Source organism: Chaetodon trifascialis, chromosome 15 (assembly GCF_039877785.1).
Source record: "Chaetodon trifascialis isolate fChaTrf1 chromosome 15, fChaTrf1.hap1, whole genome shotgun sequence".
Taxonomy (NCBI): domain Eukaryota; kingdom Metazoa; phylum Chordata; class Actinopteri; order Chaetodontiformes; family Chaetodontidae; genus Chaetodon; species Chaetodon trifascialis.
The window spans coordinates 13,992,177-14,254,503 of record NC_092070.1 but is presented as its reverse complement, the minus strand read 5'-3'; the positions used below and the strand labels follow the sequence as shown (position 1 = coordinate 14,254,503).

The following is a 262,327-nucleotide window of genomic DNA, read 5'->3' as shown; positions in this document are numbered from 1 at the left end:
GCTCCGTGCAAAGGTAGCGAGGTCTGTGGTCCAACATAAAACTAAAACTCACTTATAAACACTTTGTATCTCCTGTTTAGTCCGTACAAAAAACAAAATGTAAAATCAGTGGCTTTTTATGGGGATTATGTGCTGGATTTGCTCTTGGCTGCTATGAAGAAAGTTCGACATAGCCAGGCTTTCTTTGCGTGAGCAGCCTTGATGAAACCTAAAAACCCAATTGACTTGCTGGTACGCTTTCTTTGTTAACCCAGTTTTTCTTCATCAGGTTCGATGCAGGTTCTCATAAAAAGGGACGTTTGGTGCATCATTTGACTCTTCTGCACAAAATGCACTGATCTCATCCTGCTTACGTCGATCAAGAGGAGCAGGTTGTTATAATGGAGAGCTGTGAAGAATAGAAAAATATTAGAGCAAAAAGCAACAGCATTGCTGCAAATAAGGCAAGAGAGGAGTTTATTTGTTTCATAATTAGCAGACATGACAATGATATCAGTCTTCCAATCAAATTCTGGACAAGGAAGTCAATGAGTATTGCTTCCATTTCATTTAAGGAAAATATAAACATTTCAAAGTTTAGCTTCACAAAACCTGTGATTGCTATTTCCATCTTCTGAGATGTAGTTTGAAAACAAAAAAGAGCGCTCAAACAAAGGTCTGTGGATACTGACATGACCCAGGCAAATATAGAATAATGATATGTTTTGAAGCACAAACAGCCATTGTAAATCCATCCAAAGAGAGGCCAGCCTGGCACTGAGGAATTCACAGCTTTGGAAATGACGGTCTGCTGGCTGGCGGCAATTTCAGTCAGAATGAGGTCAGGATCCAGGCTTTGCTTTCATCAGACATTTTATTTGCTTTTCCCTCCTACTAATTGCTGTAGTTGGAGTTATACTGACAGGTTTGGACCCAGAAATATAAACAGTCAGATTAAAGAAACAAACAGGCAGCAGCAGCATCGAGGAAACAAGTACGACGTGAGTTGTGAACTGTGTGTGTGTGTGTGTGTGTGTGTGTGTGTGTGTGTGTGTGTGTGTGTGTGTGTGTGTGTGTGTGTGTGTGTGTGTGTGTGTGTGTGTGTGGAGGACTGAGGTCGGATAATGTGTCTCTCTGCTGTCTCTGTAACTGCGCACATTCACAATCAAGTGTAGGCATTTATGCATGCATGTGCGCAGTCCGGGCTACATTTCTAACTGCCGTGTCTGCAGGTGTGTGCTGCTGTTACATCCCTGTGTGTAGCACTGATAGAGATTTCCATAGCCAGGGGCCTGCTGGTGGTACATGTGTCAGCCATTACAGCAAATTAGGAATCCTCCTCAGCAAAAGCAGAATGTTCCACTCTCATTTTGCAATTTCCAGTGTGAGGAAGAGGCTGTTGGCCATTTGCGATGGCCGCGAGACAGCCGGCAGAACCCTTAAAGCCGTCGTGACAGATCTTTGAAACCACCGCCCAGGAGATACTCATGTGGCGGTGCAGAGGCATGGCTGCAGTTTCCTACAAGGAAACCTGGTGTTTTTTTTATTGTGTCTGGAATGAAAATCTGTGACATATTTACTAAGACTGAAGCTGTATAGCAGAGGTTTTTCCCACTGCTTTTGATTTTTTGCAGCTCGTATGACCAGTAAACAAATTCCCCTTTTTCCAAAACAATTGGGCTTAATGCTCATATTGTGGCGTCTGAAGTGCAGCTTCTTTGAAGAAATAAAAGATGTCACACACACTTTCTGCTATGTGTTAGATGCTCAATGGCCGAAGCCCTCGGGTAGAGAAGATCACTAAATACAAAAGCTGACAACAAAGCGCCTGTGAAGCCCCACCCATCTCCTGGAGCCTTCCCAACTTTCATCTGCAGACATAAGCAAAGTCGGTAACGATGATGGATGGACAAGGAGACGGAAGACTGAACAAAATCACTCTGATCTCTCCATCCACACACAATGCCCCCACCCCTCCGTCTTCCTCTTCTCCTCCCACTGTCCGGCCCTCACGTCCCACTACCTTCACACAGGTGCATGGACCTTTTTTTTGCCTCAAGGAGATCTTGCAGACTCCCAGACTTGCCCTGCAGCTTTATAGAGACATCACTGAGGGGATGAATGTGCCAAAGATCTGAGAGGAGCGATGTGTGGAGCTTACACAACAGCCTCCACGGCCTTGGAAGCATTAAACCGTGTTACACCTGCATAATGCCTCAAGTTTAACATGGGAGTAATTTATATTGGAGGAAGAGTTTCCGCAGTTCATTCCAACTTCATGAGGGTTTGATTTGGGCAGCACCAAGAGCCAGGCGGTTCAATTATGTAACTGATATGCATGTACAGCGATATAAGCCCACAGATATTTATGAAATAAACAAAAATGCATGCAAGCCTTCCTCGGCCATTGGAAACCAGCTGCACAGAACTATTTTCAATGTGTCTTTCATCTTGGCAATGAAAACTAAGATGCCTATCCAGGGAGCAAGTCCGTACAGGAGTCGCATGTTTTTTTTTTAAACTATTATTTACCTTCTCTGGGTGCCTTATTGTAACTGTAGAATCAGGCGTGCGGGAATCTAAAGAGCACCACGTGAATTACACTGAATGACAATCATGTCATCACACAAGCCGCAGACCATTTGGGAAATGCCTTCTTTTCTAATCCACAGCTCTGCGGTGAAAAGTGGGATCTGGTGGTTGGCTCCTAAGTGATACTGGGTGTGTTGGGAAGGGTGGAGGCACAGGGAGAAGAGAGAAAGAGAGGGGGTGTGCGAGGGGAGCTTGTGTGTGCCGATATGTGTTTGTGTCTTCATGGCAGAAGATGAGTGTGAGTGAGAGAGAGGTTAAGAAGGAGACAACTGTGATTAGTTCGGTATACAGTTTCATGCCTCCCAGCTCAGTTTGGGGGATTCACTAAGACGTGTGGCTGCAAATCTGACAGAGCCGTGAAGGTGAAGCATTTTCAGCTGCAGCATGTGTCTGATGTTTATGTGAAGTGTGCGGATACGCGAGCATAGACTTCTCTGCCTTTAGGCTCTTATGCATGCACCCATGTGCCTGTGGACGCCTATTGTTCCAGCCTGCGTGCACATGCACCACTTGTGGTACCCAATCCCAGACTGTTACTTACAGAAATGCTTGTGGGCTACTCTGTGTGGCTTCCTTCATCGAAAGGCCTCGTCGGCTTAAATCCTGATTGCCATGACGTCAGCTCCCGACCACAGCCCTGCCTTTTATGTGTCACTGTCACCATCTATTTCCGCCCAGTGTGTGAAAAACAACTCTCTTTCTATCTTTGCGATTCGCTGACACAGGCAGTTGGACCGAACACTGTGCTACTGTTACTGGGCCAGAACCGCCACCCAAATGGATGTGCTCGTTAATTTTCATGCTCACTCAGTTCATGCAAAACAATTGTAAGGGCTAAAAGATGCGTGTGAACAAGCAGCTGGGCGAATGTCTCATTATTTAACCAGCGGCTATGTGTTCATTTATGTAAACAAATCAAACCTGAACGATCTCTGTAAATAAAAACAAAAACAGTCATCAGATGGGTGTTAACTGAGCGTAATTACTGGTGTAAAACCACAGCAGTTTGTCTCCCCACTCCTCGGAGTTTCCCATGTTTTTCGAATTCCGACCTGTCACATCGGCTGTGAGAAAAGAGAGCCGTCATCCTAAAAAAAGAAGAGAAAAACTGCTCTGTCCATTGGTTCGCTATTGACTCGGGTCGGCTAAAACAGTATCACCTGTCCTGTGGAACACTGAAGGCCAGAGGCAGTTTGTGTGTGTGTGTGCGGGTGTGTGTGCGTGTGAAACTGTTTCATGCTGCAGAAACAGGAGATGAACTTCTTCCCCGTGGGGCCAGTCTGCATTTCACAGGAATGCGAAATCATGTGCAACTCAAACAAGCAAACCATCAGCCAAGGTGCTGACGGTTGTTTTGGCCAAAGGGGACAGGAGTGTACCAAACATGTGACCCACCAGGAAAAAACAAGCCCTGTGGGAGATAAATGAACTTTCAAAATTGGAAGTTTCACAATTTGAACCATTCAATCAAAAGGTTTGTTCAAATATGTTCCAGTAAGTCACATTATTGGACACATACTGCCTTCGGTGCTTTTTATCATTATCCAAGCACAGTAATTTCTATGATTGGCTGGGATGGAGGAAAACTTAAAAAATAGTCAGACAATATGCTGATTTGTTTTTTTTAAGAGACAGATGAGTAGATTGATACCACTCACACGCCTGTATGCTGAATGTGTTGCTACAGCCAGCAGCAGGTTAGCTCATCTCAACAAAAATGACTAAAACAGAGGGAAACAGCTAATCTGGCTCTATCCAGAGGTAACAAAGGCCACCTACTGTACCAGCTCCTCCAGAGCTCTAACACACTGAAAACTGAAGTTTAAAAATTGCCATTTTGTGAGGGTTTATATGCCAAATTAGGCCTATGTGTTATTTCTTGGTTGTAAAACATGAAATGTCACAGCATTGGTTTTTGTGCAGATATAACATAACATGTTAATTAGTGAGCAAATTTCCAAAATGTCACATTTTTTGTTTAACTTATGGGGAAAAGAGATTGTTTTGATCAAGATTTCCTTGTAAAAAAAACAGCCCAGGTCCAGAACGTTGAGTCGTGGTCGTGGTAATTTTGGCTGGATATTTGTCTTCTTTCTTTAAACACCACACCCTCAATTTGTCGTAAAGCTGATAATCATTTTGGGTTGTCCATGAGCCTCATTCCTGTGGGAATGTATTCTGAGTCTTTGACCTCTTCTTGTTTAACCCCTTTACCAACACACACACACAATCACGCACCCTCACACACAGATCTTCCTCTCCTTCCTGTAGCTCTCATCTGGTCTCACTTTGGGTTTTGAGGTCAGTGCTTTTTGTGTTTTTGGGGACACAACAGAGCTTCTGGTCCGAATGACAGCAGGACGGCTTTTCAGTGGACTTCCCCAAAATACATTTAAAATTAATTTGGATTCTGTTTTGACCAAGCGATCATTCACTCCCTGGAATAATAGCTACAGATATACATGGAGGAAAACATAACCCTCTGTCCTTCCTCCCTTTAATATTGGCATAACATGGTGTTCTCCCTACATATCCAGGACACTGATGAGCCAAGGGAGAGGCTGAGGGATCAACAGAAACAATTACTGCAGGGTGACTGACAGGCAAGATTAGAGGGTATTTGCTTTCCTGGCACAAAAGTAAAGGAATAAAGTGCAAATGTGGAGAATCGAGGTTTGTCCATGCCAAATGTTGATATATTAATCATGTACTCAAGGATTATTTTTGATATATAAAAGCAGTCGATGAATCATAAGTCTAGAAAGATAGTTGGCTCTCATGTTGAATACTCTAAGGAGCCGCTGTTAAAAGGTAAAACTGGTGTGTGTGTGTGTGTGTGTGTGTGTGTGTGTGTGTGTGTGTGTGTGTGTGTGTGTGTGTGTGTGTGTGTGTGTGTGTGTGTGTGTTGCACAATAGGTGCTGAGGGGCATAAAGCTGGAGAGGTATGTGGAATTCCCCTCATTCATGCAATGAGGGGAATCCAGATGTGATCACACAAATAAACACACATGTAAAATGTTTTATTTAAATCCAGTAATTATTATTCTTTGCACTAAAATATGACATTACAGAGGCTAGACGTGGTTTAAATACACTTATTTGCTGCTTGGTGGCGAGTCAGATGAGAAGATCGATGCATGTAGCTGGAGTCCGCAGCCGGTTAGCGTAGCTTACCACAAAGACTGGGAACAGTGGGAAACAGCTAGCCTCTCTGTCCAGAGGTAACAAAATCTACCTACCAGCACCTCAAAAACTCATTAATCAAAACAGTTAAAGGTTATTTGACTCATTTTATATTTAAATTTACCATACAAGAGTGACTTTTTTGGTAAAAGATACAAATGCGACATTCTATCTCTTTCCCAGGATCGACCCAGAGAGACTAAAGTGACAACACCTCCATAACTGTCTCATAATACTGGGAGTGATGCAGATTATAGGCTCCAGATTGGGTTATAATCACTGAGGAGAATAAAGCACAGGCACTTCTTAACATTTTCTGCACAGAAGTCAACAATCAGCATGACCAAAGGAGCAATTTTGACTATTAAGACCACCCATCTGGTGCCTGTGGGGGGCCGCCGAGTCCATAAAACTTGGTAGAGACCCTATGTATATATGTGCAACAAACACACACAGAAAAGAGTGTGAGATCATATAAGGAAGAGAGTATGCAAAAACATGCTTGCAGTCATCTTTAACATGGCAACAGTTTGATCTGGATCTCATATGGAGCCCACTGGGTTTACTAACCATGCTAGAGGATGAGCAGCCACAAATTGCAGGGAGCTGGGGTTAGCCGGGTGGGTTGTTGGGTGGGCAGGGGGGACAGTCTGTGGCACTGAACCCAGGGAAAGACTGAGGTAATTACTTTCTTCTCCTCAGTAGTGTTCAGTCTGTCTGCATTAAGATGTTTTTCACATGCATTAAACCTCTCCAGACAGTCGCAGGCCTCTGACATTTCTGAACACGTGCTGACACAAATACAGCATTTTCCACAGTCCATCACGGCTCTGACTATCTGTGAGCCCAGCCTCCTTTTAAATCATTCAGCCCAACTCTGAACCCGGCCTGATATTTCCATACTCTGAAGACGGCACGTTTGATAAATGCTTCCTCGCCTCTGGCACACTTTTATCTGAGGCTCCATTAGATCATTTTTAAAAAGTCTCCGACTCTGAAACTCATGCAGCAAATCCAAAGCACGAGAGAAGCGGTTTGACATGATGCACAGTTGGTCCACAGTTTCTTTCTGGATTATTGTGCCCACCTTTCAGGCCTTTCAAACCCACAGTCCCTGATCAAGAGAGGATAAAAGCTGACATGTGGGCACACAATCAGCCAGTCTCATTCTCCAGGTTTAAACATTCTCTCTTATCCCACAGTCAACCCAGCAGCCCCCTCAAAATAAGGACCCCTTCTCCCTGATCTGCATGAACAATACCAGTGCCACACACCTCAAGCATTCCCTTTGAAGCTCTCAGACCGACCTGCGCTGCTGTCTCGGGGTCATATCTCCCCGCAACAGATCAGAGTGCGGATAGCAAGCGATGTTTGCCAATCCATATGTTCAAAACCCCTCTGTGTTATTGAAGCTGGTGCAGCTCAGGAACAGGAATGTGATCGTGTGATAAAGGTGACAATAAAGCAGCAGAAGCCATTGAAGATTTCTCATATTGTTTACTTTCTCACCCAGAGCCCTCATACTTTGGATTTCACATGCCTCTTTCTGGCTTTCTGCAGTCTGCATAAAGATCCTTCACATGCTTAAGCTGTTGACGTTTTGTTGGAACAAACTGAAAACTGAGGTTTTTCATTGTTTCTTCTTTAATGTAATTGTATTTTTATTACTCCCCATTCCACATTTACAGTGTTTACAACCAGCGGGACACGCCAAGATATGCATTTCATATACATGTAAAATATGTTTATATGGCCAGTAAACTACAGATCATTTTAGACGGTGGTTCACCGCTGGGCCTTTCAGGGAGGACGAGCAAAGATATTCTCATTTTGGTTTTTGTAAGCCCCGTCTCTTTCAAACACATGCTGCCCTGACAGAATTACAACAGTGCCCAACCTGGACTGCCTCGAGTTTCCAGAACTTTCCTTTGAACCGGAGATGAAATCGCATTCCAGTGTCATGTATGAAAGCTTTGTTTATCCTTTCATTCATTACACAGAGGGGAGATGTTTGGCCAGCATATGTGCGTCTATAACATATGGAGGGCAGCCCCACCGTGATTGGACGAAGACGACATATTCTGCCGATATTACTCCCTGATGAAAGGCGTTTTCTCCCTCGCACTCACGCATTCGGGAGCTTTCTTGCCATGAAGTGATAGCATGCAGCTTCTGCAGCGTGTGGAGCAGAGCCACTGGATGACACATGGTTTTAGGGAGTTCTACCTTGATGAACTGGATATAATGTGTGTCGGTGTGTGGACGCAGAAGGAGACACTCTTCTCTGAGGCTCAAAACAGAAGCAGGTGCAGTGCCTGTAAACATCCACATCTAAGCAACTGGCTCCTATAGGTTACAATTAAAACAAGATGTCCTGCGAATGAGTCAGTGGTGCACACACACACACACAAACACACACACACACACACACACACACACACACACACACACACACACACACACACACACACACACATGTTTAGCTGTAGCTCAAGGCTTGGCCTTTGGGACTGAGGAAGGTTTTCGAGTGGTAGTTTAATGTAATTAAGGATCCCGTTTGCTTATACGAGCAGGATGAGCCCCGGAGGTCAGTGGATTTGAGTCCGTCTCATGATTCTATCAGAGGATTACCACTTCCTGCTTCCTGTTTGCTTCCTCTTGGCCATACAGCTGTGCTCAGATGCCAGCCAGAAAGAGCTCTCTCGCAGATAGCAAATGCTAATTACGGTCCTCGTGTTTTTCGGGCAATTTCCTTTCTCTTCATCATCTCTCATTCTCACATGTGGTTTCTTTTTGTATTTTGGTCTCTGTCTGTCTGTCTGTCTGGCTGTCTGGCTGTTGTTGAGTTTGTCTCTCTTCCCGTCTCTGACTCTCCCTTCCTCTTCCAGACATCACCCCCAAGGACACTTTGGTCTGTGTGCCAGCTGTGTGTGTGTGGCCACACAGCAGAGAAGACATCTAATCAGTCGCAAGGAAGGTATTACTCGATTAATGACGAGCTTGAGGTGAGGTCAGAGGCCAACGAACTTGGCCTCTCAACTTAAAGTCAGAGGAAGATCCACAGCCTTCATCATTTTAGGCAAAGCACAGAAATATAAAAACAATGCTCCTCTTTAATTGACAAAAGCACATTTGCTGCTCAAGAGTTCTGATCATACCTTACAGACAAAACCATCATGGCATTGAATGCACAAAACAGTCTTTGCTTTAAATGCTCCACCACTACACATCATTACAATCTGCGAATGTTTGCACTTCCTTTCTTAATCCTCTGCCTGACGCTGCAGCTTTCATCTCCACCTCTGATCTTCGAGCCTTTGAAATGAGCAGCTCCACACCTGCTCGTCCCCAGACATTTAAACAGCTCAAGAGCTGTTGAACGTACCCCCACATCCTCACTTTGTTTATAATTCCACCACTCCACGGGCCAAGAGGCAGGTTTACTGGAGCTGTCTGGAAGAGTTTGCCAGGTGGAAAGACACTGAACCCTCTCAAGTCTGGAGCATGGGCCGAGGTCTGAGCTTTGACCAGCAAAGTTATCCAGAGAACTGCTGGATCTACTTCCTGAAACAGGCCCCTGCCATGACAGGGAAGACGGCAGGTGGACATCTGTTGCTCAACAGCATCATGCAGTGGGGACATGCTGCTCAGATATTTACTGTACTCTAAATTAGTTTTGCAAGAATGTACAAACTAGGTTTTTTATGATGAAACCATTTTTTACTCGGGTACTCAAATACATTTAACTGAAAGGGAAAAATGTTGCAAGAGAGTCACAGCTGCAGCAAAAGGTCACTCAGAAGTACTGTATTTCTTTGTCGTTGCATAAGAAATGAGCAGTGGTGGAAGAACTGTTCACATCATTTACTCAAGTTAAAGTGCTTAATTGCTGGATATAATATATACTTAAAGTACCATCATGACCTATCTGGTAATAACATGTAACTACAGCTTTGTACAAGTACCTCAAAAATGCATTAAGTTCAGTGCTTGAGTTAATGTACTTGTTACTTTCCACCACTGGAAATGGATGTTTTTGCTGTGACTATATGGAGCTCTGATAAGTCGATATTCTTCGCTTTTGTCAATTTATACATATATTACAGTCACGTTTATCTCTCCTTTTTGCACAGAGAACAAATGAAGCCTGCTGTATTGCATTGGATGAGTCAGATTTTTTTAGGGCTCATAGCACCATCAACTGATGGCAGTGTGCAATTACACTTCTGAGAAGGGATACGAGCCCTCACAGTGTGCTCAACATGTTTTCATAGATCCAGAGTGGGAGGTTAATTTTTACTGAGCTGTGCAAACAATTTGCAAACTGACCTACCATCCTAGTGAGTCTTTAACTTGAACCAGTAAAAGAGCTTGTACTCTTTGCCAGGGAGTGACAGTGTGTCTGTACAGTTGCAGCACAAGGCCACATAGGTGAATTTGCATGTGCTGCGTTCTGTGTGTGTGTGTCCTTATGGTTTAACAATTGGTCTGTGGACGACCGCTCTACCTCCTGAGCCACAGCCACCCATCATACAGTGACCTTAAACTATTCAGTTAGTAGAAAGAGTGACATTAACATTTGAAAACAGGAATACAAACATCAACTAATCATCAAAGCATCATTTTATTTTTCATTTAAAATGTATTCATTTCAGTTCTTTGCATAAGGGTAATTGAGCTCTTTTGCATAAAGCAGTGAAAATAGAATGTATTGCTACTCATTTTCTGCATCTAGCACACCAAACACTGCAGGTAAAGGCCATATATCACGAGTAATCTTTAGAAAAGGTTAATCCTAAACCTGGTTAACACTTGTTCAAGATACCTAAACGTACAAACATGGAATGGAGTGACGTCACACTCGACGCTGACACTGTTGTGTTACATGCCATGCCCCTTTAGCTCCCGGACACTGTATTAAAATCACACAGTGGGGCGGCATTGTGTCTGCGTCGTTTGGTTCAGTGTAAAAAATTAAAGCCATCATAATGACAGGTCGTCTTCATGGCAGGATCCTTGTGTAAAAGAGGCTTTAGACTCACAGTTTCAGGAGGTTTCTGACAGACTGGTTTCTTTACTTTCTTTCTGGGGACAGCAGAAGAACTACAGGCCAAACTGTGTAGGTAAATAAATACTTTTAGTCTCTGAGTAAGAAAGAGGTCAGAACAAAGAGAAGTCGATTCTCCCGCTCAATCATTATAAATAAATGTCCATTAATGTCAAACTATTGAGATGGTGATTGTTAAATCAGTGATGCCGTCTTGCAAACGGTGATGATTCAGAATAAAAGGTGTTGTGACCAGTCCTCTGTACTTGCTATCCAGCGAGGCCATCATTCTTCAGAGCCCTGGTGCTCCCAGATTGGGGTTTGTCCCAGAACTCTTCATCCACTGTCCGCACCTTCAGCAGCACAGAGAGACATCTACAAATTCAGCAGCACTTCCCTCTGACGGCTCACCTTACTGTCCATCCACTTTATCTGTGCAGAGGGGAGAGCGATGGCATGAGGCTGTGTGAGAGCAGAGCTGTTTCACAGGTGGTACATCACAGCCAATGTGGCATTTCAGAGAAATCAGAGGAACTGTGCTGTCTGTGAGGACATTAGCTACATCCATACCTTCAGGGATGAACTTCATTGAGCTGCTGGATATTCAGAAGCGAGAAAGGCCTTTGGCTGGTCCATCGTTCACAAACTCATGGCCAAGTCCATTTCCACATTTCCCACAACGCACCTGTAACAACACATTATACATGTGAATCAGGATTTTGTGTATTTCTGTAGAGTCAGCATTGAATTACCCCATTAAACAAAGGGGTTTGAGGGTTTTAAGTCTTGTAACAAATACAGTAAACTTACTCTTACGCTCTCCTCTGATGGATTCAATCAACAAAGTAAGTCTCTCTTCTACTGAGTGTACCTTAAATATCCTGGGTCTCTCCTCATGCTTGGACACACTGTCCTTGTGGATGGTCTCTGTAAAGGCCGGCCATGGAGATGAATGCTTGTACTTGGAGCGGCTGGAGAACAGCTGGTACTCACACTTGGAACATGCATAAATGCCTGAGGAGTAAAGGATAAGGGATGATGGCTGATGTGCAACATGACAAGAGAATTATTTCAATAGAGAACATGTGAAGAGTGACCCTAAGACAGGTGATGGTGCTATGTTGGCATCCTTTTATTGCTTCTGGCTTTTTCTGGCATGTTTCTTTGAAAGATCGTATTATATTCTATACATATAAAGTTTTGTTTGCTTATAACTCAAAAACCAGAAATCAGAAAAAGCTTTATTGCCAAGTACGATTTTACACATACGAGGAATTTTCTTTGGTGAAGTTGGTGCATGACACTATATTAAAAAGAAGCTATTAAAAAAGTAAAAAAAATATAACAATATAAATGTATATACACAGAAGCACAGTCTGTTTTTTCAGAAAGAAGTTCAAGCAGAGCGTTAATGTAACGCATAGGGTTATGGCAATGTCAATGTGACAAGTAGAGGCAGAGGGGGGGTTCCGGGCCTTGTTAATAAGGCTGACAGCAGACGGGAAAAAACTGTTCTATGGCGTGAGGTTTTGGTCCTGATGGACCGCAGCCTCCTGTCAGAGGGGAGTGTCTCAAAGAGTTTGTGTCCGGGGTGGGAGGGATCAGCCACAATCTTTCCTGCACACCTCAGGGTCCTGGAGGTGTACAGGTCCTGAGGAGACGGGAGATTGCAGTCGATCACCTTCTCTGCAGTCCTAGTGACACGCTGCAGTCTGCCCTTGTCCTTGGCGGTGGCAGCAGCATACCAGATGGTGATGGAAGAGGTGAGGATGGACTCGATGGCTGTGTAGAAGTGCACCATCATTGTCTTTGGCAGATTGAATTTCTTCATCTACCGTAGGAAGTACATCCTCTGCTGTGCTTTCTTGATGAGGGAGCTGATGTTTGGGTCCCATTTGAGGTCCTGGGAGATGATATTTCCCAGGAAGCAGAAAGACTCCACAGTGTCAATAGTGGAGTCACAGAGGGTGATGGGGGCAGGTGAGGCTGAGTTTTTCCTGTAGTCCACAACCATCTCCACTGTCTTTAGAGCGTTGAGCTCTAGGTTGTTCTGGTTGCACCAGGTCACCAGATGGCCAACCTCTCATCTGTAGGCGGACTTGCCACCATCAGAGATGAGACCGATAAGGGTGGTGTCGTCCGCAAACTTCAGGAGCTTGACAGACTGGTGACTGGAGGTGCGGCTGTTCGTGCACAGGGAGAAGAGCAGAGGAGAAAGAACGTAGCCCTGAAGGGATCTGGTGCTGTTTTCTTAATATAATTGTAACCCCCATAAATTTGACATAACATTTTATAGTTAAACTCATTTGTTCATTTCATTTGTACAGTTACATTTCCATTCATTTTTTGTGTATATAATTACACTTGTGTTTTACAGATGTTCAGTTATAGTTGTAATGTTTGTGTGGGTGTTGTTTCACCGGAAGTCCAAAGGGGGGCGGTAAACGCCACAGAATAAGCTTTTCTCAGTAGCTAAGCGGGAGACAGAGGAGGAGTGGGATCATATGCAGTGGTACGCAGTAAAAGTGGAGTTTCAGCGTGCGTACGGAGCTATGAGAGGAGAAAAATTGAGAAAAGTTATTTTTAGTCAGTTTGATATTGTTCGAGAGATACTTACCTGTTTTTTCCGCGACGTTTGGTTGCCGAAGCAAGAGAGGAGGATTAATGTTGAAGTTTTTAAATTCTCCGGTGAGTGTATTTTTTCTTCTTGGTTAGCACTAGCTAATGCTAGCTTAACACGTGTGTGAGCTTTGAAAAAAAAACAATCGGAAAAACGTGTGTGTCTGAGACAAAGGCACTGTAAATGGTGGCGTAGCCAGGATTTTTCAGCAGGGTGGACTTATGCGAAGTAGTGTGGGCCACTATTTTGGACGACCACGAAGATTTTCCAGTGAGCGGGAGGTTCGGCGAGGATCTCTGCTGTCGCATGTGGAGAGATACAGTCCAATGATGTCCAGGGATGCGCTGGATTTCCACTCAAAGAAACATATGAGCTTGAGTGAAAGTAAAAGACTAAGAAGGGGGCTCCTAACTGAACTGAAATCTGAGTATGACAAAAAGACATACTGACCTGACTTAACAGAACTGGAAAGGAAAAGAAGGACAATTATTTTGGGGTTATTGAATTTTTCATTATTGTGTTGTGTGTAATAAATCTGTTTTTTTCTATTCCAACTAAAGTACATTTGTATTTTGCTTACCATCCTCCTTATCAGGCCTATGTGTGAGATATTTATGTAGCTACTTATTAACCATTGGTTAATCTACTCTTCAATTAGTGGTTAAATAATGTAATGTCATTTTAAAGTAGTGTTTGTATCAATTTAAGGGTGTGTTTCTTTCAGTAGAACTTTAACTTCTCATCTGTTAAACAACATCCAGCTGTGTAACAGAATTATTGTATAACCTGAAGAGCATTTAAACAACGAAGTTAGTTAGCTAACAAGGTTTTTCCAGTATTTATGCCAATCAGTGTGATTTTCAACACATCCTATAACTTTTTACTGGTAGTTCACAGCTCACAGGAACAGCGGTGGACACTTCAATCTCATCTACACAGCTGTTTGCAAAGTTATTCAACGTTAACAGATAGTTAGCTAACAGTGGCTGCTTAGTTGGCTAAACATTCTCTGAACAGCACTCGTTATGAATAGATTACAAATCAAGCACAAAAGATTAAAGTCATGAAGATACCTGGTTTAAAGTGGTCTCTAAAGACTTCTGCACAGAAGAAACTACAAAACGACATCCTCTTGCTTTCAGGATCCTGCTGGGACTGGCCGTATCGATCTAAATATTGAGAGTATCGATACCAAGGTGCCTATTGGTATCGGATCGATACTAGCGTGATGAGATCGATACTTTGTTGCAGTTTCTTCTCTATACGTCCAGCAAATTACTTGAATTTCCTCACAGAGTTCATGCAAGCACACACAGCTTCTCTCCAAGTCTGTCTGTGCCGCGTGCAAACAGCACACCTCTCTCTCTCTCTGCTACTCCCTCTCTCTCTGCTACTCTGTCAGACAGGTACACTCCCCCCCCCCACCACGTGTTTTCCATCGTGTAATTGGTGATCAGAGAGGCCATTTCAGCAGACTGATTAAACTATTATCATATGTTCAGCCAATTGAAAAAAATCTTAACTGTTTTACTGGAACTCAAAAATATATACTTACATAAAGATACATACCTCAAACCTGAAATATGAATATGGCTGAATATAATAACCATTTATGTTAACTGTTGAAGGAAAATTAGTATTCTTATTTAGGCTACAGTTACAGACTTGATTATCTTAATCATTTTATTTCACCTAGATAACTCACAACGAGCCATGGACATTACAAGGACCATCGCTGACATGATAGTGAAGGACCTACAACCCATCTCTGTAGTTGAACAGGAGGGTTTTAAGAGTCTAGTGAAAACACTTGATCCCCACTACAGGATTCCAAGTAGGAAATATTTCATGCGAGAGAAAAAACCTTCATTGTATGAAGAGTGTCGCTCAAAAGTAAAAAAGATGTCTCCATGCTGCTGGCAGTGCTGTATTGACCACTGATATGTGGACATCAAGAGCCACAGAGGCTTATTTAACTGTCACTTTCCATATTATTGATGACAAGTGGCAAATGCAAACATATGTGCTAGAAACCAGTAGTTTCTCAGGAAAGCACAGTGCTGACAACATTTGCACAGAATTGAAAAGAATCACCAACAAATTGGGCATAACTGCCAAAATTCAGGCTGTAATCACAGATAATAGTGCCAATATGGTTGCTGCTGTGTTGTTTTGCACACACCATAGATCTTGTTGTGAAAGACTCAATCAAGACCCTCCCTGAGCTTCTTGACAGAGATGCACTGCAATTGTAGCTTTTTTCACCACAGCACTAAGGCAACAGAAAAGCTCAAAGAAAGGCAGAAGCAACTGAAGTTTCCAGAGCACAAACTCATCCAAGCAGTTGAAACACACTGGAACTCTGTGTTCTACATGTTTGAGAGACTACATGAGCAAAAGGAAGCAGTTACCACCGTACTTTGCCTTCTTGGAAATAGTTCACTATGCTTGAGTGAGGAAGATTGGTCCATGGTTGGTCTCTCCCTTGATGCATTGAGACCATTTGAAGAAGTAACAAGGGAGATATCATCTGAAAAACGTGTCTGTGTCAAAGGTGATGCCCCTGGTTACATTACTTCTGAGATCAACTGCATCTTGTGAGGCCCAAGGCAGCAAGCTAGCTGTTGCGCCGTCAGCATAGTGCCAGCACTGTTTCAGGGGTATTGAAACCTTTTCTAGTCTCAGTACCAGCACCTACCTGGACACAAGATTTAAAAACTTTGGGTTCCGGGACATGGGAAATGTTGACAGTTAGTTGGGCCTCAGCCCATTCAAAATCAGCTCCTGAACCAAGCCCAAGCTCTGCCACCAGCAATGGCTCCTGCAACTACCTCACACTACCCTGCAGAAGCTTCTCCATCCCCACCAGCAGCAAAAGGTGGGATATGGGCAGAGTTTGACACTCAAATCCTAGCATCGCAGCAGCATCGCAGAGCTGCTATTGAAATGCACCGGTACTAGGAGAAGGCAGTTCCGCAGGGATGCAGACCCACTTCTTTGGTGGAAAATGAATGAGCAAACATTTCCTACTCTGAGCAAGATTGCAAAGAAACAGCTGGGAGTAATTGCAACATCTGTACCTGCAGAAAGGATATTTTCTAAGGCTGGACAGTTAGTAAGTCAGGGAAGAAGTGCAATAAAGGGGAAACATGTCAACATGTTACTGTTCCTAAACAAAAACAGTTAAATCTGTTTTCAACATGGGAACAGAGCCAAAAGGGATACTTCCTTGGAGGACTTGTGAGCAAAGAGCCAAATGAGAGCCAACTGTAGATGACATTTTATTTGCACTACTAAGTTTATTTTTCCACAAAGATCTGTGTGCAATATAAAGTGTTTTCTGTTGTGTTGTTTACATTGTTATATTTATATTTGATTTTGTTTACTTATTTTGCACAACTGACTGTTATTACTGACTTTATTTATATAAAGTATTTTCTGTTGTGTTGTTTATATTGTTATATTTATATTTTTGTTACATTATTTTATTATTTTTAGAAATATATAGTTAATAAAAAAAACTGTTTATTTGCTAAGAATCTTTGTCCTGTGTTTTATCATTACCATAATCAACCAACTAAAGGCAAAATCACAAAATTATTCAATGATCATGACATTTCAAGTAAAAAGTATCGGTATCGGTGATACTAGCCCTGTATTCACTAGGTATTGGATCAATACCAAAATTCCCAGTATCACCCACCCGTAGATCCTGCGTCCTCCTTCTTCTTCTTTGGTTGTTTAATGGCTGTTAGCAAACATCTTTTAGGTGCGTTACTGCCACCTACTGGCTGCTTGAAGCAACTCTACACTTTAAAATCATCAACAGCGCCCATCCAAGGACATCCACATTGTCCATTTTATAACTTGGTGGAAGAACTGTTCAGATCATTTACTCAAGTAAAATAGCTTTAGTGTTGGATACAGTATATAATTAAAGTACCAAAAGTACAAGTACTCATTATACAGTAACAGGACCAATCTCAGAATAAGATGCAACTACAGCTTTGAAATAAGTGGAACGGAGTAGAAATACAAAGAATCAAATAATGTAAATACTCAAGTGCAAGTACCTCAAAGTTGCATTAAGTTCAGTACTTAATTTAATGTACTTGGTTACTTTGCACCACTCGAAATGAATGTTTTTGCTGTGACTATATGGAGCTCTGATAAGTCGATACTCTTCACTTTTGTCAATTTATCCTCATAAATTAGAATCATGTTTATCTCTCCTTTTTGCACAGAGAACAAATGAAGCCTGCTGTATAGCATTGGGTGAGTCAGATTTTTTTAGGGCTTATAGCATCATCAACTGATGGCAGTGTGCAATTACACTTCTCAGAAGGGATACAAGCCCTCACAGTGTGCTCAACATGTTTTCATAGATCCAGAGTGGGAGGTTAATTTTTACTGAGCTGTGCAAACAATGTGCCAAACTGACCTACTATCATAATCAGGTTTTAACTTGAACCAGTAAAAGAGCTTGTACTCTTTTGCCAAGGAGGGACATTACATATGACAGTGTGACTGAACAAAATCCTTGAAGCCAGTCTATTCTAGCTGCCCAGTGAGGCCACCGTCCATCAGAGCCCCGGAGCTCCATTAGGCTTTGTCCCGGAGCACTTCATCCACAGTCTGCACCTTCATCAGCAGAAGACTTTCTCCTCTTTCACACTTTCTCACATTTCTGTCCATCAACCTTTTTTGTGGAGAGAGAAGAGGCCAAAACAGAGAGCCTTGAAGGTGCTGTGCGTTGCCATCAGAGATGAGTCCAATGAGGATGGTGTCGTCCACAAACTTCAGGAGCTTGACAGACTGGTGGCTGGAGGTGCAGCTGTTTGTGTACAGAGAGAAGAGCAGAGGACTGCTGGTGACACCGTATCCCTGGCACAGGTGGTAACACTGTCGTCTCACAGCTAGAAGGTCCCAGTTCGAATCCCGCTGTGAGCGCTGGTGGCGTGTCCTCCACCATACCTTCAGTGCCTGCTGCTCGAGGAAAGGGGCCTTTCTGTGTGGAGTTTGCATGTTCTCCCCGTGCTCACCTGGGGTATCCTCCATAAAAAATACCCCCACTAAAAACATGCAAGAAGATCACCACCTGACCAATGGTGACAACAAAGGAACTAGTCCCCGGGCGCCGGTTGGCTGGCAGCCCACCGCTCCTGGTCTGCCATGGAGGAAGGACCACCAGGATGGGTTAAAAGTGGAGAAAGAATCTCACTAATGCATGGCGTGTACAGTCCCCCCCACCCCCACTCCAACTCTGCATGTTGTGTGTGTAATTGTGACTAAAAAGGATTTCTTCTTCTTCTTCTGTTTTCTTAATATAATTGTAACTAGGGTTGCCACCCGTCCCGTAAAATACGGAATCATCCTTTAATTTTTTACATTTATTTTATTTTATTTTTTTACCAAGAACCAAGTCCGACATGTTTATGTCTACGTAGTAGTGTCAGTCTAAGTGTAAAAATATGAAACATTTCGACTCAATGTGCTGTTTCCCCCCGCTGCTTCTCTGACGTCAGCCAGCTCTCTCGCTCCTCTCCCCATTCGGTGAATTGACAGTTTATTTCAACCAATCCAGAGCTCGTAATTGTTGCCGAAACATTAAAAAGGTGATCCAAGAAGGTTTTTGTCGAGTTTTATTTTGTTTTTGATGCATTTGAAGAAGTTTTTATTAAAATGCTAAAATTACTGTTTTTTTGAATGGAGTCTGGTGGCTTTGGCGACAGCGCTACAACAGCTGTTTCTGCTTAAGCAAAACAGATCTTACTCATCAACAAAGAAGTATCTCTGTATGGATTCTTTCCATAATAATGTCAGACTTTTATTTGTAGGGTAACACGGTGGCACAAGTGGTAACACTTGTCGCCTCACAGCTAGAAGGTCCCCGGAATCCCGCTGTGGGCGCTGGTGGCGTCTTCGGTGCCTGCTGCTCGAGGAAAAAAGGGGGCCTTTCTGTGAGGAGTTTGCATGTTCTGTGTGGAGTTTGCATGAAACTAAGGTTTCCTCCTTAAATAACCCCCCAAAAACACGCAAGAAGATCACCAAAGGAAGGAGAACTGGTCCCCGGGCGCCGGCGTCGGCTGGCAGCTGGCAGCCCACCGCTCCTGGTCTGCCGCGGAGGATCGACAGACCGAGGATGGGATAAATGCAGATAAAATAATTTCACGGGAAGCATGGCGTGTAGTGTGCAACTAACACTGTGTGATGTGATAATAAAAAGTACGTTCCTTCTTCATTCTTCTTATTATAACAATGTGAGTTTGTCAGTGGCAAAAACAAACACTTTTATTTTGGCGGTGTGCAAACACGCAGTATGATTACATTCATGCCTGCCAGCTGCAGTGCTCTCATTCAAAACTGAAAAAACTTCCAAAATTGTTGTCTCCATTTATCAGTGAGACACAAAAAGATGGGAAAATAGGGTCCATAATCAGATGATATATGAAATTTTCCAGCACGCGTGGACCACTGGAGCCAACTGGAAACTAACATCACTTTCATTGACTGAGAATGGAAGTGTCTGCAAAGCTGAAACAAGCATATAATTCAACAACACAGTACAGGATATTGTTTGATTGGTTTATTTTGTACTGTGCAGGTACAACATGCATAAATGTTTCTTCCAATCCATCCAATACTTGTTGAGATTTTTCAGTCAGGACCAATTGGTGACATAGCCATACTCACCTGCAATGTAGCTAAAAAGTGATTGACAGTTACGGTTCTTATCAAATCACGGTGTAAATTCATGACATTTGTTTTGTAACACTTGTTGTAATGGTGCCAGGGACAGATTGTAATGTGCTTTTTGCTTAAGCAGGAGATAGCAAGTGTGCCGCTGGCTTCATTGTTGACAAGCCAAGCTGCTGTAGATATACATCAGTGCATGCCAATGGCATTGGCGCTTCAAAGGAGCACATTTAGTGTAAATATACTTCCTAAATTTTCTGTAATTATCTGTATATATATGCAAGGCTCTCCTTATTTGTTTGAAAACAACGCCCTCGTGTGGCGGTGGTGGTAATTATAGAGATCCGAGATCTCAGCTCGCCGCTTTCTTTGCTGATGATCTCAACGACGGGGCTGGAGCTGTACTGTATGTTTCCCACCACCAACAACCACATTTCTGTGTTTGTTTGGCAGCTGTGTGTGTGGAGAAGTAAATGCTGTGAACCTGACCAATAAGTCGCCGCGTGATTCCTTCAGTCCATCAACGTAGATCGAAAAAGTGGGGTTACACATGCCAACGGCACTGGCACTTCAAAGGAGCACATTTAGTGTAAATGTACTTCCTAATTTTTTTGTGTTTGCCTCACTTCCAACAACAGCAGTCTTATATCCTTGTTTAACTTCTCAAGATGCTTCATGACAGCCAGAACAGAGGTCACACCCCTGTGAAAATGATGACATCTGATCTGAGAAGAAAAGCAACCCAGATAAGTGTAAACCTGCTTCTTGGAACAGAGACCTTGGTCTGGACTCTGTGATTCACAAGATTTGTCATAACCTCTCAGTCTGGGTGAGTTATTTTCAAGCTTTAGTGCGAATTAAAAACTAAATCTCATCAACAAACATTTCATTTTCCCATTCTCAGCAACTTGCTCCCGTTGTCTTAAAAGTACACAATGTGATTTTGTTCCTTGAAATCCCCAAATTTCCACCCAGCTGGAACTGTGTTGACTTTGACCATTCAAGGAGCTGTTTTGTCATGCAGTGTTAGAATGTGCCTTCCTGAACAGGCCATTTTCCTTCATCCTTTCCTTCACACTTGTAATAACCTCCTGAGAGGGTTGTAAGCTTGTTGGTTTCACTCACAAATAGCAATCAAGACATTTGAACTAATGGCTGCCAATTAGTTTCTGAACAACTGGGTGTGTCTGTAACAGCGGCACACCCACTGATAATAATGTCTTGTGGATAATTGTGGAGTCTAAAAAAAGACTGTGCTCTCCATCTGAGAGTTGACATTTACATAACTACAAATTCTCCTGCTGCAGGAATATTAATCAGGCCAAAAGTCTACAGCTATGCTAGCAGCTCTGTGAGGCTGCACATGGGCACAATGACACTTATTGTAATACAAATGCCTGCATGCTAACATGTTCAGTGACAAAGCTAATGCAATAATGTTAAGCAAGTGTGATATAAATGGTATAATGCTCACTCTTTTGGTTTAGCATGTTGGCATGCTGACATTTGCTACTTAGCACTAAACACAAAGTAAAGCTGATGGGACTTTTTTTTCCAGGTATGTGATCACGAAGTATTGAATAAATAAAATTTTTGTCCTGATGATGCACAAAATAAGAAGTATGACAAAAATAATGTTGATTTTATGAGAAACATGACTATCAATACCAAGTTTCATGGCAATCTATCCAACAGTTGAGATATTTAAGTAAAGACCACAAACGTTGACCTTATGGTGGCACTAGGGGATCACCAAAATCAGGAGGCTCCATCCACTGGGGGCCCTGAATGACAGCTCAAATGTTTGTCCCAATCCATCCAATAGCTGGTGAGATATTTCAGTCTGGACCAATTGGTGGGCTGACCAGCTAATAGAACGACACAGCCATCCACATTTGCAAAGTAGCTAAAGGATAATTGACAGTTCCGATAATTATCGTACCAAAGTAAAAGTTTATTGTTTAAGACATTCTTTTCATAACACTTGTTGTAATGTTGTCAGGGGCAGATAACAAGTGGCCCACTGCGTTCATTGTTCACAAGCCGAGCTGCTGTGGATACACATCAGTAAATGCCAATGCCATTTGATTTACAGCAGTTTAGAAAAAGGGAACTGAGCATAAAACATTTCTATCATGAATGGATGGCAGTTGTTGTCAGTTTACTTCCTAAAATTTCTGTGCTTGTCTCACTTCCAACAACAGAAGTGTTACATCCCTGTTCAACTTCTCAAGACACTTCATGACAGACAGAACAGAGGTCACACCCCTGTGAAAATGATGACAACTGATCTGAGAAGAAAAGCAACCCAGATAACTATAAACCTGCGTCTTGGAACAGAGAGCCTGGTCTGTAGGACTCACTGGTTTTCTGTTGTAAGAACCTCTCAGTCTGGGTCAGTTATTCTATATCTTTAGTGTGAATTAAAAACTAATCTCATCAACAAACATTTCATTTTCCCTTTCTCAGTGACTTGCTCCTGACGTGTTTTAAGTACATACTGTGATTTTGTCCCTCAAAATCCCCAAATTTCCTCCCAGTTGGAACTGTGTTGACTTTGACCCTTCAAGGAGCCATTTTATTATGAGGTGTTATGTGTTTTCCTAAACTGGCTACTCTCCTTCACCCTGCCTCGTAGTTAGAGACTGTCTTTGTTTCCCTACAATGACTTTTAATGGCCTCCTGCCAGAGATGTAAACTTGTTGGTTTCAGTTACAATCAAGCGATCAAGACATTTGAATTAGTTTCTGAACAATCGGTGTGTTTGCTATGGTGGCACACCCACCGATAATAATGCATTTTGGCTAATTATTCTCTAGGAATATTAACCAGATTACAGCCGGGCAGACTCATTTCTGACCCAATTTTTCAGCCCCATGATTCATATTAGAGCGAGGCTGGATTTCATGTTTGCTGGGCCTTGTTAAATACTAACATGCCAAACAGCCAAATAAAGCTAGAAATACAAAGGAGGCATAAACTGAAGGAGTCAACAAGAAGGGGATAAATATATATACAAATATGTAAATAAATGAGGTATGCCACAAATCTTCCTTAAAACAGCAAAGACTAAATGTTATTCGATTGTTATCAATCCTGCCATGCACTATAAATCCCTGTTCCCTTGTAAATCATGACTACCAGCCCCCCCCCCCCCCCCCCCCCCCGCTCCACACCAACCAGCCCACTCACTACTCAGACGCTACTGCTCGTCCGCGTGTGTGACGAGCTCTCGCCTTCGCTGTTTAAAACGATCTTCCCACGCGCTCCCTGATTCAATCAGCTCACACAGAGAGCAGAGATAGGAGAGTGTTCCTCGATACCGGTCGGTGAATCTTCTTTCATACATGTACACGGACAGTCAATCTGGTTGTATGTGAACGTGCAGGATAGCAGACCTCCACCTGCTCAGCAAGATCACGGGACTCTGCCGTTCACCTCAGGCGCACGAGGACATCGTTTGCATGAAACTGTGGCCACGGAAGATTATGGAAAAAATACACATGCTTTAAACTCAGTGATAGTTTATGATCTATTTGTAAAATCTACGGAGAAATATAACTGTTTTTGACAGTGTGGCAGTCGCTGTCGTTCCGAAGTGAGGACTCTCACGGGACGCTGCGGGGCTCGCCGAACCCCAGTCAAAAATTCACAAATTTAAGTTACCTCGGTTTTTCTCCAAAATCTGCGACGGTCCGCGTGTTTTCCATCTAGGAAAGTAATCAGTAGGCTCTGTTGAGTAATTCGGCTTAAAAAAATTGACCATGAGAAGGTTTTTAAAGTGTTTTTTCAGTGCTTCATCAATTGCTTATTAGATCAGGTGAATCGAACTCCGTTCGTCTATGGCTCATCGAAGCTATGGCTTGTTGGGTGCTTCCTGACATTAACGGATCATTAATGTAGCATCTTAGCTGACATATTTCTGTTCTATATTTGTTTTATTTTGTATGGGGCAGAAATCTCTCCACATAATTGGCTGTTCAAGCTCAATTCTAGGTAGGGTTGCCACCCGTCCCGTAAAATACGGAATCGTCCTTTAATTGACAATCAAACGTTGCGTCGCGATTTGTTCCGTATTTTCACAAATATCCAATACACATGTCTGTCACACACACACACACACACACACACACACACACACACACACTAAATCTAACAATCAGGGACGGCGCCAGAGAACTTTGATTGCAGGTGCCATGAGTGTGCTCCAACATTGACTGGGGGTGCTCCTAGAAATACAGTATGTGCACAAGCACACACATAAACAGTAGTAACTACACAACGTTAATATAGTTTTGCAAGTATTCCAGAACTGTATTATTATGCCACTGTCTGACATTCACTTCATTCAAAAGCCAAAGGTTATGCACAGATCGAGAAACAATTACATTATTTTTTTTTTTATTGAAGTGCAATCTCTCGTGTGTCTCCCCCGGTGTCTCCTTCCGGTGTCACACCTAAACAGGTCTGTGTGACACGATTACTATTGACACATGCATGAAAGTGGAAACATCCATATGTACTCATCAAATAATGTTTAAAACCATCATGCCATTAGAGACAAAAACATCAAAATGCAAACACAATAGATAACATACTTGCAAAGAGCATATCAAAACAGCAACCCATCACCATGGGAAATTAAAAAAACACTTCCCATCTGACATACAGTATCACAGGAGGACTATGCGATGGTTGTTATGGCTGAGGGCGAATGCATCGATGATCTTGTCGACGTTCATGGCTCGTGCCCTTTTAATGGTATATTGAATTGAATTGGGGCTGCACGGTGGCGCAGCAGGTAGTGCGCGTGCCTCACAGCAAGAAGGTTGCCGGTTCGATCCCCTTTCTGTGTGAAGTTTGCATGTTCTTCCCGTGCATGTGTGGGTTCTCTCCGGGCACTCCGGCTTCCTCCCACAGACCAAAAACATGCTCATTAGGTTGATTGATGACTCTAAATTGTCCGTAGGTGTGAGTGTGAGTGTGAATGTTTGTTTGTCCATGTATGTGGCCCTGCAATCGGCTGGCGACCGGTTCAGGGTGTACCCTGCCTCTCGCCCATTGCAGCTGGGATAGGCTCCAGCCCCCCGCAACCCCAAAAGGGATAGGCGGTATAGATAATGGATGGATGGATGAATTGAATTGAATTGAATTGAATATTGATAGCCAAAAGTCCAAGGTCACTGCTACGAGCATCTCTGCTACTGCTCCTCAGATAGGTTTTCAAACGGCGGAGACAGGAGAAAGATCGTTCACAGGAAGAAGATGTAATGTCAGGGATATCCAGAGGAGTTTGTACAAGCCCATAAACGCATCCTTGTATGGTGCCGTGAGTGTTCAAAGTTCCAAAGTTGTGTTAACGGAGTGTCCCTGTTGTGATTTTCTTTCGAGAAGACGTCGGGCTTGATGCAACTCTGCATTTAAGTTATCCTCAGTGATGTCATAATTCTGTGCCATAGTCAATAAGCACCTCTGATCTAAAAAAGATCTGTGCTTTGGGTTTAGAGCTGAGACCCCTGACAGCACATGATAAAAAAGCACATGAGATAAAATGTCATAAAAATATACTTTGTTTAATTATTTTTTATTGGATTTCATGGGGGTGCTATGGGGGTGCTATGGGGGTGCTATGGGGGTGCTATGGGGGTGCTATGTTACCACTTGGGGGAGCTGAAGCACTGGCAAGCCCGTCCTTGGCGCCTTGCGTTCATATGTGCTGGACCTCCCATCTGCTCCCACGGTGTGCTGGGCAGCATCCAGTGTCAGAGTGTGTCAACGTGGAGCGAGACGCTGCTGAAAAGTCAACCATCCCTGCATTCAAAGTCACTTCAGACTCGTCTTTCTGTGCTAACTTGAGGTCGCTCCCTCTGGCGGGGGGCGGGCCTGTCGTCCCGTGACCATCGGATCAGGTAGCAGCTGGCATGCTGCAGGTTCCACTGGTACCTGGACAGGATCCTGAGACAGTCCTCTTTGGAGCAGAGGCTCAGCGAGTACAGCTGCTCCAACTGAAAGGACACAAAACAAGGAGACGGGGATCAGAAGCAATCCACGAACACCTCAAGCATTTCTGGACGGTCAGACAAAACAAGAGACCAACCAGGAGTGTGTGGTGTTGGTGTTTACACTGTCAGCACAGGAGCTTTGGACCAAATTACAAATAATACCAATTCTTGTGATACTTCAACAAACTGAAATGTGAGCCATTACTACACACTTTTCACTTTTCTTAAGAAATACCACGCAGGTTCCCATTGCTATCCATATAATAGATTTATTCTCTGCAGCTTCTGGACTTTGTTTAAACCTGAAGAAATGTGAGCTGTTTCCTCTTAAAGACTGCGATGACTCCACGATCTACAGTATTCCTATTAAAAACAAACTCACCTAGCTTGGAATTACCTTTGTTAAAAATCAGACAGACAGATGTTCTGAAAATTTTAATATGATTACAGACAAGACAAGGAAAAAACTGGACCAATGGCTTCAAAGAGATTTATCTTTGAAAGGCAGAGTTTTATTAACAAAGGCAGAGGGGTTGTCTCGTCTTACTTACACCGCTACTCCCCCGGCTGTCGAAAAACAGATCTGCAGTGCCATTGATAAGCTATTATTTCATTTTATATGGAAGAACATGACGCATTATGTGAAAAAAAATCTGTTGTTATGAACACCTATGACTCTGGTGGTCTAAATGTTCTTGACTTTACTACCCTCAACAATACCTTTAAAGTTAACTGGATAAAGCAGTTTTTACATAATCCTACATCCACTTGGAACTTTATACCCAAATATATTTTTTCTACCATTGGAGGCCTTGAATATGTGCTATATTGTAATTATAAAATAGAAGAACTTCCCATAACTCTATCAAACTTTCACAAGCAAATGCTGTTGGCATGGTCCTTAATCTATAAACACAACTTCTCAACTCACAGATGCTTCATTTGGAATAATCAACTTAAATTAACACAGAATTCGGTCAAACATATGGTATTCCTGTTACCCCCAAAGACTTTGCAATTGTAATGGATGCCATTCCTTCTGGTATCCTAATGCTCTTAAGAGGTACTGGAAAACCAGTTTGTCCTCCTTTAGACCCCACATTAACATCAGTGGGGCATATGTGTTTCTCTATCAAAACTAAGAAAAAAAATGTCTCATCAGATCATTGTTTCAAACTGATATTACTCCTACCCCATATGTTGTTCAGTACTGGTCTAATATTGTTAATGGATTGAACTGGGTCCATATATGGAATCTTCCATACAAATATTTGATTACAAACAAAGTTAAAGAAGTGTCTTACAAATTAATCCATAAATACTATCCTGCCAAACACTATTTGCTGAGATTTGGGAGGGATGTGTGTGTGAACTGTTCTTTGTGTGGATCTGAGCCTGAAACTATGTTGCACGTGTTCTTGAACTGTCATTATACTGCCACCTTCTGGAAAGAAGTACTGCATTACATCACACTGAAGATTGACTCAGACTTCCTCTGAGAATGGAACAGTATACTTTTTGGGGTTCATGATGTTAAAAGTAAAAAACAAAAAGAACTGTATGTCATAAACTTAATAATAATATTGGGTAAATATCACATACACAAAGCTAAATTTAGTCACTCAACCCCCTGTTTTATTGCATTCCAAAAGGAAACAGAACAGTACATGGAAAGTATTTGTGACTCTAACAATAAGAAAGCTATGAAAACATACCACTTGTGCTCTTTATTTTCTGTATTTATCTAATAGCCTACCCCCTGGCTGATGTTCAATTGTTTGTACCAATGCACATTATAATAACTGCTTTTGTAATGAAAATATTTTAATTAATTAAAAAAAAAAAAAAAAAAAGACACACGACCGGGGTCCTGCGTAGATCCCGCCACGACAATTTTGCTGGCCTTAGTATTTCCTGCGTTTTATTTTGTTCATTATTGTTAGATTTAGTGTTGATTGCTAGTGTTAGATTGCTGCCCCATACAAAATAAAACAAATATAGAACAGAAATATGTCAGCTAAGACGCGACATTAATGATCCGTTAATGCCAGGAAGCACCCAACAAGCCATAGCTTCGATGAGCCATAGACGAACGGAGTTCGATTCACCTGATCTAATAAGCAATTGATGAAGCACTGAAAAAACACTTTAAAATCCTTCTCATGGTCAATTTTTTTAAGCCGAATTACTCAACAGAGCCTACTGATTACTTTCCCAGATGGAAAACACGCAGACCGACGCAGATTTTGGAGAAAAAGCGAGATAACTTTAAATTTGTGGATTTTTGACTGGGGTTCGGCGAGCCCCGCAGCGTCCCGTGAGAGTCCTCACTTCGGGATGAAATCGACTGCCACACTGTCAAAAACAGTTATATTTCTCCGTAGATTTTACAAATAGATCATAAACTATCACTGAGTTTTAGGCCTGTTACTCAAATGTGTACTTTTTCCACAATGAGTCTTACCTGGCCACAGTTTCATGCAAACGATGTCCTCGTGCGCCTGAGGTGAACGGCAGAGTCCCGTGATCTTGCTGGGCAGGTGGAGGTCTGCTATCCTGCAAATTCACATACAACCAGATTGACTGTCCGTGTACATGTATGAAAGAAGATTCACCGACCGGTATCGAGGAACACTTTTAAGTCAAATTTCAGGTTTCTGCGTGAGCTCAGAGCACCTCGCAAATAATCGACTGTGAGACGTAGACAGGCTTAAGTAGTTTACGTATTGACTGAATCATGCTCTCCTATCTGCTCTCTGTGTGAGCTAGACGTTGAAAAGACGTTTTACTTTCAATGTTATATAGACATGATTAAAATACGTTTTCAGGACGTCATAAAGGTTACAGGCGTCACTCAACTAAGTTTTCAAACAAAATTGTTTAACATCATGAAGACGTCATTGAAGGCGTCAGAATGAACATTATTGCGTCTTGGACATTGTTATTTATTCATTGCAATACGTTTTAGACAATCCTGAATGTATGTCAACATAGCCACATTTTCTCTGGCTCTTCAATTTTTTTCTTTTTCTTTTTTTAGCAGGTTTTACTATAAGAACATCTTATCAAAGTTGTATACTTCACCTGTTCAAGCTTTCTACATTGTATAACAGCTTCTTTACACTCTGGTCATTGCATTTCATGGTAGACTGTATCTGATGCAACATCCTACATGGATTTTCCACAACAGACATGATTTCTGACATAATTGTTTTTAATATGACCTGTAAGAAACCAGTAATACAAAACAAGACAAAAAAACAGTTTTATATGAAGAAATCTCTCTCTCTCTCTCTCTCTCTCTCTCTCTCTCTCTCTCTCTCTCTCTCTCTCTCTCACACACACACACACACACACACACACACACACACACACACACACACACAATAACACTCTTTCCCACTCACAAGCTCACTCGCACAACAAACAAGCAAAACGTTTGTAACAACATGAATGTATATGAAAATATAAAACACTGAACTCACACTAACACACAAAACACACACAAAAAACAGCAAACATACATATGAAACCAACAAACACTGGACATTTTGTTTAAAAAAACAATCAAACCATCAGGCTTAAAACCCAAAGTGCTTCAGTTAGCTAACATTTATATTAACAACCTTAAATTACAATGAAAACACAGCAAATCCTCACATTTAAGACTATCAAAGCCACAAAAAATTTTCACTTTGTATCAAGAAAATAAATGAAACCATTACCAAAAGTGCTTGATCACGCTTGATCAGTTCGGAAAAGCAGGCAAGGGAAGCAAAATAAAGCAGCTGCCTCACTGCATCACGTTAGCCAAGACGTCTTCTCATAGCAGCTCCGTGAAAAGGAGCGAGTATGTCTCCTCCCTCTGTCTTCGGACTGCTGTCTAATTAAGACGTCCTGCCAGTCAGGTCCAAGCTCCTTCACTCCCAGTATCTCCTCTCGAACGGCGTTGTTTTCAGTGACTTCACTGAATTTTCTCTCTTCATTTTCTCCTTTTTCAGCTCTCTCTGTAACTAGCTAATGACCTTGTTTGCTAATTACTCCGACACTCTGCGTTCAACGTCACTCGCTTGGCGGTTTTAATTACAGGCTCGCGTGTGAACAATCCGCTCTCTGCTGCCACCCCATGGCCGGTGGTGTGTATAGCGATCAGACGGAGCGCTGACCGCTGTCTCGTATCTCTTGTATTGAAGAGGAACGAACTGCGCATGTCAAAGTTATAACGGGAGTCAATGGGGAAAGATGTGTGCGCCCGTGGCCGGATATATGTCAGCTATTAGTAACTGTAGACAACGTAGGACATTTCTAATCTGACTATTTAGTGCAGATTTTACATTTTAGTAACTCACTTCAGACTATGTTATTCATTTTGCCTTTTTAAAACAGAATATACACGTAAAAGTCATTTTAAAAAACGTTTTATTAAAGGAAGGGCTGTGTGATTCTACATGATGTGAGACAGAGGGGGCGGCGCCCTAGCGCCCTCTATCGGCCAGTCGCCCCTGATCATCATCATCCTCATCATCCTCATCATCATCCTCATCATCATCATCATCATCATCATCAGATGCTGATGCAACAGTTGACAAGACAAGGCCTTATCCTATTTGATGAAATTCCATGAAATTGGATCGGATCGGTGCAGCGGCTGCAGTAATGCGGTCGCTGTACCGGTCTGTCGTGGTGAAGAAGGAGCTGAGCCGAAAGGCAAAGCTCTCGATTTACCGGTCAATCTACCTTCCTACCCTCACCTATGGTCATGAACTTTGGGACATGACTGGAAGAACGAGGTCCCGGATACAAGCGGCTGAAATGAGTTTCCTCCGCAGGGTTGGCAGGGTGCTCCCTTAGAGATAGGGTGAGGAGCTCAGAGTAGAGTCACTGCTCCTCCACATCGAGAGGAGTCAGCTGAGGTGGCTCGGGCATCTTTATCAGATGCCCCCTGGACGCCTCCCTAAGGAGGTGTTCCAGACATGTCCCACTGGGAGGAGGCCCCGGGGAAGACCCAGGACACGCTGGCGTGACTATGTCGCTCGGCTGGCCTGGGAACGCCTCGGGATCCCCCTGGAAGAGCTGGGGGAAGTTTCCGGGGAGAGGGAAGTTTGGGCGTCCCTGCTCAGACTGCTCCCCACGCGATCCGGCCCCGGATGAAGCGGGAGAAAATAGATAGATGGATGGCATAATCCTGGATGTCCAAGGCAGAGCGTCCATTTGCAACTGATTTTGGTAGACGTCCAGACCAGGTCAGGCTGGACGTATAATCGCAATGTCATTTATCAATTAATTTTATCAATTAACTTTGGATGTCCAATACAGGTCATGGCCTAGTCATTTGCAACTCATTTTGGATGTCTGTAGGCTTCCAGAAGTGGGTCAGGGTGCACGTATAATCCCAATGTCATTTATCAATTCTGGATGTCCAATACACGCAGAGAGTGTACAGAGTGACTAATTGGGAAGACCAGGACAATTCCCGGTGGGCCGGTCTGATGTTTGGGCCACGAGGGCCGGTGTTCACTTTTTTTGGTGTTCGGTCATGGCACTGGGTTGATAATTTTTCTTTTCTTTCTTTCTTTCTTTCTTTCTTTCTTTCTTTCTTTCTTTCTTTCTTTTTTGCAGACGCACACTGGCATAACACGTCCGTGCAATCTGTCAGTGGTGTTTGAAAGATGGAAAATAGGAAGAGCAAGGGTGGCGCGGAGAAGGCAAGAATTAAAGAGAAGAAAGCTTTGGAAACAGATGCAGCCAAATGTGCTAAAATTAGCAACTTTTTCAGTAAAACGAGCTCGCGGTTAGAAACGACAAATGAGGACGATGAAACGGGCAATGTTGAACTTTGCCTGCAAACCACAATTCAAGTTAATTAATTATCATGTCAATGAATTGTGTAGCATTGTGGCATATAACATAACGTTATTTAAATTATAGTATGATGCGACGCCACATAACTGGGAAACTTTGTCTTGTAGCCCCTCAGAGTCAGAAGCAAGATCCAGCACCAAGCACCAGCCATGAGCCCACAAGTCCAGAGTGGGCAGGTAGGATTGCTCGTTGAGTGAATATTATTATAATTAATAGAATGAGGAGTATAGTGTAGACCTGCTCTATGAAAAGTGCCCTGAGATGCTAGATGATTCAGCACTACATTAATGAAACTGACCTGATTTGATCAGAAGGCTTTGTAAAAAGGGGAGATGTGTGCTGAGAATTATGACCATTTTTGAAATGTGATTTAGTGTCGGAAACAGAGCCAGGAGCCAGTAGTGATGAGGAGATTGTTCCTGTCAGTATGGAAGGAACAGGTGAGCTGTTGTAACAGTGTGTGAACAAGCAAGATTTAGTTCCAATATAACCACTTTCTATGCCCAAACAAACACTTGTTTGAACAGAATATAGATTCAGATATTGTTGAAAAGCTTGTGTTATAAAGAATAATGTTGAGGTTGTGCACTCATGTTGATATAAATCTACATTGTGAAGCAACCTTTACTTGCACTGAATTGGAAATATTTTAGAAAAATACACTGAATTACAAGGCTTTACATAAAAGTGCGCTATTGTAGACTTTAAATGTAAGGTTGTAATTACATGATTTTAATAATAATAGGTCGTGATGTAAAGTGGGCCGGTCTGAGGCATGAAACTCCAGGGCTGAAAATGAGTCCCACTCCGGCCCTGAATACACGTCCAAATCATAGACATGCAGTATGTCTTTTTGCAACTCATTCTGGTGACGCCTGTTTATGACGTCCTGAAAACGTATTTTAATCATGTCTATATAACATTGAAAGTAAAACGTCTTTTCAACGTCTAGCTCACCGCTCGGTGAATCTTCTTTCATACATGTACACAGTCAATCTGGTTGTATGTGAACGTGCAGGATAGCAGACCTCCACCTGCCCAGCAAGATCACGGGACTCTGCCGTTCACCTCAGGCGCACGAGGACATCGTTTGCATGAAACTGTGGCCAGGTAAGACTCATTATGGAAACAGTACACATTTGAATAACAGGCCTAAAACTCAGGGATAGTTTATGATCTATTTGTAAAATCTACGGAGAAATATAACTGTTTTTGACAGTGTGGCAGTCGATTTCATCCCGAAGTGAGGACTCTCACGGGACGCTGCGGGGCTCGCCGAACCCCAGTCAAAAATCCACAAATTTAAGTTATCTCGCTTTTTCTCCAAAATCTGCGTCGGTCCGCGTGTTTTCGATCTGGGAAAGTAATCAGTAGGCTCTGTTGAGTAATTCGGCTTAAAAAAAATGACCATGAGAAGGTTTTTAAAGTGTTTTTTCAGTGCTTCATCAATTGCTTATTAGATCAGGTGAATCGAACTCCGTTCGTCTATGGCTCATCGAAGCTATGGCTTGTTGGGTGCTTCCTGGCATTAACGGATCATCAATGTCGCGTCTTAGCTGACATATTTCTGTTCTATATTTGTTTTATTTTGTATGGGGCAGCAATCTCTCCACATAATTGGCTGTTCAAGGTCAATTATAGGTAGGGTTGCCACCCATCCCGTAAAATACGGAATCGTCCTTTAATTGACAATTAAATGTTGCGTCCCGTATTGAACCAATACGAATTGTTCCGTATTTTCACAAATGTCCAATACACATGTCTGTCACACACACACACACACACACACACACACACACACACACACACACACACACACACACACATCAATACTAAATCTAACAATAATGAACAAAATAAAACACAGGAAATACTAAGGCCAGCAAAATTGTCGTGGCGGTATCTACGCAGGACCCCGGTCGTGTGTCTTTTTTTTTTTTTTTTTATTAATTTAAATATTTTCATTACAAAAGCAGTTATTATAATGTGCATTGGTACAAACAATGGAACATCAGCCAGGGGGTAGGCTATTAGATAAATACAGAAAATAAAGAGCACAAGTGGTATGTTTTCATAGCTTTCTTATTGTTAGAGTCACAAATACTTTCCATGTACTGTTCTGTTTCCTTTTGGAATGCAATAAAACAGGGGGATGAGTGACTAAATTTAGCTTTGTGTATGTGATATTTACCCAATATTATTATTAAGTTTATGACATACAGTTCTTTTTGTTTTTTACTTTTAACATCATGAATCCCAAAATGTATACTGTTCCATTCTAAGAGGAAGTCTGAGTCAATCTTCAGTGTGATGTAATGCAGTACTTCTTTCCAGAAGGTGGCAGTATAATGACAGTTCAAGAACACGTGCAACATAGTTTCAGGCTCAGATCCACACAAAGAACAGTTCACACATACATCCCTCCCAAATCTCAGCAAATAGTGTTTGGCAGGATAGTATTTATGGATTAATTTGTAAGACACTTCTTTAACTTTGTTTGTAATCAAATATTTGTATGGAAGATTCCATATATGGACGCAGTTCAATCCATTAACAATATTAGACCAGTACTGAACAACATATGGGGTAGTAGTAACATTAGTTTGAAACAATGATCTGATGAGACATTTTTTTTCTTAGTTTTGATAGAGAAACACATATGCCCCACTGATGTTAATGTGGGGTCTAAAGGAGGACAAACTGGTTTTCCAGTACCTCTTAAGAGCATTAGGATACCAGAAGAAATGGCATCCATTACAATTGCAAAGTCTTTGGGGGTAACAGGAATACCATATGGTTGACCGAATTCTGTGTAATTTAGCAGATTTCCATTATCATTGAGTAGCTGGTTAACTAAAACTATGTTATTATTAAACCAGGAATTAAAAAATAAAGATTTGTTTTTATATTTGATATGTTGATTATTCCAAATGAAGCATCTGTGAGTTGAGAAGTTGTGTTTATAGATTAAGGACCATGCCAACAGCATTTGCTTGTGAAAGTTTGATAGAGTTATGGTAAGTTTTTCTATTTTATAATTACAATATAGCACATATTCAAGGCCTCCAATGGTAGAAAAAATATATTTGGGTATAAAGTTCCAAGTGGATGTAGGATTATGTAAAAACTGCTTTATCCAGTTAACTTTAAAGGTATTGTTGAGGGTAGTAAAGTCAAGAACATTTAGACCACCAGAGTCATAGGTGTTCATAACAACAGATTTTTTTTCACATAATGCGTCATGTTCTTCCATATAAAATGAAATAATAGCTTATCAATGGCACTGCAGATCTGTTTTTCGACAGCCAGGGGAGTAGCGGCGTAAGTAAGACGAGACAACCCATCTGCCTTTGTTAATAAAACTCTGCCTTTCAAAGATAAATCTCTTTGAAGCCATTGGTCCAGTTTTTTCCTTGTCTTGTCTGTAATCATATTAAAATTTTCAGATCATCTGTCTATCTGATTTTTAACAATGGTAATTCCAAGCTAGGTGAGTTTGTTTTTAATAGGAATACTGTAGATCGTGGAGTCATCGCAGTCTTTAAGAGGAAACAGCTCACATTTCTTCAGGTTTAAACAAAGTCCAGAAGCTGCAGAGAATAAATCTATTATATGGATAGCAATGGGAACCTGCGTGGTATTTCTTAAGAAAAGTGAACTAATGGCTCACATTTCAGTTTGTTGAAGTATCACAAGAATTGGTATTATTTGTAATTTGGTCCAAAGCTCCTGTGCTGACAGTGTAAACACCAACACCACACCCTCCTGGTTGGTCTCTCGTTTTGTCTGACCGTCCAGAAATGCTTGAGGTGTTCGTGGATTGCTTCTGATCCCCGTCTCCTTGTTTTGTGTCCTTTCAGTTGGAGCAGCTGTACTCGCTGAGCCTCTGCTCCAAAGAGGACTGTCTCAGGATCCTGTCCAGGTACCAGTGGAACCTGCAGCATGCCAGCCGCTACCTGATCCGACGGTCACGGGATGACAGGCCCGCCCCTGGCGAGAGGGAGCGACCTCAAGTTAGCACAGAAAGACGAGTCTGACGTGACTTTGAATGCAGGGATGGTTGACTTTTCAGCAGCGTCTCGCTCCACATTGACACACTCTGACACTGGATGCTGCCCAGCACACCGTGGGAGCAGATGGGAGGTCCAGCACATATGAAAGCAGAAAAATGAAGATGGTTGAATGTAAATAAGGAAAATATTTAGAAACAGAAGAATGTTTCTGACAACTGCCCAACACATTGGGTTTTGTTTTGTTTTTGTTTGTTTTTTTTTGCAAATAGTTTTTATATCAAAATGACTTTGTACATACTGTATTAGAAATTGTTAAATAAAATGGATGATTTGGTCTGAATGGGGACGTTCCATGTGATGATATGAGCAGTTTATTCGTGATTACTGCCTGCACTTTAGGAGCAGTTTGATCTTAGACTTGTTTTGCTTTCCTCTCTCTGGATTTTAAAAGGCATGTTACACTGAAGTAGTAAGAAGTTCACCTGTAAATTTAAAGGGGAGCTCTGCCGATTTTATACGTCTACAGGTCATTATATGTATGAAAAAGTAGCGTCTGTTTGGCCTGAAGACTCCAAGCTTACAAAAGAAATGCTCCTGTGAAGCTAGAGGTGAGTTTAACAGACGTGTGCAGCTAGGATTGCCACCATTTAGAAATGAAAATAAGGGACGCCCACCACAGCTCCTCGGGGCCATGACCATAGGCGGCGCCAAGGAGGGGCTTGCCGGTACTTCAGCTCCCCCTAGTGGTAACATAGCACCCCCATAGCACCCCCATGAAATCCAATAAAAAATCATTAAACAAAGTATATTTTTATGACATTTTATCTCATGTGATTTTTCATCATGTGCTGTCAGGGGTCTCAGCTCTAAACCCAAAGCACGTTTTTTTTTTTTTTTAGATCAGAGGTGCTTATTGACTATGGCACAGAATTATGACATCACTGAGGATAACTTAAATGCAGAGTTGCATCAAGCCCGACGTCTTCTCGAAAGAAAATCACAGAGATGCTCGTAGCAGTAACCTTGGACTTTTGGCTATCAATATTCAATTCAATTCAATTCAATTCAATTCAATTCAATTCAATTCAATTCAATTCAATTCAATTCAATATACCATTAAAAGGGCACGAGCCATGAACGTCGACAAGATCATCGATGCATTCGCCCTCAGCCATAACAACCATCGCATAGTCCTCCTGTGATACTGTATGTCAGATGGGAAGTGTTTTTTTAATTTCCCATGGTGATGGGTTGCTGTTTTGATATGCTCTTTGCAAGTATGTTATCTATTGTGTTTGCATTTTGATGTTTTTGTCTCTAATGGCACGATGGTTTTAAACATTATTTGATGAGTACATATGGATGTTTCCACTTTCATGCATGTGTCAATAGTAATCGTGTCACACAGACCTGTTTAGGTGTGACACCGGAAGGAGACACCGGGGGAGACACACGAGAGATTGCACTTCAATAAAAAAAATAATGTAATTGTTTCTCGATCTGTGCATAACCTTTGGCTTTTGAATGAAGTGAATGTCAGACAGTGGCATAATAATACAGTTCTGGAATACTTGCAAAACTATATTAACGTTGTGTAGTTACTACTGTTTATGTGTGTGCTTGTGCACATACTGTACTGTGTGTGTGTGTGTGTGTGTGTGTGTGTGTGTGTGTGTGTGTGTGTGTGTGTGTGTGTGTGTGTGTGTGTGTGTGTGACAGACATGTGGACATTTGTGAAAATACGGAACAAATCGCGTCCCGTATTGGTTCAATACGGGACGCAACATTTAATTGTCAATTAAAGGACGATTCCGTATTTTACGGGAGGGGTGGCAACCCTACCTATAATTGAGCTTGAACAGCCAATTATGTGGAGAGATTGCTGCCCCATACAAAATAAAACAAATATAGAACAGAAATATGTCAGCTAAGACGCGACATTAATGATCCGTTAATGCCAGGAAGCACCCAACAAGCCATAGCTTCGATGAGCCATAGACGAACGGAGTTCGATTCACCTGATCTAATAAGCAATTGATGAAGCACTGAAAAAACACTTAAAAAACCTTCTCATGGTCAATTTTTTTAAGCCGAATTACTCAACAGAGTCTACTGATTACTTTCCCAGATCGAAAACACACGGACCGACGCAGATTTTGGAGAAAAAGCGAGGTAACTTAAATTTGTGGATTTTTGACTGGGGTTCGGCGAGCCCCGCAGCGTCCCGTTAGAGTCCTCACTTCGGAACGAAAGCGACTGCCACACTGTCAAAAACAGTTATATTTCTCCGTAGATTTTACAAATAGATCATAAACTATCACTGAGTTTAAAGCATGTGTACTTTTTCCATAATCTTTCTTCCGTGGCCAAAGTTTCATGCAAATGATGTCCTCGTGCGCCTGAGGTGAACGGCAGAGTCCCGTGATCTTGCTGGGCAGGTGGAGGTCTGCTATCCTGCACGTCCACGTACAACCAGATTGACTGTCCGTGTACATGTATGAAAGAAGATTCACCGACCGGTTCTGCGTGAGCTCAGAGCTCCTCGTGCGCAAATAATCGACTGTGAAACGTAGACAGGTTACGTAGTTTACGTATTGACTGAATCATGCTCTCCTATCTCTGCTCTCTGTGTGAGCTGATTGAATCAGGGAGCGCGTGGGAAGATCGTTTTAAACAGCGAAGGCGAGAGCTCGTCCCACACGCGGACGAGCAGTAGCGTTTGAGTAGTGAGTGGGCTGGTTGGTGTGGAGCAGAGGGGGGGCTGGTAGTCATGATTTACAAGGGAACAGGGATTTATAGTGCATGGCAGGATTGATAACAATCGAATAACATTTAGTCTTTGCTGTTTTAAGGAAGATTTGTGGCATACCTCGTTTATTTACATATTTGCATATATATTTATCCCCTTCTTGTTGACTCCTTCAGTTTATGCCTCCTTTGTATTTCTAGCTTTATTTGGCTGTTTGGCATGTTAGTATTTAACAAGGCCCAGCAAACATAAAATTCAGCCTTGCTCTAATATGAATCATGGGGCTGAAAAATTGGGTCAGAAATGAGTCTGCCCAGCTGTAATCTGGTTAATATTCCTAGAGAATAATTAGCCAAAATGCATTATTATCAGTGGGTGTGCCACCATAGCAAACACACCGATTGTTCAGAAACTAATTCAAATGTCTTGATTGCTTGATTGTAACTGAAACCAACAAGTTTACATCTCTGGCAGGAGGCCATTAAAAGTCATTGTTGGGAAACAAAGACAGTCTCTAACTACAAGGCAGGGTGAAGGAGAGTAGCCAGTTTAGGAAAACACATAACACCTCATAATAAAACGGCTCGTTGAAAGGTCAAAGTCAACACAGTTCCAACTGGGAGGAAATTTTGTTGATTTTGACAAAATCACAGTACAGTATAACACGTCAGGAGCAAGTCACTGAGAAAGGGAAAATGAAACGTTTGTTGATGAGATTAGTTTTTAATTCACACTAAAGATATGGAATAACTGACCCAGACTGAGAGGTTCTTACAACAGAAAACCAGTGAGTCCTACAGACCAGGCTCTCTGTTCCAAGACGCAGGTTTACAGTTATCTGGTTTGCTTTTCTCCTCAGATCAGTTGTCATCATTTTCACAGGGGTGTGACCTCTGTTCTGGCTGTCATGAAGTGTCTTGAGAAGTTGAACGGGGATGTAACACTTCTGTTGTTGGAAGTGAGACAAGCACAGAAATTTTAGGAAGTAAACTGACAACAACTGCCATCCATTCATGATAGAAATGTTTAATGCTCAGTTCCCTTTTTCTAAACTGCTGTAAATCAAATGGCATTGGCATTTTCTGATGTGTATCCACAGCAGCTCGGCTTGTGAACAATGAAGGCAGCGGGCCACTTGTTATCTGCCCCTGACAACATTACAACAAGTGTTATGAAAAGAATGTCTTAAACAATAAACTTTTACTTTGGTACGATAATTATCAGAACTGTCAATCATCCTTTAGCTACTTTGCAAATGTGGATGGCTGTGTCGTTCTATTGGCTGGTCAGCCCACCAATTGGTCCAGACTGAAATATCTCACCAGCTATTGGATGGATTGGGACAAACATTTGAGCTGTCATTCAGGGCCCCCAGTGGATGGAGCCTCCTGATTTTGGTGATCCCCTGGTGCCACCATAAGGTCGACGTTTGTGGTCTTTACTTAAATATCTCAACTGTTGGATAGATTGCCATGAAACTTGGTATTGATAGTCATGTTCCTCATAAAATCAGCATTATTTTTGTCATACTTATTATTTCGTGCATCATCAAGACAAAAATTTTATTTATTCAATACATCGTGATCATATACCTGGAAAAAAAAGTCCCATCAGCTTTACTTTGTGTTTAGTGCTAAGTAGCAAATGTCAGCATGCCAACATGCTAAACCAAAAGAGTGAACATTATACCATTTATATCACACTTGCTTAACATTATTACATTAGCTTTGTCACTGAACATGTTAGCATGCAGGCATTCGTATTACAATAAGTGTCACTGTGCCCATGTGCAGCCTTACAGAGCTGCTAGCATAGCTGTAGACTTTTGGCCTGATTAATATTCCTGCAGCAGGAGAATTTGTAGCTATGCAAATGTCAACTCTCAGATGGAGAGCACAGTCTTTTTTTAGACTCCACAATTATCAACAAGACATTATTATCAGTGGGTGTGCCGCTGTTACAGACACACCCAGTTGTTCAGAAACTAATTGGCAGCCATTAATTCAAATGTCTTGATTGCTATTTGTGAGTGAAACCAACAAGCTTACAACCCTCTCAGGAGGTTATTACAAGTGTGAAGGAAAGGACGAAGGAAAATGGCCTGTTCAGGAAGGCACATTATAACACTGCATGACAAAACAGCTCCTTGAATTTGTTGATGAGATTTAGTTTTTAATTCGCACTAAAGCTTGAAAATAACTCACCCAGACTGAGAGGTTATGACAAATCTTGTGAATCACAGAGTCCAGACCAAGGTCTCTGTTCCAAGAAGCAGGTTTACACTTATCTGGGTTGCTTTTCTTCTCAGATCAGATGTCATCATTTTCACAGGGGTGTGACCTCTGTTCTGGCTGTCATGAAGTGTCTTGAGAAGTTGAACAAGGATGTAAGACTGCTGTTGTTGGAAGTGAGGCAAACACACAAAAAAGGAAGTATATTTACACTAAATGTGCTCCTTTGAAGTGCCAGTGCCATTGGCATGTGTAACCCCACTTTTTCGATCTACGTTGATGGACTGAAGGAATCACGCGGTGACTTATTGGTCAGGTTCACAGCATTTACTTCTCCACACACACAGCTGCCAAACAAACACAGAAATGTTTTTCAATTCAATTCAATTCAATTCAATTCAATTCAATTCAATTCAATTCAATTCAATTCAATTCAATTCAATTCAATTCAATTCAATTTTATTTGTATAGCACCAAATCACAACAGAAGTTGTCTCAGGACACTTTCCATATAGAGCTGGTACAGACCAAGCTCTTGTGGTTGTTGGTGGTGGGAAACATACAGTACAGCTCCAGCCCCGTCGTTGAGCTCATCAGCAAAGAAAGCGGCGAGCTGACGATCTCGGATCTCTATAATTACGACCACCGCCACATGAGGGCGCTGTTTTCAAACAAATAAGGAGAGCCTTGTATATATAAATACAGATATTTACAGAAAATTTAGGAAGTATATTTACACTAAATGTGCTCCTTTGAAGCGCCAATGCCATTGGCATGCACTGATGTATATCTACAGCAGCTTGGCTTGTCAACAATGAAGCCAGCGGCACACTTGCTATCTCCTGCTGAAGCAAAAAGGACATTACAATCTGTCCCTGGCACCATTACAACAAGTGTTACAAAACAAATGTCATGAATTTACACCGTGATTTGATAATAACTGTAACTGTCAATCACTTTTTAGCTACATTGCAGGTGAGTATGGCTATGTCACCAATAGGTCCTGACTGAAAAATCTCAACAAGTATTGGATGGATTGGAAGAAACATTTATGCATGTTGTACCTACACAGTACAAAATAAACCAATCAAACAATATCCTGTACTGTGTTGTTAAATTATATGCTTGTTTCAGCTTTGCGGACACTTCCATTCTCAGTCAATGAAAGTGATGTTAGTTTCCAGTTGGCTCCAGTGGTCCACGCGTGCTGGAAAATGTCACATATCATCTGATTATGGACCCTATTTTCCCATCTTTTTGTGTCTCACTGATAAATGGAGACAACAATTTTGGAAGTTTTTTCAGTTTTGAATGAGAGCATTGCAGCTGGCAGGCATGAATGTAATCATACTGCGTGTTTGCACACCGCCAAAGTAAAAGTCTTTGTTTTTGCCACTGACAAACTCACATTGTTATAATAAGAAGAAAGAAGAAGGAACGTCCTTTTTATTATCACATCACACAGAGTTAGTTGCACACTACACGCCATGCTTCCCGTGAAATTATTTTATCTGCATTTATCCCATCCTCGGTCTGTCGATCCTCCGCGGCAGACCAGGAGCGGTGGGCTGCCAGCTGCCAGCCGACGCCGGCGCCCGGGGACCAGTTCTCCTTCCTTTGGTGATCTTCTTGCGTGTTTTTAGTGGGGGTTATTTAAGGAGGAAACCTTAGTTTCATGCAAACTCCACACAGAACATACAAACTCCACACAGAAAGGCCCCCTTTTTTCCTCGAGCAGCAGGCACCGAAGGCGTGGTGGAGGACACGCCACCAGCGCCCACAGCGGGATTCCGGGGACCTTCGAGCTGTGAGGCGACAAGTGTGACCACTTGTGCCAGCGTGTTACCTTACAAATAAGTGTCTGACATTATTATGGAAAGAATCCATACAGAGATACTTCTTTGTTGATGAGTAAGATCTGTTTTGCTTAAGCAGAAACAGCTGTTGTAGCGCTGTCGCCAAAGCCACCAGACTCCATTCAAAAAAACAGTAATTTTAGCATTTTAATAAAAACTTCTTCAAATGCATCAAAAACAAAATAAAACTCGACAAAAACCTTCTTGGATCACCTTTTTAATGTTTCGGCAACAATTACGAGCTCTGGATTGGTTGAAATAAACTGTCAATTCACTGAATGGGGAGAGGAGCGAGAGAGCTGGCTGACGTCAGAGAAGCAGCGGGGAAACAGCACATTGAGTCGAAATGTTTTATATTTTTACACTTAGACTGACACTACTACGTAGACATAAACATGTCGGACTTGGTTCTTGGTAAAAAAAATAAAAATAAAAATAAAATAAAATAAAATAGTTACATATTAAGAAAAACAGAAGAAGAAGAAGAAGACATCCTTTATTAGTCCCTGTTACACACACAACATGCGGAGTTGGGGTGGGGGTGGGCGGGGACTGTACACGCCATGCATTAGTGAGATTCTTTCTCCACTTTTAACCCATCCTGGTCATCCTTCCTCCATGGCAGACCAGAAGCGGTGGGCTGCCAGCCGACCGGCGCCCGAGGACTAGTTCCTTCGTTGTCACCATTGATCAGGTGGTGATCTTGCATGTTTTTAGTGGGGGTATTTTTTTATGGAGGATACCCCAGGTGAGCACGGGGAGAACATGCAAACACAGAAAGGTCCCCTTCCTCGAACAGCAGGCACTGAAGGTATGGTGGAGGACACGCAGTTTTTTCCCATCTGCTGTCAGCCTTATTAATAAGGCCCGGAACACATTGGCTGTGATGTACCACCTGTGAAACAGCTCTGCTCTCACACAGCCTCATGCCATCGCTCTCCCCTCTGCACAGATAAAGTGGATGGACAGTAAGGTGAGCCGTCAGAGGGAAGTGCTGCTGAATTTGTAGATGTCTCTTTGTGCTGCTGAAGGTGTGGACAGTGGATGAAGAGTTCTGGGACAAACCCCAATCTGGGAGCACCAGGGCTCTGAAGAATGATGGCCTCGCTGGATAGCAAGTACAGAGGACTGGTCTCAACACCTTTTATTCCGAATCATCACCGTTTGCAAGACGGCATCACTGATTTAACAATCACCATCTCAATAGTTTGACATTAATGGACATTTATTTATAATGATTGAGAGGGAGAATCGACTTCTCTTTGTTCTATGACCTCTTTCTTACTCAGAGACTAAAAGTATTTATTTACCTACACAGTTTGGCCTGTAGTTTGACCTATGGCCTTGTGCTGCAGCTGTACAGACACACTGCCATATGTTACGTCCCTCCTTGGCAAAAGAGTACAAGCTCTTTTACTGGTACAAGTTAAAGACTCACTAGGATAGTAGGTCAGTTTGCAAATTGTTTGCACAGTTCAGTAAAAATTAACCTCCCACTCTTCATCTATGAAAATATGTTGAGCACACTGTGAGGGCTCATATCCCTTCTCAGAAGTGTAATTCCACACTGCCATCAGTTGATGGTGCTATGAGCCCTAGAAAAAATCTAACTCACCCAATGCAATACAGCAGGCTTCGTTTGTTCTCTGTGCAAAAAGGAGAGATAAACGTGGTTCTAACCGTTGACAGCTGGGATAGGCTCCAGCCCGCCCGCACACCCCGAAAGGGAGGCAGTTTAGAAGATGAATGACTAAATAATAAAAGCAAAAAAATAAATTACTTTACAACAACGAAGCATCATCCTGAGGGTGGATATAAGGTATAACAGTAAAAACCTAAGCTACTAAAATTCACTGCCATGGTTATTCACTGTGCTGTTTAAGATGTATTACGGATTAAGCATGGTGTTGGACACTGGCAGGAGATTCTTGGACTTTGTGGATATCTGGAGAGTATGTGGATGTACAATAACTAATACAATAAGTCTGGGTTATAAAATGGACAATGCGGATCTCCTTGGGTGGGCGCTGTTGATGATTTTAAAGTGTAAAGCTGCTGCAAGCAGCCAGTAGGTGGCAGTAATGCACCTAAAAGATGTTTGCTAACAGTCATGAAACAACCAAAGAAGAAGAAGGAGGAAGCAGGATCTAGCGGTGGGCGATACTAGGAATTTTGGTATTGATCCAATACCAAGTAAATACAGGGCTAATATCACCGATACCAATACTTTTTACTTGAAATGTCATGATCATTGAATAATTTTGTGATTTTGCCTTTAGTTGGTTGATTATGATAATGATAAAAGACAGGACAAAGATATTTGGCAAATAAACAGTTTTTTTTATTAACTATATACTTATAAAAATAATAAAATAATGTAACAAAAATATAAATATAACAATATAAACAACACAACAGTAATAACAGTCAGTTGTGCAAAATGAGTAAACAAAATCAAATACAAATATAACAATGTAAACAACAGAAAATACTTTACATTTCACACAGATCTTTGTGGAAAAATAAACTTAGTAGTGCAAATAAAATGTCATCTACAGTTGGCTCTCATTTGGCTCTTTGCTCACAAGTCCTCCAGGGAAATATCCCTTTTGGCTATGTTCCCATGTTGAAAACAAATTTAACTGTTTTTGTTTAGGAACAGTAACATGTTGACATGTTTCCCCTTTATTGCACTTCTTCTCTGACTTATGAACTGTCCCGCCTTAGAAAATATCCTTTCTGCAGGTACAGATGTTGCAATTACTACCAGCTGTTTCTTGCAATCTTGCTCTTGCCCTCCTGTAACAAAACAGAAACTGCAACAAAGTATCGATCTCATCACACAAGTATCGATCCGGTACCAATAGGCACCTTGGTATTGATACTATCGATATTTAGATCGATACGGCCAGTCCCAGCAGGATCCTGAAAACAAGAGGATGTCGTTTTGTAGTTTCTTCTGTGCAGAAGTCTTTAGAGACCACTTTAAACCAGGTATCTTCATGACTTTAACCTTTTGTGCTTGATTTGTAATCTATTCATAACGAGTGCTGTCCAGAGAAAGTTTAGCCAACTAAGCAGCCACTGTTAGCTAACTATCCATTAACGTTGAATAACTTTGCAAACAGCTGTGTAGATGAGATTGAAGTGTCCACCGCTGTCCCTGTGAGCTGTGAACTACCAGTAAAAAGTTTTAGGACTGGATGTTGTTTAACAGATGAGAAGTTAAAGTTCTACTGAAAGAAACACACCCTTAAATTGATACAAACACTACTTTAAAATGACATTACATTATCTAAGCACTACTTAAAGAGTAAATTAACCAATGGTTAATTCGTAGCTACGTAAATATCTCACACATAGGCCCGATAAGGAGGATGGTAAGCAAAACACGAATGTACTTTAGTTGGAATAGAAAAAAACAGATTTATTACACACAACACAATCATGAAAAATTCAATTACCCCAAAATATTTGTCCTTCTTTTCCTTTCCAGTTCTGTTAAGTCAGGTCAGTATGTCTTTTTGTTATAGACAGATTTCAGTTCAGTTAGGGGCCCCCTTTTTAGTCTTTTACTTTTGCTGAAGCTTACAACAAGCAAACAACCTGCTTATCATATAAATTAACCTTAGTTAATATCAAATTATTTCTCTCAGTATGAAGGTTAATCTGGAAATCTTGTCTCTTAATTATTTCCTCATACTCACGGCTGGCTTACATGTTCACATATTAAACACAAACAACATGCCCATAATTACAAAAATATTTCCTGAGCAATAATGTCCACCAGCAATAGTAACCTACATTAATTCACATTACAAAACGCTTTACAGTGCCTTTGTCTCAGTCACACGTTTCTCCGATTGTTTTTTTTTTCAATGCTCACACAGGTGTTAAGCTAGCATTAGCTAGTGCTAACCAGGAAGAGCAACACTCACCAGAGAATTTAAACACTTATTAATTAATTAAAATTAAACATTAATCCTCCTCTCTTGCTTCGGTAACCAAACGTCCAGGAAAAAACAGGTAAGTATCTCTGGAACAATATCAAACCGACTAAAAACAACTTTTCTCAATTTTTCTCCTCTCCTAGGTCTGTAGGCACACTGAAACTCTGTCGTCTTCTTCTACTACGTACCACTGTGTACGATCCTACTCCCTCTTAGCTACTGAGAAGCTTATTCTATAGCGTTTACCGCCCCCCTTTGGACTTCCTGTGAAACAACAACCACACAAACATTACAACTGTAACTGAACATCTGCAAAACACAAGTGTAATTATATACACAAAAAATGAATGGAAATGTAAGTGTACAAATGAAATGAACAAATGAGTTTAACTATAAAATAAATCATATGTCAAATTTATGGGGGTTACAATTAGGGTTGCCACCTTTCAGAAATGAAAATAAGGGACGCCCACCACAGCTCCTCGGGGCCATGACCACCACGGCCCGACTCTGTGGTATGTTTTATTTTGTGCCACTGTTTTTAGTAAAGGGGTGATCAAGAAAGCAATTAGTCATACTTAAAGCTTGAAATGCTTTATTACCAGTGAACACATTCTTTATTGTGCAACATTCTTGCATATAAAGTGCTGTTAATTAGGCTACATAAAGCCGTAATTACATGCATCCCTATTCAACATACAATGAGGAAAATTTATAACAAAGTGCCATATGCACACAACTTAGTTATTGCACAATAAATTAACCTAGTTAATGAGATAGATCAGATGTCATCCAAACAGTTAAACCACACTAATAAAAGAATTTATGTAATGATCACTGAACACTGAATTCCTCAAAAATATAAACATTTTGACATAGATTTCACAGAAAGCTCAACAAACATTTTTAGTCTAGGAAATTTATATATATTTTAAAAATAAACGTTTCTCTTAACAATATTTATTTATTAACTGTTAATCCATTAGTGTGATTTGTTCTTTAAATGGCCATTTATATTGGCTGATACTGCTGCATATGAAATAAATGATCATTCATCCGACTTTAAAAACTCAACATCCTAAACAATCAATCAAACCACAATAGTCTAATAGTAATCATCTCCACTGACGCTGTCCAGCCAAGGATGTGCCTCTTCCCACTCACGTCTGTACTTTTGCAAGCGTTTTCGCCTTTGAGGACGTGCTGGAGTATCGGGTGTAGTGGACATTTTTAAAAGGCGCGGGTGTTGTGAGCAGCGCCGGTGTGTGATGTCTGTCTCTAGGCAACCGTGACAGCAACACACGCAGGCAGCGAGGCACAGACACACGACCGGGGTCCTGCGTAGATCCCGCCACGACAATTTTGCTGCTCTGAGTATTTCCTGTGTTTTATTTTGTTCAATATTGTTAGATTTAGTGTGTGTGTGTGTGTGTGTGTGTGTGTGTGTGTGTGTGTGTGTGTGTGTGTGTGTGTGTGTGTGACAGACATGTGTATTGGACATTTGTGAAAATACGGAACAAATCGCATACGGGACGCAACATTTAATTGTCAATTAAAGGACGGGACGGGTGGCAACCCTACCTATAATTGAGCTTGAACAGCCAATCATGTGGAGAGATTGCTGCCCCATACAAAATAAAACAAATATAGAACAGAAATATGTCAGCTAAGACGCGACATTAATGATCCGTTAATGTCAGGAAGCACCCAACAAGCCATAGCTTCGATGAGCCATAGACGAACGGAGTTCGATTCACCTGATCTAATTAGCAATTGATGAAGCACTGAAAAAACACTTTAAAAACCTTCTCACGGTCAATTTTTTTAAGCCGAATTACTCAACAGAGTCTACTGATTACTTTCCCAGATCGAAAACACACGGACCGACGCAGATTTTGGAGAAAAAGCGAGGTAACTTAAATTTGTGGATTTTTGACTGGGGTTCGGCGAGCCCCGCAGCGTCCCGTGAGAGTCCTCACTTCGGAACGAAAGCGACTGCCACACTGTCAAAAACAGTTATATTTCTCCGTAGATTTTACAAATAGATCATAAACTATCCCTGAGTTTTAGGCCTGTTATTCAAATGTGTACTTTTTTCCATAATGAGTCTACCTGGCCACAGTTTCATGCAAACGATGTCCTCGTGCGCCTGAGGTGAACGGCAGAGTCCCGTGATCTTGCTGAGCAGGTGGAGGTCTGCTGTCCTGCACGTCCACATACAACCAGATTGACTGTCCGTGTACATGTATGAAAGAAGATTCACCGACCGGTATCGAGGAACACTTTTAAGTCAAATTTCAGGTTTCTGCGTGAGCTCAGAGCTCCTCGTGCGCAAATAATCGACTGTGACACGTAGACAGGCTTAAGTAGTTTACGTATTGACTGAATCATGCTCTCCTATCTGCTCTCTGTGTGAGCTAGACGTTGAAAAGACGTTTTTACTTTCAATGTTATATAGACATGATTAAATACGTTTTCAGGACGTCATAAAGGTTACAGGCGTCACTAAACAAAGTTTTCAAACAAAATTGTTTAACATCATGAAGACCTCATTGAAGGCGTCAGAATGAACATTATTGCGTCTTGGACATTGTTATTTATTCATTGCAATACGTTTTAGACAATCCTGAATGTATGTCAACATAGCCACATTTTCTCTGGCTCTTCAATTTTTTTCTTTTTTTCTTTTTTTTTTAGCAGGGTTTACTATAAGAACATCTTATCAAAGTTGTATACTTCACCTGTTCAAGCTTTCTACATTGTATAACAGCTTCTTTACACTCTGGTCATTGCATTTCATGGTAGATTGTATCTGATGCAACATCCTACATGGATTTTCCACAACAGACATGATTTCTGACATAATTGTTTTTAATATGACCTGTAAGAAACCAGTAATACAAAACAAGACAAAAAAACAGTTTTATACGAAGAAATCTCACTGTCTCTCTCTCTCTCTCTCTCTCTCTCACACACACACACACACACACACACACACACACACACACACACACACACACACACAATAACACTCTTTCCCACTCACAAGCTCACTCGCACAACAAACAAGCAAAACGTTTGTAACAACATGAATGTATATGAAAATATAAAACACTGAACTCACACTAACACACAAAACACACACAAAAAACAGCAGACATACATATGAAACCAACAAACACTGGACATTTTGTTTAAAAAAACAATCAAACCATCAGGCTTAAAGCCCAAAGTGCTTCAGTTATCTAACATTTATATTAACAACCTTAAATTACAATGAAAACACAGCAAATCCTCACATTTAAGACTATCAAAGCCACAAAAAATTTTCACTTCGTATCAAGAAAATAAATGAAACCATTAGGCTTTAAGCCAAAAGTTCGGAAAAGCAGGCAAGGGAAGCAAAATAAAGCAGCTGCCTCACTGCATCACGTTAGCCAAGACGTCTTCTCATAGCAGCTCCGTGAAAAGGAGCGAGTATGTCTCCTCCCTCTGTCTTCGGACTGCTGTCTAATTAAGACGTCCTGCCAGTCAGGTCCAAGCTCCTTCACTCCCAGTATCTCCTCTCGAACGGCGTTGTTTTCAGTGACTTCACTGAATTTTCTCTCTTCATTTTCTCCTTTTTCAGCTCTCTCTGTAACTAGCTAATGACCTTGTTCGCTAATTACTCCGACACTCTGCGTTCAATGTCACTCGCTTGGCGGTTTTAATTACAGGCTCGCGTGTGAACAATCCGCTCTCTGCTGCCACCCCATGGCCGGTGGTGTGTATAGCGATCAGAGGGAGAGCTGACCGCTGTCTCGTATCTCTTGTATTGAAGAGGAACGAACTGCGCATGTCAAAGTTATAACGGGAGTCAATGGGGAAAGATGTGTGCGCCCGTGGCCGGATATATGTCATCTATTAGTAACTGTAGACAACGTAGGACATTTCTAATCTGACTATTTAGTGCAGATTTTACATTTTAGTAACTCACTTCAGACTATGTTATTCATTTTGCCTTTTTAAAACAGAATATACTTGTAAAAGTCATTTTAAAAAACGTTTTATTAAAGGAAGGGCTGTGTGATTCTACATGATGTGAGACAGAGGGGGCGGCGCCCTAGCGCCCTCTATCGGCCAGTCGCCCCTGATCATCATCATCCTCATCATCCTCATCATCATCCTCATCATCATCATCATCATCATCATCGTCAGATGCTGATGCAACAGTTGACAAGACAAGGCCTTATCCTATTTGATGAAATTCCATGAAATTGGATCAGATCGGTGCAGCGGCTGCAGTAATGCGGTCGCTGTACCGGTCTTTCGTGGTGAAGAAGGAGCTGAGCCGAAAGGCGAAGCTCTCGATTTACCGGTCAATCTACCTTCCTACCCTCACCTATAGTCATGAACTTTGGGACATGACCGAAAGAACGAGGTCCCGGATACAAGCGGCTGAAATGAGTTTCCTCCGCAGGGTGGCAGGGCGCTCCCTTAGAGATAGGGTGAGGAGCTCTGTCACCTGGGAGGAGCTCAGAGTAGAGTCGCTGCTCCTCCACATCGAGAGGAGTCAGCTGAGGTGGCTCGGGCATCTTTATCGGATGCCCCCTGGACGCCTCCCTAAGGAGGTGTTCCAGACATGTCCCACCGGGAGGAGGCCCCGGGGAAGACCCAGGACACGCTGGCGTGACTATGTCGCTCGGCTGGCCTGGGAACGCCTCGGGATCCCCCTGGAAGAGCTGGGGGAAGTTTCCGGGGAGAGGGAAGTTTGGGCGTCCCTGCTCAGACTGCTCCCCACGCGATCCGGCCCCGGATGAAGCGGGAGAAAATAGATAGATGGATGGCATAATCCTGGATGTCCAAGGCAGAGCGTCCATTTGCAACTGATTTTGGTAGACGTCCAGACCAGGTCAGGCTGGACGTATAATCGCAATGTCATTTATCAATTAATTTTATCAATTAACTTTGGATGTCCAATACAGGTCATGGCCTAGTCATTTGCAACTCATTTTGGATGTCTGTAGGCTTCCAGAAGTGGGTCAGGGTGCACGTATAATCCCAATGTCATTTATCAATTCTGGATGTCCAATACACGCAGGCCCAGAGTGACTAATTGGGAAGACCAGGACAATTCCCGGTGGGCCGGTCTGATGTTTGGGCCACGAGGGCCGGTGTTCACTTTTTTTGGTGTTCGGTCATGGCACTGGGTTGATAATTTTTCTTTTCTTTCTTTCTTTCTTTCTTTCTTTCTTTCTTTCTTTCTTTCTTTCTTTCTTTCTTTCTTTCTTTTTTGCAGACGCACACTGGCATAACACGTCCGTGCAATCTGTCAGTGGTGTTTGAAAGATGGAAAATAGGAAGAGCAAGGGTGGCGCGGAGAAGGCAAGAATTAAAGAGAAGAAAGCTTTGGAAACAGATGCAGCCAAATGTGCTAAAATTAGCAACTTTTTCAGTAAAACGAGCTCGCGGTTAGAAACGACAAATGAGGACGATGAAACGGGCAATGTTGAACTTTGCCTGCAAACCACCGTTCAATTCATTAATTATCATGTCAATGAATTGTGTAGTGTTGTGGCATATAACATAATGTTATTTAAATTGCGACGCCACATAACTGGGAAACTTTGTCTTGTAGCCCCACAGAGTCAGAAGCAAGATCCAGCACCAAGCAGCAGCCATGAGCCCACAAGTCCAGAGTGGGCAGGTAGGATTGCTCGTTGAGTGAAGATTATTACAATTAATAGAATGAGGAGTATAGTGTAGACCTGCTCTATGAAAAGTGCCCTGAGATGCTAGATGATTCAGCACTACATTAATGAAACTGATGAATTGATCAGAATTGTAAAAAGGGGAGATGTGTGCTGAGAATTATGACCATTTCTAAAATGTGATTTAGTGTCGGAAACAGAGCCAGGAGCCAGTAGTGATGAGGGGATTGCTTCTGTCAGTATGGAAGGAACAAGTCAGCTGTTGTAACAGTGTGTGAACAAGCAAGCATTAGTTCCAATATAACCACTTTCTATGCCCAAACAAACACTTGTTTGAACAGAATATAGATTCAGATATTGTTGAAAAGCTTGTGTTGTAAAGAATAATGTTGAGGTTGTGCACTCATGTTGATATAAATCAACATGAAGCAACCCTTTACTTGCACTGAATTGGAAATATTTTAGAAAAATACACTGAATTACAAGGCTTTACATAAAAGTGTGCTATTGTAGACTTTAAATGTAAGGTTGTAATTACATGATTTTAATAATAATAGGTCGTGATCTAAAGTGGGCCGGTCTGAGGCATGAAACTCCAGGGCTGAAAATGAGTCCCACTCCGGCCCTGAATACACGTCCAAATCATGGACATGCAGTATGTCTTTTTGCAACTCATTCTGGGGACGCCTGTTTATGACGTCCTGAAAACGTATTTTAATCATGTCTATATAACATTGAAAGTAAAACGTCTTTTCAACGTCTAGCTCACCGCTCGGTGAATCTTCTTTCATACATGTACACGGACAGTCAATCTGGTTGTATGTGAACGTGCAGGATAGCAGACCTCCACCTGCTCAGCAAGATCACGGGACTCTGCCGTTCACCTCAGGCGCACGAGGACATCGTTTGCATGAAACTGTGGCCAGGTAAGACTCATTATGGAAAAAAGTACACATTTGAATAACAGGCCTAAAACTCAGGGATAGTTTATGATCTATTGGTAAAATCTACGGAGAAATATAACTGTTTTTGACAGTGTGGCAGTCGCTTTCGTCCCGAAGTGAGGACTCTCACGGGACGCTGCGGGGCTCGCCGAACCGCAGTCAAAAATCCACAAATTTAAGTTACCTCGCTTTTTCTCCAAAATCTGCGTCGGTCCGCGTGTTTTCGATCTGGGAAAGTAATCAGTAGGCTCTGTTGAGTAATCCGGCTTAAAAAAATTGACCCTGAGAAGGTTTTTAAAGTGTTTTTTCAGTGTTTCATCAATTGCTTATTAGATCAGGTGAATCGAACTCCGTTCGTCTATGGCTCATCGAAGCTATGGCTTGTTGGGTGCTTCCTGACATTAACGGATCATTAATGAAGCGTCTTAGCTGACATATTTCTGTTCTATATTTGTTTTATTTTGTATGGGGCAGCAATCTCTCCACATAATTGGCTGTTCAAGGTCAATTATAGGTAGGGTTGCCACCCGTCCCGTAAAATACGGAATCGTCCTTTAATTGACAATTAAATGCTGCGTCGCGATTTGTTCCGTATTTTCACAAATGTCCAATACACATGTCTGTCTCACACACACACACACACACACACACACACACACACACACACACACACACACACACACACACACACACACACTAAATCTAACAATAATGAACAAAATAAAACACAGGAAATACTCAGAGCAGCAAAATTGTCGTGGCGAGATCTACGCAGGACCCCGGTCGTGTGTCTGTGCCTCGCTGCCTGCGTGTGTTGCTGTCACGGTTGCCTAGAGACAGACATCACACACCGGCGCTGCTCACAACACCCGCGCCTTTTAAAAATGTCCACTACACCCGATACTCCAGCACGTCCTCAAAGGCGAAAACGCTTGTAAAAGTACAGACGTGAGTGGGAAGAGGCACATCCTTGGCTGGACAGCGTCAGTGGAGATGATTACTATTAGACTATTGTGGTTTGATTGATTGTTTAGGATGTTGAGTTTTTAAAGTCGGATGAATGATCATTTATTTCATATACAGCAGTATCAGCCAATATAAATGGCCATTTAAAGAACAAATCACACTAATGGATTAACAGTTAATAAATAAATATTGTTAAGAGAAACGTTTATTTTTAAAATATATATACATTTCCTAGACTAAAAATGTTTGTAGAGCTTTCTGTGAAATCTGTGTATGTCAAAATGTTTATATTTTTGAGGAATTCAGTGTTCAGTGATCATTACATAAATTCTTTTATTAGTGTGGTTTAACTGTTTGGATGACATCTGATCTATCTCATTAACTAGGTTAATTGATTGTGCAATAACTAAGTTGTGTGCATATGGCACTTTGTTATAAATTTTCCTCATTGTATGTTGAATAGGGATGCATGTAATTACGGCTTTATGTAGCCTAATTAACAGCACTTTATATGCAACAATGTTGCACAATAAAGAATGTGTTCACTGGTAATAAAGCATTTCAAGCTTTAAGTATGACTAATTGCTTTCTTGATCACCCCTTTACTAAAAACAGTGGCACAAAATAAAACATACCACAGAGTTGGGCCGTGGTGGTCATGGCCCCGAGGAGCTGTGGTGGGCGTCCCTTATTTTCATTTCTGAAAGGTGGCAACCCTAATTGTAACCCCCATAAATTTGACATATGATTTATTTTATAGTTAAACTCATTTGTTCATTTCATTTGTACACTTACATTTCCATTCATTTTTTGTGTATATAATTACACTTGTGTTTTGCAGATGTTCAGTTACAGTTGTAATGTTTGTGTGGTTGTTGTTTCACAGGAAGTCCAAAGGGGGGCGGTAAACGCTATAGAATAAGCTTTTCTCAGTAGCTAAGCGGGAGTAGGATCGTACACAGTGGTACGTAGTAGAAGAAGACGACAGAGTTTCATTAGGAGAGGAGAAAAATTGAGAAAAGTTGTTTTTAGTCGGTTTGATATTGTTCCAGAGATACTTACCTGTTTTTTCCTGGACGTTTGGTTACCGAAGCAAGAGAGGAGGATTAATGTTTAATTTTGATTTATTAATAAGTGTTTAAATTCTCTGGTGAGTGTTGCTCTTCTTGATTAGCACTAGCTAATGCTAGCTTAACACCTGTGTGAGAATTGGAAAAAAAAAAAAACAATCGGAGAAACATGTGTGACTGAGACAAAGGCACTGCAAAGCGTTTTGTAATGTGAATTAATGTAGGTTACTATTGCTGGTGGACATTATTGCTCAGGAAATATTTTTTAATTATGGGCATGTTGTTTGTGTTTAATATGTGAACATGTAAGCCAGCCGTGAGTATGAAGAAACAATCAAGAGATAAGATTTCCAGATTAACCTGCATACTGAGAGAAATAATTTGATATTAGCTAAGGTTAATTTATATGGTATGCAGGTTGTTTGCTTGTTGTAAGCTTCAGCGAAAGTAAAATACTAAAAAGGGGGCCCCTAACTGAACTGAAATCTGTCTATAACAAAAAGACATACTGACCTGACTTAACAGAACTGGAAAGGAAAAGAAGGACAATTATTTTGGGGTTATTGAATTCTTCATTATTGTGTTGTGTGTAATAAATCTGTTTTTTTCTATTCCAACTAAAGTACATTCGTGTTTTGCTTACCATCGTCCTTATCGGGCCTATGTGTGAGATATTTATGTAGCTACGAATTAACCATTGGTTAATTTACTCTTCAAGTAGTGCTTAGATAATGTAATGTCATTTTAAAGTAGTGTTTGTATCAATTTAAGGGTGTGTTTCTTTCAGTAGAACTTTAACTTCTCATTTTGATTAGTTAGCTAGCAAGGTTTTTCCAGTATTTATGCCAATCAGTGTGATTTTCAGTACATCCTAAAACTTTTTACTGGTAGTTCACAGCTCACAGGGACAGCGGTGGACACTTCAATCTCATCTACACAGCTGTTTGCAAAGTTATTCAACGTTAACGGATAGTTAGCTAACAGTGGCTGCTTAGTTGGCTAAACTTTCTCTGGACAGCACTCGTTATGAATAGATTGTAAATCAAGCACAAAAGGTTAAAGTCATGAAGATACCTGGTTTAAAGTGGTCTCTAAAGACTTCTGCACAGAAGAAACTACAAAACGACATCCTCTTGCTTTCAGGATCCTGCTGGGACTGGCCGTATCGATCTAAATATTGAGAGTGTCGATACCAAGGTGCCTATTGGTATCGGATCGATACTAGCGTGATGAGATCAATACTTTGTTGTTAGCAAATTACTCAGATTTCCTCACAGAGTTCATGCGAGTGCGCGCAGCTTCTCTCCAAGTCTGTCTGTGCCACGTGCAGACAACACACCTCTCTCTCTCCGCTGCTCTGTCAGACGGGCAGACAGTCCCTGGGTTCCGGGACATGGGAAATGTTGACACTGTGAAAAAATGACTCCATGCTGAAATGCAATCAGTTAGTTGGGCCTCAGCCCATTCAAAATCAGCTCCTGAACCAAGCCCAAGCTCTGCCACCAGCAATGGCTCCTGCAACCACCTCACACTACCCTGCAGAAGCTTCTCCATCCCCACCAGCAGCAAAAGGTAGGATATGGGCAGAGTTTGACACTCAAATCCTAGCATCGCAGCAGCATCGCAGAGCTGGCACTGATGCCATTATTGAAATGCGCCGGTACTCAGAGGAGAAGGCAATTCCGCGGGATGCAGACCCACTTCTTTGGTGGAAAATGAATGAGCCAACATTTCTGTCTCTGAGCAAGATTGCAAAGAAACAGCTGGAAGTAATTGCAACATCTATACCTGCAGAAAGGATATTTTCTAAGGCAGGACAGTTAGTAAGTCGGAGAAGAAGTGCAATAAAGGGGAAACATGTCAACATGTTACTGTTCCTAAACAAAAACAGTTAAATTTGTTTTCAACATGGGAATATAGCCAAAAGGGATACTTCCTTGGAGGACTTGTGAGCAAAGAGCCAAATGAGAGCCAACTGTAGATGACATTTTATTTGCACTACTAAGTTTATTTTTCCACAAAGATCTGTGTGCAATATAAAGTATTTTCTGTTGTGTTGTTTACATTGTTATATTTGTATTTGATTTTGTTTACTTATTTTGCACAACTGACTGTTATTACTGACTTTATTTATATAAAGTATTTTCTGTTGTGTTGTTTATATTGTTATATTTATATTTTTGTTACATTATTTTATTATTTTTATAAATATATAGTTAATAAATAAACAGTTTATTTGCTAAGAATCTTTGTCCTGTGTTTATCATTATCATAATCAACCAACTAAAGGCAAAATCACAAAATTATTCAATGATCATGACATTTCAAGTAAAAAGTATCGGTATCGGTGATACTAGCCCTGTATTTACTAGGTATCGGATCGATACCAAAATTCCCAGTATCGCCCACCCCTAGATCCTGCTTCCTCCTTCTTCTTCCTTGGTTGTTTAATGGCTGTTAGCAAACATCTTTTAGGTGCATTACTGCCACCTACTGGCTGCTTGCAGCAACTCTACACTTTAAAATCATCAACAGCGCCCACCCAAGGACATCCACATTGTCCATTTTATAACTTGGTGGAAGAACTGTTCAGATCATTAGTTCATCAGTAAATATTTACTCAAGTAAAATAGCTTTAGTGTTGGATACAATATATAATTAAAGTACTAAAAGTACAAGTAGTCATTATACAATAACAGGACCTAACTCAGAATAACATGCAACTACAGCTTTGGAATAAGTGGAACGGAGTAGGAATACAAAGAATCAAATAATGTAAATACTCAAGTTAAGTACAAGTACCTCAAAATTTCATTAAGTTCAGTACTTAATTTAATGTAATTGGTTACTCGAAGTCGATATTCTTCACTTTTGTCAATTTATCCTCTTAGAACCATGTTTATCACTCCTTTTTGCACAGAGAACAAATGAAGCCTGCTGTAGAGCATTGGGTGAGTCAGATTTTTTTAGGGCTCATAGCACCATCAACTGATGGCAGTGTGCAATTACACTTCTGAGAAGGAATGCGAGCCCTCACAGTGTGCTCAACATGTTTTCATAGATCCAGAGTGGGAGGTTAATTTTTACTGAGCTGTGCAAACAATGTGCCAAACTGACCTACTATCCTATTCAGGTTTTAACTTGAACCAGTAAAAGAGCTTGTACTCTTTTGCCAAGGAGGGACGTTACATATGACAGTGTGTCTGTACAGCTGCAGCACAAGGCCACATAGGTGAATTTGTATGTGCTGCATTTTGTATGTGTCCCTGTGCTCATGACTGAACAAAATGCTTGAAGCCAGTCTGTTCTTGCTGCCCAGTGAGGCCACCGTCCATCAGAGCCCCGGAGCTCCATTAGGCTTTGTCCCAGAGCACTTCATCCACAGTCTGCACCTTCAGCAGCAGAAGACTTTCTCCTCTTTCACACTTGCTCACCTTTCTGTCCATCAACCTTTTCTGTGGAGAGAGAAGAGGCCAAAACAGAGAGGTTTGAAGGTGGATGATCTCTCAGCACAGCTGTGTAATGTACTGTATGTGTGTGACAGACAGAAAGCACTCATAGACTCACCTTTAGGGATGAACGTCAGCGAGCTGCTGAATATTCAGAAGCGTGAGAGGCCTTCTCTCGGTCCATCATACAAGAACTCATGGCCCAGTCCATTGCCACACTTCCCACAACAAACCTATTGCAATATATTCAAATCAAAAAACAGTACCCATAGATCACATGATCAATAACAGGTCTGGGAGGAAATCCCTTTTGATATGTCTGGACTCATCAGAACAAACATCCAGCAAAGGTAATCTACCTTTATGGGTCCCCACGCTTCAGGGTGTTTGGACACACTGTCCTCGTGGATCGTCTCAGAGAAGGCTGGCCAAGGAGAAGAGTGCTCGAACTTTGACGAGCTGGCAAATAACTCGTGCCCACATTCAGAACACACATATACACCTGAGAGGGCAAAAGGTATCGATGAATGGACCTACAAACCATGGACTTCTCATGCCTCATGCTTCTTCTACTCACCAGGCTGGAAGTGATTCTTATATTCTTCTCCACCAGAGAAAGAGCAATATGACATTTCATCCATTTCAAATGTCTTCAAACCAGAAGCAATTTCTCTTAAGTTTGAAACGTGTGTTTACAAAGAGCCACCCGGCTTAAGCTGGAACAAACCTGCAGGTCCAGATCAAATGTCAACAGCTGTGTCCCCCTTGTGTAAGATCGGGTCTTGTTCTCATTACTTCCACTTGATGGCAGCACTTATGTGACTGTGCAGTGGTGTCAATGTGGACTGCTAAAACATCTGGTTGTAAACATTAAAAATAACAATACATGTAATCAGTTCATATAATATTATATAATAATATTAATTAGATTCTTAATATGGTGTCAGTAAAGTAAAAAGATGACCAGAAAGTGGTTTTATCTCCTCACCAGGAAAAGAGCTTCATATCACTTTCTGGTCTAAAGAGGACAGAACTAGTTTTTAGAGGCATGTTGCAAAACCTGAAATGCAGTTCAGTCCTTGACCAAGAGTCCTAATGTCTCATTACAGACTCTGTGGTATTACATTTGATCATACAGTGTATGAAGACCTTAAACTATTCAGTCAGTAGAAAGAGTGACATTAACATTTGAAAACAAGAATACAGACTTCAACTAATCATCAAAGCACAATTTTTTTATTTTTCATTCAAAATATATTCATTTTAGTTCTTTGCATAAAGGTCATTGAGACCCATTTGCATTAAGCATCTCAAGAGTGTGAAAATAAAATGTATTGCTACTCATTTTCTGCATCTAGCACACCAAACACTGCAGGTAAAGGCCATACATCGTGAGTAATCTTTGGAAAAGCCTCGTGGTATAAACATCAAACATGGAATGGAGGGCATTGTTCCACCTTTAAGCCGGCAGCGGAGGAAGTAACATCTGTGTAAAAAGAGTGAACTGGCAGGGTGGGACAGGATGTGACATTTTGATGATGTGTTATGTGCGTGACACATCTCAGGGAATTTAAAAAACAGCTAGCAGCAGTTATCAGCTACAGAAAACTCAAAGTAGTAGCTAGCAGCTAACCTACAGCCACCAAAAATGTCTGCATGATGCGTGTGTGATGTCACACTTGACGCTGACACTGTTGTGTTACATGCCATGCCCCTTTTGCTCCCGGACACTGTCTTAAAATCACACAGCGGGGCGACATTGTGTCTGCGTCGTTTGGTTGTGTAAAAAATTAAAGCCATCATAATGACAGGTCGTCTTCATGGCAGGATCCTTGTGTAAAAGAGGCTTTAGACTCACAGTTTCAGGAGCTTTCTGACAGACTGGTTTCTTTACTTTCTTTCTGGAGACAGCAGAAGAACTACAGGCCAAACTGTGTAGGTAAATAAATACTTTTAGTCTCTGAGTAAGAAAGAGGTCATAAAACAAAGAGAAGTCGATTCTCCCGCTCAATCATTATAAATAAATGTCCATTAATGTCAAACTATTGAGATGGTGATTGTTAAATCAGTGATGCCGTCTTGCAAACGGTGATGATTCAGAATAAAAGGTGTTGTGACCAGTCCTCTGTACTTGCTATCCAGCGAGGCCATCATTCTTCAGAGCCCTGGTGCTCCCAGATTGGGGTTTGTCCCAGAACTCTTCATCCACTGTCCGCACCTTCAGCAGCACAGAGAGACATCTACAAATTCAGCAGCACTTCCCTCTGACGGCTCACCTTACTGTCCATCCACTTTATCTGTGCAGAGGGGAGAGCGATGGCATGAGGCTGTGTGAGAGCAGAGCTGTTTCACAGGTGGTACATCACAGCCAATGTGGCATTTCAGAGAAATCAGAGGAACTGTGCTGTCTGTGAGGACATTAGCTACATCCATACCTTTAGGGATGAACTTCAGTGAGCTGCTGAATATTCAGAAGCGAGAAAGGCCTTTGGCTGGCCCATCGTTCACAAACTCATGGCCGAGTCCATTTCCACATTTCCCACAACGCACCTGTAACAACACATTATACATGTGAATCAGGATTTTGTGCATTTCTGTAGAGTCAGCATTGAATTACCCCATTAAACAAAGGGGTTTGAGGGTTATATGTCTTGTCACGAATACAGTAAAGTTACTCTTACTCTCTCCTCTGATGGATTCAATCAACAAAGTAAGTCTCTCTTCTACTAATTGTACCTTTAACGCCCCGGGTCTCTCCTCATGCTTGGACACACTGTCCTTGTGGATGGTCTCTGTAAAGGCCGGCCACGGAGATGAATGCTCGTACTTGGAGCGGCTGGAGAACAGCTGGTACTCACACTTGGAACATGCATAAATGCCTGAGGAGTAAAGGATAAGGGATGATGGCTGATGTGCAACATGACAAGAGAATAATTTCAATAGAGAACATGTGAAGAGTGACCCTAAGACAGGTGATGGTGCTATGTTGGCATCCTTTTATTGCTTTTGGCTGTGATCATGTTTCTTTGAAAGATCGTATTATATTCTATACATATGAAGTTTTGTTTGCTTATAATTGTTTTCTTAATATAATGTGATGTCATTTTAAAGTAGTGTTTGTATCTGTTTAAAGTTGTGTTTCTTTAAGAGGAACTTTAACTTCTTACAACATCCAGCTGTGTAACAGAATTATTGTACAACCTGAAGAGCAGTTACAAAACTTAACTAGGTTAGTTAGCTAACAAGGTTTTTCCAGTGTTTATGCCAATCAATGTGATGTTCAACACGTCCTAAAACTTTTTATTGGTAGTTCGCAGCTCACAGGGACAGCGGTGGACACTTGAGTCTTATCTACACAGCTGTTTGCAAAGTTATTCAACGTTAGCGTTACAGTGGACAGTTAGCTAACTGCGGCTGGTCAGTTGGCGTTAAATTTTGCTTTTGCTAAACAGTGTCTAAACAGCACTCGTTATGAACAGATTATAAATCAAGCACAAGACGTTAAAGTCATGAAGATACCTGGTTTAAAGTGGTCTCTATAGACTTCTCCGCCGAAGAAACTACAAAACGACATTCTCTTGCTTTCAGGATCCTGCTTCTGCTGCTGCTGCTGCTGCTGCTTCTTCTTCTTCTTCTTCTTCCTCCTCTTCTTCTTCTTCTTTGGATGTTTAATGGCTGTTAGCAAACATCTATTAGGTACGTTACTGCCACTTACTGGCTGCTTGCAGCAGCTTTACACTGAAAACCGTCAACAGCGTCCACCCAAGGACATCCACATTGTCCATTTTATAACCCAGACTTTATTGTATTACTTATTTCACTTCCTCGGCGTAGCATCCACATACTCTCCAGATATTCACAACGTTAAAGAATCTCCTGCCAGCGTCCAACACCGTCCTTAATCCGTAATACATCTCAAACAGCACAGTGAATAACCATGGCAATGAATTTTTGTATTTTAGGTTTTTACTATTTTAATCCTTATATTCACCCTCAGGATGATGTCGCTTTGTTGTTATAAAGTACTTTATCTTTTGCTTTTATTATGAATGATTCAAACCGGAAGTAAAACTGTGGTTGCCAGGGGATCACTAACTGTAGGGAATGTCATGTTTGAGCAACATTAGCCGAGTTCATCTTCTTGCTAACCGGCTCCAACCGCGGATGTTTTTGTGCCATAGCTCTCTCCTGAGACATGGACACCACGATGTTTCAGCTGAGGACTTTCGTCCATCAGAGGCTGTACTCAGCAGCAGAGGAGATCCTCGGGGAGGTGGAGAAAACCATCACGTTAGCTCTGTACGAAGCTGAAGTTAGTCGATCTAAAGAGGAGGTGGAAAGTCTGCGACAGCAGCTAGACATCCTGCGAAAGAAACCAGGTGAGTGAGCACAACAATAGTAGGACAACACAAATGCATATTTGTTTGTGTCTTTTGTCGACTCTTAGCCTCTCATGTGACCTCATTAATAATGTCACGTTTCAATTCAATTTCTGTGTCTGGTTAGTGACCTCACTGATGATGTCACAGTTTGTGTCTTGTCGGCTCTTGGCCTCACATGTGACTTCTTAATGATGTCACAGTTCAGATACTATTATCAGCTACTGTGCCTGGTTTGGGATGTTGGGAACTCTGTGGGAATCATTCCAGGCTGGTGGATAACTTCTGCTGCTCTCTCATTTATAGCTGAGCAACTTTCACTGACCAGCAGCACAGTGAAACATGAAGACGAATGTGATGTCCCGCTGCACGAGAACCCAAAACCCTCAACACCAGAAGAGTCTAACTTCTGTCTGAGCACCGAGGTCCCTGAACCCTCTCACACCAGCTCAGACATGGACAATAATAACTGGAACTACTGCTTGGTGCATGTGGGAGAAGTTTGCCATCCAGAAAGCTTTTCAAACAGAAATCCAACCCCTGTCCTCCAACAGCCAATAGAATCAAACAAGGCTTCAGCCAATGATGTGCCGTTTTCACTTTCATTACAAATCCCACTCTCGACCAACCCTCCACAGTTCGCATCATTGGTAAATATTGAAGTTATGTTCCAAGTTGGGGTGCTGTGTTAGCCATAAATAAAACAGAGTGTGATAATTTGTTAACCCTTTTTGAGATACACTCAGTTGAAAACAGCACAGACAATATATTCAATGTTTTACCTCATTGTAAACACATGCTTATTCTGAATTTGAGCCACATGTTTCAAACATGTTTGGACAGGAGCAACAACAGACTGGGAAAGCTGTGGAATGTTCCAAAATCACCTGTTTGGAACGCTCCACAGCTGAACAGGTTCATTGGTAACAGGTGATAGTGTCATGATTGGGTATGAAGGGGCGTCTTGGAAAGGCTCAGTTGTTCACAAGCGAGGATGGAGTGAGGTTCACCACTTGGTGAACACATGATTTTACCACCAATTGAAGGGTTATCTCTCTGAGTTATTGAAATGGGTACCATCCCCAGCTGTGTTTCCACCTGACATGCTGTCTTTCATTTCTTTCAGAAAATGCCAAGAAGAATGAAACGTAAGAGGACTGCGGGGCTTAATCCTCAAGAGAATTCATGTAAGATCTGCTTGATAGAACTTTTACATGCTCAGCTCTTGTGTTTCGCTAGACATGCATGCACCTGTCTTTCAGTGGTAGAACTTGTTTCATGTTTGCTTTTTGAAATGGTTTCTACATCATGTTGTTTTAGAATGAATTAATGATAATGGCTTTTCATTTTCAGTAGACCCACTGGAGCAAACTGCCTCCCCTTCCATCAGCAACCAGCAGCAGCTATCACCAAACATCTCCACCAACAGCCAGTGTTCCCTTCCTAGACCCACGTTCCCCTCTGCCTCTCAGTTTAGTTCATACAACACCCGCAGCTCAAAAACATTCCACCAGTCCGTTACCTCATTTCCCTCCACTTCTAACACGCGCACCACTTTTGCCCAAATTCACCCTCTGCCACTCACTACAACTAACCTCACCGCCAGTGCCATCACCATCGCTACCATCAACAACACTGGCACCACCAGCCCCTCACACACTGCAGTCCTCACCCACTCCGCTCCCTCCAGCCACCACACTCCAGCAGCACCTCCGGCTCCCTACACACCAAAGATTTTCAAAGAAATTTGCAGCATACTTCCTCTGTCGTCCGGCGGCAAAAAGAAAAGGTATGATTTGTGAAATAGTATTTTGATATTAAAAGCTTAAGTTCCGAATTTCAGAAACCTCTAGCTCCATTTCCTACTAACCAGTGATACCTTCTGTGCATAATCCACTGCTGCCACTGTCATCACTGTGTTCCAGTGTTCATGTTTCCTATGTGACAAACTGCATTGTCTCTGATGTTTGTCCAAACAGATGTAAAATCACAGTGGAGGAACTAGCACGCCGGGTAGGTCCCCCAGAATACATGTCATTTTCATCCCTAGCGGCATATTTACGGACGGATAATAACGCAAGGAGGGAACTGCAAGCCCAGCTGGAGGACGCGGGGATTAAACCCACCGAGGTTACAACTGAGATGTCCCTATTTTCTCGGCTTTGTGAAGGCAAGCTGTCGTTTTTCTTTCCTCATCATTTTTATAAATCACTTGACACCTTATTGAGGCGACGACTCACCTTTTTTTTTCTTTTTCTTTTTTTTTCAGAAGAGGTAGAAGCATTATGCAAGAGCCTTGCTGGCCTGGTGCGAGACCATCTTCCCTTTCAAGGTCTCTATGTGATTCCTGAGGCCGAGGATGAGGTGGTGACTCTGGAGAGGTTGTCTGAGTTCCGGTATGTTTCAAGCTCAGGATGTATTATGGACACTGGCTGGAAAGTATTCGCCTTCATTGTTTAACCCAAGGTGACGATAAACAGTGTCCTGCTGTCTTTTCTTTAGAATGTAACCTCAAAGTCATGAGTCAGAATTCTTGCATGAGAGATCGTAGATCTGGAGTTAGGATGTATAGATATTTGCTTGCTTGTCATGAGTGCACACGTAATGCACAATGTGCATAAATAGTGTTTGGTCTGCAATGCTTCTCATGGCCATTTCAAACTGTATGAATTCATTGCAGGTCCCACCTGAGGAGAGCCATAGCAGCCATCAAGGAAAGAGTGGAAGCTGTGGACCTGGCCTCTCATGGCTTCATGTCCAGAATGTTGGACATCATATTGTCCATATTTGAAAACTGTTTGGAGAACCAAATGAACAGTATATATTGAAAAAGCATTGGAGTACGTAGTTTTTCCAGCGGTCGGCTACATTAGATCATGAAGTTTGGTAGTTAAAGGTCTATACATTGGCTTTTAGGAAAATCCTGTATAGTATACCTTTAATTAACAACTATATTTTTGGGGTTATCCCAGTGCCACTTTTTTCACTGCTGTACTAAATGTTACAATTTGGTGATGAGCAACTTGCCAGAACCACGTGGGTCTGTTCAAGGATGGACAACTGTCATTTTCACCTTTTGTATTATTATTTTAATTATTATATTATTATTCAGTGAATTAAAAAAAATACATCAAGGATTTAAACACTGGATTTTCACTTGTTTTGGTTATTATTGTCAGTATTTAAGGTATTACACAGTAGATATGGCTGTAGCTCACAGAAGAATTTTTTTTTCACAAAAATTCACAATAGTTTCACAGCAATGTAAATCATTTGTTTTTTTTAACTTGCTTTTTAGGTGAGAGTATTAAAAATGTTTTACTTTAATAACAAAAGACAAAAGGCTGGGTGTGCCAAGCAGCTGCCAAAAGTCATTTTCTATGACTGTGCTTTTGACAACCCTACTTACAACGAATAACCATGTTACAAACTACACGTGCGCTAAAAGTTGATATGCATTATAGAAACTAATTTAAAAAAAAGTGTCTCCACATCATCTTAACTTTCGTCCGCCATATTTCTGCGTGTTTTGCGTCGAAACTTGTCAGAGTCCGGCGCACTTATTGAGGGCCTTCAAAATAAAACCAGAGAACTTTGAAGTATGTGTTGTGCCCCATAGTAATCGATTTTTACAGTTTAGTCATAGTTAATTGACGAATTCCTTAACTGTAAACGGCTTTTATCCACTAAATGGTTACATTATGCTTTACATTATCAACCACTTACCTTTAGGTGAATATACTGACAAAATCATAATTAATTCACGAGTCATTTTCATCAGAACACCCTTTAATTATGAAACAATGAATTTCCAGATGGACTTGCAAAATTATTTTTGAATAAGTCTTTGAAATTTTAGTTTTCTTATTCAGTTTGCTTTCGTGTGTACTGGTCATCTCACAATTCCTGCTCATTGCTTATTTAGTTAAAGTTGAAATAATGCTTTCATTTTCATGATCGGTTTGATTTAAAGGAAGAATAAAAAGCAGGCTAGTAGCGGTGTTTTGGTGTATATTTTTTGTGTATATTACACTGATTCACATCATCTGTTCAGCTAATAATATGTGCTATTCTCTAGCTCTTTTACATCCAAAAGTACAACAAAAAGGAACCGTTTTTGTTATCGTTTACCTGGCACTACAAGGTTTTTTGCTGTTTGTGCCTTATATTCACCTTCAGGGTGATGTTGCTTTGTTGTAAAGAACTTTTTTCATCGCTCCTCGGAATTGACGCTTTTATTATGAATGATTAAAACCGGAAGTAATGTTGTATCTGTCAGGGTTCACAAACTGTAGAGATTGACTGCTTTCAGCTACTTAAGCTGACATCTTCTTGCTAACTGGCTACTGCCGCGGATGTTTTTGTGCCATAGCTCTCTCCTGAGACATGGACACCACAATGTTTCAACTGAGGTCTTTCGTCCATCAGCGGCTGTACTCAGCAGCAGAGGAGATCCTCGGGGAGGTGGAGAAAACCATCACGTTAGCTCTGTACGAAGCCGAAGTTAGTCGATCTAAGGAGGAGGTGGAAAGTCTGCGACACCAGTTAGACATCCTGCGAAAGAAACCAGGTTTGGGACTGCCGTTAAATGTATTGTTTAGTAGCGTTTTACTCTCTTATACACTGCGCACTGCATTCAGTCGTGTGGTGTTAGCTTAAGAAGTGGCTGTGGATGTTGCGCCTCCTTGTCCGCGCATGCGCATATAACGACGAGTCACTCACGAGGTAGCCTACTGTACCAGCTCTGCTGCTGCAGTTGTGAAGTATGAAGTATTCGAATACTGTGAATACTGTACTGCACTTCAGACTAGCAACACCAGCACACCACCAAATGAAGGGTTATCACACCAGATATTCTCAGATGGAGAGTTCGGACAGAGAGCATATTGTTAGTGCCTTTGAGGCTTACAGGCTGTTGGTAACTCGTGCTGCCATCTTTTTTGTAGCTGGAAAGCCTTCACTGACCAGCAGTGATGCCCCACCGCTGCAGGAGACTACAGCACCCTCAACACAGGAAGAGTCCCACTTCAGTCTGAGCACTGAGGTTCCAGGACCCTCTCAAACCAGCACAGATATGAACAATGATAGCTGGAATTACTGCTTGGTTGAGACAGACTTTAAGGTGTCCAAGATAAAAGAAGAGCAGGAGGAAGTGGGGGACGACAGTCAAACACAAGAGATCGAAGTTCCTTCTCCTGTAATAGTGAAAAGCGAGCAAGACCAGCCGTCAGTGTCTTCAGACTGCTCTGCAGCCCGGAGAGAGGACAGTGAGGACGATGAGGAGGTGATGAATAGCAAAGGAGACCAGACGAAAACGATGGAACAGAAAGGAAAGTTGTCCCAAGGACAAAGTGGCAGCGTTGATAAGAAGGGGCAGGCAGTGTTGCTGTGTGACAAATCTAAAAATGAAAAGGGACGCAGCTTTTGCCATTTGTGTGGCAAGGGTTTCCAGTACATCGGCTCTTTGATGAAGCACATAAAAACACACGAGAACAGAAGCGATTGCACTGTGTGTGGGACGACGCACCCGTCTACAAAGGAGCTGATAACTCATTTAAAAGGTTGTCACAACAAAACAGATTTTTGTGACATTTGTGGCAAGACTTTTGCTAATAACCGCTGTCTCCGGCTGCACGAAAGAATACACACGGGCGTGAAAGAGTTCATGTGTCAAGAATGTGGCAAAACATTTTACCGACGAGAGCATCTGATCGTGCACGTGAGGACGCATTCGGGGGAGAAACCGTATCACTGTGATATTTGTGGAAAGGCGTTCAGTCAGAGCCAGAACCTCACCATTCATAAAAGAAGTCATTCGGGGGAGAGACCATATCATTGTGGCCTGTGTGGCAAACTGTTTAACACGAGCAGTCACCTCAAAACACACATGAGGTACCATTCAGGAGAGAAACCGTACCCATGTGACATCTGCGGCAAACGTTTTCGCCAAAGCGGACAGATGACCCGACACAGGACCACCCACACGGGGGAGAGGCCATACGCCTGCCACGTTTGTGGTATGAGATACAGGTTTGCGCCTAATCTCAAGGTGCACCTGCAAACTCACGAAAAGGCCGCCACGGAGTGAGAACCGTCGGACCATCTCCTTGAGTTAGACATGAATGGTTCATTGCTGCAGCTCATATGTGCTTAAATCGCCCTTTCAGAAAGCATAGCCGTTAGTTGGTACATGTCATGTAGCTTCTGGTATCAGCACACACTGATTTACCTGAAGTAAATCATCTCACCATGAATTTTCTGGGACATTTTCTGCCTTTGTTTGATCGTGTCAGGTGAAGAGTAACGTGACCACAAACCCCAGCAACTGTATAAACAGTGGATGGAGCTCCCTGGTCTGAAAAGTGAGGCCATTGTGGAAGTGCCTTAAACCTGCATTCTCTCTAATGGCCAGCAGGGGGAGACTGCACTAGTTGCAAAAAGAAGTTCAGCTGTATGTGAGCTTATGAGAAACTGACCGTACTTCTCGATTGATTCATTACCTCAGCAAACCGTTTCCTAATGAGTTTATGGTCTCAATCACTAGTTTCTAGTCTTCTTTAATACAGCATGATGTTCACTTTGTAAGTTATGGTCCTGTTTAGCGTAAAATAAGATTAAGATTAAGATTTCACTTTATTAATCACTGCACACACATGCTACAGGGAGGAGACACACGCCATGCTTCGTGAAATTATTTTCTCCCCATTTAACCCATCCTGGTAAGTCTTCCTCCATGGCAGACCAGGAGCGGTGGGCTGCCAGCCAACGGCAGCTGTGGGGACCAGGGACCAGTTCCTCTTTGTCACCATTGGTCAGGTGGTGATCTTCTTGATGTTTTTAGTAGGGGTATTTTTATGGAGGATACCCCAGGTGAGCACGGGGAGAATATGCAAACTCCACACAGAAAGGCCCTTTTTTCCTCGAGCAGCAGCCACTGAAGGCATGGTGGAGGACACGCCACCAGCGCCCACAGCAGGATTCAAACCGGGACCTTCTAGCTTTGAGGTGACAGTGTTACCACTTGTTCCATCGTGCCACCAAATAGATGATAAAGTAGGCGGTGCTTTAGGACGTGGCTGCCTTGTGCTTAACAGGTTGCTACCACGGTGTGTCCTCGTATTCTCAGTCAGGATGGAGATGTAGCAATGCATACCCTCCCCAGCCCCACCCTTTCATCCAAAGATGGACACTTTTGGCTTCCAAAAGACCAAGATGGTGACCATATTGTCAAACTTGAGGCTTCAAAACAGTGCTGCAAAGAGCAAGCCAGAGGACCACCCATCGCTGCTCTCCCGTGAGATTGAATATGACATCAGTGATGATGTCGCAGTTAGGCTCATGGGTAAAACCAAATTCCCTCTGACTGTCAGAGGGCAGCACATTTCATGTATGTATTTTTGTATACTGTTGTGTGTAATATCTTCTTATGGTGAAACCAAGTTTCCATGTGGGAGCAATAAAGTTTAATATCCTGTCTTATCACATCACTGTAGTCTGTATATCTGTACACCAATATTATCCTTCTGTTCAAACAACCTGTACTCAGCATAAAGGTCCCTACATGTGCGTACTACAGATTTATGGTTATTATTACAAGCCTGCAGCTATGTAGATATTCAGGATGGCGTATGTAATTTGCCTTAGCCACATTATGACTTGGCTACTCACCCAAACTGTTTAAATCAAGCTGTTAGCCAAATGGTTATTTCACATTAAACATTAAAAGGGTGATGTTAGTGGTAAGATGTTTACTTTCTCAGGCTGTCCACAAATACATTTGAAAGTACACACACGGATTCAAGACTGTAAATGTAAAGACGGTAGGAAAACCTAACCTAACCAAACAAACCAAACAGAGCATCTGACTGCACACTGGGACCCGTGCAGGGGAGAGACTGTGTAGTTGTGCATCATGCGGGAAACTGTTTGAGTCATCTGTTGGTTCAGCATAAAAATGCACACACAGCAGCAAGCATCAAGGAACCAATACATGCATGGAAAATCCCATGTGGATAAGCTTTTCCAGGGTAATGCATCATTGACAGCTTGATTTATGGTTCACATGTGTTGTCCCAAGACGTTCACAGTCCCACAACCGAGTCAAGAACAGATACACACGCACGTGGCTGAGATTCATCCGATGAAATTAGTTCTTCCATCCAAGGCTACTTTTGTGTAGTAAAAAAGCCTTGTTGCAATCTGGATGCTTGTTTTAAGACTTCCGATGAAGGGCTGGTGACTGCTTCACCCTGTTGCTAAGAAGCATTTCTACTTCTGCATTTTGGCCAACAGGTGGCAGCAAACACACCAAAGTTATCCTGGTGATGCCTACAGCTGTCAGTAACATTGGCTGACACGGAGAAGCCATATATTACACATCATTGAAGCCATGTATGTGGCAACACTGTTTCACACCTTCACACTGTGCAGCAGCACACAGCCCTGATGTCCTTTTTGCTGGGAGACCCCGAGGCTCCAGCTGCAAAAAGTTTGAGGACTTGCACCAAAGAAAAGGGGAAGTGGTTCATCCGTCTGGAGCTACGTTAAACTCGCGTCATCCTCAGATTTGAGTTTCTGCAGCACTTTATATATTTTTTAATATTTGCTAGTAGTAGCCAGTAGTACAGAGCATCAGTCCTCAAACTCCATGTGAGATATGATAATGAAAGCATGTCACAGATATTAGCAAGACACACACAGAGCACCATCCCTACGGCATTTTTACACTAAGTGTGTACAACCTGTCCTTAAAATTTGGTGCAGCCAGCAGCTAAACGTCAGGGCACATTAGGTGAGGTTATTACCTCCCTGGTGTGACAGTGTGTGGGCTGCTGGCCTGCTCTGATGGCTGGAATGAGCAGGAAGTAATAATAATCCATGCACATCCCAAAAGCCAAAAGCCAGCTGTTGTCCCCCCCTCCTTTCCTGTCTGCCCTCACACCAACGCTGCATTTATTGATTTCAGACCCAGACACAAACTTAATGGCCAAGACCGCAGATATTTAATTAAACAAACAGTGAGATAAGATTGAAAATAATTAAATTCGAGGAGATTTCTGAACATTTCCAGTTTGGAAATATGCAGAACTGAGAATGTTGCGTCCTTATAATCAGAGGAATAACGAAGAAGTAATCTGTGTTATAATTAAGAGTCTTTTGACATGGATTTTTCCAGGTCGCGCAATTACATAAGTCTGCGTACTGAGGACTGCGGTGTCAGAGAGGCAGAGTTGGGCTCAGAGTCAGACTGTGTTTTGACGCTGAGCGCAGAAAGCAGAGAGGAGGAGTCGCTTTGTCAACTGTTGGCCTCTCCATTCTAATCTGGATTAGAGTTTCCAGTCCAGTCTGCAGCCCGGACTCCAGTAATCACATTATTCTGTATTGGGTTGACGCCTCCTGGAGCGGAAGGAATAAGCGATGACAAACGGAGGCAACGTTGCTGACGCGTTTAGCTCAAAGCTGAGCTGTTCATTTGGGGGGAGAAAAAATCTTTTTACAGGAGTTTGCGAGATGTTGCAACGACGATTCGCGACAATCTGAGTGAAGTTGAATGGATATTGGTTGCCTGCGGTCGGTGGATGGTGCGCGTCCCCGTGTGCAGCACTCTGCAGCATCAGACCGATCACTGCAGCCCGCACTTGAAGCTCATTTCTGCACAGAAACCTGACACTGATGCCACAGGAGCAGCTGGACGGATTCAGGTTAGTGCTGTGGTTTTACTGACAGCGGCATAGTGCATCAATCCGTGCCTCAGACAGAGCACTTCTCCACAGGTGAGGACAGACAGCTATGACCGACAATGCGGTGATGCTTTGGGGTCTCTCGGAATGGCAGTACCTCATGAGGGGAAAAAAGTTTAAAGGGACCAAAGGGAGTCGTTTAAACGCCTGAGTGATGGTGTCCATAAACAGCCTGTTAACCTTTGCTTAATGAGATGAAGTCCAGCTTCAGTAAGGCTGATCATGTGATACCCACACAAACAGCCCTGTGCCAAATGTGCCAGTGAGAAGGGTCAAATGGTAGTTTGAGGACAGGATTAAGCACAGAAGCGCCATTGAGACAAACGTCCTGCCTCTCTGTGTGATGCCAGGCTGCATAAACAGTCCTCTCTCATGGTCTCATACAGCACTCCAACTGGGCTTTCATCAAGTTCTGCCCCTGTCTTATTTATCCTATTGTCCTTGTTTAGACAGGATTGAAAGGCCAAACGGAGGACACAGTTGGAAAGACATGATTTTTTTTGGGAGGGATTTCAATCTCATACCAGCGTCAGGGATAAAAGTGGGATTTTCTGATGATCACGTCATTTCTTCCTGTGGCTTTTAATCCATTCTGACTACTGTCTATTTTCATCGATAGACCCTTTAATGCACCCATCCCATGATAAGCAAATACAGAGGCTTTGACATCACTTTCCTGTGTGCTGTTTTGATTAATGCCCCTCTAATACTTTGTCATTAAAAATGTCTGGTAGCAAGCAATACCTCTCCACACTTCATTAATGTCAACTTCATTAACTTTTCCTCCTCACTGAGCAGCCTGGAGTCACACACAGTGTCAGCACCCACAACCATCTCCTGTTATCAACACACACACTTAACTTTGTCATGTAATAGTCAAAGTCTTCAGGTGAGCTACTGCAGTCCAGTCAAAAAAGATATGTCCTAAAGCAACATTTTGGTCCATTCACTGGGGTTTTTTTTTTCCTTTGGTTGAACAAAATGAGACATTTAAAGACGTCACCATTGTCCCAGAGAAATTGTGATTTTTTTTTTTTTTATTGATAGTGAAAATGATAATTAGTTGGAGCTCTAAGGTGACGTTTCCTGTCAAAGTCAAATTTTGTTGTGGAAAATGTCGATATTAAGTGCATTTCAGCTGGAGCAGATTGCAGCCCTGTGTTCATTTGTAAGACTGTTTCCCTCCACTTGCCTTCTCCTGTGGGAGACATGTTTTACAGCACCAGTTAAGAACATCAAAGAGTTTTTACACAAACCACATTAAAAAAATCTTCCTTTTCTAATTATGAAATAGTGAAAATCCAATCTGCTTTCCTCTCTCAAGAGACAAACCAAAGCTGAGGTTCTCTTATGCTTTTTCCTCTGTCTCGCGCCTGCAGAGGTTCATCTACAGTCCTGACTGGAAAACTGCCAAATCCCTACCGACTGCAAATTCCTCAGAGCAGCACAGGTTTTCCTCTCCCTGTCAGCATGAACTGATCCAAATTGACTCCAAAGTAGAAATTGATTGGGGTAATGCAGGGTTGTCTGGGGCTTCTTGAGCCCTGCGGAGCAGCACTTTTGGTTAATTAGATTTGACAAACAGCCCAGCAGGTTGGTGCTAAAATGAATATCTCTCCTTGTCTGCAACAGTGTGCAGAAAAGTGAAGAAATTAGGCCGGAGCCAGTGGGAGAGTTAAATTATGCAAGCAACATGGTAACAAATAACTCTCTGAAGCCTTGTAAATTGGTTTCATCCAGGTCAGGACTGGTATTTATGATATACTATTTACATTTGCTGTTTCTGCAGCAAATGTACAAATGTGGCCTCTAAATGTCTTAAAATTAGTACAACCCTGATTCCAAAAAAGTTGGTACTCTGTGTTAAATATCAATTAAAATGCAGTGCAAGTGAACTGTGTTTACTGACCACAGTGTTCCTGAGCCCATGTAGTAACATCTTTCATACAATCATGTGTTCACAAAGTGGTGAACCTCGCTCCATCCTCACTTGTGAGCGACTGAGCCTTTCAAGGATGCCTCTTTCATACCGAATCATGATACCTGTTGCCAGTGAACCCATTCACATGTGGAATGTTCCAAACAGGTGTTTCTGGAATGTCCTACCACTTTTCCAGTCTTTAATCTCTCCTGTCCCAACTTGTTTGACACGTGTTGCTGCTATCAAATTCATAATAAGCATATATTAACAAAAATCAGATAAGATTATTTTAACTCAAGGTCCACTTATTAGCTTCTTTGGGGGTGATGAGCACCTTTTTTGCTTTTGCTGGTTGATTATGTCTAAAAATTAGCTCCTCCTTTTCTCATGCTGCATTTCCCTATAATTACAGACACTTGAAGCCAGCTTGTTATGTGCCGCTGCATTATGTGTGCGTGTGGCTGACAGCTAGCACAAGCTAATGACATCTGAAAACGTATCTGGAATTGAAAGGCACAGTGATTGCCTATTCATCAGATTTAATTCATGTCCCAAGTGTCTTAATTTCCTGTCATAAAAGCCTCTTTAATATGGAGGATTACAGTTAATCCACTCTCAGTCTGGATCGTACCGAAGATGGGCTGTGATGCTTGCGTGCCATGATTCATGTCAGTGATTGTCACATGTAACCAAGCTGCAAACAGCTTGTTACAGATCCATTTGCTCTCAAAGCCCTGATTTCCCCTGAGGGAGTGTCTAATTGTTGGCAGCGGTTAGGGTGTGGTAGGAAAAAGGCAGCGTCTTTTCTCAGTTATATTCACGCCACGGTGAAGCTTAAGCCTCACTAATTGTAAATGAGTTGTAACAGATATTATTTTGAGTGAGAAAGTCCAATATGAAGGGAGAAAGTAATTATAAGGCAGGCTGTACATCTCGGTTACAAAACCACAGATGGAGTTAAAGTGAGGGTGCATATGTTTATTTTGAGTGGTTGGTCAAGTGTGGGCATTTGTTTGTCTGCAGCTCTCCAGCATGTGTTCACACTCATTATCCACACAAGCAGATGCTATCACAGATGAAATTGTTTCCTCCTGTGTTTTACTTACATCAAACCTCAGGTAGTCATGTTTGAAGATGTGAGCTTGTGATTAACAGTAAATGAGTAACAGTCCTCAATGTCTGCAGGAGAGATAAGACAGGAGAAGGAAACAGTTTTGTACTGAGAATCTTGGATAAAACAAATGTGACAATTAAGCAGAAACAATACGAATGAGTCGGATCTCTGCATCTAGTTGGGGATCAACTTTGATTGTGGGATTAAGGCATCGGTGCTAAGGACTCCTCCCGATGCACACACACAAGCACACACACACACACTGTGAAACACAGAGTTTCCTGTCTTGCTGCAAAGCTACAGTAGAAAGGACAAAGAAAGAAGTACAGAGAAGATTAGAGAGAAAGGTTGAGAGGTGGAAGGGGAGAGGAAATTAGAAAAGCAATGGAGAGGAAAAAGGTCAGAGCAGCAGATGAAGAAGCAGCAGAGACTCGTTATGTAATGTTAATTGTCATGGTGTCATTAAATGTAAGCATGTTCAAATAACCTCATTTCAATACGCTTTCCTTGTTTCTCACCATATTCCCAGCATCTGACGTGATGGACGATAAGACGCCTGGAGAGGAAGTTACAAGTCTACCTGTGCTGGCACCAAGCTCCGTATCTTCATTTGGTTGACTACATTCTCACGATAGCTGCAGGTTGATGGCCAGCATGGAGGAGAGCAAGCTCATCTTCAGCTTAGACCGCCCTGATGAAGGTCCCACTGTGGCTTTTTCCAAAGAAAAACCACAAGGTAGGGAGAGCCAGCCTGACCTCAGCCTCGGGATGGATTTGGACCTGAGCCAAGGCCATCGCTTTCAGCCCCCCTACCTGCCTCACTCCCCCTCATCCCCGGGCTCTTTAGCTGATCTATCGGCATCATCAGCCAGCCTGCTTGTCAACACAAACCTGGTGAAATCCTCCTCCACAGAGCTGGAGCCGAGCGAGAGCAGCTCTCTCCGCGGCAAACCTCTGCTCAGCCTCGTCAAATCCCTGAGCACAGAGATTTCCCGCCGGGTCGAGCCAGAGGTCAACCTCTCCAAGTCAGACTCCAAGCTGCATATGCATCCCTGGAAGCAGCTTACACATCCAAAGATCCCCGAGGCCAGGCCTGAAGTAGGAGGACTGAGTGAGGATGACGACTGGGTGTCACCTCCGTACACAGGAAGCATACCTCCCTCTGAACCCCGGGGCAGCTCGCTGATCGCAGAGCTGGAGGACACACGGAGGAAGTTCTCTGAGGCCATGCAGGATCCACTGAGCATGCTCAGTAAGATCATGGGTGATGAAAGCTCCGTCAGCCCCAAGCAGGGGAGAGCTTCTGGAGCCGGAGACTCCCCGGCCTCCCAAGGCAGCTGTGGAAAAGACAGCGAAGATGTGGATCTTAAATGCCGGAAGAGAACTGACGGTGAGCTCAGAGGTGTGTGTGACACGCCACTGAAAAGACTCCAACAGGGCTCGGTAATGAAGTCCTCCACCTCACCTGAACGCCACACCCACAGTGGAGACAGCCATTTCGAAATCCGCACTTATGGAGATATGATTCAGGTGGTGGAGCTCCAGAACGGATCCAGAGGGAGTCACAAAAGTCACACCCAGTCTCGAGTCACAGTGCCGGGCTCATCAATGCCTCTTCACTGGCTCTTGCCTGTGGGTCTTCTAGCGTACGGCTTCTTTGTGTTGCCCCTGCCCTCCTATTTGACAGGCCTGTCCGTGGGGGTTGCATGTGGCTTTATGTTGGGCCTGGTGGTGGTGTTCATGTTTGCCCCGCGGCGCTCATCCGCAAGAAGCAAGGGCTCTCGTTCGAGCAAGAACAGACCCCTGAACGTGGATCCGCTGGATGGAGAGCTCACAGATCCAGAAACCCTAGAGGTAATGAATGAGTGAAACACAGTATATAAACAAAGAGAGGCATAGACATGAAAGAGACATTTCATCTATCAAAGTATTACACATGGAAGTGTAGCAGAGTGCAAGAAGCCAGGTACTGATGTGGAAGGACCAACTATGATCAATAGAATGAACATGAAAACGGGTAGAAAATGAATGGAAAAATTAACTAGTGAAAAGCACCTCTGATCTGAAATACAGGGATTGATTTGACCCACTGTAAATGCTGAATATGCAAAATGCATTTTATTTGCATTGAATGGGAAATAGTTAAAGATAGAAGAGTATTCTTTTTAGAGATTTTTTAGCACTAGGGATAGCAGTGTTGGCTGGACCACCACTTTTCATTGGTTAATATACCCGCTAAACTGATGACATTCCCACCAGCCTCAGCTGAATTTTGTGCTAATTGGCAGTCAGCGTGCTAACACACTAAAGTAAGATGGTGATGATGATAAACCTTATACATGCTAAACACCAGCATCTTAGCTGTAGTCCTGCTTAGTTTTCTGCAGCTGCTCCTCAGTAGTTCTTGTTTTCCTGTTACTGATTTGGCTGCATGGAAATGAAGTTCAAACTCTGCAGGGTGAGAGATCAAAACAACAAACAGCAGCAGCCATGTGAGTCACTAGATGGCATTAAAGATTATGTGCTATTGGTGCCACTTAATGGATTAGTTTTGAGGTAATTACTGTAGAAAAAAAACTGCCCTCAAGCGCAGCACTTTCAGCGTCTTAAAAGCAGGTTATTTTGATAATAGCATTCTCAAAGCAGTTCTTGACAGCTCTGCTGAGAGCGTGGGGCTGGCTGCCTCCATAAATGCAGAGTTAGCAGGTTCAGATAAGGCAAAGTTTATGACGAGGCTGGAGGAGTTGCTAACTGCAGACTGCGGGCTACTTCAAAGACTCGTCCACAGTGTTAAATGAGACAGATGCATTCTGCCGTGTCTCATGTTTCCCCTCCTGCTGAGCTGTATTGTTGCAGTTTGCACCACACACAGTGAACCCTCATTTGCCTGAGTAGATTCTTTGCTAGATTTTCAGATACATACATACAATATATTCAATATATTTCTGTTCTGAAAGGAAAAGTGTTGCTTGCGATGATTTTACCCCATTGGGTTTAACACCCCCATTATTTTCTCCAGGGTTGGATGAATGAGACACACAGCTACGACCCTGAGACTTTCCACCCGTCCATCACACACTCTGTCCATGTGACCCTGGAGGGCAGCCGTCTACGTCTGGCATACCCGCGTGCCAACATCCCCCGGTGGGCAGGGTTCGACGAGATGCCCCACGAGGCCTCATTTTTGCGTTCACGAACTTACCAGCTGGCTAACTGTAAGGTCAGTGCTTTTGCAAAAAATATATATATATATTCTCATTTCTGGGGCCCAGGGGAGCAGACATGTCTCTCAGAGGGGAGTTAAAAGGTGGAGGCAAGGTGACCTCTTGCCTGAACTCTTCACACCCATCTCTTTGCACCCACTTTGTCATCGTACACGGAGGTGAAAGACCAGACAGACTACAACTGAAGTGATGATGCTCTGAATTAACTTGACCCGCTGCTGTCTCATTCGTATATTGAGGCAGTAGCTTCCAATAGGGTAACAGAATAACACACAGTCTAATCAATGAGGGGGGAGCTCTGTCAATGGCAAACTGTCAACACAGTTTGTGCTGGCCAGAATCTCTTGTAGAAATAAAATATGGATAAAAAGAAAATGGCACTTTTCTTTAGCATTCCTCTGTTGGTTATGATCCCAGGTGTCTCTCTTGCCACCCGGTTTGGCTCGCAAGAGGGTGTGGAACAAGAAATACCCCATCTGCATCACTCTGCCTGAGGGGGAGGTCGGGGAGGAGAGCGTGGTTGAAGGCCAGGAGGAGGAAGAAAGGGCAGAGAGACACAGGGTCCCGGACCACCAGGTTCCTGTCACCCTGCACCTGTTTGGCCGCACAGGGAGAGAGAAGGAGGAGTGGTTCCAGCGCTTCACCACTGCCTCCCAGGCTGGAGCCAAGAGCAGTGAGAGCTCGGAGGAGAACACAGGTAAGAAGATGTTTCAGTTAATGGTGATCGGGTTCAATGCAGTTGGGTGAAATACTGTCTGCAGACTCCAAGTATTACCTCCATGTTTGCAGGACAGATTCATATTTCAGTCACTCCTGGACTTATATTTACCAGCTCCTTCGCTTCATGTCTGTCTTCTGTGTTTTTCAGAAACACCCTGCGGTGGAGAGGCTGTTAAAGAAAGCACAGAGGAGCTGCGAGACTTGCCCGGAGCTATGAAAACAAGAACGCTATTGGACTACAGCACCTACATGACTCAACTGGTTGTCTCACAGAATTGCAATCCCACCCCCAGCCCCTGCCATAGTGACAAGGGAAGCCCCACAACCCACAAGAAGGTCAACAACACCTTAGCTTTGAGATCTAGTGTTAGCATCACATGATCAGCTCTGCGCTGCTCTACTTGCCGTGTGACAACACGCTACATATCTCCTATTGATCAGAGCTGGTCTATATCAGCTACTCTTCCATTGTTCTACTCTGCGCTCAGACCAGCCTTGCCTAGCATGCTGCCTCAGCCAAACATATCCTTGCTGACTAGACCAAATGTCAGTGTGCAGAAATATCAGGTGTCACCTGGCTGGGAGGATATTAATAGCAACTGACTCTGGTACATCTGCAGCATACCTGACCGAGCTGCTAATCCTGGCTTCGGTGGTTTGGGGACTGGCACCCCACGTAGACACAGTCTGTCCTATTGTTTAGAGGCGATAAATGCAGAATCAGTATGAGAGTCAGCATAAATGGGGCTTGGGGATAGATTAGCATATAAATGGCAAACCTTGTATCTTGCATTTCAGCTCTATCGGGTCATATAAGCTCTTATTTCACTGTTATTCCCTGCAGATTCACAATGAAGAGCATGGATCTGGAGGACAGCCCAGTGCAGGGTTAGGGGCAGAGGGCTGCCCTGCCGAGGGCCAGCCCACCTGGGTGAACTCCCTGGTGGGACGGATCTTCTGGGACTTTCTTCAGGAGAAGTACTGGACCGATCAGGTGGCACACAAGATCCAGAAGAAGCTCAGCAAGATCAAGGTGAGGGCTGAGGGTAATTCATTTTTCAAGGAAACATTCATATTCATATTCACACAGCATCATCAGTGTCATATTGACGAATGACATCGGCAGGCATAGTGCATACCCTGCAGGTCAGCGCTCAGCAAACTGTGTCACTCGATGATATGACCCGAACAACAGCGCTGGTCTGTGCACAAGGTTGAAAGATATGACATTAAGCCATATTGACGCTGCAGCTCTCTTTCCTGTGTGTGTGTGTGTGTGTGTGTGTGTGTGTGTGTGTGTGTGTGTGAGAGAGAGAGAGAGAGAGAGTCTGCTGATAATGCACTCCTTCTGGTTCCAAAGGCAGGAGGTGGGGAAGCGAATAGAGGAGCACTGATGGCACCGCGGGATCTCATTACTCATTTCCAGCTCTCCTCTTCGACACACACCATCCTTTTTGCTCCGCTATCTTACTCCTCTGTCCTTCACGCGCACAAACACACACACACACACAAACACACACACTCATACACACTGCAGGTTTCCCCCTCTCGCTCATTAGTTTGAAGTAATTAGCTACCTCTGTTGAGCCTCTCTGTTTGTTTTGCGCATTCAGTTTCGAAGTTTTTACGTCTGACATGAGCACAGCATGTTTACTCATAAAAGGTGTTGTTTGTCTCATTACAGTTACCGTACTTCATGAATGAGCTGACTCTGGCTGATCTGGACATGGGCACATGTCTGCCTCAAGTCCTCAGCACTTCCAAACCTACACTGGACCGCAGAGGTACATTGGATAAATACCCTGCTCATCATGGATGGGTTGCCATGAAATGAATGCAGACATTCATGTTCTCCCTCAGGATGAGCTGCAGTAACTTTTCATATAGAACCTAAATTTTGGATGCTGATGATGGCATTTAGTTCAAAGCATTGCCCACAGAGGCACTAACCTGCCTGTAGACTCCTAGTTTTTCTTTTGTATTCCACTACGTGTGTTGAGGAGTCACCAGATAAGGTTTGCACAACAGATTTCTTCTCTAAGACATGCTCCTGCTCAGGTCTTGATCTCATTTGTTTCATTGCAGAGTTTGTCGCGCTCACTCTTAAAGCTTGCTATTGTCTCCTCCCTAAGCATAAGCGAATAGGATTAGCAATCCAGATCTAGAAGTGCTGCTGGCTCAGCCTCCAAACCCAACTCAGGCTTTAGATCAGAGTTCGTTAAGAAATCTGAAGCAGTAACTGCTGTCAGTGAGCTGTGTTTTCCCTCCCTCCCTTTATCCCCAAGGCCTGTGGCTGGAGCTGGAGTTGGTGTACACAGGCTGCCTTCAGATGACCCTGGAGACTAAGATGAACCTGTGCAAGCTGGGTAAAGAAGGAGAGGATGAGGCTCACAGCCTTCCAGAGGCACAGCAGGCAGGGTGAGGCTCATCTCATATTCCTCAGTAGGAAAAGAGAGTGTGGAGGTGGATGTGAGCATGCTTGAGTAGAAATGAGCTCAGTCGTTTCCATTAAGAAGTGTGTTTTTCAGCTCTAAGCCCAGACTGTGCATACTGGCGGATAGTGATGAAGAATCGTCCAGCGCAGGCTCGTCTGATGAAGAGGAAGTCCCCCCCTCTGAGCCACAGGGGTCTGTGGGAGATAAGAGCACAGTGGTAGCAGCTGAAGGGTAAATTCACAACTTAACTGGCATTTTCTACCACAGAGATTAAGGCTACGTTTACACTTAGGGAAAACGAATATGTTTTCATGCCGTTTGGCCTCTTGTTTACACGCAAACAGAGTTTGTTTTTTTTCACGGAAAACGGTCATTTTTAAAAACTCCGGCCAAAGCAGAGATTTCTGAAAACACCGGTTATGTGTTGGCGTGTAAACAGGGTTAAACAGCATTTTAGGTTCTGAAACGTCACAACATGCGACGGAATACCTAACGTCATGTGAGCGACCTATGTTTATGATGCACTCAACGGCGTATTTATCTGGGTTCATGTAAACGACAACATTTTTAAAAACGATGTTGTGTGCACAATGTTATTTTTGAAAACGGAGGGGCCGAAATATCCGTTTTCCAAAATACCCTGCTACGTGTAAACGTAGGCTAAATGTACCAGTATCATGAGTCAAGGCCACTTTTTCACAGCAGATAGTTTGCTTTGTCAAACACAGGTGTAGTAAATAATGTTGATTTGGAAGCACAGGTGGACCCAATGACATTAACAATGACAATCACAAAGGTCATTAAAGGTGGGGTGAGTTCCTCTGGAGAAAGACTATTGATACTGCCATCGCTCCTTCTTCACAATGTGATTACATGACGTTAATATGCCAGATTTACTGTCTGATTTACTGAGTGCCACCAGTTGCTGATTGGCTGAAATAGTGTTCTGTGACTCAACCCGTTTCCCATTTACAAAGCCAGGGCTCTGTACAGAGGCCGAATGGGTTGTTAGCACACACACACAAAACGAACAGCTATCAAATTCAGCAAATATCAGCGATCTTTCTCCAGAATGACTCACTCCACCTTTAGCCCCGCCCATGCTTTTCCTGCTATGTTGACTCAAAGTGCCTGTTGTGAGAAGGGTTTTTGAATCTGATTCATTTGGGAACAATAAAGAAACATCAGTGCTCTGATGTTGGAAAACCATCGAGATTCAAGTTTGCAAGATTTGTGAAGACCAAAAGAAAAACAATGTAAAATACAAGATTTTAGACAGGAAAGAAAAGGAAATGCTCATCAAGCAAGCAAATCCAAATTATGAAGAAGCTCTTGCTCTTGAGTTTACTGTCATTACGAATATGCAAAAAATCTAAATAAAATATATAAACCAGGGCTGCAGTCAGTTCACACCCGGCTTAGATTTTCAGATTAAAAGCACTACACAACATTCGTGGCCTTGTCCTTATCCTCCTGCAGGCACACTGGTGGCAGCACAAGCAGGAAGATCTTGAGGTTTGTGGACAAGATAGCAAAATCCAAGTACTTCCAGAAAGCCACAGAGAATGAGTACATCAGGAAGAAGATCGCTGAGGTGTCCAACATGCCTCTGATGCTCAGTGTTGAAGTCCTGGAGCTCTCTGGCACTCTGGCCATCAACATCCCACCTCCCCCTACTGACAGGATATGGTACTGAGTTTCCCTCCTTACTCTCATTACAGATCACACATTCAAATGTTCTTTCTTCCTTTCTCACACAGTGTTTTTCTCCGGTTCTGTCCCCTCAGGTACAGTTTCAGGGTGCCTCCCAGGTTAGACCTGCATGTGCGCCCCACGCTCGGGGAGAGGGAGGTCACCTTCACTCATGTCACTGAGTGGATAGAGAAAAAACTGCAGTGTGAGTTCCAGGTGAGTCCATCAGTGAAACATCTTTCATATCATTGAAAACATTCATATCTAATTTTTAATGATTGCGCTAATTATCCCTCCTCTGCCCCTCAATAGAAAGTGTTTGTCATGCCCAATATGGACGATCTATATCTGCCCCTAATGACATCTGGCCTGGACAACCCACCCGCATCCCACCAATCCTCAGTCCACTCCTCATCCCACCAGTCCTCCATGGAGTCCCAGGATTACCTGTCAGAGTAGTGCCCCTTTGAGGACACAGATGGGATGATGTCGATGCAAAATAAGCATTGTGCAGCTGTTGCCGTGAGTCTTGACCAGATTCTGAGGCTGTTGTAGGTGGGTGCTAGCTCGGTGCTCATCCCGAGGGTGCTTGTTGTAACCGGTGCAGGACAAATGCCTCCTGAGGGCGCACTGAGCTCAGCGACCTCAGGACTGTGAGAATGGTGCTACAGGGACCTTACTGTGAAGATAACCGAACTGGACCTAACGACTCGACGCCAGTGAGAGCACATTAAAGGCCGGTTTTCCAAAATCCAGCTTTTTTATTTACTGCTACTACTGACACAAGATGCAAGACTGAAAAAAATGGATGTATTTACTGCACGTCAAAACCAGATGTTGATCACTGTTTCAACAAACCATCCATCCATTTTCTAATCCACTGATCCTTTTGTCGATTGTGAGTTGAGTGGAGATGATAATCTGCTCTGATTATGTTCCAGCAATGGTGCATGTCAGTTTTGAACAGCGTTAATATGCTCATGGATTTATCAATGAATAAAAACCTCTTCAAAACTTTAAATCTTGTTGAGTTTAAACAGCATACAGTTAGGTAGAGGTTACGGTTGAAACATGAACACACAGCCGTTACCAAAGCTAACTTTCATGAAACAGCAACACACAGTGTATCTGAATGTCAGTTCATTTATTATTTAGATATAAGAATATTTTTCAGGCCTCTTCGGTCAGAGGCTCCGGCAGAGGTTTCAGGCCATCCTTCTTCAGTGGCCCCTGCAGGTAAATCAGGGGTCAGTGTTGAACCAGTGCAGAGGCATTTATGGGTGATAACTTTTCCACTGATAATGACATTTTTGTGTGCACCAGACTTCCCTCACACTCACCATAAATGCCCTCTTCTCCTGGGCCGTCTGGAAGCGGCCGTGACCAAATTTGGAGGTGGTGTCAATGAATTTGAGCTCGATGGCCTCTTTGGACTTGCGAGATGTGTGCACAAGCAAAGACTGGATGATGGAAACACACAAATATGTACACATACTTCACATGCCCTGCTGTCATGTAGGAGCCTTACCTTTTACTTTGAGTGTACAACAGATGATTTATCTGTTCAGTGTGAAGTCAGACACTGCAAGCTGCCTATAAGGTCGAAAGTTAGACTTTCAAAACCACACTACCTTTCTGAGGGTGAGGACACGTTTCTTTGCCCCGACCACGCACCCCTTCACCATCACAAAGTCATTATTCACTTCACCATAGTGAGGGAAGCCTCCCTACAGGGACAAGCCAACAGGGACATACGAATAAAAAGGGGATGAAGGGTTTTCATGAAGGAATTTGCTATCATTTTCTCTGAAGCCCTTTGTGTGTGTATACATATATATACAATGTGTTCTGCAGGTAGTTTAGAGAATCCATTTGTTCCTGTCTTTAGTGCATATTATAATCTTGACATGGAAGAATTAAAGTTGTACCATGGGAGTAATGGTCTTCTGGCTGATGTCATAGTTGGTGGAGGCATTGTTCCGGATGACCTTTCCGTCCTGGATGTGCACACCCCTACCAATACGGTAGATCTGAGGACATATAGCATTATGGTAATCCCACCTACGTATATGCTTATAAAATTGCTTAGGATTATTAAAGCTGGTTTTTCTAAGAACAGGTGAAGTGGTTGAAACTAGACTCCTAACTATCAGCTAACCTTCTTGTTGATCTCAGTACGGTGGTTGTAGCCCTTCTGACCAGCTCGAGCTATGGTGTAACCCACACGAGCCGGATGCCAGGCTCCAATGCAGGCCACCTTCCTCAAACCCTTGTGAGTCTTCCTGGGAAGCTTCTTTGCGTGCCAGCGGTTTGTCACACCTATCAGCACAAAGAGCCAGAAATAAGAATACATCAGGACCCTGGACTGGCACAAGGTAGTCAGAGCATGTTTCCCACCTTTAAAGCCATGACCCTTAGAGACTCCGATGATGTCAATCATCTCATCCTGGTAGAAGACAGCAGAGACGGGCACAGCCTGCTCCAGACGCTCCTTTGCCCAGTCCACCTTGTCCGAGATGCTTCCCCCATTGAGCTGCACCTCCATGATGTGGGCCTTTTTCTGACTTATGGGCAGCAATCGCATCTGGAAATGGAGAAGCCCGTAAAGTGCAACTAAAAGGAGTCCAGAAATACCAAAAGGCTTTTTGTGGATTATTAAAAAGCCAGAGAGCATCTTGCTTTAAACTTACTATGCTTTATAAGGTATCCCCAGCCCTGTCTTTTTATAATTAGATTTATGATTGAGCACAAGATCGTGTTTGAACTCTCTAACATTGCAAAATTATCATAGGACTAATAATTAAACCATATTTTTATTTTATTCTGAGGCTGAAACCTGCCCAGAAAAACACTGATCCAGCAACTCTGTTGAAGAGTTGAGATCTTGGATGATCTTCATATTGATTGCTGCCAACACAAAGGTTTTCCCTTAGCAAATCCTGGGTGAGCAGCCAGGTTCTGCTCTGAAAATTATTTTTAAACTGTTATTGGACACGGCACCCTCCAGTGCTCCCCAGGGACAGAGCGTCGTAGCCTGAGTTGTTTGGCTCTTGGCATGTGGCAGCTTTTCTTTCCATTGCATGTGGTCAGGTGGATAAGTGTGACACCTCTGTCCTTTTGCAGGGGTGGACTCAAGAGATGGGCTGTGAATAATTGCTGATCATTAGACCAGTGGAGTCTGACTGATGGGGGATGAAACAGCAATTGTTGTTGAAATCAGCTAAAAAACTGTCTTTCCTACCTGAGAGTGAACAATAACCCTGATTACTGAACAGTATTTCTTCATCTTTTCAAAATCCTTGTCCAGCTGTTTCTTTCCGGTCTCATCCTGCCACTTCTTACTGTACTTGGTGAAGGCCTTCTTCTTGCTCTTGTACCTGAAACACAGAAGAAGAAACAACAGCGTCAGTATGGCAATGACTGTGTAGCTGTACATGCGGGGGAACACTGTGTCATCGCACACCAGTTTTTATAAAATCTGCGCTTGCACTCGTCGCTTAGATGCTCTGCAAAGATGGTTTTGAGGGAACGCAAGCCATGAACGGTCTGAATGTATCCCACGACCCCCACCACAATAACCGGAGGAGTGTCAATGATGGTGACCGCCTCTACTTCCTCTCGCTTTGATTGCTCTGTGGGAGAAACATGGAAAATATTCATCTGTTTTGATGTTTCAACTGTCAGTATTCAGCAAAGCTCAGTCAATCATGATGCAACTGTAGTTTTTTCATGGCATTGCATGGTTATTAAACAATATGCAGCAGAGAAAGGCAAAAAATATGCAAAAGAGATGAAATTTTTGTTTGACCCCACCACATGGCAAATATTACAGTATATGAGCCTGACATGATTGCTACTAACATACATGCTACTAAAAGCATTCACTTCTTAACATCCTGTAATAATGTTTCATACTAGTGCTTCTACAAGCTAACTGTATTAAATCTGTACAAACAAAAGGATACCAAGTAACATTATCCTCTCAAACAAACAGTGAGAATCACTCAGTCAGTGTTTTTTTTTTTCCTTAATTGCATCCATGCTGCGGTAAGTCCAGTCAAGTCATGCATACTGAGGCCGGGGCGGTGAATCTCCCTCAGTGTGTGGGTCATGCCAGCCTTGTATCCCAGGAAGGCAGTTAGGTGGACAGGTTGGCTGGGGTCATCTTTGGGCCACGAACGCACCTTGCCCCGATGCCGCTTGCTGCGCTTGTAGGGCAGGAACCCCATGTGCCCATGGCGGGGTGCATGGAACTTGCGATGAGACTGGAAAAAGACATAAGCCACACAGAGTCACTATTTATTGACATGAAACTCATGGAAATGCAGCCCAGATGTGTTACAATGACTTTTGCAATAATGTAGAAGAGACACATAAATCCTTTTCTAAACTCGGTGCAATAAAATGTAGTTCTTTGTCCTGTTGTTGAACAACTGTTATTGTCCTACATTCCAAGATAAGATCAGACATTAAAATCCTCTGATATTAAGGTCCTCTGAAAATACATGAAACAGGACATCAAAACAACAGCCTGTAATAGAATCAAGTCCCTTAATCTTCAGGTGTGTTGACTTCCTGTCCATGCCATGTGTTTGTACTGTCTGCACTGATTTCTGATATGATTCACAAATCCAGCACAGGACAAATAAATAAAACTCAGACGATGGGGTGCCACATAAAAAGAAGTTGCCATTTCAGTACTCCACGTGGTCTCCTCAAAGGCAGCCATTACAAGATGAGTTTTCAATATGCTCCACTTTCCCTTGTGAACGTAGACCAAACAAAGTGACACATGCACACATGCAGAAGTAAAAGACTGACAAAAATGCGAATCAGCGTGTCCTTTAAGTTGAAATAAACAAAAAGTAAGAGGAGCACTGACCATGTCCGCGCACTGTCCAGTCGAGGGGTAGAAAGAGAGAGGGACCAGTGCTGATGTAAGGGTCATACATAAGATGATACACAGAGTAAGGGCTCTAATTTGGTATTTGGCCCAGTTGAGGAACGGTATTCGCTTTCAAATAAGCCAATCTCTGCCAAGTTCTGACAGGAGAAGAAAGGAGGAGGGAAGAGGGTAGACTCAGGGGTCTGAGGTGGTGGGGAGGTCCAGTGGACAGGAACCACATGACCAAGAAAGGAGAGCGAAAGGAAGAAGGAAGTTTTCATTGTCATGAGGCCAACATCCACATGGTCTGCTTCAGGATGGTCTTTTTGCCTTCTTTGATAACAAATCACTGCAATTTGAGATGTTCATATTTATAATACATAGCCTACACCAGGCCACATTTCACCAGCCAGTGTGTTTTCTTGCATTGTTCTGGTCTGCATGTGAGTGCTTCACAAGGCAAGCAAGACAGATGCATCTACTGTTTTACCTGCCATCTGACAGATGAAATGCACTTCTTTGTCAGTGCTGCTTATCAGAGTTTTATTGTCAAATTTTAGGTGAGACTTTAAGCTAATTTTAAGGTTCCTGGCAGCATTTTGTACCTCATACATAAGCAAAAATGGACACAAATCTTGTTTTGTTGTAAAACACTTTGCATCATCAGTAAAAAAACCAATGCATTTTTTCATTTTACATGCTCCTTGACGATTAATATTAAAGAGCATTTTGAGCCTCAGAAGTTCCCACTGTCTGTGCACTGGTGGTGAAAGGCTAGTCAGCTCTGCACCGCCACCTGCTGCATTTCCATAGTACAACATCTCCACCTGTGACCTTTACCCCCGACCTTCATGTTTTTAAAACACTGTAATTGAGCTTATGCTGAATTCCTCTTCACGTGCAATATTTGTACTTAATCAATAATTGCAGAATAATTAGAATAAAACCTAGCTAGATAATATTAAGGTTTAACATTAGTGACCTCAGGTTCGCCATCATGCTGTGTCTTCTGCGCATGCGCCACTCGAAAGCGGAGCTGTTGAGGTCGAATTCAGTCTCGGTCAAAAGCAGACAAAATGCCTGCGGACTATGATAAAGGAGCATATCCGGAGCCTCCTCGGCAGACTCCGGTTGTGGACAAACAGACAGTACTGCCGAATCCAGCTCTGATTGTGTCTAAACTCTTCTATTACTCCGTGGACCTTCCTGTCACCACATTTAGAGGTAACTGAAGCTAACAGAGCTAACTGGGCTAACAGGCTAGCACAACAACATAGCTATCAGCAGCGATATTGGCTTATTGTTGGTACATTTAAACGTTATAACGATGCTACGACTGCAGCTCCCTTACTAAATATATTCCAATATTATCACATTACTCCAAATAAATTACAAAGCAGTATGGCCAGAGTTAGCTAGCTAGCTAGCTCTGTCTGCATTTTAGCGAGGTTTAGTGCTAGCTACTGTCATTGACAGACGTATCAAATCACTGTATCCTTACAACCCTCATGGCCTTGCCTGGGTTTAACTATGTCCTCAACTGTTTGTCTCCCTCTCATCCAGGTGTTGTTGACAGCTTTCGGGCCAATAACAAGCTTGTGTACTACCATCAGAAGTTCCGCCGTGTCCCTGATTTGACGGATTGTCAGATAGGAGATCATCTCTGCTACTTTGAGGCTGAGATGCAGTGGAGGAGAGACTAGTGAGTAACTGGTTACGATGACTTGACTGACCTGTACAGAGCTCTCACCTAACCCCCCTCCAACTCTTTATGTATGACTATTTATTATTTCTGTGTCCTTATTTATTGGGATGTTTACCAGAATATTAATTGTGAGCCAGGCCTCATCACCCTGCATCAGAGCCGGACCTCCCTGATGCTTGTGTGGCTGAATGGCTGTATTTCTGCAGCCAGGTTAAGCCGTCTTGGAGGCTGTTACAGCAGCTCATCAGTGCCCTGTGCTTTTAGAATGAGATGTTCAGCAGTCACATATGGGTGAAAGACCTTTTTTAAGGGTCTCATTATGGTATGGGTGTCAGTATCTACTGTGGAGATATCATTGAAGTGTTTCACCCTGTGTTGCTCTCTTCACCCCTCAGCAAAGTGGACCAGGAGATTGTGAAGGTGGTCCAGGAGCGTCTGAGGGCCTGTCAGCAGAGAGAAGGACACAGCTATCACCAGAACTGTGCAAAAGAAATGCAGCAGTTCGCTGATGTGTCCAAGAACTTCCAGTCACGCTGTGAGTAATGTGCCGCGTGTGGAGTGATAGAAAGAAAACTGTGGAGGCCTTCGGGAATCGTGTCCCACCACATCACTGACTTAATGAAACATTGTTTGAAATGCTGTGATAGGATTTACTCAAGATCTCCTTTGTGTCAGTCTCTTCATTATCATACAAATGCAGTTAATTGTGCATCAATGCTGAAGCAATTGACAGAAATTTCTTTTGGAACTCAATTCATTCATTTATGCAAAAAAAAAAAGTAAAAATTTGCTGCTTTTCTTTTTGCTCAGCTCCCACTTTTTATGTTTCATTCATTCCAGATGGGGACCTGGGAGCGTATGCCAGTGCAAGGAAATGTCTGATGAAGCAAAAAGAACGGATGATGGCAGCTCAGGCCAACAGTGCTTAAGAACAGAGAACTATCTGTCCTGTGTAATAATTGTAAAATAAAATGTATGTGATAACTCAAGTCTGTTAGTGTCTTTCCATCCTCCCATCTCTGACAACACATACACGGATAGAAAATTCTCAATATTTTCAAGTGATGTTGCTGCACAGTAAACAGTTACCCAAATAAATCAACTTTGTCACACAATTATACAGGTCAACTTATAGTGAAATTTGATCCACAGCCAGCAGCAGCAGCAGCCACAATATAGATTTAGCTGACCAGATTTTGTCATGTGTAATCTAGATCTCACTCCCTTTTGTATCCCTGGATGTCTTACAGACCGCTGTAGACAAGCCAATGGGCAGGATTGATGATTTCTATACACGTTTGTCCGGTATTTCATGTGGTGAGTAAGGCAGACAGTCATGCCACTTAATGACTGATTTTATATAGAATATATAAAACACTGCATCAATACTGTGGTTCTTACACATATCCACTCCTACCTGGTAATGTTAAAAAAAGTAACTTGATGGAAAACCACAGTTGTCTAATTTGGTCACTTTGACATTTCATTGCACTAATATCCTAAGTGGGTTTTAGAGATCCCTCTTAATGTTACACAACACCCCTTTTCTGTCTTGAGTTCAGCAGCAGTAATAAGATGTACACATTTCATGGTGTTTCAGAGTGTTTATTCAACAATTCTCTGTACAAAACGTTTAGGTGGAGGCTGCCTGGACGGCCTGTCCCCTCTGCACAGACACCCTGGTGTGAGTCTTGGCCAGATGGTCAGTGAACTCCTGGAACAAGAGCAAAACAGAAGAGTATTATTACACAAATCTCACATGTTAACAACCATAAGATATCAGTCTGAGCTGTGTACTGTACCTGGTAGGGAGACTTGGTGAAGACCGTCTCCTTCCACAGATCAGGGGTCAGGTAGCTGTAAGTCTTGGAGATGGCATCAAATGTGGCCTTGGCTGATGAGGGAAATAAAAACAAATCATGAGTAGATGTTGGCTGGAGCTCTACGAGAGTAAGAACACTGCAAACTTTTTTTGAAAAAAAAAAAAAATGTTGAGTATTGAAAAGGGGAACAGAGGAGACCACAAAAACAGTCTCTCTGCCGTGCATTACAATACTCGTTTCTTTCTCTCCTGATAACGACAACTACACCACTTCAGAGGTGAAGCTGAGCAGAGCAAGGAGAAACGGATTAAGACCAGCAACCATCTGAAGAATCTTACCAAAGTTGCCGAGGGTGGCGGTGCAGCCCCTGGCGGAGGTGTAGCAGTCATCGATACCGGCCATCATGAGCAGCTTCTTGGGCACAGGGGCGGACACGATGCCAGTACCACGGGGGGCAGGGATGAGACGCACCAGGACAGAGCCACAGCGGCCGGTCACCTTGCAGGGCACAGTGTGGGGCTTGCCGATCTTGTTACCCCAATAACCTCTCCTGACGGGGACAATGGACAGCTTGGCCAGGATGATGGCCCCACGGATGGCTGTGGCCACCTCTTTGGAGCACTTCACCCCCAGACCCACATGGCCGTTGTAGTCACCGATGGCAACAAAGGCCTATGAACAAAGCACAACAATGTCATATATGGACCAGCAGCAATATGGGATGTCAACACTGAGAAAATCAAGGCGGTATTTCAGACTTGGTCAGACTTCAACTTACCTTGAACCTGGTGCGCTGACCAGCCCTGGTCTGCTTCTGGACAGGCATGATCTTGAGCACCTCGTCTTTCAGACCAGAACCCAGGAAGAAGTCGATGATCTCAGACTCCTGCAGGGAAAAAAATACAGATTTGAGCATTAAATGATAGATCACTACAGCTGTGAGACGACCATTTAGACTATTATATCATTTAAACTAATTTTGATGGAAACTGCCGTGTGGTTTTATCAACACCAAGTACTTGGTGTACAAGTGACATTGGTGCAGCAATCCACAAATGGTACTGCATGCATATTCATGCAGTTGTATTATTGGATACATTAACCCCAGTTTGTGCCTGGTGTGTAGTAATTTTAAGCATCTATGCTGAAATCAATCTGACAATCTTTGACAATCTGTTCATCAGTCAGACAATCAGTTCTACTTGTCCATTCAATTGTTCCTTTAGTAAGTATCCTCATGCATGTTCATACTTTCTCCTCATATGGACAAAATGAATGAAAACATGCACAATTTTCAGCTCAGTGACTTGCATGTGATGATGAGGCACTAACGTCTAACAATAATGCAGAAAATGATATAAAGCTTCCTTAAATTAATAAGACCATCATGGAGAGATCACTTAAAAGCCTCTTTGCATGCAACAGATCTGCCTTCACTCCGTTAGTTGTAGTACATTATTATCTAATAACTGGCTGGTAGTTACCATGGTCATGCTCACGTGCTGCTTACCTTGATGGGCAGAGAGTACAGGTAGATCTCCTCCAGGGACTTGATCTTCATGTCCTTAACCAGGCGGCCCAGCTTGGTGACTGGCACCCACTACCAGAAGACACAGCACCTCCGTGAAAACAATGCTCGTGGCTTTTAAGCGTTTTCATAAGAGTTGGCATTTAAACACTCGTGAGTGTGAAACTTACTTCCTTGTCCTCGGACTTGCCGCCCCGGGCACCGCGGCCCCTTCCACGGCCTCTGCCGCGTCCACGGCCCCGACCGCGGCCACCTGCGCCAAAACCTCCGCGAAAACCTCCTCTACCACCGGCGTCGTCCGCCATTTGCTGCAGGATAAATCACAGATAATAATTATTACATTATTTAATAGCTAAACCAAGAGAGGGCTTAAATGAGCAAGCATATATCTAGCCACTTCATTCATCTCACAGAAAACGAGCATCGCCGCCATATTTAACGTGGAGGACTGTCCATCATTTATAAATATCTCAGCCTCTGCCTCATTGTCTTTGAAAATATGAGTAGGGTTTTGTAAAAACATATTCAGGCGTAAGTTTGTAGGTACAATCAATGTATTAGACAGAACGATGTCTCAGATAGAAGAGGATTTTTGTCCGTATGTCCCTGTTCGCGTCCAACTTACGTGATCTGTTAAACAGGAAGAAGACCTGCGAGAAGTCTCGTCTAGTTTTATCTAGAAGTGTTATCGCGATATTTTCTCTAAACGAAAACTTGCTAACGACTGCCCCTACCGGCAGCTTTTCCCAGACCTCATCTGTTATTTTGAATGATGGGTTTAAGATTTGGTATAGATTATATATATTATCTTCTTTATGAACATGGCTACATTGTAGCTTTTTTAAAAAATAAACAAAACTAGTCGTCATTATAAAAGCTCCCTTATAGTAAAAAGCTTTACAAGGGAAATATTTGTGCCTGAAATGTTATATTTCATTATAACCTGATGTATTTGTTTTTTATGCAGCCACAGGCCTACTTTGTGCCGACTGATGATCTCATGTTTTGCAGTGTTCAATAAAGATGGAGAAAAATAAAATGGTTATTTCTGTTTTGTTGGAGAAATGCATTAGTGCATTCATTCATCGTGTATCAGCAAAGATTCAGCCTCCACTCTTCTCCTGAATGAAGATCAGGGTGAAAGTGTAATGTCAAATACTTTATTTACAAAATAGAATAAACTATAGCACAAAATTGTTACAAATTCACTCATTTTAATCAAAACCTACATATTCAAAAACACACACCTTCAAAGAAATGAACACATGCAGATGTACACAGCAGTAGCCAACCAGCGGCAGTAATGGACTCGTCCCTCAGCAGCTGCTGTTGTTGCTACTTGGAGTCCCACCAGAGCTGCCACTGCTCTCTCCCAGGTCCTCCTCTTCTACCTCATGCAGGTCATCCATCACCTCCAGGCTCTCGCATATCAGCCCTATCTGCCTCTTCATGTGGGCCATGGTGCTCTGCATCCTCCTCATCTTCCTCTGCAGGGCAGTGGCAATGGCTCTGTGGTTCCTCTGCCTGGCTTCATACTCCTGCCTCAGTTGCTTGTAGCAGTTGTGTTGAGCCTGTGTGCGGTGGGAGAGTATCGTCCCACAGCCCATGTGGCAGGGCTGACGCCAGTGTTCACAGTGGCGGGAGTGGGTGTCCAGGTCCCTGCGGAGGAGCTGCGCCCGGCAGCCCTGGTACGGACAGGGGATGAGCTCGTACAGACAGCTCATGCTGTGGCAGTACTGCTCTGAGAGGGAGAAGGTCTCTGCACAGCCACGGATCTCATTCTTACACTGTTAAGAAGCCAGATAGAGAGATATACAAAGAAATCAGTAAGTATAAAAGACAAGGTTCACATACTGAATACGCTCTATGAACCAATTCACAAGGACAGATGAACACCCTGGGAAAAAATCTACTGTGGACCCCTTTAGTGAGCCCCTCCCCAGAGCCTCAAGACTAGATAGTACAAGGCCTCTTTTTAGGCCATGTTATCATATTTGTACTTTTTCACCAAAGTACTAATATAGCCACTCAATTACTATAATGAGAGTTGTCGTGATAACAGCACAAAGCGCCTTGATGACTATAATCCATGTACAAATGTATAACTTCTGTTTTCCATTTCTTACCTTGATCTTCATGCGTCCGATAGATTTGCTCAGCTTGAACATGACAAAGATCAAGCTCGGGTTAACAGGCTTCCTGCAGCAGGGGCAGGTCTCCTGCCTATAGATGACAATCAACAATTAGTCCTGTTCATCTCTACGGACCAGATATGAATAATAATCCAGTACAGTACTGTTTTATAATGTTCTTGTGTCGTGCTATTGATCCATGTTCTGTTTAGTACCTCTTCAGCCACTGTAAGATGCATTTCTTGCAGAAGATGTGGTGGCATGCCGCTCTTACTGGACACCTGAGGACCCCCTGGCATATGGTGCAGATCAGATCGTAGTCTGGGGTGTCCACAAACAGCTCCACATCATAGCCCCCACTCTGTGTTGACACCTCTGGGTCTGCCTGGATGTGACCAGTGAAAATGCTACTTTATTCTGTGTCATCAGCGTGTACTAGTTATCATTTATTCCAGGAAGACAATAAAGTTGTTTCAAATGAAGAGATGGACAGACTGTGACCCGTTAGGTACCAGTGGGTGAGTTTTATATCTCTATAGCTGTAACACATGGCTGTACAGCTGCTGGCAACAAGTCCACAGTGTTTTCAACATAAAGGCAAGACATGACAAAACAAAAGAATCGTTCTGGAAAGTCATATGACTGATCACATGATAACAAAAAGCAGGCGTAATCCTTCTGCCTAAACGCTTTTTTCAACACAAAACATGAACTAATTACAAAATGCTTCTAAACACATTCTTCTCATTATTATAGTTGCATTGTTAGTCAATTCGAAAATTTCATAGAAAAATACCACAATACTAATACAAGGCTTTATATTCTTAATGGAAAAAGGGAAAGCAAATTTCTGAGTTTAACAAAGATATTAGGAGAGAAGGTACATTAAGAACAGGTGTAATAGCCTGAGAATTTACTCTTACGATACCTGTTAATTAACTGAGAAATAAAACCCACAATTAAAAATAGATCAATAAATAGACAGAAGCTGTTGTCTACTCACCATGGTAATCTCTTGCTCCTCACCGTGTTTCCATTCCCAGCGCTGGTTTACTCCATATCGGTCCTCTCACATGTCACAGACGGAACACACACCCGTGTTATCAATACAACTCACATGAACATTCGTGACAAAACACGAAGGAGGGACCGTGTGTGTTTGTATGCGGACAAATGAAAACAGTAAATTATAAAAACGATGGGAGAGAATGGCGCTCATTATGGAGCGCGTCCATTCCCTGCTGTTCTAGCATGAAAGCTCAGCCTCCGCCCGTCGAACAGGAACTTTTAAACATGAATAGCTCAGCTGAGGCTATTGTTGTGACCCTCGGGGACAAAAAAAGTTCATTTTGAGATGGTAGCGATCAAACGCAATGCAAAAATGTTGTTCGTGAACTTAAATTCTCCCAAAACAACTGCCATTTTACGTGCGTTTTAAATAAAATTCTGTCTGTTCACTTATTGGCAATAGACATGGGATTTCGCAGTGTTCCGAGCAAAAACCGTCTGACCAATCACAGCTCAGTGCGCTTCGATGACGTACAATGTGTGCGACTCAGTTATCAACATGCGGGAGCGATGTGTTGACTTCAGCCAACGTGTGAACTGAGAAACAAGTCATTTACATCACCATATCTGTCAAAATATTTCGCTTTTGGCATTTCTCGTGAGCAACATGGCAAATAGCAACTTTCAGTTCAAAACAAAGTAAGTTTTTTGGCGTATGGCACGTGCAAGCTGTAAACACTGCTAGCTGGCTAACAGGAGCTAGGCTAAAATGTCATTTAAAGTCGCTCCAGCCGACAGTCATATTTCTGTTGTTCTCTTACAGTTATGCTGTTTCCAGCAAGATTGAACCATTTTACAAAGGAGGAAAGGTGCAGGTGAGTAATACACTACCATGATGGTGGGGGGCGGATTAAAGTAAGAGGCGATGCAAAGCGACCAAAATATCCCTTACCAAAACGATTTGGACATTTAAAATCGCATGACTGCCCTTGAACACTGTCTGTGTATTTATTTATTTTTTCAGATCAGCAAAGATGAAAAGTACATCTTTTGCACTTGTGGATCTCGTGTCAATGTCCTGGAGATCAGCACAGGGAAGATCGTCCACAGTATTGAACATGTGAGTCCAGAGTAATGACTACATTATGTACAGCAGCAGAGCCCCTGTCTCAAAGACCACTTTCATCATGTTGAGGGGGCTCATGCCCACCTGGATAACAGAGCTTTCTGACTGACTTTTGCCTGCCAACGTCTGTGCTTGTTCTTTTATGTTCCATGGTGCCAGAAATTGCAATTAAACTTTCAAACCCAATCATGATACTATCACCTGTTACCAGTGAACCTGTTTACCTGTGGAATGATACAAACAAAGGTGTTTTTGGAGCATTCCACAACTTTCCCAGTCTTCTGTTGCTCCTGTCCTAACTTCTTTGAAACGTGTTGCTGACATCAAATTCAGATTAAGTACATACTTACAAAAATGCTGATGATGTCAAACAATAAATATATAGTCTTTGTACTGTTTCAAATTGAGTATACCTTTCACCATCCTTTCTGTCTTGTCTGTCCATAATGTCATTTCAGGATGATCAAGAAGACATCACATCTTTTGCACTCAGCTGTGATGATGAGGTAAAGCAAACAGTCAGACTTCACGGTGTGATTTCGTTTTGCCAACCTAAAAAAAAAAAGAGCGTTTAATATGTTTCTGCTCTGTTTCCCACCACAGCTGCTGGTGACAGCTAGTAGAGCTCTGCTGCTGAAGCAGTGGGACTGGAGGCAAGCTCAGTGTACTCGCTCCTGGAGGGCCATTCACACTGTTCCTGTAGCCAGCATGACCTTTGACTCCACCTCTACCCTCCTGGCCACAGGTCGGCAATTACCAGTTTAATTGTGTGTTTTGTGCTCCATGTGTCTGCTGATCTCTGCTACATAGCCGTGAGACATAGAATTTGGCTTCTTGTTGTCCTGCAGGTGGCTGTGATGGCACTATAAAGCTTTGGGATGTGGTGAAGCAGTACTGCACCCACAACCTGAAAGGGTCATCTGGCGTCGTACAGTAAGTTCGGATATTAATGAATCACACTTGCTTTGAATCATATGTATGTAAACTCGGCTCAAGGAAAAGATTTGTGTCATTTCTCCTCAAGTTCAAGTGAAAGAAACTGATCTGTAACTTAATTTGGTAACAAATGTCCCTTGTGTGTCTTTGCAGCCTGGTCCAGTTCCACCCGGACATCAGCAGACTGCAGCTTTTCTCCTCCTCTCTGGACTGTGGCATTCGGCTGTGGGACCTGCGCTCCAGCCAGTGTGTGTGCGTGCTGCAGAGCCACTACAGCGCCGTCACCTCGCTCAGCTTCAGCCCCGATGGTGACACCATGGTCAGGTATCGTATGCTCAGTGGATGAGTTGTTAGCTTAAAGCATTTTGGGGTTTCTGATGCTTTGACAGCTGTGTGCTCTTTGTGTGTAATTGTATGCTGATCTTTATTTGCAGTTCTGGCCGAGACAAGATCTGTACAGTGTGGGACCTGAAGAGTCAGGAAGCCAAGAGAACTGTACCGGTGTATGAGGTAAAATGAAGAAAATGGTGGGCTTTGAGAAACATGTGGGGGGAAAAACGCCACAGCTTGATTTCTGTGTGTTGTCCTTGTCTCCAGGCTGTGGAGGGTGTTGTGCTTCTGCCTGAGAATAAAGACTTCTCTCAGATTGGAGTGACGAGCAAGGACTTGCATTTCATCACAGCTGGCAGCAAAGGTTCGCCTCTTGAACAACTTACCTGTGTTTCTGCGTCTTCTGTCGCTCACCTCTTCCTCCTTCCTCTTGTAGGCATATTGAGAGTGTGGGAGGCCAGCACAGCACGATGTGTCTATGCCCAGACCCTCACTGCTGCCTCTGAGGAGGACGAGGAGGAGGAGATGGATGACAACCCCCGCGGCCTAATGTACCTTCTTCACCTGCCCGCCTCCTCCAGACTGGCCACAGTCACAGCAGAACACAACATACTGCTGTACCAGCTGCCTGGTCTCACCACACAGCAGCAGGTGGGCTCTGAGGATACTGTGCACATGTGGGGGGCATTTAGATTCATGTTTAGAGATATTTTACTTATAGATGTTTTGTTCTTCCTAATGGACGCTGTCTTCTTCTGTCCACCCTCTCGCAGTTTGTGGGTTACAGTGACGAGGTGCTGGACGTGAAGTTTCTGGGCAAAGATGACAGCCACATCGTGGTGGCCACCAACAGCTGCCAGCTGAAGGTGTTTGAGCTGCTCACCAACAGCTGCCAGATCCTGTACGGACACACAGGTCAGTCTCCAGCAGAGGGCAGCGTGTGTGCGCGTATCTGCATGTGACAGTGTGTTTTATTTGTTCAGCAGAGGGCAGAAAGTTTCCACAGTGCTGCAGTGAGCGGTTGTTTCCCCACTGAGGCAAAATGTAAAAAATATAAACTTGTGTAATCAGTGTTTTATCTCAGTTTGATGCAGTTATTTGTCATTTTCTGGGTCAGACACTATTAATGTAGGAAAATCAGATATTCTAAGGTCTATTTTTGCAACATTTACTGTAGTTTTTCTATGACTTGGACAAACTTGGGTGACAGGAAATGGAAATATTACTACAATTACTGATACATAACCACACTGGTAATAATGAGTAAAGGATCGGCCAACTGTTGAGAAGTCGTCAGCTGCAACAAAAAAAATGTTTTTCACAGAGTAACAAATGAAACACAAAAGATGTTAAAATAGATGTGAATGATTTAAAAGCTATTGGTTAAACATTGATTTTGTTATACAAAATCTTTATTAACAGAGTTCCCAGAAGCAAAAGATGAAAAAGATGGGCTCCATAAACAGCTGTAGGATTAGTGAAAATGAAGGGTATCATTAGAGGAACCAGAGTCAAAGAATTCAGATCTGACACCGTCAGGTTATCTTAGCTTCGTATTGTTGAAAGGTGACCTGCAGAGCAGGTTGGATAGATGCTTATCCACTCTGACATTCACTTCTGGGTTTATCTCCCACAGATACTGTCCTCTCATTGGACGTGTTCAAAAAGGGTTTTCTCTTTGCAAGCTGCGCGAAGGTGAGCACACGTTTGCACCATGCACCGATGCTGCAGACAAAGAGCAGAAACTAAGGAAGATGATGGTGCACTCTGAAGGCATTCAGCACACGCGCGCATTCCAGCCTCGCCACAAACCCACACATTGTCACCGCGTCTGCTCTATAAATAAAGACACTGGTTAACCCCGTGTAAGCCAGCAATAACCCTTGCATGTTGTGTGTCTTCAGGACAGGTCAGTGCGTGTGTGGCAGATGGACAGTGACAGTGGTCAGGTGCACTGCGTGGCCCAGGGCTCCAGCCACACTAATGCTGTGGGCTCCATCACCTGCTCCAGGTAACACTCCACATTCCTGCTGTCACACACCTGTGTCTTTCTTTACATGCACCAACTCACACATGTTCTTCGCTGTGTGTTTGTGTCCAGGATAAAAGCGTCTTTCATAGTGTCTGGCAGTCAGGACTGCACCGTGAAGGTGTGGGATCTGCCGGCAGACTTGTCTACGACAGGGACGGACATACATCGGCTGACCCCCCGCACGACAGAGAAGGCACATGATAAGGTACAAACACAAAACCCCACATTTGTAGCCGATAGTATGCATAACAGAAAGACGTATACACAGTATACGTACACACATATGCACACACATAGGCACACAAAATCTGTTCTTGTTTGCAACATCTTTGTGCCAATGATTTTTTTTAATGCATTTATCCTTTATACCACGTGACAATGGTCCCTGTCCAGATCTGAGCCCAGCACATAGAGGCTGCATTACATACACATAACAAAGCAGAAAAACAGCTTCACTTTCAGTCAACTGTAAATGGAAACCAACGAGTTGTGTCAGGGTGTGTCTGCAAATGCCCTGTACAGGAAAAACTTGTGAACTATGTTGAACTATAGCCCCTTTCTCTCACTCTCACACACACACACACACACACACACACACACACACACACACACACACACACACACACACACACACACACACACACACACACACACACACAGTCTAACCCTGAAATGTTCAGGAACATTTCCTGCATGGGTTCATGTGTGAATGGAAGCAGACTTTCATGCATGTAAACACAGTCATTGTTGGAGTTGTGGTGGAAACAGAGTAGAAGTTGAGAGAGAAATGTTTCAGGAAAGAGAAATTTAGACACAATATCATCAAATAATTCCAAGATTGCTCAAATTATTAATGTATAATAGTGTAGCAGAGCTTCTGAGGGTTCAACTTTACCTTTAAAATGATGGATTAAATGCAGACATTAATAAGAAATAGCAGTACAACTTTTGATTTGATCGTTTAGTCTTTACATAGAAACACAGCGTGGAATCTCACTCACACACACACACACACACACACACACACACACACACACACACACACACTCAGAGGTGGGTCAGGCTCCAGTTATCTCTTATGAAACATGTTTTATGCAAGCCATTCTTCTCAGAAGGAAGTGCAGAACACCTGCCGGCCGTTTGCTCACTCGTGGAGCTGATTACTAGCAAGTTTGTGGGAAGTAAAGTTCGAGTGCACCACATTTTCCTGCCGCACCTGCACGCTCCTCACTCAAGGTGTCTGTCAGCAGTGCCCGGTCACTGCACCTTTCTGTGTCTGTTGTCATGTTCCAGAGGAAATATCAGATTTAGACACAATGTGAGATGTCAGAGGTGACGCTGGAGGAAGTGTAAAGAGAGGAATTCCGACAATCTGTTTCTCTTGGAAAGGAAAGTGATTGATACCTTCACACGTTTTCTCCAACCTTCCCTTTTTCCTTCTGGTTTCTCAGCACCATCTCTTTTTTAAACAGCATTTTCTCCTTCCACCTTCCATTTAGCTATCCAGGAAGTTAATCTTCATGTCCTCATCTCGCCTTTGCTCCAGGATATAAACAGCGTGGCGGTGTCGCCCAATGACAAGCTGCTGGCCTCAGGCTCCCAGGACCGCACGGCCAAGCTGTGGTCGCTGGCGGGGGAGGGGGACGTGGGCCTGCTGGGGGTGTTTCGGGGCCACCGTCGCGGCGTCTGGGCCGTCTGTTTCTCTCCCGTCGACCAGGTGCTCGCCACATCCTCCGCGGACGGCACCACCAAGCTGTGGAGCCTGCAGGAGTTCAGCTGCCTCAAGGTGGGCATTAAGCGTGCAGGTGTCACAGCGTGTCATTTAGCTCCCTTCTTTATCAGTGACACACTTACTGGAAATGCTGTGACAGATTCTATTCTAGAATCTGAACAGAATCTGAACTATTCTAGAATTCTAGAACAGATTCTATTATGTTGGACCTGAATCCCGTCAAGGTAACGCTTATCTGAAATATGTCAAGAGTTGTTTGTTCATAAGTCATAAATATGTTCTGTTCCTGTAGCTGACTGTAATATTTTTGTGGCTGTAAAGTAGAAATTACATGTTCTGTCTGTTTTTTTTTTTGTTTTTTTTTTACTGCTTTTAAGACGTTCGAGGGTCACGATGCGTCCGTTTTGAAGGTCGTCTTTGTGAGCCGAGGCACTCAGCTGCTCACCAGGTAACCCCACCTCCTTCAGAGTGCACTGTCCGGTGTCGTAGTGTCTTTCTTTATTTTTGACTTCACTCTGTAGACACGGCGCAGAGTGAATTCCTTTTTAAACAAACAGCCTCGCATTGTGCTCTGCAGCAGGAAATCGAGCTCAAAAACCCTCGTTTATGCTTTATCACCTTATCTCTAGTCGTCATTTGTCACACTTGTTTGCTAATAAGACTGAAGAATGTGGAAACAAAAGGAAGCCGCATGCTCAAGTGCCCGGCAGAAGAAGATAAAGCTGTTTTCTGTTGTTCTGGTGTTTGACAGCAAACATTCAAATCAGCATAGTAGGGAAACATTTGACACACACAAGAGCTGCATCCCAAATTCAAACTGCTAGCACATAATATACTGATTCTGCAGTTCACCACCATCCACAAATAGTTTCATTTTTTCCAGCTGTGAGTAGCTCCTCCATTTCCTTTGTGCATTGCATTGTGCGACAATAGTGTACATCACCTACGCACTTGAAAACCTGGACCTTTTAGTCTGCATGCTGGCTGTTCTGATTGCAGGGCTGTGACTAATTCTTGCTTTCAGTGTCTATTAATGTCAGTTTTAAATCATTCATGTCAGAAAATAGTGAAAAATGTCAGTCATGTGTGGCGTTTAAATAAAAGTCTGAACTGTTGACAGGTAGTTGTAACTCCTCTCTCCCAAACGTGCTCTGTCCTCAGCGGCTCTGATGGTTTAGTTAAGCTGTGGACCATAAAGACCAATGAGTGCGTGAAGACGCTGGACGCGCACGAGGACAAAGTGTGGGGTCTCCACGGCAGCCGCAAAGATGACAAGATGGTGACCGGCTCGGCAGACTCTAACATCACCGTGTGGACGGTAAGTGTGATTGGACTGATGGTCGTACCGAGGACACAGAGAGGATTAAGCTGCATCAATTAGCAGGCGAATTTCTAAATAGCCAAAAGTATTGATCGTCAGATTGAAGAAGCAAAAAGTTCTTTCTGTTTTGCCATTAGTGTTCATTTCTTCTCTCCATTCTGGGAAATAAATCACAAAATAAAGGTAATACAATGAAGAAAAGGTGGAAATGGACATGGCAGTTTGAGGAAGGAACCATGTGGCAGCTTAAGTTTCTTTAAAGGAACTGGACTGAACGTTTGTACACAAGAACGTGTAAGATTTGTTATTCAGCAGATCAGAAATATTTCAATGTTCGTCAATCACCTGACGGTGCGCTCACCAAAATATTCAGTCCACGTCTTATCCAGCTGTTTATTTTCAGCTGACCTTTCACTCTGACTGACCGCTCTCTCTTCCACTGGGGGAAAACGAGGAATTTCCCCTGCAGGCTTCGACAGATAATCGAAGAAAATGTTTGTTTTGTCCACTGCTAGGATGTGACAGAGGTGGAGCTAGCAGAGGAGCAGGCCAAGCAGGAGGACCAGATACTCAAGTGAGTAACACTCATGATGTTTGAGGTAAAAGCTGATCACAGAGCTCGCTGATTCAGCCCTGCAAATGATGGACAAACAAAATCCCATCTCTGTGTTGAAGGGCTGAAGGATTTGGCCCCAGACCTGACTTAGGTCCACCCTGCATCTTATTGCGCCATCCCGTCTGTCTGTCTGTCTGTCTGTCTGTCTGTCTGTCTGTCTGTCTGTCTGTCTGTCACCCAGTGAATAAACAGAGACCGTGTTAGACTAAGGTGGACCTCCCTGGGTCAGGCCTGCAAAGGTCAGGGCTCTGTGTGTGTGTGTGTGTGTGTGTCTGATAAGATTGAGGGAATACTGGCCCTCAGATATCTGTGTGTGTTTGCTCACTGATGTGTGCATACATGCACTCAGACAACCTGGGTAACAAATTAGTTATTATCACTCAGCACCGCAGACAGAAAGGACTCAGTATGACGGAAATGATAAAAAGTTCCTGAAGTAAACCCATCAGATTTGTTGGGTGTGACGCTCTGTTATTCGTCCTGAAATTAGCAAACCACAGCTGAACCCACTGTGAGGAGCTCGTTTTGTTTTTGATATTTTAGGACCTAATTTGCTGTGAATTTTTAAATGCGTGCAGGTGCGTGTGTGCTTGTCTACCTGTATGACCGTGTGTCTGTGTGTTTCTTGTGTGCGTGAAGGCAGCAGGAGTTGTCCAACCTGCTCCATGAGAAGAAGTATCTGAAGGCGCTGGGTCTCGCCATCTCGCTGGACCTGCCTCACACTGTGCTCACCGTTATCAAAGGTACTTCGTGCTACAGCTGTTTCTTTTGGGGGTTTAGATTGAACCGCGGGCACTAGAGAGCTGAAACTGAGGCGGGAAATGACGCACAACAAAGGTCCCAAGCCGCCAGCATATGTCCATCTTTCATGGTTTCGCCTGCGGTTACCATGACAAGCCGTCGTCCTGTTAGTCCATCATCGCTCTTTGTGGGCGGCTGCTGGCTTTAGGAGTTGACTCACTCGAGCGTTGATGCAGACACGGCACAGCGCTGTCAAAGAACGGGCCTGCGAGCGCAACAACAAAAAGCCACCTGGATTTAGCAGCGTCGTGCTCTTTTGTCCCGTCGCATGACGCTGAGCCGCAAAACAAATTCAAAACAAATATCTGTGGTGACGTGTTGGTAATCTGTCCCCCAGGAGCTGGGGAAAACAAGTACAGGTGGGACAAGACAAAGAGGTTTCTGGGACATATCGTACATTGTTTGTAATGTTTATGTTGGTCTTAATCCTCTAACTCCACGATGACCTTATTTCTTCTTCTGATTCTGTCTGTGTTTGTTTCTCTGTTCACCTGTTTGAACAATAGAAGTTGTCGTCCTTAAGTAACAGGTGTCAGGACATCATTCATGCTGCGGGGGGGTGAATCAGCACGCATTCATTCATTCAGTACACGCATGTCAACAAACAAAAGGCAGATGCATTCTTAGTTACATAATAATTTCGATTGCTTTCATGCTTGTCACAGACTTTTACTCTCCTGCAGGATTGAAGGGATGTTGACGTGTTGACATTAAAAGATGTTTCAGCTGCCCCAGATGTGACTTATGCCACATTCAGAAATTCCTCTTATGTGAATTATCTAAGTTGTTTAATTGTTAATGTGTGAGGACAGTAAACCCAGTCGCCTCTGCACTCTAAGCATGAACAAACATACCTCAGCCGGCTGCCTTTGACATGTCGTCCTCTCATGCTCCTTGTAGCGATCCGTGAGGTGGAGGATAACCGCGAGCTGTTGGAGAAGACGGTGCTGAAACTTCGACTGGATCAGAAAGGTAATCATGTCCGCTCTGATGAAGGAAGGCAGAAACGCCAAGAAATAAAGTCTTCTGAGGTTTAAAAGTGAGATTCAAACTACTCATTAAAACACATGGGAGTGTACCGGTATTTTAACAATGGACCAGAGGCCTGTGATGTTGTGTTGAGGGGAAAATAAACAAATTCTTTGAATTTCACAAGCCTGCCGCCTTTTCAAAGAGGCTCTTGCTCAAACACAAGCTCAGTCCTCTCAGATCAGCAGGCCAAGGAAAGAATGCATGTTAACAGCTGTGAAAGTAAAGTCTCTCTCCTTTCTCCCCTTCACCCTCCACCTTCATCACCGCCTGCTGCCCCACTCTCCTCTCAGAGTCGCTGCTGCGCTTCTGCGTGGCGTGGAACACCAACGCCAGAAACTGTCACGATGCTCAGGCCGTCCTGCAGGTGCTCCTCACACACCTGCCGCCTGAGGAGCTGCTGCAGTACCAGGGCGCCCGAACGCACCTGGAGGGACTCATCCCTTACACAGGTCAGCAGAGGGCAAGAGTGTGTGTGTGTGTGTGTGTGTGTGTGTGTGTGTGTGTGTGTGTGTGTGTGTGTGTGTGTGTGTGTGTGTGTGTGTGTGTGTGTGTGTGTGTGTGTGTGTGTGTGTGTGTGTGTGTGTGTGTGTGTGTGTGTGTGTGTGTCATGAGTAGCTTAGGGTAGTATGAGGAGATAGAAAGGGGATAGGGGATAGAAACATAGCAGTTACACTAATGAGAAAGAACAATACATTGGAGGACTGACGTGTGTAATAGGACAGAACGTATCATCTTAGTTGGCAAAAGCAGTAACTTGAACAAGTGCCAAAGAACTCTAAAGCTGGTATGTTGGCTGATGGGCGCAAACAGGTTTTAAGTCACTTTTCAGTCACTATAGGGAGTCTCTCACAAAGGAAATGACAACAGTCAGAAAGTGCCTGCTGTCTGAGCCTTTCTTTCAGCAAATTGGTGTGCGTCATGATTCAATATCCATTGCACAACCATGTACTCTGAGTAAAGTGATTCACAGATGGTATGTTTAGGTTACATGTCAGTGTTTTTTGTCAGGATACCGGCAGCAGGGCTGGAGCATGTTGCAAACTGGAGAGACAGGATATTTAAGTCTCGACACTAGGCTGTGTTTACAGTGGAGAAACACATACCTCCTCTGGTATGTGTTTCTTCACTTTAAACGGGGGACATTCAAGCAGTATATTCCAGTTTACACAAGCAAAGTGGATGTAAGAGTGGCGGCGTAGCCTTCCTACATCCCAACTCATCACTGATTAACTCTTCTGTCTGTCTCCCACAGAGAGACACATGCAGAGGATCGGCCGTCTGCTGCAGGCCTCCATGTTCTTGAACTACATGTGGCAGAAGATGAGAGTGGCCGGAGCACCGTCCAGGTGGGGATTCAGACCGAAGAAAGTGCACGGGGGTCGGAGGCAGTGGGGATGTGAGACATGAAGCATGATCCAGGAAGTTATATTTTAAAGCTTATCAGACCCGGAAACACTGTGCAGCGGTTAATGAAGTCTAGAACTCTGGAAAGCTTTCACAGCAGTGACCTTTTTACCTTTAATGCAGAGTTTGTGTCACGTAGTGGTGAATGAAAGAATGAAAGGTTCAACCTGCATCCCTGCTACGCTGACAGACGGACTCAGGTCGATCTGAACGCGGCCTCAGACCCTCTCAACCTTTAATTAACCTCCCGGGTCACAGACTAGAGCTCAGTGACTTCCTCGTCTTTCTGCATTGACTGAAAAGTCCAAAACTCGGACCGCAGCAAAAAGTGCGTTCGGTGTGCGGCTAGAACAGGGACTTTGAATTCTGACACTGAAAATTGAATTTGGCTCTGAAAAATAAAAGACTGACATTAAAATTATTTGATTGATATTTTCAGGTTTTGATGTGTTTTTCCAATGACTGTCTTCTAACCCCTGCTGCTTTGTCCTGTCTAGCATGGAGCAGGATGAAGAAATGGATACCACTCCTCTCGCAGAGCCGTTCTTCATGATTGACAAGGAGAAAGGAATGGGGAGCTGCGATGAGGAGAAACGAGACGGAGATGATGGCGACGGCGAACAAGAGGAGGACCCAGATTGCCCAGGTGAAGAAGAAGAAGAAGAAGAGGAGGAGGTCAGTGTCACCAAGAAAGCCTCAGCCAGGAATGGACGAATCGAAAACGGAGAGGGCGCCAAGACAAATGGCAACCACCACTCTGGAAGTGAGGAGAGTTCAGAAGAGGAAGGCCTGGAAGAAGATGAGAGGGATCAAACGACAGTAAAAGTGATGAAGTGTCTCCCGCTTGCCTCCTCTGCACAGTGCCAGACGTTCGCCAGCTGACAGGGATCTCTGGGCTGACAGCAGATGACTCACTCCTGGAGAAAGAAAAGGCCCCGGGAGGTCGTCCTGTCTCGGACCATTAGCTGGAGTGACACACTGAGCGTGCCGAGGTGCAGGAGGAGACAGAGAGAGGCCGGTGTGGAATGATGATAATACAGATAATAAGCCTCTCTGTGCATTCCCCGTCTCAGCAGCTCAGGGGTAAAGACTCTCTGACTTGTGCCAATAAATCGTGCATCAGTTCTTTATTCAGATTTGATGCAGAGGCGGAAAGACTGAAGGGAGAAGGGGCTGCGTTAACGTTCAGGCGTTCATCCCCAACTACACAAACCAGCACCCATTGTCTGCTTCTGCAGTGTTACGCAGTCCTGATCTACCGGCTTGACCGCAACACAAAAGGTTCCTTACATAACGTGGATGTTTTACATGTCACGACCAAATATGACTATATAATAAAATTTTGTTCTTTGTGATTTGACTTGTGTAGCAGTCTTTGAGATGTGACCATCAGTCATTCACATGCTAACATGACTTGACATCACATCACAGAAATGCAACTTTTCTTTGGAATAAATGGTTGCACAAGGCTTTAGAGGATCCTGGTAATACTGGCATACATGCAGGTGCTAATAATAGCATGTGGATAATGAATATAAAGAATGTTGTAAGACCATTTTTCTCACGTTGTATAAGGTCCTGTGCCTGCGTAATCCAGTCTGTAATGCCTGTGTTACAGATGGGAAAAATGGAGTTCAAAATGTGATCATTTGTGCTTTTACCAGACAGGAGAAGATGCTTTTGGTTGCATTATGGGAAATGGAGGATGCATGCTTTTGAAGCTTGGCCCATACTCGGGACTAAAAGTCAGTATGACTAATACTAAATTGCAGCATTATCCTTTTAATTGAAGGTATGTTAATGAAGGTTTCTGTGATGAAAAAAAAACAACAACCACTGAGTTACTGTACAAGTTGCCCAAAAATGCTTTTATTTGTTTCAAACTCTTCAGTAGCGTGATTACAACCAGAATCTACACGGTCAGATTGTGAAGCGTGTATTCAGTGTTAATTTACACACATGCCGTTCGTCAGGCCGAGTAGGCTGTTAACCTGCTTTAGCAGGAAACAGACCGGTCGGCACACTCAAACATTTACTTTTGCTGCAGTCACAAGAAGAATCGATCTCTGTCTGAGCAATCAAAATGCATATAAGGCACAACACAAGGTTTCCAGTATGGAAAATAAAAGGCCATTGGGGACAGACAGGGAACAGGTGTGTATGAATGTTTAGTATATCCTGATTAATCATGCACATGCATACACTGATTCAGCTGTAAACAAGACCTTTTGCACACTCTATATTTGCTCCATACTTCTTGACAGTCCAGTCAAAGAACAACAAAACTGTTTAATAGGTCACATTTATATCAACACAACTTCACCGGGCGGAAAAAAAAAGTGTTGGCACGACTTCATAGCCATGAAACTTTCCCGCTCTCATCACAGCGCACAGCCTCTTAACTCTTGGCACGCAGGTACATTGCTGAGCACAATCTATCTTTAAATCATTAAACAAAGTTCACAAGCAGTTGTGAATAGCAGAGCTCAATGCTTCAGCTACATTATAGTTGTCTAAGGATTAAAAAAAAAGACAGTTAATGTTGGTAAACACTTCATCGAGTCGGTATCTCAGTTTGTGTGGGCGACAGAGAGGCTCTGGCTGCGTTCTTGCGGGTGACAGTGGAACACCGGGTGAGGATCTCCTGGGCCCGCGGCCTGGGTGGCACCTTTGGTGTTGTCGGGCCCTTGTACAGGTTGGGGTCAGAGACGCTGGGCATCAGTTTCCCCTCTAAGCCGCTTGTTGGACTCAGGCGGTTGCTCGGCATGGGGGGAGGCGTACGGCTGAGACGCAGCTGCTCGTCACTGACGCCTAAACTCATGTTAAAGGTGGAGCTCGCCGAGGAGGAACTGAGGTCGTCGCTGAAGCTGTAGTCGCTGCTGTCGCTCACAAAGCTTCCCTCGCTGTCCACCGTCGGGCTCCTGACACGCTGTTCCTGGTCTCCGTCCATCTCCACCATGATCATGGGCGGAGGGCCGTACTTCGCTGTGGCAGGTGTGGTGGCTGCGCTGGCAGGACGGGCGGTGGTGCTTGCAGGCTGAGCGGGGGGTTGCTCAGACAGCATGTTCAGAGAGCGCGATCGCTGCTTGCTGTCTGGCTGCAGCAGGCGGGGCGAGGGCGACCTGACAGGTGGAAGCTGCAGCAGGTTTCCTTGTGAGCGGCTGAGCTGGTGGGACTGCTGCTCCAGGCTCGGGGAGGGGACGCGGAGCTGGGAGGGGGAGTGAGGTTCTTGATGGAGGGACGTCATGCGGATATGAGGGTAGCTGTAGGGCTGCAGGTACATGGCAGGGATGTAACCTGCTTTACCTTTGTATCTGGTAAACAAAACAAAGACCAGAATGTAGGGTTGAAGAACTGGACTGGTTTTAAATCTTTGACAAACCAAGTTGGAGGATTCCAGACTAATCCAGGATTTTTGTTTTACATCATGACACTGGCTCTTGTGTTCACTGCAGGGCGTCCTAAGAAAGTCAACACAAACACTGTCTGGTATTCATTCTGGACGCTTTACATGTCTGTCTGTCTGTCTTCCCTCTCTTCTCTAACATCTATCCATCATTCTGTCATTCTGCCATCAGCCATCAAACGTGTTAAATACCTGATGAGCCACCAACCGGTGTCAGACTTCTGCAGGGCCTCCACCACAGCACCGATGGCTACGGTGATCTCGTCATCTTTGCTGGCCTTGTAGCTCTTGACCGCAGTGTGCAGGGCTCCTGAGAATGAAAGAAGTGACTTTAAGGGTAAATATATAGCTAAGAGATATCGCCAAGAGACTTCAATCGATTACTTAGATGAAGACATTTAATTTTTTATTACAAGTTTTTGTGTTCAAATATGCAAACAAAACATTTCATGACCAAATTTTCAGACATTTCCAGAACAGAAATCTGAACACTGGACAAAGTCAGATTCCAATTCGTGTTTCATTTTGTTGACATGTAAGAGTCACAGGTTTTTACAACGGGGATTTTGGATGTCTCTTTTTAGCACTTCATGAATTAGAAAATATTTTGCCTTGAATATGCTGTAGATGAATGAAACTGGCATGTTCGGTGTGTGTAAGTGCTACTGAAGCGGACAAAATAGTATATCTGTGTAAATACTACTAATAGTAACATCTATGCATGTACCTCTTTCAGTCATCCCATCTATGTCATCTTCATCGTCATCGTCATCCTCTAGCTTCTCCAGGTAGGGGGCAGGGAACCAGGCCATCCGCTTGTCTTCATTCTCCACAAGCCACCACCCTGAACCAACACGAGCACACGTTTAACTCTGTGTATTTGGGTTCACGAGCTGTGCGTCAGTCTTTAACAGGACACTGAACACTGAAGCTCGCTCACCAGCTTTGTCTTTGATGAGTACGTCCACCTTTTCATCCACCGCCACTTTAAAAGGTTTGTTCTTGGTGTCTTTGGTCTCGTAGGTGGCCACACATCTATAGGTCTCCGTGACGAACGGCTGGGTCACGTTACCGCCGCTGACCTGTCCTGCCCCGGCCCTGATCTCATCTTCTGACGGCATGACCATGATGCTGGGGAGGAGAGCAGCAGGTTCATGTGGAGGTAAATGTGCTCCAGAAAAACACAGAGCAGCTCATGCACAAGTCCCCCCACCATACATGAAGCCTTTTTCCCTCTTCCATAGCCTTCCAGGTTGGTCATTTCACATTAGGTGCACACAGGTCCAGGTGCACATGCTTGCTGAGAGACATGTATCGTCCATTTTTCCAGTTCTTCCACATTCTTCTACCTTTTCATGCTAACAGCTACAACAATCAGACCCTGTACCAGGGTTAAACCCAGAGCTACCTGAAGTTTTAAATGTTTGACTTCGAGCTGCATGAAGCTCTACAGATTTTTAGCCAAAAACTGTGAAAATGAGACCCAGTCAAAACATGAATTATCCTTAAAGGCAGATCATGAAAATAAGGAAACAGTGTGTGGCAGTGGGCTTCCTGCAGGTTCTAACCTTCACAAAATGTCCCTTTGGGAATATTAGATTCCAGGAAGAGTGAGAGCAGGGAAACACTTTGTTGCACTACAAGTTGCTCAACAGTTAGAAAGAAGGATAAAATACTTAAAAAGGGTTAAAGAAAAAAAAAAAAACCTGCAAAGTTACAAACTACTATAAACATAGCCATAATAACAGTCAAAATGTGCAAATACAAATGGGTTCGTGCCAAGGATAGTGCAAATGGTAAATAAAATAATACTAAATTTAAGAGTAACGATAAAAATGCACAATTTAATAAAAATAATGTTGATAATGGTGCTAAAGAATGAGATTAGAGTTATCAGACTAATGTCGTTTTAATCGCTATGTTTAGCGCACCTGTTCTTGGCGAACTCCGGCTGCAGGTCCTGGTCTTTGGGGTGGAAGAACTGGATGAGGTCTGCAGACTGACAGACCCGCGGGTCACAGCTCAGGAGTTCATTACAATATTTCTGCAAGAACTTGAGGCGCACCAGTGACCTGGTTGGGCCCTTCTTCTGATGTCTGCTCTTCATCTTCTTGTCTAAAAGCACACAGGCTTAACGTCAGAATCCAAAGAGCGTGTGAATGCGCACGATGAGGCGCGCGAAACTGTGGCAGGCTGTACTTTACGCACACATACCTCGAAATCTGGGGATGATCCTGTCGGATTTCTTCAGTTTACTTGAGGGTGGAAACGCTTTCTTCATTTGTCTCTAGAATGAATTCATAACAGAGCTGCTATTAAAAACCAACAACAGATGTCACATGCGCAAGAGCCATCATGCGCCACAGCATTTTACACTTACGTGCATTTTCTTGAAATCCCGAAAACTTCTGTACACTACAATATCATTCTGGTCCGACCAGAGCACGGAGGTCACATACATCTGGAAGAGGAAATCGCAGGTTTTTATCGCACTTAGAAAAGATTTTTAATGAGGAACGTGTGAAAAAACATCATCTGCGCTTACTTTGCTCTTCTCCTTGTGCATCACTCCAATCATACGGACACTCATAGGATACCGCTGGGCCTCCATGGTGAAACAGGTGTGTTTGATAGTCCAGATGTGAGAGGGGACGGACGCCTCCTCCCCGGCCTGCTTCAGGACTGAGGCAGGGATGCTCTGCAGGTGTATTTGTACCACCGGAGCAGCAGGTGTGGCTGCGTGAGTCACGCAGACAAAAAGAAGTGGAAAATGACTCGTCACCGGCAGGAAACTCCGGCGTTGCTCCAAAATTCGTGACTGTGTGGCATCGTAAAAGAATACATGTAATTCCAAGAACAGGTCGAGTCTTTATTCTAATTTAGGATGCGTGGGTATCACGTGTGACAAAAATACTCAATGGCTTTGTTCCCATTTTCCTTCACAGAGTATTTATCAGTCATTGTGAAATTGATTCTTCCTGTTACTAAATCCTGCTTCAGGTCTGGTTGGTGTAGATGAGGCGGAGGTGCTGATGTGGATAGGTGAGGTGAATGTGGATCAGCAGAACAGCTGGTGATGACACAGACAGGGTGACCTCTGCTTCATCATCCTCTTCCTCCTGAATGGGTCCATACCCTGTCCCGGTCATTTTGTCCATTTCCTCTCAGCCCGTTCCAAAGCACCACAGGGAGATGATTCCACTTATATATTTATTTTTTTGGCTCCCATTTTATTCAGGCCTATCATATCATGAAAACAAACAAGCAAAATAAAATGCGCATTTTGTGACATTTTTGTGGAAGGATGAGCTTCACAAGGTCAGTTTAAGGTGCTTTATATAAGGTGTGTAGCTACATGTGGCAGACAGTGAGTGAGTGGGGAAATAAAGAAAAGACAAAGCAGTAACGAGAAAAAATTAATTCATTTTTCTGGCACACAATGCAACAATACAGATGAATGAGGGCATTTTTAAAAACAATAAATAAATGTTCTAGTTTCTGTAAGAGTCTCCGTTTGTCACTTGTTTGTATGCTGCATCCTGCCTGCATCCCCTTTTCTGTTGAGTACTTTCCTTTCTTTGTTGTATACTGTGTAAAATGAGTCAATTATGATAATGATGATGATGATTCATATCATATTTGCACCTGTCAGAGTGTTTGATTTACTGTTTCAGGCTCTGTCAGATAACAAACAGCTCTTCAGAAAGCAGCCAGCTTCATTAAAGCCTGATAGGGAAGCTATTATTTTCCACATTCTTTCCTTTTGTGGTTCATACCACCACGTTTCCTCCTCTCGTCTGCCAGGCTTTGTGAGCACGTACACCAAAGATTAGCCACATTTCTTGATTGTTACTTTCTTTTCTATTCTCAGGAAAGCAGCTTCATGGGTTAATCATTCCCCTGCTGCAGATGAACTCCCAAAACGCATTCATTGTTACTCCACATATCTGTTAGTTTGAAGTGTTGAAAAAGCATTGTTGTTCATGCATGACTGCCTTTGGTCTCCATGTGCCTAATGATAACCAAACCTTGTTTTGTGGGCTTTCTTTGCATTTAATACTAAAAGCATTTTGAGAACCCAGCACATGAAACAGCTGTTGTGTGAATTTGTTCTCATAAAGCAATGGAGGAGCATTCATTGGCAATGTGCTTCCTCCACAAAGATTTGGATCACTGCGTTTGTATGCAAAGTCTATTTACTCATCAACACCTACACAATGTCAGAGACAACTCAGAGCTGGCCAGATGCCACTTATTATTAGACCTTCAGAGGTTTGGACAGCACTGAGGCTGGTTGAGACATTTCCATGGTCCACTACTGACATCTAGTGCTGGCTGCTGTGATCTCTGCAGCCTGAATCCTGCACAGGTCATTTGTGCTCTTTCTAATGAAGGCAAATATGGCATAAAAACGTTGTTACCAGTCCTGAGTTCACTACAAAAATAACATCAAGAACATGCAGCTGTGTATGAAACAGTTCACTCTTTATTTCTCCTTGCACAATGCACTCATAGCAGATTTATCATACATCATCTTCTCTGAACTGACGCTTTGAAATCCGCTGGATCCATTCAAGACATTAAAGGACACAATCCCACATAAACATTTGCTTCTCGTGTTGCACTTTTTTTTTGTTGTCTGATTAATAAAAAAAAAAGCAAATTATTTTGAAGTCACTCAACATCTTCAATCCACTTGCTTGGGTTTAAAAAAAAAAAAGCTGTACATTATACAGTATTGCCACTACCCATTAAATCCACTTGTCATGCCGCAGCTGAAGCTGAAAATCTATAAGCAACAAAGAGGCAGGCGGAGCACATGCACTCTCCAGCACAGGACGTCCTTATCAAGCCATCCCGGAGAAACTTTGAAAAATCCTCAGGCGGTTGATCAAAATTTCAGCCATTTCTTGCACAATTCCTCTCAAACACAGATATACACTTTCATGATTTTTTTTTTTTTCAAATAAAATATTACTAACCTAATCATGTCTTTAAAAAAACAACAAGGAAAAGAAAGCTTTACAAACATTTAAAATTGTAAGGCAGCAGGTTTTTCCTAAAGCATCGAAGGTTTTATTCTTTCTCCATCACCCCTCCCTACTTCACACTTAAAGTACTCTGCACGAGCCACACAAGGTGCTTTTTCCCATCATTTTGTTTCCACTGAGGACAGAGCAGTAACATATTGTCGATAAGCATGAACATCAACCACACTGAACTGCTTCTAAAGGTGGAAAGAATGGGGAAAGGCTGACTATCACTGAGATTTTATCCACAGACTGAAATGAATTAACATTCACGTCGCTGTGCTGCTTCTGCCGAGTCACATCTCAACTCCTCCAGTCAATCAAACTCCACGTGCCGTGAAATCTCTCCTCCTCTGGTCTACAGGCTGTTGACGCCTCGAATATGCGAATTGTGGAAAAACCCGATTGATTACTGAAATGGAGTCGGAATGTAATGCCGCATTTCTGAGCTTGAATGCTGGTCACTGTCATTTCTCAGGCATTTCCTCTCAAGGACAGCCTTGATTAAAAAAAAAAAAAAAAAAAAAAAACACATTCTGGAAGAATCTGAAATGAAAAAAAAACCTGGGTGGTGTTGGAAATCTGAGCTGTTAGTGAGCTTTGGCTTGCATAGACACATTAATGTGAAGCCTTTTGTAGACTTTTTGTCAAGACAACCGCGTTCAGAGGATCCTGTGAGAAAGCAGCAGCTTAAAAATGATTTGTTATCGGTGATCAATCACCTGTTCGGAGGTCAACATCGCCGTGATCCTAACTCAGCCAAATTCAGCTGCTGGTTTTCATTTAGTAAATACGTATTGCCCAAACATGCCATCCCTGAGCGACAGACCCTACCTTACAGTCTTCCTGACCCTGCATAAAAAGCAGACCACTACTCATAATTGCTTTTCTTGCGACCTTTTGGCAACAACCCCGTCACACTCTGCATGAATCACTGCGGGGCATCAGAGTGATACTGCAAAGATACTGTCAATTTAAAAGAAGAGAAATAAGTTAAGCTTCACTGATCAAAACTCCTCTCACACATTTATACCCTTTTCTTTTGCAAATCTAAACTGAAAGGCAAGCTATGTTTAGTGTCTCACTGAGGGGGATTTGGATGTCCAACTACAGGGAGACAGATCAGAGCGCAAAGAAATCAGGTAGCACAAAACTGAAATAAAAAACGACCAAAAAAAGGACAAAATAAAATGTAAAAAATGAAATCCGAGGCAAACGTCAGTCCTACAGCAGCTGTAAGAACTGTCATTGATGGTTTGTCTTCCTTTCAACTCTTCTCTCTCTTCATGCCGTCTTTCTTTCAGTCCGCCAGGAGAGTGTCTGACCACCTTTATTTCCCTGCAGCGAGGAAAACAGGTCAGCTCCAGTCTTGGCACTAAAGAGCTCTCCATTACTCCCGTCCCATTTAACCGCAGGGCAGTATGGACTGTCCCCTCCTTGGTTCAATACTTCTGTGTGCCTCTGTCACCGAAATTCATAAATAGGCATACTGTGCTCTCGAACATGGTTTAGGTTTAGAGACTGGTACCTGCAGATGGAAGCAGAAATCACCATTAGGGTCACGTGCTAAAAGTGGCCAAAAAAAAAAAAGAGACTAAAAGAACTTTTTTAATCACTGAATCTGGTTTGTAATGCTGGTAGTTACCATTCTGAGCTCCTGTGGTAATAGTACCCCTCGATAGTAGCCGTGGACTTCTGGAAGCAGATGTAATAGAAGCCAGCAAAGGAGGCGCCGCTAATGTCTTTGATAGTGTGGTCTGGAACTAGAAACTGCTCCTGATGGCACAGGGGGGAAAAAATGGAGGTTAAACCTTAAAGCTAACAGGGGCAGAGAGTGATGAGAGCAGCAGTAAGATTACGTACTGACCTTCCACCTCATGAAGACATAATCACTGTTGTCCAGTGCTTCATAGTCAAAGTCATCCGAGTTGAAGCTTCGGGCGTATTTGTAAAAAGGCTTGAACTTGCCCTAAAAAAATTTTTAAAAGAGTTCATTAAATGTACATTAAAAACTAGGGATGCAAAGTCTGGCATGTGGTCGCACAGTGGCAACACTGTCGCCTCACAGCTAGAAGGTCCTGGTTCAATTCCCGCTGTGGGCGCTGGGGGCGTGTCCTCCACCATGCCTTCGGTGCCTGCTGCTTGAGGAAAGGGGCCTTTCAGTGTGGAGTTTGCATGTTCTCCCCGTGTTCACCTGGGGTATCCTCCATAAAAATATACCCCCACTAAAGACATGCAAGAAGATCACCACCTGACCAATGGTAACGAAAAAGAACTGGGTCCCCGGGCGCTGCTGTCAGCTGGCAACCCACCGCTCCTGGTCTGCCACGGAGGAAGGACTTTCCAGGATGGGCAAATGCGGAGAAATAATTTCACTAAGCATGGCATGTGTGCAGTCTCCCTCCTGTAACTTGTGTGCTGTGATTAATAAAGTAAAAATCTTAATCTTAAAGTATCATATATAAATATCATATAGCACTGATCGTTAGTGTTTCTGTTATCCAGTAGTCACTGTTCAGTTTGAATCAGTGTGCGTGTGTCGACCGTGCATGCAGCCTGTTGCAGTCACTCCTGTTTCGTTTCTTAGTTTTACTAATTCCATTCCTGTAAGGAGCACTGCAACGAAAACAATTTCCCCTCGGTGATTAATAAAGGATTTCTGATTCCGATTCTGAATGACGTGTGTTTTATGATGATGAAAAATCAGTTTCTGGTGGCTTTGGTGAGAGCAATGCAGCGAATGTTTCTAGTTAAATAAAAAGAATCTTGCTCTTTAATAAAAAGGGATCCGTTCGATAATGCTGTCAGACACTTAGAATAAATATCTGAGCCTTTCATCTCTAACTGACACTTTTAGTACATGAATGTTGATGGAGCAGAGGGATTACATTGCAGGCACTTTCGCGGCTGTGGCGCTCTCACTCAACACTGGACCAATTTCAAAAATCATTGTCTCTATTTGTCACTTGAACACAACAATGTAGGAAAACAGGGTCCGTAAACAAAGGTGATATCTGACCAGACATTTATTGTCAGATTTTTTTTTCTTCTTGTAACTGATTTTATTAATCACTTGTTTACTGTGTAATTGTGCCGTTCCTGTTTTCTGATTGTGTTTTCGTGAATGTTTCCTGTTCTCAAGTCTCTTTCAGAAAAGAGACCTCAATCTCAATGAGACTACCAACAAAAACAGGACATACCCAGTGCTTTCTGTCCACATCTTCATCAGCGTCCCACTTCCTCGTTAAAAAGGGCCTTTTTTGACTGATAATTTCACCAGCAAAGAACGTTGTGAGAGTGGGATACTCCTGAAGAACAGAGAAAACGAGAAGAGACAGAAAAAATGAATACATGAAGAGAAGTTCAACACTGCATCCAAAGGGCATTCCCTGCAAATTCATTTTAAAAAGCTTAAAAGGGTGCTACTGCTCTGTCAATCCATCACTGTGCAGCATGAGGATAATCTAGATATGTATGTTGTGCAGCAGCCTATGAGCTATGCATCAGCAGAAGAGATTACAGCATGCAAGATGCAACCATGGCTCTGCATGTTGATTTGCTGCCCTGCATATATAAATATTTTCTACAGTACGCACATGCACTCAGACAGGCGCTTACATCGGGGGAAGACGATTTGTAGGCCGGGGCATTTCTGTAGCACCACAATCCTTCGTTTATGTTGTAACATTTTACTCCTGCAATTTGGATAACATTTCCATTTAACGTCCAGCCCTACATGTTTGTTCTCTTCATTTTCTCATAAGCCACTTGTCAGTTTAAACATGACTCATTACTTCTATAGATGTATAAACACAGCCTGGCTACTCCTCTTTCACTTCACTCTGCCACAGCCAAGACTGACTTCAGGATCCTGCTGACCTTTTCACTTCCATATGTTGCGTAATGTAATGGGTATACAGTTGACACACTTAAGCTGAGGACTCCAGGAGTCTAGGCCTGACAGCCTCTAATCTTTGTCACAATTTAGCCTGCATCGAACAAGTGGAAACCAGTTTGCGCTCAGTCTTCGAAAGAATAAAGGTCAGTGTTACTGCACCTGACCTAGTTTCAAAGCTTACCTCAGTCAGGCCTTTGATCTTCAGGTATCCACACAAGTATGAGTCCTCCACAGTCACATGCTGCCCAAGACAAACAGATTTAGGAAATACATAATTGCGCCTGAAATCACAGGTGTAAGCATGGTTGTTGTTCTTCTTTATGATGTAAAACAATGCAGGACGGCTGGTGTAAATAGAGGCAATCCTTACAAAGTGGACATGTAGGCAGGCATATTATTATTATCATACTGTACATTATGTTCGTATGACCGCTGACATTGCTGTCAGTCAACGCTAGTAGATTAATTCCACTCATTTGGGTAGCTAGTTACACAAGATGCTAACGCGTTTTGGTAGTAAGTGTAAAGCAATATAGGTGACGAAAGCATAAATGACTGAAATTTGGTCCAGATGTTACAGTAGAAACCTGGGATGGCTCAAAAATAGGTCAGCTTGTTAGTATTGCCTGACAACCAGCAGAAAAAGCTTGACGAGCTAACGTCAGTTAAGTTAGCAAGTTAGCAACTCGGGCTACAAATACGCTGATTGTGCATATAACAGTAAACAACCTAATGTTGAAACCAAACAGGATTAGCGCATGTCTATAACACGTTACCTGCAGAACAACCTCAACGTCGTAGGAGTTGCCTTTGCTCTTCTGGTAACCCCGAAACTGTGCGCCGCTGTACAGCAACGAAGTGGCCACCCCCGGCTGGTAGGTGTTGATCGGGGCAGGGGGAACAAGAGACGCCGTGGATGGGCAGGCCGAGCCGGTGGTACTGCAGCACTCTGCTCGGACGGGCATGATGAGCGCTAAAGTATTACCGTCAGCAACCGTCATGAACTTTCTGACTGAGCGCAACGCAGCTGACGAGAGAAAGGGCGCTGACAGAGGAGGGCCTGCCAGCTGTGCGATATCCCCGAGGTCCAAAACTTCGCTCAATTCTCCAAGCTAGTCCATAGACTTGCTAGTGAGGCGGGATACAGCGGCGTTTCATTTCGGAATCCAGCTTCCCTGAATTTCATTGGCTGGAAACTGGTGCTCGGCTCGCGCGAAAGTCTTATTGGATAATGTACCCAAATGTATTCTGGGAGTTGTATTCAAGTTTCTACTATATTACGATAACGGTATTTGAGAGAAATATTTCATAAGAAAATTAACTATGTTTTGTTTCTAGTTTTCGAAAGTAAGGTCTTATTTTAAATGCCAACTCTAGAAACACTGAAAGCAAGAATTTGACAAAGTTATTGTCTCTTCTGCAAAAAGCATTCCACAAAGACAAATTTCTTGTTCTTACGATACATATTTTATATGATAAAACCTGCAATTATATTTACAACACTACATATAATAATTCATATAATAAACCAGCATTTTGCTTTTGTCCTCTACGTATTTTTTCCTAATTCTTATTTTTCAGGTTCAAAGCTTTTAAGAACAAGGGAAGACAGTGAAACAGTATGATGTTTATTAAAATGTCCTTTTTATACTCAAAATAGGCAGCAAGAAATATGTGATGAGGTGGGATTGTTTCTTAAATTCTTTATTGTATATGGAATAATATAGAAATATTTTTAATTGCACACTGTGAAATTTGTTGCAGTGGTCCAGTCACGCTGTGAAAATGCGATGCTTTTTTGTGCCTTTTTTAACCAAATGCATAAAGGGATGTTTGAGATGAAATGTTTTACTCATGATGCCACTGTAACAGCTCCAGCTGCTCCCTCAAAAAGTCTGCATATCTGTGGATGTCTGAGATGCGCATGCGGCTCTGCTTAAGTTCTTTGTCTTCAATCTGTAATAATCCATGAAGAGAAATAGCAAGCAATGAAAAGACTGTGAGATATGGAAGAGAGATTGTCATCCACATAAAAATGATAAATTGGGGTATTTGTTTTGATATAATTTCAGCACTCTACCCCTTTAATGAGGGCCATTTTCCAGTCATTGACACGTGTAACCAACCGAGTCTCTCGGTCATTGATCTTCAGCAGGTGGTTTTCGTGGCCGGTGGCCAAGGCGTCCATCACTGTGTCTCTGTCTGTGAATAGCTACAGAGGGAAAACACAGGTGTGAAGGGCTGATAACGCTGACACTGGTAATGAACCACATGCTCACCTCAGTTTAACCCATTCAGGTTCATCTCTGTTGTCAGCATTCACATTAGACTGCTATTCTTCTGCTATAGCTGCAATAATATATACTGTATACCTCTTTTCAAATATATGCTAAAATGAACACTGACATTTTATAGGCTATAATAGTCCCAGTAATGCAATCCTATATTTTGGATGGCCAGAGCATTCTGGGATAACACTCACCATTTTAACATCATCTGGCATGTCCTCCTCCAGGTCATCCTTGGCCACGTTCTCCAGAGTTGCCACAGCGATCTCCCTCACCTTCTCATGATAATTATCCTCCACATCTCGACATTGCGCAAATGTATGACTGTGTCATGGAAAGTCTAGATTAGATTTGTTGCTAATTTTCCTCTCAGACCTTGTGCGTGTGTCACTGTGTAGGATTCAGACACTGACACTGAAACTGGATCACTGACCACACAGTGAATTGGGAGTGAGTCCCTTTCCCAAATGAGGAAGTACCTCAATAATACCTCAAAAGTGAGGACAAGACTTTTGTATGCCACTCTTTTTGCCTCTCTTTTTATACTTTGATGGCTGTAACAATTTAATTTCCCTGTCATGGGATTAATAAAGTTTTATTTTATCTTATTTTAAGACCCTGACAACTGTAATGAACCATCGGAACAGCTCTTAAACTGATGCACAGTGAGAAAGGATATATCCCTTGAACAGTTTCAATGAAGTTGCCAACCATGCCTGAGATGTTGGTGTCAAACATTTTGATAATATCCTGAAATGAACAGGAGACTTCATTATGAGGCGCAGTGGAGATGCACATACAATATTTTTGACATGTGAGTGTAAATCCAATGATTTAATCTGTATTTACAGAATCTATAAAAATCTATGTAACATATTTTATATCACCAAGAATCTTTTTCAGAGTAAGCCAGATTTGGACACACCTACCTCCAGCTGTCTGACCAGCTCAAAATCCAGAGCCATGAGGCTTTTACAGAGTTGGTTGATTTCATCATTACAGTGTTTGATCTTGATACTCAGTAGGTCTGGGTCTGACATCTGTTGCAACTCCACTATCCTCTAGAAAAGTGTAAATACAAGAGATGGAAACAGTAATATCAGATTTATTGAGGTATCTGCATAAGTCTGCTGAGCACAACCAATTACAGGTCTTTTTAACACCTCATTGCTCACCTCTTTGTGCTGTTGTTCAAACTTTGCCAATATTTGTGATGCTATCTGCTGGTAGTCTTCCACAACCTTAGTCTGACTACTGACGAAGGAGTTCACCTCCATCTCTCTTCGCTTATGTTCAGCCAAGCCTGTTTCAAATAAGTGCACACACAGCTCCACAATTTGGTGCTCAAATGTATATGTAGGGTTAAGGAATTCAAGTCATGATCTCCTCAGATTATATGTCATTATTAATGCACCTGCGTGAATTAGAAAGCCAGGACAACAAAAGATATGTTTGAAACAGAGGAGCCACCCCGGGCCCACAGCGTAGCGTCTCTGCCTCTGGATCATCTTTGAACATGCTCTTAAAGAGATAAGATCCATTCAGGAACTCCACAAAGGCATCCTGGTGGAAAGAGGAACTGAACTTACACACAGTATGTACACAAACATTGAGAGCTCAGTGGAAAATAACTGCATTGCCAAATGTGAACTTTCTACAACTAGTATTACCGTGTGTAATTTGACCTCAGCTCTCTGGCTTTGCTCAGCCTCATCAGCTTGTTGTAACCGCAGTTCCTCATGTCTCATTTTCTCAAGGACATAGTGGTATTTGATAGATGCTTCATTTTTCTGCACATAGACATATTATTTACACATTAATTATACTTTTTCGTATACAGTACAAAAGAAAATGATTTTTAAAATATGCTTAAAGGTAGACAACTATGACACTTATTTGAATACAGTAGAGTGCAACTTGGATTTGAGTTAAAACTCACTGCTGCCTGTACTTACTGTCTTCTCGTCAAGTAATCTGTAGTCCAGGTACCTCAACTCTGGGAAATAGGCAGCGATGAAAACTTTGTAGTCATCATCCTTAGAGAGAGGGTTTCCATAGAAGTTGAGGGTGAACAGCTTCTTAAACTTCCTGAGATAGAGCACCTTTGAATTGCAAACAATTTGCAGCAAGTTATGTAAACATTGTGTAATTTTATATGCCAAAACTGACAAATACAAATGTTCTGAATAATATTTGACAGATTTGTGCAAGAAAAGCTTGTTACGTTGTCCAGCTGTCCAAGGTGGTTGTTTGCGATGCAGAAATGAGTGAGTTTCTCAAGTGTGTCCATGTTTTCAATGACAGAGATTTTGTTGTTAGTCAAATTCAGCACTTCAAGCTTCAGCAGAGACTCCAAACCATCAATTTTCTCGATGCTGTTGAATGACAGATCTAAAAGACACATTCAGAATCATGACGACTGGTATTAACTGGGCTGATACCTTAAGATGCACATTACATCTCTGCTAATACCTGCACAATTATGCCAAGAAAGTGTGTGAAGGATAAAAAATACAAAGCTTTGTCCTACTAAGATGCATCAGATTAACCAGACAGTCCAGGCCCTCTATCTTCTCTATGAGGTTGTTGTTCAGATCAAGGTGGGCCAAGGATGTGAATTCCCATAAGTGGCTAATCACCAGGATGTCTGCAAACAAACAACATCTCACATACCTAAACCCATTATACATTTGTACACTGTTTAGTCATTTAAATAAAATGATCTCACTTCTGTAATCCAGATGTAGTTTAAGGATTTCTCTGAAGTTGATTCCCTCCGCCGTTGCAATACGCCTCGCCTGATTTTGACGAAGCCGCTGCAGTACTGCCTCCTGCAGAAGCTCCTCATCTATCAAAACTGGCTCAGATTTAAGCATGTACCTGTTCATCCTGCTGTTAGTGGGGTTGGAGGCACGCTTAACTTCACTTTACCCCCTGCTCAAAGAAGAAAGTAGATTATTTTGTTCATTTGGCGCTTGGTTTGTTAAATTGGAGATCATGTCATACAAAGGAACGAAAAAAACCGATGGTGTAGCTAGGACTATAGTAGCTAACAACATAATTAACTTGCTTAAATGAATGAATGATCTTACCAGACAAACTGCCAACATTAATACATACCAACGAACAACCGCAAAGTCTAGCTAACGTTACTGTTGTTTTAAAGGCAAAATACTTAAAAAAATATAAAAAAAAAAATACAAACAAGCTTTGGTACCAAGATTAAGTCAGAATCTAACCTCTTACCTCCGTTGTTTACACCGTTACATAGCAACAAGCTGTACTAACGTTGCGTTCAAGTACAATCTAATGACTCTGTTAAAAGAACCGTTTGACATCAAAATATACTTGTTAGACATTTCAGTACATGTAATAACAGCACAAATCAGAACCATGGTTAGCAATGATGATACTAAATTTTGTATAGTTATTTTCTTCTGGTTAACGATTATTTTTCAAAAGTACACTACATATATCCAGTCAATAGTTATGTAAATTTATATTTATATTCCATATTTCGGACGATGAATGTTTTAGTTCATTTTGTATTGTTGTTCATATATTCTTCGTGCATTTATATACAATTGTGGTGCGCTATCATATAAATTACCTGTTTAGATGTGTAAAAATATTTGTTGAACACTGCTTGAGAAGCTAAATGTGACCGACCGTGACTTCAACCATACGTGTTGAAGGTTATGTTTTTTTGACCAATAGCATTACTCTATAGGCGGGACTTGATAGTACCGCCTCTGGGCCTCAGCTTCTGTCATTCCCGAGCGGATTGTTTGTTGTCAAGATGGAGTTCTTACTCGGCAATCCGTACAGCACTCCCGTGGGCCAATGTATAGGTACGTTAGCATTGAAATTGTTCGTTAGAGGTGTGATGCTTCCTCCCCGTCACATAATTTGATCATGGGCAGACATTTGGTGTTTTCTACTAGGATTTACCTAAGGTTGCGCCAGTGCACATAGCCAGCTAGCGCACTCGCAGCAAACGTCATCTACTTGGAATGAGCTTTCAGCTAAGGTTAGCCAGCTAACCGACCTAACTTAGTCCGCTGTAACGTTAATCGCAAATGCATTTGCGTTAAGACACTCTCCATTTGTGTAGACGAAGCAGTGTAGCCTTAAGGAAATGAACTGAGAGGGAATGACATGGGCAGTGTAGTGACTTGGCTGAAAGTGTCTTGCAGAATCTTAGCCAAGTTTAACTTCAATATTTCCTTAGTTCCTGAACTCCGTGGTTTTATTTTTACTTGACCACGCTGTCCGGTCAGCCTAACTTACTTGATTTTAGTTTGAAATCGCAAGTCTCGGTGCTGTGGTGCGTATTCATCCTGCAGAGGAGAGACGTGGCCCACCACATCCCTTTGATGTGGTTGCATCTATATTTGCATGCTGTTTGCAAAACTGCTCAGAGATAAACAACCTCTGATCCAGAGCATTCTCACCAAGGCTTTGCTGTGCCTTCATCAGGGATTTGTCCTCTGTGAGGTCGACAGAAAAGACTTTTGTTTTGTCTTATAGTGTAAAAATGAAATGTAAAAATGATGATCCACCCAGCTGTCTTTGTGAGAGGCCACCATCATTGGTTATGTTCGATAATCTTCACTTTTGACTCGACTCTAACAGCCTTTAGCCTCCTTATTTGTAAACGGCTGTGAATTGATTTTGATTGCCAGTGTTGATGAAGTTGTGGATCTGGTCCTGTTCTATTAACATTCAGTTAAGCCCCTTTCAAACAGATGTGGAACAAACATTAATTTCTCACACCGCTGATTTGTATTTACCTTTTAGTAAAAGCAGCAGCTGTCACAGAAACATTTAGAGATGACATGTTTTCTACCAAGAGTAAAAACACAGCCAGCTGCTCTTTTGTAAATCTCAGACTTTCTTATTACTTTTTCATCTCTTCCCCAACATGTGTTTCACTCACCAGAGATAGAGAGTAGATAATGTGTGTTTTAATGAAGCTCATTAGTGCACTGGTTGCAAACAGTTTGGAGGGAGGACATCAGGGCCTTTGAACTGTCCTCTGGCCTGTTGTCCACCACCCAATGGTTAGCTGCTGTGTCATCCAAGACAGCCCCCAGGCACCAACTGTGAGTACGGTCTCAAACACTTTACTCCACAGAGGTCCTTCTAGGTCATGCATGGTGTGGGCTGGATGCAGCACATCTTGGATTTCCCCGTTTCACAGAGATGGCTGCAGTGTTGTACTGCCAGCTGTCTGTTGGGCTGTCGCAGTGGTATTGAACACCACAGCAGCAGGGCAAAGGATCATCTTACCTGAAACAATGAGCGAGAGGTGGAAGGAGGAGACAGGTCTGATGAGGGATGAAGAACTTTATAGAGCTTTTTCATTTCCCAAAGTGACTGAGGAGGTGGTGGAGGGGTTGGAGGTGGTGAATGATGTGTGCAGATGCGTGCCATGTGTGCTTTTCGTGTTGTTTTACATGAGGGGAAGCTCAAGCCATGGTTCTATGTTTTATTTCTCTTCATTTTACCTCATCAGCTTCATTGGTTTGTGTAAATATATGCTTATTCTGAATTTCAAACAAGTTGGGACAGGAGCAACAAAAACTGGGAAAGCGGTCTGAATGCTCCAAAAACACCTGTTTGGGACATTCCACAGGTGAACAGGTTCATTGGTAAAAGCTGAGAGTATCATGGGGCATCCTGGAAAGGCTCAGTCGTTCACAAGCGAGGATGGTGCGAGGTTCACCACTTTGTGAACACGTGATTGGATAAAGGATCTTACTACATGGACTCAGGAGCACTTGACTTGTAAAACCGATGTCACTAATCCCCATTTGCAAATGACTGTATTCTGTTTTTATTTACTTTTTACACAGCTTCCCAACTTTTCCAGAATTGGGGTTGTAGCAGAGAACGAAAGCAACACAGTCAGTCAGTCAGTGGTTCATTCACAGGTTTTGACTTGATTGAAGCAAAAGCAATTATAACGCACCAGTAATAAATGAATGGAGAAAATACATTGATGGGATCGTCCTCTGTTTAGTGAAGCAGAGCTTTGTCAGTAGGCCTATAGATCAGTTTGCCATGTCATCTTTTTACACATGACTAGTTTCCACTGACTATTGTCCTTCACAGAATAACTCACAAAAATTTTAATTCTAATTCTAATTCTTTTTTTTCTCCAGTTTTTGACCAGACAAAGTGCCACTGAATGCAGTTTGCAGCCATATTCAATATTTTGGCAACCTGTAACTCTTGCTGAGGTACATAGAGGAGGAAACAGTCAGCAAATACGATAAAGACAGAAGGTTATTGTAAAGAGTCTTAAAAGAACAAAACGTGCAGAGATTAGGACAGAGAGGGACAGAGATTTGTGGCTTTGTTGGCAGTGTGTGGCACGGCCTTCCACCGTTAAAGCCATGTGATCGACTGGCTTCACTGGTGTCGATTCCCAGGGCTGGGGGGATTGACACAACACCATGAATGAATGCACTCAGCGGGCATTTAACTTCATTAGCAAGGCACTGATTGTTCAGTGTCGTTCCGGCTCGTCTCACATGGAGAGATCAGATTTTTTTTCCTCTCTTTTCTCTCCTCCTCTGCCACTCGTGCTCTGCCTGGCGTTGACCTGACAATCCACTTGAGGAGATTACGTGGGATATCTCAGTGGCAGTCGCTGTTATTTCTTCCCGAACATATGCTTTACATACTCTACAGCCTAACACCAAGGCACAGCTCGGTGTTTTTAAATGGTGCTGAAATTCACTTTATGCCTCTGTTTTTTGTAGATAAGTGTGTTTGTAGGTGGGACTCTCTCCCCCAGAAAAATGCCCGTCTCTCTGTGCTTCCTCAGTGTGTGACAAGTTGATTAGAGAGGGGGAGGTAGAGCATGAATAAGTCATGGCTGTCAGGCTCGTCCGACGTTGAGCTTCCCAAAAGGAAGGCAACACGGCCCAGCGAGAGGCTCTTGGCCTGGGCATGACAGCCTGCTCAGGGCCTCTGGGCTTCAGGGAGGGAAGCTCCTCCTGTCCAAGCTCAAGAATCGTCTAATGAGAATCTATCGACTGTCAGTCACAGGAACTCGGTCACAGCTTACTTCGGTAGAAAACCTTTTTTCCCGTTTCACTGCAAATCTCTCCCCACATGGCCGCGATCCTCAAAGATATCAGCCTTCACGGACATGATGGATGGATTTGGGGGACGGGGAGAGGAGGGAGGAGGCAGAGCGAGGCACGCTGTGATGACTGCAATGCTGCTTCATCACTGTTGCCTCTCACAGTCTGGGTCACATTATTTCCTGGCTGTAGCCAAAATGCTATTAAATGGTAGAGTGGAGTGTGAAGAGGAAAGCGGGTGTCTGTGGCTGAGTACACAGCCGAATCACACCCAACAAGCAGCTTCACTGTCCTCTGATCTGTTAGCTTCCCTCTTTCCAGCTTGCTTCTTTTTAGTTCATTTGAGAGAGTTGGAGGCTTCGGAGCAACAGGTGGCGGACCATATTTTCCAGCACATTCTTGAGAGATTTTGAGATAGCAGTGTTGTGAAAACTAAATCAAATGAAGAATTGTAGTAGTCTGAACCAAGACTTGATCTGGGATTAGTTTCCAGTCAGGCTATTAATGGTTCTGCTTGGACAGACTGTCCACAGCTCAAACAAGAGAGCTATAAAGCAAAAAAACAAGTAAGAAGCAGAGTAGATTTTTTATTTCTAGGAAATATTCCCTGTTTTCTATCTTATTATTCATTGTATCAGTTTACTAAATTTTACAAGTTGACAAAAAGGATCATCGCAGATCAAAATACAACAAATGCGAGACATTGCTCCTGTATTTAGTCTTGTTTTTGTTGTGTATTTAACCGAGCGAATAAGGTTATGGCTTGAGATTTATTTTCCAATTGCACAAGAAGTTTGGCTGAATTAAAAGGGACGTTAGAGAGACACAGAGCTCTGAAGTCTTGTCACCACATGCTGACCTGCTTATGCAACAGTTTTACTTTCAATGTTATGTAAACCATGGGTTGCTTTAATTAGCGTGCATCAACTTTAGCACTGGCAACAACTGAGCCTGACTAAAATGCAGCATCATGATTAGTGGTGAGACAGCTGGCAGGGTGTAAACAGTGGATCGGGTGTCAAAACTAGAATTACTTCAGTGCCAGCCACCCTGAGGTTTGGGTTGTCGAGTAACCAAGCTTTATAAAGGACTCATGCTCAGATCAAACATCACTATCTGCAGGTCACATGTAGTCATAGACTGCATTACATTGGATGCTATAATAAAGAAAAGTCAAGTGGAAATAACATTATATAAGTCTAAATATTCATTTCTTTTCTGTTATTCCGACGTTTGTGTCTTCCTCCAGAGCGAGCCACAGATGGAGGCCTACAGAATGAGGACTGGACCCTCAACATGGAGATCTGCGATATCATAAACGAGACAGACGAGGGGTGAGCCACCACACCTTTTCGACGTTAATCATTGTTGGGTTACAACTTGCTTCAGCAGCGTTCTGTAGATTTAGTGAGGCAATGTGGCCTGAAAAGACTTGTGGTTCCTGAATTGGTCAGTCCCACAACTTTCATTGTTGTGTCACACACTGGCTGACTGAGTGACTCCAGCAAATAATACACTGACTACAGTGCTTCACCAGCACCACAGAAAGCCTTTTGTTTTCCTTAGGTGTCACTGACTGAATGAACGAATGTATTAATGAATGAAATCTTATGTCACTCTCCTACAATTGGCGACTTCAGATTAGATTTTTATGTGAGAACATAAAATGTGTCACAGAGCCAAAAATGAAATGATGATTCCTTTTTTTACTGCTCTGATCAGTGTTCAAAATAATTTCAACAAAAAGCTTTATCTGCCATCTCCAGTGCTCATAACTTTTTATCAGACCAGAGGGAAGATTATGCATTGCAGCACATGGTGGATGATGGAAAATTTGAATGCACAATGAAACGTGCAACTTTGCAACTTTCTTCCACAACACCACTGAATTCACTTGTGGTGATGCATCAGAGCGACAGCGTTTTTGGTTCACCTACAGTAAGGCATATTAAACTGACAGTTTTGCAGCCTAAATAAATGTAATTGTCAAGCGATCCCAGATAGGAAGAATATTGAACGTTGTCTTTTTCCATTTTTCCCTTGGCACTTTTCCCCGGTCTCTTTTTCACATTCTTCAAGCCTACGCACACTCATTGTCTTGGCATGCAACATGGGGCCTTCTCTGGCACACCCAAAGCACACACAGAGAGGGAGTTCAGCTTCACAGAACACAGAACTTCTTGTCTTCAGCAAGTTAGACAACGTCTGGTTAGCTCCAGACTCAGACTTGAGATTCAGGAGAATCTGTAACTGGAAACGACTTGTTTTGTAAACTTATGTAGTCTTAACACATGCCACTGTGTGCTTCCAAGTGTCTGATAAGTATTGAAACTAGATGCAGCACAATAGATGCACCGTCCAACACCAAAAAGGTGAACTGCAACTCAAGCAGAAACAGACACATGTACAGAGTGCTGTCTGGACGCTAGACATCACTTTCTGCTCTGTCTCCGTCCGTTTCTGTCTGTTTCAGCTCCCTCGCTCAGTAAATGTACCGTATCTCATGATGGAGCTCATGAAAGCTTATTACGCCTCATCTGCAGGGAAGAGATGGGCAGCGTGAGGCAGAAAGCCAACCTGAACTCTTCATGCATGGGCAGCTTTGATCTTGCCTTGGGAGAAACAGATCGTGACGCAGAAAGAAAAGAGAGAAACAGATGGTGTGACGGTTCCTCTCTGTCTTGGTCAGACAGTTTCACTGACAGACTGACTGGCATCTGTTATTGTGGCTCAGAAAAATCATTTATTCCAACAAAGTCAAAGATGCTACGCCTGCTCTCAGCTGGGGTGCTTTATCCAGCTGTATCTGCTCTGCCGTTTCCCTCCAGGCCAAAAGACGCCATGCGGGCGCTGAAGAAGAGACTCTGTGGCAACAAGAACTACAGAGAAGTGATGCTGGCGCTGACGGTGAGAGGTTCTTCCTTTTTTTTAATTGTAAAACAGACATTAAGTTGCAATTGTGCGAAGAGATTGTTTCCCGATGGCTTAATTCTCAGGAAGCCATATGTAAGTTGTTAGTTCAAGATTCCACCCTGCACAAAACTTTCCAGACTTTGTGTTCTTTCTTGGTCATTTGCCCCACTTTGTCTCTTCTCTCGGCCACTGTCACGACTCTTTTTCGCCCTGCTGTGTTTATACCCACCCACGTCTTCCACATCTCTGCTAGTTAAAAGCCTGTCTGTGTCATGAAAGCATCCAAACCTGCAAAGTCTTCTCTTTCTCAGCTGCCTGTCACCCACGAACTTTCCTGCTCTCCAGCTGCTTCATTTGCCGGCCTTCTGCCTCTGTTTAATACTCTCTCTCTCTCTCTGCAGGTATTGGAGACATGTGTGAAGAACTGCGGTCACAGGTTTCATGTTCAGGTGGCCAACAGAGATTTCATTGACGGTGTGTTGGTCAAAATCATCTCCCCCAAAACCAACCCTCCAACCATCGTACAAGACAAAGTGCTGTCGCTCATACAGGTTGGGGCTTCTTTCTGTCTTTACTGGCTAGGCCACACTTCCATTGCAAAATTACATGAAACGTGACATCATGAAATCATATCGTTAAATGGCAGTTATCCCGCTCAGTGTGATGGTAACAGTCAGCTTTGAAAATGGCATCACGCAGGTCAGTGGTGGTCTCTGGAAGGCCAGGTGGGTGCCATGTGCTCCACTTCCCAGGTGTTGCCCCACAGATGGCAGCCTCTGGTGTTATCTAGTTACCTGAGGTCACCTCCCTCGGCCACCAGGTGGTGTTCTCCATCTCTCTTTCCACTGTCCTCTAATTATTTATAGGGACTTGTTGAAGGAGACGCCAGGGTGATTCTTCTTTTAGACTGTCTCTGTCGTTTGCTCCACGTATTTACACTATCAGTGATTGTGTTCTTTGACCATTACTTTTTCTTTTTTTGCACACAGGGCAGGATAAAAAATGTCTTTGTACTGATCCTTTGATGCAGTTCTTCTTGTTAATTGTATGTGATAATGTGTGTGTTGTGTCAGGCCTGGGCTGATGCCTTCAGGAGTAGCCCTGATCTAACTGGTGTGGTTCACATTTATGAAGAGCTGAAGAGGAAAGGCATTGAGTTCCCAATGGCTGACCTGGATGCACTGTCTCCCATCCACACACCACAGAGGGTGAGGAGAAAGCAACACACATAGAGTACAAACACGTATTTACAACGATAAAAACAGAATGCAGTCATTTGCAAACTATATTTACCAACAAGGGTTTTACAAAGTGTTCCTGACTCCATGTAGTAATTTCCTTTCTACAATCATGTGTTCACAAAGTGGTGAACCTCTTTCCATCCTTGCTTGTGAACGACTGAGCCTTTCAAGCCTTTCATACACAATCATGATGCTATCACCTGTTACCAATAAACCTGTTTAGTGAAGTGAATCGTGGTTACACATTCACATGGCAATGGGATATTTCTCTCTTCCAGGGTACACCAGAGGTAGACCCAGCCATGATCAAGTACCTAGCCCCAGCCTCACCTGCTGCCAGGACTCATCAACCTTCCCCGGTCCCCACCTCTGCCACGCAGACCCCCCCGATGCCCAGCCCCATCACAGCAACCCCTGAACAGGTGAGGACATCACCAGGAACCTTTGACCAATGAAAATGTTACTTTTTGCTGCACTTGTTGCTCCTAAGGTGAAGTCATTTATTCAAACAGCCTGTTTCCCCTGAGTCTGTCAATAAAGCAGATTTATCCAGAGTTCAGCAATTAAGTGGTGAAGTACATAAATTAAAGCAGATTTCAAGATGTTAGTTGGATGTCATGACTCATCTCTTGCCTTCGAGAACATCTGCAGCCCTGGATGTTCTTACATGACCTTGGACCTTCTGTGCTTTCAGATCGCTCGGCTGCGCAGTGAGCTGGATGTGGTGAGAGGAAACACCAAAGTCATGTCAGAGATGCTGACAGAGATGGTCCCCGGCCAGGAAGATGCCTCTGACCTAGAGCTGCTTCAGGTTAGAGGCACATGATTACACTATTTTAACCAAGTGCATTCAACTTCACATAAATGTTTAATGTGGACTCTAAGTTGATGTGCCTTTAAAGATGCTTAACACATCAAGGGAAATTCAAATCAGAAGACTATTAGGAGCAAGAACTCTTTTAAATGAATGGGTCTTTCAAGAGATCATGCCAGTATCCTCTCTAAAACAAAATGCTGTGAATATAGGCTCATGCAAATCTTTTGCTATATCAATTCTTACACACTGTCTAATTAATAGACAAGCTTGCTAACATGGCACATCAGCAGTCAACTGTTGGATCTATGTGCAGCCACTAGGGGGAGTAGCATCCTTAGCTTTCAGAAGAACCGCTCAACTCACCCTCAGCGCATCAAGAGCCAGTTGGCTGTGGTGAAATTCCTGGAATTGGCAATTAACCAGTGGTATAGAAAGTCATGTAGAGCTTAATCTCCTCATGGCAAATCCGCTCAGGTATTTGTGTCAGCTGCAAGGATCTGGCTCGGAGCTGAGGGCCCTGTGCCAGTTGTAACGGTTATGTGGCACCTTCTCCGACTTTTCTTTTTCCAGCTGCAAGAGAAAAAGCATCCACGGAATCCGTACACAGCTGAGCAAATATTTCTGATTTGCTCAACACTGAATGCCTTGCAAAAAATATACATGCAGTACATTTATTGCATTGTTAATTTTCCCAGATTTAGACAATGTTCTCCTCTCATCCCAAATTATTATTATTATGTCATTAGTAGAAATACGGTCGCTTTTATGTTTTTGTGTCTGTCGTTCTCTAGTTCTCTCCTCTTTATACAGCTCCTCGTGTCTGTGTCTATCTCTTGATTTGTCAATTCATCTCTTGATCACTCTGTTGATGTGCCGACCTGTCAAGGAGCTGAACAGAACATGCAGAGCGATGCAGCAGAGAGTGGTCGAGCTGATTTCACGCGTCTCTAACGAGGAAGTGACTGAAGAGCTGCTACACGTCAATGACGACCTCAACAACATTTTCCTCCGATATGAGAGGTGCGATCAATCAAAGCATCAGTCAGGCTTTATTTGTGCGGCACAGCAAGAGCCGGAGCGACATTCTTGTTTTTGTTACATGCCGTGATTTTCATAGAAATCCACGTCAAGTTTTTTTTTTTTTATGTTTTTCTACCTCATCAGAACTTAAAAGCTTGAAAATCACTTTGATGTCAGTGCAGTTTCTGCCTGTCCACCAGCTGAACTTGGTGCTTTTGCTTGATGTTTTTGGTCCAGAATGTTTAATGGATAAATAATTGGTGCTTGTTAGAACTTTGTTGGTTGGATGAACTTGATCTCAGTCAATAGTTTTAGAGATGCGATTATTCCAAGCTTATTGATGAAAAATGGAGTTTTGGAGAGGACATGCTTAACACAGATTGAGCAAGGTTTGAGTTCAAACGTCACAAAGTTGCAGAGCTTATATGAAGAACTGCATAATTCATTCCCTTTTAAACATTCCGCAGCTTCATGCTGATGAAATGTCTCTTTCCTGAGCTTTCTGGAGATGAAACGTGGAAGCATTTGAACCTGACAAAGCTTGTGGTAAAACATTCAAAGGTTTTCTGCTGCTTGCAGGTACGAGAGGTACAGGTCAGGTAGAGCTGCGCAGAACAACGGGGTGAGTACAATCCGCAGAAACTCATCAAACGCCCCAAAAACGCCCCAGCATGTTTTCAGAAAAATTCTCATCTCTTAATTTTACATTTCAGTACATCCACATTCGCATCGCCTGTGGCAGCTTATCTAACATTAAATCTATGAGAGATGTTCCAAACATAAACCATTTTAGTATCTGAATTAATAATTAGTGTTTACTGTATATTATACTTGCATACACGATCCACTGCAGCATTATTATTTAATGCATGCGGATTGTATTTAGCTTTATTAAAACTGGAGGAGCAAAGCAGAATTAGTTCCAATCTGCTATTTAGAGAGTACATTTGCCAGTATCAATGATTCGCCAGAGGATTGGGGCATCGCTCACTACATCCCACACTGCTGCTTGTTTTTGCATTCTGTTGATCTTTCTGTGTGTTCTGTCTGTTTGTGTTGTGGCTAGCTGATGGAGGCAAGTATGACTCTAGTATCACGTTCAGTCCCAGCCAGCGTGCCGGGGTGAACAGTAATGAACTGTTAACACGTCTACTATATGGAGCTAATGCTTAGACCAATATGACGTGTCAGCATCAGTACCACTGTGTGAGATTAGATACTGTGTGTCCTTCCCTCCCCTCCTTCTTGCCCTCTGTCTCATACATTTGAAGTCTGTTTATTCAACCCTCACTACTGTTCCTGCGCATAGCCTCCAATCCACAGCTACTCACCCACATTGTGTTCAAATTGTGTAAACAGTCAATCCTGTAGACTTTCGGTAGCTACAAAGTATTCTCTGTCTCCCTCTGTATACAGAAGGCAAACACTCTGTAATCTAATTTCCTCAACAGCCTCATAAGCTTCCTCCCTCTCTGTTTGCTGCCTGAACTTGGTTACATTCGTTTTGAGCAAAACTTCAAAAGCAGTGCATGTTGACGTTGTTTCAGGCTTATTTACGTGCTTACATCTTTCTTCAGATGTTGAATGAGGCCACAGAAGACAACCTGATAGACCTGGGCCCAGGCTCCCCTGCCGTGGTCACGCCCAGGATCACCTCCAGCCCCCCACCCCACTCCACCACCGCCGGGGCCACTGCCTCCCCAAAGCAAAACCCCACCACGGCCTCGTTGTCCTCTGCACTAGCTGGGCTTGGTAAGAACAAAACACTGTCAAGTCTGTTACCCATTGTGGAGAAAAAGAGACTTCTTGCCTCCAAATCCCAACTATCATACACCCTCACCAGAGCTGGAACATCCCACCTCCCCTCTAGTCTCTGCAGACCTGGCATCGGAGAAGCAGCAGAGTATAAAAAAGGCTCATAATCTGGCTACTAATGGAAAATCAGCCCAGCAACATAACTCATGGAGACGCTCCTCCCTGCCACTGCTAGTCTCTGCCCTTCAGTATGCACAGGATTCTAATTACAGCTTAGATACATTGCTGCTCTTGTTGATCTCGATGTAGAGGCAGCGACGCAGCGCTAAATCTCTGTCGCATTTTTTTATTTGTTCCATATATCCTGTCACTTTTCTGCTCTCCTCTTCTCACTGCCTCCCTCTCCAGATGTGGGGTCAGACAGCGTGAGCGGTACCCTGTCCTCTCTATCAGGCCGCAACCAGGATGACTTTGACATGTTTGCCCAGACCAGAAGCTGCTCTCTGGCTGAGCAGCGTAAAAAGTAAGGCTGGATTTCTAAATTTTGCTTCTGGGGCAGCCCAGATCCTCTCATGTTATTATTCAGGGTGTCATTTATTTTAATTAAATAGCTATTCATAACCACCTTTAATGTTTAAAATAAAGTCCACCCATGGGCACTTTTACAGTTTTGTTCTGTGATGTTCACTGCGTACAGTTTTTTTTTCTTGATTAAGTTTTATACTTTACTTTTTGATGTGCCCACTGTCCCTTAACCTGCCCTTACTACATCCCCTTATGCCAGTTATTTCCTCATGCATTTTCCTGGAATGACTTTTGAATACCTCCAGGCTATGGATGTTAATCTGATATTTTCTCCACCAAGAACTTGTTGCCTTCAGCCGTATGTTAGAACATTTAGATGGAGACAATAAAAGTGATAAAGTAAGGGCAAGTTTCCCAGTAGAGGAAAACGTGTAAAAGGAACTTTTCTCTTCCTTGCTGCTTTACATTGTTGTCTATTTGGGCTTTTTTTTGGAGGCTTTTGCCTCCTTCTCCACTTCTATGGATTTGTTCCTGTTCTTCATGAATGTTTGCTAAAGGACGTGTGTGCAAAAAGACTTTCAGGGTGTATTTTTCCATCATTTGTCATTTTATTTTGGTTAACGTTTCATTCTGCTGCTTCAGTGCTGTTAACTGTATTGTTAATGTCCTTGTGCACAGTGTGAAATACGAGGACCCTCAGGCTCTGGGCGGCCTGGCCTCGGCTTTGGATGTGAGACAACAGAACACAGGAGGGGTGAGTACACTGATGCATGTAGTTTAATGCAGCTTTCACCCATATATGGAGTGTGGGTGTGCTGTGTTCACATGGCCAGCAAGCCTTCCTGTACCAGTCTGTCCTCAGCCCTCTGTCACTCCCTGCATGTGATGGTCTGTTAGACTATGTTCTACAGTGGCATTTGTTTTATGTGCAGTGGTGCTCGAAATTTGTGTATTAACTATTGCTATTACCGAATAGCTAAAAAAAATATCTTGCGACGCAGAAACTGTACAAGTGTCAAGCGCGCCTATAAATAAGTCCTCAAACTGGTACCGTTTGTGCCGTTTTTTTGCATTTGTTCTGGGTTAGCTCCTTAGTTCTAGCACTTCTGGATTCAGATTCATTCTCCAAACCAGATCTATCAGAACATTCTTAATTCAGTTTCAGTTTATTAAAATAAAACACGACACAGTCAGGCTCATGCAGAAAGTCAAACACAACACCCAGTTTCAAGGTTTTCGTAGTCATTCTCCCTGTCTGAGCACACATTGTGACATATTTGCACAGTTATCACCATGTACACAGATGATTCTGAAACACGAACTGCTGCACTCGCGCGCACACACACACACACACACACACACACACACACACACACACACACACACACACACACACACAGTGGTGATTGCACATACCATCTCCCTTTTTTTAGTTCAGTGCCTCGGACAGTACTTTCACTCGAGGGAGTCTTTTTTTTCCCCCTTTTGTTTTCTTCACTTTCATCTTTATGGAATGAACGTTTCACCGTTTTCTTTCGTTTTCTCCTCTTTTTTCCTCCTTTAAATGGCGATCGTCTCTTACATATTTGACTTCTCCTCTGTCTCTCTCTCTCTCTCTCTGCACTGAGTGCTATGCTGTGGTGGGGCCTGCTACCTTTCTTCTCTTGTGTAAGGTGTTGTTCTGTTGTTGATTCAGCTGAGGGTAAAAGGGGATGATAACCCGGCAGATCAGGAGCTGCCCATAGACAGCTGGCTTATTACCCAAGGAATGGTGAGGACTCCATCCTCAGTGTGTCCTCCCACCCCTCCCTCATGTCCCCCATCACCCCTGCTCTCAACCTCCTGCGGCATCATCCATAATCCTCATGAGCTGCTCTTCATTTTTCAGCCTCACCTCACAGCTCTGTCCCTGAATGCTTGAACAAGCCCAGTACCAACAAAGTTTCCCCCCACTAAGAACATCCACCTCCATGTCATGAGGTTGCAGAGGTTGTACTGAGTGTCGGGCAATATGACGATACCTTAAGACTTTAGGTGCTAATTTTGCTCTGCTCTTTCTGCTGATGTCTCTTTAATCTGTTTTACTGGTTGTATTAGGCAGTGTTGCAAATCAAAACACTTCATGGCAATTTACAGGATTTTTGTATGATCAGATGTCTTGATTTGTTCAGAAATAACAAAAAACATTCTTTAACAGTAATGATAATAATAAAAAATAAATCTTTAGGTCTTTTATTGACACAAGTTAACACAAAACCTTATGTATTGCTGCAGTGATATAAGATTACTTGGGTTTTACCCATATTGTCCACCTCTACTGCACTCTGTTGAAATGGGCAAGCATTACTGATGCTTCCCAGTTTAATGCCTCCCCTTTATGGAGGGGATACTTCCATCAACTCGATCCATCTCTTAACAGTCGCACGCTGAAACAGCAGATACTTCTACCACACAGCAATGTCAGCAATGATGAACATGGTTCAAGTGCTGATAACATATCATCCGTGCATTGAAGAATAAGGAAATGGATGGTGGTTTGCTGTGTAGTGGAGAGTATTCATCACCTGGCCTCTAACTGTCTTTGGATCTTAGGTGATACACTAGATGTAACAACCTCACATGTCTCACACTAACCAGCAGTAGATCAACTAACAGACGAATCAGTAGTTGTAACAGTGTGATGATTAAGTTGATGTTCTGACTGTGAATATTTGAATATAAATGACTGCATGTATATCAACTGTGAGTCATGATAGGAACAGCGCGCTTTTCTACATTGCCCCCCTCCTTCACACAGCTGCATGTGTTTTTTTTTTTTTCCTGTGAATGACATCCACTGCCTTGACCTTTATTTTGAAAGGCTCCTTCACTGCGTTAACTGTGATCTCATGAGGAAACCCCACCCGTGCCGTCTGTCGTATTCAACAGGGCCACAGGAAAAAGACTTTTGATGTCTCTTTTCATCTTTGACATCAGGTCGACATCAAATGTGGACTTTGACTTTATCGTTTAGGCAGTGAAAGGATGTGAAAGAACTTTTCTGCTTTTGTAAAAGCATGCCAGTATCTATTCCAGTTTCCCTTAATTGTTACTCCTCATGGATGGAAATACAGTTTCTTGAGCCACAGTAGAAAGTTTCCTTTTTCAGCCACATGTAAAGCAACACACCTTCCTAGCTCTCCTGATTCACTGTGATCGGTTGGTGCCCACGCAAACATGAACACCATCGCACACCGTCCACCCTGACATGGCTTCCATCATCACAGTCACTGCACACCATGCAGCATTCGTGTGCGCGTGTGTGTGTGTGTGTGCGCGCGAGCGTGCTCTCCATCTCTGTATATACCGTGGGATCGCCCTGCCTCTCGACGGCCCCTGTGCTTTCAGCTTCTCCCATCCGATCAATCTCTTAATCACATTCAAGTGATTTGCTAATTAACTAATGATGTGGAATAATTAACGCTGCTGTGTGACATTAGTCGGCAGCTGTTAAGCCATGTCAGCACTACAGAACTAATGAGAACAATACCCAACCTGGGAAATCCTGTTCTCTTAGAAGACAGCTGAGTCGCGCAGTACAAAAGAGTCAGAGCACAGACTTGAGAGGGGTTGAGTGTGTCTTTTGAGCAAATATTTTACTTTTGTTCTCTTTTTTTGTTTGTTTGTTTGTTGTTCATCTTCCTCTCCGAACCTTTGGTGATTCCTATTCCTGTTATTTTTGCGTGTTTGTGTTTGTGCGTGTTATAATTTTTGTTCTTGTTGTCCGGGTTTGGTGTCTTTCTGTTGTGTGGCTTTGGTGCTACCCCTTGGTCTGTCCATGGCTTTGCTCCATAGATCCCCGTATCGCAGTCCTCTGTCATGGATGACATAGAGGAGTGGCTCTGTGCTGACGTGGTGAGACTTCTTTACCTTGATTTATATCTTCCTCTCTTCGTTCTGTCTCTTTCTCTCCTCCTCTTGGTTTTGTTTTTGCCTTTTCTTTGGTAGCGCACATTTCATCTTGCCATCTCACATATAACTGCATACATTTGACTTTAGTCTCCTTTCTCGTCACGTTTTTTTTCATTCACTCTAATCTAATGTGTTTCCACCAATGGCTGACATATAACAGTTTCCTGTGAGGTCTGTCTTACAAACGCTAAAACAGAAAACCAAGTCAGAACAGCTGATGTGAGCATCCTTAACATACTGTATGCATGCAGAGGTTGTGGAGTCTGGCTCTAGAGGGTCCCTTGTTTTCTTCACCTGGGGAAGTGTGGAAGGATGCATGATTGACGGGTCCTTCATGAGGACTTTGTGTGGATTTCCCTCAGTTTGCGTGAACTTCACTGGCGTTTGACTTGTATGATGCTTTTTACACTGTTCAGGTTTGTTTTTGTCTTTTGAAACAAAGACAACTCCATTAATGATTCTTTGTGCCAAAATGTGCATGTTATCTCATGACTTTTTGTCTTCTTAATAGAAAGGGGATGCCGCAGAGGAAGGGGTGACCAGTGAAGGTATAGACCTATCAGAATTTATGTGTGTTGCACTTTTGTTCCTTTTCACCCTTGAGCTGATTCAAAATGTAACACAGACGAATCCTCACTCTCCCATGTCTGTGACAAATCAATTTGCTTCCTTCAGAATTTGATAAGTTCCTGGAGGAGCGAGCGAAGGCAGCAGACTCTCTGCCGTCTCCCTCTGGAGCTAACCCCGCTCACCCCACCCGCACCCCCGGTGGCTCCCACAAGAAGGCTGAACGGACGGAGGACGCCCTCTTTGCCTTGTAGACTGATCTCAGAGGACCTCGATCTCTTCTTTAGGGCATCTAAAGGTCCTCGCCCTAAATGATTCCTCCCAAACAGTCCTTCCAGTCCCATTTCATCGCTGACTGGCAGTGGTGTGGCAAGTGATTTCCACCTCCTCGTCATTCTCTTGCCACCATGTTGCTCAAACATGCAGAGGTCCAACATGTTTACTGCGCACAACTGTGTTGCATTTTACTCTATATGGATGTATTAATCTGTTCATGTGGGATGTATTACTCGCAGCGCTGCATCTCATTCTTAACACGCCACCAAAGGAAGACAAGTTGTCTGATGTGGTTTAAAAATGTGGCATATTACTGCGAAGAGTAACGGAAAACGTTCACTGCGGGTCAATGATTGAGTCAGTATGGAAACATACAATTAGGATTATATTGTATTACATTCAGCTAATTGCTAATTTATGCATTTAGTGTTTTTGTCCTGTACTGCATACTAGCGCTGTGGTTATGGTCAATCCATGCAGATTTTTTTTCCCCACAAATACTCCAGTTAGAGAGCCATGCTTTTAATACCGAGATATGTGTGGAATGGCAACACGTTTTATTACCCAATTTACCTGCAGCAGTGTGGAGAAAAGACTTTTGTTCACAGGCTAATTTTGCTACCTAGGAATATAATAGCTAAATCTTACCTAATCTTGATGAGTGTATGCCAGCATTCCGCCAACCAAAGGGAATAAAAAACAAAAAGAAATTGAAAAAGCACATTAGGCTCGTTATGGATTTCAAACGGCTAAGGGGAAGGATTGTGCTCATGGAATATATCCCATCAGTCTTTTCAATCACTGAAAAGCTGCAACAAACTAGCTGAGAAAAATGTGCTTTTGAACAATTGCAAACACTTTCAGCCATTCCAAAGAATATTGAGGCTTTAATTACCAACTAGCACTGAATTTTAGCTGCCAAACAATAATCATGTTCATGTGTTCTAAACGTTAAAGGGTCATGAACATTTTCCTTCCCCTGCTATATCAATATTTGTGCACTTTGAAACAAAAACAGTTCTGTATTTTGTCCTTTGTGTTTACAAGATCGTTACTATTTTTCTAAGGGATGGGAAGTGGTCTTTAGATGGACATCATTTTGCACATAAGTTTTCTAACTGTGTATCAGCAGCGCGTGTTCACATAGAAGTGGATTAATGGACTGTTAAATTTAGGATTGTAAAAACTGTTATTAAAAGTTACGTAAAGATGCAAAACAAAACATGGCATTTAAGTTATCAGCATGACTTATCGCTGTCACCATAACCAACTGAAAGACAAAACGTATAGCTTACAGAAATGCACTGTTGTAAAACATGTATTCATGTAGTAGGTAAATCTTCACTTACTCTATACTATGTAATCTATATACCTCATAATACAGGGATTTTAGTTTCTGTATCTGGTTAAAAAAATGTATTGGCTCATACTTGTATCCAGAAGAAAGAGAAGTTTATGTGTTATTTTATCCCCGATTGTATTTTTATAGTTCATGTAAAAAAGAAGAAAACATGTTTGTACCCTTCATCATTGATCTTTTTGTGGTTGAGGCTGAAGCATGCAGCAAACAAACCCAATTGTGCTTTCTTTGATTTGCGCAGTCAAAGACGTACTTTCATACTCGCCGTATTTTCATTCTCATGTGATTCATCTGCTCTTGTTGGAGCTGCTGCCAAGCATCTGTGTGATTGACTGATTTCAGCAAAGTAGCTCCAACTGGAGTTTATCTTTGGTATGGTGAAGATTGCACTTTGAGGCAAAAAGCAATTCTGTCTTCATTCCAGCTCTTTTGCCAAGGCTCTGCTTTGTTTTAACGTTGCTCTGCACTTGAAAGATTTTTTTTTTTCTCCTTCAGTCCATTTAAGACCAAAAGCCTTGTCAATCAAGGCAGTCCATTTGAATCTCCTCCCAAGCTGTAAAAGCCTAATCATGCTTCAGATTTGCTCATTGAATTATCTGTTGTCAGTGCAGGCCTTCCGCCAGAGGGAAATATTTCTTTTACTTGTTAACATAAATGCAGTGATGGCATTGAAAAATGATTTGTGTCTACATAATCATTATGATTAAATACTTAGAAAATTAATGATTAATGAGCTTTAACTTTTTTTTTTTTTAAATGCCGTATGGTATATAGGTTTAGTATGATTGCCAGGTAACTGAGATAATAGCATTAAATTTACAATCAGCCGTTGTGTTCACTTTAAAAACTTACCCTGCAGGCTGAACAGAGAGGATTACTAAAAATGTAACAAGAGATCCTTTAAAAGGGAACTTGAGTATTTTTCTGTTTGTGTTACATATCTCTGGGTCTGTAACAGAGTGTATTGTGTGACTTGCTTTTATGAGGCTTAAGTCTCCGAGTGCAACATGTATTCCTCGAAATTCTGGTTATCTCAAAGTGGTAAATGAATGTCTTTTCACATTGATGAAGCAGAACTGATGTTTTGTGGACATGGAAGAGAGGCTTGTTTTCTGTTGGAGTCCCATGTCTGTGCCATCTGCTGCCATTACTAACGGTCAGATTTTTGTTTGACCGAATGCACGTATGTAACTGCCCAATAAAACACTAGCAATGTGTGACCTCTACCTCACAACTGTTTGTGGTTATTTTACGATTCAGGGTGGCGTGACAGTCTCTTGCTTCTTCTTCATGCACAACGCTGATGCAACCAGCCCTCAATCTTGCGCTGTGCCGGTCATTCGTGTCACATGAGCCCCTCGCCCCCTCCTGTATGCTGGTCATGGACGCTTCATCCATTCCAGTAGCTTAGCACACGTAGAATGTAAACAAATCTTGGTCACATGCAGATTTTAGAAAAGTTTGCTTCCTTCAGCTGCCTGTGGAACATCAGCAGCAGGTTTCCAAAAATCACATGGACATGTGAATAAGACATGCACCTCAATACAAACACACCCCATCACTAACAATACCAGGCTTGCTGACATGCTTTTAAAATAACTCCAATCCCCCTTGTACTAACACTTTGTAGTGCTACTCTAGGTCACTGACCCATTTCCCCATCATGCTTTTGTGGGGCTCCCCTTTTGTTTTCATGTGACAGTCCGCACATTAGTTTTACTTTAGCTGATGCTGACCTGAAAGTAAAGTTTGCACTGGTCATTGTTTACATTATTAATAATTCAAGTGTTTGTTACCAGAAGAAGCCTTACTTTCCTAAGATAAATTTAATGTATAAATGTACTGGGTGAAAATTTTTAATATTTTCATAAACTTCTCTGGTGAAACGTTACAATTTGCCTAATTTTATTCTTTTAGGCCACCTGTATCCCTGCAAATTATTTCCTTGCGGCTGCCACCACTATTCTAAGATAGATATACATGATGTAATCACTAGACCAGAGATGTGACGTCAGATCACCCCACTCGGTTCCTCAGCTTCCCATTGGACGATTTCACTGGTTCTACAGGAGGAGTCGCTGCTTCGAGTCGAACAAACTTGGCTTTAGGTGGTACACGCCTTCTTGGTTCTCATTGGCTGTTGGGGGGCAAACCCACAATAAACACATCCACGCTGTTTCCCTCAAAATACACAGTTTGGTGAGATAAATACCTAATATAAATATGACTATACATGAGTGAGATGAATAGCAAGGGATGAATTCTTATATATAAAGAATGTTATATTTACACACAGAAGACAATTATTTTCCATTACTTTTCTAATAAATCAATATATGTATTCTGGAGTCATTGTATCGGTTTGACGAGTACATAAATAACCATATTTCACTGTAAATTGTCGTATTATAAAAATATGGCATAATGTTCCACATGCCATACTCCTCTTCAGTCAAACAATCAAAACAACCCTGAGACACAAGGACGTGGGAATCTGGCTCAAAGGCAGTGATTGGATGGCGCGCCTGTCAATCACCGTCGGCTCGGTGGTTTCTTTCGGCAACCACCGTAAGCATGTTAGTATTGAATGAGCCTCAGTGTTTGTCTTGGTTTGACAAGTTTCCCCGGACAATTATGGGGGTAGGAATGAGTAGCTAGTTGACACATCAGTGAAAAGTTGCAGCTCGCTTTTCGCGTGTTTGAGGTACACTTTGGATCTGACGCTTTGGCAAATGTAGGGACGTGAGAATTTTTCCGATTTTTCCCTCTGAGCGGTTCCACAGCGAGTCAAGTCTATATTGGAAAGCCGGACACAAGTGCAAAGATGAACAGCCTGTCTTTTGACGATCCCTCGTTGGATAACCTGGATCCAACACTGTCGCTTAATGACCCCAGCGATATTGACACGGCCCTCTTAAGCGACATTGACGGTAAGGAAATAAATATGATTGGCAGCTTTTTGCTAAAAGCTAACCCCATAACACTGCTTGTAACTTAGCGCTACCTTCTGCATGTCATGTGTGTTTCACCTCTCAGTACAACTTGCCTCCCGTGTTTTGCATTTAGTATATAGACTAAAACCGTAATTTATACCATCTTGAAGCACCTCAAGTGACCCACGTTAATGGTTGTGTCGTTAGCTCGCAGCGTAGCTTAAAACAGCTAACATTAGCTTGACAAACTAACGTTAACCGTTAGGCTAGTATTCTTAGAAGGTTAGCTGAGCTAACAACTGGTGACCTAGTTAGGTTGTTTACAATTGTGTGTCTTGCACTATCACAACTCAACGCCTTAATCTTATTGTACATTAAGACGAACCAATAATTAGAACTAAGCTAGTAGGTGAGGCTAACGTGCTGGGAAATGGTCGTGAGCGCGCCCCGCCCCCAGCCTGCTCCACAGACTGAGGTTACTGCCGTTCATTCCTCCTTGGTGGGTTCACAGTGCCTCAATTGACCGAACTGACATTTCTCATATCTTTGTCAAAAAAAATAAAGAGATTCTTATAACGATACACTCTTTTGACACGTTTCGTCTTTTTCTTACTTTTGTTGCGAACGCGTGTTTTTTAACGTTTGTTTTCATGTTATATTATTTTCAAAAACAATAAAAACCACGTGCATATATTAATACGTTCATAGCAATTCAACTGTTAATCCATGTGTTTTGGTCGCATTACTCGTTTGACGTAATGTCAGGAGTGTTAGGGAAAGCAAACATTTAACATATATAAGTGGTCAAATTTGCTTCACGAGATGTTTTCCAGTCATATTTAACATGTGTATTTATGAAAAGCACCGCTGTCTTATACTCTGTTATACATATCCTGCAGCCGTGCTCGCCCGCTTCCTACATTTGACCGACAGTAACCCCTCGTGATGCTGCTCGATGGTAACCTCGCGCGAAGCCGCAGACAGCGCTCCCTCTCTTTCCGTGTCTTGGGCTGATCGGCATAGCAAGTCTCCGAGACGCACTCTGATTGGTCAAGAGCGATCACCTCATACAAAACACTGGATTACAAATCCAGGGTGCTGTGTTTCTCTGCAGACACAACATACACTCGAACTGTCTTAATTTATTATTTTTTTTGCAGTATATTCCATTGATACTTTTTGGAACATTTTCCATTCTTCCATGTTGGTAGTTGTGAGACTGTAATCAAGTTAGTTTCATGACTTTCATATATGTTTGTCACAGTACATGTGCAGGTTTTATCATTTTTTTTGTACTTTGGCCCACAGCTGCAGGAATACTGTAAATAGTCTGACTGCACAAGTTGGTGAAAATTAAATGTAGTGCAGTAAAGTATATGTGTGCGTGGTGTTTGTGTTGTCCACAAGACCGTGTTTGTTCGAAGTGAATATCAGCATGCACCATGAATATGGTTTTGTTATTTTACCCATTTAGAATGAAAAGAAATCAAAATTTGTTCAAAGCAAAAATTGCCTTTATTTTTAGCATTTTTAAGCTGCCCCAACAGTCATTTGTCATAAATCAAAATGCAGAGTTCCTACAAAGTCTTTAAAGTTTTGGACAATGTGCAAATAGACGCCAATTGCTGCAGGTGAGAGGAATCTGGTTAGCATTATTTTTCACATTTTAAATTTATAGTCACAATTTGGATGTGTTGATAGAGGGTTCAAGAATCTGGAAATGTTTTGTTTATGTAGCTTGAAAGTGCTTATAAACTGTGATAAAGTGGTGCCTCTTTATCCTACTTGTTGGTTCTCTGTAGATAAAAGAGCTTGGTCTGTACCAGCTCTATATGGAAAGTGTCCTGAGACAACTTCTGTTGTGATTTGGCGCTATACAAATAAAATTGAATTGAATTGAATTGAACTATGCTGCTTCCACCTTTCATCATTTTTTACACAGTGAAGATTATGTTTCACAGAATTGCTATTGCTATTATGAGTCTTACTTTTGAGTGCTCTCTCTGTTCAATTCTAACATAAACATGGTACATGTGCGTTGATGCATGGGTCACTCGCAATACAGATGGAAATGCAGGAGATCTAGTTGTTTTTAGTTTGGCTGGTTTATTACTTTTTTATGTTTATGTTTTTAATGTCAGTAGCAGTGATGGTGATTCTGGTTTCTCTCCCTCTTCAGACATGCTACAGCTCATCAGCAACCAGGACATGGAGTTTGGAGGACTGTTTGATAACCCTCCATACACAGGGCCCCCTCCCACCCAAGAGCTTCCTGTTTTGACCCCATCTATCACTTCAGCTGCCCCCCCAGCCACCACTACAACACCTCCATCTACATCTTCCTCTTCCATCCTAAGCAGTAGCCCCCACCTGGATGCGCTCCTGGGCCCTCCCATCACCCGTAGTTCCTCCACCCCAGATAAGACCTTTCAGCCTCCCACCTTCCAGCAGTCCCCCCTGGCCCAGGTGCCTAACCCCACTCAGAGGCAGCAGCCAGTTTCCCCGCAGCAGGCTCAGAACCTCAGACAGCCCCAGGTAGAGCAGCCCCAACCCATTCTCAGCCCATCTGCCCCAGCCCAAGCAGCTTCACCCCATGGCTCACCAGGACCGAATCCAGCTTTCAGCGCTGCACCCCAGGCCCTCTTCACCTCACCCACACCCCAGACTCCGCCGCAGCTTCAGCCTCAGCCTCAACCGCAGACTCTGGCGCAGCCTCAGCCGCAGACTCTGCCACAGCCTCAGCTGCAGACACCGGCGCAGACACAGCTTCAGGCCCAGACTCAGCCCCAACACTCCCGGACCAACTACAGCAACCAGAACGGCTACACAGGTAAACACTGTTTAATGTTGATGAGGGATTAATAGTGCCTACGGGGCCTAGTAGATAATATGGGATATCTACAGGTCCTTTGAAAAAATCTGAAAATTTTAAGGTAAATCAGTGTTAGTATTTACAGTGTGAACAAGTAAATGGCTTTTATAGAAGCCATTAATGCTCCATTTTTTTTAGCCAATAGGATGATTGTCAGTGTTGAATCTTCAGTGGTTAGACTGTAACAATACTTCTCAGCAGTCTTTGTCACAGTGTTTTCCTGCATACATAGCTGTGTTATTGACTCTTGAGATACAAAGTGGTGACACCTGGGCCGTTCAGAATGACAGCACACACAACAGCATCATGTCCCAACCTTACAACTGCTTACTGACATACTGTAAACAGTGTCAAGATGGAGAGCAAGTGAACTTTTGTTCGAAGAATGAGAATTCATATAGATAAAGAGAAAGTGTGTTTATTTATGTAAATCTGTGTTGTATAATATTGACTCTTAAAAGTAATGAATCCACTCGATGTATTTATTCTCTCCTTGTGTGTGCTAGGACACTAGGTTATTCAACCGAAGGTGATCTCATATCGAGTCCTAATCTAATAGACTTAGACTTTGCCCAGGTTTGAGAGTCTGTGAACAAAGTGAAAATACTTTGTCTGGGAAATTCCATTGTACACAGTACATATTGTACTATATATACACCTGCAGCAGCCATGTCCACTGAAAACTTTACCCTGATCGGTGTGTTGTTGCTGCTTCTGAATTGTCTTAGATGCCATAAATTTTTACTACTCCTTGAGGAAATTCCCTAGTCCTGACATTGATAACTGATTGCAATGGTCAGGCCACTGGAGCTGATAAGAAGCATAGAGTGACACACTGAATATTGCCACGAGTCACTTATGTCTAATGAGATTACAGTTCACCTATTGGCCTAAAAAACTTCACAGATAACGACTTGTGCAGTGTCAAGTATAGCAGCTTTTAAACTGATACAAATATCTGATATTTTTTCACATTCAATGGCCAATACCAGCGTGTTTTTCTCTGTACCAGTTCAGCCTTATGACACTTAGTTGTTGGTTATTTCAGGTTTAACAGGTGACATGCTATTTGAAATGAAAAGATCACAAAAATGTTTTACAAACTGCTTCGCAGCAGTGAAAAATGAATATTGGATTTCTTTGACTTTGCTCATAGTGGCTGATACATTTACTGATACAGTGTATTGGTTGCTCTGTAGTTTCTTGTGTAATGTTCAACTGCATATTTGCAGCAAAGGTTTGTTCTTTGAGCACTGGAATCTGATGTCACTAAAATTTCTCATATGTTCAAACAGCTTATAAAGGATACAGGGATAGTTTTGCATGGAAAAGCTGCTGCAATCACGAGGTGAAAGCAATTTAGCAGTCACGTCATGCTCAGTAGAATTCCAGGTAATGAGACTGTTGTCATGGATATTTTGTATATTTTATAGAGGCTGAAGGAAAATCATTTTGTTTGATTCTTTCTCAGCTGGCAGTCCTGGCAGTGTGAGTCAACCCACCACCAACTTGTCATCCTCTCCTCCAAGTGTCCAGCCAGTGACCATTCAGACTCAGCTCCAAGGGCTGACCACCACGTCTCCTCTCCTGGCCACGACAGCAAGCCAGCCAGCCCAAACCATCACATCCCACGTACAGCAAGTACCTGTAAGAGTGTTTGACTGGCACCTGAATGAGCCTCACTCATAGATAAAAAAATAAATGCTCTGTATTCCGTGGTTTGTGTATTATGTGACCAAAAGCTGAACTGTATATGTTGACTGTATATGTGTACTTGGTGTGTGTCAGGTGTTGCTGCAGCCCCAGTTCATCAAGGCTGAGTCTCTGCTGCTGACCACTCTGAAGCATGACCCCTGCATTGTCACGACTGTGGCCTCTCCCACATCCCTGGCCACCACTAACCCAGTGCAGAGCACTTCACTGCAGGTAGGCACATTGTGTGCAGCTCAGTAGAGATCATACAGTGTACTTTATTAAAGGCATGGCTGTCACTGGTAAGATCACAACTGTGCTGATCAAATACTCCTGTGAGCTTAAGTTAAAACAGTAATGTTGATTGAGACTTAAGTATGATTTTACTGTGCATTCTTTAGTAACTCATCCTTTATTTTCTCTCTTTCTCCATCCCTCCCCTCTCCCGTGCCTCCTCCTTTACCTCCAGGCCTTTATGGGTGGTGGCACTATCCTGACCACTGTGCCCGTCATGGTGGATGCTGACAAGTTGCCCATCAACCGCATCGCCATCAGCGGCAAGCCAGCTGGCCAGCAGCACAAGGGAGAGAAGCGCACGGCCCACAACGCCATCGAGAAGCGCTACCGCTCCTCCATTAATGACAAAATCATTGAGCTCAAAGATCTGGTGGCTGGCACTGAGGCCAAGGTGGGAGAGAGTACCTCATGTGGGGTGCTCTTTGTGAGATCTGGCAAGCAGCAACGTTGAGAAGAGGAGGACGAAGCTAATAGTGTTGTTGTATGTCTCTGCTTTCCTTTAGCTCAACAAGTCGGCAGTGCTGAGGAAGGCCATTGACTACATTCGTTACCTGCAGCTGACCAACCAGAAGCTCAAACAAGAGAACATGGCTCTTAAAATGGCAGCGCAGAAAAACAGTATGTGCCTGAAGTCTTTCGCTGGTCTTTATTTCATAACAGCTTCGCCGCAGTTTAGTTCAGCTCCTTGAAAGCAAGTCATTCAGTTGACCTTCTGTGATGAGATCTACAGATAGCTGACTGTTACCCTGAAATGACAAAAGGGAAAAAGTGAAAAAGGTCCTCTAAGTGAGTGGAATTGAAGGGTGAAGATGTCTTTACTTTTGTACCACTGATTGATCCTCTAACTGCTCTCCCCATCCTTTCCTCAGAGTCTCTCAAGGACCTGGTTGCCATGGAGGTGGATGCACCGCCTGATGTGAAGAACGAGCTGCCCACCCCGCCTGCCTCTGACGTGGGCTCCCCCACCTCTTTCTCCCACTGTGGCAGTGACTCTGAGCCTGACAGCCCAATGGGGGAGGACACCAAGGTATGCAGCTCACATGTAAACTATAAAGCTTCAGCAGCAGGACAAACTGTTGTCTATGGAGTAGCACAAATGTCTCTCTTCTGCTCGGCAGCCGAATGTGAGCGTGTTGGACAGACCGGCAGCAGGAGGTAGCGCTGGTGGCATGTTGGACCGTTCACGCATGGCTTTGTGCGCCTTCACCTTCCTCTTCCTCTCCCTCAACCCTCTGGCTGCTCTGCTCTGCTCGTCTGGCAGCAGTTCGACTGGGAGCGCTGCAGCCACTGCCACACATCACGCAGGAAGGAGCGTCCTGGGTGTGGATATCGCAGGTATGAAATGAAGCCACTGTCACAAAAATGAGCTGTTATGTAAGATTCTGGTTTTCATGTGATCTATTCAAAGATTTTACAGTTAAAAAAAATGTGTGATTTCCGTAGCGGACTCGTGGGGCTGGATGGACTGGATGCTGCCAACTATACTAGTGTGGCTCCTGAATGGCGTTCTGGTGTCTGGGGTTCTGATTCGTCTGTTGGTTTATGGAGAGCCTGTAACCAGACCACACTCTGGATCCTCTGTCTTGTTCTGGAGGCACCGGAAGCAGGCTGACCTGGACCTGGCAAGAGTATGTTGTATTTTTTTTTTTTGATCCTCACGGTTTGCTAATTTTTAAAAGAAAACCGCATTCCAGAAGAAAGATCTGTGTCCCTGTATTCTTCCTCAGGTGGTACCACCTTTCATCTGTTCTCACTCATCATCACCAATTTCTTTCATTGTCCCCAGGGGGATTTTGCCCAGGCCAGTCAGAACCTGTGGACTTGTCTAAAGGCTCTTGGTCGTCCCTTACCCACCTCCCAGTTGGACCTGGCCTGTGCTGCACTCTGGTCCCTGCTGCGATTCTGCCTCCAGCGCCTCTGGGTGGGCCGCTGGTTGGCTGCCCGGGCTGGAGGGCTGCGATCTGACCGCCCCCTGCAGGAGGATGCATGCAAGAGCAGCCGCGACGCTGCTCTGGTTTACCACCGCCTGCACCAGCTACACATGACAGGTTGGTTGGTGGGAGAAAGACTCTGTTTCTAAATTTGTGCAGTTGACTGAACACTGTCGGGTGGCGCATTCAAATGACAGAATCTAAGGTGATTAAAGATCAACTCCGCTGCCCTTATTTGCTCTAAGTCTTTATGTTGATTCAGTGCCAATAAAAGGTTTAGACTAAGGTTGCAAAATCATTTGGCTTGCATAATTATTAGCAGACTGCTTTGCCTTTTTTTGCTTTTCATGATTAGTGCATGACTGCTCTTTGTAAAGTTGTGTAATTGGAAAAAAAATTCCTGTCTTCTGTCTGTGCAAACAGGTAAGCTGAATGGTAGCCACCTTTCAGCAGTGCACATGGCTCTAAGTGCGGTGAACCTGGCAGAGTGTGCTGGTTCCTGTCTGCCTGTAGCATCTCTGGCTGAGGTCTACGTGTCTGCAGCTCTACGGGTCAAAGCCAGCCTGCCAAGGATCCTGCATTTTACCTCTGTAAGTCCCTTAGTTAGCACATGCCTTGCCGTCTACTACAATTTATATTGTGCTGATATCATGTTTTATTCAGATGTTTTTGCTTGCTTGCTGTCAGAATGATATACTTGCACAACCTGTTGGTGGTTTAGAGTTCAAGTGGTGTGGTGGTGCACTTAAAAAGCAAGCAAGTTTTGAGCTGATGTCCATTTGTCTTCTGTGTTTAATTAACAGAAACTGAGTTGTTAATGACTCTGGGACTTACCCACTCGACACACACTGAACTACAATGAACCAAAACACCATTAGTAAACTATGCTTTCTTCTGGCAGCGTGTGTTCCTGAGCAGTGCCCGCCAGGCCTGCCTGTCGTCCAGTGGCAGTGTGCCTCCAGCTATGCAGTGGCTCTGTCACCCGCTGGGTCACCGCTTCTTTGTGGATGGGGACTGGGCTATTCGCAGCACACCCAAAGAAAGCATCTACAGCCAGGCTGGCAACACTGGTCAGTGCAAAGTACACCCTCCATGTGTTACTGCCATGAATCCTCTTAAAATTTGTCACCTAATGCCTAAACCTCCTGTTTCGCCCAGGCACAATCAGGCAGTTGTATTTGTCATGTTAATGGTGTGCTGGTGCTCTTACAGTGGATCCTCTGGCCCAGGTGACTCAGGCCTTTAGAGAACACCTCCTGGAGAAGGCTCTGTACTGTGTGGCCCAACCTTGTGGAGAGAAAAGCCCCAGCCAGGGCGAGGGGTGAGAAAACAAAACATACTTCCAAATATCTGTTTAACTTGTACACCGTTTATAGCGTTAATTAGAATTTTTAATGGTCGCTTTACTTTTTGACGCAGTCTAGGTCTGAATAGATACAGACAAGTGGAACAGCAACAATAAGGTCAACATAATTGACTATAAAAAATAAATGTAAATAATTCAAGAACACCTTTGGTAATAATAGATTTGAACTTGTGATCGTGTGTTTATGTGGCAGCAAAATAACCCTTCAGTGCGTGTCTCTCCTCAGGGAGTACGCTGATGCCCTGGAGTACCTCCAGCTGCTGATTAGTGCATCAGATGCGGCCGGTGCCACCTCCCAGTCCTTTGCGATCGGCTCCAACATGGCCACTGTCACTGGTAAGTCACTGGTGGCAACTGTCACTTCTGTCAAGAGCACACTTGTTCAGTGCCAACTAATGGCAGCTCTTTTTGAATCCCAGCCCGAAATCAGCTTCTAAAACCTTGGCAAACTAACACTCACTGACTGAGACCACTTCTGTTGCTCGAGTACATCAACACATTCAACTGTAGATTCGGGCTCCTTTCTTCATTATCACTTATCTTCTCTGAGAAAATTGCATTTGTTTCTCCTGCATTTTTCCTTCCCAGACGGTTTGATTTTCTTAATATGCTTGCAAAATAAGAGGCAGTGAGCTAAAGTTCATTTTTATGCTATTGAGATCGAGTAGCCTGATTTCCACTGGGTTGACTTCCACCCTCCCGCCGCTTTCCTTTGTCCTCACTGATCACTGATCTGAGTGAAAGAGGGCTAGGTGAAAGGGAGGCATCCAGTAGATTGCTTCATCTATCTTCAGCGCTGTCAAATTGGTGATCACCTTGAGAGGAGGGAGGGCGTGGGAGGGGAAGGGAGGCTGTGCAGGGATTTTAATGGAGAGACTTTTCTTGGCAAAGCCTCAGGTTGCTCACACAGTGTTAGAAGTATGTGTGCGCGCGTGTGTGTGTGCGCGCGCGCGTGTGTGTTGCCCAATGTTAAATGAAGTAGTTTCCCCTCATGAGGGAGTCGTCAAAATGGCTGCTTTCTCTCAGCATGTTGTGACTATGCCAGAGGGGAGAAACAGATTGATTCAGAGGTCAAAAAATACAGACAGCAGCTGTCTGTGTGCATGTGTGTGCGCACACTCTCATGCATGTTAAACGTTAGAATGGGCAGTGGGGGATTCAAATATTTGCATGTTTTTTTCTCTGCGGGTGTCTCGCCTTTGACTGTTTTGTTCCAACTTCCAGGCTGCGATCCCCACTCCAAGTGGTGGTCCTCTGTTGCCGTGGTGATCATCAACTGGCTCCAAGGAGATGACGCCGCGGCGGAAAGGCTGTATCCGACTGTTGAGCACTTGCCCCGCAGTCTGCAGAATGCAGAGTAAGTTAGACATGCGCATGCCAGAACGTTTGCAGCCAGCCTAAGAGTGTGTTGCACTCGTCTTCTGATGCCAAGCGGAGAAAACACACACACAGGCACACTTTCCACTACTTTAACCTGTGTCCTCTGTCTCTTTTCCCCCCTCGCTCTGTCAGGAGTCTTCTGCCCAAGGCATGTCTGAACATATTCAGGGCGGTGCGGGCTCTGCTGTCCAAGCCAGAAAACTGCCAGCTGAGTCTGAGCTACAGCGACAAGGCCAGCGCCCTGCTCCGAGACAGCCTCAACCTAGGACCACACTGCCACAGCTCCAGTTTAGACAAGGTACACACACACACACACACACACACACACACACACACACACACACACACACACACACACACACACACACACACTTGTACACACTTGTAGAGTGCACATTAAAGTCAAGTTGATTTTTTTCAATTATTCCTATGAGGAAAATTGTGTGAGGGTGACAGCATTCGCATTAAAATATTTAAAAAAATACATGCGAGTGCACACAGTGACAGATGTGCCCCCACACGTGTCTGTGTGTAAAATTAGAAATGCAGAAAACTGCGCACACGTAATCACTCAAGTTTGCACGCACGCTTTTTGCAATACGAAGCCACACACTTTACCACAGACGGTGAATCCCCCGTAGCAGCTCCTCTGTGTGATACCGCCGTGTCCTACCCTCTGGCGTTCAGCAGATGGTGATGCTGGTGGATAGGTAGCTCACAGCGTGCATACGTCTACGGCCAGAGCTGTGGTGCATTGTAGTTGCATTGCATGTGTGTCTCAGCAGAGTGCAATGTACCTGCAGTGCAACACAGAGCTGGGCCACTAACAGCAGAACGCACACGCTCTCAGTGAAGGTGGAAAATGCCCTTCAACTTTGAGTAGAGCTCTGTTGTAGTGTTTTATTTGATCTGCTGTCATTCTGAGCATACAGTGTTTGTTTTTAGAAGTGCAAATAATGACTCATGGTTTATATCAACTCTATAAAATAGTTTTTGAGGCAGATTTCTCAAAGAAATATTTGAGAATGGCAGCTGAAATTTTCTAGTTTGACTTACCATTATCATACATTTCAATTGAACAGATATTAGACATTTTAAAAGCACGCTATTTGTGCTTTTCACATTTTTCCCTCCATGTAGCTTTGCTCTCCGTGTAATAACAGTTGCTTTGTCAGTGACGAGCTCTGGCAGTGAAATGTCTCCTGTCTCAGGCCTCTTCTTGTCCTTTTCTCTGTAGGTTGTCCAGTTGCTCTTGTGTGACCTCCTGCTGGTGATGAGGACCAATGTGTGGCGTCTGCAGCAGCAAGGAGCCGGTCCTGCTGGGTCAGGGTCAGCGGGTACCAGCGGCCCTGCGGGGGTCCATCAAGCCTCCCCGCCGGAGCTCCAAGGCTTCCAGCAAGATCTCAGCTCACTACGCAAGCTGGCGCACAGCTTCAGACCTGCAATGCGAAGAGTATGTGTCACAGTGTCAGTCACCACATTTTACCTGGTGGTTGTTTACTATTAGCTGCATTTGGCATTTAACTAAAATACAGTGGAACTTTGTCTAGACTGATCTCTAACCTCATTTCCACAAGCAGACATCCAAACACAACATGATTACTGGCTGATTGACACATACTCAAGATGAGCACGCCTGTGCAGCTCCTGTGTTGTGTGTTTGGACATGTAGGAGACTGACAGGCAAATTCGAAATGGCAACAGTGTCCGAGAAGCACATAGCCTATAAGTGTACAAACACTTCCTGTGCACATATTTGCAGGTGGTCCACAAAACAAATCTCTGTGGAAATTAGCTGGGAGGTCTTGCAATGCACATACACACACAAACACACACCCCTGAGGCAAGTGTTTAGCAGCGTTGTTCACAAGGATTCAAAGTCTCTCTGAGGTAGAGCCGAACGCTCTGTATGAGTCACCATCACTTGCTCTCATCCCCCCTCCTCCTCCTCCTCCTCCTCCTCCTCCTCCTCCTCCTCCTTCTTCTTCTTCTTCTTCTTCTTCCTCTTCTTCTTCTCATCTCTTGTCCCTCCATCTCTTTCCAGTTGTTCCTTCATGAAGCTACAGCCAGGCTGATGGCAGGGGCCAGTCCCACCCGGACACATCAGCTCCTGGATCGCTCGCTGCGACGCCGAGCTACACCCGGAGCCAAAACAGGTGTGTGTGGACGTACTTATGTTGACTTTTTTTTTTTCTTTTTTGTTACCCCTACTCTATGTAAGTAATTCAGTCTGCAGGCTTTATTTGGTTGGTTTGGTTTTATTAGCTTTTTGCTGCTCATGATACTTGAATTTCTTTCAGTTTTATTCTCATCCATTTTGCTCAATTGTTCACTGCACATCAGTAATCGAACAAGGCGGCACCGTATTCTGATTGGCTGGTGGTGGCTGAAGACACCCTGAAATTCCACACTGACGTTCTTGTTTTGTTTCTTGCACACAGAGGAGTGCGAGACGCGGCCAGGCCAGCGGGAGCAAGCTGAGGCCGTGATGCTGGCATGCCGCTACCTTCCCCCCTCTTTCCTGTCAGCCCCTGGTCAAAGGGTGGGCATGCTGGCGGACGCAGCTCGCACCCTGGAGAAGCTGGGAGACAAGAGGACCCTGCACGACTGCCAGCAAATGATCATCAAGCTGGGCAGCGGCACCACCGTCACCAACAGCTAGAAAGAAGGGACCGGAGGGGGGGAGAGGAGGGGCTCAGAGACATGCATGGACACTGTATATAGAAGCATCTCTGACATACACAAAAATGCCCAGACAGACAAGAAACCCCTCGCAGACACACAGCCATACGATCTCTGGTTGGCGTGCAGCTATTAAAAAGATTTATTAAATTACACAGATTCTTATCAAACTGTCAGGATTTTCCTTCAATTCCCCCTCCCACCAGCCCAACCCCACATCAGGTGGCACTTTTAGAGTTCACACTCTTGTTGCTGTGAATCATTACCAGAACATGAGAAGCATTTTTCTCTCTTACAAACTGAATCTCCCTCGCGGGAGTGCGTTGCAATGCCACAGTTTGTCCACAGAGAGGAGCCATCATGGATCATTGTGAATGAAGTGTGTGTGTGTGTGTGTGTGTGTGTGTGTGTGTGTGTGTGTGTGTGTGTGTGTGTGTGTGTGTGTGTGTGTGTGTGTGTGTGTGTGTGTGTGTGTGTGTGTGTGTGTGTGTGTGTGTGTATGTGTGTGTGTGTGTGTGGCATGACAGAGACAGTTGCCCTGCATCTGTTCAGTATCATCCCACCCCTCAATTTTTTCGACATGGTTGCACCTTCTACAGGTGCTCAGTGGGCTGGAGCGGTGGGCTGCTCTGATTGGCTGCAAAGTGAGGCATCTCTGGAGAACAACCAAACTTACATTGGAAACCACGGTTGTTCGAATGGTGTTGAAGTTGATTTGAATCATATTTCACCGGTGATGCTGCTGCACAAGCTCAGTGTCTCTATCTGCACTAGCCCTGCGAGGCTGATTTCAATGAGATGAGTAATAATATGGCTTTATGAGGTTATTTTCATAGAGGTCGTTTTTTGTTTTGTTTTGTTTTGCTGTGTACATATTTTCAAATGTATTTATAATCTGTATGAACTTTGATTAAGCAGTATTTTGCATAAGCAGAGTGATAAATGCTTATTTTCCTCCCTTTAACCTGTTGTATTTGGGAGCTTTTGACGATGGCGTGTCAACACAGACAGTATCAATTTATTTGCGTCACATCGTCTGACTCAGTTGACCTTTTGCACTGTTGCACACGTGTGCAATTATGGTATCAAAAGAAATTGGCAGAGTCCAATTCTGGCACTGACAGCTCAGACTACAACATGAACCTTTGGCACTTTTGCAACAAGTTACGTAAGTCATGCAGGCAATTTGAAAATGTTGACCATTATTTTTTTCCAAAGACGGCCTGTAGTGAATCCTTTTCTGGTTTTCCTTTGTAGCTCCCAGCATATAAAGAGCAATACTTGCTCTTTCACTTATTATAGTTTCTTGCCCCAGTTAATGAATATTTTGTAGACGACTGTAAAATGTTTTAAAAAAGAAACTTTGCTATGTTTTTCTTTTGTCCCAGGACCAGTATGTTTATATAGTGTGTCACTAATGTGAAAGACTGAAAGACAAAGGGTTGAGATGAATGAGATGTAGCCATGTCTGAAGGTATTATTCATGTGTCCTTTGACATCTTTTCATCTCTTCCTTGTTCTTTGGCTTCATCCTTTTATGATGTAAATATTAAAGCATTTTGTAAAGAAGACTAATGTTTCCTGTGGTGCTTTTGGTTTCAATGGGGTAATTGAGTTTGATGCAACATGATGGCGATGATAAAAGTAGTTAAAAGTCTTCTGCCACTGAAATTATGCAAGTAGGTCATGTGCTCACTTGTAAGATGGGACAAAACTTCTTGTAGAAGATGTCTGTTTTGGGGAAAGTGCTGAAATATATTAATCTTGTTCATCTCTTCCTAAATCCAATTATTTTTCAGCATTGTTTTATAAACAACTAAGTTAATATCAGATTGAAAGCTTTTAAATATGACCAAAGATTTGAGTTTGTTAACACATCTTTGATAATTGTACTTCGACTTGGTGAACACTTGCACAGCAGCATGATTAAACTGCACAGGATGAGAGAAAATATGCTGATCCGAATTGTGTCCCCAGTGTGTTCATGTCCGTGCATGTTCAGAAAAGACAAAAAGAGCAGGCATTGGTCATAGCAGCATTGAAAGGTGCTGGTATATTTAACATTGGCGTTACAAAAAACATTTCAAACAAAGTGATGCTGTGTCATCGATTCCAAACAAAGAGACATGAAAATCAATAAAACGGCATGCTCCAACTTAAGACAAGTGACATTCCCAAAAAACGTTATTTTTTTTCATCAATGGATTCTTTTAATAACATTTTATAAGCAATAACATATTCCATCTTATAGAAAATAAACATCTCTAGGAAATACTATACACAATTATATTAGTACATCACATCTTACATTTAAACAGCATCAAATACTTATATACACCATTAAATAATGAGCTTCATAAAAGAGAAAGTTTGGTGTGGGGTTTTTTTGCACTTTCTTTTATGCTCTAATACTTAAATATGTCTCCTTTTGATATGACCAGTACTTCGATTGACGCCCTGCGCAGGACGTCGTTACATAGCATGGAAGAGTGAGAGAGGCTACATCTGAGATACACAGACAGACAGGTGTGTTATGAATTCTGAGTTGAATGTACATCTTTCTGCACTGCTGTGGGAGGTGAAATAATCTTACATCGTGGCAATGTTGACAGTAATACTTCTGAACTGTACATAGATATGAGGTGAGCTGACCTGACTCCCGGTTGGACCCTCGGAGCCCTGCTCTGCAACCTGTCAAGTGATGATGATGGCATCTACTGTACATACTGAATGTGCACACATTTGAAATGGACTCTTAAACAGAGTTATCTTTTTTCCTCTTTTTTTTTTTCTTTTTTCATTTTTTATTTCGGAATAACACAAAGCCTGACATATACCAAGGGTGACGCAATGATGTCGTATAGTCATAATGCACATCAAAATACATCTCCGAAGATAAGAGCATTATATTAAAATACTGCGTCCGCTTTTTTCTTAACTCTTCAATATCAGAATATTTAGAACCTGTAAAGCACATCATCATGTACAGTTTCCTTTTTTGTTTCATCTTGTTTTAAACACAAACGCACACATTGAGATACATCCAGTGGTTGGCTGCTGTTCTTTTTTACGATGCGTGACATCTTGAATTGGAGACGAACTTCTTCATTCGCACAGACGTGTATGCACAAGCACACCCATGATGTGGCTGCAGAATGACAATTCTATGATTATGACACACACACACACGTGCGCTCACACACGCACACGCGCACACACCTCTTGGGCTGCAGACAAGGTGGCCAGAGGGACGCTCCTATCCAATCAGTGTCCGCCAGGTGTCTGAATATGATAGCAACCCATCCGAAGGCAGAACACACACGCTCACGCACACACCCTCACACACACATTCCTTGCTCTGCATTTCAAACAGCCCCCCTGTGCACTGGGCCCTAGGCACGCCGTCTATCCTCCTGTTAAACAGTGCCGCTGCCTTCCAGTGAGGGGCTCAGTGGAGAAAACACATTTCCAGGCCGTGTTCAGGGAGCAGCTATTCTCTGCGGAGCCGTTCTCCAGGGTTTGTATTGCTCCTAGCTGCACCTCGGCGCAGCCTCTTAGCCTCCCCCTGCCCCACTGGACGATGTGCCTGTCAGGCATCAGTCATCACCACGTTTTTTAGGTATAGGTGGCTGTTTAGCACAGCGTTTCTGTTTGCCTTGCTGAATAGGTGATGCTTGACTGGCTGAGAGGTGGTGTTGGTGGTGGAGGTGGTTTGCTCGAATATCTTACAGGTCCTGCAGAGATAGGGAGGAGAGACTGACATAAATACAAACACACAGAGAGGAAGAAACGTGTGAGCTGTGCCAGATGTTTTGAGGGCTTCATCTGTGGGTCTACCCCCCTTATGGCTCTTGCATTGGCCTTAAACGCGCAGCACGGCATTATACTTAGCACACATAACGTTTCCCGTCATTCACGAGCCTTTATCTTCTGCTGGTTCGTGTCTAAACCATTCTATAAAACAGCGCAGGATGCGTATCTTCAGGTATACTGCAGGTGGAGGTGCCTCCTGTGCCATGCATGCGCCTTTGTGAGTGTGCCAGAGTGTTTCTGCAGACATGAAAGCAAGCTGGCTGCAGTGTGCAGGAGTGGGGAGATGGATGCAGCTGGCCAGCGAACCAGCTCCACTGTGAAAGACACAGCAGGAACGCCCACTAATTGCGCTGGTGTGGTGTTGGTGGTGGAGTGCGTTCTTTCCCCTTATCCTCCTCTGCAGCCCCCAGTATCTCTCGTTCACCCTCTCTGTCTTTCTCTCTGAACTGCCAGTTGCCCATCCTTATGGCCTGGACTCAGACCAGCAGCTTTGCTCTGTGTCTCTTATCTCTCCTTCTTTCTGTCTCTCTCGTTCTTTCTCTTTGAAGTTAACCTCCCTCCCTCACCCTTTCTCTTTCTGTTTACCTCCCTGGAATAACTCTCATTCTTTTACACCTTCACTCTCACTTGTTTTCTCTCTGTTTCCCCATCGCCGACTGCCTCTCCCTTTGCTGCCCTTCTTTTCTCTTTCTATCTCTGTCTCTTTCATTCTGTCGCTCTCTGTGCCTTTTGTTCCCACTCAGCCGCAGCACAGAACAGTTTTTCTTCTCCCTGCCTCTCCGCCTGTCTCTCTCCCCCTCACTACGTGTGTGTACGTACGTGTGTGAGCTTACAGGTTGTGTTAATGAACCTGTGTGGATGCACGCTGTGTGTGTCCCTCAGCTCTTGAGTGTCCACCGCTGAATTTTATCCATATGTGTGTTCCATTAGCCTGAAACCAAGTGAACACAGGCAGAGGGAGAATTTCAGAGGGGGACCCATGGGTGGGGTGGCTGCATGCTTGAGTGTGTGTGTGTGTGTGTGTGTGTGTGTGTGTGTATGTATGTGTGTATGTATGTGTCTGCTCCTCCCTTTGATTAGGCTGCTCAGCGCAAATTGGCACGGCACAGACCCACACACACAGACCTTCAGATCCCTCAGCTGATGACAGCTCTGCCTCAGCCCGCTAACAACAACCTCTCTCTGTCTTGCTCTCCTTTTCTCTCTGTTTCTCATACTCTATTTCTGCTGCTCAGACGTGGGAGTTGAGGTGAGGAGAGGCGGTGAGAGGAGTAGGGAGGAGATGAGAGAGAAAGGGGGGAGGAAGGGATGACGAGGGATGAAGGGAGGACGGCTGAAAATGGAAAAGGGAGCTCGCAGGAGATGAGAGGTGAGCAGAGTGAGAGACGCAGGGAGCTGGAACAGCAGGGAGCCGCGGAAGCAAAATAAGGGAAACGGTGGAAAAAAGGGGGGGAAGAGAAATAACAAGAGAAAGAGGGAGAGAGTAAGAGGGAGAAAGGGTGGAGAGAGCATGTGGGGAGGATAGCAGGCAGTGATGCTGGGTGGGGTGTTTTGATCAACAGCCAGCTTTTCATCCCTGTCAGTCTGCACAGAGGAGAACAGGAAAGCAAGAGTGGAGGGAGGGAGGGAAAGAGAGATGCAGAGAGGGGAGGGAGGAAGGGAGGCTACTGCCACTGCTGCCTCAATGCACCGCTGCTCCCTGCTGAATGTCAGCATCTCTCCCTCTCTACTCCCCCCTCCCTCCCTCTGCATTTGACCTTCCTTCTCTCTGTGCTGCGGTGGAAAGACGCCACCACCAGATGGCGTCTGTCTTACAGGGAAGTTGACTGTGGAGCGGACCCTTCATATTAACACAAAAACGGTGACCCGATGTAATCGCAGCGGTCTGCAGTCATAACAGTGGGTGTTGAGTGACAGTAATACAGAAAGGGCGCATAACTAAGTGTTTACACAGCTCGTGGTGGATGATATGGGTTTAGCTTGCCAAGGTCATTGGGTACATATTGATTTGGTAACAAAATACAAGTCAGTCCAAGATGAGATTCTGGCCTCCATGAGTTACATGGAAGGGGAGTAGATATGGTACTCGATACCAGTTTACACTGAACACCAGCCTGAGCCCTCATGTTTTCTCCTTTGATTCTCTCTCTGTTTTACAAGAGCTGACAATTGTGTTTTCTGTCCTGTGCTGTATCATCTATCCAGCCATGGTGCTGCTGCTTGTGACAGCAATGTGTGAACTCACTTTTTTCTATGCTGAGGAGAGGGATGAAGGGTGGAGCGGAGCAGGGTGGGGGAAAGACAAAAATGTGGATAGGGAGGGAGAGGAGGTGAGGAAAAAATCCAGAGGCACAGTGGGTCTAAGAGCGGAGAGGGAATAAGTGTTCTAATGGGAACATACATTGATTATATATGAATATACATGAGAACACTAATCTCTGAGAGGTTGTTACCCTGCGATTTGCTAAAGGAAACTACTTTGATACCAAAAATCCTCTTCATCTAACCCTTCTTTCACCTATGCATGACTCACTGTTAAAGCACGGTGCAGTAATAATGTACAAATGGACAAATTAAAGATTGATTATGCATCGATTCAATAGCAGGCCTTGATTGTCTTACCTCATGTTTAGGACATTTGATGGAGAAGTCATCCTCGTGGAATGTGCAGCCTGAGCAGGAGGAGAGAGAAAGCAAAGAAAAGGAGAAAATAAGCAACGGTGTTGCAGATCGACAGTAACAATAAATGGGACAAATAGTGTGAGGCAAATGCACACAACAGCCCCTATAACCACCCCACCTTGAAAAAAGCCAGATAGATGACAAAGAGGTGAGGTTAAAATGAAAAATGAGCAGGAAAAAGGCAGAGAGAAAGAGAGAGGGAGAGCAACAGAGGAAGGAGAGACTGAGTGGATGAGTTGCGATGCAGGCAGGCAGGCAGTCAGATATGGCTGGTGCACTCAGCAGGATTAAAAAGGGCCTCGCTCCGCTCTCTGTGCTGGCTAGGCAGACGTGGCAGGCCTTCTAATCCTCACACTGTACTTCCTTGGCATGAGGTAATGTAAGGGGAAGCCATACAACGCATGTGCTGACACACAGATGCTCACTTCTATTGACAACGACGACCAGGGACACACACACGCCGGCACTGAAGGGAACGTACACAGGCAGTGTGCATGCACACTGAGAAGCATTTAAGCAAGCAGGCACGGAAGGCACACACATAGATGCTTGCAAACAGACATACACATTCAGTCCCCAGATGACAGAATGGATGGACGGAGCCACAGGGGTTGTGGTCAATAATGCACACATGCACACGCCCTCCTCTCTTCTATCTCTCCCCCCTCTCCCTCCTGCACACTCCAGGGTCCCACTTTCCTCTCATCATCCCCTTTATTCAAAGCTCCCTCCCTCCTTTCCTCTTTTGCTCTCCCCAAGCACTCTCAGACATCTCTCCTCGCACTCAATAATGTTACTTCTTGATGCATTTTTCTTCTCTCATTTTACCCACATCCACTTTCCCCTCCCCTCTCTTTCTTCCCTCTCCTTTCATTTTTCCCCTTTTTTCAACCTGCCTTATTTGTTCCCCTCCCTATTGCCCTCTAAACCTACGTTCAATTTCCCATTCCCAATTTCCCTCCTCATTTCTCCTCCCTTTCCCTGACTTTTTTCCCTTTTCATCCCTTGTTGCCCTCTTCCTCTCACTCTCGCTCTTGCTGTGGTCTCTTACCTATCTCTTTGGCGCAGACATAGTGGTATTTATGAGAGCAGCCTCTCCAACAGCAGCTGAGGGACGCCCCCACAATCTGGCACTTGTAGCAGCTCTGGGGTTAGTCAGACAGACGGACATATATGGACCAAGACCAATAAAGGAATAAATTGACCAATAGAGGAACATGGGGATAGAGAGAGGAAAAGGGAAAACAAGTTGAACGTTAACTGCAATTTTTCAAAGACGCTGCAAAGATTCTGAAAGTGACTGTACGTAATATCGCATTTCAGAATAGTGTAAGCATAATAATTGCTATTGTACCGTTTGGGCTGAGTTGGTGGCAGCCTCCTTCAGTCCATATAGCCTCCCAGCTACCATAATTACTCCCTTGGTCCAGATGGCACAGTTTTCATGTGCCCAGTGCTCCTTAGCCTCTGCCTCCACTTGTAGCCTTTGGAACATACTGTCACTGCCCTCTTGGTCACTTGAGGGTCCTGTGCCGATGGCTTGGAGTTGCTTCATTCTCCTGAACCTCTCTCGCAGAGTTAACCTTCGTGGACCACCCTCCTGGCCCATTCTCTCTGTTCTTTCTGCCCGTCTGTAGCGCCAATGATGGTGCCTGCTACTACTGCCCTCTTGAGCGGATGCTTCTGTATTGTCCTCCTTTTCTATGCTGCACTCATCCACACTCTTGGCGGGGTTGCCTGGTTCTTCACTGCTACTACTGTTGTTGTCATCGGCCTTCTCTGACTCTTCCCTGGGGGATTCTCTGTGCCTGATGGTCAAAATTTTCCGCGGAACACCATCCTCTGTGTAGTAGGGTCCACACAAATCACCCAGATCTCTGTAATTTGCTGGCTTTCCACACAGGCTACATGTAAGACACCTGCCGATTAGATGTTTGTTTACCAGGGGTCCCTGTAGCATGGCAGCAGTGTGTGGCACTATCTTCGCAACTGTGAAAGGATTCCTCATTCTGAGGATGCCCTTTTTTCTGCGTCTCTGAAATATTACTGCGTCCTCAGGCTTGTTGACTATGGCACACCAAGAGGAAAAGTCTCTGGAGTTATTAATCCGGACATAAGGACAGAAAGACAGTTTAGAGTTTTGATGGACTGGTTTGCGCCTGATTCTTTTCACAGAAATAATCTCAGTCTGTTTTTCTGATATCGTCACCACAGGACCCACAATACATGTCTTCTGTTTTTCTTTCTTTTCTCCTTCCTGTCTTTCCCTTTCTTCTTCTTCTTCTTCTTCTCTCTCCTCCTTTTTGGCCCCTTCACATCCTGCAGCTCTTACTACTGCCTCAATAACCTCCAGGGCATCTTTCATCCCAGGTTTTGGTCCAGGCTTTTTGTGGACCTTCACTGGCTTGCCAGGAATCTGCTCTGATGAGGTTTTACCTCGTTTCCTTTTTGTTGAATTTGCTGATGGTTTTCTGCCTCTCCTAGGTTTCTGGATGAGTTCTGTGCTGCTGGTAACCTCTGGGGTTTCTGCGTTCTCATCTGGGCTGATTGGCAGAGGCACTGTGGACTCTGTGGGGTTTATCTTCTCTTCTACCCTCTCCTGTTGTAGCTCTGCTGTTTCGAGATTTGTCTCCTCAACTGTCTCCTCTGTTTCTTCAAGAGGGGCTTGGCCTTTTCTCTTCTTTCTCCTCTGCTTTAGGTGCATCTCATGGTTGTTTTTAATGGCCCTCTGCTTGGCTAGCCTTGGTGTTGTAACTATTAAACTCCCTGCTTCCAAAGCTACTACTGAGGCATCTGTACTCTCCACCATGGCCCATCTCTTCCGCTTAGTTCTGACAGACTTAGTGAGAGCAGAAGATAAATCTTCTGAGGCCTGTTGTGTCCACTTTCCTGAAGCCGTGACTTCTACTGGGGCCTCCACTGAGCTCCAAACCTTGTCAGCTGCGACATCCTGCTGTGTCCCATGGTGGATGTTTTCCTGTCTCGTTTCCTCCTTATTTGCAACCTTTTCTTCCACCTCTTGTCTCACCTCCTCTGGCATTGATACCTCTTGACTCACCTCATGCTTCTCTCTTTCTTGTGTCATCTCTTTTCTCTGTTGTTTCACTTCTTCTTGACTAGACTCTATGCTCTTCACGTCTCCCTCTGTTATCTCAGTGCTATTTATGAGCATAGGTGCCTCACCTTCCTTTAAGACATGTTGAGACAAAGCCTTGGTTGTCACATCATCAGTTAGATTGCTGTCTATCTGGGGAATTGCGAGGTGTTTCTTTGAGCTAGGAGATGTAATTTTCTGCACCATGGCCTCATATTTCTGCCCTCTGCCTTTGCGTGGTGGAAGAACTTTAGTTTTAGTGGGGCACTGAGGAGGCACCACGGGCACATCGCTAGTGATATCACTTTCACTGATATTGGTGTCTTTGGGTGGGGGATTGACCACAGAGGCTTTCTTGGGTGGCCCTCGCTTTCTTCTGGGGCCCCGTACACCCTTCTCTTTCTGTGTAGAGACCTGTTCCAGCAGGTGGGGCTGTGGTGGTAAGGGTTTTGGTTTGGGCTTTGGACCCCTCTTTTTCTTCATTGGGGTTGTAGAAAGCTCTGGGCTAGGTTTCCGTTTTAGTGGAAGTGATGTCTTTTCTTCAGATTGTTCAGTTGGGACCAGTGAGGCAAGTGGTGCAGGTGCTTCAGCTGGAACATCTGTGTTTTTGACTGCATTAGGAATGGGAGTTTGTTCCACAGTAACAGACTCCTCTACATTTGGAGAAACATCACTGGCTGTAATTTCTGTTAGTGTCTGGGGTAGAATGTCTTCCTCTATGATTTTTTCTTTTTCTTTGGACAGTTTTTCTTGTGAGGGCTTTCTGGATCTCAAGACCATGTTCTTACCCTCCTTCTCTGGTGTCTTTGCCTCGTGATTTGCTTGTTTTTCATCCTGGTGAGCTGGTTTTACAACCTGGTTATCTTGTGATATTATAGCTTTTAGGCTCTTCCTGCCCCTGCTTTGCAGTCCTGTCAAAGGCTGAATGATGTCTTCTTGTTGTAGCAGCTTTGTTTTAGAAACTGAGCCTTTGGGGCGACCTACTGAGGCCTTGATGGGTGCAGTGTCAATGGGGAGCAAAACATCTGCAGGCTTTGGTCCAGGCTTAGGCCCTGTTTTTGGACCTGATTTTAGAGTTGGTTTTGGACCAGGTTTTGGTCCAGGTTTTGATCCAGATTTTGGCCCAGGTTTTAGCCCAGGTTTTGAACCTGGCTTTGGTCCTGGTTTACGCTTTATAGGAGTCTCAATTTTCAGTGGCAGCTCTGGTTCATTTGGCACTGGTTTTGATCCTGGTTTTGGTCCTGGTTTAGGCCCAGGTTTTGGCCCAGGCTTTTGTCCAGGTCTCAGGCCAGGTTTAGGCCCTGGTTTTGGACCTGGTTTTGCTCCAGGTTTTGGACCTGGTTTTGGTCCAGGTTTTGGCCCTGGTTTGAGCCCAGGCTTTGATCCTGGTTTTGGGCCTGGTTTTCTCTTCACATGAGGCTCAACTTTTGGTGGCAAGTCTGGTGCATTAAATGAACGAGTGCACATTCTTGAACGAAAACCATCTGTTAGCATTTTGGGAGTCTGGCTCACAATAGATTCCCGATGAGCTAGGTCCATTTGATCTGAGAATAGCACAGTTTTGCTAGGGGGCATGCAGGGTTTCTGTGTAGGCGAGGGAGCTCCTTCCTCTTCCTTCTCCCCCTCCCGCTCCAAGCTTAGCTGTCGCCTGATTCCCACACCTGAATGCATGATTCTTCTTCTGCCCCTGGCGTGCTTACGTCCAAACGCCCTTGGCTGAGCAGATGGGGCCACAGGCTCTGGCTTGGCCAAGGGGGTCACAGCACTAGCGCAGCTGATGCCCGGCTCCATGTCCTCATCGCCTTTTTTTGGAGAGGGTGGAGTGTCTGCCCAGGAGGGAGCTGAGGGAAGTATTGACTTCCCTGGCAGCTGAGGAGAGTCTGGCTCCAGCACTTTAGCATCACTGTGATCAATATGATCCCTGGCCGGAGCTGGAGGTGTTGCTTTATCATTGAGAGCTGAGAAGACTGGCAAAGCAGACTGAGGCTGAGGAGCAGTGTCACCAATGGCTGATTCCCTCTCAGAAGCATCTGCTGCTGCTGCATTTGAATGGGCAGGCGCCCCTGCAGACTCATTGTCGGTATGGAGCTCAGTAGTCTGACTCTCTGTCCTGCTGCAGAGATCTCCAGGAGACTTCTCTGGACCATCTCTATTATTCATGTGCTCCTCAGTCGATGACTGACTCACTTTCTCCCCCCCTCCCAGTTCCTCCCTAACCTCTACAGACAGGGGAGGGGAAAGAGAATGTTGCTTTTGTTTCTGTATTTCATCTTCTTCCTCTTCATCAGCCTCTTCATCTCTTTCCCCCTCCTCATCTCTGCTCTCTCTCTTGTCTGGGTTGCTCTCGTCCAAGACTTCAACTTGGGGGGTTGGAGAGGTGTTCTCTAGGCTGTCCTCCTTCTCTGTGGAATATTGATCCTGTTCAAGGTCACCTCTGGAAATGAAAGGCAATGTTTTCACTGAGCTCTCAGAAGCAGTTGGTGACTCAGATTTGAATGCCTCTGATTTAATTTCTTGGCCAAAGTGTTCCTTGTGGCTGGAGTCAGAGAGAGCTGCTGGGGACTGTTCAACTGAATCTCGTGCATCAGGGTCATATTTGCTCTGGACCTCTTGGTACACTGTCTCCTTATAGCAATAGTTTTTTTCTGTCACTCCTTTGTTTACTTTACTGTAGAGAGCTGGGCATTTCTCTTCATCTGACCATTTCTCCAGATTCTCTGTAGATTTAGTTGTGTCTGAATCTCTTTCGTGTTCAGAATTTTTTTCTTTTGTCACCTCCTCTTTGTCAGCTGATTTCTCTGTCCAGGCTGATTCTTCAAAGTTTTCTTTGACAGGCTCATTGATATGCTGTATATCCGAAGGGGAGTCCCTTTCTTGTTTCATGGGACTGGGGATTGTAATGCTTGTAGGAGACCTCTCATCACAAATGCTTTTCACTGGAGTACTCATGCCATCTCCTCCTTGCCCTGACTGACATCTAGTAGGGTCAGGGGTAAGGATGTGAAGACCTGAGTCCCCTGACCTGGTGGACATATCATCTGGAGATGTCATGGAGCATGAAGAGGCTGTATCCAAGCTGAGTTGTGTGTTATTGGGGGCCTGTGCTGGACTTCTGCCCTGGCCACAGTAATAGTAGCCCCTCTCCAGTTGCTCATCACTACTGCTGGAGTAACCTCCCTCGTGGAGTTCCATGGGCATTGATTGGTGCTGTGGGGTAGAGTAAGGGTCCTGCATGGGGCCTCCACCAATACTACTACCACCCCCATCTGGATATGGAGGACTTTTGTACTCCTCACCCTTTTTGGAGGATGCTCCACTTCCAGCACTGCTGTTGCTCCCTCCACTGTTGCGTTTAGTGCCTTTCTTATTGGCCACCAGGGCCTCTGAAAGCAACAGCTGCTGGACATTATTAGATATGTTCTCTACCTGAGAGGTGAGGGCATTCAGGCTCCACAAGCTGGGGTTTGACAAAAGCTTCTCTGAGAAGCGTTCTTTCATGGTAGGGACCTGTGGTGTGGTAGTATAGCTGTGAGGGGCTGTGTGCGGCAAATTGGGTGAGGCGTGTGACCGTGGAGGCATCAGCATCGTATTGGTAGTGGCTTGCTCTTGCATACCAGCTGAAGAGGATGAAGAAGAGGAGGCTGCCCCAGGGGTCATGGGAGGTTGACTGTACTGGAATGACTCTGGATTGGTCATTAGCGGTGAAGGGGTGGAGCTGTACGAAGGTGAGCGTCCTACAGAGCGTGCAGGGGAGTGGCTTGAGGAAGGGCTACAAGTCTGATAATACTGTTCTGGTGATCTGACGGACAGCTCTGAGAGACAGTAGTTTTGTTGGGGTTGGCTGTAGTGTTGGTATTTAGGGTGGGGCTCCTGGGGGTTGGTCATTGCCTGTAAAGGGGGCTGTTGCTCATAACCTCTGGAGGGAGGCTGCTGGTAGCCGTAACTGTTCTGGGTTGACCTATAACCCCCCTGCTTCAGATTGCTGTGGCTGCTCATTTGTCTGCCATACTGGGAATTGGGGGGCATGTTATAACCTTTATAACAGTGGGGCATAGGGCTGCACTTTTCCATGTATGGTGAAGGAGAAGGTGAGTGCTGGGGGTAGTGCAGGTGACTCTGGGGGTACATAAGAGGGGAGGGGGCAGGGTTAGGAGGGTGGGGTTGGTGGTGGGGGCTGGTATAGGCAGGGGTGGAGGGCTGGTGGCACTGCGTCTGGGAGTGACCCAGCATGTTCTGGTCCATGTATTGGGAGGAGCCAGGTGCAGGGGTACCACTGGCCTCCATACGTCCCACCATCTCCTGGTCATACTGTGCTAACTGGGCTGGGTCCTCCCATTTCTGCTGGAGGTGGCCCTCACTCATATACTGGGCTGAGTAATTCCCAGTGCCCATGTGGTTACCAAAGCCCCCAGGACCCTGTAGGTGCTGACTGTGGTTTGGTGGGGCCACTTTGCTTCCTCTGTAGGATTTCTTTGCCTGTGAGGGTGCTGAGCCCCCATTTCCACTGCCATTTCCTCCACCATTGCCTGGGTAGCCAGGGTAGGCTTGCTGGCTGTAACAGTCCTTGGGTCCTCCTCCAGTTCCCGGTCCTCCAGCTGGGGGCATACTTGTGGGGTTTGCCAGCGAATGAGCCTCGTAGCCTGACCTGCTGTGCCCAGGACCTGGGCCTGGATGTGGACCGGGCCCTGGGTGCGGGTGCTGGGGGTGGGGATGATGCGGGTGTTGCCGGTAGGTCTCCAGGCGGGATAATTCATGGGGCTCCTGCTGGTAGCAGGGTTGGTTGCTGTGGTAACCACCACTGCGCTCACGGAAGGACTGCATAACTCTCTCCGTCTGTAGCCAGAGCAGGGAGGGGGAGGTGAGGTGAGATGGGAAAGGGGGAAGGGGGGTTAGGGGTTCTTAAGAGAGGGAGAGAAGGGGAAGTGAGAGAAAAGAGAAAGAAATTATGAGGGTTAGCGCAGTGAAGCCCGGGGTACATCCGTTCTGCATTTTCTCCTTTCATATTCAATGTCTAATTTTATTTTAACATTCACCTGGAATCAAGGAAAATTTCTCCCCTTCTTTGAAAACCATTGAGGATATTTTTCACACTCGGTCACATTGACATTCAAACGTACACAGGTGTACACATCCCATGTAGCTATAATACTATCAGATTTTTGACCCACAAACACAGGTATATTCCATTCAAAGGCATCATTTGATTTCACAACAAAAACTATTTTACAGATTGCTCAAAATACTAACACTTGCATTCAGATTTGAAGAAGTTGTGGGTGTTTGTACAAGATGGAGGGGCAGACGTGATGTGGTCTCAGGTACAATAATTGACATGTCCAGGAAAAAGTGACAGAGAGAATGTGAGTGAACTTAATTGTTTGTCTGTATATACGTTTTGCACCTGTGTGCCAGTATGTAAGGGGTACATGACTGAGATCAGGTAAATGCTGACAGTCTAAAGAGCATCCGTGTTGGGTTGTAACACTGACCAAGTCTGAAATGAACTCACTTACAGCCACTGAGGCTATTTAGCCTTCCAGCTGATTTTGTCTGATATATTATTCATAATTGTTTTGGATCAAATATGGTCCCCAGACTTGGCCCCTTTTTTCTAACCACTCCAATATATTACAATTTATTACCTAAACAAACAAAGTAAAGTGTTATTTACTGGTTTGTCTTTGATGCAATGTTTCATAAAAGGTTCAAATGAGCCCTCCTTTCCTCCTCCTCTCTCCTCCCTGTGTTTTCCTGCACAGATGCAAACTCCAATTTCCTCTAAGGGGAAGTGGGAAGTGTTACAGTGTGTGTTTGCATGCAAGCTTTCAGTACACCAGTAGGACTGTTATAGAGTGTGTTCGTGTGCTTTGTGTTTAGTGTGTTTGTTTCAGTGTGTGAGTGCACGTGGCAATGTTTGTAATGTTTTGCCTACCTATGCATGTGTGTGTTTGCGAATGTGAGTGTGTGTTTATGCATTTATATAAAAGAGAAAGGAAGAGAGGAGGGGTGGAGAGTGTGCCTGCTCTATAAAAGGAACGGAGTCACCTGGAGACAGAGCACTGAGCCTGTGTGTGTGTTTCCACGTGTGTGTGTCAGCCAGTTCCAGCACAATATCCCGGCATTCAACCCGCCCCAGGGACGGTGGTGCATCCCACCAGACGCACAGTAGCATTATTCATCTCTGAAACACACAGTTTGTGTGTGTGTGTGTGTGTGTGTGTGTGTGTGTGTGTGTGTGTGTGTGTGTGTGTGTGTGTGTGCGCGCGTGCGCACATGGAGGCAAAGCAGTGTGTGAATGTTGCATGCATTCATTCTTGAGCGTGCATCCCTGAATGTGAGTTTGTGAGTGAGTGTAGGTCTGTTTCTGTTTATGTATGCAGGTCCACAGCTTTTGGCAGTCCCTTAAATATACACACAAACACAGGCACACACATTCATAGAAAACACACACACACACACACACACACACACACACACACACACACACACACACACACACACACACACACACCTATAGATTCCCCTGGAGATTCTCTGTCATCCCTCCTACCTTCCTATCTCCCCTGCCTGCGGCCTACTAGAGCTTCACCCACGGTGATGAGTGTGTGTGTAAGTAGGTGTGTGTGTGTGTTTGAGGACACTTGTTTACACAATGACCTAAATAAGACACTTATAGGGGACAAGGGGTGGGATTCTGCCAGACCAAGCTTGCCGAGCACAGCAGAGAGGATGGACTGAGGCACAAGTGTCGGGATCCAGTGTTACGATGTCTCGTGTCTGTCTGTGCATTTGCGTGTGTTTCTGTCACATCTGCTCTTCTCCACAATAGCTTATTATGAAGAATAATTAATTGGATTTTTCACTGGTTGTGTGTCTTTCACTAAAAACAAAGCAAACAAACCAAAGAAACGCTCTCCCTAATCAATTTACTTCACTCCTCCTTCTGTCTGTTCTCTCGTACTCAAACACACAAATGGCGTCTACATTCCAATCACGTCTCCTCTCCACCTCCATGCTGCACCTCCTCCTTCCACTTCTCTCTTCCACAGGGAGCCCTGGCATTGTGGAGCCAGCCGACTGCTGTATTTGTGAATGCACCACGTCATGTTGTGCTGCTCCCTGCCTCAGTAGGGGTCAGAGAGGACAGAGGATGAAGGATACATGCTGAGATCGCCGAATCCTCTCTGTTGATCAGTCTATCTGTTTATTAGGTAGCGCTTGCATTGATTTTGCTGCTGCTTGAGCAAGAGAGATGAAGAAGAGGCAAACACATGTATCGGCAACTGGGCAATTGAGAAAGACACAGAGACACCGGGGGTCTAATAGGAGGAGAGACAGAGAGGGAGAAAAGAGTCGGTTGAGGCTGGGGGAGAGATGGAGGGTGGGGGGTGCAAGCAGAGGAAAAGAGTGATAGAGTGATAAGTTTGAAGAGGAGGAGGAGGATGAGGAGAAGCGGGTGCAGAGGACAGAGGAGGATAGATGATTTACTGAGTGGGCTTTACAACCTGGGCTCCTGGGAAATAAGCTGCAGCAATCGCCACACACACACACACACACACACACACACACACACACACACACACACACACACACACACACACACACACACACACACACATGCAAAATGGTAGATTGTGCACCAGTTTACAATGCGGTGGGGTCCATTATTAGCCAAATGCTTCAACCCCACAGACAAACACGAGCTGCTAGACAAGTGATTGATTATCTCTTCAAATCTTATCAAGGCAGCTGCCCTCATAACCAGCTTCACCGTTATTATAGATCTGGAAACCTTAAAGTGATGAGACTTTCAGTGTTTGCCTGCTTGTGTGTACTTTTAGGACCCCCACAGGACCTTTTTTCAGATCTCTAGCATTAGAATGTGTCTGTCTGTAAATAAAATATTGTCAGGAAGGAAGGGCAGGAGGAGAGGAAAGGAGTGCGAGGGAGCGAGGGAGGGGTGAAGGAAGAGAGGAGGGTGAATCTGATTGTTCCGCTGGATGGTTCATAATGCGCAGAGCTGCGACTGGTTACAGTCCCCCCTTCATTCTTTTTTTATCCTCTCTCCCTCTCTTTCATCACATCATCTTCAGAGGCAGCTTGAGATGGGATTTATCTTCTTTCTCTCCACACACACACACACACACACACACACACACACACTCCCTCACACACATACACAAGCCACGTGCATGCACGTGCGCACACACACGCACAAACACACACAGACACGGAACCAGACAGCTCTCTCGTTCCATCAACTCTGGCTTTTGCTTCAAGTCTTTTTCCTGCTCTCTGTCTATCTGACACAAATAAACACACACACGCAAGTGCGTGCAGACACTCATGCACAGACACGCTCACACACACACATAAATGGAGGCATACAAAGTGGAAGGATGGAGCGTCTCCCTGTGTGTTTACCTCCCCAGTCATCCTGGTTAATTATGCATGCAGAGGCAGTTTGCTGGGGAGGTGGAGCGGCCTGGGAGGAAACACACACACACACACACACACACACACACACACACACACACACACACACACACACACACACGCTCACCCCATCACACATGCTCACAAATGCTCACACTTCAACACCACCACCACCAGAATCATCACAGCACGTCCTTGCAACATACACACCACAGCTCACATGCTCCTCGACAACCCGACAACGCATTCGAAAATAACCCAAACATGCCACTCTCTCTGCCCCCCCCGCACACACACTCGTGTCTAACACATCTGCCTTTAACACCCTGTTTAACACAGCATGCTCCAAAATAACACAGCAACCCGCTCCGCTGCTGCTCCCAATCAGCACACTGCTACCCCCTTCCTAATTACACACACTTCAATAAGGCACACAGAGCATTCAGACGCCTCTGACTATCATTCTCCTTGTCTGCCTACATCCTCCCCTCTCGGTGGACACCGTGCCCTTTCACTTGGTAACGGCAGGTTCAACTCACTGGAAAGACAGACACGAGGACAGACAGACACATGTCTTCCCTCTGTCTCTCTCCTTCTCTCCTCTGCAGTGTCTGGCCAGGCTGTGTGGGTGGGTTCCTACCCAAGGGAGAGGCTTAGGAGATGGAAGAAGCCAATATCTGCTCTGACATTTGTCAGTGTCCCGTTGTCATGACACACAGCTGGAGGTCACGGAGGGTCACCAGCAGCCAGTCACATAGATTACAGGAAGAGACATGGAGGGGGCGTAGACCTGCCATCGACACTCACAAGCAGACAGACGGACAGATGGCGCGTTGAGGCTATGCTGGGCAGGCAACGAATAAACCCGATCAGGGGGCTGACAGTGAGGGAGTTGTGTCTACGTAAGCTTTTAATGAATGACGTAAGCAGTTTCATCATTTTGAACATCTTACAACGATTTCCATCAAATGATTTTGGAGAATGGCTGAAAGAAACTATAGAAATATGAATGTGTAAGAAACGGGGACCTCATCTTGACTCTTGTCCTCCTCATCGTCTCCATCTGTTTGCTTGTTTTTCTCCCTCAGCCCAACCCAGTGTGTCACGCTGCCGTCCCAATTCAAAAAACAAACAGAAATGAACCAGTCTGTGTATTTTCATACCAATTCCTCTTTTTCCCTTGATTAAATCCAGCTCAAAGTTTTTGCTGAAGCGTACCTGTCTTGGCTTTGATGCTGAAACGGCTCAGTAGCATCTAAAACTGGGGAAACTGAGCCTTACCCCGGTCGATCTGGAGACCATTTTGGTTCTGTGAGTGAGGCCAGTTAATGCGGGGTCTGCGTGTGTGCATGTCTGTGTGTGTGAGGCGCAACTGCCTCATCTCTGGGGTTTAGGATGACTCATCGACATTCACAGCCATGGCTGTCTATTCCACCGCTGATGAAGATGACACTCTAGACACAAATGTCTGCATGCGCACACCAAGTCAGGCACGTGGACACACACTCTATGCAGACATTACTCAAATGCATGAACCTGGGAGAAGAGAAGAGGGAAGTCTTGATTGCACAAACACAGGCACAGACAGATGCACACACTGCTGCGGCTTCAGCATGAAAGAATGAGTAAAGGTCAGAGAGAGAGAGAGAGAGCGAGGCAGATGCGCATCAGCCACTATGTTATCTACTTTGTGGTTTAGGTTTAGAATTCCTATTCAGCGCTGAAAGCAGGACGCAGAGATGATTTTATCCCACTATACCGTAGAAACGACATCCTATCTCTCTCTCTGTGTCTGAGATGAAAAAAAGGGAGAAATTCAATTCATTAGAAGCGCTGGACCGGTCGGCGTGTGGACATGTATCTCTCCATCGCCCTTCTTTGACTGACAGGTCAGTGATGTCCAGTGACCTTTCTGAGAGGAGCGGCTTCACACTGTTACGCCATAAAAGCAACAACAACAGCGACAAAAAAAACAAAAAAAACACAACAGGGTCTACAGTCACCATGGCAACGGCAGAGCCATTCAGTCATGTGGAAAACCTTGAGTATGCATGTGGCATGAAGAAATCACACAAGCAAACGTGGGGAATACACCTGGGGAGTCAGAGTGTGTATTTGAGGCAAAGGTGACACACAACACAAACACACGCACACTCATGTATGTATGTAAGTATGAAAGCATGCTGGATTCTCACACGCAGATATACTGTATGTGCATGCAAAAATACAGAAACACACACATGTGCAAACACAGATCAGTTAATTGCGGTTATTGACGCCAACTGATTTTCACAATAAAAGACTGACTTTGATAATAGAAGCACAATCTCATGGTGGCCTTGAAATAGTCATGAAATCTAATCTGTAGAATTCGTGTACTGTAGATGGACATGAATTTTCCTTTCAAACTAATGTATTTCAGTAACAAGGATCTTTCATGCATGCATCGTGTCCACCATTGTGTGGTTAAATTAGCAATAATAAATATGCAACAGCCAGTTAGACAATCAAAATAAAGCTTGCTGAGAAACATTTCAGGTCATGGTAACACTATAGAAAGTTCAGGCATCAAAATTACATAGTTTGAGGAAAATTTTATGGTTTGGGTTAAAGAGCTACTTCCTTAAAACAACCAAAGATGAAATCAAAGTCTCCTGTTTGAAAGTCCAGTGCTGACTTTCTCTCTGCACGCTGCAAATTAAGAAAGCACATGCAAACAGACAAAACACAAGCAAATTAAATACACGTCATCAACTTGACAATTCATGTGCTGCATATATTCACAACGCAACCAAATAGACAAATGCCCTGCGAGTAGCACAGCTGACAGTGGGTCTGTTTCCAGGGGACACAAAAAAACGAGGAACCCAGCTGGGGTGCACTTGATGTTGCCGTGGTTTGTGACCTTTGAAGAAAAATTAGCGTACTGTTAGCTGTGTGCGAAAGTACATGAAACAGATTAAATTTTGTGGCTATTCCACGTGCTGCCCTGACACTGGGCTGAGTGCGATGCTGATGGGTTTAACTTCATGCATGAGACATCAAGACAGAGAGAAAGCAGAAACGGATTTAATACAATCTGAAAACACTTTGAAAGCGGAGACACATGCTTTGCTGCCATTCATTTTATACCATGTTTGCTCACCATCATTTAGTGCATTGCATCCTGGGAGGAAGGCACCTCACTGTTTATGTGAATGCCACCAATTGGAAAATCTGCTCAGCCTATATGTATTGTTTTGACAAGGTCTCTCTGGAGAATTTCTTTTCCCTCGCTTGATCTTTGAGAACCACGTATTGATTGTTTTGTCCCACACAGAAAGGAGAAAGAAAACGTGGTGTGCGTTCAGCGCCGCATAGACTCAAACCGGCAGCATGAAGCTGGCATTGTGCGCTCTTCTGAGAGCTTCGATTTAACTCTGCTCCATCTACATATATCGCTTTATAGGCGTTCGAGGGCATAACACTGAATCACTTCACTTTCTCATTGAACAATGGGCGAAAGATGAGCATGTGGGCTGTGAAAGGACAAATTCTGTGGACCTATTTCTTTGAATATGTTTTTTTTCTCTCTTTTCCAGCCTTCTAGCCTTGACCTAAAATCATTCAGCCCTCCCTTGTTCTGCTCCTCCGCACAACTCTCCTTTATCTCCTTTTCTATCTTCCCTTTCTGCCTGTCCCTCCATCTTTCAGCGCGGTCACCTCCAACAGGCAGCTGCCAAGCGTTGCCCTTTGAAGGACTAAACCTGGCTTTGTTTACATGGTAACGGAGTGACGAGACGGGTGGGGATGGAGGAGAGGGATGAGCAAGAGAAAATGACAGGCACACGCGCAATCAAGCGCGCGCACCCACACACATAAACATCACATAGGTTCTGTTTGTTTCCAGGGAAGGTTGTCGTCAATACCTGGGGCTGTGACAGGAATCAGAAGAAGGAAAACTGATTGCTCATTACCCACCGTGTGTGTCTGTGTGCTTATACAAGTGAGTCGATGTGTGTGTAGGTAGGCGACTGCAGACATGAATCATTTTCAGCTTGTGCAAGCGTTTGCTAATATGTGCTCATATGTGCAAGCGTTTAGCATGACCGTGTTTGTGTGAGGAAGCAGGCTTGATGAGAGCTTTCATGATCAAGCTTGACTGCCTGCAATGCCCCCGCAGTGTGTGTGTGTGTGTGTGTGCGTGCATGTAGGTGGATGTGTATTACTCATGTTGTGAGGACATAAGTCTGTTGCACAGTCACATTGCAGGGACTTGCCTCCCTTATGGGGACAAAAAATCATTAAATTTTAGGGTGAAGACTTGGGTTAGGGTTCGGTAAGTGGCGGTTATGGTGAGGGTGAGTCTATGCAGTGTCCCCAAAACACATGACTCTGTGTGTGTGTGTGTGTGTGTGTGTGTGTGTGTGTGTGTGTGTGTGTGTGTGTGTGTGTGTGTGTGTGTGTGCGCAAGCATTAGGGCATCGGTAGACTCCGGCTAACCTTCCAGAGTGCAGATATACAGACTCTGGGTTCATGTTCCCATAGTATTGATAACCTCAACCATGCCCACACACCTTTTCTTGTCTCTCCTTCTCCGCCTCTCTCTCGTCTTTCATCACACACACACACACACACACACACACACACACACACACACACACACACACACACACACGTGCACACACAGAGGAGTTGGGGTCCTGTAAAGTGGGCCGCAGAGCTACTTGGTATTCCATCAGAATCCTCCAGTGAGGGAGACTGTGGGGCACAAGAGAGAAATGATGCAGGAGGAAGATGGGATGAGAGAAGAAGACAAAAAAACACAGCGATCTGAGGCTAGTCAGATCGCTCAAAAACGGATGCAGAGAGGTAAACTGCCCAGCTCTCCTCAGTGTTTTGAGGTTGGGAAACAGATCTGGCTCGTGTCTTGCAGTGACCCATTTTGGTTTGGTCCAGCTAAGCACGTCCCCCCACCCCCACCCACACACACACAGATACACACACACATCCTCCCTTTCCAGGTAATGGGGTGGAGCGCTTCACTGAAGCAGAGGGAGTGGTGTTGGAGCAGGTTCGGTGTGACATCCCTGCTGGGGCTCATAGTGTGTTCCACTTCCCATGTATTCGATCCCTCCACTCATTTACACTTACACGCAAGTGCTCACACATGTGCAAATGTACACAGATTCACTCAGACACACACACACACACGCACACACACACACACACACGCACACACACACACACGCTGATTTGCACCTGCTCCCTCTTTGTGCCACTTCGGTTCATCTAATTGATGATGCCGTGCCACTCCTGCTGTTTCTGTCTGAGCCCCACACACACACACACACACACACACACACACACACACACACACACACACACACACACACACACACATGCAAACACACAGCCTACCTCTCCACCTCTGTTCTCCTTCTCTCTGTGTCCTTTAAGTTACACCCTGTCCTCCATTGTCCTCTAACTTTCATACCCTTCCCTTGCCCTGTAGCCACAGTGCAGCTGCTGGCAGTGCTGCATGTGTCTGTCTGCACATGTGTGTGTGACCTTGTCTTAGGTTAGACTAGGGCAGGCAGCTCTTTGATCTGGCACATTGAACCCATAGCCTGGAGGACAGATTTGTAGTGGCGATGAGCAGCCTCAGATGTTGTCCTCTGCAGCTTGTGTGCCTATAAATAAGCATGAATGTCGCGTCTCTTTCATGCAAAATAATGAGTATACACATACATTTTTTATTTTTGAGTGGCAGAAGGGTGATATTTCATGGCTTGTGCATTCACTGGTGACTCATGTCTCTGACTTGTTCATACAGTCCTTATAATTATTTCATATCTGTACGGAGGAGGCCAGACATCATGTGTTTTATCTGTATATGTGTTTCTGTAGTTACCTCACACTCGCACACAAGCAGACACACATTCACTTATTTAGCTTCAACAGCTCTCTGGGGTCTGGTTTTATATGCTGGCAGCTTGCACCAGTGTTCACTTACAGTCTCTTGAGAAAGTGTACTGTGATCTCAAGAAAAAGTCTGCAATCATGCCATTAAAAAGAAGGTGCACAGACAACAGCGAGTTTAAACAGCATGATTACCTATTTGGGGAATTAAGGGTTGGAACTACAGTTCCCATAATGCTCTGGGGGATATAAAGTGGAAGTATACCGTTTTCAAAGGGTCAATTAGTCAGCTACAATGAGGGCTACAACCTGTGCCACGTTTTTTAAAGCCTACCGTTGTTTACATGTTAGTAACTTAGCATCATTAAAAGTACGCCGAATTAACTATTAGCAGTTCCTGTTTACAATGGACCCATGAATGTACCGACAACTACCGCTGGATTACTTTGGTGCTGGAGAAAACTTAAAACAGCGATGATTCTCAGGCAAGTTCTGCAGTTATTTGGGGACTCTTCTAAACAAGTTTATGGACGTTTATTCCTGATGGACATCAGATATGCTTATAAAATGTAAGTCACTCTGAATCAAAAATATTTGTATCATGTCTGTTCAGATGTCATATCATGTTAAGATTTAACTCCGAGATGGAGAACAATCGTTGCTTTCAAGTGTTTTAAAGTAACTTAATATCCGCCATGAGCTGCAAGTAGAACTGCTGACCGTGTTTGAGCGGGTCAAATCAGTGGACCAGACTTCCTGAACTGTTTTTAGAACACCTGTATACACCTGTCCCTTTCACCTCATGCGGTAACTCGTGCACGTGACTGTATGTTCCAGTTACGCAGGACAGCATTCATTTTCTTGAATCTTAAAAAAAAACAAAACACCCTATGTCTGTATCTGTGCCTTCCAGCATCTTCCCAGAAGGTGTCCTTGGTGGCCTCCTCCCTCCTCTCCTCTCAACTGTTACCTGAGAGCCAGACTGGGGAATACTTCACTCCATCTGCAGACGCAGACAGACCGATACTAAAAGCAGGCCAGCCACCCATGATACACCGATGGCAGATAACTGAAATGCGAGGAGAGAACTAGGAGGAGAGGACATATGATCCGACAGGGCCGAGAAGGAGTAGGGGAGAAAGAGTGGGAGAAACGGCGTAAGAGCGACTTGGGGAGGGAATATGGAGGAGATGGAAAGAGCAGATGTGGAGAGATTGAAGGGAGAGGTGAGAGAAAGTGGAGGGAGAGAGAGGCTGCGAAGTGAGGGAGAGATCAAGGGAACGGGGGAGAAAAAGACAGGGGATGGGGGGGTGGCAGAAAGAGAGGATGTGAGATCGAGGGTACAGAGACAGGGAGAGGAAGAGCGGGAGATGGATTGAAGCGGGAAGATCAAGGCAGATGTGTGCGGGAGGAGGCGGCGAGGGCGCGAATGGAGAGATGCAGGGAGGAGAGGAGAAGCGGAGATCGTTATCGCGGGGCCGTGCTGCCTATTGATTTGCGTTAGTGTCTCGAGCCGGTGAAATAACAGCGGTGCTGGGATGCAGACTCCCCCGTCATTAGCAAACACAGCTCGCGAGGCGCCCGCGTGCGTTGCGTGAGTGCGTGCGTCCGTGTTGGTGTGTGACCATATGGCACGTTTGATGTCCACGCGATTAAGACCAAGAGTAGTAAAAAAAAAAAAAAAGTAAAGAGACAGATGACAAAGTTATAACACTTGATGGGAGAGAAAGGAGGAAGGGAGGAACAGATTGAGAGCAGCAGACTGTGTCGGACCGAGTGAGTGATGGAGAGAGAGATGCAACCAATTAAAAAAAATAAAAAGAAGTGATCATGCCATGACGTCTCATATTTGTGCACCTCTCTCACAGGTGGATAAAGAGACACAAAGTTAACTTCTCTTTTTTTCCGCAGTGTGATGATGGCGCTGGAGGTGTGTGTGTGTGTGTGTGTGTGTGTGTGTGTGTGTGTGTGTGTGTGTGTGTGTGTGTGTGTGTGTGTCGCCAGGGACCACGGAAGTGTGAATATGACTATGGAAGTCTGCCAACCGAGAGCTTGGGAGCTGGGGGTAGGAGGAAGGAGGAGGAGAAAAGAGGCAAGACAAGAGAGAAATGAAGAGGAGGAGGAGGAGATGAAGAGGAGAGGGGGAAAACTCCATCCTTTGTTCTTCGTTGATGAAAGGAGGAATTGGATCCTCTACTCCCACTCTCTCGCTTTCTCTCTTGGTGATGAGCCTTGATGCGTTAGGGTGAGCGAGCACACACACACACACACACACACACACACACACACACACACACACACACGCACACGCACACGCACTCATGCACGCTGCTGCCTTATTCCGCTCAACTAAGACCCAAATGACTCCTCGCTCACTAATTAAACTTTAATCTCCAATAGCGCGCAAATTACCTGCCACGCAACTGAGCGCTGAACTACAGGGATACAGGGAGAGAGGGAAGGAGGGAGGGAGGGATGGACAGATGAAGGGAAGGAGAGTTGGAGTGAAGGTCACACTCCACCTGCAGGAGAAAAGAAATGGCTCCTATCTTCCATCTCTGCGTCCTCTGTATTTACACCTGCGTCCGTGTTGTTTATGTGTGTGCGTAAACGAGGCTCTAAATGGAGCAGACGTCGGTTGGGGCCCCACTCAACAAGCCAGTCAATGTTCCCCCTCTCACCTGAATGTTATCGCACACAGGCACACACATGCACACGCGCACACGTGCACACACGTACACACGTACACAGAGTTGATGTTAGCCAAGCCCTCGCATCCTCCTCTGCCTGGCCTCGTTCCCATCTCTCTTTTACAGACACAGCCTCTGCTAGGACACACGCGCGTGCGCACAAACACACACACACACCCACACACACACACACACACACACACACACACACACACACACACACCCCGCCATTTTGTGCCACACAGCAGAGGGCATCAGATCAGTGTGTGTGTGTGTGTGTGTGTGTGTGTATGTGTGTGTGTGTGTGTGTGTGTGTGTGTGTGTGTGTGTGTCACTTGGCTAATCACAAAGAACTAATGATAATTACCACCATTTTCCTACCTGCCCCTTTCCAAACCTGACACTGAGGTTGTGTGTATGCATGCATTTTGTGTGTGTGTGTGTGTGTGTGTGTGTGTGTGTGTGTGTGTGTGTGTGTGTGTGTACGGCATGACTGAGCCACTGGCAAGCAAAAACACTTAAACTAAATCCTGAAACACCCCCAGCATTCCACATTTACCAGCTATTACAGTTCAGAACATTAAAGCTCTACTCATAATGAGTATGAGGCCTGTCACTTTACGTGCTCTCTGAGGCTCTGTCCACTTTGCAGTTTGGATACTTTTCCTTGAATCTATGAAGCCACTTTTTATTTCACCATCTCCTGTTTTTGCTACATTTGCGTATTTGTCGGGTGAAACACTGAGAACCATCAGATTTAAAGTGAGTCTTCTGTGTAAAAAGTAAGAGCTGAGGAAACAAACGTGTGTTTCAGCCGCATTATATTCCATTTCATGTCTTTTTTGCCACAGAAATCTCAGGATAGTGTCCTAGAAAAGGGACCTTCCTCTTTGATTTTCTTCATCTGACTCCTGACGTTTTCCAAATAGGCTTGCGTTCAAGTGTTTTTAAATCGTAGCTGTGCATGAAATATCACAGTGTAAGCATGTTTATGCCACAGAATGACACGACAAGTGCATCAACAAGGAAAAAAACAGACCTAGAGCTGCAAAGAGCATCGCCGCTTGCTCGTGTTTTATGTTTAAAGCTGAACTCTTCCTTTAATCCACACACAGGTGGTGAGTGGTGAAGGACATCAGCCGAATTAGCCATCATGGAGGTCCCATTTTGTAGATTAACTGCTGCTACTGCTGCTCCAATATCCCAGGATGAAATAATTGAGTAAATACTGCAGCGCTAATGCAGGACCGGGGAACTGAGCATACGTTATGTGGTGAGCACGTTTATCTTAACTACCTCACGATACCAGTGAGCGTACATATTTTTAGCCTGGCTTGAGCCAATGGGAATTAAAAGCTCTAAACTCTGAGCATGTTAGTGCCGCACTCTGTCATCTGTGCAGTGAAGTCCCACGCCGAATAACTCCATCCGGCGCAGTCGCTGTCAAGACTGTTCGTACTACAGTGAAGGGTGTCCTCACAGTGCGCATTACGCACAGTTGGTGGTGAGGTTCGCGGTGGGGAACATCAGGGGACAATCAAGGATATGCCCGTCATGCAAGGTTGGCGGTGTGTGTGTGTGTGTAGGTGTGTCTGTCCTGTCTGTTGGAGTGTGTGCATCTGTGTGTGCGCACTGCCCGCCAGGCGTGACTAGACGGAGTCAGGTGTTCTGGGAGGGGCGTTGGCACAGCGATGCGCCCATATGCTTGTGACTGAGTGGCGGGCACAGGGAGGGCACAGCGAGCGGGGAGGAGTCTGCACTACGCCTGTGGTGCATGACTTCATCTGACTCCTGCAGGCAGAAGGGGCACTGGGACTGTAGAGAGGCTGACTAACTTAGAGGGTGTGAAAGGATGTTACCGGATGAAAAGGGCGAGCAAAAAGGAGGTGCAGAAAAGGGAACAAACAAAAAAAAAAAACGCCAAATTTCTCCATATTGTTCTCTTGCTTACTCTCTCTACTCAATCAAGCCTATTCATATGTAATTTTATGACTTCCTGTGGACTCCCGACATGGACTCATCCTCAGCCGACATTTGGTTAATTTGGCCTGTCAGCTCTGCACTGCATCCTTTCCCGGAGGCCATCAAACGCATGTGTTTGGTTAAGTAGCCTAAATCTGTAGCATTAAGCTCATAAGAAGCTAGTATGAGTGTCTGTTGTCGGTGTGTGTGTGTGCGCGCGCGTGCGTGTTAGGAAGACTGCAGGGTTAACTGTGCCACGAGGCAGCTTGGTCGGTCATTGCAGTGACAGATCTGTGTGCTGCTTCTTTGGTCCCATCTGAACACACGCATGCGCATACACAGATGTCTGATCAGCACATAACAAGACACACACACACACTCTCTCTGTCACCCATGCACACACATTTCTAAATCTGTTTGAGCCCGTATGTGGATCATGATGTGTGCCAGCTGCAGACGTGACCACATGCACACACACGCAGACACATCCAGTTAAGAGGGAACAAGCAAGTAATGCCGTTGAGTCCCTCAGTACAAGCCCCCACAAACAGCACAGCGGAGGGATGCGCAAACACACACCGACACACATACACAGGGGAGGGGTGGTGGTTGAAGTCTGTATCACCCCTCTGATGACTGTGGGCAGGTAATAGGATAGTTGGTGGTCTGACATTGAGAAATGGTGAATATGTTTAGCGAGGAGCCAATTATGCTAACCTTCCATCCATCTATCATTTAAAGTTAGCCAGCTTATCTGCTCCACCCAGCACCTAGCAACCAACCTACAGCCAATTAGTGCCAAGCCATCCTTGTTTCCTTGGCAACACACCACTGGCCTCCTAATGTATATCCATTTAGGGACCTAAGCACCTCAGGCGAAACTGCTTGTGCCATCCACCGCCAGCAAGTTTGACAGCTGGGCTGCATTTTAACATCAGTATATCATTACAGCATTAATTTTGAGACTTAGGAAATTGATGATAAATACAACCGCTGAGAAGATTGGCTGCAGTCTGCAATGTGTGCAACAGGGTTGGATTTCGCAGAAAATGTGCTGGACCGCTTTTGCGCCACAAAGCTGAGAGCTGCTCCTCTTCCAGCAAAAGCAGAGCTGAGGCTTTCAGAGTTTCTCGCCGTGGCAGATGGTGGAAGGAGAGAAAGGCCGATGATGAAATCCCTTCCAAGATGTTTATCCTTTTCAGTAAAACGAAAGAGAAAACAAATGCATATGGAGGGAGGGGGAGGAGGGAGAAGTTGCTTCTTTGTGACAGGAAGCAATGGGGTTTGTGGAAAACATGGACGCCGTTTTTAAAAACAGCACATCTAACAACGCTGTTGACACAAGACAGAGGCTGCTGCTCATAGTATTTGTTTATATTGAGGGTGTGACAGTATGTGGCAGGGAGTCATAAATGCATCAGTCATGTGTTAAGGCTCAAAATGCTACATGAATATCCTTCAGGTGTATAAGCAGATATGTTTAGCTTGCATGCTAAACTGGGAGGTAACATACCGCCTGCATCACTTCCTCTTTCACCCTGTCTCTATCCTCCATCGGCCCTTGCTTTCATCTTTTCCTCACCCCCCCCAGCCCATTTCTTCTCCCTCTCCACTGCCAGTCCCTACCTGTCTCATTTGCATAGGATGCCTTATTTGCATACATATGAGCTAAAGAGAAAAGGGATTTGTGTGCAGGAGAAAAAGGAGGAGAGGCGAGATATGCAGGCAGGCGGTGGCTGATGAAAAGGAATGAAAAAGAGCCTTTTCAAGAGGAAACCGTGGCCGCAACCTCTCTCTCTCTCTCTCTCTCTCTCTCTCTCTCGCTCTCTCTCTCACTCTTTTTCACCCTCTCCCTTTTAGTTCTGTTCTTGCCCCTTTAGGTCACACCTTAGAGAGCTCCTGTGAAGGCCCCATTAACGCTAAATATCTGACAGAGAGAGTGAAGGAAGTAAAAGAGAACAGATAACTGATAAAAGATTGGATGTAACATAGGCCAAGAGAAAGACACAGAAGGAGAAAACAGAGAAAAAATGGATGAATAGAGCAAATGAGCTTGTACACATCGCCCATTTATCCCCTGCAGCAGCCTGGCTCCGTGTTACCGCGCTGTTGTTGTTGCTGTGGTGGCGATGGATGGTTGCCTCGGCAGGGCAAAACTGATTGGCTGTGAAGTAAGGCCCCCCTCTCTCTTTCCCTCAAGGAAGGACGGCACACGGCAGGCCCCTCCCCCTCGCTCGTGTGCGCACACGCACACACACATTAAATATGCACTAAGATACAAAAACACGTCCTCACGCATCCTCATGTCTTGAAGACTTTAACGCTGGTAGAAGAAGTGTACCGACGTGACCACAAGACACACGTGTGCAGACACACATCACGCACAGATGTGTGGGTTTGATAAGATTCACACACACCCTGCTCAGAACTATAAATGGGCAAACACGCACGCACACGCAGACACTCAGTAGTGTGTATGATATTAACAACCACCATCCCCCCTCCTCATCTCCGCATCAGTCCAACCCTGATGCATCCCATACAATCTGTCCCTGATTGCACACAAATACTCCCACCCCTTAAACACACACACACACACACACACACACACACACACACACACACACACACACACACAAACAGGCATATTTATCCTGCTCCAACTCGCTAATTGCATGTGTCGAATAACCTGGTGCAGATAGAAAACAGAGCAGTGTGCTCTCTCGTTCCTCTGTGGACAGAGTCCAGACGTGAGACAACTGCAGAAGACAGGGATATGAAAAGGCAGCAAGAGATTGGAGGAGAGCGGACATAGATGTGCGAGTGTGTTTGTGTATGTGTGTGCGTGTGATCATGTGTGTGCATGTTTGTCCTTTAGTTTTTGTTTGATCTCTCTGTCCGGACCTGAAATGCAGCAGCGCACCAAGAATAATAACTTCTCTACCTGTGTACCCACACACATGCATGCATGCACACCACCACATCAGCTGCAAGTGCTAAATAAAGCACACACACACACACACACACACACACACATTGCTGACAACAGATTTTATATGTATATGCTTGTGTCTGCGTGCGTGCACACACGTATGTGATCACTCATGTGTGAGCCATCTCCTGTGCATCATCAGGACTGGGTGGAGAGGACAGAGGGGGGTGAAAAGAGAGAGAAAGTGATGAAAGGTGGCAGGGGGTAAGGAGTGGAGATGAAAGCATGAGGGGGAAGGAGGGGGAGGCTGGGAGGTGGGGGGTGGGGTGTGAGGGTAAAAGGGCAAAGGAGAGATATGAGTGGGAGAAGGGGAAGGGAGAAACAAAGGGGAGAGGATGAGTCGAATTGGGTTGAGGAAAAGAGGGAAGGACAGATGTGCTGACTGCTGATTGGATGGAGAGAGAGAGAGAGAGCGAGAGAGAGAGCGAGAGAGAGAGAGCGAGCGAGCGAGCCTGTCACCTCCAGTCAGCGGCTATTAGCAGCAGCAGCAGCTCTGAGACACCATCCCTCATTCTGCTCTGGCAGCGCTGGCACAATTAGACACACACACATGCACACACACCTTCATGCACACGCTCATCCATCCGTCTTTTTCCTTCATATGTGACTGCGTGTGTGTGTGTCTCTGAGACTAATTGAGTGTGAGTGTGTGCGTGCGTCAGGCTGTGTCTGAGCTCAGGGTTGTTCTCTCTGTGTCTGTCTGCTGTGTGCGTGCGTGCGTGCGTGTGTGTGTGTGTGTGTGTGTGTGTGTGTGTGTGTGTGTGTGTGTGTGTGTGTGTGTGTGTGCGTGTGTGTCAGTGTGTGTGTGTGTAATAGTGAGACTTAGAGAACGAGCAAATGTCCTTGTGTTTGATCTGCTTGCGCGCGTACATCTGTGTGTGTGTGTGTGTGTGTGTGTGTGTGTGTGTGTGTGTGTGTGTGTGTGTATGTGTGTTTCTGCCACTGAGGGCCCTGTGCCCAGGCCTGAGAGTGAGTGATAGAGTCCATGCCAGCTTGAGCTGCATGCCACAGTCTCCACGCTTGCACCCGTGTCCTGCCACTGCCAGCGCCACCTCCTCCTCCTTCTCCTCCCTCATTTCCGTCTCTCGTCTCTCTCTCTGTATCAGTCTGTTGGCCTCCTCTTCCCCTCTCATGCTTTTTCAGTTTTTATTATCTCTGCTCACACTCGTTACCATCTCTCTTTTTCTCTGTTTTGGCTAAATTGCTCTGTCTTTAGCGCTGTCTCCCCAGCGCACTGTTTTTTTTTTTTTTCTTTTTTCCCTCTCATTTAATGCCTCTTACCACTCCACCCAGCCCTCTCATCCTCACATCTTTTGAATAGATGAAGCTCCACCTGCCCTCCTCCTCTAGCGTCTCACATCCCTGTTGTCTGTCGCCCGTGGTCCACTCGTCTTATTGAAACCACATTTCATCACAATCTGCCTTTTTCATTATTTTGCCTACACACCCCTTTTCCCCTTCACCTCACGATAAACCTTTTTTTCTGTCTGTTGTTCACTTTCCTATCCTCCTTTCATCTCCCCTCCTCCCTCCTCCTCCTCTACATCTATTATTTATTTCCACAGGCTGCCACTAGTGGCAGCTGTTTCCCATTTTCCTGTATAGTCCTAACCCCTCTAACTCATAACTTCTCTTTTGTACCTCTCTCCATCTCTGAGACGTCTCTATTCAGGGCTCTGCAACCCTCTCATCAGAGTCCTCATTATCCAACTCCCTTCCACCACTCTCCTCTTCTTCCTTCCTTCCCTTCCCTCTGCCTCTCTTCTCTCTCCTCCCCCTGTCTCCTCCATCACCTGCTTCTCAGCGGTGTTTCTCCTAATTTCCATACAGCCCAGCAGCCTGCAGGCCTCACTGGCTCATGTCTTCACCTACCAAGGGGAAAAAAAACACACACATACACTTTATCAGGGTTTGAAAGCACCTTCAAATAGACGTACGGTAAATTCCTGAATCCAGAAACATGCAGGTCAATGATGATGAGCACATGAAGAATTTATGTAGTTCCTCTCTCCGATACAGACACACCATCCAGGGAATAACAAGATTTAGCCCATACTGTATTATTCTTTCCATCTTCTGAGCAATATCTCCACAAATTTGCTTACAATCATTATTTATATATGCAATAAAAACCATTTTAGTTGCAAATTAGACTCTGCTAAGTCCTTAAAACCATTTGCCGCTTTCATTTATCCACTCCAGTTTTGGCACTGCATGTGCAGTATTTCAACGTCGTTTCATGCACACAGAGAGCTATTAATTGAGTGAACGAGGCCCATTCTCTTCCAGCCTCCCCTGCACAGCTAGTGAGACAGAGCTGAGGGATCTGCCACTGAAGTGCAGAGGCTGATAAAAATTAGAGCTCGCTGGATAGATGGGCTTTGGGCTGCTGACCGCTGCCTTTTCTAGGCCACTTAGCCAGGGGAGAGCTCATTAAGCTTAGCTGGAGGTGGAGGTGGTCTGTCTTGTTAGCATGTGTGTGTGTGTGTCTCTGCTGTGTTGTGTCTCTGTGTTTGATAATTTCAGCTACAGTTGTGTGTATGTGTGTGTTTGCGGGCTTATCTTTATGTGTATGCAGCGTTGTATGCCTACAGAGCAGAACAGTGTTACACAAGGCGAACAGCAAGAGAAATAAGAAAAGTCGGGAGGAGAAACCCTGCTTATTAGGCCACCACTGACTGTGTGTGTGTGTGATTCATGGAGAGTGAGAGAGAGACAAAGACGTCGAGCAAAAGAGAGACAGAGAGAGAGAGACAGAAGGAGAAAGAAGGAGATAGATGGAGCAGTGAACTAGGGCGGCCCAGGATCAGGCAGCTTGCAGGATGGCTGTTTGCTGTCCTAAGGGAAAGGGCTAGCTTGTTATTTTAAGGAGGGTGACTCTGGCGTCCACCTCGCATAGAAAAAATAAGGACACACATGCATACCCACACATATAGGCACACACCTACACAAGCCTGTGCAAATGAAGCTGACAGCACATGGTGAACCAGCTAACGCGGGCCCTATCTGTCTCAAGTAATGGGTGAGCCCAGCACCGCCACGTGTGTTTTCACCTCATCTTATCAACCCTCAGACGACACCGCTGGTACACAGAGCCCACGGGAGCCTCACAGCATGTGTTAGCGCACGCGTGCCTTTCTGTAATATGTAACTGTGCTCGGGCGTGTGTCTAAATATGTGTGATCTCATCTGGTAAGCTAAAAAAGCAAAAGCGGTCTCATGCGTGCAGTCTCATAAACATGTAAGCAGCCTTTGTGCTTTTGCGGGGGCGTCTGCACACGATGACGTGTGTGTGAGGCAGTAGCGCCTTGCGCAGCCTTGTGACTTAGCGTCTGTGACATTTGACATACTACAGTGCCTGCAGTGTCTGCTCTATAGGACCGGGGCTGCTCTCCGCTAGCATGGCAGCGCGCCTCGGCTTGCACTCGTCGCATCACATCTCGTCACATCATAAGTCATCTCATCACGTCGCATTTCCTCTCTCTTATTCTGATATTCCCGTTTCATCGCTTCCTCTCATCGTCTTGTTGTTTCCATCTCTTTTCCCCCTTCTCTAGCCAGGTGCTCCTTCGAATGTCTGTCTCGTTCACTTTAATGCCCCTGTTTCTTTCCAACGCTGTCATTTGCTCACTCTCCCCCTGCATTACTTTTTATCTGAGCCTCTACCGCTTTCTTCCCTTGACTCCCCCTTTTTCCTCCCATCTCATTTCCTCTGTTTTTATCCTCCACATCCCCTCCTCTTCTTTTTGTTCAACTTTTTCTCATTCCGCTCTCATTTCCTTTCCCTCCTCTCTGTCATCTAGCATACTCTCCCTTCCTCTTGCTTTTGTGTTTTTCCCCCTTTTTCTACTTCTCTCTGTCCTGTTTTCTTCAGCTGGTGCTCAGCTCACACCAGGCCAATTAGTTTGCATCAGTCCACTCCTGTTGGCTCAATAATACTGAGCAGGTAAGCTGGAGTTCTATTAAGCAAGTGTGTGCGTGTGTGTGCGCGCGTGGAGGTTTGTTTACAAAGAAAGCCGTAGAAGACTTGGTTTATGTGTCCTGGTGTGTCTGCGTGGTCGTGTTCAGTCGTTCGCACAAACATGCACACACACACACACACACACACACACACACACACACACACACACACACACACACACACACACACACACACACACAAGCTGATAAACACAAACACGCGCACATACACATCTGCTCAGCGAGAGGGCCCTGCCGTGCACGCTCCCTCGGCCAACAGATAAACAAGTGTGCTCGCATCTCTCGGGAGGTAACCATGGCAACCGTCTCTCCCACTCTACCCCCCCTTCTGTCTCTCTCACCCTATCTCTCTCTCTCTCTCTGACTGAGCTGCCTGGTTGGCTGGCTGTCCTGGAGGGAAGACAATAGCAGGTTTCAAGGCCAATGTCACTTTTTCCTCCCTCCCTCCCGTCTCTCCCACTTTGCCAAACACATGGGAAAAAAAGGAAAAAAAAAACAGCTTCCTGTATTGATAAATGTGATGTCACAGGTGGGGCAGCTGCCATGCAGAGAGCAGAGCGGGGAAACATAAAAAACGACGATGGATTCAGTGAGATTTTTCCCCCTCTGTCTTTCCCCCTTTTCCCCCTACATGCCTCCCTCTCTCCCTCTTTTTGTATAATGTGGACAATTGCCTTCTTTCCTTTGTAGGGCACGAGAGGAAAAGGGGATTTCATGCAGGCTAACTAAGCCCGTAATCCTCTGTTTCATGCCGTTCTCTTGGTCTCTCTCTCTCTGTTATACATACATATATATGTATGTATAACAGAGAGAGAGAGAGAGAGAGAAAGAGAGAGTCTCTCGATCTCTATTTCTGCTTTAATGGAATTATCGCCTTTTCAGTGATGGTGCAATGATGGAAGAAGTATTCAGAAATATTCAGCATTCCTTTAGTAAAAGTAGCAATACCACAGTGTATAAATACTCCACTTCAAGTAGAAGTTCTGCATTCAAAATATTATATATTGTATGTATATATGTATTCAAAACACTTGTTATGTATGCTGAATGGCAGTGTTATATTACAATCTATTGTTGAATTACTGTTAATTAAAGGAGAAGGAGCAATTTAAAATGATTTGATCATCGAGGAAATGCTCATTTGGTTGCTGAATCGATAATCATTGACAAACTGATGACATGTTTTGTATGTAAAACCTGCATCTGCAATATAACTATAGCTGTGAGATGAATGTAGTGAAGTAAACAATAATTCCCTCTGAAGTGTATTGAAGAAGTATGGAAATGCTAAAGTAAAGTAGCTCAAAATTGTTGTAAACCAGCAAAACGCTTTTTGACCACTGACACAACAAAGATGAATGATGTCCTTATGAAGTAAATATGGTAAACTTGTTTGCAAGCAGATGCTTATTTGAACATCCAGTAGGGTCTTTCCACCGGGCGAACTTAAAGTCCTTTATTCACTCCCTTTTAGCTCTATTTTTGGTCTCCACCAAAAACTCCACTATTACCTGAGGGTAATGGCCCTTTAAATGCTCCACTGTGTTCACCAGCTAGCCGCTAACTTTGTCTGTCTGCCCTTTGGTGTTGAGCAGGGTTTTTTTTTAGACCTTTCTTTGCAGAAATCGGCTGCCTGCTGCTGCTGAAAGCGATCAGACTGAACCAAAACAGTAAAGTTGCGGACCATAAAACCAAAACAATGATCTGGATGAAAAATGCCATAAAGCTCCGTAGAGCTGCCGTGGGTTATTCAAGCAACCCCTTACACATACAAGCAGTCATGTGATCCTTTGTTGATCCAAAAATATTGATTATAGCAGCTTTAAGAACAGTAGCCTTGATCAAATGCGGTAAGTTACTTTACACCATTGGGGAGATGGAGTTGCTAAAAGGAGATGTGAGAGAGTCCATTGCTGCAATGCTCCCTCAGTGTCGCCTTTTCCCTCATGTCTTTCTCACCTGTTCTGAATGACGGCAAAAGCCTCAGACAGTCATTCTGTCCTGAATGTGTGCGAGAAGGCGAGAGAGAGAAGGAGCGAAGGAGCTGTCAGCCACTCTGGCTAACCACCTAATAGGTTGCCATACTGAACTGACATTTGAAGGCTACGGGAGCATTAGTCCTGAAATGAAAAAGAGAGATGAGAGAGAGAGAGGGAGAGAGAGACCGGGGGAGAGAGATCGGATATGCAGCGAGCGTGCTGTGGAGTCGGCAGCCCTTATCAATGCATCTGTCTATCCATCCGCACCACACGGCCTCATCTCCTCTATGATCTCCACCCACCCCAGTCCTCCGCCTCCTCGCACCATCCCTCACCCTCTCTCTCTCTCTCTCTCTCGCCCAGAGAGAAGAGAGGGGAAGGACAGAGATGAAAGGAGGAAGAAGAAATACAGTCGGGGGCGAGCCAGGGAGGGCTGAGTGAGCGCATAAGACAGGAGAGGAGGGTGAGAGGAACAGAGCAAAGGGATAAGAGCCAAGTACAGAGAGAGAGAGGGAGAATCTTAGATGTTTAATTTACGGCCTCTCCTGCTGCAGACAGATGTATGAGATTGGAGAAAGACAGACAACTAGACAGAGATAAACAGACAGCAAGATGGACAAGGAGACAGCCAGATACATGGACAGACATGCAGCTAGACAGCCACACAGACAGGCAGATAGACGGAAAATAGGCAGGCCGACTAACATCTCTTTCTCTTTGCCAGCAGCTATTGAGCCTCTTTTTACTAAATGGAGCAACACCAAAGACTTGAACATCTTACAGTCCTTTTACCCTCAATTTATCCTTTGTCGTTTGTCAATGCTTTTTTTCAAGCCCCTTTTCACGGTTCCCATTTCAATATATTGTAAACCACCAAAGGTAATTTATTTTAAATTGCTGCACTGCCGTGAACTGAAGTGAAACTGCATTGCTGCGTTGGTTTGGTCCGGTTAGACGTGCTGCACGGCTTCTGGAGCTGGATGAAAATCGACCGCAGTCATCAGATATAGTTGCATATAAACTGCTGAAATCACTCAGCAGACGCTGGAGGGGGAAACGGTGTGATGCTCAACGCTACTAGCTTTGTTGGTTCTCACGAAAACATATTCAACGACATGCTAACTTATCAGCAACAATACAGTGATTCATCTCTATAATTTGATCATAGCATACATGGATTAGTAGATGACTGATGTAACAAACCTTCAAAGGCCACACTGGGTAATAATCATAGCAATTGGTAGCAATGCTATGCTGTGAATTGTTGTGGAAACCAAATTTAGAGCAACATGACCATTAGACTGAGATATAATAGTCTGAGTTCTTGTATATGTTCTAGTTGCTTTGCTCTGATCCAAATCTGTGGATGAGCTGGTACACTTTTTGTGTTTTCTCCTTGGTTCGCCTTCTTTTCACGCAGAAAAAGATTCAGATGAACCGAAAGGCATCAGTAAAAGGAATGAAGGGACCTTCAATGGTTAGATGTTTCTTCGGCGGAAGTGAGAAAGTAAATACAGAAAGTAGGTCCCACCACAGAAGAACCACTCCAGCATTTGAGACTCGACAAAGACCTGAATACGAAGTCATAGCGAGGTCGTAACGAACATGTTATTCTGAACTCTTGGACTAGGTGAAATAAGATTTCTCTGCTCGTGTTACAAAAAGGCCTGAAGTGAATCTCCTTATAGTACATCTTTCTTAAAAAACATGTATCTCAAATGGACTATAAAAAAACACCTTGTGATGAATATGCAGGTATCATCCTATACTGAGCCGTATATATTTAAATTCAAAATTCAGGATTAAAGTTTCAACATAGGGGATCTCTCTTGAAATAAGCAGCACGAGAGAGAGCAAGAGAGCAGCACCATGTTACTATAAGAAGGCGCCACAATGACTGCAGCATGAAGAAAACGTCTAAAATAAATCATATAGGAATGAAACAGCAATAATTGAACCATCGGCACATGCAAAATTGATGTATTAGTGCACATTTGAAAGACCGTTTACACGTGACACAGAAATATAAACAACAAGCCCTTAGCCAAAATCTTTTTGCTTGCAAGTGTGTGTGTGTTTGTGTGGTATACCAACTGCCACTTAAGCTGTAATTAATTGTCAATGATTGTCTTAGGAAGTGCATGCAGACCTTCATATAAACTCTAATTTCCCCTTTCCCACATGCCCTGGGCTATAATAACTGGTCTCACACACACACACACACACATACACACACACACACGCACGCACGCACGCACACACACACACACACACACACACACACTTATCTGCAGATCTGTGTGTGTGACTAGCATTGAGCGGCCAGACAGACAGCATGGCTTGCAGACTCACAGGAGATTTTGATAATTAACTTTGTAATAAAGTAGAGAAGACAGAGTGCATGTATGTTTGTGTGCGTGTGTCACCAAAGTGTGTGCTTGCCCCTGTGTCTGGTTTCATGTGTGTCCCTGCATGTGTTTGTGTAAAACGGGCTGCAAAAGTTAGTAGTAGAGTACATCTCCGTGTGTGTTTGTGTGCACAGGCATCCAAATCTGTGCGTGTGTGAGTGTGTGTGGGGAGGTGATAAGCACCTGAGCCCTGAGGCAGCCTTCAGATTTCCCCTCACGTCCTCAGTGAAATCAGCCCAATCACTGCACTGTCATCTGCCTGCCACCAGAGAGAGGCCTGCGCCGCATACTGACAAGCTCATTTGCCTAGCATTGTGCACACACGCTCAGACACACACGCGCGGACACACATATATATATATACATACACGTACATGCATGCACACACTCACATGCACGCACGCACAAGGCCTTCCACTTTCTCCCAAATTGAGTTCAAACAAAACCACTATGGGAGACATTTGTTTTTTGCAGGGGAGAGAAAATGTTTCCTTCTTGATTCATACCCAAATTGAAGTGTCATTGTTTATGAGAGGGATGGGGCCCGGCTGCCAGCTGAACGCTTTAACCCCAACCGCATCATCAAATAAGTTATTATTGTTCAGATAAATGCCCCGGCTTGCATGAGTTGCATTAATAATTTATCTGTTGAGGAGGCAGAGAGAAAACATTCCATTGATTTTAAACAACCGCCTTAATTCCATTTTTATTAAAGGTCTTAATACTTAAAGTACTTTCCTTTTTCCTTCAGCTTCTTGCTTTGAGCGATGAAGTTTGACCAGTTTTTGGTTATGTCAGTTAGAGAGATTGGTGTGTTTGTGTTCGTGTTCCTGGAGTGGGCAGGGCTCAGACATTTCAGTGCACCAATTACAGTTCTGCAAAATGTGAATCAAAACGAGACAACAGTTTCAAGATTGTTGCCAAATTGGATAAAACCCCACGCACACAGTCCTAAAGAAGCAGTTAAGCTGAGTTTATGAGTGTTACATTCATAATAAATGATAATTAAAGATGTGCATTTCTGAATATTAACTAAATCCGTGCTAAGATTTGAAGTGTTCAGGGGCTTCAAAGTAATTTGAGCAGAATATAACACAAATGTAATAAACACATTCACATATTGCAGTGAGGACAGACTCTACCTCTGTATGCAGACACACACAGACACACACAGACACACACAGATTGGTGTGACATCCTCGTGACCTAAAAACGTCCCCAAAGCAACATACAGGGACAGACAGTGGCACAGAGGGAGAGGAGCACATTAACCACACACAAGACTGTTTGCTAAGACTGAAGCAGGACGTGTGTGTGTGTGTGTGTGTGTGTGTGTGTGTGTGTGTGTGTGTGTGTGTGTGTGTGCGAGTGTGATTTTGTTTGTGTCTAGGAGCTCACTGGTGTGCATGTGTGAGAAAGAGAAAACATGGAGAATGTATTAATTCTGCATGTGTTTGTGTTCTGTGTGTCTCTGTGCATGCATGGTGGCAGAAGCCACGCAGAGTGCTGTTCTCCTGTCAGTGCGATTAGAGGGCTGCACAAACATGGTGCGAGGGGAGGGAGAGGGAGAGAGAGAGAGAGAGAGAGAGAGAGAGAGAGAGAGAGAGAGAGAGAGAGAGCAGAGGTGGAGGGAAAGGGTGGGAGGGCTTTGAGGGAAGTGAGGTAGGTGAAGGAGGGAGTCTTCAAAGAGGACGAGGCCAGGCAGTGGACACATACAGTATCCCCCCCCCCCATATTCTGTCTCTCTTACAACGCACATACACGCACGCACACATGCACACTTACACGCATACACACCCAAGGGTACAGTGAGGTCATTTTAGCCCTGGCCAAATCTCCTGCCACTGTCAAAGTTTCAGTTTCACACACACACACACACACACACACACACACACACACACACACACACACACACACACACACACACACACACACACACACACACACACACACACACACACACATTTCACCTTGCCTCTCCTTCCTAACCCCAGAGGAGGCCGTCTTGTGTGCGTGCGAGCGTCCTGTGTGCGTGTCTCTGTGTTTGATGAGAAGTTTCCATGACAACAACAGCACCGGCAACCCCCATGGACTCATTTACATATTCAAGTGCAACAGTGTAGTTGAATTACAGCCGGAAATTGAATGGCTCAATCAATAGAGTGCTTTGGAAGGGTGGGGGGGTGGGGAGAGGTGAGTGATGGACAGAGAGATGGATGGAAGGAAGGGCAGAAGGAGGGGAAGGAGGAGGAGATGGGGTGAGAGTGGAGGGGAGTGTTAGCTGACAGGATGGGGGGGCAGATGATGCAATGGCCCATCATTTTGTGTATGTCTGTGTGAGTGCCCCCCTTTTTTTTTGGATGACCCATTTTTGTTGTCCTCCAGTGGTTAAAAGGGGCCTAAAATGGATTGTGTGTGCGTACTTGTGTGTGTGCGCGTGCGTGCATGTGTGTGTGTGTGTGTGTGTGTGTGTGTGTGTGGGGCAGTGGCAAAGACAGCCGTCATTTTGCTGCTGAAGCTGTCAGAATCGATGCCCCTCCAACACTTCCATCGCCACACACACACAGACACACACACACACACACACACACACACACACACACACACACACACACACACACGCACACACACACACATTCATATCAAGCATAAATAGATGACAGACACACAAAAAATGCATTCAAAAGAGATGGAGAGAAACATGGAGGGAAATAGACAGAGCAGGAGACAGAAACACATTAACCTTTTCTCTTTTCCAAGAAAGCTTTTTGGACCATTCTGTTGGACCCACTTGAACTCCAGTCTCATCTGTTCTCATCTGTTGGTTGATATGACGATATATAGACATGAGAGCTTAGAATTTTGCTATGCTGTTAATACAGAGATATTAACAGTAGTTAATATTTCTGGTCGTTGGCAACGTTATCGAAAGGGTCACAAGATAAAGCTGAGGGGTCACCAGGACCTGCATTGTTCACATCCATGTTTACTGGCTGGCTGTCTTCTTCTTCACTGCCTTTGTTGGTGCATTGCTGAGTTTTGATCAATCAGCAAAATGCAATATATGTGTCCCTATGCACGAGAGAAACTGCTCTATAGCGCTGCTAGAGGTTAGACACCCCACTGTGCACCTTTCAAGAGATTTTTTTAGATGCTCTTCTCACTTTTGCTTTTTTCATGTGAATAACTTAAAATTTTACTGCATGAAAGTGATCTAAATAAAACACAAATGTACAGTAGTGGTTCACAGTTTGGGAGTCTGGATCTTCCATCGGGGTGCAAGATAAATCTGAGGGGTTCCAAGTGAAAAAAATCTGAGAAGAACAAGTCATTCTGAACTGGCCGCCTGTGACAATGACAACCTGTGAAGATCGGCCAGTGGCACAGTCCATTTTTGCATAGTGTCATGTGAACACATATGGTATAATCCAGTCAAGTTTTCACAGAGCTCTCATTGAACTTTGTAAACACAATCATTCGTAGAAATATTACCAGTGCACCGAGGCCTTGGCGTCAGCACTGACTGTGATCCCACTTTAGCGATAGAAGAATCAAAGCGCTCATGATTCTGCACAGATCTCAAGTCATTTGAAAAAGAGGATGAAAACAGTAACCGCCATCTGCATCACATCTGCTCCGGCTCAGCTCTCTCCTGCTGACCGCACAGATACAGTGGGGACACGATACCCGTGGCCCAATTTCTCAAAGGCAAAACCTACTCCTTCTCCTCCGAGGCCAACAACTGTCTTTGCATGCGATGGGGAAAGTTGATCAATCCTGCTTTTATTATGATGAGTGAGTCAGGGTAGGTGTGTCGAGAAGTAAATGGCACTATATTATGCAGCGCAATAACTTCTCATAACGGGAGGCAGCTGCAAGAGGCTAGCAGCACAACAAGATGTTTACATAAACAGAAAGGGGAGGATGCTGACTGTGTAGATTTGGTGGTGTGTGTGTGGGTGTGTGCATGTTGCTATAGCACAATGTGTTTGTGCTATGTGAAAATTAGATGTGTGTCTACTGTTTTTATTTTTTTTGTAAATAGATCTGAGTGTTTTCTTCTGCTAACACTGCATGCTCATATACATTCCTCTGTGTGTGGATGTTTACAGATGTGTCTGCATACAGCCGTTTGATTTTGGTGCAGTGGCGTAACGGTATGCCGGACTGAGGACGAGACTATTATCAGCAGTAGCTGTGACAATGGAGCCCCAGTGGTCACAGGGACAGAGGAGTACGAGGGGAGGAGGAGAGAGGAGGAGTAAGAGCGAGATGGGGGAGGGGGTAAAGTCTGCTGGAGGAATCAGTGATGGGGAAAATGGATGGAGGGGAGGGGGTGGGGGGCACTAATGGCCCGAAGACACAGCTGCCTCAGACACCCAAGGACAGAGAGACCGAAAGAGTGAGAGACAGTGAGAGAGACAGAGAGAGAGAGAGAGAGAGAGAGAGAGAGAGACGGTGGGGGTGCAAAGATGATAAAAATAGAGGGGAAGAGAAAGAGCAAGAGCGGCGTCTCGTCATCATCACAGACGAGGAGAGGAGGGAGGGTAGGTTATTTTCTTGTCATGCCTTTTGCATCTGTTCGCCCACCATGGCAAACATATATACACACTGCACACACACACACACACACACACACACACACACACACACACACACACACACACACACACAAACAAACACACGGGCGCTGCTGCCATGCATGCCAATGAATTATCCATGGAACAATGGCGGCTCTTCACATTAATGAACATAAACGAGGGGACAAAGATAGAGGACTGAGGCTAAAACAGCATGAAATTCTCCTCAGTTGATTGCCTCCAGTTGCAAACATTCATGACAATCATTACCATTTGATTAGAGGATCATCATTTATCCATCAGTGATTTCCTTGAAGATGTACATGAAAGGTCATCAGATGACATCATTTCCACCTTGAAATACTTAGATGTTGCTGAGTATTCAGCGAGTAAACACACTAATCAGTAAAAGTGCCCATATCTCAGTATTTCCTACCTATAACCCCCGGATCCTCTCCGCATTAGCAGCTCAGCTGTTAACCTTGACGATGACATTATGCACGCTGAATATATTAACAGGGAAAAGGTGTGTGTGTGCGCGCGAGCATGTGGCTGCTTGAATGAGACAGAAATATGCAATCATGCGTCATCCCGAAAGTGAGATAGGGGGGCGGAGAAGGGAAGAGTGATAAAAAAGAACAGGCCCAATAATGAAGTGTAATAGGGGTGAGGGTAGCATGCTGAAAAGGGAGAAGATTGGTGTTAGACTAGCAGATGTGAGCCGAAGATGGAAAAAAGGCGGAAGGGGAAAAGGGAGGAGAAAGAGGAGGGAGGAGGAGGTGTGGTGTAGGATGTGGCGTGGAGAGAATGATGGAAAGACTGAAACAGAGAGCTGAGACACACTGCGAGGGAGAGGTCTGTGTACACAAGCAAGAGGAGGAAGAGAGGAAGAGCATAAAAGGTGAAAGAAAGGGGAGCTGGGGAGAGAAAGATGGGTAGCGGAAGAAGCAAAGAGAAACAGTGAAAGATGGAGGCACTGAGGGAGAAGAGAAAGAGAGTGAGATGGGGTAACTCAAAGGAGGAAGGGAGGAGGCTGCAAAGGAGAATGCTATTTTGAACGATGGAGCTGTTAAGGGAAAGAAGTGGAGATATGGAGAGGGATGGAGGGAAAAGTGAAGGGAGAGTGTGTGAGAGGAGATGTCAGGAGAGGTGGAGGGACATGTGGGCGGATGAGAAGGTATCCGATTTCTCTCCCGTCAGAGAGGGAACTGCCTTCAGAAAGTGGCAGCAATATAAGAGAGAATAGATAGAATAAATAAATAAAAGAAAGAAAATAATCTGCAGCTGCAGAAGAACTTCCTCCTGTTAAAAGATAAGAAAGACCAAAACCAACAGTGTTTTATGGCGTTACTTTGAGATGTTTTTGCTGCATTCATGCAATGTCAGAAGACTGGTGAGGACAGGAAAGCCTCCTGTTTCGCAAGAGTTTTTGCCCATTATTCCAACATGCTAGCCTGGTAGTTGCTAAATTTAAATAGGCTAAATTAGCTGATTTTGTGGTGTTACGTATTTGCAATGGTTAAAGGCTTATTTTAATTTGGTTCTTGTTCTATTTGTTTAAATATTGGATTTCATTTATATATAACTGCCAACAGTTTGTTGTTGTCTTTCTTATCCCCAAGTGGGAAATATCGCCGCCATCGGAAATTCCCAATATCTCGCTGAGGCGAGTGTGTTTTCCAGCTCGGTTGCTCGTACTTGTGGACTAAACGACGGGACATGAATGTGCCATTTGGATCTTCCTCACCCTGTCTTTGGCACTCTGCACCCAGCCCCTGATGATCTTTATAAAGGGCTCACAATATTATAGTTTAATTTCGTAAAACAGCTGCAAACGGAAGAAAAAAAGTGTATTTGTTGGGGACTACTTTCAGCTGTGCCCTTGTTCATTGTAGTGAAGGAACCCAGGGCAGCAGGTGTTTTTAATAGTTTTTGGACAACAATGGGGCTCTGTGGTACAGAAGAATAAGCTACGCACACAGACAACGCTTGTTAATAGAAATCCATTGTTATTTTGTTTTTTCACAGGATTTGTTGACATTAAATAAAATATAGAATATTGGCGGCCTCGTCCTTTAAACATACATCTGATGCACTTATTCATCTGTGCTCCAGTTTGTGAGCAAGCTCACTGTGTGCTTTCTTTGTGTGTGTGTGTGTGTGTGTGTGTGTGTGTGTGTGTGTGTGTGTGTGTGTGTGTGTGTGTGTGTGTGTTGGTGGGTGTCAAACCACATGAATAAATATGGCCACGGAGATAGCCCAGGGTTTGTTGACTGCTCTGATGTTTAAAATTGTGCTGTGGCTTCTCCCAGCAAAGCTTGTGACTCACTCTCTGATGCAAGCTAACACGCTAAAAGCAACACTGGGTCAACCTATTCTAATTTAATGCTGGGGGTAAAACTGCTTAGGTAGCTGTGAATTGTTGCCAGCCTTAGCTAATTCCACCACCCAGATGACTAGGCTAGTTGTTTTTTTCAGTAAGATCGATGTGCACGAGAGGCGCTTCATGCTAATAACATTGACACGGATTTTGATATTAGCCAGCTAGGCTAATGCATTCTCTGTTGCCTGTCTGTTATCCAGCCTGGATAAGTGTGTAGCATCCTGTGTGACTCACCAAGATCTCATTACAGATCTCTCTGGCCGTACGAACCCCTGTCTCTGCCCCCCCCCCCCCCCCCCCCATCCCCCCATCCCCCCATCCATCCATCCTTCACTCCATCCCTTGCTTGTCTCATCCATCTCTCTTTTCGCTCCTTGCCCCTCTTCTATCCTGGCCTTTTTAGTATGCATTGCTATGTAGCCTATGGCTGCAGGTGAGAGTCGATGCTTATGCATGAGTCCCTGTATGTGTGTGTGTGTGTGTGTGTGTGTGTGTGTGTGTGTGTGTGTGTGTGTGTGTGTGTGTGTGTGTGTGTGTGTGTGTGTGTTTGTCAGCAAGGGTTAGTGAGCTTGCATGTGCTGGCAAAAGAGTGTGTATGCATGTAAATCCAGGCTTGTGTGAGTATGTTCCTCCACCGGAGGAGACATGGTTGAATGAATTGGAACTTGATCTTGATTTTGCTTGCATGCACAGGCATGCAGTCACAAACATGAGAGTAAATGCAAACTCACACACACGCAGAGAACACACACTTGTACACACTGAGCGCTATATTATAGCTTTACAGATGGCTTCTCCGCAGCCCAGCTGTGCTTTTTGCAATTTTCCTGTGTGTGTGTGTGTGTGTGTGTGTGTCTTTGTGGGTGTGTATGTATGCATGCATGTGTGTGATTGATTACTATTCTTACTCTCTCCCAGGTGCTTCTACTATTCAGCAGCCTTCACTCTCGTTCCCCCTTTCATTCTCTCTTTCCTCCCCTTCTTCGCGTAAAGCCTCAACACACATGGTTTTATCCCCACAAAAGAGATGATAGGTGTAATAAAGGGATATTAAAGCAAAGAATAGCCTGGCAGCGCCATTATCCGCATTCATTATGTTTTGCTCACTGTGGCGGAAATACATCCTAACAAGTGAGATAATTGATGATATCAAATTATAATTTAATTTCAAATTTTGGCTCACGCTTATCCCTCTTCTCAGCCTCAGGTGACTTTGTGTTTTGCGTGTGAATATGTGAGCGTGTGTGTGTGTACTCTTATCCTGGCTGCCATGGCTACAGCTTGGTCAGTTGATAGACATCTGAGTGAGAGGTCATTAGCATCTCCCTCATGTTTTCTCTGCATGAGAACATTAGCAATTAGCCGGATCCCGACCATGCGTCCGCTCGCCCTGCTGTCTGTGTGACTGAACAACACACCTTGGGATGCGGCTATCTAGATCACAAGCCAACATGAAGTCCGACTCTGACGTCTGTGCAATGATTGTTTGTATTCTTTTCACTTGGTGTTTTGTTCTTCGTCTGGAAGAGTTCGGCTGATTTAGCACAGCTCGCCATGTGAGTTGTGTACTGTCGGGCCCAGTTTCTGAGGGCTTTTTTTAGTTTTGTGCCAAACCCTGACTGTTAGTTGTTAGCGTTTGACGTGCGTTTGACGTCTGAGGTGTGTGTGTGTGTGTCTGTGTGTGTGTGGGTGCATATGTGTGTGTGTGTATCCAAGGTGATGGGCCAGCTCTGACAATAACACTCTGATAAAAAAAAATCTCCTCTGCCCCCGCACTACACCCACCTCCGCAATGCCGCAACCTCTTTCTCAGAGAGACACAGAGAGAGAAGAGAGGAGAAAAGCAAACAGAGTGAGAGAGAGAGATAAGAGAAGGAAAGCAAACAGAGAGAACAGGGGATGAAAAGTGGAGAGATACTGAGCGGCAAACAAAAATAGCGATGGAGGAAGAGAGAAAACAATCTGAAGGAGCGTCAAACAGACAGAGCCGCTCCATTATCGCACTGAACGCTGCTTTTGACTTTGCCTGCCATCTACATACCAACGCATTGTTAAACCCCCCTCCAGCCACCAGCCCTCCTATCACCACAGCAACGCCCCATTGTCTGCGCCCGTCAGCGTGCCCACCATACCCAGATTTGGCATCGGGCCTGTGCCCACTTTCAGATTGCACAAGCGGAGCGGCGTTCATTCACTTCACTGCCTGCCCGGCCGGCTGTGTGGCACCGGTTGCTATGGAAGCTAATTCACAGGCAGAGAACTTACTTTTTGTCCGTAGCACGGAGGCAGTCGAGCAAAACGTACACACACGCGCGGGCACGCACGCATACATGAAAGCGACACATGCAACCTAGCAACAGCACCGAGTATGGGGTATGGTTATTGTACTTAGTGGGGAGTCGAGAGGGGATGCAGCGATTTTCCACGTCCTTTAGCCCCTCCTGAAGAATCACTCACATTTACAGGCGAGGATTTGGCAATACTATGTTTCAATTGGTTAAATGAGACGACAGGTCAAAGTTCAAAGAGAGATAAATATGTATTTACTTTAGGAGCGTTGTCTCTAAAGTTCACTGACCTTATACCTGCCTGTCAGCTGGATCCATGCACTTATGCCAAGTCCACGTGTGCACTTTTTTTATGTGTTTTGACCTTTTGTCCACACACAAACGCAGTTTTAGGCCACTGAAACAGAGCTTTGGGAAAACTCCTTCCCAGTGAAGATATTCAGAAATTGTTTGCAGTGTTGACGTGTAGACATTGGAAACTGCTTTTGGGGTGCGATGTTATCTCCTTCACCATTGGCCCTCTAGTTGCAGGTGGCCTACTGGTAATTGCTTTATTTCAGCCTACTGATTGGCCAACATGGCTTTAGGGTTAGGGTTATATCGCCACCTGTTGGTTTGGCATGCTCCTGACAGCGCTTCGATTATGTATTTGCATATGGACAGAGATTTTTTAAGAACGAAGGAGGAAAAACCCAGTTTTAAAAACCACCCTTGCGCATGTGGACCAGGCATTATCCGCTTATGCAGATAAATGTAAGGTTGTGTGTACGCATGGGAGTCTTCGCTCATGGCTGCTGTTATATGATCAGTAATGAAATTCTGTCAGGTAGCGAGGCAGCCAGCTATGCCTTTAGTGCTTTCCCCAGAGAGTCTCTTCTATTCTAACCCACATCTGCCGACAAAACACAGCATAGATGGCACCCGCCCACCCACACAAAGTCACATGTGTGCTCGTACACTCACCAGCTTAACATGCATACGTTCACACCCTTCACTCTGATTCCCAGGTACTCACACTGGCCTGTTTTTAATGCAGTGCAGCTCAGGTGGGGTCATGGCATATATCATTAGTAGTGTGCCATCATTACAGCAATAATATAAGCAGCATGATTGTAAAAATGGAATGTGTTTGTCTACACGTCGATGCTTATTCAGGCTATGACTAGGATTAGGTAAGCATGTGAAGGGTGTGTGTTGCGTATTATATCATGGCAGAGGACATGTTCTGTAACATTTCTCCCTCTTGCTTGCTCTATCTGTCTCTCTCTGTCTCTGATCTCGCTTTTTTCTCAACGTTTCTCTCCGGATTATGTAACTCCGGCAGCTGTTTGAAGGCACATGAGGGGGGTAGAAAACTTTTCAAAGTGCTGTTGTTGCTGCGTGATCAGAACACAGGAGAGACGCTGGTGACAGTTTCTGGTTCCAGTACGATTCCTCACTATCGCCTGGTCCCATCACACGCTTCCTGCGTGCTGTAATGGTTGTTATTATTCACCTCACCTCGTTTCTTCTCTCCCTCACAAACACACACACACAACGTGCGTCTTTGACTTGCGCTGTTCCTCCATTTTGTTCAAATTTTCCATGTTGCGTTCTGTTTTTCACTTGATTTTATTCTGTTCCCCCGATCTGTTTTCCTCTCCCGCTACAGCTCCCTGATCCCTGCTTTGGCATCGATCTTTATTTGTTCCTCTCACCTCATCTTCTTCTTGTTTCCTCCATCTGCCTCTCTGCCCTTCTTCCTCTCTCCTTCCAGCATGATTTTCATATCACTTCCCCCTTTGCATAATTTGTTTCTTCTCTCTCTCTTTCATTCTCTGTCTGTCTGGCAGACAGCTAAACAGCAGCGGGACAGGCTTTACTTAGCAAGGCGCTCATTTAGCTGAATGCACTCACACACACACACACACACACACACACACACACGCACACACACACACACACATACACATACTGTATACACACTCAAGTCTGCTAAAGTGCACCCTAACTAAAATTACGGCCTTGCTTGCCGGTTATAGTGCTGAACAGCTGTGCAGGCGTATAAAACTTTGCCCCACAATTGCACACTCACCCAAAAAACTTGAATAATAATAAGCATATATAATTCTCCATATGCTTTCAAAAGAGAAAGTGCGAGTGAAGTCACTTTATTCAAGAACAAAATCACTGCCCTCCTTGCTGATGCTGAGTGAAAGCCCTGATTATGCATTTCTTCAGCGTCACTGGTGCACGTATGCACTGCATTGAAAGTCTGTGTGTGCGGTTCACAAACACATAACTGTATGTTTTTGGTCTGAATATTTAGTGGTTGCCCAACAGGTGTTGTCTGCTATTTCTGCCTTTGGCCGCAGTCACATTCGAAGTGTCTGCGAGACTTCATACAGACACACACGCTTATTAGTATGGATACGTGCAAATGCGTTCATTACTGATCTTTTGCTAGCACGATATCCTCGGCTCTAATGAGGCGCATTCGATCAAGCGCTCATGAGTGATGAAAGATGCCCCCTACCGCCCTTGTTCCCCTCTTTTCTGTCCATCAGGACGACCGTTGCAAAGCAGTGTTTTGTTGCGGAAATGCTGGGACGGGAGCATGGAGAGAAGGAAGAGGGGAGAAAAGAAGAGCGAGGAAGGAAGGAGAGGACAGATGATGAGGGGAGGAAGAGGATGAGAGACATGAAGGACAGTTGATGAACTGCACAGAGCTGGACAGCAGCCAGATCCTTTTAATGAGCAAAGTGCTGCACCCAACACCTCACTCCTAATTACACACGCACACACACACACACACACACACACACACACACACACACACACACACACACACACACACACACACACACACACACACTCTCTCTCTCTCTCTCTCTCTCTCTCTCTCTCTCTCTCTCTCTCTCTCTCACACACACACACACACTCTCTCTCTCTCTCTCTCTCTCTCTCTCTCTCTCTCTCTCTCACACACACACACACACACACACACACACACACACACACACTCTTGCAGGAACCTTATTTTTGCCTTTCCCTCTCTGCAGCATCCCACCATCCAGCACTAAGTACTCCCTCCAGATCAAACAAGCAGCACACAGTAACCAGCATACAGATGAGCCTTCCCCTCTTCCTCTCCACACCCCGCCTTGCTTTCTCTCTCCCCCTCTCATCCTCTCATCACAATCTCTGTCTTCTCCCTGCAGTAACCTCTTGCTCTTCCTCGCCACCATCCCCCTGCTCTGATGTCCCTCACGCTCATGGAAGGAAATACATCAGCCCTCACTAGACAAACACACTGCACTGACACTGTCCTGGATAGTCCAATAAAAACATATTACCTGCAAACTGCATTAGACCCGATGGCAGACACACACTCATGCAGACATGCATCAGCACGCGCACGTGCACATGGATGTGCAGTGAAGCTACGGTGTGTAATCAGATCTAGGTTAGCAGCTGAGGTATACTGTTCACTGGAACAGCGTGTACCCACCCGCTCACACTGTGAGCGTGTGTGTGTGTGTGTGTGTCAGGTTGTATAACGCACATGAAGACAGAGCCTTCAGTATTTACACTTGTGTGTGTAGGTGTGTGTTTGTAGTCTGTTGTCTGTGTTTGTATTAGGGTTTGGGAGTGACATCAAGTCGCGGGCCATGTGTTTACTCCTTTTGCGAGCATGTGTGTGTTCCTGTGTGTGTGTGTGTGTGTGTGTGTGTGCAGGTATCAGAAATGAAAGCAAGGCAGGAGCTTACAACCTCCAGACAAAATAAAAAAGAGTGATATGCCATCAGGAAGTGTGAAATTGCTCATAAAAACGTGGGTCACAGTGGGAGATTATCCAAATTATACCTCAACTACTTGCATTTATATGTTGGGGCAATATGTTCTCTGAATGGAGTCGTTGTGCTGGCCATAATTCGGGGCAAGTACCTTAAACTTCCAGCTTTCATTTAGAACAGCGATAAGGCCTGTACATAAAGAGTCATGCTGTGATCTGATAATAATGCACATTTTCTGCCCATTTAGACTTTAATTTAACTAAATGTCAAAGCACACACCAACAGAAGCACAGGCAAGCCTTGATTCTCACCTGTGTTATTGACCTGCAGGGTCTCTGTTCCACAGAAGCCACAGGTTTTTCAGTGGCAGTTACTTGAGATTGCTTCAGCAAAGTGCCCCAGTGAAGCGCAATGGTAAGGGCCCTAAAACGGCTCCTGCATTTTTGGTCCTGTGCCCCCTCGCAGGTTAATCCCACCCTGTGAACAACATGTGCATGTGTTCATGCTAAGCTGCTGTTGAATCGCTCAGATAATGGCTGACCTCCACGAAGCGCATAAAGATGGAATCAGTTAATACAGTTAACAAAAACCATGACGGACTTGCTACTATTTTTAAAGTAAAACAGGGATTGTCATTCAACACGAACACGAACAGCATGCTGTAAGTCAGAGGTGGATTGTCCACATTCATTAGCAGCTGACTGTGTTTATGTGTGTGTGTGCTTTTAATGACGGTGCTGTGGTCCGGTTGCTCCCTACCAACCCTGCTTGTGTTCATGGCACTTCTCCTTAATGAGGGACAAACATTCTTTCTCTCTCTCTCTGTCTCTCTGTCTCTCTTTCTCTCCGCCTAATAACCCCCCACAGTAAATAACCATGAGCCTCCGGGGCAATTAGGCGGGCACTTCAGGGCTTATAGTGTGCTGCTCATAAACACACACGCGCACACAAACAGAAAGTACGGCGAGCTAGTTAGAAATGGAGCGAGAGTGATTGAGGGATCGGATATAGACAAAGGGACAGATCAATGCAGGGACATTGATATCCCTTAAAAGAGGGAGAAACGCAGAGAGAAAGGCGACCGCTTGATGTTATGAGTTTCAAACAATGTTCTAGCCTCGTCCTCCTTATCTGCTTTTAATTTGTTCTGTTGTTTCTCAGTCTCTTATTTCGCCTGTTTTGTCAGCTTTTTCTCCTCCTCTCCTTGACCTCATATATTTGTTTTGGTCTGAGACCGAGAGACAGAAAGAGGAAGGCAGAGGAAGAGAAAGCGAGAGAGGCACAGAGGGGAGCTTTCACCTTTCATTTCACCACGGCAATGAGTTGCCAATTTCAGTATGCCCTTTGCTGACCATCATCTACACACACGCATGCACGCACACACACACAGACCGAAACCTGTTCTCCACACGCCTCCCAATCTCCATGATAATCAGCTTCCTTTCATTGTGTTGCATCATGCAGGAAACCCACTGTTAGTCTGAATGTGTGTGTGTGTCAAGGAGAAAATGTCAGAGGAAAAGGAGAGCAGACTTTAAGTGTGTCCGCGTGTGTGTGTGTGTGCGCACGCGCGTGCACCAAGCGCTTGTCTCTGTAGCAGCAATTGCGTATTCGAGGTACGTTGCCTTGCCATGCCATGCTGTGCCAAGCCAGTGGGCTGGCTCTTGTCTTATCTCTTTCTTTTGACGACAGAAATACCGCTTTTGCGCACACATATGCAGAGATACACAAACACACGCACAACAAGAACCGTAGACATCAGCTGAAAACACCAGATGTATAGGTGTATATAGGTGTCCACAGGTCACACGCACGCACGCATGCACACACGCACTGCTTGCAGTGCAGATGTTTACGTGTTGATGGCGGCCATGTCGCTGCATTGCTATGGGGGATCAGCCTCTCATCTTCCATTCATATATTCTTCCTGTCCTTCACCACTTATCACTCTCCCTCTCCCGCTCTATCATTCTCTCATTCTTACCCTTTTGCGCGCATGTCACTATCTCTCCAAGCACACACACACACACACACACACACACACACACACACACACACACACACACACACACACACATGTACACACACCACCATCCTCTATCTCACCTCTGTTTTCTCTCTCTGACACCTCTCTACACCCTCTTTGCGTTATCTCCGTCGTTACTCCCTCCTCCTTGTTGCTCTCTCTCTGTCTCTCTCTCTCTCTCTGTCACACACACACGCATGCACGCACGCACGCACGCACGCACACACACACACACACACACACACACACACACACACACACACACACACACACACACACACATATTGCCAGGTCTGTCTCCACCTCCCTCTTGCTTTTTTTACTCCCTCTCTCTGTCACACCTCTCTCTCACTCAGCCCACCTCCCACTTTCTCTCTCTCTCTCTCTCTCTCTCTCTCTCTCTCTCTCTCTCTCTCTCTCTCATTCTCTCTCCCTCGCTGTCCTCGGGGTGAGCGAGGCTGTTGGGAGCATCAGTTTCAGTCAGCAGTGACACTGCAGTCTCAGTGCATCTTTTAATGGCACGCGGTAGTAAAGCTGCCTCTGAAGTGACGCACAAACACTCTCTCTCTCTCTCTCTCTCTCTCTCTCTCTCTCTCTCTCTCTCTCTCTCTCTCTCATCCACACACACACACACACACACACACACACACACACACACACACACACACACACACACACACACAGCAAGTACCCCTGGTCAGTACGTAACAGGCAAAGCCATACTAAAACAAAATATAGCAATATAGAGGACGTTCAGTGACCTGATACTAATCACACATTTTTGACAGTGCACCACCTTCTACTCCTCATAAAGCATACAAAATACAGTAATACATAAAGAATAATGCATCCATATACCATAAGTGAACACCTATCAGAACAACCAGAATCTATCCTCATCACTACTTTCATAAGATTAGGGGTTGTGTGTGCGTGCGTATGTATTTCAGATTCCTCCTTATGCAATAGGCAGAGTAAACAGCGTGCTATGACACATCATTGCTCTGACATAGCGTCCCGTTATAGCACTACGTAACACATCCTAAGGCTCAGGATTCTGAACGCAGCAAGGGAGGAAAAAAACAAACAAGCCACAGATGAACAGAGAGGCTGCAGCTCATGTTTCCCCGCATGCTCCTCCAATGTGTTTTTGCAGGCAGATACAGTATTTGTGCTCATTTTGTGCGCCTGTTGTTTGGACAGATGCTGGTCGGAAAACAGGGTTGAGGCAGGTGTCTGGTGTTGGGAATGTGTGTGTTTGTGTTTGTGTGTGGAGGAGGCGAATGCTCTCCCCCTACGAAAAGCACCTAGCGAATGAAAATAGAACGCAGTCCCATGAGGGACACTGCTGTCCTCTATTCGGCATGCACACACACACACACACACACACACACACACACACACACACACACACACACACACACACACCCTCTGCCATTCCCCCTCACTCTCACTTCCATCTGCACAGCTGTCCATCTCCTATCCTTCTACAGAGGAGAGACAAATGACAGGGAGAAGCATGGTACCTGTGTCAGGGGTCAGCCGTTCTCTCCTCCTTCTGTTGTCCCTCCAGTCCCCCTCTTGATCAGCTATTCTGAGCCGAGGCGAGCTGAGCTGAGCCGAGGCGAGCCGAGCGTACAGCGGCGAGGCTCAATCCTTTTACCCTGCGATGCTGAAAATGGCACCAGTATTCCCTGATAGCGGCAGCCTGCCTGTCTGCCTGCGTGCCTCTCCCTCCCTCTCCCTCCCTCTCTCTCTCTCTCTCTCTCTCTCTCTCTCTCTCTCTCTCCTGCTCTCTAGCTCACCTCCCTCCTCTGCTTGTCTGCTGCCATGTTGAGTGCACGCAGGGCGAGGGGCGGGCTGAAGGGGGGGGGTGATGGGGGGTGATGGTGTTGGTGGAGGACAGAGGAGGAGGAGGAGGAGGAAAGAGTGAGGGGGACTCAGGGGGATAAGAAAGCAATTAGAAGACAGCCCCTCTTCCTTCCAGTCGGGAATGTATAATGGAATTAGCTTGGGGTGGGGGTGGGGGTAGGTGAGGAGGGTGGTGTTGGAGGGGTGCTTCGTCCTGCAGCCTCTGCTGGGGAGTCTAGCAGCCTGTCCGACAGCCGCCACACACGTGTGTGTGTGTGTGTGTGTGTGTGTGTGTGTGTGTGTGTGTGTGTGTGTGCGTGTGTGTGTGTGTGCAGGGGAGAGTGAGAGCAGATGGGGGTGGTGGTGTGGAGTGATTGCCATTGCACTGAGCGTGCGTGTGTGCATGCACGTGTGTCTCTGTGTGTGTGTCAGGGTGAGAGAGAGAGAGAGAGAGAGAGAGAGAGATTGTTGATGTACTGATGGGAGGGAGGAGAGGAGTGGTTGAGCTGTGGGACCACCTGCTCTCTCTCTCTCTCTCTCTCTCTCTCTCTCTCTCTCTCTCTCTCTCTCTCTCTCTCCACCCCCCCACCCCCCACCCCCCCACCCTCGTGCACTCAGAAGCACCCGGCAGGAGAGAGAAAGGGCGAGCGGCAGCTTCAAAGCCCTACTCTGTCTCAGGTTTGCTCTCCCTCCTCCTCCCCCTCCTCCTCCTCCCCTCCCACCCTCACTTTCTCTCTCCCCCTGTCTCTCTCTGAGTGGGTGGCGAGGAAGCTGTATGTGTGTCTGGAAACACAACACAACTGTGTGTGTGCGTGTGGGTGTGTGTGTGTGGGGGGGTCATACTGTGTGTGTGTTTACTCATGTATGAAAAAAGATGACCAAAATCCCAGTGTGAAAGACAGCGATAGGACGAGATGTGGGGGGGCCGCGGTGTGTTTCTGTGTTTATGAGAAAATTAGATAACAAAAGAAAGACAGAGTGTGTTTGTCCCTATGTGAAGAAGTGTGTGTGTGTGTGTGTGTGTGTGTGTGTGTGTGTGTGTGTGAGAGAGAGAGAGAGAGAGAGAGAGAGAGAGAGAGGGAGAGAGAGTGGTCCTTTGATGGAGAGGGACTGAGCCAGCCACTGCGTGGGGGAGATATGTGTATGCGTGTGTCTCTGATTGTGCCATGAATGAAAATAAGGAGGAAGGGAGGAGGAGGAGGGAGTGGGACTGTGACTCTCCTCTCATTCAGCCATCTCCTCCTCTCTGTCCTCTCCTCCTCTTGAGTGACAGATGAGAAGCTGCTAGCAGCTTGCTCAGGCGCGCGTCAATAATTAGCATCCTCTCCTCTCCTCTCCTCTCCTCTCCTCTCCTCTCCTCTCCTCTCCTCTCCTCGCCTTGTTTTCTTTTTCTCTGTCGCGCGCAAAAGGAGCGCTTGTCGCAACGCACCGAGCCGCACGAGCGAAGCCTACCTCGGTCATTCTGAATTTCCTCCTGTGCAGCCAAGGGCATTTCATCGGGTTTACAAGCGGCCCCCTTCCCTTCCTCCCCGCCATATATGCAATGGCCCGTGATCGCTCCTGGGCTGACATGCAGACGCACACACAAACACACACACGCGCGCACGCCAGGATGGACAGATGCGTCGATGAACGCTCCACACAACCTCGGCCGCTTTTTCTCACTTTCATAAACAAATTCATGCACTGGCTGGCAGTCAGTCAGCTACACGCGCGCGCGCACACACACACACACACGCGCAGTGGTTCAAGGGCAATTGATTTGGAGTTTAATTTCTCTCCCGGTGCTCTTGACGCAAAAGGATGCGCCTCCGTCTGACCTTGACGACAGACAGGGGGAGTTTGTCTCTGTCGCCACTCTGAAGCCACTCGGGACACGCGCATACACACACACGCACACACATAGGCCTACAGCATCTTCACCTGGAAACGTCAAAACTGTCCACGTACTATTATAAATGAACGCTTTCCATCTGCTTTCTAATTATAGCCAGCATAAGGCTATTCCTAATTTTAGCTGCAGCCGCGAAATAGTCGCCTTTTAATAATTCATGAGTTCAGACACAGAGCCTGCTCCTGCTTATTTCCTGAGTGTTGCTCAGCCGGCTGAAAAACAAAGCGGACAGGCCTGGCGTCTCAGCGAGGGACAGTGCGTAGACGAAGCTGGTGAAGTTCTCAGTAACGGTGATTTGGAAATGATCAGCCTCATTCGAAGTGTTGAGGAGAGGATGCGGATGAAGATGCGTCTGACTGAGTCCTTGTTCGCTGTTAGGTTTGAAGCAGCCGGCCTGAACACGATGTGTTGATGAGTGTTTGGCAGTTTGGAGATCAGTACCACCAGATGCATGGAGCCAAGCCATGAATACGTGATCGCGCCCATGTGCCTGAATCGTTTCGGTGAGCTATCCTCCCCGGGATGCATTTGTTTTGATCAATGCGGATCTGAGTGAAGCGTGATTTTGCCTACAGCGCTGACATCAATCGAGACGGACAGGGGTTAAAAACGACTGGCTCTGAAGAAGCGTTTGAAAGCTCCTCTCATCTCGGCTCGCCATACGCTGCGACGCACGCACGCACGCACACACACACACACACACACACACACACACACACACACACACACACACACACACACACACACACACACACACACGCACCGTAGGCCTGCTTGTGTGTGCAGTTCGCAGCGGTGTGCATGTAGTGTTTTCCGCTCAGATTTATCAGCAGGAGAGTTGTTTTCTGTGCCAAAGAAGACAAACTGGTATGCTGACGCCCTCTCAAGCAATAAAAGCTGTTCACTTCATTTGATTGTTCATTTCTTTCATTTTGTCGCCATGTGTTGTCAGTGCATTATTTGTGTTCCCACGACTGAAGTGGTCCGTTTTCTCAAACGTTTTAGAAAAGGTTAGTTTAACTGGAGCTGTTTGCTTTCGTACAGCTGTGGATGCCAGATCAGGCAGAATCCAAGTTCGCCAATGGGGGAGTCGGGAAGGTGTAAGGGTCAGGGTCGTCCAGGACTCAGTCACACACACCTTGGATCAATGGGAGGCAGGGCAGGAAGGGGGTTGCTTCTGTTGCCATAGAGACGGGAGGACAGTGGTGTTGGATACTGTTACTAGGCAGGAGAGGCTGCCTCTGAATGAGGGGAGTGGATGTGGGCTGGTCCGCTGTGGAGGGTAAACAACATCAGGGCTGAGGATGTATTCCTGCTTGGATTATTTTCTCAGGTCAGGTGGACCAGAATAATTCTTACTGGGTTAGAAAAGACTGTTTGAAGAATGTTCAGAAGTCTGGAAAAAATATCAATACACAGCCAGATATATTGGAACACAATTACACAATTAAGTTTGGTCATAGTCACTTTTCCCAAATCTATCATAACAACTACCTAGTGTTGCACAATTCTAGTGCGCTACCTAGTGGCCATTGCGTCGAAGTGCAACAACACGGTACACGGTGACATTAAACGTCCCATTTTTTTCCTCCCAAATTACATTTCTGTTCCCTCGGTGTCTGCTTTTCTTTACCCCTTTCACATGTTAATGAGCGCCGTCGTGTTGACTGTGTGTGATATTACACAGCATAATATTAAAGTCTGGTGTCCGCAGCCTCTGTGTCCCCCAGTCTGAGCGAAGATTACGATCAAAACACTCAAGACATCGCTTGAAAAATCAGCTCATCACACCGAGAGAGTACGATTCACTGGTTATCACTTTAATCCAGGGCAGCAAATAGCGTCATCTCGGTGACAGAGATGAAAAGCCCCCAAACATCACCGCGAGCCTCGAGTGCCACCTAGTGAATGTTGCCGGTAACTGCTTCTTGTTCCACACAGAGCTGCGCTGCACTCGCGCCCTCTCCTGGGAAATCATCGGCGACTGAGCGCACCAAATAGATTGGGAAATAAATTCAAATTCAGCATTATAAAAGCAGTCTCAGTCGCCAGGTTGCTCTAACAGTCTTCACCTCCTCCATTACTGGGTGTAGCGCTGCCCCTCTGCCGGCTGCTGATGAACAGCAGGGCGCTGTCCGTGGTGCTGTCCCTGACACTGCTGCCGCCGCTCCGCTGTCTTCCTTCAGGACCGCGGACAGCGCCGCGTCTTTCCGTTTTACTGTCTGGCCGGTTTCTTAACTAGTGTGAAAACAAACGGTCAGCAAAACGTTTACAGGACTACAAATAGAGACAGATCTAATGTCATTATGGATTCTTTCATAAGTTTTACAGTTCAAATAATTTATGTGTATTGCACTAAAGGGTAGTTTTTACTCAGATTGTAATTATGTTTAACCTTAAGACTTGACTTATAAGTGAGTTATATAAAAATTCACCCCCACAGCTGCCATGAACAGTTAGCTGTAGAGCTCAAAACGTTTCTTATACCAGGTTATAAACATGTTTATTTCTGCTGTAAAGTTGCAGATTTTAATTTGGGCCTCTCAGGCGATGGAGTCAGCCTCATGTGGACATCCGAGGAACTGCAGGTTTTAGCGCTACGTTGGCTTTATTTTTCACAGCTGGAGGTTGCCGCTTTCTCTTTTTTTTAATGCGTTTTGGCTTTTTTTTTTTGGTTGTTGTTGTTGTTGTTGTTAGTCCTCCATTCAGCTCTGGCAAACCAATCATTGCTGGTTGATGTAAAACGCATGGTTACTAGAGCGTCACCACAGATGCAGATTTAAAAACTCTGGTATACTGCAAAACTCACTGAGATTAACCTGACGGTGACAGGTTTAATCAGCTTTGTCTGAACTCATTTGGTTGGGCCTTGAATGTAACAGACGTTCATTTATGTGCACTCCAGCTTTAACTGAGACCAGAATCGTCAGGAGGGAAGCAGGAAAGGGGACTTTCTCAGTTTATTTTCCACATTTTCGTCACCATGAACACATATTTTACATCAACTCCTTCAGCAGGAGTCCACTCTCTTTCGCGATGTAAAATCCAAGGCAGCTGGAATTACACTCTCTGAGAAATAAGCCAGAGTTTGTGAGGTGCCTCAGTTTACACACAGCTGAGATGAGCTGGTTGGAGTCAGAAATCCCTCTCAAGCAGTCAAATGAATATCTGACTAGAACAGTCATTAGTCACGGCCCTGGGGGTTAAAGGATGCCAAACATGAATATCTTGTGAGGAATAAATACATATTTGGTGATGAAAAAATATTTGTGCAGTGATTAATAAATGATGAAAAACAGGCTCAATAACATGCAAAATGAAATGTGTGTAAGAGCACATGCAGATTTGACTCACCTTTAAGCAGCTTAGCCGCTGGAAGAGTTTCATCTTTGAGCCTCACTGGAGCACTTTGTGGAACATGAGAGACGTGAAACCTGACTATTGCCACAGAGTCACAATCTTCACCTGCAGGCCTGTAAAATCTGCAATGCGAAAAGTTATTTACAAGTGAAGTATCTGATAGAAGTCCGTGGTTTGACTTTCCATGATGAAGGCTGCGTTTGCTCATGTGATACTTTAACGCTGCACCTTGCCTGGAGTTCTGTTGATCCTCTCTTGCTGCTTTTCACCCCTGAAAAAAAGACACATTCACCTCCTCCCATGCATCAAATCAGATAAGAGAAAACCTCACACGTCCACAGCCGCCTACACAATGAAAGATTTGTCCTCACTTTTGTTTTTATTGCACACTTTAATCATTTAGTAAACAGATCTTCACAGTAACAATGCAATAGCAGAAAACAGAAGCAAATCACTGTGCGGTGAAGCTTGTTAGGTCTCAAAGTATTTATAGGTATTTACACGAGAATATGAAAATCAAAGAGCAGAGCCCGAGGTTATCCCCACAGTGGGATGAGGCATTTTTAGCCCCTTTATCGCCACAAAGCACTTCTCAGACTTGAGTCCAGCCGCTCAGGCGTGACACTGCTTGTAGCTCTATGAATCCTGTCCGTGCTGCCAACCCCAAAACATTCAAGTACTGTATTTCTGTCATTGCACAGGTGCCGGGTCAGCCAGTGCACAGGACTCCGAGGAGGAAACTGAAAATCCCAATGGCACCACTTCAACAACATAATGTCCAAAATCAAATAGCTTTGTTGTTTTTATATCATCTGAACATAAAATAGTACTCAAAGGAATGTCAATTTAAATAGTATCCAAATGCTAAGGTACCTAAGGTAAATATTTCCCAACATATAAAGCAACACGAAGCAAAACCTAGAATTTACTAAACCAACTCTCATCCTTTGTGACGCACCAATAAATAGTCATTTGGACATGAAATCTCATAAGAATGAATCAACATACAAACTGTAACACGTTGCATTGCATAAATTGCAAAATTATATTATAGCAGATGCTCTAAATGTTCCAGGTCTGCATGTAAGAATAGTAGTGCATGAACGAACCGACTTAACATTTAATGAACACTAACCAGCAGACTGGTCTTTGCATTTAGAGTATTTTTGGTTTGGAGAATACTATTTTAGTGTTGCGCTGTTGCACCGCAAGCTAGACTTGCAGGGGAGACGGGAAAGGGGGAAAAGAGACAGAATAAGGCAAAGTGAAGGAACTGTTTGAAGTACAGCTTCAAATATAGTTGTGCTCAGATCGATGCTGTTCAGAAGTATGTAATAACATTTCAGTCGGTCTGTTCCAAGTCTGTGCCGAGACAAAAAGCTTATAAAGATAGATGAAGAGAACACGCTGTTTGCACTCTTATTCTCCTGGCTGTGGGTTGTTTGTGGCCTGACTTCATTTTCTCTGCTGATGTGGCTGATTGCAGAGGGTGAAAACTGAAGAAATGAACAAATGTCTTGAAACGTCCGCACACTTTCTCCACCTTTCATACACTGTGATAACCGATAAAGCTTATTGTCTGACCAAATGCAGCCCAGTCAGTGTAACTTCTCATTTGGTTATGTACTCATATAATAAAACACATAAAACAAACCCTCCATATTCAAAATAAACAGGACAAGATCAGAACACAGCAGTGGCTCCTTTATGTCTTATACAACATCGGATAGAACCAAAATACATCTTTATGTGGCGAATACAAAGCCTCTGTGTGAGTCTTTCATGGTGTCTGTGGTCACTTTCTTCTTTATAAACACACTTAAAAGCAGGTTCCATAGAGGCAATGATGGCAAGTCTTGGAATTCACTGAATTCAGCTTGATATCAGAGGTGGGACTTTGGTGGAGTCCCATTGGTCGAACAGCCACAGACGTGGTCCATTTTCAATGGCGGTTTCTCCGTCACCTGCGAGTCTCGCCCTCACTACCTGTGGCCTGGGCTCCTGTGGGTTGTCGTGTCCCCAACTAGATCCTCCTCCACCACGTTGACATAGCCTTCTTTCTCTATGCAGCCTGCTAGGACCTGCAGCACCAGCCGGAGCCTGCGGTCCAAGGCCTGGAGGTGGCGCTGGATGAGGACGGGGGACAGCCGGTCACGGAGCAGAGACTCCTCCATCAGGGAGCTCAGCTGGTAGTCCTCTTTGGCCAGCAGCTGCAGACGCAGGTAGGTGGATTTCTTCACCCTGGAAACAAAGATTGATTGATGAATAGGTTATTTTTTGTTTGCCTGATGGCGTTAGACATCGTAGAATAATAAAAATATTGCAATATGAACAATAGCTAAAAACATACTACATTGTGGTTTAAAGCACAGATAACAGTTAAACAACCTGCGTGGATGATGCGGCACAGTATGAGTGCGGTCATGTTACGAAGCAGCGTCAGTGTTGACACTGTTGGCTTTCAATAAGTCATTTCTTCACATTACTTCAATGAATAATGACAGAGTTTTGTGAGTGGGATTGTGCAACCCAACTCAACCCAAGTAGATTTGGAGCTGATGAAACCAGACGGAGGAGGAGGATCTAAACCATGCATAATCTTATGAACTAGGCAGACATTTTTGTATGTGATGAGGTTTTCCCAGCTATGCAGATTAGACTTCCTCAGAACACTGGCTTCTTGTCTAAAGTTTTAAGTGCTTGTTTGTATAATGATTCCAGTGGTTTTAACGCGGCAGAGTGTGTGTTAGACCAACTTTTCAGACAATAAGTGGGAGAGAACCATTGAGTCGATGTTTATCTGAGCTGCCTCACTTTATAGGAAGGCTCACCAAATGACCCAATAGTTGACAGAAGTCTTTTGGGTCGTGAGCACATTTCATGTCATATTTCTTATGTACATGAGGCCTGATGGTGATGATGGAGGCAGAACGCCATGGATTTCCACGGTGCATTACAATTTCAATGCTCTGGTCTAAAGTGTTGGGAGGGCTGACTGAAGGACCGGTTGATGCCTGTCACTTCACAGACAAGCAGAAGTCTGACCTGCAGCACTGGCTGAGAGGCACCAGGATGGACAGCTCATCGTGGGTGTGTTTTCCAAACCTATGAGGGTCAGGACAAGGATAAAAACATGAAGCAGGAGTTATCACAAACACACTCAAAGTTGGACTTTGCACTTTAAAAGCAGCCTTCACCCTCTTCCGTTGTCTAAGTGAATAATGAAGGTGTCGTTTCCAAACTTCTCGAACGTTTCATAATGATGGCGATCCATGTTACCTGTGAGAGGACACAGCACAGTGGTGAGAACATGTGATTCAGAGGGCGTCAATGTGTAATATATTCATTTAAGATGTAGTTCCCGGCTTCATTTCCTCTTACCCATTAAGAAGTCAAAGATGGTCATATCCATGATGTCCAGCAGTCGAGTGCCGCGGTCATACGGAGGAGTCTGCTTCACCTCGTCACAGTAATCTGGGTCCACCTCCCACCTGACAACACACACACACACACACACACACACACACACACACACACACACACACACAGAAATATACATATATATCAATATCATGTTTATATTTAGACACAGATACTGTAGCTAATTGACCCTAACTCAGACGTCATGAGGTGGGCTGACAGATTCATGAATTTGTGCCTTACTCTGCCTTCTTGCGTTTGTGGTAGGAGCGTCTCCAGGGGTTTCTCCAGGTCTTGCGTTTGGCCAGGTTCAGGTCCGGCAGGAAGGCTGCGAGTGAGCCTTCGATCTGGTCCGGTTTACCACACAGAGCGTGCTCTGTGGAGCAGTAGTACGAGCACTCGCCGTAGAAGCAGACGTTATTGGCTGAGGAGAGAGAAGAAGCGGTTTCAAAGAGGAAGCAAATGTGAAGACACTGAGGAGAAAATGACAGCAGAGCCAGACAGGGAAAAATCAGGGTGGTGGAGGGTTTCTCATCTCAGCTGCAGGGTTAAACACAGGACACAGAGGCAGGGAGGATGGTACATTTTAATCAAAGTACTGAGCATCATTTAATATGTCTTCCTACTGAGAGGAAATGAGCACAGATCAAACTGGCTGCACAAAATGCATTTTATATTTCTGCAACCAGATTTCTTCATTCATGTATGTTTCTTCTCATCGTTAAACCTGCTCCTGCACCCTGACAACTACTCATGTGTGACAAATGACCTGCTTTGCATCACTGTAACATATTATATCTATTAACTGAGGTGCCAAATTATTACCATAATCTAACAACATAAAATACAAGGAAATGGCTGGTTAATTACATTTTTTCATTTGATTTACTTGGATTCTTTTCCATTTTTTTTTCTTTCAGTTATATTAATTTTAGTGGACATAAAAATCCTTGTAAAACCATTTTAGGATTTGAGAATAAGCTGACTTGCGCTGCCACCCTGTGGTGACTTTTGGCTATAGCTCCATTTCTCACCATACATGCAACAGTACATTCTTGCCATTTGTCTTGTCTTAAAGAACAGAGCAGGACATACAAACTCAGACTACCTTAACTACAGGTCAATAACTCACTGTGTGCATAACCCAGTTTACTTCAAGCTGCAGCCAGTGAGATAAAGCTGCTCTGTCCACACAGCATCACAGCGTGAGCCATGCAGCTACTGTACGTCACTGTGCCAAGCTGCAGAGGCTGACAGAGTGTCTACCTGGAGAGATGAAAAAGGTCCTCCACAGCTTCTTATCACGAGTCACGTCTCTGATCTCCCTTGTCATATTGACAAGTCTTCCTGCCACCGGGGGCACTCTCCGGAAGTCAAGGATCCTAAAGAACGAGAGATGTAGACACATTAAAGAACCACTTTGTATTCAGGCACACACACTCACCATTAACTTGCTGCTTTTGAGCATGCATATTATTAGCATATCGACTCTTTATTAGTCATTATAAACCATTTATTAATGCCTGCATGACCATATACTACAACTTCTAGGACAACTATTTTCCCCCCAGTAACATCCTAATTACTGCTTATTGATAGAAATAATAATAATAATTATTATTATGATGATGTATAATCTAATCCTAATCCTTAATAACTCTAAGCTCCAGAATAATATGTTAATAAGTGCTTCACAATGACTAACATGCATGATAATAAGGAACTAGCTAATGGTGGATATTTGAACCTTTATATGAAGTGTGACCAAAAAGGTTGTTTTTACACTCATTTCTTTTATTGACACAGTGAACTGACGTGCACTGTTCATGTGAGGTGCTGCAGATTGGAAAGCCAGGTCTGAGTTTTACTGTATTACATAATGCGTTTCAACTTAAGTTTGGCCCGAACAAATGCAGCTCTGCAGAACCTTCAGCCTCCGGCTCCTTCCCCCACGGTGCCCTCAGGTGGTGCAGTTTTCCAGAGCGTCTCCAGTCAACCGGGAGAGCTCTGAACACTGAGCACCGGCCTGGTCTTTGTGAGCTGCTCTTTATGTCTGCACCTTCCCTGCCTGTGCTGTCTGCCTATTAATGCACAATACCTGCACGTCGACACCTCAACAGGATATACAACGAAACTTTTGCTCGCCGTTATGTCCCTCACTCTCTAAATAAAGACAGCCTGGAGAAGAAGTGGGACACCAGGATGCTTTTTCTCAACAGAAGAATAAATAAAGTTTAATGGTTTCTTATCCAAACTGTCAGCACAAGACTTGATCTGTGTCATTTCATCACACGAGAAGTTCAATAGTTCATCATCTTTCAGGGCTCTCTGTCTGTTTTTGTGATTGGCATCAAAAGCAACATTCAGTGACATCCACCATCCGCCTCCGAACAAAAAAAAAAAACAATGTGTGTGTGTCTGTGTGTGTGTTTGCTGACCTCCCACCTGCGCCGCCAACACACACTGAAATTCTTAAATTCCAACCCCCTGTCTATATTTAGGCCATAAAGCTTATTTTAATTCTCCTCCTCCTGGTCTCGACTCCCGTCTCTCGCTTTCTGTCTCCATCTGTCTCTCATTCTTTTCTTATGCTCTTGTGTCAGAACACTGCACCGATTCAGCCATGTTTAGCCTGCCTCACTGTATGTTTGCTGCCCAAATGACCCTGACCGGTTTGAGGCTAAAACTAAGCCTCCTGGGAGCACACACACACACACACACACACACGCACACACACGCATGTACGCACACACACACACGCACACACACACAGACTGGCCTAGTGGAACAGAATTGGCGAAACTTTAGCCTACAGAGGACAGCATTCAGGAGCTGCAAACCGCACCGTCATGTTAGGCCCTGGTGACAAAGGAGCACCTGTGCATGTGCATGTGCATGTGCGCGCATGCGCATGTGTGTGTGTGTGTGTGTGTGTGTGTGTGTGTGTGTGTGTGTGTGTGGTGTGTGTGTGTGTGTGTGTGTGTGTGTGTGTGTGTGTGTGTGTATTTGCCTGTGCGAGCACCCTGAAGCATCTATCTGTGCGCACTCGGCCTATTACACACACACAAGGAGTTCACAACAGATGGTAGTTATAGTACAACGGCATGGAGCGGAGGATAAAGAAAACACCCCCTGAGACGTAGAAGTAATTACTGGAGAGCAGTCACGCCACCTCTTCCCTTAAATCTTCGGGATATTTTAGTCCATTTCATCACAACTGTCTAGAATTAGAAATCAAATTAAAGAAAGTTTAGCAGGGCAAAACATCCTCCTACTCCGCATTCCTGACTCGGTATAAAGTCATAAACTCGCAGTAGCTCAGACTGGTATCCAGAGGCTGCTGTGGTCGAGCAACTGGACTATAATTCAGAGGCAAACAGCTCTTTAGGGGTAACAGAGACACCCACTCCTCGCTCCCCCCTGCTTTAAACCGTGTCCCGGTGGTAATGTCGTGCCTATGATTTCCTGTTTGGCTCCATCTTCCTGCCCACACACACACACACACACACACACACACACACACATGCCACTGACCTCATCAAACAGAGAGCGAGTGTGTGTCTCTGAGCATGTGTGAAGTAACGACAGCGCCTGAAGACGTGGAGACGACCTGCACGCCATCAATTGGCCTCCACGAGAATTCAAAATGATCATATTTGACTTTATTTATTTATTTTTTTACCTGTAGCCTGTGGAATAAAAGGATCATGAGGAAATCAATAGACTCAGCAGCAAGTAAAGGAGATGATCCGAGTGTTATCTAATCCCTCATGTACTAAATCCCATTCACATTTTCACAGCTTAAGTCCATTATGGAGCACCTCCGGTTTAGAAAGGGGTTAAAGCCTCCACTGTCTGGGTGAAGGAGCACATGTGACCTGTCATTCTTCCTGGAAGTGCCTCTGAAGGGTGATTTGAAAAAGCACTGACGGCAAACGGATGAGTCACACAAAGAAATCTCAGCACAACAGGGGAGGGATGATAAAACTCACCTGTCCAAGTGAAAAGCGGCAATCTCAGCGTTGTGCCTCTCAAAGTCGGAGAAGTAGAAGAAGTCCGGAGGGGTTTCCTGCTCCCGGGTCTGCCTGGAGGACAACGGTGAAGAAAACATTACACATAATGTCAGCGGGATCATTTTTTTGTCAGTGGAATCCAGTTTTTGTTACGTAATCTTTAAGTGAAGATCAGTTAAACGTCTTGGCTGAATGGTGGGAGAATGAGAATGTGTCCTCAGCCCTCTGCTTGCACTGACCCATCAGGAAGGGGTTAACGTTATAAACTATATTGTAAATAGTAAATCAGGAGGGTAATCCGAAACAATATCTCTGTAATGACCTTCAGAGTTTCAATTTTTAAGTGTGCCATCGTTCGATTTGAGACATTTCTGGTCCTGTCTGAGCAAATCTCCTCAGCTTTCATCACATTTTCGTTTCCTGCGGGCTGAAACTCATTTCGCCGTCTGCATCCCTTTCTAGGACAGAAGCTGACGCATGAGACCAAAGCCTGTGTGGACAAGGCTGCTAAAGGGAAGCTGGATGAGATTCTTGCTCACATCCTGCAGTTCTTCCCAGCACACACACACACACACACACACACACACACACACACACACACACACACACACACACACACACACACACATCCAAGAAATGTGACTCCCTGCCAACCGAGCCATGGATCTGAGTCAGGAACTGCTAGAAGCCTCTTTGTGTCTGTCTGTCTGTCCTTCCCTGTGTCTGTCTGCTTGCTCGTCTGGCAGCAGGATATTATCTCTTCACATGTGCATGCTTGCATTCTCTTTCTCTCTCTCACACACACAGACAAACACACAGACACACACACACACACACCTGACATTAACCTGCTGTAGCTGCTCTGCTTGCACACACTCAGCTAAACCTCACATACTCATACATGCTGCCACTTACTGCATCCCCCCGCCTCCCGCTCTGCCTTCCTTTATCTCTCCTCCCCCTCCTCCACTCCATTAGTGTGGATTGGACTTCAGGGCAGAGCGGTGTCGCCCCCCCCCCCCAACTTCTCTCCCAATTTTCTTGAAAAGCGAAACCTCCAACAACAGAAAATAACCTGTCCTCCTATTCGTGGACATGTCAGGGAAGCAGCCATTTACCCATAAATCAATTGCTGCTATTGTGATCCCTTCTTTCAAAAGCAGACTGAGCAGGAGACTAATGGTGTTTTTATTTTTAGGGTGTAAGACAGGGGATAAAAGAAGGGGACAGAATAAAACGTAGCAAGGTGACCTTACTCAGTGCACCTGTGCCACACCTTGTTGTCATTCAAATATGGCATTGTCAAAGGACCTTATCATGTGTAGCTGCTAAGTTCAAATACTGCGATGTGGAGTGGAGGCTTTTTTCTGCAGGATTTTGTCCTGAACTTCACATGATAACAGCTTTGACTTTAATAAGTTTCTCTGCATGGACTGTCAGTAAGAAGGCGAAAGAGAGTTGAAAGCTGATGGTTGTTTCTCTCTCGAGAACCTCCAGAAAGAGAAAGCTGTGTTTGTCTTGAGTCAGTTGCACTTCACTTTCCACTGTGCAAAATGCATAACCATAAACCTGACTGACACTCAGGCATTACGGGCTTTGGTTGCCATGGTCACCAGGATGTAAAATGCAATTTCCTGTCGGGGAGGAAGCTGCTTAGAATTTTGAATGTAGGCAATAGCAGGTTTGTGATGTGAAAAAATAGAACACATGAGCATGTGCGCACACGCACGCACGCACAGACACACACACGCACAAACACTTTTTATGACTGTGTCCTTCATAATAAAAGGCCCCTTATCTGAAGTACAGTGTGATTAGGTGATAGCAAACGTACTGTATGTAGTTCAGCAGAATACGTGCGTGTGTGTGTGTGTGTATGTGTGTGTGTGTGTGTGTGTGTAGTGATGAAGCTGAACTGCTTCCCTATAGGGACTCAGTTTGCTGACTCTGCAGTTTTAATGCTCTTATACCTGCACACTGGAGGGTTATATTAGAGAGGCGGGGGGAGGGAGCCCACAACAACAGCTTTGGCGAGACTCTGCATACACACTTTCTCTCTCGCTCTCTCTCTCTCTCTCTCTCTCTCTCTCTCTCTCTCACACACACACACACACACACACACACACACACAAACTATCACACAGCTGCACTGATGATACATGTTGGTGACAGAGAGAGGGCAGCAGAGACAAACCCAGCGCGAGAAAATCAACACGCCAACAACTTCTATGTCACCTTTTGAGAAGAAACTGAGAGGAAATAAGCGACTCGCTTCACACATTTATGTTAACTGAAGATCTAACAGCATGAATACAGCGTGCACTCCCACTGACCTAGCACTGTAATGGCATCTTGCTGCTGATCCAACAAAGAGAATAGGATGGAGAGGGAGAGGGTGCATGGGACATCTGTCATCTATTGGTAATCCACAGCAGATTTCAGCCCCCCACTGACAGGTATCTTTGTCTCCGTCTGGCCCTGTGTGTGTGTGTGGGTGGCTATGAAGACACAGGGCGTGCTGTGCTATGAGATGTGGATGTATGCGGTGGCTTGTACATGCGCACACAAACAATTTTAAGGCTCAATCAGCCAGAATTTTGTGACAGCAGCCATAATGGATATTTTTTTTAGCACGCATGAAATGACAATGTGAAAACATGTTACAGGACTCGCTTGTGCTGATGAATCTAAAGGGACTCATCACCTCAATCTGCAGCTCACCTTGGCTGTAAGGAGCTTTATAGTGAGTTTCTGCTCATTATTTAGCTGTCCAGGCATTTTGGTTCACCCTCACTGAGCTGATAGAGTGGTTTTTGGCTGCAGCAGGCAGCTCACACAGGATTCAGATTCAACCCCTGTATGAAACCAGTGTTGATTGTTTTAAGGAAGGAGCTATTTTAAGCTTTTCTTAAACCTTACCAAGCAGCTTTTTGTGCATAAACCTGAAATGTGACATTGCATACTTATTACAAATGTGCGTCACCTCTGTCTTTTTCCTTCCCCACAAACACATGAACGTTTCCCACATGCTCTCACCTGGCCGACCACAATCAGCCACGGACCTTCAATCAACCCAATCAACCAAGTAAGTGGATGTAACTGAGAGGACAAGGCGAGCTGTCTCTTCTAATGCATCCTTGGGGATTTGCTTGTTCTGGGCCATAACAAGTAATATTTATTACATCGTCTGAACAAGATGTGAGATTGTGGTGGTCAAATATACCAGTGAAAAGGTCACATGACTACAAGAGAGAAGAGAATAAGCAGAAAACACCTGCATGCAGCTGACTGTTCCAAGAAATCTACATTATCAATATATACTCCATCTATATTAGTCCCTGCTTAGTGTTTTCTAACCTGCTTTGATTTACCAATCAGTCTGGTTACTGTGCAGCCAAATGAAATTCCCTCTCGCCAGCCTGACCCTGCTTAACACCAATTACCAAGCATCCAGCAGCTTCTCTCCTCTGCTCCCTCTCTCCTTTTTCCTTCCACTTATTCCTTTTATGTGCTCGTCCATCTATCCTCCCCGTCTCCGTCATTCCCTCTCTGTATCTTCTCCTCCACCAATCACCTTCTTGCTTTTTCCTCCTGAGCACTTTTTCATTATGGAAAAACAAAGACAACGGGTTGATGTTTACAAAACATTTCACCAAAGTATATATTAACCCCCCCCCCTTGACATCATGCACTAGTTGCACTAGCGAACGTCTTATCTACTGTGAAATAGTCCGCTGAGAGTTTGTTTTGCGTATGAGGGTTTTGGAGAAAAGCAAGTGATCATTGTGATATATTCAGGACACTCGTGGGTAAATGGCACCTTGTAGAGTACTCACAGCACCTCTCAAGGTGACAGACAGGTGGAAGGATGGAGGGCCAGATAAAAGATGGTGAGATAAAACCTCTTCAGCCTGGTGATTTGTGTCAGAGGGTGCTTGTCTGTCAGCAGCACTACATGTAGAAGTATCAGAGACAACACAGGCAAAGGCTGTCAAGGCCGTGTTTGTGCTTATATCAGCAAACGTTGTCGTATTGTGTGTATTCCTCTCTTTATTTTCCTCAACACATGATGCTCCTTCGCTTCCTCCAGCATCGGTATCAGAGAGGGATCTAAGAATCGGCCCAGGGCCCCAAGGTAGCTGTCGAGATTGAATTTCAAATCAATGTTACACAAGTTGTGTTCTAGTCTCAGCTATTTTCAACACACAGGGTGAGGCACCGCCAGGAGGAAAAGGCAAGTTATCTGCCTGTGTGGGAAGCAGCATGGGCGATAGTATCTCAAGAAAGACTTGACTGGAAGATGGATGACGGCCGAAGTCAGAACTTCAAATTCAAATTTATTAGATACTCATGAGGTGGGAGAGAGAGTGGAATTAATGCGAGGACTGAGGATGATTATCAGCGATCAGCTTTCTGCTGCTGGAGTGTTCAGTATGTGTAGAGTTGCAAATATGCATTGACTGATCAGAGTAGAGGGACCCCTGAGGAGTTTCTGTATGATCTGCATTAAAGATATGAGTTGCTTAAATAACTGCATGATGTTATATATTCAGAGCCGTTATGAAGGAAGTGCACCATACATCACACTGAGACACCTATGGCATACATGTTTGCATGTATTAAACTGTAGGGGAAGACAGATTATTAAAAAAAATCTGAGGACCACCTCCCCAAATATATGAGAAAAAAAGCATGACAATAGCATGTGAAAACAAGGAGTTTTCTGGGCAGTGGCAGGATTTCACCGCATTCAGGTCACTGTGCCCCGAGCTCAGCATCGCTGCCTGCCATTATGAATCCAAGTTTAATGTACTGAGGGTCTTATTTCCTCACCACACTTTTCAAAAACCTGATCCTGATTGGTCCGCTGCATAAATGGGAACGTTAGCAAGCTAACAGTGGAAAAACACGTTTGATGATGATGTGTCATGGTTGGCACGTTTTAATCTGATGTTTACGTTAATCCTCGAGCAATAAAAATAACTAACTTTGTAAATTACCAAAAAAAAGTCACTGCAGCCCACAAGATGGCACTCTGGGGCCAACTGGCTGAGAATGGCTGAGCTGATGGAGGACCGCACAGGAAATGGACCAAAACTTCTTTCTGCCAGTGAAACAGTTTAAATGATATTCGCTCTTCTTGAGAACAATTAGTAAGTTTCTCTTTCTCTCCCTGCTTCAGATGTTACCAGAATTACAAAACTCCTGCGCCAGCCTTGTGAATTCCTTCCTGTTTAGCTACATGTTGTCTTGCAAAGCAAACAGTTTGACATTTTATGATGCTTGAAACAGATGAGTGAGATCAAAATTAACCATATGATGTGTGTACATTATTAGTTGGTGTTTGATGGATTTAACCCCTATATCATCCATTACAAACATGGATCCTCGCCTACAGCTTGTTGGGTATTATCCCTTATGTGAACTGGACAGAACTTGTTCTTGTTGTGTTCTCGATACACCTGCACTGAACACCACATCATTTTGCTGTATTCTTTTATGAGAGTAGCGCACTGCTCGTGGTCTTTTATTCCCACCTACTGTAATATGCATTGTCATCCTTTGCAGTTGGCAATAAAAATGGGGAGTAACAGAGAAACAAACAACACAAATGAATGGAGACATTTAATCCAGTCAAACACTCGCTAATAGAAAGGTTAGCTATGAGATAAAAGGAGACACTAGGTGAAGCTCACTATAAAGATACATTCAAAGGTAAATCCTTACACTATGATACAAAGCCACTTTATAAATTCCAAAGAAAGTATCACGGTGTGTTCTGTTCTCTATCTTCCAATCATCTCATTCAGTTTATCTCACAGTGTCCTCGTTCCCCCGATTATCCCCACTTCCCTCACTCTTTCTTGGCTGTCTGACCTTCTGCCCATTATAAGACCTGCAGGCAGAAGCTGTGCGGCTTTGAGGGAAGCTGCGTGGCCGTGGGCTAGGTCACTATCTGTGACCACCACAGCTCTCTTGGCTACCTTTGCGATAGACAGAAACCCTAAGAACTACTGTAAATTGTGTGTATGAGTATGCATGTGTGTGAGAGAGACCATGCCTATCCAACTGTCTCATCAGGCCAGATGGCTGTGGGTTCTTGCCTGTGTATGTCAGGGATGAGGCTATGGCTTATGGGTCTGCAAAGCCCTGCTGCTCTCTAACTACCCTCTGTGTCTGCAGTTTAACCAGGCGCACTACACTCTGGAAATAAAACACACAAATTACTATACGACCACAGACAGGTTGGGGATCAGGGGATAAAAGCTCAACTTCAAAATAAAAATGTGAACAATAAAAGCTCTGAACAAAATGTGATTGCCAGTGATTGAAAACCCTTTAAAGCCCAGTGGGGGATTAGTGCACATACACTAAATGACACATTAAGCACATCAGCAGCACAGTACTTCATAAACAGAAAAAGAGTTTTAGCACAACAATGCCCACAGTTTCCCTCCTCTCGTTTTACTCTGGAAAGGTTCAACAAGCCTTTAGCTTGGCAGAGAGGTCATTTCCAGCAGATGACTGACAGTTCTGGTTTTCATAGTGAGATATCAAATGAACACTTCCTCACCGTGTGAAGGTTACACTGTAACCTGCTCTGGAAATGTCAAATTTCTTTTTTGTTATCCACCAAAATCAGAATCTGGGTAAATAAGCTAAACACTTGATTCAGTTTACAAGAAGAAGAGGTGTATTAGACTTATAAAATTACTGTATTGAATAATAATTTGTGTGGTTTCCCCACAAAAAAAGATGCCTCATTAAAAACACTTCAAATAACATCAACTTGTTTCCGATTGTGTATGTATCACACAATTCCCCATGTTGCAGCTACTGTATGTGGGCTGAATCTCACTTCCTCCGTCTCACTGCTCTATATTACTCTTAGAGCTATTTCTGAGACGGCTGTGAATCCTTTATTTATTTTTTTTGCTGGCCTTAATTGACTGGTGTGTCATATTCAGCCGTGTTCCCCTGGGCACATCGCTGCATACAGCGCAGTGTTTAAAGGCCTGAAATCACTGTGAAGACCTGATGCAAAGCTGCAGAATTATATCTGTGCTTTTGGGATCCCTTCCCTGCAATCATCTTAACGGGCTCCCCCGAGTCGTGAGCGCACTTGGAATATGTATAAAAAAAAACTGGAAATCTTATTAGTATCACTGCGTATTTCTCACAAAGCCACATTTTTGGTGAATGCATTAGCGCTTTTCCATGTCAAAATAAGTGCTGTGCTTGTTACTCAATAAGCGTATTCACTGGTGGCTTCCAGTAAGAAGTGCTACCCAATGGCAGCTTTCTGATATCAACAGACTAAATGTTTGATGACTCAACAGCTTTTCAATTACACTTCATTCACTCACAATGATCAGAAAATAGACCTCAGTGTGTTTTTTGTGACATTACAACAGCTTCACATCAGAAGGATTTTTTTTTTTTTACAAAGCAACAGATGGAGAAAAAACAGATTATTTCACTCGGTGTAATTATGAAAATTGACATTTTCCTTTTAAAAGATGTGTGGTATCATTTTCTATGGTGGAAAAGTTAAGTGTAGCAGCTTTACAGCAGAAAAACAGCCGCATCCTACCTTTGTTGGTGTCTTGTGAATTGAATGTATGAAAACACGTCATTTTCCCTCCAATCTTTGTCATACTGGATTCATACTTCCTGTCAGAGTAATGCCCTCAGGCTGTTGTACTTTTGTTGAAAGCAGTTATTGTTTTGTGCAGCAAACAAACTCCTTTGGGGTGTATGGAGCTCAGGAAGGCACATGCATCTAAATATTTTCAATGGAAAGCAAAAAAAAAAAAAAAAAGGTTGAAATCTGTTCGTCAATGACCTTTTTTTCTACGTGTGTGTGAGCGTACGTGTGTCGGTTATGTTGCAGGGGGATGCTGACATGAAACTGCGCTCACTGATGTACTTGACATGTATTTGGTGACATAAAGTTGCTGTGTTCCTTGGTCCTCCACATTACCATCAAAATGAATTTGATTTGATTTGGCATCAAAATGAATGTGTTCCTTAAATTGACGCCATCGGACCACGAGAGCAGACACTTTCTGCGAAGCTGCTTTCTTAATCGTTCAAGCTGTGTTTTTCATCAGGCCACGATAAAACCTTCTGTGACAGAAATTTAACTAAAATGACAGAAAATGATTGATTCTGGCTAGACGAGATTGACTGAAGTGAGGTTTTCTTTGATGAGACTAAAATGTCCAGACTTTTAATCAACTAAAACTAGACAAAAAAACAAAACAAAACAGGATAAGGTTGAGTAAATGTGATTTGACACAGGATATAGAAAAGAGTAGAAAAGAATGATCAGAGACATTCTTGGTTTTAATGATGCAGCAGTAATGTGCATTTCCTATAGGTTCATAAAGTGGAATAATACGACTGTTTTCATGTATGTAATGTGTGTTGTGTGTGTTCAGTAAGGGGGATTATATATTCTTATATACTTGAGGGATGAGACAGGTCTTTATGCTTCTGGTTACCCTTCTCTTTGTCTCTCCCCGTCTCCCACACCGTCACCCACGGAAGACAGAGCGCACATCGGTTTATCCTCAACAATCAGGAGTGTTCCAGCAACGCAGAGCCACACTTTGTCATATTTACATATCCATCCACAGAGGATTAACCGTTTTTCAATAGCGCAAGTCTGAGGCAATCCTTCACAGGGTGCACAATTCATGACAGGCTTTGCACAGAATATGAACTGTGAATTATGCAAAACATACTCAAACGTCAAGGGTATTCTTGGGTCAACTGTGATTAGCTGTCACAATGCACAAGCTTGGGGATATTTAGAACAATAAGCTTCAAAATGTGGCAGAGTGTGTTGACACTGCATGCTGACAGAATGTGCAGCTTTCCTCAGTGTGTTTTTCTATATAAATACCGGCGTTTTATCTTGAACAGTAGTTTTTCTAAAGCCGACCACCTGTTCCAAAAAAGTCTCCAAACCTTTGACAGCTATATCAAACTGAACATCCCAACCAGCTCATAAAATGAGGCATGTGAAGATTTCCTGGGAATGCAGCTATGCTGTGGATTGTTATTTCCCTCCACACTACCACAAATATTACACCCAGCCACCATGAAGAGTCACAAAGAGCATTCATGAAGTAGAAGAAGGCACAGGAACAGGAGAGCTCAGTCCCTCCACGATCTTTTCCAGCAGGAAATTCCTCCAGAAAGCCTCTACCAGTTGTCTCTATCCCTCACAGCTCCAGAGGAGGAGCTGATGGGGTGGGGGGGAGAAATAATGTGAGAAAAAGTAAAAGAGAGCATCCACCTCGACACCTCTGGTCTTACAGGGGCAACGGAAGATCAACACAGTCCGCGAAGGACGACATTACTTCCATAATGAAAACAAACTGGATAGCTCTCAGTCTGCTGGGATCAATGGGGATTTCAAGAGCTTTCCCTGTATGTGTGTGTGAGCTTTTGTTTCTGCCTGCACACAAAATCAATGGGCATTACCATGAGTCTTCATCTCACAGGGACTGAATAACAAGCGCTGGTATTCAGCATGACATGTAAGCTGAAGCTGATGAGAGGAGGGGGAAAAAATCCCAGTCTGAGCGTGTCAGTAAACTGCAGAAACTGCAGGACTAGCGAAAAGTGGTCTCTCTACTCAGACTAAGGAGGATTTGGGGAAAAGATACAGAAAGCGGCTTCAGTTTCGGGTATCTCCTTTCAGTCTGAATTCCTTCTATTTGTTCTCTGCCTTTGACTTTGAAGGGTGGATGCTGCCATGTCTCAAGTTTGAACACATATAATTTAATTGGAAAGGTCTTCAAAGCTGGAGCAATGCAATGCTTCTGGGACAGTTGCATGCATTCTCTTAGTCATAAAATAAATTTGAGGTTATAAAAGTCTATGAGAAAACTTTGACCGGGCTGAAAATACAATCATGTTCTCCTCTTGGGACAAAATTCAAAGCAAGTTCACCGAGTGGAAATTGGCAGATGACGGTGCCAGAATGAGCGCTGAGGAAGAGAAGACTGAAACACCTGCCAGATCTGTATAAATCACCCGTTTCTGAAGTGAGAATCTGCACTGAGAGGCTCTGCATAAAGGTCCATCCTCCAAACTAGCCCGCGGTACAAACCATTAACAATTTATTTGATTATCGTGAAGTAGTTGCTGAACAGCAAACATCCAATTAGAGCAAATTATGCTAAATCCTGGGAAGCATTAATTTTCCAGACTGACTGCCCCAACACAAGCACACACACGCACGCACGCACGCACGCACGCACGCACGCACGCACGCACGCACGCACACAACACTCTCAGCTAGGGATATGGAGTGTGTCTGTATGGTCTGAGCCAAGACAAGTTAATTGGATTGTGAATAAGCATTTTGGATGTCCATTATCTTTGGCCATCTGTGGGGGGGGTATCTTGAAGTGTTTCATCCAAAACAATCCTATTATGTTGACCCAAAGATAAGAAAAATGCACACACACACACACACACACACACACACACACACACACACACACACACACACACACACACACACACACACACACACTCTCTCTCTCTCTCTCTCTCTCTCTCTCTCTCTCTCTCTCTCTCTCTCTCTCTCTCTCTCTCTCTCTCTCTCTCTCTCTCCATGTACACACTGTACAAAGCCATGCTTATTATCACCTGCTGCAGCGGTTAGAAATCTCTCCCATCTCCCAGCTCTCTCTCTCTCTCTCTCTCTCTCTCTCTCTCTCTCTCTCTCTCTCTCTCTCTCTCTCTCTCTCTCTCCCAGCTCTCTCTCTCTCTCTCTCTCCGCCCTTCCTCAGACGGTGTGGATGTCCCTGCCACCTTAAGGTGCTCTGGCTAAAAACCAATCAGCCATGCATCCACAAGCACATCTCCATCACTTTCTTTTACCTCCCTCCTTCCTCCTCCTTCTGATTTCCTTTTCCGGAAGGACACCGTGACTGCCGGCCAGTCACTCCCTTCCCCATCTGTGTTTACTTAAATTGAATGTGGACACAGCACAACAGCAGATAATGCCTGTCAGATGCAAACACGCACGGCAACACACTCGGATGCACACAGCGGCAGCACCGCAGAGCAACTTGGCACCCGCTTATTTTTGACTATCTCTGAAGACTTTAATCTATAACAGGCCAGAACGGCTTGAAAGACTCTGTAACAATTTACCCTAATTAGTCCAATGTGAGGCTTGTTAAAATGCCATATTCCAGCAGCGCATGGCTAATGACAGAATAGCTTTTGATTAAGTAGCGCTGTCTTCTTTTAGCTCCCTAATGAATGTGTTTATTAATTACCTGAGAAGCTTTGGGGTAGTCCCAACAACCTGTTCTGCTCAGTGCTAAAAGTTACAAGCTCCTGCAGTGCATTCATCGCCACATTCAGCTCAGAGAGCGAACAGCTCAATTTTAGCATGCTGTCGGTTATTTTCAACGCCGCTTTTCCTCACCGTCCCAAAATGGATTGCATACCACCGAGTGAAACCTAGCTACATAAAACTCAAAACTTCGATAGCTCGACCAAAGAAAACAATCAAAAGAGCCTTTCCAGAAAGCTATTTTGCAGGCGAGGCCCCCAAATCGAGGCATGGGTGTTTGTGCTTCGTCTCTCCCACAGCTGAACTTTTCTATTTAGACCTGTCAACAGCCTTGTTGTGCTCCGTGGTTTGTGGTCAGATGCCGTTTCCTAAATAGAAACCATCTATCAGAGGCTAAGTGGTGGCTGAGAGATGTCATTGTGGTCATGAGTGGGTGACGGCGGTGAAGGAGGAAGTGGTGAAACCACTGGAAAAACAGTTCCAAGGGTTGCATTTATCCTTGTATAAGAGCTAAGTGGGATGGAAGGAGTCCAGTGCACTTCAGGATGAATAGAGTTAATTTGTATGTGAAAGAATGAGGAGGAGACTAAGGATGTCTTCACACTCAAACCAAAAATATGTTCCTGACAAATATCTATATATTCATATCTATCAAAGACATCATCGCGAAGGTACATTACAGCACAGTCTTGTAGTGCACTAAGTGATGCTCTCAATGAGAAGGAAGCAACTGAAACACCGGCTCAAATGTAAAAAGGCAAGAATCAGAGAGAGATATTTTCTCCCCACCATCACTGGTCACACAGCGTATCACGAAGCTCTGTTCATGCATCATCTTGTGACAGCTGCATTTTGTAATGTGACCTTTAATGTCGCTGCAGACCGTGTCCCAATGCATCATCTTGTAATGATGATGTATTGTTGGTGCGCTGGTCCTCCTTCTGTATACTGCACAAAGCGGGCACAATAACATAAACAGCTTATGTAATCCTATGCACTACACCACAAAAAACATGCTAAGAAATAACCATACAGTTGAATCAAGACCTCTGTGTGACGCTCCTAAGCTTGAGAAACATTTTTTGTGTGGCCCTTGCACTAGATAGCATTCAGATGGCTTTTTTTTTTTTTTTAGCCATACCAGCTGCATGGCTCCAGGGATGGCGATGTCAGGCTGCGGGTTGCTCTGTTGACTACTTTTGTTCAGACAGAAATGTCTCAACAACTATTCAATGGTTTGCTTTGAAACAGACATTCATGTGTCCCAAAGCATAAAACCCACTGACTTTGGCTATCCCCTGATTTTTCCTCTAGCGCCACCAGCAGGTTTACATATTTTTTTTTTTTTCAGTCTTCAGTCAGCCTTCTTCATGTCTTGAGAACCACTGGATACACCTTGAAATTTGGTGCAGATATCCACAGGAATTTGCCCAAAGGATAAATCCTAATGACTTTGATGATCCTGTGATTTTTCTTCAAGCACCAGGCTGTGGTTTTACATGGATGTGTTTTGGATGCACTGCCATAAAGAATTGGACATTGATGTCCCCCTAAGGATGAATTCTCATACATCTGGTGATCTCTTAGTGCCACCATAAACTCAGATGATGAGCACGGTAAGCCTACCAAACATCAGCATGGTAGCATGTGTACATTAGCATTTAGCTCAAAGCACCACTGTGCCAAAGTCACAGTGCCTGAGCCTTGCAGAGCTGCTAGCATGGCTGTATTTTTGTACATTCGTTAGGTTGACTGATGAATAAATTCACTGAATGTAAAGCAGAAAATGCCAAAGTAAATTTGGCTTTGGGAGGAAGATATTTCCTCCTGAAATTGGCTGTCCGCAATGCAGAATCCATGAGAATTGAGCATTTTTTCCCAAGACTCACCGCCTGCCCACACACTGACTGGCTCATGGGGAAGACAGCTGTTATGTGAAATGGTCTGTCTGTGGATTCATATAGTCCATATCTACTGATGCTGCCATGTCATGACCCTCATGGGATGGAGAATGTCTACTCTACTAAACTGTTGTTACATTTAACATAATCAAAATAGGGCCAAGAGGAAGTAACACATGCAGACAGCACACATTATTATGAGCTTTTTCATATCGTACAGACTCCATTTGCACTCCTTTAGTGAACAATCCTCCCGGCAGCAGCAACACTGACTGAGAGTCTCCCTGCACTGCCAGCACAGAGGCTCTTCTGTCTGCATCACTGCTACACAGAGCTGCAAAAGGGAGGGTGGGAGGGGTGACCCAGGGAAGCCCCCGGATCAGGTTCCTACCTCCCTGGCCCGGTGATACTAGACCTGGCCACCGCAGCCCCTCCCACACCCTGCCCTGACAATGGCCAAAGCCAACGAGAAACCTCTTCTGGTTTAATTGGTAGACAATGATTGCATTCTCCTCCCCCTCCACTGGCTCCATCAGAGGGATAGGGGAGTCACACACGGCCTAATTGCCACCTTGCATGGGACAGGCTTAAGCACGGGCCTGGCCCACAATGGATGTATTAACCTCTGTGCATGCTATCACAAAGGCCCAAGTTACAGAGCCACAATGTTCTCTCTCTTTCTCTCTGTCGAGGAACTGTTGTTTCATTCATTCAGCTTGGAGAGACATTCAGGTGGACTGTGATAGATCTACCTGGGAAAGGTCGTTATCTAATGACTGAGCTCAGTTGTAAGGGGTGGTGCAATGCGTGTGGTCCCATTGTTAAGGGGCAACAGTTGACTGAGTGACAAAGAAACAATGAGCCATGTGTGCTCTGTCATTTTCAGACTGCCCTAATAAAAAAAGAGGAACTTTTTTTTTTGAAGCCTAAGTCTAAGCCCAAGCAATTATCCTCATTATAGCTTCTGAGAAAGCCTAGAAATTAAAAAGATTAGGGCCATTAGCAAGATAGTATGTTGCACAACAAGCTGTTGTCTGACTTGTCAGGATAAACTGCAAAAATGCAAGATCTTAATCACAGATAGTGTATTCACCAAAGCAATTAGATGACAATTAGCCTTTCAGAATTCCCCTCAATTAAATGAAGCATTCCTGAGTACTCCTGGGTCATTTTGTGTAATTGCAGCAGATAATTCTGCTGAAGGTACAGTGAATATCCCCATCATGAGTCAAGGTCTCGCCTCCTTTCCTCACCTCATAAAAAGAAATGCTCAATTGTCGAAATTCACCTCCTGGAGGGAAATGAATTTTCAGCATTCCAGACAAATGCAGCAGTGACATTCCTACTGAGGAGCTTAGGAATCTCCCCATATGGTATTTCAGACTATAATGATATGTTAGGATGGCTGAGCAACATAACCATGCACAGCAGTGACAAAAACAGGGTCAGGAACCACAACATGCATGCACAATAGCATAAACAGAATTCACTTGGATGTGGTGTGACACAGAGGAGCAACACATGCTCTGATCCACAGCCACACTGACATAAATGCACAAAAACCATAAAATGGACATTAAATCAATTTTTTTTTTTTAACAATCTGGTTCTCATGGTCATAACATGGACATTAAATAGACTTCCTGGTGTCTCAGGATGTTGCCTGGTAATCGTGACGCCAGGAAGGAACTACACTATTGCTGACTAAAGATGTATGCATGTTTGTCATTATTAGGTGTTTTTTTATGATTCAACACTGATGTGATCTCATTATTCTGTAAGAAGATGGTCTGGTTGGGGTGCCGTGATTTGGGTCATTACCCATAACAAAGTAACTACACGTGCACACACACACACACACACACACACACACACACACACACACACACACACACACACACACACACACACACACACACACACACACACACACACACACACACACACCACTCATAGTATCATCCCCAGCAACTGCTGGCCTGTAATCACATTACGATTAGGGTACTCATGGCACCGCCACATTACAGTGAGTGCATAAACACTTGTTAGACAGAGAGAAAACAGAGAGAATCTAAAAATACAGAGCCGAGAGACTCTGAACGGAGGAGAGGGACAAGCCGAGGATTAGTACCGCCTCAGCGAATCAAACAAACAAGTCCAAAGAGGAGCTTGAACGGGAGGTGGAGACAGAGAGAGGGATGGGCAGAGAGCAGGAGGAAGGGAGGGATGGTGATGAAAAATGCCACTTCCTCAGGAGCTGACCTAGTAAAACATTCATGAGAGATGTCTTTATGTGAAGTGTGTGAGGGTGGGGAGGGTGTGAGGGGAGTTAAAGGCTTGGGAGTCTAAAAAAAGACAGTCCCTCTGTGTTTCAATGTCTGTGTTTGGAGTGTGTGTGTGTGTCAAAAAAAAAAAAAAAAAGTTATTTGAAATTTGAGATGATACACAAGCACGTTTCGTGCCAGATGCTACACGACCAACCTCTCAAATCAAGAATAGACACTGAACTGAGACACCGACAAACCACAGGAGTGAAACACAAACAGGAAGAGGATGAAAAGATGTAACGTCTCTTGAAAACATCCAGCAAATGGAGTAGAAATGACTCACTGGTAATTATAACAGCAGTGAATGATAGAAGATGAGTGATTTCAGAGGACCTAGAAGTGTGGCAGCACCCAAACACACTTTAATGGCGAGACATAAGCAGATAACAAGCTGAACGCATATAGATGAGTGACACTTCAATTATACCATCACAAACTGAAATTCTGCCTTTATTAAGACATTGCTGTGCTAACTCAAAGTGTGTGTGCGTGTGTGTATGCTGATGACTCGGCAGACGTGACGAACCTCTGACTCCAGCTGGTTATGCGATGGTTAAAGCATTACACTAATTAACTGGCTCATCTCACAGCCTACAAGAGGTCAACACATCACAGCGCCCACACACACACACACACACACGCACAGAATATACGCACATGCATGGTAACCCAGCTATAAACACTTTGAGCTCAACAATGCAAACAACGCACATTATTTGGTAAGCAACGGTGTGAAGCAGCGAGATGGAGAATTTCATTTAGTGGGTTTGTTAACACGGATGCCTGAAATAGGAAAATATAAAGAAGAACGTAAATGAGGGCAAAACAAAAAAAAGGAGAACTTGTATACGTGGCAGATATGTAAGCGTACATGCTGAGACTATTGACTTTACAACAGTATCAGCCTGAGGCTGGGGGACACAAAGCTCTTTGATAGACTGAATAAAGGAGAAGGAGGAGAGAGGTCAGGAGAGGATGAAAGAGGAGCATGGAAGGGGGGGGGGGGGGGGGGGGGCTGTGTAAGATGAGCAATCCTCAGCCACATTAGAGCAGCTTGAAAACCAAATTAATCTTAAAGACCTGCAGAGGGAGGCAGTAGTGCCCAGAGCCTGAAGAAGAGCCGCTGGGCCCGGCCCTCTCCTGGCTGCAAGTACAAAGCTGCATGAGAAACAGATGTTGTGAACGCCTGACACTGCAACGCTTTCACTGTGTGTGTGTGTGTGTGTGTGTGTGTGTGTGTGTGTGTGTGTGTGTGTGTCAGAGAGAGAGAGAGAGTTAGAGATAAGAAAACCTAGAAGAGAAAGATGGAGGAAAATGCAGCAGATAATGTTTGACAGCAGACATCATCTCTGCCTCAGATGATTGTCTGTGTCTGATTTCGCTGATTCAGGGACTGATTGTGGCTGTGGCCAATAATATACAATTAAAGGATGGTTAGGGTTAGGCAAAACATTTGGATATGGTTAATAAAGAAGCAAATCTTAATTTGCAGGTCTGTGATGGATGCAAATTTCATTCATGTTCATGCAGTAACAGATGTAATTTGTAACTGAAAAACAACATTAATACTGAACAACAGTACAAATATTGCAATACTGTAATTGCAACCCACTGACCCACCCACGCACTCTCTGCCCCACCACATAAAGATTGCAATACTTCCTGCATTGGACATAAGGTGAGAAATTTTCCGGTATAGACACAGTAACTCCAAAATCTTCTGCTTGTCATCATCACTGATCTTGCCTGCAAGCTTTTCATCCTCCACAGTCGACTTCGTGTTGAGAGCGTGTGACTCCAGGCCCTCCTTAGCAGACGCCTTGCCGGCTATACCATAAACTAAAAAGACTAATGATTTAGCCTTAATTAAGTCATGTCTGATATAAAATAAACAGCAGCTTGGGAACTGATTTAGATTCCCAGATGCAGAACTTCTCATCCTTTTCTTCATTAAGCACTGAAGCTATTAAGCGTTTTTTTTTAATCAAATTCAAAAGCTCATCTTACCCCAAAGCCTACACTGTAAACCACAATAATGAGGTTCAATACTTTTATTTTAGTCCCTTTTTAAGTTGCACGGAATAGGCATTCATTTCATTGAAAATGCAGCCTTCTGAAATAAATAGCTAGTTTATTACCAAGAAAAAGTAATGACTAATCCCAACACGGATGTTAACACACTCTGGTGGTTTCATTGGGAAACAACACAGTTAGGCAACGTTTAACTGTTCCTCTGTCTATCAAACACAGGGCAGACAGATTTTCTTTCTAACTTCCTCATACTGCTAACATTACCTCGTTTTTTCTATTCTTTTTTTTACTTCTTTGGCCTCCTTCTCTCTGCAAATATAAATGCACACAAATGTATGATATGAACTCTGAAGTGAGGAGCAGAAGGAGAATCAAAATGCGCTGGATGGATTTGAAACATTTGACATTTGAAACAAATTTATAGCCTCCTCGATCTCTGCCCACTTGTGAACAAACCACACCTGCTCTCTACAGATTGTCATTGATTTCAACAGCCAGGTCAGACAAATTGCCTGGCATCCCGAGCTGCTCTGTCCCCTGCCAGCTGATTGGTCTAGTGTGCTTGTGTGATATGAGTGGACTGAATGGGATGACTGTGAGGTCGCTCTGATGCCAGGACCGCACAGTAGGGGCTGCTGAAAACCTGAGGAGTCTGTGACTGCCAAACGCCGCTCAACTAGAAAGCCCGATGAAGCCACGAAGTCGTGCAGCCAAAGTTTACATAACCTATCAGCATGTGAAAAAATAGATGTGACAACTCAGCTGAAGCTTTTTAGAATATGTGAGATTGAGGTCAGAAAACTTCATAGTGGACGAGGAAGTTTACGTGAATGGGAAAAGATTTGACGTTTCATCACATTTAAAGTCTCTTTATGTGCTTCGAGGCTGTTTGACTTGTCACAGCGAAAATCATTAGGGGGGTGTTAAACAGTGAGTGGTCTGGAGTGAATGAGCTAGTTTTCTTTTGTGTGTGCAGGCAGAGAGTGGGCTTGCAGTCACCGCCTCCTGTGTAATATACCCACAGCTCTGACTGAGCGGCTACAGCTGCGGCTTGGCTCGCTGCTCGCAGATTTTCCAGTACCAGCCCTGGGTGATGGAGGGTGCACGAACTCCGTAACCCCCACAGCGTCCTTCTCTTTGCAGCTTGTGTGTGTACATATGAGCATGTGTGTGTATGAGCAGCAGCTGTGCGAACAGCTGTCTACAGTAACATGTTTCATCTGTGCGCACGCTGAAAGATGAGCTCAGACGGCACCTCTGAAAAGTGCGTCCAACTTATGGCCCTTGTGGTAGCTTTTTAGTGAAATGCTGTCAATTTACAAAAGAAGAAGAAAAAAACAAAAACGAATATGGTGTCAACAGTATTTTAAGATAATGAAAAAGATGTCAGTTCAGCCAGGAGGGGATTTTGTGTGTGTTTGTGCAGTGTATGCCTACATTTTCAGGCATATGCTTTTATATGCATGCATGTGTATGTAATCATGCCGTATTTATCCATGAAATGAGATGTTCAGGTTCTTAACAAAGGGGCTTGTTTGGATCGGATGGATCTTCTGAAGCTCCAGTGTGATTTGGCTTTCTTCCATAATGTGAGACCATTATCCTTTTGTTGGGTTTCTGTTCATGATTGCAGCTGAACGACAGGGATAACTCAATCTGTGAAGCAGTTGTTATTGTCATTTGGTCCACAGATGCTTGTTATCTAGTCACGAGTTTCAAGGATTGTGACGTCTGTGATCTAAAATCTCTATGGCTGAAGAAGATTAAATGGCAGCTCTTGCAGAGAGGAAATATTTGTAGTCAGCAGGTGAACTCTCCAGAAACTTACCACAAGCCATCAAAGACAATTTATGAGCAGCTGCTCCGGCTGCACTTTACATGAATGCATGAAAATCCATGATAAAATCATCAATCTTTCATGATCAGATCAATAACCAGAGCAGGGAGAGGCCATCTCCCGAGGACATTAGATGCTTCAGTCCAAATAAGATTCCCCATCTGCAGAGAGGATCCTTGGAGACATGTCAGTCATAACCCAACTCGAGCAAAGCAGACATGATAAGGCCCTCTGATGGACTTGTGGTTATGAAACAGCCTGTAGATGATAAAACAGCCTCTTGGGTGTTGCAACTAAGAGGCTCTGCGGCCAAACTCCATGGGCTTTACTAACGTTAGGAGCCCAAGCATGTCAGAACTGATCCGATTCATGCAGATGAGGATGTATCCTGATTCCCCACGGTGCTTAAGGATGGGCATGTGTGGCCTATATATATGTTCTAGCACACGTCTTTACATGTAATGAACACAGCGTGTTGATATAACAGCTCCCGGCACAACTGGGGCATGTATGCAGCAAACAGGAACGATGAAAGTCATTTCTGCTATTCTTGCAATGCATAAACCATTTTGAACTCTGAGACTATCAACAAAATCAAAGCGAGGGGGGGGGTGGAAACAGGCTTGTCAAGCAGCGCTTGATGGAGAAATTAATTCTTTCTTTGCACATCTGAGCCTTACACCTCCTTCATCAATCCTTCAACCCTCCATCTGACAAATCCAATTAGCATGACATGAGCATTCTGTATACACACCACATCCAGGATCTTGGCAGGGGATGGCTAGGACGGGCACCAGGGAATTGGGCCAGACAGACATGGAGGCCTGGCATGGAGGGTCTCCACTCGGCCTGTAACCTAGCTCCAGCTGGAAGACCCAGTTCCTTGACAGGTTGGCAGTGATAACCGCTCCCCTACCCTCTGGTCTGTCTCTGCTTCTCATCTGTCTTCCAGTACCAGCCCTCTCTTTTCACATGCCACTTCATTTTCCTTCCTTCCTCTACAGGCTTTGACCCTTTCACTCGCAGCCATCTGATATTGCCACCTTCAGCTCAAATTGAATCTATTTTGTGTTAATTTTTGTTGGCTAAATGACAGATTTTCTCATGGTGGCACTGTGAAATTGATCCACTTTTTACTCTCATAATCAAGGCATTATGACTAGTGTAGATACCCTCAGTTTGCATGAACTGACCTCTTGAACATAATTTACCACATCCACAATTGAAGAGCTATATTTAAACACGTTTGATTGTTAGATTACAATTCTTCAGAGGGAAGGCATCATAAACGTTTGGCTAGCGCAAACATCAGGAGATCATTTTTTGTGGGGAGAAAACAAGCTGTTGTGACCTAAAACACTTAACCAAATTGTAGTTTGGAAACTAAACGAGCATCTTCTACCCGGTTGTGGGCACCGACTTTAAATCACCAAGCACAATCACAGAGTTCATCTGACAGATAAAACGAAGCTCCAAACTTTTTTCCCGGAGCTGCACAGAGGAAACATCGTTTGGAGGTGTCTGGCAAGCTGTCAGCTTGTGCAGTCTCCTGGCCCATGCCGGTGTGCAGATTTGCATTCGGCTCAAAGGAGGCCTGAAACATCAAAGCCTCTTTGAAGCACCACTTGATGCTGCACAATGGGACAGGTGAAGTAAAACAATGCAACACAGCATTGCTCTGAACTACTGTACCCAGAATGCACCACAGTTCCGAAAATAAAAGTGGGACACATCAATGCCATTGTAGAAACAACAAACCCTGATGATGTGCTTTAACAAAAGTAGAACAAAGGTTACTTTTTTACGCCGTTTCTCTCAGAAAACTCTGATATTTTTGTATTTCCGCTCGGAGGACTTTTGTATAATATCTGTAAACACTGGAGACAGGTGACTATGACAGTCAAAGCAAGGACTTTGAATATAATATGACAGGCTAAATAAAGAGCTGCAGGAATCTGTAGCATATAATTCTAAAATTGACATGCAATTACTACCAAAACAGTTTCTGACAGCCACTGGGAAAGACTGCTTTACTCATATCTACCGTAAAGAATCAGAGCTTTTCTTGTCACACACAACAAGTTTATTGGACAAAGTGTTGCATATCCAATCGCTGCAAAGTTTCCAACATGATTTAAGTTTTAAATTGAAACTCATGGCAAGTATAATTTAATCATTTGCCTTCCAGATTGTAATAAGTCTGAACCTGAGACTCGAGCTTTCAATCAGCTGACGGTTTATAGAAAAATGTGGCCGCAGATGTACTATCCTATTACTTAGATATAAAAGTGACAATTTTAGTCCAAAGACAGTTTTGATAAGCATATTCTTTACATTCAGTATTTCTAATAAGCTGTGATATGATGATATATTTTGTCTTGCAGATGTTTCAAATGGAACTCATTTTCTGTGCTTCACAAAGCTGAATGAAAGCTACATATGCACGTATAACAAGACATTTGCAGACTTTTTCCTGACACTGTTAATGCCACATGATGCTCAGGGCAGCGGCCCACGGCCAGGCCACGCCTCACAATGCTCTCGTTCTTTTTGTTGCCACATCCTGCCATCGCATTCGCACAAAGACACACCAATCACACGTGCCCTCATATTGTCCGATTGTCCGTGCTGCCCAGGAGCAGCCCCTGAATGCCCAGTCCAGTCTAATAGCTACTCAAAAATACCCACAACAAACACGGGGTAATCTCAGTTCTTGTCAAATATGACCATGCCACTGATGCCTGCTGGGTGCTGTTGTTGACTTGAAAGGTTTGCGTGTATGAAAGCGACAATAGAGGCTCAGATTGCCTTTGTTCAGACCCTATCCTCTGAGGCGAATGTTGTAAACAATGCCTCTAGAATTTAACCACTGATTGACCTTGAAAATGAAAAGCCAAGTTAGGATGCAGAAAAAGACTCAGTCAAACACGTGCAACTCAGAAACGCTGCTGCTGTTTATATTTAGGGATGGAGTTGCACTGCAGGCAGGTAAAGAGGAGCTGACTAAGGTATATGAACACTGAGCACGAGGTGAATAAACTTTGTATAAACTTTGCAGCCTCTCCATAAATCAAGCCCTGACAGTGAAAAGATATTCAGAAGCAACATTTCATCATTCATATTCAAGCTGATGTTGACTTTGCGGGCCTGAACTCCTTATCCTCCCACTAATGTGACTTTGGCTGCAGAATCATCACAAACTATATCCGCGCAGGTTGTCAAAGATACGGCGCTTTGAGCTTTCATGAGCATCACTCACCAGATCTGTAAGCAAACACACAAACACTCTCTCTGTCTGTCTCTACCTCTTTCCCTCTGTCTCACGCTTGCTCTCCCAGAATCTAATACTCTCCGCTGGGGCTCTCATGTAGAAAACCATTCTGCATTTCATAGCAATCAAACCAGGCTCCTGAGCAATTACTTCTGATCGCAGACCAGTTGGCCTGGACTCTGTTTATCCGTGTTGGCATGGGAATTCATCGGGCAAAACTCAGACAGCTGAGAGGGAGGGCATTTCTTTTTCATGTGCAATGCGCCACTGCCAGCATATATGCCTCCCCGAAGACGTCTTCACGATGGCTCAATGCTCATTTTAATTAACACATAAGCCTGTTGATGTTAATTAAAAAGCGGACAGGAAAAGATCACACAGAGGGGAGCGCTGTGTATCTGAATGCACCGAAAGATGCAGCGACAGTGCCTGGCACTTATTCAGATGAGATTTCCTGTAGTCCTCTTAAAACATATGCATTACAAGTGGGCATATCAAACCGAGTGTATCAAACACATTTTTGATGTTCGCTATTTTAGGGGGAACATGCAGATTTGCTGAAATCTGAGAAATGGGTTAAAGCAGAGAAACTGCTATTAGAAGTTTAACAAGGGTTGCAGTAATAGTGGCAGTATCTGCACACGGTGCGGCGTAGGCTTCTATCTGTGCTGTCATGTACGTCAGTTGTGGTGCTACTTACTTCATGGGCTTGAACAGCGCTTGTCCATAGTTCTGGAAAGTCATGATCAACTTCAGCTGGGTGCCTCCTGATTTCATGGCTAGGAGGAAAACAATCAAGATGTTAGATCCGAAGCATACACACACAGATAAACATAAACACACCAAAATAAACTCGCACACATGCACAGCTGTTTTATTTGCCAATTTGGAGAAGGCAATTTTGCATGAATGCATTACAGAGCCATCACATCTGCTGACCAATTTGCCAGACACCATACAATCAAAGTGCAATTGTGGCAGTTAGGAGCAGGATGTGACTGAGAGCAAGAAGTGGCATGAAAAGCATCTGCTACTGTAGTTGTGGGTTTGATGGAGGGCTGAACAGGGAAATGGACAATTTGTCAGAGTGACTATGTGTTCTTGCAGCTGCTTGTGTCTTTCGAGAGACACACAAAAAATGCACTTCTTAACATAAATACAGCAGCGTATTATTATAGTGCAATTACTCTGTTGATGAATGGATAAACTAACCCTGTGTGTTTCCATCCATGTGCATATATGTGCACACGCTGCACAACAGACCTGATTCTGACCAGATGTTTCTCTGTAAGCCCCCACGGATCACAAACATCGTCAGTCACAGCTCGTGCACGATAGACTCTCCACAGCCATGTCTCCTCTCACTCCCTCCAAGCTGACCTCCTGCACCCTGGGAGGGGAGCCAGGGCACATGTCTCTGACTATCAGTCATGTCCATGGTGTCTCCCACAGGCTGATGGAGACTCGCTGTGAGCTTCCTGCCCGCCTCCGACTCAAACAAAGGGACCGCCAGGCCTGTCTAAATGCCTTGTGTTTCTGTCATAATGGACAGGCTTTCGGGGGATTTGCACATTTATTACAGCGCATTAACTTGAGCATATTACACAACACAGCGCTTCTGCCTAACCCCAATATCAACCTAAGCCCCCTGTAGTGGACCCACTTACTGACTGGCTTGCTGGCTGAGTAGCCGGCTGCACTCTACCTCCTGCCCAGAACTATCTTTTGTGTTTATTGACTCTCTTGCTGTGTCTCTCAGTTTCTTCCTCTCTCTTGTTTGTACAAGTCATCCTTTTATTCTCTCTCTGTTATGCTCCGTCTGTCTCACTCACTTGTTGTCTTACTCACCGCTGGCAAGCCTCCCCATTTACCGTGACTCATTTTCAAAAGCTTTTGTATTTTACATCCACTGTTGCACAAAGCACAACCCACATAACCTCCGGTCAGCGTCTTCTCATTTACGACAGAGGACGGATGTTGAGTGAAGCCAATGAATACCCTGATTTCGTGGCATTAGGCCTCAACATGTGCCAGATTTGCTGCAGCCAGGTCAAGTGGACGGTGCCCCCGGGGTAATCTTTAAACTTGGTACCGCTATACAACGAGCCTAAAACCTTTGAGAGATTGCAAATGACCGAACTATGTTTTACTGCTGTGACCTTGAACCCATAAGCCACAATCCTTCAGGGACTGACCTCAATTCTCTGCCCGGTGCTGGACGTGTATAAAAAATTGTTTCTAATTGAAAGCTACAAAAGGTAATCCCTTATGAACCCACCCCCCGGGCAAAAGCTCAGCTGATTGTTTCTTTGGATTGTGTCTGCGCTGACATGCAATCAGACATTACTTGAACTTCAACGAGACATTCTTTTGATTCTCCTAAAGGCCATCTGCCTCACTATCTGTGTGAATGTATGTGTCTCGTTGGATCTAACCATCTATCTCCTGCTCTCATTTCTCCAAGCATCCACAAACGAATCAATGCCCCTGTCGTCCTCTCTAAACCTTTCAGTTCTCTGGTCTCTCAGAAGGCTCCGGGCCTCACCCACCACCGCCGCCTGATCCCCCTTCCCATCTCAGTGCCGTGATGATAAATCCAGCCTGCTCTCACCTGTGCCACCGCACGCTACTGTGCGTATGATTTATGAGTCCGGCTGAAGACTGAACAAAAGGCCACAGAGACACAGACACAGAGGAGGGAAAGCGAGGGGAGCTCGATCGCGCAGAAAACGCTGAACAGGGAAACTTTCTAATGCCGTCTCTGTTTTGCAATTTTAGTGAGACAGATAAGTGGTAAGTGTATGCACCAATTACGGGGCACAAAAGCTTGTAATGCATTCTTCCAGACACACACACACACACACACACACACACACACACACACACACACACACACACACACACACACACACACACACACACTGGGTTTTCTATTCAGCAGACAGTGTTTTTATAGGTGTGTCTGGGCACAGATTGATGGTTTATATATTATAAACACAGGAGACAAAAAACACACACCAACTGCTAAAGTGTAGGCTGAGATGTGTAGCATGAATGATTGTGAGCTGCCTGTGAGAGATGGAGGGACTAATAACAATGAGACAGTGGAGACAACGTCAATAACAAGTACAATGACTCTTTTTGAGCACACAAAGGCACAGCAATAACAGCAGCAGAGGATATTTTGGTATTCACTGTCCAGTTCGAATTCAATCCAAATGATTTGCTTCATATTGTGGTCATGATTATTTTTCACAGTTATTTGTCTCACGTATTTTTACACGGAGACAACATCTCCTTCACAAAGGAGACTGGGCCAAGATGGCATCAGTATAATGAGATGTTGGAAAAACTACAACAAAGCACATTAATAGTGTATCATTTACAGTGAAACATTGAAGCAGACCCGTCTTTGACAAAGAGCAGCAAGTACTCAAGCAACCTGCGGAAATTTGGTGGTTTAAATGGCACTTTTGCACTTTGACATATTTTTAATTTTCTCACTTTTCAGAACAGAAAGTCTCCCGACAGCATCTGCGATGTGTCGTCCTGTGTCGTTCACTTTTATTTTGCACAGAATGTGCACTTCATCCAGTTTAAAAGCAAAGTGTCTCCAAATGGCAGTAATGGATGTTTTTGAATGAAAGCAATTTTAAACATTTCTCGCCATTAAGTTTGCCTAAAGATGTTTAGCAGCTCTGTGAAATATTTTAGCCATAATTTCTCTTTACTACCCAGCTGTCATCCATTCTTCCTTCCTTTCAGTCTTCTAACACCGTGCAGGCTCTCAATCAAGGCTGCGATTGGTCAGGTGAAATTAAGTGCTGCATATCCTGCATTGGATTATTAATGATTAGGCCACATAGCAGCTGCAAAACACACATGCTAGCCAACACGCTGGCCCAAACACATGCACTTTCTCAAACCAACACACCCACATTATTTGATAAAGATAGATTGCTAGAATCTATATCAAGCTCTCAAGAGAAAAGGCAGCTGAGCACAGATTTCTAAACTCGCACGCATAAGCAGAAATATAGATAGAGGGCCAGATGTGTGTGTGTGTGTGTGTGTGTGTGTGTGTGTGTGTGTGTGTGTGTGTGTGTGTATGTGTGTGTGTGTGTGTGTGTGTGTGTGTGTGTGTGTGAGATTCTGGCCTCCTTCTCACACACGTGCACACACAGTCATACTGTATAAACAGGAACGCACATATTATGATTCATTGTATACTCATACAGGTCAGCTGCACATAAGTCACTCTTTGGTTCAACCAGTTTGGGTTTCTGAAGGCTGATACTGCTCCCAATACTTCTTTACGTTTTAATGAATTTTACTCTTTCCCAGGCTCTTTAAGCTAGCTTGATCATCAATTAACTCTTCTGTGAATAAAAGCAAAACAAAAACAAAATTTCTTCTCAAGTTTCCATCATGTTGGTGGTGGGCAACATGAGGCAAAGATAAATGATCAATCTTGGCCCAATAATTACACATTGACAGCACAGAACGCCATCTCCTTCACTTCACACATGGTAACGCAGCTGTCCCTGACGGACTCACCCACGCTGGTGACCCTCTGTGAGGCCAGGTCCTTCAGCAGGGCGTCCAGCACAGGACTGTGTCTGGAGTACAGCTCGTAGCGGTTGATGCCGATGTGGAAACGCAACCAGTTGGGGTAAGACTCTTCTGTCACCTCTCCCGTTGGAGAGAACTCCTCCTCCTCCTCGTTCCCCTCTTCATTGTGCCTGGAAAATGGGGAAGGAGAAGGGGCTTAAAAAGAAGTTGTGGTGCAAGCAGATTCCTGTTAAGATTATTTTGAGTGTATGCAATTGATGATTACAGTGTTTTAATTGAGCTGTATCAGACAAATTGTTGCTGCAGGAACAGGCACGGACGTCTTCATTCTTATAACAGATGGATTTGTTACTGTTATGAGGTGAAAATGCTAATTTATTGACTGGCATTACTCAAGATCATTTAAAAAAACTAAAACAAGACGATAACTGATAACTTGCATGCCTAAAACGGTAAGACAAAAGGAGAGACGGGTGGATGCAGCAGATGGACACTATACTGCAGGCAGAAAACTGGATGGATGGAAGGACTTATCTGCTGGTTGATAGATAGATAGATAGATAGATAGATAGATAGATAGATAGATAGATAGATAGATAGATAGATAGATAGATAGATAGATAGATAGATATGCGCAGAGGGGTGGATGTCTTATGAGCTGTAGGTCTGCAGGGACATTAATCAGTATGAATTGGGTGAAAACTGGGACAGCATCAGAAAGCATGTGAGCTAAATGAATTCATTTGCTTCATTGTAGATATCAAATTACTTATATTTCTTTCTATTTATTACTGGTCCCTTGCTTGCATCCCTTCAACAGTCAGATGTTTAAAGCTGCCTCACTGTCCCACTTGTAACCCTTTAAGTTGAATAAATTCCCCCCCAGCTTACCATCCTTGGTTCCCTGTTGCTCTGGGATAAAACCTGATGTCAGTGTTGACGTTAAACAAAGTGTCATCGTCCGTGAGGGGAGGAAGGTCAACCTTGTATAAAGGATGCTCAAACAGAGCGGACAGTCGCGAGACACCGTGGGCTGGGACGGTCCGACCCCCGCTCGCGTCACCGATGAGCGGCTTGTGGTCCTCCGCCTTCCCCGCCGACGGTTTCGTCCGCCTGAAGGACTCCGCTCTGTCCGCGGCCGCTGTGATTTTTTCCAGGGAGTGCGACGTGAGGTTGGAGCTCGGCTCGTTGCTGAAATCCTGCAGGATTCTCAGCGTGTGCTTGTTAGGCCAGCCCGCTTCAGCCGCCGACCTGGCGCGCTGCTTCCCCCAGCCCTGCGACTCCCCGCCCGGGTGGTGAGCGCACTGACAGCCGCCGTCCCCGCTGTCCGTTCCCGCCGCTCGCTTCTCGAGTTTCGGCAACAAGTCTATCATGATGTGCATGGTGCACGCCACCAAAAACACCATGAGTATCAACACTCTGAATTTACGAAACAATATCATCTTGATCATCTTTTTTTTTTTTTTTCTTGACAGAGGGTAAGCTTCAAGCGCAGCGCACCTCACGGCACCGACATTGATGTCCAACAGTGTTACGCGATGACAAAGCAGCGATGTTGGTTTGAAGATTTACTGTGATCACTGCACACATAATGCGTGTCAGCCTATGTCAACAACTCCATACTGTACTCAGCCTTTATTTTATGTTTTTTAACAATAGTCCCAATTCTTCCTTCCCAGGCAGGTGGACGCACCGACTCATTGTGAGCACTAGATACTTCACTGGCAGCGGCTCAAGAAGTGCTCTTCATTCATTGCCAGGTTGAACAGGATACAGTGTCAGGAGGACGGACCACTAAATAAATCGTTAAGAAGAGGTAACAGGAGGGAGGGGAGGGCAGGGGGTGTCCTGTAAAAAGCACCGATGTTCTTCCTCAAACCTGCTTCCTTGTGTCGCTGCCAGCACGGAGTGAGATGTCAAAATGAGTCATAACTGTCTTCTGAGGGGAGAAAAAGTAGCAGGAAAGACTTATATAGTCCACGCACACAGCCTTCCTGGTATTTAGGATGAAGTGAGAATTGCAATTTCAAAAACCAAAAAAAGTGAAAAATCCGCTAAATAACAGGTGATCCGCTGAGATGCTTGGATGCGGTCCCGCTCCTCCGCCGCTGCAAGCCCTCGCTGAAGTCAAATCAGAGGCTGGCGGGCAGGTGCAGGGATCCTGTTGTCATTTGTCCCCTTAACGCTGCCTTGTCTTCCTTCCAAGTGTTCATCCAGGGTGGGTGTGTTAAATATTATGATCCAAGCCCTCTGAGCCCAGCCTCGGTGGCGTCATGAGGGAAGAGATTGGCTGCGTCCGCTCATACAAGTAGCACTAGTGACATGAAAGGCGAGCTTCAGGGAGGAAAAGCTGTGGACTGAAGCCCTTTGAGGCTGCAACTCCTCTCTCCGCAGCCAGAGGGCGTTGGCTCAACCTGAAACACTGGGCTGTAAGATATATGATCTGAGGAACAATGCATATCATTCTTCAAAGTGCGCAATGAGACAGTGGTTCTGAAAGTGGGCTCTGGAGGGTCTGATGGGTCCGTGGAGTCACCAGCCAAACGAGGAATCACTGAAATTCACTGTTGCATTAATGAGAGGCTAACAGAAGACTGCTACTCTTCAGTGTTGACAGAAACAAGCTATTATGTTGGAACCAGGCACAAAAGATCCTCTGTTATAGGACACTGCACAGAAAGCTTGTTTTTAAAGCAGTTGACTATTGATTAGTTTTGTAATCTTTCTTTCTTTTCTTTTTTTTTTCATTAAATGAGCATTTGTTCAACATCTATAGTGCATGAAAATGGTGAAAAATGCCTTTCACAATTTCCATTAAATGTCCCAAGACCCACTGTGTTCAATTTAAAATGATAGAACACAGAGAAAAGCAGCTGAAATCAGAAAATGTTCGACATTTTAACGAAACAAAGGATTATCAATGGTAAATGGAGTGCATTTATATAGTGTTTTTCTAGTCTTAACAACCACTCAAAGAGCCTTTAGAACACAAGTCAAACACAGATGACACAGCATCAAGAGCAATTTGGGGTTCAGTATCTCTTTATCTTTATTTTATTTCTAGATGAATTAGTCAATTATTTCTCCACCAGGTGTATGTTTGTTACACAAGACTACAATACAGAAACAGATTAAATATTCAGAATTGTCTGACATAAATACAATTACCGAGAATATTCCAAAGTCAAGCATAAATAAAACAGAATGTGGTAACTTTCTAATCCTTTTTGACATATACTCAATTGAAAACAGACAAAGACGATATATTTAATGTTTAAAGCTCATCAACTTCATTGATTTTTTGTAAATATATGCTTATTCTGAATTTGATTGCCAGCCACACGTTTCAAACAAAGAGCAGCTAAAGACTGAGCTATAGCGTGTCGCTGACTGTACATCAAAACGTGATTCATTTAATTGTAATCAAAGGGTTTCTTATCAGGTTACTTATCATGCATAAACATAAATCCTCCTCTGTGGACATTTCACAGTCAGAACACACCTATCTGCCCTCTCAGAGGCGAATTCTTTATTTGCTGATAAAGTGAAACACACCTTTCATTTACAGCTGCAGGGGGATAAAACGCAGCAATTACTGCAGTTGACACAGGGCTGGACAAGGTTTCTCTGAGACATCACAGGATTTAATGAATAACATGTTAATTGCCATGGAGCTCATTCAAGCTGCCAAATGAAGGCCTTTTGACTGCCAGACAAAAACATACAAACACACTGAGGAAATCTATTTAACCATTTTGTCGAAAAACAGAAGGGGTACACAGTGTTTGAGGGGAAGCAAGACATGTCTTCAGTGGAATCACAAAGTAATAAAAAGAACAAATTACACATATTCTTTTGGCTTGTGTGTGTGCTGCACAAGGCTCACCAAGTGGGCTCGATTGGAAGAGCTTCACTTGGCTTCTGCCCCTCCTCCCAGAGGCACTGAGTTGGAGTTCATGCCACTGCCAGATTTGTGCATCTAAATAAAACAGGATCTTCAAGCTAACAAGCAAACAAATTGTTCTCCCAAAGGCGAGCCTGCTGTCCCAATTCATCATGTGCTCCAAACAAAACAAATTGGCATGCGCCGACATGTTGGAATCCACTGATACTAAAAAGGTATTCTATGAATTATGTAATTTGTTTCAGCTCAAAGAGTAAAAATAAACGGTTAGCCACGTAAGAGAGATGTTATTCCTGCAGCAGTCTGTACCTCTGAGCATGCTACAGTTTCTTTTGGCACACAGCGTCGATGTGCATTGCCAGAGAGCACAGCCCTAACCTATATTAGCCGATGAAGCATATTTGTGATTGTTTGCTGGAAGCAGCTGCAGCTGTCTGCCCTCCAAACCACTGAGTTTCCCCACTGTTCAGAACTTAATGCTTTGGAGGTACTTTTATTGAAAAGAGGTTGTGTTTTCACCTATTTTTGCAATCAGTGACTATTAAAAAAGAGAGAAATTACCCAAATATGTTGATTATGAAGAAATGGCATCATTCATGCTCTTGGCATCTAAGCAATTAAGAGCACTTCTTGGAAAGGAAAATGGAGAGTTTGAGATTGCATGCTGTTTTCATCCGAATGAATGTGGGATTATAATGTCAAGAGGGGGGAAAAAAGAGAGAGAGAGAAAAAGAAATATGCATTCAATTTGTTCACAGGACCGTTCTCTTTTGCTTTGGATTCATGCCATGAAGTCAAATTCATTTAAAGGTAAAACTGCTCCAGAATGAACCATAACTATTTTGACATTTTCTAAAACACCAGGAAAGAAATGAAAAGCACAGTCTGGTCATTTCCAGGAAGATTAAGTGGGGCTACTCTGTATGGGCTCCCATTAATACTGAGTGCTGTTCAATTCTTGAGCAACATGCTGGTAACAAATTAATTGATTAAACAGTACTGGAGCAACAATTTACAAATGTACTATAGATTGCGCCAGATATGTTGTTGCTGCCAGTAAAAATAGCAAGTGTCAATCTGCTGCAAAAACAATATCTTAGTTTTGTCTTTAATGTATTTTATAATGATTCCTCATGAAAAACAGGTCTCACCATTATTATGTGGGCCATTCATCTTCACAGGAAGCTAAGGTAGAAAAGGTCAAGAATGCACCTTCACTGCAGCAATAAGCCGCTAACAACAGCTATGTGGATAAGAGGAGAGTTTAAAAAGATAATTAGTAACAGATTGTTTTTAACATGATCTGTTTTGTAGTTTTAATAATAACAGTATTTTAAGCCTACAATAATCTCCACTCAAGTAAATGGCAGTTGTGGTGCTTTCAGGTTCCAAATTGTACGCCATATTTCGTGCTTCCAGAGCATCGATCCCAGAGCTGTTTCTCTGCATCAAATTTATCTCCTTTGCTTTTGCAAGAGTTTGGTAACCTGTGACCCCAGAAAGGAAAAGTGACTGAAGATGGAGTAGTTCAGTTTCACGGGAACCCAAAGTCCTCCTGCTTTTCATAGCTGAAGCTGGACTCATATCATTTTGATTAGCCTTGGGTATTAGAGAAAGATTCACCTTGTTTTTAGAATAAGATGGGAAGGGAGAAGAGGGTGAAACACATGAGCTAAAAGTAAGTGTAAAAAAAAGAAAATAAATCAATGCACAGTGTGGATCCAGGTCTGACTTGGCCCACTGGAATCCACTGAGAATATTTTTGTGTCTGTCTGTGTGTCTGAATGTCTGACC

The 262,327-nt window shown here is 44.1% G+C and overlaps 18 protein-coding genes across 23 annotated transcripts; 7 read left to right on the top strand and 11 right to left on the bottom strand.

Annotated features, from left to right (window-relative positions):
* Window positions 1-11,405: 11,405 nt before the first annotated feature.
* Window positions 11,406-14,565, bottom strand: LOC139343692 (methionine-R-sulfoxide reductase B1-A-like). The gene is made up of 3 exons (XM_070981452.1): window positions 14,495-14,565; window positions 11,673-11,815; window positions 11,406-11,486 (listed from the first exon to the last, which is right to left on the bottom strand). Exons 1-3 carry the CDS (start codon window positions 14,547-14,549, stop codon window positions 11,406-11,408), a joined length of 279 nt encoding a protein of 92 aa, XP_070837553.1. The 5' UTR covers window positions 14,550-14,565.
* A 44,454-nt stretch (window positions 14,566-59,019) lies between these two features.
* On the bottom strand, window positions 59,020-59,531 carry LOC139343785 (methionine-R-sulfoxide reductase B1-A-like). Its single transcript, XM_070981582.1, is given in 3 exon segments — window positions 59,020-59,132; window positions 59,285-59,401; window positions 59,477-59,531. Coding segments are annotated over 3 exon segments (285 nt in total).
* Window positions 59,532-60,114: 583 nt separating this feature from the next.
* LOC139343441 (methionine-R-sulfoxide reductase B1-A-like) lies at window positions 60,115-62,528 on the bottom strand. The gene is made up of 4 exons (XM_070981101.1): window positions 62,419-62,528; window positions 61,636-61,778; window positions 61,335-61,449; window positions 60,115-61,196 (listed from the first exon to the last, which is right to left on the bottom strand). The coding sequence occupies exons 1-4, from the start codon at window positions 62,471-62,473 to the stop codon at window positions 61,177-61,179; spliced, it is 333 nt and encodes a 110-aa protein (XP_070837202.1). The 5' UTR covers window positions 62,474-62,528; the 3' UTR covers window positions 60,115-61,176.
* A 111-nt stretch (window positions 62,529-62,639) lies between these two features.
* On the top strand, window positions 62,640-67,279 carry LOC139343522 (uncharacterized). The gene is made up of 7 exons (XM_070981231.1): window positions 62,640-63,278; window positions 63,585-63,928; window positions 64,405-64,465; window positions 64,632-65,067; window positions 65,258-65,448; window positions 65,548-65,674; window positions 65,959-67,279. Exons 1-7 carry the CDS (start codon window positions 63,095-63,097, stop codon window positions 66,104-66,106), a joined length of 1,491 nt encoding a protein of 496 aa, XP_070837332.1. The 5' UTR covers window positions 62,640-63,094; the 3' UTR covers window positions 66,107-67,279.
* Window positions 67,280-67,546: 267 nt separating this feature from the next.
* Window positions 67,547-70,761, top strand: LOC139343523 (zinc finger protein 436). Its single transcript, XM_070981232.1, has 2 exons — window positions 67,547-67,848; window positions 68,225-70,761. The coding sequence occupies exons 1-2, from the start codon at window positions 67,665-67,667 to the stop codon at window positions 69,364-69,366; spliced, it is 1,326 nt and encodes a 441-aa protein (XP_070837333.1). The 5' UTR covers window positions 67,547-67,664; the 3' UTR covers window positions 69,367-70,761.
* Window positions 70,762-72,493: 1,732 nt separating this feature from the next.
* LOC139344103 (testis-expressed protein 2-like) lies at window positions 72,494-85,143 on the top strand. Its single transcript, XM_070982041.1, has 12 exons — window positions 72,494-72,979; window positions 76,583-77,907; window positions 79,073-79,273; window positions 79,695-79,974; window positions 80,146-80,333; window positions 80,842-81,030; window positions 81,682-81,781; window positions 82,283-82,415; window positions 82,526-82,663; window positions 83,912-84,121; window positions 84,220-84,340; window positions 84,437-85,143. Exons 2-12 carry the CDS (start codon window positions 76,699-76,701, stop codon window positions 84,581-84,583), a joined length of 2,916 nt encoding a protein of 971 aa, XP_070838142.1. The 5' UTR covers window positions 72,494-72,979; window positions 76,583-76,698; the 3' UTR covers window positions 84,584-85,143.
* A 136-nt stretch (window positions 85,144-85,279) lies between these two features.
* On the bottom strand, window positions 85,280-89,072 carry LOC139343528 (large ribosomal subunit protein uL3-like). Its single transcript, XM_070981239.1, has 10 exons — window positions 89,007-89,072; window positions 88,197-88,389; window positions 87,588-87,756; window positions 87,366-87,501; window positions 86,522-86,708; window positions 86,283-86,443; window positions 86,053-86,154; window positions 85,756-85,851; window positions 85,465-85,584; window positions 85,280-85,354 (listed from the first exon to the last, which is right to left on the bottom strand). Exons 1-10 carry the CDS (start codon window positions 89,070-89,072, stop codon window positions 85,295-85,297), a joined length of 1,290 nt encoding a protein of 429 aa, XP_070837340.1. The 3' UTR covers window positions 85,280-85,294.
* Window positions 89,073-90,006: 934 nt separating this feature from the next.
* Window positions 90,007-91,703, top strand: ndufb10 (NADH:ubiquinone oxidoreductase subunit B10). The gene is made up of 4 exons (XM_070981821.1): window positions 90,007-90,233; window positions 90,573-90,711; window positions 91,110-91,249; window positions 91,555-91,703. Exons 1-4 carry the CDS (start codon window positions 90,086-90,088, stop codon window positions 91,641-91,643), a joined length of 516 nt encoding a protein of 171 aa, XP_070837922.1. The 5' UTR covers window positions 90,007-90,085; the 3' UTR covers window positions 91,644-91,703.
* A 595-nt stretch (window positions 91,704-92,298) lies between these two features.
* On the bottom strand, window positions 92,299-94,395 carry rps2 (ribosomal protein S2). The gene is made up of 6 exons (XM_070981820.1): window positions 94,236-94,395; window positions 94,048-94,137; window positions 93,316-93,423; window positions 92,876-93,209; window positions 92,517-92,608; window positions 92,299-92,428 (listed from the first exon to the last, which is right to left on the bottom strand). The coding sequence occupies exons 1-6, from the start codon at window positions 94,368-94,370 to the stop codon at window positions 92,348-92,350; spliced, it is 840 nt and encodes a 279-aa protein (XP_070837921.1). The 5' UTR covers window positions 94,371-94,395; the 3' UTR covers window positions 92,299-92,347.
* Window positions 94,396-95,381: 986 nt separating this feature from the next.
* Window positions 95,382-97,858, bottom strand: rnf151 (ring finger protein 151). Its single transcript, XM_070980698.1, has 4 exons — window positions 97,823-97,858; window positions 96,413-96,582; window positions 96,192-96,288; window positions 95,382-95,852 (listed from the first exon to the last, which is right to left on the bottom strand). Exons 1-4 carry the CDS (start codon window positions 97,856-97,858, stop codon window positions 95,382-95,384), a joined length of 774 nt encoding a protein of 257 aa, XP_070836799.1.
* On the top strand, window positions 97,741-109,894 carry tbl3 (transducin beta like 3). Its single transcript, XM_070980209.1, has 23 exons — window positions 97,741-97,904; window positions 98,029-98,080; window positions 98,230-98,325; window positions 98,790-98,837; window positions 98,935-99,076; window positions 99,180-99,264; window positions 99,421-99,591; window positions 99,702-99,777; window positions 99,865-99,961; window positions 100,034-100,248; window positions 100,371-100,512; window positions 101,234-101,292; window positions 101,502-101,608; window positions 101,699-101,834; window positions 103,176-103,415; window positions 103,739-103,809; window positions 104,523-104,679; window positions 105,198-105,256; window positions 105,938-106,041; window positions 107,000-107,071; window positions 107,422-107,580; window positions 108,384-108,477; window positions 109,033-109,894. Exons 1-23 carry the CDS (start codon window positions 97,873-97,875, stop codon window positions 109,415-109,417), a joined length of 2,799 nt encoding a protein of 932 aa, XP_070836310.1. The 5' UTR covers window positions 97,741-97,872; the 3' UTR covers window positions 109,418-109,894.
* Window positions 109,895-111,089: 1,195 nt separating this feature from the next.
* noxo1a (NADPH oxidase organizer 1a) lies at window positions 111,090-114,604 on the bottom strand. Its single transcript, XM_070980697.1, has 8 exons — window positions 114,487-114,604; window positions 114,322-114,402; window positions 114,156-114,228; window positions 113,873-114,056; window positions 112,882-113,072; window positions 112,669-112,785; window positions 112,134-112,251; window positions 111,090-111,849 (listed from the first exon to the last, which is right to left on the bottom strand). Exons 1-8 carry the CDS (start codon window positions 114,550-114,552, stop codon window positions 111,090-111,092), a joined length of 1,590 nt encoding a protein of 529 aa, XP_070836798.1. The 5' UTR covers window positions 114,553-114,604.
* A 1,800-nt stretch (window positions 114,605-116,404) lies between these two features.
* On the bottom strand, window positions 116,405-122,041 carry gid4 (GID complex subunit 4 homolog). Its single transcript, XM_070981895.1, has 6 exons — window positions 121,646-122,041; window positions 121,051-121,110; window positions 120,172-120,279; window positions 118,839-118,940; window positions 118,617-118,747; window positions 116,405-118,499 (listed from the first exon to the last, which is right to left on the bottom strand). The coding sequence occupies exons 1-6, from the start codon at window positions 121,868-121,870 to the stop codon at window positions 118,436-118,438; spliced, it is 690 nt and encodes a 229-aa protein (XP_070837996.1). The 5' UTR covers window positions 121,871-122,041; the 3' UTR covers window positions 116,405-118,435.
* A 525-nt stretch (window positions 122,042-122,566) lies between these two features.
* Window positions 122,567-126,429, bottom strand: drc3 (dynein regulatory complex subunit 3). Its single transcript, XM_070981640.1, has 13 exons — window positions 126,404-126,429; window positions 125,886-126,091; window positions 125,688-125,804; window positions 125,382-125,548; window positions 125,113-125,259; window positions 124,828-124,947; window positions 124,608-124,720; window positions 124,333-124,507; window positions 124,087-124,218; window positions 123,837-123,907; window positions 123,352-123,475; window positions 122,950-123,081; window positions 122,567-122,825 (listed from the first exon to the last, which is right to left on the bottom strand). The coding sequence occupies exons 2-13, from the start codon at window positions 126,043-126,045 to the stop codon at window positions 122,718-122,720; spliced, it is 1,566 nt and encodes a 521-aa protein (XP_070837741.1). The 5' UTR covers window positions 126,046-126,091; window positions 126,404-126,429; the 3' UTR covers window positions 122,567-122,717.
* A 496-nt stretch (window positions 126,430-126,925) lies between these two features.
* On the top strand, window positions 126,926-145,905 carry LOC139343015 (TOM1-like protein 2). 3 transcript variants are annotated; one of them, XM_070980386.1, is made up of 16 exons: window positions 126,926-127,008; window positions 131,504-131,588; window positions 133,083-133,161; window positions 133,569-133,718; window positions 134,241-134,375; window positions 134,687-134,830; window positions 135,103-135,219; window positions 136,112-136,245; window positions 136,825-136,867; window positions 137,823-137,997; window positions 138,409-138,523; window positions 139,204-139,279; window positions 140,222-140,296; window positions 142,360-142,419; window positions 142,988-143,024; window positions 143,152-145,905. In XM_070980386.1, exons 1-16 carry the CDS (start codon window positions 126,957-126,959, stop codon window positions 143,295-143,297), a joined length of 1,623 nt encoding a protein of 540 aa, XP_070836487.1. In that variant the 5' UTR covers window positions 126,926-126,956; the 3' UTR covers window positions 143,298-145,905. The 3 variants fall into 3 exon arrangements, with proteins under 3 accessions (XP_070836487.1, XP_070836488.1, XP_070836489.1); XM_070980387.1 differs by lacking the exon at window positions 140,222-140,296; XM_070980388.1 differs by lacking the exons at window positions 140,222-140,296; window positions 142,360-142,419.
* A 1,353-nt stretch (window positions 145,906-147,258) lies between these two features.
* Window positions 147,259-161,403, top strand: srebf1 (sterol regulatory element binding transcription factor 1). The gene is made up of 19 exons (XM_070980204.1): window positions 147,259-147,609; window positions 149,792-150,442; window positions 151,956-152,131; window positions 152,273-152,410; window positions 152,646-152,864; window positions 152,977-153,091; window positions 153,343-153,500; window positions 153,592-153,808; window positions 153,917-154,101; window positions 154,260-154,521; window positions 154,828-154,994; window positions 155,306-155,474; window positions 155,617-155,725; window positions 155,997-156,106; window positions 156,995-157,127; window positions 157,283-157,448; window positions 158,388-158,603; window positions 159,195-159,306; window positions 159,592-161,403. The coding sequence occupies exons 1-19, from the start codon at window positions 147,504-147,506 to the stop codon at window positions 159,810-159,812; spliced, it is 3,630 nt and encodes a 1,209-aa protein (XP_070836305.1). The 5' UTR covers window positions 147,259-147,503; the 3' UTR covers window positions 159,813-161,403.
* Window positions 161,404-162,612: 1,209 nt separating this feature from the next.
* Window positions 162,613-216,556, bottom strand: LOC139343094 (retinoic acid-induced protein 1). Of its 4 annotated transcripts, none has more exons than XM_070980498.1 (6): window positions 216,350-216,556; window positions 167,682-174,319; window positions 167,379-167,472; window positions 166,268-166,317; window positions 164,479-164,576; window positions 163,462-163,566 (listed from the first exon to the last, which is right to left on the bottom strand). In XM_070980498.1, the coding sequence occupies exons 2-5, from the start codon at window positions 174,240-174,242 to the stop codon at window positions 164,487-164,489; spliced, it is 6,795 nt and encodes a 2,264-aa protein (XP_070836599.1). In that variant the 5' UTR covers window positions 174,243-174,319; window positions 216,350-216,556; the 3' UTR covers window positions 163,462-163,566; window positions 164,479-164,486. The 4 variants fall into 4 exon arrangements, with proteins under 4 accessions (XP_070836597.1, XP_070836600.1, XP_070836599.1 ...); XM_070980497.1 differs by having other exon boundaries at window positions 163,470-163,566; window positions 164,465-164,576; XM_070980496.1 differs by lacking the exon at window positions 164,479-164,576 and having other exon boundaries at window positions 162,613-163,588.
* A 5,720-nt stretch (window positions 216,557-222,276) lies between these two features.
* On the bottom strand, window positions 222,277-258,832 carry fam20ca (FAM20C golgi associated secretory pathway kinase a). Its single transcript, XM_070981383.1, has 10 exons — window positions 257,521-258,832; window positions 256,615-256,799; window positions 252,758-252,836; window positions 229,341-229,433; window positions 226,615-226,730; window positions 225,592-225,772; window positions 225,310-225,419; window positions 225,126-225,207; window positions 224,974-225,033; window positions 222,277-224,169 (listed from the first exon to the last, which is right to left on the bottom strand). The coding sequence occupies exons 1-10, from the start codon at window positions 258,078-258,080 to the stop codon at window positions 223,911-223,913; spliced, it is 1,725 nt and encodes a 574-aa protein (XP_070837484.1). The 5' UTR covers window positions 258,081-258,832; the 3' UTR covers window positions 222,277-223,910.
* Between the last annotated feature and the right edge of the window lie 3,495 nt (window positions 258,833-262,327).

What these genes read in the sequence shown, in the direction of transcription:
- LOC139343522 (XM_070981231.1), top strand. Translation starts at nt 63,095, where the DNA reads ATGGACACCACGATGTTTCAGCTGAGGACTTTCGTCCATCAGAGGCTG. An exon ending in CTCCACAGTTCGCATCATTG is followed by an intron (nt 63,929 to 64,404) that starts GTAAATATTGAA and finishes CATTTCTTTCAG; the next exon opens with AAAATGCCAAGAAGAATGAA. An exon ending in TCCGGCGGCAAAAAGAAAAG is followed by an intron (nt 65,068 to 65,257) that starts GTATGATTTGTG and finishes TTGTCCAAACAG; the next exon opens with ATGTAAAATCACAGTGGAGG.
- LOC139343528 (XM_070981239.1), bottom strand. Translation starts at nt 89,072, where the DNA reads ATGACCCTTACATCAGCACTGGTCCCTCTCTCTTTCTACCCCTCGACT. An exon ending in GATTCACCGCCCCGGCCTCA is followed by an intron (nt 87,757 to 88,196) that starts GTATGCATGACT and finishes TTTCTCCCACAG; the next exon opens with AGCAATCAAAGCGAGAGGAA. An exon ending in TAAGGGTCATGGCTTTAAAG is followed by an intron (nt 86,444 to 86,521) that starts GTGGGAAACATG and finishes TTGTGCTGATAG; the next exon opens with GTGTGACAAACCGCTGGCAC.
- LOC139343015 (XM_070980386.1), top strand. Translation starts at nt 126,957, where the DNA reads ATGGAGTTCTTACTCGGCAATCCGTACAGCACTCCCGTGGGCCAATGT. An exon ending in AAGTGCTGTCGCTCATACAG is followed by an intron (nt 133,719 to 134,240) that starts GTTGGGGCTTCT and finishes GTGTTGTGTCAG; the next exon opens with GCCTGGGCTGATGCCTTCAG. An exon ending in GGCTTATTACCCAAGGAATG is followed by an intron (nt 140,297 to 142,359) that starts GTGAGGACTCCA and finishes TTTGCTCCATAG; the next exon opens with ATCCCCGTATCGCAGTCCTC.
- gid4 (XM_070981895.1), bottom strand. Translation starts at nt 121,870, where the DNA reads ATGACGGTTGCTGACGGTAATACTTTAGCGCTCATCATGCCCGTCCGA. An exon ending in AGATCAAAGGCCTGACTGAG is followed by an intron (nt 120,280 to 121,050) that starts GTAAGCTTTGAA and finishes TCTGTTCTTCAG; the next exon opens with GAGTATCCCACTCTCACAAC. An exon ending in ATGTCTTCATGAGGTGGAAG is followed by an intron (nt 118,748 to 118,838) that starts GTCAGTACGTAA and finishes CTGTGCCATCAG; the next exon opens with GAGCAGTTTCTAGTTCCAGA.
- ndufb10 (XM_070981821.1), top strand. Translation starts at nt 90,086, where the DNA reads ATGCCTGCGGACTATGATAAAGGAGCATATCCGGAGCCTCCTCGGCAG. An exon ending in TCCTGTCACCACATTTAGAG is followed by an intron (nt 90,234 to 90,572) that starts GTAACTGAAGCT and finishes CCTCTCATCCAG; the next exon opens with GTGTTGTTGACAGCTTTCGG. An exon ending in CAAGAACTTCCAGTCACGCT is followed by an intron (nt 91,250 to 91,554) that starts GTGAGTAATGTG and finishes CATTCATTCCAG; the next exon opens with ATGGGGACCTGGGAGCGTAT.
- tbl3 (XM_070980209.1), top strand. Translation starts at nt 97,873, where the DNA reads ATGGCAAATAGCAACTTTCAGTTCAAAACAAA. An exon ending in ACAAAGGAGGAAAGGTGCAG is followed by an intron (nt 98,081 to 98,229) that starts GTGAGTAATACA and finishes TTATTTTTTCAG; the next exon opens with ATCAGCAAAGATGAAAAGTA. An exon ending in GATGGTGACACCATGGTCAG is followed by an intron (nt 99,592 to 99,701) that starts GTATCGTATGCT and finishes CTTTATTTGCAG; the next exon opens with TTCTGGCCGAGACAAGATCT.
- rnf151 (XM_070980698.1), bottom strand. Translation starts at nt 97,858, where the DNA reads ATGCCAAAAGCGAAATATTTTGACAGATATGGTGAT. An exon ending in ATTTTGACAGATATGGTGAT is followed by an intron (nt 96,583 to 97,822) that starts GTAAATGACTTG and finishes GGTCACATCCAG; the next exon opens with GCAGACCCAGAGGTGTCAAC. An exon ending in TCGGACGCATGAAGATCAAG is followed by an intron (nt 95,853 to 96,191) that starts GTAAGAAATGGA and finishes GCTTCTTAACAG; the next exon opens with TGTAAGAATGAGATCCGTGG.
- noxo1a (XM_070980697.1), bottom strand. Translation starts at nt 114,552, where the DNA reads ATGGAGGCCCAGCGGTATCCTATGAGTGTCCGTATGATTGGAGTGATG. An exon ending in CCGGAGTTCGCCAAGAACAG is followed by an intron (nt 113,073 to 113,872) that starts GTGCGCTAAACA and finishes TCTCCTCCCCAG; the next exon opens with CATCATGGTCATGCCGTCAG. An exon ending in ACCGGTTGGTGGCTCATCAG is followed by an intron (nt 111,850 to 112,133) that starts GTATTTAACACG and finishes TTTGTTTACCAG; the next exon opens with ATACAAAGGTAAAGCAGGTT.
- LOC139343692 (XM_070981452.1), bottom strand. Translation starts at nt 14,549, where the DNA reads ATGTCGTTTTGTAGTTTCTTCTGTGCAGAAGTCTTTAGAGACCACTTT. An exon ending in TAGAGACCACTTTAAACCAG is followed by an intron (nt 11,816 to 14,494) that starts GTATCTTCATGA and finishes TTTACTCCTCAG; the next exon opens with GCATTTATGCATGTTCCAAG. An exon ending in AGAGACCCAGGATATTTAAG is followed by an intron (nt 11,487 to 11,672) that starts GTACACTCAGTA and finishes GTGTTGTTACAG; the next exon opens with GTGCGTTGTGGGAAATGTGG.
- LOC139343094 (XM_070980496.1), bottom strand. Translation starts at nt 174,242, where the DNA reads ATGCAGTCCTTCCGTGAGCGCAGTGGTGGTTACCACAGCAACCAACCC. An exon ending in CCACCAACTCAGCCCAAACG is followed by an intron (nt 167,473 to 167,681) that starts GTACAATAGCAA and finishes GACTAACCCCAG; the next exon opens with AGCTGCTACAAGTGCCAGAT. An exon ending in TCAAATGTCCTAAACATGAG is followed by an intron (nt 163,589 to 166,267) that starts GTAAGACAATCA and finishes TATTTATGTCAG; the next exon opens with TCTCTCCTCCCTATCTCTGC.
- fam20ca (XM_070981383.1), bottom strand. Translation starts at nt 258,080, where the DNA reads ATGATCAAGATGATATTGTTTCGTAAATTCAGAGTGTTGATACTCATG. An exon ending in GCCGCTTTTCACTTGGACAG is followed by an intron (nt 226,731 to 229,340) that starts GTGAGTTTTATC and finishes CTCGTTCTTTAG; the next exon opens with GATCCTTGACTTCCGGAGAG. An exon ending in CACAAACGCAAGAAGGCAGA is followed by an intron (nt 225,420 to 225,591) that starts GTAAGGCACAAA and finishes GTGTGTTGTCAG; the next exon opens with GTGGGAGGTGGACCCAGATT.
- LOC139344103 (XM_070982041.1), top strand. Translation starts at nt 76,699, where the DNA reads ATGGCCAGCATGGAGGAGAGCAAGCTCATCTTCAGCTTAGACCGCCCT. An exon ending in ACAGTGGTAGCAGCTGAAGG is followed by an intron (nt 82,664 to 83,911) that starts GTAAATTCACAA and finishes ATCCTCCTGCAG; the next exon opens with GCACACTGGTGGCAGCACAA. An exon ending in CCCCCTACTGACAGGATATG is followed by an intron (nt 84,122 to 84,219) that starts GTACTGAGTTTC and finishes CTGTCCCCTCAG; the next exon opens with GTACAGTTTCAGGGTGCCTC.
- drc3 (XM_070981640.1), bottom strand. Translation starts at nt 126,045, where the DNA reads ATGAACAGGTACATGCTTAAATCTGAGCCAGTTTTGATAGATGAGGAG. An exon ending in GGTTAATCTGATGCATCTTA is followed by an intron (nt 125,549 to 125,687) that starts GTAGGACAAAGC and finishes TGTGTCTTTTAG; the next exon opens with ATCTGTCATTCAACAGCATC. An exon ending in ATTGAAACTGTTCAAGGGAT is followed by an intron (nt 123,476 to 123,836) that starts ATATCCTTTCTC and finishes ACACAGTCATAC; the next exon opens with ATTTGCGCAATGTCGAGATG.
- srebf1 (XM_070980204.1), top strand. Translation starts at nt 147,504, where the DNA reads ATGAACAGCCTGTCTTTTGACGATCCCTCGTTGGATAACCTGGATCCA. An exon ending in CAGCCAGGCTGGCAACACTG is followed by an intron (nt 155,475 to 155,616) that starts GTCAGTGCAAAG and finishes GTGCTCTTACAG; the next exon opens with TGGATCCTCTGGCCCAGGTG. An exon ending in ACAGCTCCAGTTTAGACAAG is followed by an intron (nt 157,449 to 158,387) that starts GTACACACACAC and finishes TTTTCTCTGTAG; the next exon opens with GTTGTCCAGTTGCTCTTGTG.
- LOC139343523 (XM_070981232.1), top strand. Translation starts at nt 67,665, where the DNA reads ATGGACACCACAATGTTTCAACTGAGGTCTTTCGTCCATCAGCGGCTG. An exon ending in CATCCTGCGAAAGAAACCAG is followed by an intron (nt 67,849 to 68,224) that starts GTTTGGGACTGC and finishes TCTTTTTTGTAG; the next exon opens with CTGGAAAGCCTTCACTGACC.
- rps2 (XM_070981820.1), bottom strand. Translation starts at nt 94,370, where the DNA reads ATGGCGGACGACGCCGGTGGTAGAGGAGGTTTTCGCGGAGGTTTTGGC. An exon ending in TGTACTCTCTGCCCATCAAG is followed by an intron (nt 93,424 to 94,047) that starts GTAAGCAGCACG and finishes TTTTCCCTGCAG; the next exon opens with GAGTCTGAGATCATCGACTT. An exon ending in CGCCACCCTCGGCAACTTTG is followed by an intron (nt 92,609 to 92,875) that starts GTAAGATTCTTC and finishes TTCCCTCATCAG; the next exon opens with CCAAGGCCACATTTGATGCC.